The sequence below is a fragment of the Tricharina praecox genome, assembly GCF_024521635.1.
Source record: "Tricharina praecox strain CBS 144465 chromosome Unknown BZA05scaffold_2, whole genome shotgun sequence".
NCBI lineage: Eukaryota > Fungi > Ascomycota > Pezizomycetes > Pezizales > Pyronemataceae > Tricharina > Tricharina praecox.
In genome coordinates this window covers 1,565,602-1,815,459 of record NW_026250404.1, presented here as the reverse complement: position 1 = coordinate 1,815,459, position 249,858 = coordinate 1,565,602, and the positions used below count along the sequence as shown (strand labels likewise).

Here is a 249,858-nt window from a genome sequence, read left to right as displayed (position 1 = left end):
GCTGCCGGGAATAGGAACTCGGCCGTGCTCAACAACAACAGCCAAACGCGCTTCTCGAGATCCAGAGGACCGGGTGCTTCGCCGCCGGGAACTCCGTTGATGGCGCCGCAGAGCAGGGGAGGCGCCAGCAGCATACAGACGGAGAGGATGAGTGGCATGCGCGTCAACGACTCGCTGACGAGTCTGGCATTACCCCCGACTGGTCGAGCTCCTAGTGCGTACCTCGAGGATCTCTTTGAGAACCATCAGTTGCCGGAACACGGTGGCCAGGGGAGATTGTGAGGTGTGAGCTGAGACAACGAGCGGAACGCGCATGGCCTAGGTAATTCGCTCGCTTCAGCGACGAGTTGGATGTTCGGATGGACGCTGCTCGTGTTGCTACTGGGTGCTGGTGATGGTGGCGCTGGGTGGTGATGGTCATCGCGGATGTTTAGTTTTGATTGGACGCGCAATCGGTTGTTCAATGTTCACTTTCCGCACTTTCCGTCTTTTTTTCTTTTCTTTCCGTTTGGTTCTTCTGGCGCCCTTTTGTTCTTATTCTTGGTTCGCTTCATATTTCTTTTTCTTTTTTCTTTTCCTTTCGCCTGGTGGCATGTTGATTAACTTTTATTTCTATTCTCGCTCTCCTATTTCTGTTTTTTTTTGGCTATTGTCCATTGAGGGTTTCAGGTAATCGGTTCGAGGGATGGCCGTAGTTTTAGTTGTAGTTGGAATGGGGGGAGAAGGGGGAGAAGGGGAGATACTTTGGTTTTCTTCTAGAGGCGGCCGTGCATGTATGTATGCTATGTAAGATAAAACTGGCCGGCGATCGTGGAGAGAAGTTGAGTTGATATTTCTGTCTGTCTGGCTGTCTGGAAGAGGACCGTACAAGAGCGGAGTCGGTGGATTACTCAAGTGCATACGGTACTAGGTAAATATGCATGATGTGTATGTGGGCATGGCTAAAGCCCGCCATGAGACATTATTCGGTTTTCTGCCTCTTATTTTTTTGCGTACAACAGTACAACTCCCCGGCACGGGCATAGGCACAGGCACAGGCACAGGCACAGGAACCACGTCACACGCGCCATGTAGGTTCGTCCCACCCCTATGTATCTCCCCAAAACCCGGATACCTACGCGGGTGTGGCAGAATTGATGTGCGAGTGGGTTTGGTTGGGACTGGTAGCGAGCGAAGGAACGGCCCACGGGGCTCTTGTTGTTTCGATGTTTTGCGGTTGGCCGGTCGAACACGGCAGCACAGTAGCCAGCTCCCTCCATGATAGGAGTCGCCAGGCTCCCGCCAGGCTCCCTCCAGGCTCCCTTCCTCCCGCCTTGCTCGTTGGGGGGTGCATAACCTTATACCCGGAAGGGCCCGGGCGATCTCCGAGACATCCAACACGCTTCGGCAGGGAGGAGGGGCCGTTCCTGATAGGTTCCTGATACGATGCATAAGTGCGCAGCCCTGTATGCATCCATCGCATCCATCCCGTCTCCGGGGTGAGAAATTGAGTAGTTATGTGCATACGGGATGCGAAGACAACACCGCTGGCCGGTGGCAGGTCCGCAGCTGCGGTGGGTATGGAGTATTATGGGCATGATATGATATGATATAAAGCCCCCCCTCGGCGGCCGTGCGTGTAGCAGTCCGTCAATCCGTCCGCCCAAAATCCGTTCAATCCGTCCGCCCATCCATCACCGATGCCTCGCCCTCTGCCCCTCCTTCTGGTCCTGATCCACCTCCTCCTCTTTGCCCTCGTCCACGCCTCACTCGACAGCGCGATCAAGCTCTCGGGCAAGCTCTACTTCGGCACGGCGCTCGATCCACGACACCTATCCGATACGCGGTGCGAGCCCATTGCGCGCCGCGAGTTCGGCAGCATCACCACCGAGAACACCCTCAAGTGGGGCGAGACCCAGCGGGTGCGCGGAAATTTCACGCTCGAGGACGCGGAGACAGTGGTAGGATGGGCCATGGGCGCGGGGAAGACGGTTAGGGGACATGCGCTCGTGTGGCATGGCGGCGTGCCGTGAGTATACTCCAATGGACGGGGAAGGGGAGGACGGGGGATGGGGTGCGGGGCTGATGTGTGTGTGCGAGTAGGGACTGGGTAGAGCAGATCCAGACGGCGGAGGAGATGCGCTCTGTGCTGCAGGCGCATATCACCACGGTTGTCAGCCGGTTCCGCGGGCGGCTATACGCGTGGGACGTGGTCAACGAGGTGTTTAACGACGACGGCTCGTGGCGGGAGTCGGTGTTCTTCCGGCTTTTAGGCGCGGAATACGTTCGCCTCGCGTTTCGAGCTGCTAATGCAGCGGATCCGGAGGTGAAGCTGTATCTTAACGATTATCATATTCATCACCAGGGGCCGAAGTTGGATGCCGTGATCAGGCTCGCACAGGACCTAAGGGCAGAGGGGGTTCCGATACATGGAATCGGCAGTCAAACGCATCTGGTCGTTGCGGATGGGAATACGCCCGGTATGGCACAGGTTGGTTATCCTCCCCTCCAACACGCAAGGGAGTGAGGCGTTTGGGCTGGATCAAAGTTGGCTGCACATGGCGGGCAGTTTCAACCAGCTCCAAGATCACAACCTCCCCGCGCTCCCTCCCTCACATACGCTGACTCCAACTCCGACTCTGACGATATGTAGTCACTGCAACACCTCGCGACCTCCACCGGCCTCGAAATCGCATTGACCGAAGTCGACGTGCGAATCCCGCAGCCGGCGAACCGACGGAAGCTGCGCGAGCAGCACGGCGACTACGAATACACCGTGGCGGCATGTCTGGCCGTGCCGCAGTGCGTCGGCGTCACCGTCTGGGGCATCAGTGATCGATACTCGTGGGTTGACGATAGTGAGGAGACGCGGGGGTATGATGCCCCGCTCATGTGGGATGTCAGGTATGTAAAGAAACTCGCGTATGAGGGCGCTATGAAGGGGATTGAGGGGAGGGGGAGGGCACCGAGGAGGAGGAGGGGTTGATGAAGGGGCGTGGGTTGGGGTTGGGATTGGGGTTGGATGGTTGGAGGGTTATGGAACGGCGGGGGGAAATAATTGGAATAGAGAGTGGTGGTGGCAGTGGCTATTCGGCCTGGGTTCAAACTTCAGACAGCCAGAAATCGCAAACACTCCAATACCTAATAAAGCTCGGCCATATCCAGTAATTTGGAATGTAGAGGCACAGGCCGCGATCAATATTCGAGAGTGATGCGACGTGATGCAAACGCCGTCCAGCCAACTGGTACCCGTCTTTCTCGGCACCGCCCCCACAAGTCATCACATGGCCGTCCGTTCGCGAGGCCACAAACGCGTCAGAACGGGAGCCGACTGCTTGGCAAGGCGACTTCGGGATTCGGCACGCCAGTTCTCTAGTTCAGCCCCGGTTCGCTGGCTGGCTTCCATTCATCTCCAAGAGTCTTTGTGGCGCTACCTATTCGCTGACAGCGGTGCAGCGTAGTGCAGTGTACTTTCGAATCCACACGCCGACTCATTTGTCTGCAGGTACCGTACCTACCGTAGGTACTCCTCGCGTCCAAGGTACACCTGGTTCGCTCGTTCATTCGTCCAGTCTAGTCGCGCGGTCCCGTGATTCCGCGGCGACTCTATAGTACGCACATCGGGAACTGCGATATCCGGGATGCGGGGCGACGGAATGGATGCGGTTTGTTTATGTCTAAACTTTGTGCGATGAGATGGACTCTGCAGAGGTGTGTGTATACGCCATTGGACGATACTGCCGGTAGGTGTGTACGAAAATACACGGCCATAGGGAGTAGGACTGTAGGGAGTCGTAAGCGGTTGCTGGGCAGCCGTCATCCATCTGTGGCGCAATGGCTAGTTGAAAGTGGTAGACGCCGGTATGAGGGGATTCCGATTGGTGACTCCGATCGAGGCCGAGGGCAGTAGGGAGGTAAGTCGTCAGCTTGCGCACGCTTCAGCGTTTTTCGAAGATCTTCGGGCTGTGTGCACTGTTGCCCCAGCCACCTTGATTTGTTTGGTTTTGCGCCACGCCCGTTTTGTTTGGTATTATTGTGCCACACCCATCTTGTTTACGTCCTCTAATAGGTAATAGAGTAGATACGCGAGTGACCGACCCGAGCCAAACACGAAACCTCCTCCTCCTTGAATCTCCAGCTCGCCGCGAGTGAGTGTCTGTGTACGTAAGCGGACAGAAAGGGAGAGAGAAAGGGAGATGCGAGGGAGATTATTCTTTTGCGTTGTAGCATTCCTCTTCTCAGATCAGCCCTCGTCCTATCACGGGTTCCCATCACCTCTCTTGCCGCCCCCAACCTACTCCTTGCAGCGCTCCGTATTCGACGCATGCGCTTCTGATCTGCTGCTCCCAGCCCTCCACTTAACCACAACAACAAACCGGCACCGACTAGAGCAGCAGCTCCCCTCCCTCGCAAGTTCGCAACCCACCCTCCAACCTACTCTGCGCCATACCATATCTAAGCACCACCACCCCCCCTCCCCCCCACCCACCCTCCTCACCTCTCTCGAATCAGAATTGTCTCGCACACACGCAGACACATCACATACATACGCACACACATCTAGCTGCGCCTAACACACCCAACCACCGACCGGCGAATCCAAACACCTTTTAGCCCCCCGCCCGAGCACTGCACTCGACGCAGCATACATTACATACGTAACTCGATCCCGCTGCGCTGGCGATTGAGGAGGATCCGATCCGAAACCCCGCCTTCAACCGACGAAATAGCCAAACTACGCCATGGTTCGCGCGGGTATTAAAGAGGCCCACCCCGCCGGCATCTGGTCTGACATGACCAGTGACGGACCAGTAATCGGGACTTTGGTTTGCGTTTTGGACAGAGCGGTTGGTATTTTCCAAACCCCCGCACTATGCTTGTCGATATGTTGTGGACGATGTGTTGTTGACATGGGAATAGAAAAACTTGCCGAATAAGAAGAAGATCGGGAAACAGGACCCGTATGCGGTTGCACGGTTGGCAAAGGAAGCGAAGCGAACCGACACGGACGTGAGAGGCGGCCAGGTACCACGGTGGTGAGCATCTCGCTGGATGGCACTTTCACGCGTGCGATTCATGCGACCCCCAGCTAACGGGCGGGCGTAACAACAGGGATAAGGAGCTGCGGTTTCCGGTGCGCGATTCGCCAGACTACAGGACTCTCAAGGTCAGCGTGTTCAACGACGACAAGAAGACCGATCTCATCGGCGAGTGTACGCTCCGACTCGATACGATATTGGTGCCCGGCGGTGGAACCGACGACGGCTGGAGAGGTCTCAAGTGCAAGGACAAATACGCGGGAGAGATATTGGTCGAGTTGACGTTTTGGGATTTGAGACCGAAGCAGAAGAAGAAGGAGGATCTTAAGAAGCCGAGGCGCATCACTGCTTTCGAGGAGATTGAACCGGAAGTCCCGCTTAGAAAGCTCGGCGGTGCACGAGAGATGGGATCGCGAGAAAAGGCAGTACCGACGGTTAAGAGGCGGCCGCTACCGTCGAGCCCTACAATGGGAGCAGAGCCTAGCTCTGGCGAGGAGCGCAGGAAAAAGGAGGAGGAGCGAAGGGAGCGAAGGGCGACTCGCAAATCGAGAAATTCTTACCAGCCAGATGCTCCGAGGCCGAAGTCGTCACATTACCCTTCTCACCAGCCTTCTCGACGGGATCTTCACGACGAGTACTCCCAACCTGCTCACCAGCCTTCTCGGCGCGATCTTCACGATGACTTTCAACACCACTCTCAACCTTCTCACCAGCCTTCTCGTCGTGATCTTCACGACGATTTCCAGCATCAATCTCAGCCGCCGCCTCAGCCACGAGAGCGTCGGCATCGCGAACATCGGAGTTCAAGGCCTCCCGACCAAAGCGCGAACCACAGGCACAGCATGATCGACCTGAGCCATAGACCCAGTATGATGGACATGAATCAGCGAAATAGCATGGTGATGACTCCGGCAGGACACGATCCCGGTGGACGGCCTGAGATTTATGATCCTGGTGATTACGTGTCTCCTGCTAGTCGTAACGACGAATATCAGGTGGATCCATACCAGGATCCATACCAGGACGAGCCACCTCCACCGCCTCCTCCGGCTCACAGGACATTGAATGCGCTGCCTCCAATGGATCATTCCCCGATCAACAACGGGCACTCGGAATTCCCGCCAGAGACTGACTTCCAGAAGCAGCTGCGCCACTTTCAGAGTGTACCTGCTTTCCCGCAGCCAACGCTTAACCACCAACGCAGCTTTGATTCCCGTGGACTCGAGCAACTGCAACAGTTCCATCAATTGCAACAGTTCACGCCGACATATCCGGAAGCCAATTTCCATCACCAGCAATCGCCACAGCATTCCCAGCTTCAGCTCGGTGTCTACGATCAGGTACCATACGAGGACGACCTCCCACCTCTGTCACATGTTCCGACGCCCGACAGCTCCAATCCAAGCTCGAGGGATGGGCCGCTACCTCCAGATGGGCCGCCACCGCCCCCTCCGCCTCATCGAAGACCGCCTGCCCCACCCAGTCCGCTGATTGATGAACCCAATTGGGACAACCATCGACCGAAGACTTTGGAGGAGGAGCATGGACTTCCGTCGTATGAGTCGTTGACGGCTGCGGATAGAAGGCCGTCGGTTGATGTGGCGGTTCGGAGCGGTATTCCGTTGCCACCAAGTCTGATTCCAGGCATCGTTTCCGACCTCGTGGGTGGCGTGGAGCGGCGTCAATTGTTGCAGATTGAAGCACCGCCACCACTCTTTTCTCGACCCAGCACAAACTATCACAGACCTCAGGTTGAGGAAGTTCAGGATATACAGCTGTACAAGTCTGAGCCTGAAGCTAGGGTATTTGCCCAGCAACAGCAACAGCAACAACAACAGCAGCAGCAACAGCAGCATCAACAACAACAACAGCAGCAGCATCAGTTGCCCCCCCCTCCGCCTCCTCAGACATTGAAGAAGAAGCATTCGCACCGTCCTCCAGTGTCACAGATGGTCAAGCCTATGGCGATTCACGGCGAACGGGACAGTGCAGTGCCGGTAGTCAATCCAGGGCCGAATGCAATCCGCAAGGCATCCGTCCTGAACCTGAGGCCGGAACGCAAACCAGTACCAGCGCCGGAAAGGCCACCGCCGAGACAACTCTCGGGGATCCCATTCGGCCCGGACAGCTACGATGCCATCAACCCTAACCCAGTCGCATCACTCGACGCGCTGGCCAGGCATGCTCCACCGGAAAGAATGATTGTCCCCGGCTCCAACAAGGTCTACGACCCGTCGGACGTGCTCTTGCCCGAGACGTTTGCACCCGAGCCCGAGCCGAAGCGTAGGGCGCCTCGACCACCGCCCCCGGTACCAATCGAACACAGACGTGAGCGGGTCGGCCGAAGCGTCAGTCCTGCGCCACCCCGAGGCCCAAGACTTTCCCTCCCCGCACCCCCGCCGCACGTGCCTGCCAAACAGGTTTCTTTCGAGAGGAGACGGGACCGCAGCAGCGTCCGCGGATCCAAGAGCATGGCAGCACTGCCTAGAGATGGGCAGAGGAGCATCAAAAACCGCTACTCGATGAACGATGCCTCGGGGGGTATGGTGCTGTTCGACCCCAACAGCGAGCGCGAGCGCGAGCGACAGGCGGAGAGGGAGCGCGCGGAGCGGGACGCTAGAGCTCTGGTGCCAGCGAAGGGCCACGATAACTACAATCACCGGTCTGCCCACCAGCAACCTAGACACATGGGTATGGAGGTCGGATACTATGGTCGTGGCAGTGGCGGCGGCGGTGGCGGCGGACCTCCCCCGCCAGTCCCCGCAAAGATCCCGTTGCAGAGCGGCCGCCCCGGTGTTGCTGGTGTCAACCCCAGGGAGGAGTTGGCGCTCAGTCAGGAGTTGAGTTTGATCAGTATTGGGGCTGGAGGCGGCGGCGGCGGAGGTGGCGGGACTAGGAGAAGGGGGCGGTACTGATTTCTGGATTTTATGACGGGGGTTTCTTACGGTATTGATGGGGGTTTCCTACGATATGGGGGAGCTTGGCTTCTGGATTTTGATTTCCGCGTTTTTTTGTAACATCAATCATCTGTTCACGGCTGCTGGGCGGTTTTCTGTTGGCTTTTACATATCTTATTTTCTGTGTATTATGCGTACGTTTCAGCGAGCCGTGCATTTCGTTTCTTTTTGTACTGACTGGCGGGTTTTGGGATTGGGATTGGGGTTATCCAGAGGGCGGGAGGGATATGGAGGGGGTATAGGGATTTGGAGGAAAGGGATTTAGGGGAAAGGATCCAAGAGGGCAGGAAGGGTATGGATGGGGGAAGGGGAATTTGGAGGAAAGGATCCAAGAGGGAGGATGGTTATGCATTGGAATTGGCTGGGCTGGGCTGGTGGAGTGGTGGGCGGATTGTATGTACTTGTATGTACTTGTATGCATAGTTTCATAACCACTGTGAATTGCATATTCATTCATCTCGTCGCTTGACTGTCTTTGTGCATGGTGAATTGTCGTTGATGGAGAGTTCTACATACGACATTCCCCTTAGTTACCAATGCACGTTTTTCTTGTGAACAATGAACGATGATCATTGACTTGACTCGATTCCAATTGATGCTTCCTTCCTTAAAACCTCCTACATAATGTATGCCAGGGTATTCTATGCTATGCTACAATCCAATACATTCATCCGCATGGGTATAATCACCTCCCACAGTCCCACTCGCTAAACATTCCAAAAAACACACAGGACAAAGACAAAGACAAAGACAACGACAAAGACAAAAAGAAACTCCCATACACCCAGTCAAAAAACCAAACACTACAGTCTACAGATCTACCCGGCTCATAACCAATGTACAATCCAAAAAGCTACATTCTTACGCGAACAGCCCCTCGCCCTCCCAGCCACCAAACACGACCGCGCCCACTCCTCCACTTATACGCACATCGCACCAGGGCTCCATCTCCGCCACGAGCTTAACCGCGAGCTCCGCCTCATCGGCACCAATCGGATTCTTGACGCTCTCGCGGACCTTCTCGACGGCGGCCCTGAGCCCAAGACTTCCGCCCTTCGCTCGGCACCCGCGCAATATCTCTCTGACCTCGCCTACTCTGTCACCCGCCGCACGGCGCAGGAGCTCCTCGGGGGTAGGCGGCTTCTCTGCGGCGGCAGCCTTGGCGCGGATGCGCTCGATCAGGCCCGAGGAGCGGGTTGAGGCGGCGGCTTTTTTGGCGGTGAACGTGATGGTGCTCTTCTTGGGGACGGCTTTGAGCTCCTTGATCAGCTGCTGGGATTTACCGTGCAGGACGGTGTTGATCGTGGTGCGGTGCAGGTGCTCGTGGATCTGGGCGAGGGGCACGGCAGCGTCGGCGCCCAGGTGCGCGTGGAACTCGCGGACTTGCTGCCGGAAGAGCGTTTTGAGGGACTCGCTGTGGATCAGCTTCGTGGACGCGGTTTCGACGAACTTCACGACTGTTTTGCCCGCGCCGTAGTCGATGAGCTCTAGGCCACCCTTCGCATCGGACGGGAGATTGTAGTGCGAGAGGAAGACGATTTTGCGTATGTCCTCGAGAGACACGCGCTTGGATGTGAGCCGCTCGATGTGAGGCTTCATCGCGGCGAAGGACGGGAAGATGCCGGAGCTGTTCTGCGCCTTGTGTAGGAGCAGCGCGGTGAGGAGTGAGCCGTGGAAGCGGATTAGACAGGTTAATGACTCTGGTAGGTCTTCGGCCTCGGCGTCTTCAGGCTGGGTATCTTCGTTTCCGGCACGTTGCTTCAACGGACTAGAGGACGTTTTGGCGACGAAGCTGTCGAGTTTCCCCGAGGGCTTCTTTGGCGTTGGCGTAGCAATAGCAGCGGTAGGTGTCCGCGTAACAAAGTCATCGAGGTTTCCTGACGGTTTCTTTGATGTCTTTACTGGCGTTTCCTCCACAGGCGTCTCCTCTCTTACTGCAACAGGAGTCCGCAAAACGAAATCGTCGAGTGTCCCAGACGGCTTCTTCGGCGTCTTTTTTGGCGTGAGTGTGCCGGCAAGGAAGGCGTCCAATGTACCCGTTCTAGTCTTCGCCGGAGTCTTTGCTGGCGTGGGCATGGGCTTGACAGTTGCCGGTTTCTTGGGCGTCGCATTCACCTCCGCCTTGACAACCACCTCTTCAACCTCAATCTTGACGCGTTTCGCCGGCGTCCTCTTCGCCGGCGTCTTCTTTGTCTCGGCCTTGCCCCGTTTTGCCGGCGTTCTCTTGGTCGTCGTCGTCGTCTTCGTTACGGCCTTCTTCGCAACAGAAATCACCACGTCCTCATCCCCATCCTGCTTAATAACTAGCCGAGGCTTCACCACCACATCCTCGTCTCCTTCCTGCTGAATAACCACCCTCTCTTCCACTTCCACTTCAGCTTCGGCCTCAAGCTTCCGCTTCGTCCCTCTTGTCTTCGTAGTAGTCGTCGTCGAAGCGGCTACCGCTTTCTTCGCCGCGACCGTCGTTGCAGCGGTGGCTTTCGAAGGTCTCAATGTCCTCCTCACCGTGCTTGCTGTGTTGGAGGTGGAGGTAGTAGTGGTAGGTTGGCGCTTTGGCGGCATGCTTGCGACGAAGTTATCAATACAGGTATGTAGAGGTACAATTACTCGTTGCTCGGATATTTTGGTACAGGTCGCGTGAAGAAGAAGGAAGAGGGCGTGAGAAGGGATGAGCTGGGAGGCGGTGACAGGATAGGTATTCTATGTAGGATGGGGGGAGGGAAAATGGAGGTGAGTAGTGAGTGTGAGTGTGAGTGTGAGCAGGGATACTGGCGCTGGCGAATCAATTGGTTTGTTTACTTTTCCGTTGCTACAGTTACGGGGATAGTTATCCCGAACCGTGTTACACGCGTAAAGTGGAAACGAAACACGGGTAACAAAGGTCAGGGTCCAATTCATCACGGCATCACTGAGGCGTAAGTATGGAAATGAGAAGAAATGGCTTCTAATGTAACCCAGCCCAAAAACACCAATTGAAGAAGAAAAAAAACCCCATTATCGCCGTTTTGTGAAGAAACAAGAAAGACAAGAGAAGAACAGTACAGCAGCGGTCTTAGATCACCATGGTATCACCACCACCATATCGCCGTTTCCACAAAACTCTTCTAGCTGAAGAAATTCTTCAACGCCGCCTTCTGCTTCTGCTTCTTCGCCGCAATCCTAGCCTTAGCCGCGTCGAGCGACTGGACGATGAGCGCATCTTCAAGCGACAGCTTGTGAGCCTCGGCAAGATCCTCAACCGCTCCCTCGTCGTCCTTGAGACTAGTCTTGGCCGTGGCACGTCGGAAGTACGCTTTGGCCTTATCTTTTCCGTCGATACCTTCAATCTCGAGGGCCTTGCTGGCACTCTCGACCGCGCCCCGCGGGTTGTTCTGCTTGTTGTGGAGCAGGGCAGAGTTGTTGTGGCAGACGAAACGCAGCTGCTGGAGCTGGCCCCAGAGCTCCTTGGGATCGTTGTCTTCAGGAGTTGGCCACTGTCCGAGGTACCGCAGAGCCTTCTGGTACTTGTCCAAGCCGAGCTCAAGATCCCCCGCCTTGAAAGCCTTATTTCCAAAGTCCTTGATCTCGCTGGCGATGCGACCGATGGTCTCTCCGCCCATGTCTGGGTCCTCGTCGGCGGGGAAGTCCTCGTACTGGTCACCAGTGCCGTCGTCCTGGCGGATAGTAGCAATATCGGCGTCGGGACCCTTCAGCTCACCGCAGTCTATCCATGGTCAGCAATTCACACAACCAATCCTTTGGTCCTCATCAAGGCAAGGCAACTCACTAACGATGACAACCGGCTTTCCGGGCTTGTCAGTGTTGTCGGTGGGCATATCCTCAATCTTGCGGATGGTACTCTTTCCGCTGAGGACTTCTCCAAAAACGACATGCTTTCCGTCGAGATGCGGGGTTGGAACAGTCGTGATGAAGAACTGACTTCCATTCGTAGCTGCACGCCCCGACTGTCAATACCTGTCCCTCCCCCGCCAGAAACTCCCAAGAGAGACACCTACCAGGACCAGCATTCGCCATCGACAGCAAGAACGGCTTGTCGTGCTTCTTCACGAAGTTCTCATCCTCGAACTTTTCGCCGTAGATGGATTCACCGCCGGAGCTTCACACCACAACCCATCAACAACCCAGCGCTCCAACCCCCAATATGGAAAGACATACCCGTTGCCCGCCGTGAAGTCACCAGCCTGCAGCATGAAGCCCTTGATGACACGGTGGAAAGTGCTATCCTTGTAGTGAAGCGGCTTTCCCATCTTCCCCACTCCCTTCTCGCCAGTGCACAGCGCGCGGAAGTTCTCGGCCGTCTTCGGACAGACTACATTCCATCAGCAACCCTCCTATATCAGTGCTTCGTATGCAGCAGGAAGCTCACTGTCATTGTACTACACAGACACACACGGTTAGTTAGCACCTCTCTCTCCCACTCTCCCCCGCGCGACAGAACACAAAGAACACAAAGAAGAACAAGAAGGAGAAGAAGAAGTGAACCCACCAACTCGAGAGCAACACGCTCGGGCTTCGCCTTTCCTATAGCGATGTCAAGGAAGACACGGGCACGCTCTACTCGTGCACAAGGTGTTAGCCATCATATGTACGTGCGGCTCTGGACGTAACCCCACTACCCCGCGTTAACACTTACTAGGAGCAGTAGTCTCCGCGGGAGCAACATCGGGAGCAACAGCAGCGGGAGCGTCGTCAGCCATGGCGTTTCTTGTATGTGTATTCGGCGGTGATGGTTGAGGAGGTGGGGTTGTCGCAGAAATTAAGATATTGTCGAAGGTGTAGGAGGTCTGGAGGAGGAGGAGGAGGAGGAGGAGGAGGAGGATGAGGGCGGGTGGACTACAAGGCTAACTAGCAGCGACGGGAAGTTGCTTCACGGGACCAGCCAAGAATGCACAGAAGGTTCTCGATAAAACCAGAGGCTTGCCGGTCGACGGTCGTGCCTCTAAACAGGCAGCAGAACCGTTGCCGCCCTAAATCGAGCCCCAACGGCATCAACTCCGCAGCAGCAGCAGCCTTATGGCACTACATTATGGTGATCCCAGCCGTACGTAGCAACTCCGCTTTTATCCAACTGTGAAGAATCCTCTTATTCCATCGTATGATACCCGAGAAAACGTATTGTAAATTATTGACATGAGAACATTACAGAAATTCATACCTAAAAGAAGCAAATAGAAAAGGGAAAAAAAACGAGGCCGCCAATCCGATTGCACCGTTGAAGGGTATATAAAAAAATAAAAAAACAACAATGTTTCCGGTTTCACAACCATCCATATAATCTCAACAGCAGTTTTTGGTGAACTCCGCCCTAAGTCTTCAAAAAGAAAGAGAAAAGCACATTAAGTGAACAAATGAAATCCCCTCTTCAACCCCCGCCAGACGTATTAATGCTCATAAATAGAAGAAAAAGCGAGGCAGATACACAAAGGAGAGAAGTACTCAACCAAACACTGAAAACGTGAACAAAGAACAAAAACATACGAGAAGGGAGAATAATAAACGAGAAGGGAAAATAATAATCAGAGAGTAAAAAACAACGAAGATAAAGACGCCCAATTAATCCACATTCTAGACACCCAATCGCCCCCAAATAGGAAAAAAAAGAGCAGAATAAAAATAAAAAAAAGGAAACCCCCATCCCAACACTCAATCAATCAATCAATCTTTATGTTCAATGCCGCGTGTACGGGCTCATTCCGAAGGGTTCCATATCACCGTGGTCGTCTCCAGTCTCGGTAGCATTGTCCCCATCGTCGTCGTAGAACTCTCCGCTCAACACGCTACTGTCCGCGTCCGCATCGTAGTTGTCCTTGCGAAAGAGTGCATTTGATGGTCCTGGCGAAGAACCTATTGGTCGTCGACCGGTGTAGGGAGTGGACCGCTTTTCCATCGCTCTCACAGTCGGCGGAGCCCTCGGTGTTGCTGAAGGGACATCGGCAGGTGCGTTGCTGCGGCCGAACCCAGCACCAAACCTTCGAGCTCCGGTCAGGGTATTACTGGGAGGAGCCAGGATACCGTTCAAGAACCCACTAGCGGCGGATGTTGGTCGAGAAGGTACTGACGAAGGCGGTGTGTCCCTAGGCGTGACATCACCAGAGGTCCTTCCCCGATTCTTCCACGTCTGCCAGGCAGCCGAAGCTACGCCGGGAAGCTTCGCGGCAGCATGCGAAACACTAGCCAACGTATTTTCTTCTTCGGGCTTGGTAATGCCCATGGCACGCTCTTTCTCATGAAGCTGCATCTCCAAGCTCGCCCTTAGCCGCGTGGCGGCATCCCGAAGGCTGCCCCGGTCGAGATGCGGGAGGTTGCACGTGTGGATAATCTCCTCGAGGTCGTCAATGCGGAGGTCGAGCAGTTCACGGTACATGTTGAGCTGACCCTCGATCTCCTTCAGCTTCGAGCTGTTGATGTTGACATCAGCAAGCTCGCTTTCTAGCTGGTCGATGCGAGTCTCGCGTTGCTGGAGTTGGTTCTGGAGGACATGTACCGACTCGCGAAGAGCACGCTCGTCGGAAACATTTGGTGCTGTCATCTCTCTAACCGTAGTTGCAGCCTGGGCGGCCGCTTGAGCAGCAACATTGGCGATCTTGAAGTTCTCGTTGAGCGTCCTGACCTGGATCTGCAAGCTGTTGATGTGGTCGCGGAGGTTCTTGGTCTCGGATTGAGCAATGGTGAGTCGCTCTTGCAGGAAGTATTGATCACGCTCAGCGTCTTCTGTGACGATGCGGTACGCCCGTTCGTGTTGGCTCCGTTCATCATCAAGCTGACGTTCGTTCTTACGATGCTGGTCCTCGAGTGCTGCCGCCTTAGACTCTGCCGCCTCCTCCAGGGCCTTAGCCTTCTCTTGCACGACCTGTTGGAGTGCAGCTGCGTTGGAAATTTGTGTTTCTTCCAATAGGCGCTCCAACCTCTCCTTCTCAGCCCGACCCTTCTCAACCTCCGTCTCCAAAGCTTTCCGGACGGAAGACAACTCGACATTGACAACATCCATCTCTTGGTAGAGAGTTGACCTAACCCTGCTCACCTCATCTCCGGCAGATTCGCGGGCTTGGGCAACCTCATGGGTGAGCTGAGCAATGCGGGATTGATTCTCGATGGATTCGTGTCTCAGCTCGGTAATTAGTTCCTCGGCCTTGACAGTGGCCCTGTGCAGTTGTTCGGTCTCGATCCTGAGTCGAATGGATTCCTTCTCCTCGACCTCAAGTCGCCGGACCTCTCCCTCGAGCCCCTGGCTTCTGCTTATCTCGGCGGCCAGTTTTGCTTCGAGGACTTCGGTTCGAGCTTTCTGCTCCTCCTGGGTCTTTCTCCATTTGCCCTGCTCTTGTCCGATTTCCAATGACAGGCGACGCATGTCCTCCTGAACTCTGTCAAACTTCGAACGGAAGGATTCTCGGACTTTGATACTTTCCTCCGTTTCTGACTTCAGGGCTTCGATGGCTCTCCTCAGCTCCTTATTCTCGTTCTCCAACTGCAGATTCCATCCTCGGTGCTTCTCCTCACTCGTCTGTGCTTCCCGCATAGCTCCCTCGAGCTCAGCATTCTTTGCCGCGAGCTCACCGTTGGACTTTTGAAGGGATGAGTGTGCACCCTCGAGCAGTGCACTCCGCATCTGGGCCGATGTGAGCGTCTGGTGTCGTTTCTCGTCGGAGGCTTTCAGACGACGGTCCTTCTCTTCGGCCACCTCACGGTGCTTGGCTGCCTCTTCCTCGGCAAGCTTGAGTTTCGTCTCCAGCTCAATCGTCTTCTCCTGCCACTGTCGCTTCCTCTCCACCTCCTCGTCACCACGCTTCTGGAAGAGCGCAACATCCCTCTCCAAGGCCTCAATCTTCAACTTCAAATTCTCCTTGGAATCGCTGTCCTCGGGGCTGTCAAAGTTGAGGGGAATAAACATCTGCTGCTTGGAAATGACATCTTCCATGAGGGCCCGGAAATCATCCAGAGATGGTTGAGACCAAGGGTTGTTCAAAGAAGCCTGGTTGACCACCGTCCGGAACTCCTCCACATTGCGCTGCCGGTCCTCCTCGGCCGCCCTCTTAAATTCTGCAACTCCAGTAGGGTCTTCTTTGATGATGTCTCGAAGACTTTTCTTGATATCGTCCAAGCCCGGGACTGTAGCAGCAACGGCTTCCGCCATTGCTGACTTGAATTCGTCAATCTTTGGTTGATTGGTGGTGACCTTATCAACAACCGAGTGGAAATCCTCGAGAGTGGGCTGCACCCTTGCGAGCTCCTGGATGTGCAGTTTGGTCTCTGCGATTGACATCTTAATTATTGCGGCATCCTCCTTCTGTCCTTGCTCCGCAAGGTTGCGGCGCATGTCACCCTTGGAAGCACTGGATTGAACGAACGTTGTCATCTCCCGTACGGCAGAGTAGACCTCGCTGATACGGGTAGAGAGCGTGGCTTGACCCTCCTTGGCGGTTTCCTGCTGGGCCTCCTGGTGGAACTCCATGTTTGCCGAGAAGTCCTGAGTGAGCCGAAGCACCTCATGCAGCAGAGGGCCAAACTGATCGTTCTCCTGCTTGAGGCGAAGAATCTCGAGATGTGTCGGCCCAATGTCATTGCTTGTCACAGTGTTCATGATCTCGACCAAGATACGGTTCAACTCGACGAGTTCATCCGTCTTTGCAGATTTCGAGAATGTTTCGGCAAGAACGTTGTGTAGAGGAATAAGGTCTTCCTTCCGAGCAGCGTTGTTCATCGAGTTGGCGATGGCGGCCTTGACTTCTGCAATATCGCTGCGTTGAGCGGCTCGCATCAGGACGTCCTGAAGCGCGAACTTCGTATCGTCAACCCTGTCGCTAACATTGGTCACGATTTCATCAACGGCATCGCGAACAGTATCTCTCAGCGTCACCACACTCTCCCTGACAGCAGCCATATCCTGGGATTTAGCGGTACCCTGCAGGGCCGTGGCGCAAGCCTGAGCGGTTTCCCGAGCAGCCGCGGAAACGGTGGCTTTAAGGTCGACCAATTCGGCGCTTTGTGCAACCCTTGCGGCAATATCCCCCAGGGTAGTCTTCACCTCGGACAAGTCCTCGTGGCCGGCAGCCTTTTCAAGCATGTCGGCAATGGCAGACTTGACCTCAGCAAAGTCATGGCTTTGAATGCTGCTATTAACAACCGCATCCTTGATCGCCTCAAGATTCTGCTCGGAGATTGCACCTCCACTCCGCTGAGCCAACAACACCTCGGACAACGCCGCCTTGATCTTCTGAAGTTTTCTATCCCGCGGAGTTTTATGCGGCACGAGATCCTCGGTATCGTCTTCTTCCTCGTCGTCGGCGTCACTAGTAGCGTACTCGCCGAGACTCCTAGTCGAGCTGAAGGCGGACATTGCGGTCAGTGTATCATTGATAGTCGCAAGAGCACTGATGACTGGGTCGAGTCTGCGCTGGAACAGTCCACCCACGAGTTCCTCGACGTGTGCGTCAAAGAACAAACGGCTTTGCGGGCGCAGCTTTCCACCGTGTTCATCCGAGAGCATATCATCCCAATCACTGTCTGCGGCTCTGATTTCTTGGGGAGGGGCAGAGGGATTGCCACCGAGTGCGTGAGCCGGAATTGGCTCGTCGGGGGAGAATGAGGAGGCACGGTGACGGTACGTAATGTCGGCACGACGCGGACTCGGACTAGGTCCAGCACTGTGAAGGCGTTTACTCTGCTTTATCGGGGTCTGCTCATCGGACATTGGCATGAAAGGCCTGCTGGTGTTGGCATTTCGTTGCCAGGAGATGGTGCCTTGGTGACTAGCATCCTCGTCGCTAACTTCCTCACCCTCTGCATCCTCATCGTCTTCCGATTGTTCGGAGGGTTGCTCGAGGTAGACGACATTAGTCTCGTCCATGTATTGGATGACCTCGTTCAACTCTGCGTCAGTTGGCATTGGTCTGTCGACTTCCGTTTTCTCCGGATCAACATCTCCAGTATATGGTGTTGCGGGTCTGGGCGGCAAGAACGGACTGTTGGGCATAGGTGGAGAGGGCGCTGGCTCGGAAGGAGGAGGCGACGGCGTATGCGCATATCGGGACTCGACGATACCATACGACTTCTTGGGGGGTGTGGCTGCCGAAGGGAACTCGAAGTTGAAATCTTGGCCAGTCGGTTTGAGTGATGGGCTAGCGGAGAACTTGAAAGGCTGCGGTGAAGGCGATGGCGATGGAGTCTGAGCGGTGATAGCGATGTACGCCTCATCAGGCGAAAGAATCTCACGCTCGGGGCCATTTGACCTCGGGACGGGGCGCTCATAATCATTCATAGGCGTAGCGTTGGCAAACGATTCGGCATCATTCGTGCTCCGGAACTCGAAGGGCGTGAAGGATCCCAAAACTTCCTCCAGGGGTGCCTTCATTAGCTGTTCACCTTCATCATCCTCGTCGTCCAGGTCATCTTCATTTTCGCTCTCGCTGTCATGGTCGGAAGGTTCCTCTAGGTCTTCCAGCTCTGCAAGTTCGACCATGTTGTCCATATCATTCTGTGATAGCGGCGACAAAGACTCGGCGAAAGAGTCCTCGGTTTCATTAACAATACTCTTGGTAGGCTCATGCTTGACCCTCTTGCGGCTCTCTGTTGATATACTATCCCTCCTATCATCTCCAGCCTCCGACTCGCGACTGGGTGGTCGGACAATGGGAATGGCCTTCTTCATAGGAGGCTGTCGAACGACTTCGGTGAATATAGGTTCAGCAGCTTGGTGAGGCGGCGACGCCGGCGGCAGTGCCGGCGGCGTGGCCTGTGCGAAAGACGGTGTGAACTCCGGAGCATTGGGGCTGAATGCAGCGGCGCCTTTCTCGAAGATCGAGGCGTAGGCACTAGTGTTACCCAAGCTCGGACGGAAGGTACTGGCGTTTGATCCGGCGCCGAAACCACCGAAACCACCGGTTGAGCCAGAGCTGTGATCCCTGGTATGACTCTCTGGAGAGGTGACCGGGGCCATCTGACTTGTAGGGGTGAATGCATTGCCCTTGGGAACAAAATTGAAGGAAGGCTCAAATTTGAACTCGGCTGCGTTGACGTTGAATTTTGGCTTCGTGGCCGACGAATTCGACAAGGCATTCTTGGTATGGTCTGCAGTCCACGTAGCACTGGTGTTTGACATATGGTGTGCGTGGCTGGCTGTGTTCGAGAACCTACGCTCAGGACTTGAGGGCTCGCTAGGGTTGGTGACGATATCCGAGATGTTGGTCCGGCCATCCTCGCTGAGGAGTTCGTCGTGAATGGCTGCCACCGGGTTGCGATTTCCACCACCCATGCCCTCGCCTATCATCATCATCGACATTGCGGAGTTCTGAATGGGATCTATAGTCTCATGCTCGTGCTGCATCTGAGAAAGCGACTGCTCGCGGCTGTGTGGAACGGGGAACTGTGTCTGGGGTACATATGACGGATGCAGGGGAGCCAAATCGACATTGTAGGGGCCCTGCGGGTACTCGACACTGCCGCCGCGGACATGAGCTTCGTGGATGTTATTCTGCTTCTCCGCCTCAACGTCAGACATCACATCGTCATCAGGATTCGAAGCCAGCTCGGGTCCATTGTGCACATCCATCTCGACGTTCGGCATGTCCGGTTGTGGGGGAAATTGAACTGGCACTGGTGAAACGGGATTTGTCGCAAACCCATCGGCTTCGGGCTCTTTGATGCCTTCTTTTGCCCGCCTTGCCTCTTCTAGCTGGTAAGCCTCGGTGTTCTCGAACTCTTTTTGAAGTGTGACGCTGAGCTGATGGCGATGCTTAGGTACAGGAGCATCGATGATTGCGAGTCCTGGGTACAATGGCGCTTCTGGTGCTGGCTCTGGCTGGACCGGGTGTCTAACATGCGCCAATGGCGAACCACGACGCATCTGTTGGTGATGGAAGCGCTCCTGGCCAACGAGCCCGTGGTGGGGAACATAAGGATCCCCCATTGGGCTCTCCATTGGCATAGGGTATCCTCCGAGGTTAAACTGGCTGCCCGAATGGCCGTGCATTGGCATATTCATCATTCCGGGAGAGCCGTTGCGCATAGTAAAAGGAGCCCAGCCGCCAGATCCGTTCATATTCGGGGGAGTATGCTGCTGGATTGGAGGGGTATACATCCCCGAGTACGGGTCCCAATCGTTTTGGTTCGACGGGGTTGCCGATATTGACTGGCGGGGCAGGTGGAACGCAAGATGAGCTGGTTGACCACCAGGCGACATCAGTGATGGCACGGGGGTGCCGTTCGCCGGGATCGATATGGGAGAAAATGGATTGAAAGGCCCATGCGGATGCATCGAATGAGGATTGCTCATTGCTGATGCGGTCAGTGATGGCGGGGAGAACATATTCATGGCATGTTGTGCGGGACTCTGCATAAGAGACTGAAGAGCATGTTAGCACCATGACTAGCAACTCATATGGTGGATGAAAGCGTCAATTACCAAAGGCGTTTCTCCTCCGGACCCTGAGTGTGTTAATGGACCATCGTCAGGTATCACTCCGAGCGCCCTCAGCTTTTCTTCTCGCAACGTGTCCACATATGCGTCCCATTCTGCGCATCCATTAGCAAGGCGCGCTTTCGGACGGTAGCGGTGATCCACGTGTGCCACGTTTGGTCAAGATAAACATACCTCTTGGGTCGGGAATGCTGATAAACACCTCGCTCGCTTCAACCTTGCTTCTCCGCTCTTCTGGAAAAACGTCTTTGCAAGCACCTTGGCCCCCTATGCTGATATCATAGCCTTTGTCTACCCACCCCTTCATCTTCTTTTCAACTTCCTCCCTGCTTAATGGGACCGGTCGCCCACCGGGTAAGCCGAACATCGAATCGGCCGGTATCTGAATGACGACATTTCGGCCCCGCCATTTCATTGATTTTCGGGAGCTCGGTGTACTCGTTCGAGAAGTTGGCCCTGATTTTGGTGCCGATAGCAGATAATTGGCGACCGCACTCACGCTGCCGATTGTCGGAGAAGCCTGGGGTGTTGACTCCATCTGCAGCGGCGGAGGCAGTCCCTTCAACCCGTTCACCCCCTTGTCTTCAATTGGGGATGGTGTCAGATCGGCCCACCGACTCGGCAGAGCGGGCACCTCCGGGGGGTCTATTATGTGATCCATCGGAAACTCGGCAAGAGATTGGGGAGCTGTCCTGTATCTCCCAGTCACGCCCGTCGCGCCACTGACAGCAGATTCGCGATCCGAAGATAGCTCTGTTCCCGGAACGTTCAGAAACGTACCCCTCGGCAGCTGATAGTCGGCTGGAGTGATTGTTTTCGCGTTCGAGGTGTTCCGGCGGTGGCCTTCGGTTCTGTCTGTATCCTCTTCCGGATCTTGCGAGGACTCCGAGTACCAGCTAGAAGAAGCACGGCGGTGTTGCTGGTAACCACGACGAAGAACCCAATCTTCCGTGTAACGACGCTGAACCAACACCTGGCCCCTGGTCTCTCTCTGAAGATCCCTGGTTCGACTTGCACTCGTTTCAACAACACCTAGTAGGGCGGCAGCGACGACACGCGGTAGCGATGCAGGACTCTCACTTCTTGGTCGCACTTGATTTCGCGGACTGCTCGAATTCTCGAGGCTTACAGCGGGAGTAAAATACCGCGAGCCTTCCTCCGACTGCTGTTCACTGCTCTGCGCTACCTTCGAGACAGTAGCGGTGGTGGATGACGAGGACGACGACGGTGACGACCAGGACTGTGAAAGCCCACCTACAATGGCTGGGGCGAGCTCGGGGTGGGGTGAATGAGGGAGCTGCTCCTCTGACGGCCACTGATATTCGTGCTCCGGGGCGGGTGGCGAAGACGGTAGCTGCGGCGGCGGGGAGGGGTTCGATGGGAGGTACTCGGAGGAGGGCGAGGACGACGACGGCGAGGACGACGACGGCGACAACACCACGACCGAGTTATTCAGTGATGAAGGCAACGTGCTTAGCGGTCGAGATGGTTGCGGTGGTAGTCAGGAAATTGGTTCCTCAATTTCCCATGTGGTAGCCCCCTTTATATTTGCTCGAGGGGTGAGGGTGTGGAGGCAGAACAAGTATATACGGCCTATTACACTCTACAAGGGATTGACAGCGAAAATCAGCTCTGCACCAGTGAGAAGAGAGCGCGAACACAAAGGTGGCAACCTATTGGCAGAGGAGAAGACGTCGAGGAGCTTGGCTTCTCACACAGAAGAGAAGGCAGGGCGGAGAGGGCAAGGAGCACAGGAGGAGTACAGGGCTCAGCAGCAACGAGGATCAGTTCAGTACGACAGGCTCGTCTGGTTTGCGTCCGTGTCAGGCTGGGCTTGCTATATCAAGCATCAAAGCGAACACAAGAAGAAGGGAACTCCGAAGGAAGGGAGAGCAAGTAGGCGTATCGTGAGGAATTCCACGAAGAAGAGGAAGAAGGGAAAGAGAGAAGGGAAGGCTCGAGGGTTCGAAGTCGAAGGTCTTCTTTCCGTCCTGGCCGGTGTGTGTGGAGAGCAGCGGCAGCGGCAACGGCAGCAATAGCAACAGCAACAGCGACAGCAACAGCGACAAGCAAGCGGCAGAGCGATGGGTTTGCGAGGATGATAATTAATGTGAGTGCTGGTGGTCTTCTTCAGATATTCTGCCCTCCCCCGGTTTCCCCCCCTGTCTGCCAGCCTGCCCCCCCTGCCTCTCCTACCTGTGCTGTGTTCTTGCCTGCTAGGACTCCCGACACTTGGGCGCCATCCCTGGCCGCCCAATTGGCCGGTCCGGCTAGTCCCTAACTCGTTCGGGCTGCACCACTTCTGCTTCGGGCCACATCCGCTTTGGGTAAGGATGATTCCTCATCCGAGCACAGAAACCGAACTCCGCACACCACCACCGCTGCAGCTGCAACTGCCTCCCCACCACCACCACCACCAGAACAGAGGAACACGTCGCAACATGGCAGAGAGAGATGACATGCATGCACGTGACGATGGACGGAGGCCTGCGGACATGCGTGCGTGGGAGGCGGAGGAGGTGTGGCATGCGATCTCGACTGTCGTTGGCTGCCTCTTCCTCATCTTTGATCACCATCGAGGCTAGAGCGGTCCTAGACAAGTCCACTCGCCAAAGCAGAGCGAAGCATCGCCATCCGAATAGCTGCCCTTTGAGACGCTGGACCAAAGCCATAAATACAAGACGCCTTCCTCTTGTCGCCTTGCTCGACACGTCTTTCACCTTCTGTTCCCCCACCGTCTGCAAATTTTGACACAGGTCTCACAGAAACGGCTCTGCGAGCAATTTGCTGTTGACAACACATCGATCCATATCTTGGCTGATCCCCTCCTGCACTGGCCATTGCCCAATTGGTCGGCCACCTCCTCTCGATGCCTGGCATCTGCATGTTAGGCGGCTCGGTGTTGGAATCGAGGTAGCGAACATGTAACCACACTATTCCGCGTCCGGACAGGGAGTCGACTGCATAAGTGCACAGCGGGGACGGCGGCTGCTCGGCGGATGCATCGGGCTGCAACTCGGCGAATGAATGGCTCGTGTTCGGGGCTTCCGGGGTCCAGACACGGAGCGTAGATAACCCCGGATCACTTTGGGAGCAGTTCCGTTTGCACGTGCCCCCCACGACATCACATCATAGCCGCAGATCAGGTCTTCCATTGCTTAATACAACCACGAACCTGCCGAGTTTCATTCTTCTCATTCACAAGCACGGTTCACCTCCGGAACCATACCGCAGACGGCATGACTTGGACTTGGAATCTAGCCGAACGGGCGGAGCCCTGGCGAACGGAGAAAGTGGAGGTCTGGCGAGTGGAAGCCAGTCGAGAGGGCCATGATGTTTGGATACCCAGAGCACTGCCTTGGGTGAGTGAGAATCGGAATGGAGCGGCGCAGGTATCAGATACGTCGATAGGCGTGAACGATTCAACTTACTTTGAGTCCCTTTCAGACTCAGCGTGCTGGCCCCCAGGTTTGGCGGAGATATGTCTGTGATCTGGCGGAAGACGGTAGCCGCGGTGAGTGTATTAGCCGCGGCGACTTGACATTCCCGTGGTCGAAGGTTGTCACTGCCCGGCGGCTACCGGTGCTTCATGTTGTTTCAAAGCTGCTATCGGACCAGGCATCTACCTGTCCGAGTGATCCCGGGGGTCCTGGAGTTGAATTCCGGGGAATATTTTGTCTGTTTCGTGATTACTAAGTGCCAGGGACTGCAGCTGCCAGTGATGCACGTTGATGCCGTTCTGCTGGGCACCACCCCACCCTACAAGTACATTCCGCCCAGTTCACCGCCCGCTCTCCGCCCTCGAATTTCGATGCTGCATTAGTCATCCCTGGATTTTCGATATTCAATAGTATCCTGAACGGTCTGATAGGCAGACAGACAGACTGCATACGGTTTGCTCTCGCTACCATTCGCATCCTCAAAATCAATAGGTACATCAAATCAGTTTTGAAATGCTCAGTTTTCCTCATCCCCGAGATTCTCAGCAGTCCTCTTCCCAACCCAGACTAGGGCATGGCTTGACGCGCTCCCAACGCGGCGAGAGAAGAAACACGTGCAGGGCTCTGAACGCGCCTTTCTATTCTGAATGCGGCTAGATCGTTTCTCGGCCCAAAGTAAACAAACATTGAACGCTTTCCGATAACCACGACTAGTAGTGCTCCACAAAGCCTACCTTCAAATACCCCCACGACCTTTATCCCAATCAGTGCCCCTCGTATACCTCCCAATCATCACACCGCCTCCTCTACACTTCTACTGAGGTTCTTCGACCCACTACGCGCTCACTATGGCTTCACAACGTCGTCGTCTGGCTCAGGATCACGCCATGATCAGCAACACGCCGCCCTCGGACTACTTCTTCGCTGGCGACTCCTCTGACGACCTCACCGGATTGTCCATCTATCTAGTTGGACCTACCGGGACCCCATTCGAGTCTGGTGTCTTCCACATCTCTCTGCGGATTCCTCCAACCTATCCACAGGACCCACCGAAGGCGAACTTCACAACCAAGATCTTCCATCCCAACGTGGATGGCCGCACCGGCGATGTCTGCGTCGACACCCTAAAGCGAGACTGGAACCCGAAGCTGACTCTCCACGACGTCCTTGTCACCATCCGGTGTCTGTTGGTGTTTCCCAACCCGACCAGTTCGCTCAATGAGGCCGCCGGCAAGCTGCTCCTGGACGACTATGAGGCATTCGCGCGTCATGCGCGATTGATGACGGAGGTGCACGCGGCGATTCCGGAAAAGCTCAAGAAAGATGTCGAAGAGACGCGGCTGCGTGACGGGGCCGGAAGCGATGGGGACGCGCTGCCGTTGCCGTCTTCCCCGAAGAAGCTTGTCGCCAGCTCGAGTGGCTCCAACACCGCGCTCAAACAGACGAAGCACAAGCGCAAGCCCTCGAAGTCCACAGTCACCACAACCACTACCGTCCGCAGGAAGATCCGACGCGCGGTGTCGCCCAAGCGATCGGACGGCCACGAGTCGGATTCAGACGGCGGCGACTCGGGAAAGGAAAACGTCGTTACGGCGCGGCCACGCCCGATCTCGCCGCCTGGTACCAAACGTTCGCGAGAGGAGGAGCCTACCACCACCGTCCCCGCGGACGAGAACGAGAAGGGCGCCGCGAGCAATGACGCACCAATAGAGTCCGGAAGAAAATCGCCCAAGGTCCAGAAAGGCGCGAACCCTGGCCTCACACGCAAGGCCTCTTCGGTCAAGACCAGATCTCGGCCAGTCACCTCCACCTCCGCCCCCGCCGCGCTCGGCATGACCAAAAAAGCCATCACGACCAGCGCAAAACCAGCGGCGAAGAAGTCGGCTCCAAAAGTGGGCTTGAAGAGATTCTGAGCCCACAAATACTCGTTACACGCCGAGTACCCCCGCTTGTTGGCACGATTTTTTCAGTTCCCGCGCGTGAACACCTTGCAGATTCATTTTCCTTTGTCGGGTTGGTTTGGGTGGCGTTCCGGGCGCGTTGTATACGCGTCTTGTTTTCCCATTGGTGGTGTTTGGATGTTGTTTTTTGTTTTGCTTTTCCTTTTCCTTTGTTTGGACTTCCCGTTTAGGGCTGAGATGTTGGAATGGCGTATGTACCTACTTTTCGGGCTTTCTTCCATTTTGGAGTCAGGTCCGGAAGATTGAACGATACCTCTTGACTTGCAATTGATGTTTGTATTGTACCTTTACCAATAGTACCTATTACTCCTATTGCCGCTACTTCTTGACGTGGGATGGATGCAGTGATTTTTGAGTGTAATGTACATGAGCAAGTCAATCTTATCCTGAGTGACATCCGATGAGATACACATGATGTTGATATTGCTCATTTCGTCCCTGCAACACGTCGTCACGGTTCATCACGTCGTATGTATGTAGAGTACCTAGTCTGTACCACGATAAGCGAGCTCCCAGCTCCCTACCAGGTACCCCGCCGCTTATCGTCGCGCAGGTGCGGGTCCGGATCTACCTATATCTACATCTACGTCGAGACCTCATTCCGCAAAGCCAACAAGCTTCACACCGCCACATCTCCTCCGTCACATCTCCTCCACAAACAAACAAGCTCGCTCAACCATGGCATCAACAGAAGGCCTCACAACCGAGCAACGCGACTTCTGGGCCGAGAACGGATACCTCATCATTCCCAATGCGCTCTCGCCAGAGACGGTGGACGAGCTGCTGCGCGAGTCCCACCAGCTGCTCGAAGGTGCTTTCCCTCCCCCTCCCCTCCCTCCCCCCTCCCCCCTCCCCCGACTGCACCGGCAGCTAAACCCACACCCCCTAGACTTCTCGCTCGACGGCCACCCGATGACCAAATTCACCACTGGCGACGACGCCTCCTCCAGCGCGCACGTCGGCGACAACTACTTCCTCACGTCCCACGACCAGATCCGTTTTTTCTTCGAGACCGCCGCGTTCTCCTCCTCAGGCGTTCTCCTCAAGCCCAAGACGCGGGCGATCAACAAGATCGGGCACGGGCTGCACCTCTTATCTCCCGCATTCCGGTCTGCAACACTAACGCGCGGCAACCTTGCGATCGCGCGGGACCTAGGCTTCAGCGACCCGAGAGTCCTGCAGAGTATGGTCATCTGTAAACAGCCAGAGATTGGCGGCGCCGTGCCGAGTCATCAGGACTCCACGTTCCTATACACAAACCCGCCGAGTGCGGTGGGGTTTTGGTATGCACTCGAGGATTGTACGGAGAGCAATGGGTGTCTGAGTTTTGCGCCGGGGAGTCATAGGAGGTGTGAGGTGAAGAAGAGGTTTGTGAGGATGGAGGGCGGGGGGACCGGGTTTGAGGATGTGCAGAGCGCGGGGGAGTGGAGCGAGGAGGATGAGACGTTTGTACTCGGACCGGTGGAGAGGGGGAGTCTCGTGCTTATTCATGGGAATGTTCTGCATAAGAGCGAGAGGAATACGGGCATGGGGAGTAGGTTTATCTATACTTTTCACGTGAGTACCCCCACCCCTCCCCTCCACAAACCACTGCTGCTTGGAAGAGAGCTGACCGACACAGGTCATCGAGGGAGAAAACAAGTACGACGAGAAGAACTGGCTGCAGCCGACTGCGGAGGGGTTTTCGAGGCTGAATGATGTGGAGTAGAGCGGTGAAGGTGGGGAATGCGCATGGATCTTTCTTTCTTTCTTTCTTGAAGATATGTTGTTCGTCCCATTGAGACAGTGCGAGACTCAATGAATACTTGGTACCGCAAGTCCAAGCTTCAAGCTTCAAGCTCACACTGCACACCCGTACAATGCCATAACAAAGGCCATCACCATCACCAACCCCACCACATCCCGTCCAAATCATACTTATACCCAGCCTCCCACAGTCCATTTTCCTCCACCCATTTCCCCCTCTCCACACTCGCCCCATACGGTACATCACAATGTGCTGCCCATCGCATACGCAGCCCTTGGGAGAATCCTCCATCCCGCTGATGACGAAGCGTGCAATGTACGCGGCAGCAGAGAAGGCTTCGCCGCGAAGAACGGTGCCGGACTGCGCTGGTTGTTAATGGGTGCGAGGGGGAGGGGACTTGGGCTCGGGCGCGGGCTTGGACTTTGGCTCGGGCTTGGAATTGGGTTGGGCTTGGACTTGGACTTGGGAAGTCGGAGTTGTGGGGCTGCGGTGGAGGAGCGTGGGAGGGGGGAGAAGATGAATGGGACTGATGGGATGGAGAGGGAGAAGGCGGAGGTGGAGAGGTGATGAATGTGATATGTGGAAGAGGGCGGGTGAAGCGAGTGCTGGGTAATGAAGACTCAAGGAATCATCCATTCACACTCAGCCATTGTCGTCGTCTTGCCGATTCATTTTTGTGTAGTGCCAAAAACCCCGTCTCTTCGGGTGGAGATTGAGCACGTGCACGAAAATGCTTCGATTCCAAATGGTATTAATTGGGCACTGCAGGCGACCACCTCTGGTACTTACACGAGAAGAGAGACGGGTGTTTTTGTCATCGTTCCTAGCCAGTCCTTGTGGAATCGATATCGATATCGATAACGCAAAACGACTTACCAAACGATTTCTGGTTGGTTCTGCAAGGCGAGGCGAAGCGTAGTTACATGGCGTTCTAGGCTCCTCGCCTCGCCTGTCGACTCCACCAGTACCCCGCCGGCTCTGGTGCTCCGTTCCCACTTCCGCTCGGTACCGCCCTGATCCCGCCCTGATCCCGCCTTACATGCCTTATGTACTCTACCTACTGTCGGTGACGCCAGTGCTATGTATTGTTACATACCCGCCGCCGCTTTTGAATTACAATTACAATTGCGATTGCGAGTATGTAGAACCGAGCAAGCTACGTAGGTATCTACACGTGCAGTGGTGGATTGCTGCACATATAAAACCTCGGGAACCCCGCATCCGCATCTGCCTCTCATCGTATCTACATACATACAGCCATAATACTCTACATACGCAACACCAACTTAACTAACTCGAATCTCGACATCCTACGGACTTACCAGGTAACTAAGGCAGGAAATAACGGAAAGATATAAAGGAAAGATATAACGGGAAGATAGCAACGATAGCAATCATGAGCGGACTCAAGGCTGGCGACAAGTTCCCCGATAATGTTACCTTCCAGTGAGTCCTCGTGACGGTTGGATGGAGGGATGGTGGGCGGGGAGGGCGGGGAAGACGGGTGGATGGATTGAGGGATTGATTGATGGAAGGGTGCATGGCGCTAATGTCGCCTTCCCATCGTCAGGTACATTCCCTACAGCGGGGCGGACATCAATGCGTGTGTCGGGCGTCCGAAGCCAATCAACGCCTCGAAGGAGTGGGCCGACAAGAAAGTCGTGCTGTTTGCCGTTCCCGGTAACTATCATATCACCTCCCCCTTCCCCGCCCGAAGTGGTACATGATGGGAGGTGGATCTGGCTGATACGAAAGAATAGGCGCCTTCACACCCACCTGCTCCGAGTCGCATCTGCCCGGGTACATCAAGCATGCGAAGGACCTGAAGGCGAAGGGCGTGGATTTGATCGGTTCGTTGTGCATCCCCGCATCCCCGCATCCCCGCATCCCCGCATCCCCGCATCCCCGCATCCCCCGCTCCTGCTAATAGACGCAGCGGTCGCGGGCTACAACGACGCCTTCGTGATGAACGCATGGAGCAAGGCGCAAGGCGTCAAGAACGACGAGATCCTGTTCATTTCCGACGAGGACGCGGCGTTCTCGAAGAGCATCGGCTGGAACCAGGGAGCCCGCACCGCTAGGTACGCCATCGTGGTCGACCATGGGAAGGTCACGTATGCCGCGAAGGAGCAGCCGGGACAGCTGGATGTAAGTGACCGACGTTTCAACGGGGACCGGCCTACCGGCCTACCGGGTGGGCACTGCGTGCGACAGATGGCTAATCCGGGTGCTCGCAGGTTTCGTCGGCTGAGGCGGTGCTCGCGAAGTTGTAAGGGAGCGGATGTGTACGAGTACCTACACTCATGCAGTCACTGTGTATCGGAGTAAAATAGACAAAGCAACGTGTTTACTCTGTGCGCCATGATCATGTCCGGCCGCGTGCATCGGATCTGTGGATCAACATCCGCATCACGAATGATCACACGCGAATCATTGGAGCTCACTCGAATCGCTGATCGTGAGGCTCGGATAGACACACCCATCTGTGCGCTGCCCAATCGCAACGTTTCTCCAACTCCTTCCATGCACAAGACCTCTGCTCAGCTCGATGACGCGCGTTATGAGATGGCAGGCTGATTTGCCGTATGTACTCTGTACTCTAAACCGTGGCAAAGCGGCAGAACACACTCGTAATCAATCGATCGCACGCAATCAATTCTGGCTCCCTCCCCCACAGGATTGATCGATCACATGCCAAAGAGCCACCCACACATCATCGCATTTGTTGAGGCGCGCCAAGCCCGGTACATCGAGCGAAAGGCAAGGTGCACACGACCAGGCTAGCGAGCAGTAGCTCGCGGAGGTAGGAGCGCACACGAGAGAGAGAGAGAGGGATGCGAGGGAGCGAGGGAGCGAAGACTGCGAAAACCCGGCCCATGAGAACACAGGAACACTGGAAGGTAGACGCCCCCCCTGCGTGCATGTGCATGCGCCTGCCCTCTTCTTCTTCTTGTTCTTGTCCTGTCCTGCTGCAGACAGACAGACAGACAGACCGAGAGACTGGTCCAAGAATTTATTCCCCAATTCACTCCTGCCTCCCCCTCCTCCTCTGCCCGTGCCTCGTTCCTCCTTTTCTACAAGCTTATTTCTTCCCCAACACCCCCCAATACCGGACTACGAAATCCAATCCAGAATACCTAACCTCGTAAACATCACAGAGCCCACCTGCAATCAGTAGTTTCGCATTCTCACTCTCTTCTTCGTCCATGATGTCTGCGGCCGCCGCCACCTCGGCAGAGCTCCTAACGATCCCCCTGTACTACAATCCGGCCAACTCGCAAACCTCGGCCTCGCATCTCGTCTACTCGCTCTTTCCCGAATGGACTCCTGCTAAGGGTGGACGTGGGGTAAAGTTCATTCGGTTCACCGACGGCATTACGAACACTGTATGTGCGCCCTTCGGAGTGGTCGGACGAATGGTCGAGGACAACTGGCTAACAAACAACAGCTGCTGAAATGTGTCCACAACCCGCCGCCAGAGCTCTCCGCAAAGCAAGCTCGCGACTACGAGGACGAAAACTCCGTGCTCCTGCGCGCCTACGGGAATGACACCAGCATCCTGATTGACCGCGAGCGTTTGTGCCCCCGTCCTCACTGCGCGATTCCGTGCTGACAGTCTCCACAGGCGAATGCAGTTCCCACCTCCTCCTCTCTAACTACGGCCTCGCGCCCCCCCTCCTCGCGCGGTTCGCCAACGGCCTTCTCTACCGATTCGTGGCCGGGCGTGTATGCTCCGTCGACGATCTCGCCGTTCCCGAAACCTGGAAGGCAGTCGCCGAGCGTCTGGGAGAATGGCACGGCGTCCTGCCCACCACCTCCACGACCACTGACGCTTCCACCCCCGACGACCCGGAAGCCAACAATCTCTGGGGCGTGCTACACAAGTGGATTTCGGCGCTGCCGTCGGCGACCGATGCACAGAAGACGCAGAAGGAGGAGCTGCGGCGGGAGTTGGCCGCTATGGAGAAGCCACGTGCGGCGGGCGGATACGGATTTAAGGGTCATGATGGGGGTGTTGGACTGGTCACGGGACACTGCGATTTGTTGAACGGGAATGTCATTATCCTGCCTGGTGATGGGCCACGGAAGGTTCACCTCATCGATTATGAGTACGCTACTCCGTGTGAGCGCGCATTCGACATTGCGAATCACTTTGCCGAGTGGGGTGGATTCGCGTGCGAATACGAGAAGCTCCCGACGAAGAGTACCAGGCGTGAATTCATCCGCGTCTACTTGCAGAGTTTCCACCAGCACAGGAAGGACGGTGTGGAGGAGGTGGGCGATGACGATGTGCAGAAGCTGATGGAGGAGGTTGATTTCTTCCGGGGAATTCCCGGGTTCTACTGGTTGGCTTCCCTTCCTTTTCTCTTCCGGATGATGATCGAGTTTGCTAACCTGGCGGGCATCTACAGGGGAATCTGGGCGCTCATCCAAGCACAGATCTCACAGATCGACTTCGACTACGCGCAGTATGCACTGGTACGATTGGGCGAATACCACGCCTGGAAAAACAGCACCCCTACGTTCCGCGAGGAGCGGTGGGCCTCCACCTAGTCGTCGTCCTCCTCCTTCTCTTCCCTTCCCTCCCCTTCCCTTGGCTCAGACTTAGACTTAGACTCAGATGAGGCATTTCAACAACTAAATCTTTGCACGAGCTTTCTGTTCTGTTTTCGCTTTCCTTACTACTGACACACACACATACACATACCCCCCCGCCCTTGATTTGGTTTGGTTTAGATGACGATTGGTTGATTTGATGATGGGATTTTTTTCTTTTCGCCGTAATTTCTGTTTTCTGCTTCTGCTGGGTGCGTCTTTTTTTATACTGCACTTTACTTTACTCTACTTTTCTGGCGCTTGGGGGAGTCGGAGTCCTCTTTTCAACAATACGGACGGGATAACTCGAATGGAATGGAATTGAACTACATACCTACATTGGTGTACTGTGGGGTGTGCTGTGGTTTGGGGTGTGTATGACTGTCTGTGAGTAGGTGGTGAGAGGTGATATGTCAGTGTCGGGAGATGGGGGCCGGGTTTTTTGTTGGGCTCAGGATGCCTGGTGCGGGACGATGGGAATGGTGGTGATGGATGGTCGCGTGATAGCTATACCATCTCCCAGTTGCTTTTGCTTCGGTCAGCTCGGAGATAAACGGAGGAATAATATGTGTGCATATCGGGATCAAATATCGAGATCAAATCAAATGTTTGTGGAAGGTCGAAGGTCCCCCACCTCCATCTCCATCTCCATCGAGATTCGATATGGGCATTCAAGTTATGTATGTACCCCTCCCATCCCCATCCCATCCATTCCCCGCACCCACCCACCCCACCCCACCGCACCCACCCCTCCTCGTCCTAGACACCGCCCATTCATCACATCGTCAACTCGCTGCGCATCGAAAAAAAAGATACATAGCCATAGCCAAAACAAAAGCAAGCAAAAGCAAAGAAAGAAGAAGAAAAAAAGGAAAAAACAACCACAAAGAAGGTAAGGTACATAAAAAAAAACCAAAAGGGAGCCAGTAACTAGGCTATGCATGTTCAATTCACGAGCCAACGAACATAGCAAAACAAACACAAAGCAAACGCGATAGCAATAGCAATAGCAAATAGCAATAGCAATAGCAAACGAACGCCTACTGTAGATAGATAGATACAAGCAACAAACAAGCAACAAACAACCCAAAACGTTAACGCCCCCGCCCTTCCGGCCGGCAAGTAAAGAAGAAGTATTACCCCTCGCCTACCTCGACCTTCCCTCTTTCCTTCCTCCTGCTCCCGCCAAACCCTAGTATGCCGCCGAGACTCCTCGAGCTCCTACCCACGCTGCCGGAGGAGGCGGAGGCGGCGGGCGATCCCGCGCTGACATTGACGCTGTATCCGAGGGAGCCGACGACAGCGTCGTCAACGGTGCAGGGTGCAACGCGCTGGAGGCCTCCGCCGCGGCCGCCACGCGTGTAGACGCCGTCGCGGGCGGGGACGCCAGTGGCCTTTTCCGCGACCTCCTCCCAGTGTGCCTCGGCGCTGGCGGAGCTGCCGGGGCGCTCGGCGTCCTCCGCCCCCGCAATGCATTCGTGGATGCGGTGCTGGATGCTGCGGCATACTGAGTCGAATTCCCGCGTGTTCTTGTCGAGTGCGGATGAGGGTGTGCAGTGCTTCAGCCACATCGCGACGAGCGCGGCGAAGGCCCGTGGCTGGTCGATTAGGTACGGCAGGCTGGGGAAGCCTTCTTTTGAGGCGCCGGAGAGCCGGTTGAGGATCGTGATGGGAGTGACGTAGGATGGGGGCACGGTCTTGACGGCGCGGTCGAGCGCTGGTGAGATCGTCGTTACGGAGTCGACGAAGTCTTTCAGCTCGTCTTTGTGCTCGGCAAGGAACTCGTTCATCGGCGACATCCATGGCTCTTTGATACCGAAGGTGGTCATGTTCGCAAGGCCTTGGAGGGCCTTCGCAATTAATGTTAAGGTACGCTGAGCTCGGACTCCGGGGTGGTCTGTGACGCCTCAACCGTTAGTAATTCGTAAAGATTTTTGTTCATTATTTCTTTTTCTTTCGGGAAGGGGGATCATCTACCTTTGAGGAGGCCAAAGAGCTTCGGGTTCAAGATAGCCGGCACGAAAAACCGCAGGAACAAGAACCCGCAAACGCTGCTGTAGCTGACTGTCCTTAACAGATCTCCATAGCGGTCTTCGACGCAGAGCCGAATATGGCGCAGGATCTTTCTAAGTTCGAGGGGACACCGTGACGCGCTCGTGAAGATAGCCTGCCAGATAGTACGAGTGATTGAGAGCAGCTGCTTCCAATTCCTCTGGATGTGCTCTGGACTATCGATCCGCATCGGGTCCACCTCGCAGTAGGTATCTTCCGCCGCAATCTTCTGGAGATGATCTCCCAATGTCTCCTCGAGATACTCGCGCCCAAGCCGCTTCATGTGTGTGTCTAGCGCTCTGGTAAGCAACGAATTGCCGCGGAACAAGATGTTCGCATCCACGAGACCGCTCTTGTGCCGCGCGAGTGGTTCTGATTCATGCTGCGACGTTGGCTTGTCCTCTATTATGGGTGTCTCCTTGTGAAGGCCGTCGATCTCGCCCTCGGCAAGGGCCATCAGCCATTCGCTCGCTTTGCTGCTGACCTGGAAGATCTGGAGGAGAGTATCGGCCAATCTTCTCAAGTCGGTGATCACTCGTGCGATATGTAACGTGATTCCGGAACTGAACTGGTGGAGTAACTGCAAAACGGAAGTTATCAGACACTGTTTTGGACGACGCCAAAACGACCGGGTGGGGGACATACATCTGAGAGCACTTTATACTCCGAGCCCATTAACACGATCAGCTCCTCCGTCTCGGCGCGCAGATACATCTCTCCAATGTGTTCATCGGTCCCATCCCTCCTAGCATTCACCAGCGGAAGCCACCGCTCAAACTCATTCTTAGTGAGCCTATCGAGTCTAACATCCACCCGTCCTATGATGGTGTCGTTACTTCCCGGTAAACTAACCCCGCCGAGCCCACCTCCGAACCCACCCGAGCCAGCCACCGTGCTGCCATTCGCTTTGGTCCTCCACCGCGGGTCTCGTTGCTTGAGCACGACAGCAACATCCGTCAACACGGTGGGCAGGTCGGGGAACTCGTAGTCCTCGCGCCAGAAGGGATTATGCGTCTTTGTGCGAACCATGGTCTTGGCCCTGGCCTCTCCGTCCAGCACCACCTCGGCGTAGCAATCCACGCCCGATTCCCGTTCGTTATGCGGGTTCATATTGATCTTCGCCTCGACGATGCGCAGATAGAGGCCGCGCTGTATTCGATAAGAATCGGCCAGGGCACCCGCGCTCCTCGATTCGGACGCTGCCCCCGCCGTGATCGTTCCCAAGCCCGCAGATGGAGCCGGTGGGCCGTACAGCTCGGGCATGGTGAACGCTCGCAGGAGCACGAACCACACTTCGAAGAGTATCCGCGTGTCAATACCGAGATAGACGGGGCGCAATTGCGTCGGATTGCTAGCGTTGGGAGTGTACTGGGGGTAGATGGCAATGCAGAAGTCCTGATCCAAGATGCTAGGATCGAGCTGTTGGACGGCACACCGGCTCAATTGGCTCAGCTGGACGACGGCCAGGATCTGAGAATCCAGATCTCTATGCAGCCGGAATTCGCCATTTTCCTGGAGCGTGCACGAGATGCTCTGCCATGCTACGCCATGCGGCGGCTTGATCTTGCTTGACGACTTGTGGCTTCCTGTTGGCGGCGCGGTAGGTCCTACTACCGGCCTCCATAGGAGCATCTTTCCCACCTTAATGATGGTTGCATCCCCTCTGTTCTGAACGGTGGCATCGGAATTTCTCCGGCGTTTCTCCTTGGTCAACACGGGCATCTGCGACTTTACCCGCTTGTTCTGTGCTCCGGCCGGACGTATTGGCGACCAACAGAGGAGCGCTGCCAGCCACTGATCGTACTGCTGGACGCTCAACGGACGGAGCTTCATTTCAATCTTCAACGAATGCGTGCTGAGGTCGATCATGCCCTCGTCCTCCGCCGAGGATTTTACATGGCAGCTCCTGAGATCCGGCACGATTACGTGTGGCGGTGAAGTAGTATTATTCTCATCCTGCTGGTACAGCAGAGCGCCAGTGTCAATGTCGATCTGACAGTATCCTTTGGTCCAGACCCTATGCTCACCCAGACGGAATTCCACGTAGCCATCCATTCTTCCGCGCACTCTCTTCATTAATTTTACGAGGGTGTCGAAGTCGGCATTGACAGGGGAGGTTGGGAGTGGTTGGTCACCGAAAACGCTGCCGCGATATGCATTTTGCTGCTGCAGCGTGGTTATGGACGCCGACGGCCTTAGCAATCGATGGCGACCACTCTTTCCGGTCGAGGGCCTCGTCGTCGTCGAATTCTGTAATTGCACAGCCTGCGTGGACGGGTATCCTACTGAAGTCGGTAGTGTTCCGGTTTCCAGTACGCCCTGGGATGGACCGTATCGATGTCGTGCTACATAGCTCGGTGAACCCACATCGAATCTTGTATCCTCCGGCGATGATGCGCCCGCCCGACTATACCACATCCTTTCCGTAGGTGATCTGCTCTTTGCCCTGCTGATGTTGAGATCCGCCAGTTGCGCAGCCGCGGTCATCGACGCCCTATTCATTATGCTCCTTGATTTTTCTGGGGAGGCCGGCGCGGGCGCGGCGGTTGGTTCTGGCGACGAACGGCCCAGCAAGTCCCATCTCGACGACGAACGGATAGTAGAGCGCGACGGAGTCCTGGGAGGAGTGGTAGTGTGCGCGGCGAGCGCTGTAGGGTCGTCCAGATCCGGCTCGAATTCGGCTTCTGGCTCCGGCGTAACGGCGCGAATGGTCATGCCTCCATCCCGATATCGGTCGCGTGGAGAGAGCGACTCGGACGGGTCCGTGTTGCTTCGCGAGAACGTGGGATGCGAACCGACGACGGCGGCACGGGCGGCGAAGCTGTGGGGATTCAGAACTGCCCCTGCCGATCGAGGGTAATCGTCTGCATTTGTGTGTCCAGCCATATAAGATGTTTACAGGCTCGAGACTACCCGGGCGTACGGGACAATAGGGTGAGGCGCAAGTATTGGTAGAAAGGCAAAAGAGCGAGAATGGGAATGGACAGAACGAGCGAGCCAGAGAGTGGCAATCCTTTGTGTTCGGGGAACCGGCTGGAGCCTGGTCCCAGCGTGGTCGTCGTGGTCGGTCGTCGTCGTTGGCGGCGGAGATGGAGGCTGCAGTGGCAGTGATTGTAGTGGTTGTGTTTTGAATGGGGTCACGTACCTGCGCCCCGACAATGGCACAAAGAAGGTGGAACAGGAGCGGGAGGGGACGTCGGCGTCGGCGATGGGCGAGCGCGGCGCCTCAGCAAGCGATTTGTATGTAATGGGTATCGTGGGTTTGTTATACTGGTGTATGGGGCCTATCTTATGTAATGTTCGGTAGTTGATGTGGGTTGCACTGGGCTCGCTTTCTCTCGTCCGTCCCGACTCGTCTCTGGTCTGGTCTGGTCTCGTCTTCTCTTCTCTGCTCTTCTCTGTCTTCTCTTCTCTTCTCACTTTCCTCTCTCACTTGTGCACTATCTCACTTCTCCATCCACGGCAGAAAAGAACTCGCCGGTGTCTTCGATTGTGGTGTTCTTCCTTGCATGTGGTTGGTATCGACCGACTTCTTGCTGGCGCCTTTCGGGGCTTGAGGCCGCGATGGATGGATTGGATGTATGGATGTATGGGACGGGGGACCGATACGACGACGGGGGGAGAAGGAGGAGGAGGGGTGAAGAGAATCGAAGTGGACCGCTGCACCGCTGCAAGTGTGGCTTCTGGATCCCTTCCTTTTTTCCGCTTCACGGTGCCAGTTGCAGTTGCGTTTGGGGCGCACGATCGGTCGGGACTGACTCCGGACGGAAGTCGGAAGGGGTCTGGAGTCTACTGACTAGTAGTAGTCGGCAAGTTGAGTATCTAGTGAGTTGAGTAGGTAAGAAGTGCTTGGGTATCGTATCGTATCGTATGTAATATCGGGGGATCTTCGCGGTCGTGGGCGATCGGCAAGGTCCAAGGTGTTCTTTTGGAGGACGGGGGACAGAGGAGGGGAGGGGGTGGACGGGGACTTCGTCTAGATACCAATACTATACATGTGGAGTAGTTAAAATAAATGATGCTCTATTACTCCAGCCCAGTGCCCACTATATGCCAGACGGGGTTTATCGTCAGGCGTGTGTGAGATTCACAGAACTCGAGAAGCTGCTGCTGCTGCTGGCTGGCTGCTGGCTGCTGGCTGCTGGCTGGTTGGGGCTCTCCAGCTAGCGCTTGGTGGAGAGTACTTGGGTACTACTAGCAGACTCTAGGTAGTCCTGAGTACCTACAGCACTCAGATAGATACCGAGCACTTTCTGAATGCAACCATCTCCGACTCAAGAGTCGACAATAGGCAGGCAACGAAGATTCAAAGACCGTTACATGATGCTGGCGAGAAGGAGACTCATTTCGTATGTATGAAGTATGTTTGTATGTGAGTCCAGCTGCCGTCTCCGTTGCAGATAAAGCTCGTTCTTGGGCGCAAGGCCGCGATTATTACCTAGGGCGTCATCTCCACTCTGCCCAGTGCCCGCCGGAAATCCCTCAGCAGAAGGTTCGACTTTCGTTATGAACATGTGCCGACGGAGCAGTAAGCACTCGTACTTCGGGAGGTACGGTATGTCTCTTATACCTACCTGGTAGGTGCTTCGATTCCGCGAAGAACGAACGCAGAGACATGGAGATAGAGTGGAGCTGTTACTGCACAGTCAGGACTCTGACTGTGATGGAAGTTGCATATGCCGTGTCATGCCCCCCGCAAAAAAAAACAATGCGGCTATCGGATGCGATGCGGCAGAGGCGGGCGTGCGCGGAAATTGTTTCGAGAATAATCCAGGAACAGAATTACCGTAAGGTTGTGTATATGGAGTAATTCTAGAATATCGACAGCTCTGGAGTCTAGGTTGAAACTTGACGGTACCTCGCCTTTGTATATAGACTCTGGAGAAGTACTCATAGGCGGTCCTGTACGGGTAAGTCCATGCGAAACATCGACTGCTGGCGACCGAGTGATTCCGGACGCCTCCCAAAACAAAGCCAACCGGTGATAGCTAGCCAGACGGTCTTTGAAACCGTTTAGAACTCTAGGCCTTTGCCATGGACAAAGTCATCACCGAGCATAGTCTTCCTAATACTAAACACGCTTCAATTATCCAGCCATAACATAAGATACATACCGCTACTGGAGACCTATCATTGATCGCAACCAAGAAACACCATTCCACAAGTACATGTAAATAGCAATAGAGAGTAATGGAACTCGTAAGGCAGCTCCCAACCGCGTGCAGAGACAGAGGGGATAGCCAGCCCGCTCCACCGAGATGGCCGTTCGGTCTAGATCTTCCGGGCTGCGATCTGGCCGACTTCTTCGTGCGCTTCGTGCCAGCCGAGAGCAGCAAACAGGGGGAAAAAAGGAAGGAAATCGAAAGAAGACAAAGACAAAGACCAAGAAGGAGAAGACCTAGAAGAAAAAAAAGAAGAAAAAAGACGATTAAGATAGATACACTACGGAAAACGGCTTGTCCAGCTCCTTCGTTTCGACCTCCGACGCTAACGGCGATCACGTTGTTCTGCTGAAAGCGCTGCTGCTAGCGATCGGGCTCCTTTGCCCCAAATCACCGCTTCCAGTCTTCTTCAGCGCCTGTCGCATAGTCTCGATCGTCAACTCTCCCCTCTCGACGCCGATATGGTCCGCCGCAGTCCTTCCGGGGCTTCCGGGGCTTCCCGGGCTCCTCTCGCCCGCCATATACGTTGACCGTGGCGGGCTATTGCCCAGTCGAATGGAACTGGGGCTCCTCCTTAACGTCTCGTTGATGGAGCTCAGCGAGTTAGGGTCCTGCACGAGACTCCCGCGCGACGGCGTACTGCCGAGCCGGATCGGACTGGGGCTCCTCCTCATGGTCTCGTTTATTGTGCCCATGGCCGCGGGATCAGCCGCGCTCTGCACTGGACTCCCGCGCGACGGAGAAGACGTGCTGTGGGTCATGATATCGCCGTACTGCTCCGCCTGCTCGGCCTGGACCACATCCGCAAACGATATGAACGAGAGCCGCCGCTTATCTGCCGCGGCCGACGCGCCAATGCCGCCACCGTGCGATGACAGGTCGTCGCCCGAGTAGCTACTGGGGTCCTCGGTGTGGTCGAGGCTGGAGTAGTTCTCGAGGGACGTGGCCAGCCCGCCGACCGAGAGCGCGGGCTGGTGCGCAGAGTGCATCACGATCTCGACCTCATCGACGCCGCAATTCCGGTCGGTAATGGCCAGCGATGAGGCTTCCAGCACGGGCGGGATAAAGTTCTCGGTCTGGATGTGCGCTGGAATCGCCGACGACATTGGCACGGGAATGTTAGGGTTGTTCGGGTGCTCCTGCACATTGCGCTCGAAGATCATGGAGCTCGATGTGGAAAGGCCGCGCGACGGAGACTGCGATGGGGCATGTGGGGTGGAGGGGGAGTGCGGGGTTAGGACTGGCGAGCTCGCCGAATGGAGGGAGCGGGTGGGTGTTTTTGGTGGTGGTTGTTGCATATTCAACAAGGCGGATGATGTCGATGGTGGTGATGGCGTGAGCGTTTGTATGCGAGGGGTTGTTGACGCCGATGGTGACGCCGATGGTGACGTGAGAGAAGTATTCATTGGTGGAATGCTGGCCAACTGCGGCAACTGCGGCGCCTTCTCGTCGACTATCTTCGGTGAGCTATCGCGAGGTGGCGATGACGGCGCATCTTGGTCTTTCCTTTTCTTTCCGAGGCCAAAAAACGACCGCTTGCTCTTGCCGGGAGAGACCGGCTCTGGCACTGCTGCATCTGGCGTTCCGCTCATCGGAGTTTCCGTCGCTACTGATGCTGCTGTGGACATCGCTCTCGAAGCTTATTTCCGAGACCTGCAAGTTAAGTGTGGGGGAGATGTAGTCGGGTTCCGGTATGTACGTATTATCGAAGTGCTGGAATGGTCCGTCTGTAGAGCAGGAAGGTGGCGGTCGGGAAAGGGATATATATCTGAGATGATGGGCCTGATTGTCCAAGCCCTCAGACGCTCGCTTAAATCACATGGAATGGCCGATAGCGGGGTTGGAACCGGTGGGGCACGAGCGTAGTTCTCTGGTATGACGACGTTCCGCATATCTGCTGCTTTGGCAAAACTTGGTGTCTTGCGCTCACCAGCTGACATGAACCCCTCAACAATATCGGGCACACGAGATATCCCGGCTGACTACATTGGACACCAGCACGCCGTTTCTGGTACATGCATATCAAAATGGCTTGATGATTTGGCCGGGTGGTCCAGAGGGATGGGAGAAGTCGGCCCTCCGTCCAGGGCCTTTCGGGAACTCCTCTGTTAAACCTAGCTGACTGTCATAAATATCACTCGATGATCTCGCGCGAATCGAATCTCACCGGGGATTCGTGCTTGGTTGGGCTAAGTGACTTTCTAGTGATTAGCCCCTGTCGCTCACCCCATCATTTTACCAGTGATCAGTGGACCACTGATCAGTCCTCAGCATCCAAACACAATGTATCTTACTCATACCGACTGCCACAAATACATGAAACAAAATGTGGTCACTGGTCTGTGAGATGTGGGGAACTCTTGAGGTTCATGCATTTGTCGGGGCTGCATTCTTGTGGTGTTTAACTCTCGAGAGTCGAGAGTTGATAGTGAAGGCTGAAGGCTGAAGCTGCTAAAATAGCGGGGATATCATGTAAGGCTACATCTAGATGGGGTGTTGCGATAGACTTGTATCAACATCCTTCAATTTTGGCGGTAACTGCTTCAGCCAAAGGTGATGTCCCCGCTCCAAGTGCCTCAGTTGTTGGCGTTTCTCTTCCCTTCGGTGCCCCCTTCTCTTTCGGTGTTCCCTTCGCACTGCCCTTCTGTGACCCTTCCCCACTGCCCTTCTCCGTGCTGTTCGTTGATTGCTGCTGTGGCGAAGGGGTGTTGATCTCGAGAGTTACCGGTCCGTCGTTGATCAATGCTACTTGCATCATGGCCCCAAACACACCATCCTGAACCCACTTGATCCCTTCCTCGCTGGGTAGCTGTCTATCCTTGATATACAGCTCCCTTGTCTTCTCCAGCAGCGACGTGTACATATCCTTCGCCATCTGCGACGGACATGCCCCATGGAAGTCTGGCTTGTTACCCTTCTTTGTGTTGGCGAGCAGCGTGAACTGGGGCACAAGGAGAATCTGGTATTTCATGTCGATGACCGAGTTTTTCCACCGGCCGTTGCTACCACCGTCGTTGTCGTCCCATACTTTGAGCTTGAGAATGCGGTTGGCAAGAGTATCGATGTCCTTCAGAGTGTCGTTAGGGGCGACTGTGGCGACGAGGCGTTAGTTCGTGGGATCACGGAGGGTCCAGGCGGGAATACTAGCTAGCTGCAAAAACTAGGATGCCGTTCGAGATGGAGGAGACAACCTGGCCGTCCACCGTCACGGAAGCCGAGATAACACGCTGAATGATTGCTACTCACGTGGTCAGCATGGTAATAAATCACAACAATCTCAAAACAATCAAAACGAGGAATACTCACCTTTCATGTTCGATGATGATAAGAGGGGAGATGGCTACAGTTGAATGGAGCGGGGAAGACTGGGTGATGACAATGGTTATTGTGGGGGGATTGGTATATGGATGAACAGAGTGTACTAGTATCCATGATTACTTAGCGCCGCCGTAGTTTCCATCACGGGGATCACCCAAAACGGTTGAAACGTCCCCAGAACAAACATCGCAGCCTCAACCCCCCAAGCGGTCAAGCGCATCTGACGGTTGACTGACGGACATCAACTCCCTCCCGACCTACTCACCACATACCAATAAGACCCCGAAACAGGTACCGAATCCCACGACCGCTGGTTTGTCGCCCACGCAACCACTTCCTTCCCCTCCCTGCGCACGCGAAACTTTAAGCCGCAACACAGTACACCTTCCTGCCGTCTCCTCCGCCTCCTCGCCACTCCACTTCTCGAGCCTTCCCGGCATTGGCACCAGTACTCATCGCCTGTCACCCTCCACGACATTCAAATATGGCCGCCCGAAAGCTTCAACAAGAGGTCGAGCGGACCTTCAAACGAGTAGCCGAAGGCATCGCACAGTTTGAATCCATCTACGAGAAGCTTCAGCAATGCACAAACTCGTCACAAAAGGAGAAGCTCGAAGACTCGCTCAAACGGGAGATCAAGAAGCTTCAACGACATCGCGATCAGATCAAGACATGGGCCGCCAACTCGGAAATCAAGGACAAGAAGCCATTACTAGATCAGCGGAAGCTGATTGAGACGGTGAGGACTTGTTGCCCTTCTGCTGCTGACGTTTATACTACCCTTTGTATTTGTTCGTGTCCTCCCGCAAGCACTGTTGCTGCACATACCACTTTCTCATCACTCTTTGAGTTGGTCCTGTCATTTCGACACGGCAGACCTGTCGGTGACGTTGCTGCTGCTTACTACCGTTGGGATTGCTGTGGCATCTCGTTTTCGTGGCCACTATCTCCTCATTTGGATTTCCTTGCCGCTTTCATTCCGTTTTCTCTTCGTTGTCGCGTTTGTATTAGCATGCTGATTTTCTTGCCCACCCTTTGGGGGCCTGTGTTATATACAGCAAATGGAGAAATTCAAAGCCGTGGAAAAGGAAATGAAAACGAAAGCGTATTCGAAAGAAGGTCTACTAGCTTCGGCACGGCTCGATCCAAAATCTCAGCAGAAACAAGACATGGTTAATTTTCTGTCCGACTGCACTACTGAGCTGGATCGCCAGATTGAAGCTTGCGAAGCGGAGGCGGAGGGGTTAGCTGTCACGCTGAAGAAGGGGAAGAAGGGGGATTCGTCGAAAGCCGATCGGGTGGCGGAGGTGGAGAGGATCGTCGAACGGCATAAATGGCATCAGGGAAAGCTGGAGCTGATCATGAGACTGCTGGAGAACGGCCAACTGGAAATCGATAACGTGGAACGGATCAAGGAAGACATCAAATGGTATGTCGAGTCGAATCAGGACGTCGATTTCATGGTCGACGAGGACGAGAACATCTACGACGAATTAAATCTTGACGAGGAGATCGCCGAGGACATATTCGGGATGGGTATGGACGCGGACCGGATGTCGAGTCAAGATACAACGAGTCAGCAGGACGACATGTCGGAAAACCAAGCCCCGATCAAAGCGAAAGAAGTTGCGACCGCTCGAAGACCCAGTACACAGATCAAATCGCCCATGCCTATACCACTGACCATGCACACACCCAGTCCGGCGCCTTCATTCGGCGTGAGTCCGAGCAACGGTTCCGTGAAGCCGGCACCATTATCCACGAGACCTGGAGAGCTGAAGTACGCATCTGTTGCGACGGCGGCTGCAGCTGCGGAGAGAAACGTTGGGATTGCGCCGTTACCGCCTCCACCAGGTCAGGCACCCGTTCAGGCCGCTTTTCCGCCGCCAGCAAACCCACCGAAGCAGTCCACACCGATCATTCAGCACGCACAGCTCGCACAACGCCAAAACAACGTGCCTAGTACACCTAGTCATGTGCCAGAAAAGAATTCACCGCCAGTGTCCGAACAGTCGACATCACCCAAACCCAACGTGCGCCTACCTTCGCCTGGTGCGCCGCCAGTTGGACCTTTGCCGGAAATTCCCAACGAACCATCCAACTCGGATGCTGCCCCCTCCCCGGGCCCCTCAGAAACACAAGTCAACGGCACGAATGGTACCAATGGCACTTATGAGTCTACGGAACCATCAGTCGAGCAAGCCCAGGACGATTGCGTATTCCATCTGCCACCAGGCCTACAGGATCTCATGGAGTCGTTCGAAGCGACCAAGAAGAGACTCCTACCAAATCCGCCAGGGCTAACCCGGTCCTTGGAGTTGTCGTACGTGAATGCACCCGATTCCATCGACGCGGAGAAGCCGAAGCACTACAAGCCCACACAGAAGTACAATACTCCCAACCACTATCCCCAGGAGCCGTTGCCGATATTCGACGATCCCGCTCTCTACCGGCGAGTGGATACTGATACGCTCTTCTACGTGTTCTACTACCGACAAGGCACCTATCAGCAGTACTTGGCAGCTAAGGAACTGAAGCGCCAGAGCTGGCGGTTTCACAAGCAGTACCAGACTTGGTTCCAGAGGCACGAGGAGCCCAAAACGATCACCGAGGAGTATGAGCAAGGAACATACCGGTTCTTTGACTACGAGAGTACATGGTTAGTATCTTGGTTAAGCAAACGTGTTGTGTTGGTGACTAACGGTAGCTTATGTAGGATGAACCGGAGAAAGTCCGACTTCAAGTTCGTGTACAAATACCTTGAGGATGACTTGTAGGCTGTCACAGTCATCCCTGATGGTATTTGGCTTAATTGTCTCCGTCATCACTTTGTTCTCCTTCCGTTCTTGGTAGGCGCCGTGCTCAATGGTTGGCATGACCGTGACCCGATCAAACCCACTCATCATCTACTCTTTTACCTCTAGTTTGTCCCTCTGAACCAGGAACTATTGGTGTGTTTGTTGTGCTTTTGTGTATTTCTTTTCCATGGTGTTTGATTGCGTGATTTTTCTGTATCCGCAAATTCCGGTGCAGGTTGGTCGGTGGCTATGCCTTCATCATGTAAGGTGCTTTACCGCGTCTTGTTTGCTTTTTTTCTTTTTTTCTGCTATGTTTTACCAAATGGGTCGCGTGCGGGGCATACTGGTGATCGGTGGTGTTGTGGATAGCTACTACATACGGGAGCTCCTACTTATTGAATGGAAGCAGCTTACAATCTCGGGACATGCAGGTGTCAATTGCATCTCAGCATTTCGCGACCCTCCAAGCACCACCATCTGCGAACCTTTTGTTGATCGCAGCAATTCGGATTCAGGCCATAATCACTCACTCACTCACTCACTCACCCACTCGCGGTCAGCCACGCTTGCTAGTCTGTCCCGTTGTTGCTTTGCCTGTAACTATGGGCAACCTACCTATGCGGATGTTGGTGTACGGAGCAAAGGGAGCCGTGCAAAGTTGGAGTCGCCCACCGATCTAGATGTTGAGCAGCCTTGCGCTTACATACTCGTTGAACTCCACCCACCCGCCAGTATGGATTTAGCTTGGCCTACTACCTACTATGGTAGGCATAAGTGACTGTACTATATCTCCAGATGCTGCCTGGTAACTAACTTCGGGGCCTGCGTTTTGATTTCAACGCTGCTGTGCTGCGGTGAGGGCTCTGGCGTACCATGGGTTGAGATTTCAACGCCGCTGTGCTGCCGTGAGGGCTCCTGACATGCTACCTATCATGACGTATGGCGATGACCACGAAATCTATATCCCTCGCCAATTCCCACCATATTTGCATATCAAAGCCGGTGAAGTGACCAGTAGTAACTAGCAGTCTGTCATAGTCCCTACCGCCTCGAGATGCTGTCCAGCCCCTGCATCGTCAGCCCCATGATGGCTGCGTAATGCGCGTTCAACGGGCCACCGACTCTGCTGCTTTGAGGCCCAACAGCTTGTATTCTGCCATAAACCTCAGGATTTGACACGGCTACGTACCTAGATCATTCTGCCATCTGCTGCGCCGGAAGTTGTGTTCACGCAGGCGCCACCCTACATATATAGGTACCGCAAACCCCAGCCACACGCGCCCGCGCACTAGATGTGCTCACCGCACGAATGAGTGATCAATAGTTACTTACGCATAGATAAAAGACTTAGATTGGACTCTCGCCTCTCGCAGGAATAAGGTGTATATACACAGCAGTTCCCGTTCCCCGATCAATATCCATCTCACCGGTCAGTCAGCCTGAGTCTGACATCCGAGAGACACACAGCACCACCAACCAGAGAGCTCGACATAGGCATGGCGTATTGTACAGCCCCGACAAACGGCTGGACGAAAAGAAGTTGACCATAGATAGAGAGCTAGAAGGCGCTGCTCGCGCTGCTCATCACCCTAGTCATTCACCCTAGGTATTCACCATCCTCATCGAGCGTATTCGGCGCGTGCGCCAGCGAGACGGTGCAGTAAAACACACCATGAGCTAGGTACTTCTACGTCACGCCGGCCTCGTACTTCGCCGCGCTGTTCGGGCGGGAAACGGCGGTGCCACGGCTGCCGACTATCACGGAGGCTGATCGAGGCTGGCGATGCGGGTTGTGGACTTCCGCCGCCGCCCTCGATCAGCTGGACTGGACTCGTTCCATGGTGCGGTGTGCTGGGTTGCCCTGTATAGGAATGTCTTCGGGCAGGTGGCGGACGAGGTGCCGCTGGAGGATTATGCGAGGTTTCAGAAGGTGCGGATGTATGACCAGAGCGAGAGAGTGCGTACTCACGGAGTGGGAAGAGAATGAGGTGGGGCTGGAGGCGGAGAAGAAGCTGGCAAGGGACAGACGCCATCTGGATTACCAGCAGTTGTGGGCAATAAAGCACCGCCTAGAGGTGGATAAGGGCATGCGCTCGATGCTGTATCGGTCCAGCAGTAAGGCTCCTTCTCGGAGGGAGCAGTGGTGGCATTTTTCTGGTATCTCCTCGCTAGGTATTCGGTGGTGGCAAACCGCAGGAGTCCAAGAGAACGGTCCAGAAATAATTGGGACTGAGATGGTAGGTCGGCCTACTTGTACTGTACCGCACCTGATAGACTTTGTGAGGCCCCTCGACCCGACGACTACGGCCGGTAACGAAAAACAACGGCTTGGAATCGATCGACTGGCAAAAAGCCCCACAGGCCTCCACCTTCGATGACCACAGTTCATCCAACAGCAGAAACAAGAGGTTCAGAATGGCCGTGCTGGGACTATCCCGGGAGGGCGAATCTTCGAGCACCCTCTCGACATGAAACCACCAGAGCGACGACGAAGACGACCCCCTCGGAAGGGCCGACGTCGGCCTCAACCAGGTACGTACCGCGCGGACACTGGATCGAAAGCCGTGCACCGAGACCTCGCGCGAGGATCTAGCAGCACTCGCGCTTGTTCCAGGAATGCAGTTGAAAGTGAATGTATTCTCGAGCACCATCAGCGGAATCGGTGCATTCGGAACCTCCTCCTAGATACGCAGCGCAGTCGGGCGGGTACTGGAAGCTCCACCTGATCCACGGCATCCGGATTCTATTCCGAAGCACCCCAAGAGCCAGGGGAGCGGGTACACCGTACACGACGCTGATGGCGAACCATTTCGCCTGCGGCGGCAGCATCCCATTCGCGGACGCGCTGCTGTGTGTTGCGTCGTCGGTGTACTGTAGGCACGGCATCGGTCCTTCGCCGCTTCGCGCGATCAAGCTCGGAAAGCACATACAACATGCGCGAGTGTATGGCGGCAGTTCGCTCGAGTATCTCTGCCGCCTTCCTTCCCGCGGCCAAGCAGATCGACGCATTCTACGGGGTGCTAGTTACTAGACGACAGTGATCTCTTCCGTACATACCGGACTTCAAGGATGAGGAGAAGGACCGAAGGACCGAAGGAAGGTGTTCTTTACCGACTTGGTCAACTTCCCCTTGATCTGCACGCCGGTCTGCTCACCGGAAGATGGCTCCAAGGGAGGGAGGGATGAGAAGCTAAGACCTGGAGCTTCGCTCGACAGAGACGGTAGAAGCAGAGAGATAGCCTGCCGGATATCAGAAGCAAGGAGGAACTTAAGTCCTGGGGTGGATCTTGACGGGACCCCGATATGTTGAAAGTGGCCGAGAATGGATAAGTACAACCATAGGTTCGAAGTATAATCGGCACGGAGAGGGGGTGTATTACCCAGGGTTGACAATGCGAAGGAAGCACGAATAAAGCTGAGATGCAATGCAAATACCTGTGTCCAATAGTGAGGGAAAGATACGGTCAATCAACGGGCCGGCAAGTCGGTGAGCAGTGAGGAAGCCGCTGCCTCCACGCCGCGACATGCGCGCCGATTCCCGTGCATCACCACCGGTGCATCGCGCGCTTACATAATCAGGCGCCTTGGCAACACCGTCCACCCGGTATAACCCCGTGAGATTCATGGTTGGGATGGCTAAATTCCAGAACTCGATCCTCACCATGACGGCTGGCTACCCCGATCCCATGCAAGCGGATTCCCACCAATTAGGGCAATACATCTCCCACAAAACATGGAACTGCATGACGGCGGTCGTCGCGGGTTCGGTCTTGTCCCCCAAGCGAACACATCCGAAAATCCCTCTGCATCATCCCGCATCGCCCTAGATAGGGACGAGGAGAAGCGGGTTTGTGGTAGTATCATGTGTAGAGGATGTAGCAAGTGCGCCGGTGGTTGGCTGCAGCGTGGGCGGACGACGACGATGAGAGCGATGTTGGTCAGGGTCTGTCCGCTCGCCGCTCGCCACCCAAAACGGCGGTGTTTAAATAAAACTCTGTTAAGTCCGCGTCGTCTACATATTCGGGCTCCACACTCGCTAGGTACCTCGAGGAAGTAGACGCAACCCCACCACGCACATTTCAAAGTACCCGCGCCGACCACCGCTTTCTAAGACCAATTACCCCCACCAAGACACCCCCCCAGCTTCAAACACAAAACACCCCAATCCCTTCCCTCCTCGTGCCGAAGAGTCACCGCACATCAGCCTCCACGAAACCCCCCCGCTTCTGACTCCTGCACATCCGGCTACAACAACCCCAGCCATCAAATACCGTATTCAACTTGACTCCGACAATCCATCGCAGACAAATACCTCCACCTCCACCTCTATCTCTAGTTACCTCTAGTCACCTCTACCTCTTCAGAGCTCGGCCTATTGACCACACCATCGCGGACTCCTCCTCCTCCCCGAAAAGAAGCAGAAGTCAAGAAGAACCTTAAAATGACCTTCGCAACGAGCCCTTCCACCCCCTCCGCGAGCACAATGGACGAATACGCCTTCCCTTCGCACCGATTGTCGCGCGCCCTGACCGATCCCTCCAAGACACCTCTGGTGCTCGTCGCCTGTGGTTCCTTCTCGCCTATTACCCACATGCACTTGCGCATGTTCGAAATGGCGGTCGACCATGTTAGGCAGAACATGAGTGACGAATATGAGGTTGTTGCGGGCTACATGTCGCCCGTGTCGGACCGCTACAATAAGGCCGGTTTGGCTTCTGCTACGCACCGGTAGATAGCCCCCCCCCCATTCCTTCTTTCCTCTTCATTCCTTACCTTACCTCCTATACCCCTCCTTCCCTCACTTTCTCTCTCAGACACCTCGGCAATGCAACCTTGCTGCATCACTTTGCCGTACTCCAATGCAATCAATGCTGACACGATGAGAAACTAGACTCCGCATGTGTGAGCTCGCCTGCGACCAGACGTCCGACTGGATCATGGTAGACCCATGGGAGGCCATCCAGCCCGAATACCAGCCTACAGCTCTGGTCCTAGACCACGTCGCCCACGAGGTCAACGACGTGATCGGTGGAATTGCGCCCTATGAGGGTGCTCCTCGCAGCGAGTACCGACGCGCACACGTCAGCCTCCTCTCCGGCAGCGACCTACTCCAGACGATGTCTGTAAGTTCATACTATCCCCCGCTACTCCCACACCTTCAGATACTAACAACAATCTTAGCAACCTGGCGTCTGGAGCATCCCCGATCTGGACCACATTCTCAGCGGCTATGGAATCTTTGTCGTCGAACGATCCGGCTCAGCCGTTCACGACGCCCTGGCCCCACTAAAGGAGTGGAGCAACGACCTCGGCAAAGACTGGCTAGAGAACATCCACGTAATCCGGCAGCTGATCGCCAATGACATCTCCAGCACCGGAATTCGGCAGTTTCTCCGGCAGGGAATGAGCGTACACTATCTCCTCCCTGCCTGCGTCATAGAGTATATCCGCGAGCACGGACTCTACCGCGAGGTCGAGGAGGGGAAGGAGAAGCGCAGCAGCAGCATGCCTCCGCTCAGCAGGAAGGGCAAGGAGAAGGAGCGACAGAAGGCGGTGAAGGAGATGGTTGCCGCTGCGGGGGCGAGTCGGAAGGAGTAATCAATCAATCTTCTTCTTTGGGCGCCCCCACGCGGGGAATGAACTGCAACGAATCAAACTCGAAAATGAATGACTTCTTCTTCTCCTTATATTTTATCTTATGTACTTCCCGATTTCCCCCTTTGCTTCTGTACCTATTACTGTTCTGTTCTGTTCGGGTTCCTTTTCTTTTCTATTCTTTTCTTGCTTGTATAACTTTCCTACGTGCTTGCTTGCTCATTCATGTCCGTGTTCTTATATCATTTGGGGGGTTGGTCGGTCGGGCTGGGTGGGGGATGGGTTGAAGTCTAGGTGTTTTGCTTTTCTTTGCTTTTCTTTGCTTTGCTTTTTTTCTCTTTGGTTAGATTTTCGTTTTTTTCCTATTGTTTGCTTGCTTGCTTCCGCGAGATGGTCTGGTCTGGTCTGTAAGGATAGGATAGAGGGAGTGTGTGGATAGACCGTGAAGGGTGTGTGCGGGATTGAAATGAAGTGAAAGTTGAAAGCATTGCTGGTTACATATCATATGTACCTAGATGTATTGATATCATATTGCGTGCGCCGGGCATACGGGATCGATATTAGAGTGCATATCATATGCAAGAAGTACATAACTCCATATCCTACATATCAGCTATGTAGATTGCCTGCCTGCCTGTCCGCCTGTCCTCCCGCCATGGGCGGAGCCAACCATGGGCGATGTGTGTGTGTGTGTGTGTGTGTGTATGTGTCGCTGTCTTCATCCCGAACCCCCCTTCGGCGCGATCCTCCGCAGCGATGGCCAGCCCGTCAGCGAGAAATCTACCTGGTGCCGAGCCGTCGTCGGCGGGCTCGTCCCGCAGGCGGCCCCCGAGGTCGCGGAAGCCGCACGTGCGCTTCACCGTCGCCGCCGGCCGGAAGACGCAAGCCCGATGAGCCCGGCAGCGCCGTGATCACCGCTGTCGAAGACTCCAAGAGCTGGTCGATAAGCTGCACGGGATGGCGCGGGATGGATGCCAACACGATATGTATGCAGCTCTTCGGTCCATACTCTAAATACGTTGCCATACGTTGCCATACGTTGCCATACGTTGCCATACGTTGCCATACGTTGCCATACGTTGCCATACGTTGCCATACGTTGCCATACGTTGCCATACGTTGCTATGCGTTGCCGTGCGAGTAAATACACATATAAGTAAGTATCAATAACATCAACTACACCACGCCCAGGGACTCTGCCACGAAGTTTGCCCGCTATAGTAGTACATGAACCTCCTGGAATGAGTCGTTGCTAGAGCGGATGTCCTGTCCCCAGCGAGGAGATGCGGGTGGCGAGGGTTTGTGAGGCGGCTGGTAAACTGGTAAACTGGTATCGACGAATCACCTATCGGGATGCCCTGGCGAGTGAGAAAACGATGCTGCGAGGAAGTGGCGGCGGGAATGGTAGTGACGATGGCATGGCTCTTTTGGCTGGCACTTCAAGCCGAAGCACGACAAGCGGAAGCACCCCAACCCCCACCTCCCAACCAGATCCGCACCAAAGCTCCTCCTCCATTACCCATCGCCTCGGGGTTGTACTCCACCGCCTCGCCGCGACCGCGCCGCGACCAAGCCGATCCCACTCGCCGACTGCGCAGTAGTCGTGCGCTGCATTCTAGCGGTGTGGGTGGACCAAGTCCCAGCTAACTGTAGAGCTCTAAGAGTTTCGACGGGATGAGGACGGGCCTCGTCCCGGTACCTTAGGTACCATGCGGCCGCCGGAAGTTGGAACCGCAGTCACCGAAGTCGCCGACTAGTCCTGCGTTCGAACAATTGCAAAGGCCGGCGCTTGAATTGAATCCGCACCGCGGCGAGAGGGCAGCTGCGCTGGAGGATTTGCTGGCGGTTTGTGCGCCGGGATAGGTACCAGGAAGGAAAGGTCGAGTGAGATGGCATGCGGGATGTGCATGCGGAATGGTTCGGTAGAACGGCTTTTCGATTGCGATGGGAATATCGAAAAGAATCAACGGGGCGCCATAATTGGCGGTAATACAAGCTCTCGGTCCGATGCTTAGCACACACACGCACGCAATTAGCACCGGGGGTTGGGTACCTGAGGAGTCGTTGCGTTCTTCAAGATCATGTAGATATTTCTTGCTTAGATTGTACATATGGTGGGGAAGGCGTTATGCTTAATGGCAGGTTTTTGACTGGGACGATGTTTTTGCTACATACATATTTCTTTTCTTCAGTAGATAGTGTAGAGTAGCATAACTAGAATGTATAGAGTAGTTAGAGTAGGATGATGAACTGGGAAACAAGAAATGGTGAGCGAGCGACGGACTTTTGTTGGAAGGACCCGTGGAGGTGATTTACTGGAACGATAGAGATGAAGAGAAGTGAAGTGGTATGTTCGATTTTAGGAGCTACAGGTACAAGAAAGAGAGAGAGAGAGAGAGAGAGAGAGAGAGAGAACCAAACTTGGACCCGCTAATACCGCACAGAATATTCCAAGCACCCACCACCGGTCCTCCGAACGGCTAGTGGACTACTCATAGGAACACACTCGTTCCCACAGCTTTGAGCCACCCAAAAGAAACCTCCCCTTGCCTCCGCCTCCACCTCCCTACATATCCGTCCCGCAACCTCACCTCGAAAGTCGGAAGATTACCTAGAAGTGAACTTCAGGGCTCTGAGAATGAGGAATGGCAAGCCCCCAGTGCCCACGGCCTACGGGAGCCATGGAAAGCAAGTAATTTCCAATTGTGCAAAGAGGGAGGCCCCAGGCCTATGATTGCGAATTTCCTCCATTCTCGTCCCGCATAGATCCGGGAGAAGGTCCACACCGAAATGAACCATTGTAACCATCACCATCACCATTGATAATCAAAAGCGGCCAGCCCCCCTCAATGACATGGACATCGACAAATCAATCAATCAACCCACGATTCAAGCCACGTGCTTTGTCTCACACCAGCCGCAACGGGCCGGCTGCCCCTATTGCCCACCTATTTTTGGCAGCAACATATTCCACCACAACGGTACAACCTGTATCGTTAATCCCAGGCGAAAGAGTACTAAATTCTAATCATGCAACGTGACCGCGGCTGTGGATGGAGTGGAAGATCTGGATTGCCGAGTTCTCGAAGCGAGCTGCGAGCGGGATTGACCCGTAACTCGTTGAGGCGGCCTGGCGGCACGAGACGGATGCAGCATGATCGTGCTCGTACATTCTGGTGTAAATATAGCCCATCTCAGCTGGATAGGCTCGTATCCATCGTGGAATCGTAACTTGCAAGTATGTAGGTGTAACACTGAACAGGGCCTGCATAGGCCGTTAGATTTTCGATACGAGGGGGGATGGGGGACGCATGCGGGGATAAACGAGTGGAAATTGACGATTCGAGGTGTGTATAAAAATCCCGGGAGGCCCCAGTGCCCCTGTCCCTCCCGCACATCGACGACCAACAGTGAAAATCAGTGAAAATGATCTTCCCGCAGCTCCTCACGCTCCTGCTCCTGGCCGTAACTGTGGCGGCCCGATGCACCATCCGGGAAGACACCGACTTCACTTTGACGACGTTCAACGCCACGTCCCCCAGTCTCAACAACACCTTGCTCACCGTGTCCACTCGCACCGTGGGCCCAGTGGGAATCCACCTTCCCTCACCGCTGCTCGCGCACTTCCACGCCGGCGGGCTCTACCGCCGCGTCGTCGACCAGAAGAAGGTGTTCATGTACCAAGGCTACCTGACCCCGGCAGGCGGCCTCGAGTTTGCGGCGCACCCCCCGGCGAACGCAGTCACGGGCCCGTTCGAGATCGGGTGCGATTACTATGGAAGACACTTTTTGAGTGTCAAGGGAAAGGATGATTGGTCCGCTTGTAGGCTGTCGGGCTCCCCTGGAAGGTGGAAGGTATGATATTCTGCGGACTTAGCATACAACTAGCATGGCAGAGTATGGTGCTGATGTTCATGTGGGGGGCAGATCGTGAGCGGTGCAAAGAAGGACAAGGCCTGCAGTGTCCGGATCAGGTGGCTGTGGGTGGACTACGTTCAGTAGTGAAGAAGGAAGGAAAGGGCCACGCGAGGAAAGGTGGATATGGATCGCGGGGTCCGGAGGCCAGTAGGCACTTACATACGTTACCGGGGGGTTGGGTTGGGTGCTTTACCTAGGGCAGCGAGCATGTCGGCTATGCTGCAAGTTAAGAATGATACATCACTTTCGCGGGCTGGGAACCTTAACGAACGTGACTTGAGCAAGGGTTGCGTGTCGGGGCGGGTCTGGGGGGGGGATGCGCTTTGGCTGAATCGAGTCTTGGTATCCAGCTGTGCGAGCCAGCTCAGATCTCAGCACAGCCGTGACTCGTGGCATGATCGGATGATTCGGATCGCTGGGCGTTCGTGGCACGATCGGACCTCTGGATGGACGGCCGTGGAACGACCCGGATAGGCCCGGAGACGGTGGGTGATCCTCGGGGAGATCGATCGGTCCTACGCCGTCGGCGCTGGGCGGCAGCGGCAATCTCTAGAGTACAGCCTGGCCTAAACGCTAACCGCCAACTGTTGTCCTCCGCCTTTGCCTGCGTACTTGGAGGTATGTACGCACGTACATACCATACCATGCCGTAGTACCGTATCGTGCCGTGCAATCGAACCTCGTCCCACCACCATTGCACTCGCACATGGCCTGGATGCGAGCTCAATGGCCAGAGTGGAAATGCCATGCACGTAGTTGAGCCGGTCTTCGGCATGTGGCACGGAACTCTATCGTGGCCCGACTTCGGCTCACGGCACTCCCGTCTATGCGTGAGCTGAGGTCGCCGTCTTCAAGGTAAGCGCTGCGAGTGATCGTTCGTGAGCACGTCAGGTCATATGTGGCTGGTTATACCACTAAAACCAATTGGCCAACCAGCAGTCAGGACAGAGAAGTCCTTCCGAGGAATTATGATGCCACACCACAGGATTGCAATCCAGCCTGCTTCTGTGGTATCGAAGCGGGTCTCGCGTAGCTCCGACGGCGTTTTCCGCGAGAACTCCAGGTCCTTCATGTACCCTAGAGTATGTAGAGTGGGTGCATACTATAGATATTAAATTCCATAGTAGTCTACTCCATATACAAGTCATGGACTCAAGGACTCAAAGGCCCGTTGGTACATAACTCTGTATGTGTGTACAAAGCCATTGGACTCGGCCACAGCTGACCTGACGACGAGGCTTGGACTCTTAGACTCTTGGAGTCCTCCTTCATCCAGCTGACAGGTGGGCTGACTACGGTGGTTAGTTATCCGTAGTTACATACATAAACATGTAGTCGTACGTACGGTGGGTATCATATGTATCTGCGGATATCGATCCGGGTCCATCCAACTCAACTCGTTGAGGTGAAAAACTCATCACCTAAGACCTTGCCCGGCCGCGCACTGGATACATCATACTGGATGCATAACCAATCTATCGTGACAACATCAAAAGTAAACCCTCCCTCGCCATCATCCGCCCCCATCATCCCCCCTCCCCCGTCCCTCGTACACCCAACCTCCCCCAACTCCATCCAGCCAGGTATGTGTGTGTGTTCCACCTAGGTTTCTTTTTCATCGATTCGATTCGATTCGATTGCCCACTGCGATGGGGTCGGGGTCCGGGGATTGGGGGATGGGATTGTGGGAGGGGGGTGGATGGGAGGGAGGGGGGGTTGAGGTTCCAGTGGTAACTAACTGCTAACTACGCTTATCGATATCGATATCGAAGTTCGGAGACTCGGACACTTTTTCAGTGCCGTGGAAGCGAGCCGCTGCGCAGTGAGGAGACTGCTGGGTGCAGGTGTGGTGCACTGGGCTAAGCTGTGGTGGTGGCTCTTGCTGGATGTCGGGATTCGGGGATTCCCCTAGCTGCGGGTGAAAAAGCAAAGCATATGGGGATTGGGGATTGGAAGGTGAGGACGGGTCGGGTCTGTGCGACGCCCACCAAGGCGGGCAACAGGATCTAACTATTTGCCCTTGGACGATGGATGTTGGATGCTGGATGAAACTCCGACTCGGAGGCAGAGATAGAAGGGCACCGTACTTGGGTACTCCATGGCGCCACTATCACCAACACCAACATTAACTCCGCCAGAAGAAGGGAGAGAATTCGGGAATGTTGCGATCACGACCGCAGCCCCCACACCCCGACAGCTTCTTCACAATTTTTTCCTCTGTGTGGGGCGGCTGGATTGGGGGGATATGAAACTGGTCGATCATAGTTACCACGGTGAGGTGTCGCAGCAGTGAGTGAGACATTGATTCAATATGTCGTGTTCTTATGGGTGAGTGAATCACGGGATTCGGCATCCCTCAGTGGTGGCTTGCATAAAACCACCACCAACTCTGACGGATAACTATCCCCTACATGTCCGGGGCGGGAGTATACCTGTTACCGCGGATGTTTGAAGTACCGTGGGTCAGAGGTGGCGATGGCGACTGTCATAGTAGCAACCGGGACTGCTACCAGCACAGCTGCAGCCAAACTAATCGAGACAGTGAGCCGTGTGGTTGTGTAGACGCACTGCCACCTCCTAAACGGGCCTAGTCGGGCATACTTTGCATTGTTTCAATACCAGAGAAATGAGCAACAGCGCTGATACAGAGGTTATTGGGCCGGGAAGCTCGAGTCACAAACAGGCAGTCAGGTTGCAGACAGGCCGCTGGCGAATACTACTACACCGAGGGCGGCGGCGGACTCTACCAGGTACTAGGTACACTGTCAAATGTTTAGAAAAGCTTCAGGAGAAGGGGAGTGGAAATATACGCTGCTAGATTCATAATGTTGGAGAGCCTGTTTGTACTAATTTACACATGTTGCTTTGCGGAAGAGCCCACTCGCGGAATGCTTTTGATATCACTCGTTGTCGCCTTTCTGCGCCAGTCCACATTAGGCCACGCTAGGGAGTTGTAACAGGTATACTCCTGCCCCGGACATGTAGGGGATAGCATGTGGGTACTAACCACTTTACATGCTGTCAATGCTGTCAACTTCACAGCGCCACCATTTTTCTCCACAGACCACTCAATGATGCATCGTGCTATCACGGACGGAGACTCCTCCTTGCAGCATGCCAGCCACTAGTTCTAAGTTAACCACCCACCCATATACCCACCAGGCACCTACCTACCCACCAGCCACCTAACCTATCTAACCCGCCTAACCTACACACCTAACCTACTCCATACCTCCCCAGCGAAAGTCTTCGCGGTGACGATCGACGACACCCGCGGCGGCCACGGGGTACTATAAAGTAATACCAGCAGACGTTTCAGTCCAGCACTGCATCCACGGAACCAGATCGAGGAATACTATCCTCCTCCCGAAAGACTGGACCAGTGGTTGGGAGACAAGTGACACTGCGTCTCAGCTTGCAGCGATTGGGAGAACCCGCCCGATCTCGAGTTCCCAGATTACGCGGACTCGCAATCCCACCCACACACACACCGCACTCCCAGACACCACACACCACACACACATACACCCATACACCACACACGCGCACACATGGGACGAACGAGGGCGGATGGGAGCTGTTGCATGTTGACCATCGTTGAGATGGACTCAAACTGACCAGCGGTTGAAGGTCTTAAGTGAGTGAATTGTCTCGTCCCATCAAGAAGCCTGCCCCCCCCCCCCCCCCGGGTCTCGGTCACAACGGAAGCTAATAGGTTGAGTCCAGTCACGGCTGCAGGGTCACAGATTCACAGTGCTGGGCGTGCATACTTTGTACAACTCCCACCCCCCCATCGTGGCATCGTCACTCTCACCATCGATGAATAGCAGTTAGAGTATACATATGGATTCGGCAAGCCGAGATGAGACGGTTGCATTCGCCCTCCCTCGCATGCGCTATCGTGAATTGAACATCGCATCCATCGCATCCGCAAGCAATCGGATGTCTGGATGGTTGCTCATCTACCTACCTACCTGTCTGGAGCGCCACCACCACCACCGTGAGGCGAACAGACGGACGGACGGACGAGGGAGAAGGGCGGCCGGCCTCAAGGGGAGCGGACACCTGGTGTGATAACACTCCTTCCTGGAAGCACAGCCAACTACCGGCGCGGGCGTGTCGATAGTGGTTATGCAGCTCCGATCATGCGCTCCGATCCCCTCGAGATACATATGTACAATACATAGTCAGTATTCGGCCACGCCCACGTCCCACTTCCCCTCCCCACCCACGACCTGCATTAGGGGTGCCCGTCTTTCATCACGATGTCTGTACAAGAGGGGTGTGACAGACACATGCACCGCCAGCGTATGTGCGTCTGCGGGCCGCACCACACGCCGGGCGCTACGGGAGCGGCAGAGGCCAATGGGGGCAGCCGCCGCACGCCGGTGTTGACTATCTGCCGGCTGCAGAACAGCGCATACAGCCCCAGCCGATTCCGTCGCCGGTCTTCCGTATTCACTACTACTGCATCGACCCCCCGGGTGCGTGCCACCGCTTCGCTCCACAAGGTACCGGTATCTTACCTCGATCCATTTGGCATGGTTGGTACTGATGCTCGTCTGTACCGGTATGTATGTATGTGGGGAGGTAGGTAGGTACCGGCGTGTCCTCCGGCCAGCCAGGCTGCGTGCGTGCATCGTGAGCCGGGAATTCTCCATAAACCCCTTCCCTTCCCTCCCCCCACGGAGTGACGGCGCATGTCGACTTGCCGGCATTTACATTCACTCATTGTTTCTCATCAATCCTCGCATGCAAGCCATCTGATCTGTTGCTAACTTGCTACAGTCACGACACGTACATATGTACTTATTTATGTATGTACTCCATACATACATACCTCCTGAGACCCGACTTCACCCCACATACCGACCTGTGTATGTGCAAAGTTCAAACAATTATGCACTTCCCGCCGTCTCCCGCCGTCTCCAGCGCGAACAAAAAACGGAAATGGATGGCCAGTACTCAGTACTCAGTGCTGCCAGTGAAAGTCCTTGTCCTCGTACCCGTACCCGTACTCCACGCTGCGTAACTGCGTAAAAGTGCAGACTCCAGATAATGTGTGATGGTCTATGTATGTACTCCGGGACGCAGCCTCGTTCCGGTCCCAGCAGCCCTTGCTGGGGTATAACTCTGGGGTGTAACTACCAAGTAACTACGGTCCAGAACCAGAACCAGAACCAGAACTAGAACTAGACATCACGAAGTACGAAGCCACACAAAATTAGAACAGCATGCCACACTCGACTCATGGGCCATAGACCAACACGGAGTACTCTACCAAGGCGGAGTACTTACCTACCTAGCATAGGCTTTTCTGAACGTACCAACCCGTGCGTGCGTGCGGAAAGGAAACCAAAACCAGGGCGGTCGCGGAGCACACACAGTTGGTTGGTTGGTTGGTTGGTCCGTCCGGGATGGGCAGCATTGTCCGAGCCATGTTGTAGTTAGAGCATGCCGTTTTCATCACCGTTTTCATCACTTCAAAGTTCAAAGTTCTCACAAAAAAACTTTAAATAAAAGAAAAAGAAAAAGGAAAGAAAGAAAAGAAAGAAAGCACAAATTCAAAGAGAAAGAAAGCAAAAATTCAAAGAGAAAGAAAAAAAAAACTCAGTTCAATCAATCTATCTCTTTTGCGTCAACAGAAACTTCAAAATCAACAGAGAGTAGACTCTGCAAGCAGCACAGCACCGAAGCAGAAAATAAGGGTGAGAACGGACGGAAGCAGAAGCGGAAAAATAAAAGCAAAGAAATAACTAGGACGAATTTCCACCTTCCCATAAACTACGAATTAACCCCAACCCCGGCTTTTACTTCCATGTAGAGCACTCCTCCCACTCCACAGCACATGCACATACTCCCCCATCTCCGAATCCCAAACATCTCTTTCGCTGGAAAAGACTGCTGGAATTATCTTCGACGAGAAAACATTTGTTGCTCATTTGAAAAAAACTATGTAACGAAGAGGGCATGCACTAGCGGAGAAGGAAGACAAAAAGAAAAGAAAAGAGGAACCGGAACAATGAGTGTACGAGAAGAAAAATGAAGAGGTCGGTGGTGGCGGATCGGATTCGTTAACATGACGGCAATTCTCGGGCATAAGCACACTCGTAAAGCATTTTCCCGCATGCCCCATTAAGCCGCACCACGCTTCCTCAAGTTCTCGCTGAGCCAGTTGAGACCCTCGTAGAGACCGTCACCAGAGGTAGCGCAAGTCGATTGGATGTACTATAAACGGATAATCGTCAGTGCACTTGCTCGGCTATACAAACATGGATGAACGTTGTTGGACATACCCAGGCCCGCTGTCTCAAGCTGTGCAGTCCAAGCTTATCTGTGATCTCGGCCGCGTTCATGGCGTTCTGTCACGGGATAACGTTAGCACCGAATGGAGAGCGCTTCCCCTCGGATGGCGGATACTCACGGGCAAATCCTGCTTGTTTGCGAACACCAAAAGAAGCGCATCCCTCAGCTCGTCCTCGTTCAACATCCTCTGAAGCTCCTCCCGAGCCTCGCTGACACGCTCCCTGTCGTTGGAGTCCACGACGAAGATAACACCCTGGGTGTTCTGGAAGTAATGGCGCCAGAGGGGGCGGATCTTGTCCTGACCACCGACATCCCACACGGTGAAGGAGATGTTCTTGTACTCGACCGTCTCGACGTTGAATCCTGGAGAAAAAGTTCGGGGTCAATCCCTGCCAAGAAAATTACGGACGCCAAGGATTGGAGATAACGTTCATCCAACCCTCAACACAAAAAGATATCGGAACTTACCAATGGTCGGGATGGTGGTGACGATCTCACCCAACTTCAACTTGTACAGAATGGTGGTCTTTCCAGCGGCGTCCTGTAGATCGAGAAGCACATGTCAGCTCCGACTTCGTTTTAGTGTCATCTTCCGTGGCCTCATTTCTTATCTCTCCATCACACCGGCGCCGGCAGCATGTCGTTCACGAGCTGCAGCAAGCGGTAACGACGCAAACATATGGTGATAGGATAAGAAACGAGGCACCGCCCCCCCGAGCAAGGATGGAATTGAAGACGCACCAAGCCAACCATCAAGATTCGCATCTCCCGCTTGCCGAAGAGGCCAGCAAAGACCTTCGATATATTGATACCCATGATGAAGGATTACTCGGTAGGCGTGTAGTTGGGAAGTGTGCTATAGATCGAGAAGGTTGGGTTAGCAACATGTTGAGTCGATGATAGTAGAGTCGTGAGACGACAGACGGTCGGCTATCGCACGTGGCGGAACCGGTGGCCAATGGAAATCAAGCAGATGCAAGGCAACGGGGGGAAGAAAACTTGCGACGGGAAGGATGGGGGGATAGAGGAAGACCACGATCACGTGTTGTCGGCAGCGGGTTCGTTAAGCTCCTCTCGTGATCGCACCCAAAAGGGGGAGAGGGGGACGACAAGGTAAAGGGTGCGACCCTGAAGCGGGGGGTGTAGAAGGGGATCGAGGACAAGAAAGTGCAACAGTACAAATGAGGGGTATCCGAAGGACTCGAGAAGGAAGAACTCACGTTGTGAAGATGCGCTGGGGGAAGGGCGGTTGTCGGTGGGTTGGGTAGTTTGGTGTGGTGGAGGTGGAGGAAGCGGGTGAGAAGTTTGGGTGTGTGTGGATTGAAGCTGGCGATGGGGTGATGGATGGAGGAGGGTAGGAGGCTCAGAGCTTGGCTGGCTGGTTGGCTTGGGGGGTAGAGGCGATGTGGCAGAAAAAGGACAGCTCACTACCGCGACTGAAGCAGTGGGGCTTTGTTTTTGCTGACTCACGTGGACTGGCGCTAGTCCAAATCAGTAAAGCTTAGCCGCAACAGGACTCGAAGTGGGATGCTTGTTGTTATTGGCCAGAAGGAGGCATTTTACGTACATTGCAGGAGCTTGATCGGGGAGTAATTGATGATGATTGCGACGACAATTGCGATGACGATGGGTGGAAGTCAAGTGACGGCGAGGTCTCGAGTAGGTAGCAGATGAAGCGCGTGGGTTGGAGCAAAGTGTCTTGCTCGCAACTCGCTGCTCTTATGCAGTTTCAGCTGAAAAGGACACTTCATTCGCTGTGCTGCCAGAAAAGGTCCTTGACTCATGCCATCATCAAACCGGTGCCAAGACATACCTCCTCGCTCCGCCCAAAGCCACTTCTGTCCTCTCCCCACTCCACACAACCAATAACTCTTCAGACCCCAGCCGACAACCGCGTTCACCACCAAACAAATCCTAAACAAGCTCAGCAATGACTCCTCTCGTAACATGACGACGATCCCGGACCACAATGACTACCTACCAATCTAGCTGGTTCGTTCGTCAACATGCCATTCGTCTCCTCCTCCATCATGCGCCCACGCTCGCTCAGCCCAAGCCACCACAACCCTACCCAGCAGTAACTATCGACACGTTTAACCCACCACAGTCGGTCAATCTTCTCTCCTGACGCCAGATCAACATCTTCGATCATCGAGCCGGCAACTAGACACATATCACCCGACTATGTCTCCATGGTCCCCACCGATGGCGATATGACCCGGGTCTCGCTTCTTGTTGCAGGAAGCGAACGAAGCTCAACAGTCGCAGCCGGTCGTGTCCCTAGGTACTCTAACCATCTTATTGCACTGGCATCCGGCGTGTTTCCTCCACTCTCGAGGCATGCATCATGCCAACAGCAGACCCGTCGTCATGGATATCGGTTTTCCTCGCGAGCCGTTCAAACCTTCTGCTGCCGATCGATATTCCCGTGCTGCGTAAATGTATGGACAGCACTCCCACTCGCGGAAACTTTAATGGCGCCGCATACCATCCATACCATCCATTGCAAACCCGACCAAGAAATGCCATATGACCATAACACCGAAACTGCTATTGGAAGGACGATGCAATGCCATCTCCAACACAAGCTCAATCAGAGCTCTTCTCATCCCCCCCCAGAGTTAAGACGTAGGAATACATGCGAAAATCCCCCCTCCACCCTCCATCCCCCCCGTACCGTCCGCATCCGCGTCCGTCCCCGGACCGATAAACGTCCGGTTAGTATTAGATTGGCGACAGTTGAGACATCGATCCGGTGATGTCTTTCTCCGTGCTGATGTGCTGTCCATCCGACCTCGCCAGCCCAATCACCACCTAACCGGAATCCGCCGTGGCCTCCGTTCCTTCCAGCGGCAACGATGAAAGCTCACGGACGGGAAGTCCAGTGCGGGGACGGGATGCACACACCTACCACATACCTACACACAGACACCCAACGCTAATCCAACCGCAATTCCCTCCACTCTATACACGTGTACGACGGGCCATGCGATAGTGATAACGGCTATCGTCAACTTTTGCTCTAGAGCTGACACCAGCTTTCTTCTCCACTCACTCTATTTCTGGCGACCGTTGAGCTGTTTATTTGCTTTCTCTCTTTCTGCCTCCGGCTCGGGGAAAACTTATCTGAGTGCTTTTCTTTGCTTTTTCGTTTCCTTTCCTGCAGGGTGTGACATCCATATATCCATACATCCATGAGTACGTCCATCCATACATACAGCCATACATACAACTGTTGAACCACCATCAAATCATTGATCAATCCCGTGAGCGAGAGGTATGTAACTACAGGGAGGAAAGGAATGAAACCCACCCACCGCTAAAGTAGATACCTACATACTGTATTCCTCATTTTAATCCTCCCCGGTCGTTGGTCGGATTCCAAACCCCCCCCCCCCCCCCCCCCCCAAATCCCCGGGCTTTTTGTTTCTGTTTCTGTTTGATCACCTTGGTCCTTGATTCTTGGTCCTTGGACACCTTGGTAGATCGTGGCTGTTTATGAGATTGCCTCTTCCACGCTCCACACTGTTTTGTCTGGTCTTGTCTTGTCTGGTCTGTACCCGCTGGTGCCTGGTGCCCGGCCCGGTGTGTTGTGCACTGTGTTGTGTGCACTATGCTCCCTCGCTGCCCTTGTTACCCTCCCCATAACCCAACCCACCCCAACACAAAACAGCTCCCTACCCCCGGGGGCTCTCTGGCTTGTGATTCGCGACCGGATCCGACTGGCGAGTGATAGCTTGTGATACTGCCGATAGGGCTTCCTATTGGCTACAGCTAGCTCGCTGGTTCTGGTGAAGGTCCGTCAGGGTGCTGTGCAGGGCTGGAATTGTTGGGGCAGCTGTATTGGAACCTGAAGAGGCGAAGGCGATCGTGATGTGATGCGATTTGGATGTGGCTGTCGATTGAGGCCCGGGGGAGGGGAGGGTACATGTAGAGTACGTAGAGTAGAGTACGTACCGTATTGACGTCGTGATGATCGATGGATGATCTAGCCATATACCTGCCTGGCAGCCAGCTCTACCTTGGTTTTTGGTTCTTCCCATCCTCCGCCTCCTTCGCCGCAGTGTGCTATCAAGCTGTGGCCTGTGGGAAGCGAATCCTCCGACTCTCCGAGACGTGGCCAATGCCTACAACTCAACCCCACGGTCGATGAATCCTGATAAAAGATTCGGGGAAGAGAGAGAGATAGAGCAAAGCAAAGCAAGGCAAGGCACCAGTCAGTCAGTCAGTCGGACATCACTTCCCACATACGCACACGAGTAGTTTCAACTTTCAACTTTCAACTTCCGAGGACCATCTCCGTAGGATTATGCCAATTGACAAAACAACTTTTTTGTTTGCAAAAAAAAAAACCAGATGTAGTCAACGGACAAACTCCCCTCAAAAATCTCCCCCGCAAAAGACCTCCCCGCAAAAAAAAGCCTCCCCCGCAAAAAAGCCCTCCCCCCCAAAAACCTCCGCTCATCCATCCATCCACCCAGCTGCTGCGGCAGCCCTCCGTGCCTGTTCGCCCCCGGTTTAAGGGAAATCAAAGAGAAACAAATAAATAGAACTTGAAGTAGAATAAACGCCGTTTGCACCGTCCACCCACCATCATGTCAATCCCAAAGTCCCGAAGCCCAAATCCCCTGAAGCCCCCAAAGCCGAAAGCCCAAATCCTAGCCCATCCCATGCCGTTGCCCCCCCCCCCCCCCCCCCCCCCCCCCCCCCCGGTAAATTTCAAGCAACCCGGGTTGGGCTTGATGCAAGTAAGTAAGTGAGTAGGTGGGTGGGCAGAGATGCCAAAAAAACAGAAGAACGAAAAAAAAGACCCGCCCAGGAAAAGAGGAAAAGAGAAAATCAAAATCAAAAAAGAAGGAAAAAAAAAGAGATATGATACGGATCTAACGTCCTACCCCTGGCTGTGATGTGATAACCGTCGTTCGGAGACAACATGTAGGTGGCACATATGTATCCCTAGGAGGCGACAGCGCCGCACCGGTGGTCCATGCAATTCTTATCCAGCGCGGGTAGTTGGGCCGTGACGACAGGCGACATATCTCTCGACTCCTCCAGTGGGTTTGGGACGAATTTCTCGCCGCTGATCCAGCCGACGCCGGCCTTGATAATCTCCATCACCACCTCCACTTCCTCTTTGGACCGCGGGGCGTAGACCATGACGAAACCCTGAGGCACGAATCGACTGCACCAGCCTCCTTTGGCGAGGGGATGACGTTCTGGAGGAGAAGAAAAAGAGATCAGCATTCGGATTCTAGCCCCCATGGGCATATACAGGTATATGGGTTTGATATGTATGTATATGAAACCTATATAAAATATATGCGAGATACCATGGATGTGATGGTTGAACTTACCGCCCCAACCTGCTTCTATCACAATCTTGATATCCTCCGGGTGAAGGGTCATGTGCATGCTACCATCACTTGGATGGGCATGGCAGACCTCGCCGTTGCCCTCGGGGTTGGCCTTCTTGTTGGAGAAGAGACCGGGACAATGCTTCTCGAAAGCGCTGGTTGCGATGCGGAACTTTGACGGATAGTCCTTTGCGAGTTTCATGATGGAGGCCGAGAGGTCGTTGAACACCTCGGGGGACGGCCACTGGTTCGTTTGACGGTGCGGAGCGATCCCGGCGACGTCGGGCCGCGCGGACCGCCGCACAGGGATGCTGCCGGGACGCAGGAACCCCGTGTTCTGCAGCTCCTCCGGGATCGGCGCGGGGCAGCGCGGGTGTCGCAGTGCAAATAGCCGCAGAAAGGTGATCTTCATGTAACCAGTAAAGGTCGACGGCGTGCCTCCAGGGCCCAGCGATAGGAAGCCGGAGTAGTCCTTATACGTGACGTATGCTGCAAGCATGGCCAGTATGAGGAGTCCCGGTGCTGTAGGCGAGGACGAGTACGAGGGCGCAGGAGGCGCGGTGAAGTTTGATCCGTGCAGGTAATCCATTGCGAGGGAAACCGGTATGCTGGGTGGGGGCAGGCTTGACTGCCAAATATGGAATTGACTGATTTCCAAAATACGTGCGGAAAAAGGGAAGCAACAGAAGAGAACAACAGAAGTCTGACGGTGGAGAATGTGTGGCTTGTGTAGATGATGAGGAGAAGTAAGAGGTCAAGAGGAGGAGGTTAAGAGGATTGCGGGATTGCAGGATGGATTTATCGATACTATGTTGGGCACTTCTAAGGGAATGGAATGGTCTGGGAGAAGGCTCAAGGTGGAAGGCTCAATTGAATGAGGCGGTGAATGGTGGAGATATAGAATAGAACAGCGGGGAGGTGGCGACTTCCGGCGGCCTTTATAGCTGTTGTGGGATTCGAAAGGTGGTCGTGGATATGTTGTGGATCCTTTTTTTTCCCTTTCAATCAGGTCCATTGCACCGATCAATCACCAGGGCAGGGGACGAACAGATGCAGCCTCAAGCGCGCAGGAAGGACCCGGCACAGTGCAGGAGTGGTGGACAAGGTGGGGAGTAAGTCAGTAAGAAGGTATGGCATTCCCAGCGTGACAAGGAAGTGAAGAAGTGCTCGAGCATGTTGATGGAATTCGTCAGGCCGGACCAGCTGCAGAGGACAGCAAGAGACGAACTGCGCATGGCCCTGCTGATCACCGGGGCGGTCGAGCGAAGGCCAGTGGGCCGCTGTATTCAGATGTATTCTAGGTGAACGGCATCAGCTAGGTAAGGAAGAAAGTGAGTAAGTAAGTGAGTTAGGTACATACTCCACTTGGCAGCCTACTGCCTACTGCTCTGGCTGTGACCCGGCGGCCGGACAGCCGTTTCGGTGGGCAGCCACACCGTCAGCTGGTGCCCTGGGTACTGTGATAGTTAGACCTTGCGGATGCTGCGAGGGTGTCTGTGGGGGGGGGGGGGGGGGTGGTGGAGATGACAATGACAACTCAGTCGGTCGTCTCTGGGCGGGTACCGGCCTGGGATGGAAAGCACGCCGGTCACGGGTTGGAGGTGATTGACGAAGCATGGCCGTTGGCGGGGGTGGAGGGTGGGGATGGGGGCCTGGGGGGGAGGGAAGGGGGGGGGGGGGTCACTGTGATCTGCCATCAATCCGCTGGCGCATTGGGACCTAGGCTGCGAGTAGGCTCCCATACAGTGGGTTCCGCAGTGGGACAAGTGAAGAAACGTTGGGCCGAGCCCGATGAAGCAAAGTCCGTCCGGTCCACAGGCTGCAGTGGACGAATGTGGAAGGGAAGGCGTTGAATGCCGGCTGCTCGGTAGCGAAGGCCAGCCAAGTAGAGGAGGACATTTGAGATGGGTGGCAGGGGCCGAGCCGGCACGGGTTTTGGCCAGCAGTGCGAAGAAACGTTACGCTGGATAGGTAGAGCACTCTATCTCAGATCGCACGAGACCAGATCCCTTCCCTTCGTCCACCCTGGTCAGTGCTTAGCGAACAAGGAGGTCAGTGCTTAGCCGCCACCTCAGCGGCGGCCACCCCATCTTTGCGCCGCGTCCTGTGGTAGCCAGACACGCTGGGGCAGTGGGGACGAGGACGCTAGCTGCCTGTTCGCGCTCCGGGCGGGGGAGGTTGCGGCGGGCACGCAGATGGCTTGATGTATGTATCCATCAGCATTTGCAACCAGAATACCGTACCGCAGCTGCAGCACGCGGAGCAGAAGGGCAGCAGGAGTGCTGTACCCGTACTATACACGGCACTGGGCTGGCTGGGCTGGGCTGGGCTGGCTGGGCTGACTGGGGCCAGTGCACTTGCCCCGGACTGCGTCGCCCTGGCCAGCTGGGTCTCCGGCAACAACAACAAGGCCCCGCACGGCCTGCTGCTTAATGTTCCGGCAACCGCCAAGACGCCAGTAAACCGTTTTGGACATCTATGCGTGTGATATCTGGGGGTGGCTTCTTTTGTTTTTGGTGTTTGGCAGGGTACGGCAACGGCCAGAAAGCAGCCGTGGCACTGGAAGGGATGCCCTCAAGGATCCGGCCGCTGTGATGCCACCCCCCACACCCGCTCACGACTCACATGCGCTACTCATCCCCGGAACTGCCATCCCTACCCCCCATACCCTCTCAAAAGAGCTAGCCAAGTCGTGGTGCTTGCGGCCCTCACAGCCCTCAGCTGGATGGATACTTGATACCGACTCTCTCCAGTAATGGCAAGTGTCGTGCATTCTTCTGCCCATGGCTACTGCCCCCCTCCTTCTCCACAGACATACATACAACTCTGCACCTATCCGTACGCCGGACATTCCTCCGCCGTCCGTCGTTTTCTGCACGATAGTCAGTCTCGGAGATTGCTTGATGGTGCAGCTCTTCGGTCGTGCATCAAAGGTCGCCGCTTGATCGCTTGATACTTCGCCGTTCACGGTTGACATGGAACTTACATCACGGCGACATCACCACGACATCACGGCCCGCCGTGTGCCTCGTTGGCTTCACTCACGCTCGCCAATGCAGGTGCTGCTCTATGCCGCCGACGCATGCACCGCAGTCCAATTCCCCTGATACGAGAAAGATAAATAAAAACCGCAACAGGAAATCCACGGACCACTCTGCTCTCCCCTTACGAGCTGCTTGTTCCCGCTTCGCTTCCACCTCGTTCGGTGGGCAAGTGGTTACCGTCCCTGGAATGGACCGGATTTCCATCTCAGTACAACGTCTCCCCACCCAAGGATCTGGCGGTTGCATCTATCCGACGGCGGATATGTCCACAGCCGCCAGATCTGTATTTTTTATTGCATACTTTGTACTCTACATACCGGTATAGGTCCTGCCTCATTTTGGACCGGACAATCATCCGCGGAACCTACATACTACATACACGGCTACCCACAAGATCACTACTACTACTCGGATGCTTCGCCTCGAGGTTGGTTTACTCCTTGCTCCGCCGTGCGTGTAAATACCGCGGGTCGACTGATATCGGGCTGCCAGTTGCCGCATCATCGATCGATCCCACATGCCACTATCCAGCTCTTTCAAATTGATCCTGACGCTGTCGATATCCCTCCCGCCGCCTTCTAGGAAGTCTGTATTTCAAGTTTCGACACTGCAGCTACCTAGTCGACATTGATATATCGCGAATCTAGAGTATCTAAACTTTCGCTGATCCCTATCTGGTACCACTCGGAGGTAGCATCAGGCAATGCCGAGCTCTAGACATCGTTCGTTAGGCCACCTCCTTGATGGTGATCTTCTTCGACACCCTCAAGGAACTGGCCCTGTGACTGTTCTCTCCTTTGGGGTCTCGTGTTGGTGGTGGTGGTGGCCGCTCTGTGTTTCCGAGCCAGCAAATCATCGTACGTATCCCCCCGGCAGCATCGCGTCTGAATCATCCAGTCTGAACTGTCCAAACTCGGAGCTAGCTACTTGACCACACGGGTTGCGGGAACACCATGTACGGGGATATCCGCCTAGCAGGATCTGTAGGGGAAGAACTAAAAATCCTGGGATCGTTGGACGACCGGCCGTCGTTCTCCCGAGCCTCGGTGCCCTGTTGAGCGGTTTTCTTGACACGATTCTTGCTGCCCTCATCGGTAGGGAATGGCGATTGGCTACCTTGAGCCCCACCGTCTACGGGCTCCGCTTCATGTGTTTTTCCTTCGGAATCGCTCGCGAGAGAATGATAGGATCTGAAGAGATGCACAGTATCATGAGTACGCGCATGCACGCTCGTGCAGACCGAGCAGAGCATGAGCGCTGAGTACTTCCAATCGCTGCATGTGACATTAAATGGTAGTTAGGTGTTTGTTATCACGGACTAACCACTCCACCTGCCCACTGATCCGCCAACCAAAAACGAAACCATCTATATCTGCAGCGCACATGAGATGCGAAAACCAGGAATTCCAGGCAACAGCAAATAAAAAATACACGGGGGATCGCATGGGGTCAGTGCTCTGAATTCTAGGATGCCTATCAGAAACTAATGTGAGACGTCCAATAGAACCAAAGTCCTAGCGAGCCCCATCCCCCCCACAGTGCAGATATCACACGCCAAGTGCTAATGAGCATACAGCTTCAGTGGGGGGGGGGGGACTGGGAGGCAGCCGTCGGATTGATCGACCGTCAGCACAAACTAATGCAGTCTCGTCAAGTATCGTCCTCTCCAGTTGTGCTTTCAGCCCTCAGCTCCCTTAAAGCTACAGTGGTGCTCGAGTGGTACTGTTCGCGTGCCTACCCTGTGTGTACACCAGACACCAAACACCAGACACCAGGCCATCTTGGGATGGCTGTGATCGTTCCATCTTCAATCACTCTCACCAGTTCCCCTTACACCCATGGTCCCGCCTTGTACCCACGCGATAACTTGAGACGGGGATAACTATCAGCCGGGACCTAGGTATGCAAATACCTATGCAAACCTGGTTCAGCGACCGTGCTCAGATGCTTAGGCACCACATCCGACCAATTGTACTAATGCGGAACGGCCCGTCGTGTCGGTATCAACCACGATAAGCGTTATCGGATGGCCGCGGTTCCGCTTTTCTCAGCAACGGTCATAGGAAATCACGAGCATGGAGAGATACCTTTGAAGGATAGTTTATCCCAATTACCCGCATCTGTCGATTTTGAAGCACAATGGTATGTTTCTGGCGCCGGTTCCATATGCGTGGAACGCGCAGCAAGAACATCAACCCCCCAGTTACCTGGTTATGCGGTGATGGTGACCCCCGCGTGGGGAAAACCGTTTTGCGTCAACTCTAGAACAGTTCCGATCCATCCCCAACGATCACCACTACCCGCACCCCACTTCCAGGAGCGGATTCGGGGGCGTTTGATGCTTGGTATTTCAAAGGAGTGAGAAATCCGAGACCTAGACCATAAGGAGGAGGTTAAATGTATGCGTTATATTAATGCAAGCATGAGCAGAGCTGGTTTCTGATTGTGTAAGGCCCCATACCTAGAGGAGGACTCATCTGTGTGTGCCAATTTCTTTCTAACCGGCGAAAGCCTGGTCAGACAGCGCTATGTTTCTGCGGTTCTGCCATCTGGAAGTGAAGTAAGCACTCAATTGCACAAATTAAGTGCAAGGCTAGACGTTATTCGGGAAATACAAGCGGTATGTACCTCTTCTCTTTCTTTTTTTCCAATAGGTTTCACATCTCGAACTCTCACTGATTCGCAGTTTGTCAAGTAACGGCATGGGGGGTTCTTTTTCCAATGCCCCCGACTGGGAGGGACGCTATCTTCCGGATATCGGCTAGATGAAATCCTCCACAAAGTTCTCGCTCAAAGCGGAACAGGATTGATGGTGAGACGCTGAGCTGACGACCCCCCCGAATTCCGCGGATCAATCACTGGCGACGGCAGGCGCTTTTACCCGCCACTTAAGAGAGGAGGCGGTCACTTCGGTCCCACAAGTAAACTGCCACTCCTTCGTGATTGTCCATGATCAAGGGGCACTATCTGTAACTGAAAATTGGTCAGTGGCATACAGTTATTGGCTCAATCATTTCATTTACCATATGTATGAGGTATGGACTTAGCCACCCTTCTTCAACGCGACATACTATCTGATGTTTAGTTTTCCGCGATAGCACTCGGACCGGAAACCCAAAGCTGCACGGTTGTGCTGGCTTTCACGTTCAATCAGAGTTCTCACACGGTGAACCCCCCGGAAGTCTCAATATAAACACAGCATGTCCTGCTCAACAGCCTTACATGCCATGCACTCAATGTAAGTCGTTACCCTCATCAGTTCTGGTTTGCCGCTCCTGACCCGACGTCTCCTTCCAGAATACCAAGACCCCCGAGAGTATAGTCTCACGGAGATTGCTCTGCAGCACTGAGACTTCCATACATGCATGTTTGACGAAATTTTCGTCGAAACCACGCTTAACCCCAAGCACATGCATCTCAAGTCACTGGATGATGGGGGCAGCCTTCCAATACCATTCATTACGCTTTGAGAAACTTCCCGAGGTTAATCACCGGCAACGAGTGCTAGGAGCTCACATGGTAAAACCATTTCGTTCCAGGAAGCTCCACCATCGTCAGAGCTTACTGCCGGGCACCGAATCATCGTATACGCGGCAATCTGTCGGCATTGAGAACGTTTCCGAGTTGCCGAGTGCATGTGGATAACTGTCATTCAATTTATGTACATACGATGCGCGCTGGCTGGCCAAGACGCACTAACCTTCCAGAAACACTGGGTATCAACATTACGTTGACGATGGAAGAAGCTTTTAGCCGGGAACTTGACCACTATGGGGCCAAGTTTCTCCCTATGGACCGGGGGAAGGCCACCATACTTATCGCTGTCGGGAAACTTTGTGGGGTCTTCAAGTTATCATCCAGGATATCGGTGTGTTTGGGTTTGATTAAACGCACCCCTTGGGTATGTATAATGTACGCGCTCCACCCACAACGCTTAGCATCGAGGCTGACTTTCCATAAGCCAGGTCACTATTGTGTCGGAGTGGTGCCCTGCAGCACTCTGCCATGCATGCATGCATACCTCTATCCTTCTCTTCTCCTTCCAGAATATCCGATATCGTTCCTCAGACATTCAGACGCAGGGAAAAGTTTTCGATTCTTCAAGGTCTTGCTCGATCTGAGGCTATCTACCCGTGCAGCCGCCGAGATACCCTCTACACCGACCGATTGATGCCGATAGATACGGACAGGGCTATTATCGTGTACGAGCGACGAGCGCCGTTTTACCTGGTGTGACTGCATAAGTGCGGAGCACTCTACATTCTCACCACCACACATATGCACCGTCGTCCCATCTCCCTCGTCACTTCCCCCTCCGTTCGGGTGGGTCCGCCTGCACAGTTCCTGCTCCCTCTCGCAGGATGTTTACGTATGTTTGGTTTGAGACCTCCTTTATTTGTTGGGATTCAACCTCATCCGACCAGCACGAGATGTCGCCCAGCTGCCGGTGGCTTCTATCTCATTGCTTCATTTTCCTTGGCCGGATTTTCCACTCCGCGCACTCACTATCGCCATGAGCCATTTACGGCTGGAGCTTCGAAGTTGGGGCAGATGGATTTCGTCCAGCGCGGGGAGCGGGGCGGATACGGTGCATTTTGAGTGGTAACTTTGCGCTGCACGGCCAGCTGGTGCGCCAACGCAATGCGAACCACGTACTCTATCTACGCAGACCTCTATCTACGCGGACCCCTTCCCTTCCATCGATTTTTTTGGTTTTCATCTTTCCTTTCGCACCCGTGAGATGAAATGGGACCGAGGCGTCTCCGCTGCGGAAGGTCGCCGAGAAGCCGTGGAATATTCTAGGGCGCTGCGTGGACGAGTTTTCAAACTCGCTTGAACTCTTGTCTTGTTTATTTCATGCCCGCCGCACAGTCCCCTTCCCCGTGCCCCCATCCCCCGTCCATTCACCGTCCCCAGTCCCCAGTCCCCGTCCCCAGTCCTCCCCATCTTACCCGAGGTTCCGGGTTCACCCTGGTATCTAACTATCCGACCGGGCATGTCGTGGACATTTTGTGGGAGAAATGCGGCAACAATACCTACATACTGGTGTCCGCCCTAACCGGCTGTAACTTGTCCGCCCTGTCCTGTCCTGTCCTGTTGGGAAGCGGCGTGGATGGGGATTCCAATGTCGGTCACACATACATACCTACATCTTGGTCACTCATTTAGAACTTTTTACACTGCATAGTTGCCGGACAGCGATCACCTACCTACTCTACCGTGTGAGTGTGAGTGTGAGTGTCGGAGCCCGGATGCTGCAGCCTGCAGGCCGACTGATACCGTATACGAAGGGTTCCTGGATTGTTTTTGCGGTACTTATGTACGAGCAGAGCGCATGAACTTCTATATGTATGATGTAGGTAGGTATCTAGGTAGGTAGTGCTTCTGCTTCTGCTTCTGCTTCTGCTTCTGTTTGTGAGCTAAGTAAATAGTTAGTGCTCCGCTGCTCTGCTTACTGGGAATGTGGAACTGGACCGTGGACTGGACCATGGACTGGACGCTGCGATGGAAGGAAGTTGGAAGTTGGAAGTTGGAGGATGGAACTCGGCTGGGCGGAGCAGTGGTTGTGGCTGTGGCTGTGGCAGTGGTAGCATACCTAGTTTTGGGGGCTGGGTGATGATAGTAGTTATGGTTATCCCTTGAGCAGAATAATCGCCATAGTTAAAACCATAGAATACCTACGCACCTATGGTCCTCTATTGTCTATATTTACGGTGATATAGCGATCGCCTTGAACCCCGACTCCCCGACTCCCCGAGAGGTTTTTTTGTGCCTTATAAGTTATGCGCTATCCGAGCCTATCTACTCAGTGCTCATGATAGTCATAGTACTTATACATGTATATCCTATCTTTCCTGAGTGACTGAGTCCTCGGCTTGCTGCGATAGATAATGCATCACGACTACCTATTCCCTCGAGGCTCCAATGTGTGCGGCAGCGGTAATGCGGTAATGCGCTTTGGAGTCCGGACTCGGACTCGGTCCGGTGGGTACGGAATGGGAAATGCATACACAAGGTGATATTGCATGTCCGGAAGGGAGGGCAGGCTTCCGCGCAGATATATGCACGCACGCACGCACGGTCGTCGGGTTGACTGCTTGGCTGTGGTGGTAATTGTGGTGGTAAGTATGGTGATAACTGTGATGATAAGTTGATAACTACAATCTCTCCTCCTCCCGACCGGGGACAACCACGGGCTTCCGGACAGGGGAAAACTACGGGCTTCCGAGTCTAGAAGAGCAAGCACAGGCTGTCATTCGGCACCCGTCCCTGATCAGTGCCCAGTGCCCAGTGCTCAGTGCTCAGTGCTCGCCAGCACAAATGATCAAATATTAAACACCATGTGCACCTTATTCCTCTTCCAAGTTCTACCCACCACGCGCCATTGAAAATCCCCGATTCCCCGCGCCTCGAGACTCGAGAGCCCTATTATATGGTAATTTCAGGCTCGCATGTAGAAAACCCCAACCCGCTGGAACTTGGAATAACTCATCCGTCTCTTCTGTTGTTTCGTTTTTTTCTTCTTTCTTTTACACGCTCACAGGAATGACATTGCCACACCCTCCGAGAGTCCGAGCTGATCGGATTGCATACCTATTCGACAGACGCCTTCATTACTCCATCCCCCATTCGCTCTGGCGAAACAACCAACCAGCGACCGGAGTCTAGAGATGCTAATTCGTCCGCGCAGGGCTTGGACTTCTAGGGCGGCGAAGGTGAAGGAGAGTGCGCAGAACGCAGGCAGAACACCATGAACTCATGACAGGCCGAGTTCCAGCCGATGCGGAGGAATCTAATGTGGTGCAGCCCTGCGGGTTGTTGTTATTGCCAGCTGGAAGTTGTGCACTGGGAGGCTTATGCACTGGGAGGCGGGGGAGGCGGCGTATACATACTGGACTGGCGGCCCCAAATACGAGTGAACGAGTGATGACGTACCTGATCTTGACGGCTGAAGTTGGGGCGGGAGAGAGGGAGGCCGTGAATCGTGAATCTCGCACATAAAACAAACTATAGCAGTAGTTATCAGTACATAGCGAAATCGGAAATAGTTTGTACTGTGTAGGAAACGCGCACGGTCGACGATCGTAGTTAGTACCTTCGGTACTTACCGTACCTATTAGTATACAGGACTAAGATAATAATAAAAGGCCGTTGGCAATCTACCTGGACTATCATGGGGCGGTCCACCTCCACTCACTCACCGTTACTCACGCCGCGCTGCCGCAGCGAGCAGTCGTGCACTCGTGCCATTGGGCCGGAGATTAACCAGCCCCAACTTTCAACGTCCAACTTCCAAGTCTCGCACGCGGCACGCGGCGATGTGTAGCACCGTAGTCTCGCAGTCTCACCGTCTCAGAAGATCATCTGCTAGGGCCCACTTCCCCAGGTTTCTTACTGCTCTGCTCACTGCTGACTGGCAACACCTTCTCACCGTTACTCACGCCGCACTTAGATCTGGCCGCACTGCCGCTGTCGTGACCACTAACCAGCCCTAACTTCTAAGTCTATTGTCTCGCACCCGGCACGCGGCGATGTGTAGTACCGCTGCCTTGCTGTCTCGCAGTCTCGGAAGATCATTGCCCAGGGCCCAGGGTGCTCTGCTCACTGCTCACTACTCGCATCAGTAGTAGCAAAAGCAGGAGCAGCAGCACCAGCATCACCGATCCGATCCCTCGAAGCCCCAGTGCCCAGTGCCCAGTGCCCAGGGCCCAGGGCCACGACCAGAAGCCTCACCATATCATAAGGGGCCCTCACGTCCCTACACGACTCGGTTGGGTGGCGGTGGTCCGTAGATCACCAGCCGCCCGCCCGCCTCGTCTAAAGTGCACTCGGGGCTACTAGCGCCCCGCCCAAGCACAAGTCAAGGCAAGTCGAGTGGTGAGATTTCATGATCCATCATCCATGATCCACTACCACTGTGGTTACTGGTCTGTGGTCTATATATGGTCGGGTGATGGGTGGGATGAGGGATGTTGGAGTGAGTGACGGTGTCGGTGTCGGGAAGTTCTGGGGCCGATGGGGCCGATGGATGGGGCTGTTGAGTGGAGTAGACATGCAAGGGAGAGGAGGAGGGCGGGGATGGGGGGGGGAGGGAGGAGGGGGGGGGGGGAGGGGAGTGCCGGTAAGGGGAGTAAGGGGGACCCTAGAATCTGGAATTTGGAATCCGGATCATGGATGGTAGGTGGACCGTGGACTGTGGAAGTGTGCACTGCAATGCAACGTGCATCGTCCGTGCTCGCAGCTCGACCGCGCTTCTCCCCCCATTCCCTATCATGAGTCCATGACCTCATAATGCCTCCGGATCGAGATTTGGGCGATGGCAACGGTCGTGACGGTTCAGACTTCAAGGCATCGTTTCCGAGTGGTCAGGACTCAGAGTCTCGAACGAAACACCACGAGAAGGCCCGTTGGAAAGCCCCCCCTCCCAACCAAAAGCACGTGGAACACGGTTCAGTTGGTGGCTTGCACACGTTTCGAGTGAGTGAGGCGGAAGTTTGGTTTCCAAAGCTGGCCCCTGGGGCCCGGGGGGGATATGGTATTCTTTCCATGCCATCTATGAACAGACTTTAATACCGGTAGTCCGCCTCCTCATCCTTCCTTCCATCCATCCATCCCTTCCATGTCGGTTTTCTCCGCTGGACCGATTCCTCCTCCATGCTCCCCTTCGGAAGTTCCGCGAAAAAAAAAATGAAAATGAATGAAAAACAAAGTCGCCCAATAAAAGTATATACAGCACAAACAAAACAACCAGCATAACTCCCGCTAAGTACGGGACAACAAAAACCAAAAACCAAGACCAAACCAAACCAAACCAAAATAGTAATAATAATAATAACAACAGCCCCCTCCCGCTAATAAAGAATACACCAGAGTTCAGAATACACAAGTAAGTAGTAGCTAAAGAGCTATCGGCGCATCGCCCGCGGCGCCACTAGAAGAAGTAAATGTTTTCGGCGAAGAGCACGCACTGACGGCGCTCAACGAGCTGACGGACGGAGTCCGGAACCGCAGCGACGGCTTCGGCTGGTAGAACTCGACGGGGGGCGGGGTGATCGCCGGCGTGAACATTGCCGCTAGCTGCTGGCGCTGGCGGTCGGTGTGTTCATAATGCTGTGGGGCGGGTGCGGGTGTCGGTGGGGATGGTGGCTGCTGTGGTGTTGATGTTATTGCTCGGGGTGGCTGGTGTTGCTGCCGCTGCTGGTTCGGCGGACACACCGCCGCCGCCGCTGCTGCTGCGCTTTGGCAGCCGCGGTGATGCTCCACGGGCGTCGACGACATGCTGCGGTTGATGGTGGCCGTCGGTATGCTGTGCCCATTCATGAATATATTGACGTCCAGCTGCTGACCTGGAAGTTAGCAACCAGGCCAGCCTCGCTGTGAGCGGGGGAGGGGGTGGTAAGTACTCACGATGATAGGAGGTGGCGAGTCTCTCCGGCGGCGGCGCCATCGACGACCGCGTGAGCCCCCCGAGCCAACGCGGCGGTGGTGAGAGCGCGCAGAGGCTGATGAGCGCTCTAGGTGCTCGGCCGAGTCGACTTCGATGTCTCGGACTTGGCTCTGGGAATTCGTAAGCATTAGGAGGGGATTTGGAGCGACGGAGTGAATTACAGGAATCAATGGCCGTGCGGCGTCATATAGGTAGTACTCCTCGCCCTGTGTCTGGGGTTAGCATTGTGTTGCAAGAGAGGATGGCTTGGAGGACGGGCGACTGACGTTCATGATCCTGACGGCGGGATGCACCGAGGCACCGCCCCCGAGATAGCTGGTGATGTTCTTCCGCAGGAAGTCGAAGTCGATGTTATTGGCATTGAGTCGGTAAGTGTTTCGTTTCTGTGGGCGTTCCCTGAAGCCGGTAGAGAACATTGAATTTGAATACGAAGACATGATGCACTGCAAGCCGTTGTTATTAGTGGCTGGGGAACGAACGTGACACCGACCCTACCTGTTGGGGGCGACAGGGGTGGGGGATGATATTTTTGAACCTACCAGCTAAAAGGCAGAGCGAAGAAGGCACTGCACGGGGGGAAAGAGAGAACGGACACAAAGTGATTGCTGCTCAAAAAAAACTCGAGGGACTGGAGATGGCCCCAAGTGGTATCTATAACACTCCTGCGGCGGGGCCCTACCACGCAAGCTCTCGTTGGGTCCGCATTCTTTTCCGGCGCGCGCGCCAGAAAGACTTTCCCAGCCAACGAGCTACCTATCCGCTCGCGAGCGAGCCAGCGGCGAGGAAACAGGGCGGACGAACATCACATCATGCGAGCGAGGGAGGGACGGTAATGTGTCCGCCCTATTATTACTCCACCACCACGACTACTACCACCACCACCACCACCACCACAATCAACGCGCCTCGCCGGACGCGGCGTCTTGAAGCTGCCCAGCTGCAAGCAGGCAGGACCACTACCGTCCGCACTTTCACCGGACTAGATATGGGTTCCTCGGAATCGGCTGGCGAACCAACGGCGCAAGCAAACAGAAGTCGGGTTTCAGGCAGTTAAGTAGGTAGGTAGGCGTCCGGTCACATCCCGCCTGCAGTCAGTCGCAGGAAGCACGAGCTATGTTCGGTACTAACTACTATATACTAGTAGTAATCCCTTGTTTAAGGCTGCAGAATAGTTGTTCGGCTACCTACGTGTTTGCGTCCCACAGAATGCTAACTAAGCACTAACTAGTAGTCTACATGACCACTGGAGTCAAACAGCAGGCTCCTCAGCGAAGATGACATAGACCAAGTAAAGTAGTTGCTTACCTATGGTACTTCCTCTACTTACCCACATGCAACCCACGAGTCGTACCTCCGGTTCCGATGTAGCTATATAGTACCGGTACGTCTTCCTTGGACAGATCCCCCAGGATCATATCCTCGAGGAAAGGTACATATGTCCTCACGCATATAGGTACATAGCAATCCCCAAGAAAAACAATCGTTATCGTGGCCACCACCGCGTCCCCGCACGAAGAGGAAAAGATCGAAGCGGCAATCAAACCGTGGCCCTTTGTTTGGATCGTGTGTTGGTTAGCTACTCAATGTACTTTGTTAGTTAGCGGCACAGGCACTCTCAGTAGTTATTAGGTATCTAGCGGTACTATAGGTATACTAGTAATAGTAATATAGGCACTCTCGGCATCTACGCTACGAACTACATATGTAGTGACTTTTTACTATACATCAGTCCAGCATCACACCCCCCATGCATGTCTTGCCTCTTTTCTCCTGGATCCACAAGAAACCAGGTAGAGTACGTAGTCACGCCCCATCCTCACCCCGCGCCTCGCAGATCCACCGTGTTGGAGCGTGTGCGGAGGTTGTGTGTTTCCCCAAAACGAGCGTCGAGAGCTGCCAGATCACTTCATGATCCCGGCCTGCTAATAGATATTCGGCAATCTGAGGGAGCCTGGCACCTGATGGGAGGGAGGGAGGGAGGGCACGACAGCCTCGTCTCGTCTTGGAGTGTATGTGTGTATGTATGTGTGTAGGGAGTCAGAGTAAGACAGATGTCCGGGACCAGGGTTGGTCCTATAGTATAAGTAGGCAGTCGCATCGTGCGTTTGCCCTGGGAAGTTGGGGGAACGCGTTACGCCCATGACCTCAGACCGGACCGAGTGCGGAAATATTCATCATCGTCATCATCGTCGTCGTCTTGCATATGAAGTCACTCGGGTCACTTGATATTCGACAATTCCTTCCCCCCCGCCCCCCCGCCCCCCCCGCCCCCCACCCGCCCCACCGTTTCCCCGGCACACAAGCGGACGCCAGTAAGATGAGCGGCGCGCACCGGTGATCGGATGTACCAGCGCGGGTGTCACCGGACGGAGAATCGTACTTACCTACCTGACTGCTACATACCGGGTACGGCGTGGCGATCATATCGTCGACATTCATGTGAGCTAGGGGGCCCCGGGACTGGGGCGGGTGGGGCTTCGGACATTCATCACTGGGGGACTAAGGATTATGCTCCGCGACGGGGAAAGATGGCTATGTGTGTGTGTGTATGTGCATACCGGTATGGGGAGTAGGTAAGTACATGGTACCGTACCTACCTGTGTACATAAATATGTACCTACGTTGCTCTGCCCTTCGCCGACAGAATTTGTGACGAGGCGTCGAGGCCCCAACGGCTGTGCAGGTTCAAACTTCAATGACTGCTTGCTTGCTTGCTTGCTTGCTTGCTTGCTTGCTTGCTTGCTTTCTGGTGGGGGGTCGTTTGCATCAGCATAAAATTCTCACTATGCGTTGGGCGGGGGGTCGCTAACTACCGCCAGTTATCGGCCAGCCAACTGTTGAGACGCACGCCAAAAAGGTGAAGTTTGGGGCGACGAATCAGAATACCGGTATGTAGGAGTTTAGGAGATGTGTTGCTGCTTGTCGGGACGAAACTTCATAGGACCGGCCTCGATAGTTCGGTATCCCATGTCCGTCCCCGTCACGGACGAAAGAGTTATGAACCTCCGCGGATCGCCGTATTATACAGTATTATACATACTGGATGGATGGATGGATGGAAATGCAGCAATTTCAAGGTGGATGGGTACGGGTTTGCACTGCGCAGTCCGCGACACCGGTACCTGTTCGCAAGTCTGTGCGAGCCACGCAGTCAGAGATTTGCTAGCATCCTGTCCGGCAGCACAGTGAGCGGTCCCCGTCGGGCTGCATGCCGGGTGGGGGAGTCCGACATGCCTAATTCGTGGCTGACAATCCACACCAACCTGCGATCGGGCTTGCGGTATCGGCGGATCATGCAATCTTATTGGTATATATGTATGATACTATACATACTTGCATACATACCTGTTATCCGGCTCACGCAATGCGTCGAGATAACTATGGCGCTGTGGACTTGTGGGGGATGGGTGCAGAAAAGAAAGAAAAAACCCCTCCTCCCGGAGGCCGGTGCAACAATGGTTACCTGGGTAAAGTACTTGGTACCGTACCCAAGTACCCACTCACCTACTTCACTACCCACTTACTCACCTATGTATATGGGCTAGTCAAACTTATCGCACAATTTCAAAGTTCAGGCCCACCAGCAACAGACAGATGCATCCCAACACCGACACGACGGGACTCAAGCCCTAACCCTGGGCTCGAGCAGCCCCTCTTCTCCTGCTCCATCACGTCCGGTATCTGCAGCCGGCCAATCCGTGTGCCGTTCGTCGTCTCCAGAGTCCAGCACCGCTCAGCCCGTGTTCCTTACCATCTATCTATCCAGACCGCGAACGATATCTACCATCTACGCTACGGTACGCTCTGAATTGCTTGGAGGGCCGACCATCTGAAAGCCACCCTACGCCACAGCGCGCCTTAACTGGTCGGTTGGCGTGGAAGACGAACGAACGAGCGCACCCTGTGGATCCTCGATCAGGCAGTGATTGAGTTGGTGAGTGCAGTTCCCACTCACTGCCTGGTCCACATATTCCTCCATTGCAATCGCACGCGCGGGGAAGGGAGGTTTCTGCCTGGACGGAGTCCAAAGTGCCTGTCGAGTACCCATCTACATACCATACATTCTCTGCCGGATCTGGTGGCGATACTCCACATACTCACTCTGACTCCTACTCCTACCTACCAACGTGGCCTTCCCAACCTTTGAGACGCATCAGACTCGGACGCATGTCGCAACCAACAAAGGAGCATCAGGAAGTGCACATTGCGGAAGTGTACTTTTTTGGGTCTTTGAGTCTTGGAGTCTCCGAGCCTTTAATAGTCTTCGAGTCTTCGAGTCTTCGCCGGTTCTTCCTGTTCGCTCTCGTGTAACGGTTGCAAGCTCCCGCGGACATCATCATCATTGTCATTGTACCCATCCCCCGCTCGTCTCAAGCTACCTCGCCAAACCGACCCGTCAAACCGGGCCTCGCCCCGCACTGCGCTCTAGCTACTTTAGGTACCTACCCACCTCACCAAACCTACACTCAACCTACGCCTACACCTACATCTAGAACCCATACTCAAACCTCCACTCACCCCTCTACTCGATCCTCCCACTCCATCTCCATCTCCACTCGATCCTCTGTCCAATCTTCACTTATATCTGCACTCAAAATTTTCACCCAAACCTAGATCACTGTTCTTCGAGTACCTACTGTTCTTTAAGCATCATTTGAGCATCCCCATACCTCACCTCGTTACGCGTCTTCAGATCCACCGAATCCGCACCCCACAACCCGTTAGTTGGAGAAAAGAGCCGATATTTGAACGCAATGCCTCGCAAAAGGAAGTCTGCTGCTCCCGGTGCGGGGGACACCTTAGCTCCTCCGGGGATGAAGCCGCCATCAGCTGCCCCGCCGGCCGGCAAACCGCCGCCGGCACAGACCGGAGCATCATCTATTAAATCGCCGCCGCAGCAGCAAACTCGGGTTACAACTGGTGGTCCCCCGCCGCCCCAGGGCCAGCGAGGACCTCCTCCCAAGTCAATGGCGCCAGCCTCGGCACAGGCCGCTAAACAATCAACTTCATCGTCGGTACCCGCTACCGGCTCAACCGGACCACCGGCCGGCGAGCCTCAGATGGGGCTCGACCAACTCGACGAGGCAGCATTCCGTAAAGTTATGAGATCCGAAATGCTCATGATGATGCAAGAAATCGAAAAGTACGGATGGTCCTCCCCTCCCGCTCCTACCTATATCGTCCCGGACTGGGTCATGGAGGACGGCCACCACCCCCTGCCCGAGTGGATGTTTGCTCCCAACGGATATCTCGATTGCGATCCGACCTATGATCCCTGGCCCAATAAGGACTTTGTGGCCGGCGAGATATACGAGACAAGCTTGACCGCCCCTGATGAATTCCCGACGCAGGGAGGTGGCGGGGGTGGATATGGAGGGGGAGGCGACCGCGGCGGGTATGGAGGCGACCGTGGCGGGTATGGAGGCGGCGACCGTGGCGGCGGTGGCGGTGGCGGTCGTGGCGGTCGCGGTCGTGGCGGTCGCGGTCGTGGCGCCTGTAACTCGATGCGTGACAGGGGCTCCTGTCGGTTCGGTACCGACTGCGCGTTCTCTCACGACATTTCGACGTTCTCGCTTGGTGATCGTCCCGGCGGAGGGGGTGGAGGCGGTCGAGGTGGTGGAGGGGGTCGTGGCTGGTAAAGTCGCTTTTTCCCTGTCGCCCTCGAGGTGTGTGTTCGGCACTGCGACTTGTCTCCGGCTTAGTGTGTTTGTTTTTTTACTAATCGATACAGCCTGACGTCTACTCTACTCGTCCTGTCTGTATCGTTTTTTTATTTGTTTTTTTTTATTTGATGCTACGAGTATCATTGGAATCGAATGTTTCAGGAGGATTTAAATTGTTTTTTTGGTTCACGGCTGCCCCATGGTTTCGTTTGTTTGTCATCGTCTTGTCCTGTTTGTGTGTGTGTGTGTGTCTTTCTTTTTTGACTGTTTTTGATATACGAAAAACAAAAAACCCTTTAAACCCCCAATGACCGTATGACGATGATGAGGAGGACGGGGGGTGTATGTGACCGCGATGCAGAACCTGCCGCTTTTTGGATTGAACTGCTCCGACTTCTCCTCACGGGCACTGTGTATCATACCGGTACATACTTCAACGATCAGAGTTTGCGGAGATCACAGTTTAAAGCCGACCGAGAGTTGAGTCGATGAGAAGGAGCATGGAGCATCGAAATGCTGGGGGTCGAGACGGCGTTCTGGTAGCTCGATGGTGTAAATTGAAGTCTCTATCGCTACATTTTTATCGTGGCTCTGTTTTTTATTTTTATTTTTATCATCTTTAATCATGGCAGTTTCACTTCCGTGTTCACCGCAGTTTCACCGACTCTCCGACTCTCCGCGAGCTTAATCGGTTGCTTAGTTTATGGTGGTCGAGTTTGGCGCTATTCGAGCAAGTTTGTCGTTATTCGGGTAAAAACGTTCAGAGGTTCGGAGCGAGTGATGTCGTGCGTGTGCGGCGTGTGGGTGTGGTGGGAGCGGTGACATGCATCCACCGACGTGCACGATTAATTCGAGCATTTTTGCTGATGGCATATGGGTTGCATTCGACCTTCGCAGATCGTGGCAGTTGCATATTCGTTTCCACCACGGCACTGTCGCCGCGAGCTTGGTTGGTTTATTGGGTTGTGGTGGTCAGGTCTGACACTGTTCGAGCACGGTTGGCGCTATTCGCGCAGAAAAGTTCAAAGCGAGTGATGTCGTGCGTGTGCGGTGTGTGTGCGGCGTGTGGGTGTCGTGACAGGCATCCACCAACGTGCACGATTAATTCGAGCATTTTTGCTGATGGCGTATGGGTTGCATTCGACCGTCGTAGAGCATCGCAGTTGCATATCCGTTTCCACCGCGGCACTGTCGTCGCGAGTTTGGTTGGTTTGTAGCGGGCAAGAGAGAGAGAAAACATTGATTTATTGTCGCATACGATCTTGCTAGAGTAGACGATGGCGACCGCAAACCCAACCTTTCCTGTCAGCTCCGCTGGGGTAGAGAGAGCTCTACATGCCGGCCCGTTACTGCGCTGCTGTCTACTGTCGTCATAGCGGCCAAATTCGGCATTTTTATTTTTATTTTTAGTTATTCGTTAATTGCATGCGACGGTGGGATCTATGTAGATCATAATATAAAACCAAATTCAACACTATTCGAATAAAGATGGTCGGGCCAAGTCAACCGAGTGATGTCGTGTGTATGCGTTTGTGCGAGTGGTGACACGCCGTACCTGCAGATTTCGACGATCAAACACGGACCGGTTGGGATCGTTTGCGCATTGCAGCGTACAAACACGGTATTTTCACCGTCGTGGATCCCGCTATAAGCACAACCTCTTCTGCCCCACCTCCTCCCTCCCTTCTTCTCATCACCTCGTCTATCCTCCTCAGTACATCTTCTCTGTGGATCTCCCCGGTAGATCTCCTCATCCCTTCTTCTCATCACCTCGTCCCTCTACCTCAGTAAATATAGCCGGAACAACTTCCCGGTATATCTACTCTGTACGTCTGCCCCCTCTTTCTCACTCCCCCTTCACCCTTCATCCCGAACAGCCATCATTCTTTTCTCATATCTAACACGTTGAAAAGACATACGATGCACAGCGACAGCGACCACAACATGATGGACATCGATTAAGCCAGCGAATCTTCCGCCCATCTGGTTGGAGAGGAGGATGCCGATCGTGACTATCCAGCTTTCGCTCACTTCATCGAGAGTGACGCCAACGAAACGGCCAAGAACTGCGCGAAGGCTCTCTCGGAATGGGCTGTCAGGTGTTCGGACATTCTGAAGAGAAGCCTGATCAAGTACATGGAGGCCATGTGGTATTACGATTACGTGAGCCGTGTCGACAAGAAGACACCTCACGAAATCAACTGATCTTTTTTAATTGGGAGAACGCACTCGGAAACACGTTGAAGGCCGAGCTGTGGAGTGAGAACCTCAAGGCGCTCGAGGAAATCCGGAAACTCGCCCAGCACATTCCGTCGAAGAGGATCAAGCGGGACGAAGCCTATCATCACAAGTTGATGGATAGCATCAAGGCACCACTCTGATAGCCTAAAGAGGACGTCCAGGTGGAAACTCGACTGGACAAGCTCTATGCTGCCGTCCAGGGACGTTTTGAAGAATTCCAGCGTGACCAATCCGCATTCAGCGGGGTCATTAACGTCCTGCGACACAGCGATCTCCGCATCTTTCCGACCTCGCCACCACCACAGCTACCGCGGCTCTTCGATACGGATGTGGAAGCCATTGAGAAGTCAATGCTGGAGGCATACGAGTACTAAGCCTCCTTGCTGAAGCATGTTTTGCAAGCGCACAAGTTTCGACTGTGGATGGTAAGCCGACTCGGCGATGGCGATCCCCCTCCTCCCCACGGCCCCGATTTGGAGGTTATTCCGCCAACTTTCTTCATCCGTTGGAACTGGCATCTTGGCACCGATTCGATATCCAGAAGAGCTGTGCAGCTCGATAGAAACTCACCACACTCTAACCTTAGTCCCAATCTATGCACACCAAAAGATATGTCTCTCGCAATCATGGGGGGGACACCGAAGGAGGAGGAAGCCGCAAGGAAGGAGAGAGCTACTTTCAACAAGAAGTGGGCAGCCAAGCTGAAGGCTGCGGACGGTTACCTCCAAACGCTGCTGCGTGGGATTCAGCAGCAGGAAAAATGTAGATTTTGCTACATTCTGAGTCGGGATGGCAGCCTTTGTTGCGCCCAGGATACGTTTGTGTCCTGCATCACCTGCTCCCGTAAAGGACTGGTGTGTGACATTGTGACGAACGTCGATCCGACGAAGATGCTGTTGCAAATTACCCGGCTGAAGATACGTCAATGGCCTCCGAGCGGCGAAGGCTTTCCGCGTGTAAGGGCATTCATGACTAGCAAGAATGCCGATATCGAGCGAAGGTTCATTACGGCATACTACGCATCCCACTCACGGGCCAAGTGCATCCAATGCACGTATGACATCACCAAAGACGGTTGCGACAGACTCAATTCCATTAAGTCACTGAAATATTTGAGGGAGCTAATCGAATTGTCAAACTCGGCCTCGCTCGCGTGCGTTGCATGTGAGAAGGCGAAGGAGTCCCAGAATGTTCCCGAAAGATCGCGTTGCAAGACCCTATGGAAGGACATGGAGTCAGGATGCGTATGATTCCTCTGTTATATATTTGCCGTGGAGGTAAGCTAACTTGCCGCCCAGTACTACTTCGTCGAATTCGTCTAGAAAGGCGTGGACAGGACCTCCGATGAGGGTCGAATCCGAGTAATCAAAGCTCCGCTCTACGAGGACACCGGAAAGACCGACGAGGAGATACAGTCCCAGCAGGTGCTGAAGGATCTGGGTCCGTCTCAAGAGGACACTATCCCGGTTGAGAAACTTGACCCCGAGCAGGCGAATTCTCCGGATGAACCAACCCAGCTTGTCGTGCGTAGTGGAGCTATGGTCACCGCCTTCCCCGCCGATGGTCTTCCCCGCGCCAGGCGGCCCAGAAACCCACTTCGTGCACGTGTGGTGAACCCAGAGCTCCGCGAGAACTCTCATGCGATAAGGAGAGACCCGAACACGCCTGCTCAGAACCGTGCTGCACAGGATCTCAACCGTACGAGGAGATTGATTGAAGATTTTCAACCCCCCCGCGGGCCCCGTGTTGCACAGGATCCTAACCATATGAGGAGAATGATTGCTGCTGCTCAGTCCCCCACGACTCGTCCCGCGGTGTTGGTATCAATCAGGCCGGTCAAGCCCCTCGCAGACACAATGATCCTAAGGATTCCACCAAGGCGAAACGTCGGCGCGATGAATAAATGCACCGACCACTTGAATCACCTCATCTGTCACTCACATACCTGCCTTGGACGTGCGACGAATGTGGAGTGATGCGGTGATCCTCTTTTCAATGTCCATCACTCGTGTGCGCTTACTTTTTTCGGTTTGCTACCGTTAACAGGCCTTTTTCTTTTCTTCGGTCGTGTGTCGTTTTCTGTTGGCCGCAAAAGTTCTGCATTCTGTTTCATTTCTTGTTTTTATACGATTCCATGGGTCGTAGCTTTTTTTCAGATTTCATCCCTTGCTAGGCTACAATCCCTTTTCTTTTCAAATTTCATTGCTCACCTTTTACCATAGCTTTTCGTCCGAATAATACACTGTTTTTTTTGCGAATGTCAACTCGAAGCCCTCGAAATTCGTGTTGTTTTGTCTCGCACCATCCATGTAGTGCCTTAGCATGGTATCCAGTATGTAACAACGAGTATAGTGAGGGTCTGGTGGGAGAAAACGTGTGTGCTGTGTAGCAGTCATGTAATCTGCGGAAGAGATCTCAGATGGCCCGGGGTAGCCGTCGTTATCGTTCCAACTCCCGAAGATGAACTCCGTAGAAGGTCCGATGTCGGAATCAGGGATTGCCGGCTTATAATAGGTAGACTATAGTTATTCGGCCCGGACGTGACTTTAAGCCCTACCTAGTAGTTGGTCTAGGGACTCCGGAGGCCATGTAGAGTATCTGAGTACCTAGCTGAGTATGGATACGACGAGTCAACGACCAACAGTGCACGTGATTAGATTTCTGTGCTTAATAGTTGGAAATATGAAACCTGGAACTGTGCCATTATAGTAGTTACAGTCGCACATCACCAAGAACGTTCCGCTCGAGGATGGGTATGTAGCAGCGCAGCAGTACACACGATGTCACTCGTAGATCGAGTGATTCTGTGTGATCCCGGTGGGTGACGGGTCGGGATCTTGCATAGCACGGAGAGGCATACATGCCTACATAGGCACCTATGTACGTAAGTGCAAAGCGAATCGGAAAGTCGGGACACGGGAGGCATCCCACCGACCCGGCCGGCTAGAGCGATGTCTACATTGACTGTTGCAAATAGCGGCGAGGCTTGAGGTGTGTTATACGTACTTACCTAGGTCCTGTGTACAATACATATATGTGTACATACCGAGAAGCGACGTCAGAGCAACCGGCCGTACACACGACCCGACTCGGGAGTCAGATACGACGCACCCCACGCACCTGCACAGTCCATGCACCACGTTTTCTGGCTGGCTGGCTGACAGGCTGAGCTGACAGGTGTGTGTGTGTATCAATGTATGTACCATACACACACTGGTATACACACACACACACACACACACACACACACACACACTCTTCCGTCCGTACATGCGTACATACCACCGTTGCAAACCCGCGAACCAATCGGCACGTTGCAGGCAGAAGCAGCCATAAGGTTCGCCACGGGATGCATCGTACATACATAGTACATATATGATATCGCCCCCAACCCGTGGCTAGATTATTACGCACAGCGCCCACCCTACATACATACTTATACACACACGCAGGTACGTTCCGCCTCTGCCTGCCGGACGGAGTGTGCATACGAAGTTGATGGATGGGTGGGATCCAATTCGGCGAATGCACCCCGCGCTTGACACTTGTCGACCGTTGACGGCCGGCAGGACAGCACGACAGCACGACAGCTCAACGCTACGAAACTTAATCGGCACGCACGCACACAGACAGGTTCTGTGTACAGTGGGCTATACATAGTGGGGAGTGTCGAGTGGGGTGCGTGTGTCCAGCGTTAACTTAGAGTTTCCATCGATATTCTTCGCATAGTGAAGTCGACGTAGTAGCCTACTGTCGTGCAGTGTGTATGTATTTATGTACCCAGCGTCTGTCGATACACAGTAGCACCGCGGTCAGCCAGCCACCGAGCGGTAGCCAGTCAGGTACCGCCGGAGAGTTACCCCCGCCGTTTCTACGGTTGTACATGCGGTCGAGACTCGAGCCACACCACCGACTCCGTGACTCGGTCGTTCATTGTGGCAGTTGCAGTGTTCGGTAGGTATCATACAGCTCTGCATCCGCGAGAGTCGTATGATACGATACGAGTGACAAGTCCCACCATGACACGAGGAGCCTCCCAGGCTCCCACCCACAAACTCCGTCAATTTCGTGTAATCACCCCCGCGGCTCCGAACCTACCCCGCTGCATCACACGGAATCACCTAAGCCTGAACTGACCCGACAAAATCACCTGATGTCCGAAGCCTCCTTCCACCGCCGCGAGGCAATGAGCTTCCGCATGCAATATCTAAAGTAAGTACCTACCGGCTGCTTGGCTGTGTGTCTGCCTGCTTGCTTGCTCGCTGAGTAGGTGATTGGGTGGGTTAACCGTTTCATCGCACCTCCCCTTCGCTATTACTCTGCACCGATACGACAATACCTATTTGGGGGTGCAGTGACACTCGTGAGTCATGAGTCGATCGCGCGCTTCCATGCAGCACTGGCACGTATCCGTTGCATATACATACATGCATACATACTCCCACCGGAAGCCGTTCGGAAGCAAAGAAAAAGCAATGAAAAGATTCTGGCATAACTACCTAATGGTGGGCCTGAAGGTTTAAAGATTTGACGTCTCTCTTGGTGGGGCTCCGTCGGGTATGTACACTAGGTAAGTAGGTGCAAGGTGTGTAGGTATACTTGTGTATGGTATGTATATAGTAGTATTTACCCAGATAGGTACTCTACGTAGAGTATGTATATTGTACTGTACTGTACATAGAGTGAATCGGCTGTTTTTTGGGCCGCCGAGACTCTCGCTGACGCGCACGCGGGTCGGCCCGGGAGTGGGATGCTATCGACGTGCTGCTGTTAATGAAACAAAAAGGCTTGATGTTTTGGTTTATCTCCGGTTCGGGTCTGTTGAAATGGCTGTTGGCTGGTGGGTAGCCTGGAAGGGAGGGGCCATGGGTATGTATTTCGGTTGGTAAAACTGCCTTGTGGTGGTGGTGCTGGTGGTGGTGATTTAATATCTCCGACAACGTCGGGTCGGCTCTTTTCCTGGAAATTGGAATGGGAATAGGTAGGACAGTAGGAGAGTAGGAGTCAGAGGTCAATAGTAACTATAGACTGCTCTGTATACCTATAATGGAGTGCCCCCTTTGGAGAATTCATGAGGGTGTCCACTGTTGACGAATTCCAAGTGGGCAACTAATATACTCAATGGTAGTAGTTACTAGGTAACTATGGCACGGGGCCTGCTCGCCTTGTCGTGACTCATCGTGCCTGGACAGCAGCCAAGCACCCACCAGGCGACAGCCATACCCACCCGCACCCGTCCCGGTCCCGGTACCGGTACCGCTGCTGGAGCCAAGAGTCAAGAGCCAAGAGTTAAGGCCGATATCTATTCTAAGTATTTCTAGATATAATCATACCGAGTCCGACTCCACACTCCAAATCCGAATCCATGGCCTCTCGGTAGAGTACGGTAAGTAGTAGTCAGCATCGAGTCCTATCCATATCCACACACCCATACCCACACCCATACCCATATCCACACACCCATACCCATACCCAGCGAGGCCCTTATACCTACTCTACCTTACCTATATCGCCACGGCCACGCCTAAACAATTATCTAACATCGGGTAGATGCTGGTGGCAGGTCGCTTGTTTTCCGTACAGATCGAGTAGGTACTAGCTTCTAAGAAACCAGGAGCTCCAGGACGACGACGAAAAGAAAAAACAACGCGCACCGTTCCCAAGTATGTACCGGAGGGGGAGGGGGGGGGCTTAAAGTGCTGAGTAGGTATAGTTGCCGCCGGAATAGAGTGCACACTGCTACCGTAAATAAACCCAGCACATCCCCACGGGTAAGAAAGGACTACCTACCTATAACCTAGTCTATGTAGCTTGAGGAAATCGGTCGGTCGGTGTGCTGACTGCTGACTGCCGACGCACATCGCAGATGCATCCAATCTAAGTATCTATACCTATACCTACATAGATACATACATATCTACGGTAGAGTACCGGTAGAGTAAAGTATCGCGAGGAATAATCTTTTAATCTCCGTCCGTCCGCCATCCGGTGTGACGTAGGCGTTGAAGGGGGGTGGGGGGTCGGGGGTGGGGGCCTGAAGTGGTACGTACCCACCGGCAAAAGTGTTGAACATATCTATATATCGTGAAGCGCGAATTAGGAGGTGACTACTCTATGAGTCTATGTACTATTCTACTCTACCGTATGTACCTACTCTAGGTAGTAAAGTAGTTGGCTGCTAACTACTACCTAGACTACCTAGTAGGTAGTATCATTGTGGTGGCAAAGGCAAAAGGCAAAAGACGAAGAAAGGCAAAGGATATCTCGATTCTCACCGTGTAGTGTACTAGTTATACCACCCTACCGTAGAGTACCAGTTCGTACGATTCGTACCGGATCGCTACCGTACCTGGCTCAGTTAGAATGGTTAGAGTAGTCGTTGCTTGCGACGAAACTTACCGGTATATATGTGAATTCTGCCTACCGGCCGTACCTACTGTAGAGTACCGGTACGGCGGCGGCACCTACCTCTAGTATAGCAAATAGGGTACCTACCGTGCCTGACCGACGTTTCCACGCTTCCACTCTTCCACGACGACGACGATGCAGAGAATCTCTCACTCTCACTCTCACTCTCACTCCGGTGGCCACACATAGCGCGTGGGCATACATATTTCCCATATTTCCCATATTTCCCACCGGAGTCCCTCCTGACGCCAAGAGTGCCGCGCCGACTTGGCCGTGGGGTCGCGTTTCGGGAGCCGGGCAGTACTGGCTCTATCACCCTGTACATATGCGTCGGGAGCCTGGAAGGCCCTGGGTTCTGGAATGGCTCTTCTGGAAAGGGATGGGAAGGGATGGGAGTGATTCTGCTCGCTTCGCTTACTGGCGGCTGCCAGGGACCTCGTTAGATACTCTACTCACTTCGCCACCGGTCTGCTTGTGTCGGATCCAGCGTTTCGCCACAGGGGCTGCCCCACCCCGTGGCAGCCTGGTAGACTGGTACATAGCCTGGTTGGCGGTGTGCGCTTGCGCTTGCAACTTGAACCCTTATCGTGAAACGAACGGAAACGAGTCGACTGTCGACTGGCGGAGCCTTGATGAGTCCGGAAGATTGGTTTTGGCATGATGGGATTCGGTGGATGGATTCGATAGGTGATAACTACGACGGGCGGATATACGAGTACTACATAGGTATGGGCGGGCTCGGAGGCTGGAGCGGATGGATACCGGTGGGCACCACGACGAGCGGATATACTCTACCGGCGGGCTCGGAGCGAATGCGAATGGGTACCTACCGGTATATCTACCTAGTACTAGGTATAAGCATTACGACAAGCGGATATGTATACGAGTATGTACTCAACTCTACCGGCGGGCTCAGAGCGACCGGCGGGCTCGTCGGTGAGTAGGGCCACGGTGAAAAGTAGAGTATTTACTCCATATAGCTCAACCGACTAGTTATATGGCGGGCATATCCACTCGAGCCCTGATCTCTCTCACCGTCTCACGGGAAACCCGAGTTATGTACTGCCGATGTCGTGAGCCGCAGAGCCGCTGGAACCAAGCAAGCAAAGTACCTATATTGGTACTTGTTACCTATGCACGACTGAGACTCTGGGAGCTAAACTGAAGCCTGAAGCGGGCGGGATGGTGAGTTGTCCCGTCGCTGTCTGCGACACTCCATCTTCAGCCTTCAACCGGTATTTACTCGACATACATACATACTTCATACCTATTCGCAATTGCCAGCAGCTGAAACCGCGTTCCAGCCGTGTCGGTATGTACTCTAAATACCGGTATTTGACTGAGCGCAGTGTTGTTATTATGGTACTAGTATACTTGACGGGCATGTATTGGTTCCAACTTCCACCACCGTCGTGTCCAGGTGTACAGTACATACTACATGCCGTCATTTCATCCATTTGGGAGCCGTGCTTGCCAGTGGTGTCTCAATCGCCGCTTCAATGCAGCTTTCCGAGCTTGCTTGCTTGCAGCTGTCTCAAGCAGCATTCCGAGCTTCCTGTCAAATTGTCTGCTACATACACAGGTATGTATAGTATGTGTAGTATACCTAGTACATATGCCGCCGCCGCCTACACGCGTTGTGCACGGTGCAGACCACCATCCAGCCGCAGATATCATCGCCGCCCATACGAATCTACTCCACCTACCCCGCCGCGATATTAAACGTCAAGGGTCTTTCGCGAACAGCGGGTACATAGAATTGAATTGAATGCTCGGTACCTTGTGGGAAGAATCAAGATACACCTACATATCCACAGGCACTTGCCGAAGAAGGCCGCGGAGATTTCCTCAGCTTCGCAGCCCCACAGGCCGTCGAAAGCTGAGTGGAAAGAGAAAAAAAAAGATCATAATCGTCGATGACTGTCACTCTGTGGGTACATACCTCGTGTACGGTGTACTACTCGTATATCACGTATGATACATACATGCATGAGCTGATATGTAACTTTAGAGTAGGTAGAGGTTTTGTCCGATGTCGCCTGACTCGGTGATGGCTCGGTTCGAGCTCAGGTTCAGGTTCAGGTTCAGATATATCTGTGGTTGTTCCTGCCAGGTTCACCCGTTTGCGATGACTTGACTGTCGCTGCTCGGTGTTGATTGGCCGCAAGGCGGATTCGTGAGATCCGATGGTGGACCCTCAGGCCAGGCAGATTAATATATATCCGCAGCCGCATCCAATGTCCAATGTCCATTGATTGGATGTAGAGTATATAGATTCTAGAGGGGGTGTCGTCAAAAATAGATTCATGTATGTACCCCGCAGTCAGTCTTCGCTGTCCGTAATCATTAGGTATTTCGATCAAGCGCGGGAGGGGCTGAGAATTGTGAACGAATGTGAGTTCGATGTTGACATTGAACGTGAATGTGAGTTCGATATCGAATGTGGTTTGCGGGTCATCCGGACTCGGGAACTCCTCTCACAGCCAGCCGAACGAACAGCGGAAAGGGTTTTTCCGAGGACCGGCGAAATCGGCCTTATCAGCCACCAGCCGCGGTGTTTTCTTTTCTGGGGAGAGATTCGGCAGACGCACTACCTGGTCGGTACTCCAGAGTGTTTTTTGATTTCCAGTCCACACCGGGAGCGGCGTTCTAGGTAACTAGAGTATCCAGAGTAGAAGATTCGTAGCAGATCCTTCGCGTGCCTTGCTGCCTGCTGCTCTGCTGCTCTGCTGCTCTACTGAGTACTCCACTCTGGTTAGTGTTATCGGCCGCCGGCAACACCTGCAACTTCAAGGCTCAAGCTCTTGGGGCGACGCCGACATATTAGTTAGCAGCGTCAAGGATGTGATGCCGCACCGCTCTTTTCCAGGCAAGCTCTCTTCCAGGCAAGCAAGCAAGCTCTCGTGCTTTTGCTTTGCATTTGGAGAATATTCCACATCCGACGCCTCCGGCCCCGCCAAGCATCCGTTCGTTCGTTCGTTCGCTCGTTCGCTCGCCAACGGCGGTCTCCGAAACACCGAGTCGAGTCGCTTCCGTGGTTGGTGTCCACACTCTGCTCCTCGTGGTCAGCGCGATTGCGCGATCGCGCGAGGCGACGATGGCGGCGACATGGTTGCGGATCCGGTTAAGTTGTGACTCCTTTCTTTTATTTTGGCTCTTTTTTTGGCTTTCCATAACTGCTGGCTCGGTGAAGGCCGAGAGCTTTGGGCTCGAGTGGTAGTGGGAGCCGAGGCCGTGCGGAGACGTACCGGTGTCTAGTAGTTATGCCTGTGAATTCCGCGACTGGCATGCGGGCGGGCTGGCTGAATCACCTCCCATATGTACTAGTAGTCCTGTGATTTCTACATTCCGAGATCTGTGTTCACCGTTCAGCCAGAGCCAAAGCAGAAAGGGCTTGATTAATCGAAGTTGACGTCACTCACGGTGATTTCTTTTTCTTTTCTTTTTCTTTTTCCTTTTCTTTTTTTTTGGTTGTCTCACTTGACGACGACAACGATTGCATGGGAGGGACGGCTGCCCGAGATCGGGATCCTGTGTGGACCCATCCACATCGCTGACCAGTGTCCACAGTTCGCCAAGAACGTGGATGGGTGGGAATCGGGATGGCTTCGCTTGATGCACGAATGGGAGCGGGCGCTATGCTACTAGCATGATAGTGCCAGTGACTAGTGGTCATCAACTAGCCCGAAGTTTGAACCCTATGTACACAACGAGCTGGCGATGTATCTAGCCCTACTAGAAGGTGAAGGTATGAACTGATCCAACGGTAGAAAAAATCAAAAAAAAGAACAGTCGTCTGGTTAAAAATAAAAAAGTGGCTGCGATATCTCTCCGCGAATAACAAAGTTCTTACTCTGTCCAGTTCTTCACGACGACGTGGTGGTGGTAGTGGTGGTGGTGGCGGTGGTGGTGATGATGATGATCAGCTAGCAAAGCTGAAGTTGCAAATGTTAAAGATATGTATCCAAGCTTAGCACCCCAGCGCGCTCCTCAAGCCTCAAGGTGGAGTGAGCACGTAGTACTCTACATAGGTAAATAGTACATAAGACCTACTCCAGAATAGCACAACTGCTAGACCGCCGGGCATCGGATTCCAGAATCCAGCCACCGTAAGCCTGGGTTTGACTAAAAGGTTGCTACCCTTCCTTGGCAACTTCGAGTGACTAAAGATGTCGCTTTGTAGATGTATCTAGCTGCCGCGGTTGTGAAAGCCTGTACCTTGAAATGCTTCCTCGCTGGCTGGTGGTGGTGTGTGCATCCGTCCGGATGACAGTAATCACCCCCCGCCTCTAATCCTAACGGGCATAGTGATCCGATTAGTGTCCGTATGTATGTACAAACACCAAACAGTGAATACCGCATATCCGAACTACTTCTCGGACGTTTCCGTGGTGGAGGTGGTGGTGGAGGTGGTGGTGGGGTAAGGGATGACAGTTGCAGATTATTGATTACCGTATTCAAGCGCGTGCCGGCTCCTGATCGTACACTACACACATGCTCTATGACTCCACAGCCATCATGGGAGCAAAACAACCAAACAACCATACCCGTCGTCGTCGAGAGAAGGGATGTTAACTCGGCCCCGATGCTGTGCGAGCCTGCGAGGCTGACTGTCCATCTGTCAGTCGCTCGGTATCCGGATCCTGGTAGGACGTACAGACATATCATACATAACATAGGAACATGCATAGGAACATCGAGGGATCAAGGGTAAGGGTAAGGGTAGGGAAGTTGGAGTAGTTATGCTGTAGAGTACATAGATTGAGCTATGATTTGACAAGGACCCTCGCCGTGCAGAGAGAAGGGGGGGGTGGCAGGCATCGGTATCGGGGCTTCAATGCTCGCTGCTGGAAGTTTTTTTCTTTCTTTCTCTAAATGGCAACTTGACAGGCGAACGGCACTCGGTCAGTTCATTACATACTTCTTACACATGGCATAGATGTATGTACTCGTCCTGGAAATGACCCGGCCTCGCTGTGTAGAGTAGTAGACCACCCACCTCTTCTGCAGCCTGAAGCCTGAAGCCTGAAAGCGTAGCTGATCGGCTTCCTCTGTTGGGGGCCTGGCGATGGGGACGGAACGATACTCTAGTAGTAGTTTGTATACTCTAGTATATGAGTGCTCTAGTAGAATGTGTGTATGTGCTCTAGTATCTACATCCGTCCGCTGCCGAATACGGAAGTGTATCTAGTCTGTACGTAGCGGACGATACCGTACTAATCACCAAGAAGCAGCGATGCACTGCACCAAGAGTCCAGGACGGGACAGTGGCATGCGACATGCGAGAGCGAACTCGAGAATCGAGATCCGACGGTGCGTGAGTCGTTGTGCTTTAGAGCGGCGGCGTCATGCGCGAGCATACTCGAGAGTTGAGATCCGTTTGAGCTGATGGGGTTCGACTTCAGCTCACGCCTCTTATGCTGCTGTCGCTGCTTCTACTCTGGAGAGCGCCGGCGTGCGAATCACACGACGCAGGCATATCTGGTACTCGATGAATCTACGTGAACCTACGTGTGCTCCATGTATGTACTGTACATACATGATACATGGCAGTTCCCGATTGCGAAGGGCTCTATCAGGTATGTATGAGGTATGTATGTACCGGAATGTATCATACATTAAGTCCGTTGTGGCGGCGATAATGCCGTATAATCTGGACCACGGCACTCGAGTACATGGCTGCAGACTTGCAGTGGGTACGACACTCCATCAGTATCCGCACATACCACGGCACTCGAGCGCACAATTACTCCATGATCGACCTCAGCACACACCACGGCACGCACAGATGTCTTGTGTCTTGCTTGTGCAGGCTTGTCTTTTGCGGCTTGTGTCTTGCCTGTTGTCTTGTGGCTTGCTTGTTGTCTCTTGCGTCTTGTCTCCGATGGCGACAACCTATTATTGTTATTTTCCCCGACGCAAGTCAATCAAGGCTGAGTTGAGTTGTCCACACCACTCTATGTAGCCACCAAAAGTACTCTAGTGCCGAATAGTAGCCACTACACCACCTCAGTTAGCCCGCCCTGCGCAGACACCAGAGCACCGCTTCTCCGATGCGAGCACAAATATTCCCGTCAGGCCAGACGGTACTAGCACAACTACTAGTAGTAACCAAGTAACCACTTGCGCTTACAAGTCACTCCCAGGATAACTCTTGGCGCGCCAGAAGTTCTCTCTCTCGTCATAAGGAGAGTGGTACAAGCGCGCCACGACCTACACACACACCATGTTGCGCCAAATCGATTCGTGACCAGCAGCCAGCCCGGTCCTGGTCCTGCAGGACTGACTGGGGACTGCCACCTTCTTGTCGATCATATGTATGCGGGTTGTGGCGGAGGAAGGGTTGCTTTTTGCTTTTTGCTTTTTCTTCTTTTTCTTCCGGAGAAAGTCCTGCAGCTATGTATGGTAGTGGTGCTAGTACTAGTACAAAGTGAAAAGATCCGAACCCCACTCGGCCCGCTGTGGGCGGGGGGGTGAGGGAGACATTTCGTGAACATTTGCTTCGAGTCTCGGGTGATGGAAGCCGGGCTGATTGACTTACAGACAGACAGATTGACAGACAGATTGACAGACAGGTTGACAGATAGACGGACGGACGGACGGACGGACTGATTGATTGACAGACTCGACAGCCGAATACCGCATCTCGATGGAGTGTCCCTCAATGCTCGAGTCAGTACATACTACTACACCCACCTATACTAACCAGCATCATATCATGTAACTACACGGTGACTCCGAGCATTAGGGTGTCCTCCAAGTTGGGATGCCTAATTCCTCCCGAGTCCCCACTGTGCGCCTGAGACGAATCGAATCTTCTTTCCTTTCGACGGAGCCGACGATTTCCCATCGTGTTGCTAATTGCAGAGGGCAGAGCCTAGAGGGCTCCCCGGCTAGGAAGGGAGCCACCAGCTAGTGCGCTGTGCACCCAGATTTCACCTCACTTTGATGGCTGGCAGGCAAGCACTGGCAGGCGCCGGGTTGGATATTTTTAAAGTAGGTACGGTGGTTCTCGATATCGCCAGGCCTTAGCCCCTCGGCCGTGGGAATTCTGCCGCCAGCGAACGTTACTGATCGCAGAGATTGTGGTTGTATGTATGCATAGGCCATGATCCTGCTAAGGAGAGACACAGCCCGTGGCAAAGGAGCGCCCTCCGGCTCAGCGGTGCTGGGCCGATCCACTGCTATTACAGGGGGAGGGGGGGGGGGGGGGGGGGGCGATATTCTCTTTCTCCTTTCTTTTTTGTTTTTTGCTCGCAGAGAATGATCTGCCTCGCTCAGCCGACTGTTGACGCTCCAAACGCAGCATTGCGGTGCAGGAAGATACCTTGGTACATACATCCTACCGTACTCTTGGTACTGGCGTGGTCCCCAGCCATGTCCCCTCTCACCCTACCTTTCCCCCCCCCCACTCCCCGACCGGCACACTGTGATCAAAGCACCAGTGTGCATTCGGCCCTTCGCCCACCGTTTCACTCTATTCTTGCTGAGTCTGGCATCCAGAGTATCCAGACCGGTCACCGTGTATCTACTTGGCTACTTCGGCAGGTGCCTGCTCAATATCGGCCCCAACAGCTCGCATCCCCGTCGACTTCCGCCCCCGGCCTCCTGATCCTTTGGTTCTACTGTACACTACCTCAGTTTACCGATGTACCCCCCTCCTAGCTTGTCTCCTCCATGACTGAACTCGCTCTCTCGTACCCGCGACATTTTCTTCACACCCCCTCCAACGTATATGATGGGTGGGACTATTGAAAAGGAGGTCCTCGAGACGAATATAAGGCACAGTCCGCCGCTGCTTCCTTCTGCCTCATCATCCTTCCATCCAGCCTTCATTCACTCTCTCCAACAGGCCTCATACTCCTCCTAATTCTACTTCACACTTAATCACCTGTCACAACTCGTTTCTACTTTACCCCCCAATCACCGCAAATATGAAGGGTTGGTTGTCTGCAGCTGCCTTTGCGTCCGTGGCATTCGCCGCCGCCGTCCCCGCTGGCCAATTGGATGCCAAAAGTCTGTTGAAGAGGGTTGTGTCGACCGATGGAACCTGTGGTGGTTCCGCCGGATACACTTGCTCCACCAGCTCCTACAAGTGCTGCTCGCAGTGGGGTTGGTGCGGTGATTCGGATGAACACTGTGGTACGTTGAATCCTGTCGAATCGGCATCTTTCCAAGACCAGATGGCTGACATGCAATTTTAGGAACTGGTTGCCAGTCGGCTTACGGAGTACGTCCTTACATACATGCCCTCGGGATAACTCATTCCATATGTTTTCGGTTCAGGAATTGACATTGAAAAAAATAGACATGTACTTCTGGAGGAACACCCACCACCACCCCCGTCACTTCCGTTCCTGGAACAACCTCGCCGCCGATCTCGACCGGCCGCGCAAAGCCTGGCAGCGTGCCCTATGGTAAGCAAAAACCTCGACAGTATTCGCCAAGCACAGAGTGGATACTAATGGATATTTTCAGGTTCGCTCATCACCACATGCACGCAGTCCGGCAAGGTTGCCCTTACATTCGACGATGGCCCATACATCTACACCTCGGGACTTCTCGACCTTCTGTCGAGTAACGGTGTCAAGGCCACCTTCTTCGTCAACGGCAAGAACTGGGGAGCCAACGACATCTACGGCTCGGACAAGGCCGCGCTCGTCCAGCGGATGATCGCCGAGGGCCACCAGGTCGCCTCGCACACCTGGGACCACGCCGACCTTGCCACGCTCAGCGGCTCCCAAGTCACCACCGAGATGACCCAGCTCGAGACGGCGCTCATGAGCGTCATCGGAAAGGCACCGACCTACATGCGTCCCCCTTACTTCTCGTGCGGCTCCGCCTGCCTCAATGTCATGAACACGCTCGGCTACCACGTCATCCACACCAACCTCGACACCCAGGACTGGCAGTACGACTCGGCCTCCGGAATCCAGAACAGCAAGGACATCTTCGCCTCTGCCCTCAACGCCGCAAGCTCCTCCAGCAGCTCGTGGATCCCCCTCACCCACGACGTCCACCAGTACACTGTCGAGAGCCTCGTCCAGTACATGATCACCACCTTCAAGGCCAAGGGTTACACCTCTGCCCTCGTCGGCGAGTGCCTGGGCGACCCTTCTGCCAACTGGTACAGGTCCGTCTAAACGCTTTCGGCCGGCCGTTTATCTTTTTTTATCTTTTTTCATTTTTCGATATACATATTGCCCAAAGAATTGTCACTTTCCGAGAGCATGTATGAGTAGTACCTAGTAGAGGGGTGTTTGTTTGTCTGGTTTTCGTTTCTTTTTTTACAATCTGTAGACCCCGGATAGGATTGGAATTTGGTGCGATTTAATTTTTCTTACCGTCTGGAAGCTGAATGAAGGATGAGGAGAATGAGGTGGAGGACTGGGACTGGGGTGGAATGGAATGAAAAAGTAATTAGTCTACATACTTCTCTGGAACTTGCAACTTGCACTCTGTGATTGGATTGAGGGCGGGGTGAAGGTGAAGGTGGTGGTGGTCGGCATCGCATCCAGCTGAACATCCATCCACCTCGGCACTCAGCTTTTGCTGTGCTGCAGCCCCACCCCACCACCCCACCCAGCCTCAGCTACGTCTGTACTCTACGTACTCTCGAGTGCGGGGATCCGCACGGGGACGTCAACACCTCAACGCCTCCACTGTCCAGAGTTAAGTTCAACGCATGATAAGGTGAGCAGCCGTAAATAGCAAACGAACAGGCCGACGACGTCACAATCACATTGGTCGCACGTACGGTGCACACGGTATAAAAAAAAGCAAAAAAAAGGATGAAGAAGAAGAAGAAAAGTTACTGCCGTCGTCCACGGTTCGGTGTACCTACTCTACCTAGAGTATCGATCGGAAGTACATATCGGAAGTACAGAGCGGCAATACAAAGGTATTGGATGGAAGGTTTTCGAGTAGCACAGGTGAGGGGACAGCACATCCACGTCCATCGTGCATGCCCGTGGCCGGTCTGTTCGATACCGTCCGATACGGTACGGTACCGTGCTGTACCGCCACGGACAGCCGCACTCCATCGCCGTGCTTGAGGCAGGCTTGGGGCAAGCGCCCGACTCGACTCCGGACCACGGTCACAGTGTTTCCAGGACAGGGCAGGCAGCGCATGACAGCGTTTCGCAGGACAGGCAGGACAGGCAGGGCAGGCAGGACAGGCAGGTCAGGCAGGGCAGGCGGGGCGCTGAGGGCAGGGCGTTAAGGGCAGGGCGCTGAGGGCAGGGCAGGGCATGGCAGGACAGGGCAGGACAGGGCATGCGGCTGTGGGTTACGGTAGTTGCGAAATGCATGCCTCAATGCATGCATGATCGGACTCGCTACCTATCGATCAACTCGACTCGACTCGAATGTTCTCTTGGCGCGCACCTGAGTCCTCGTGAGCGCGCCCCTGTGGCTTCCCGTCGCCGTCGCCGGGTGATGGGTGGTGGGTGATGGAAGGTTTCGTGGAAGCGTGGGAATTCGCCACCGATTCGGGACGGGATGCTGGGATGCCCAAAGATTGCGGTGGGCGCTGTGCGCGCGAGTGAGATGGGGCGTGAATCGTGTTTCGTTTCGTCTCGTTTCATCCCTTCCCGGCGATAACTGGCAGGTACTGGATGGCCTGGAATAAAATGTCCACTCGGGAAATTGCAGACCATACCGGAGACGAGCCGCCTGTTGAGTTGCAACTGGGAGAAGAACTTGACTTGACTGATGTGATTCATACGAGAAAGATGAGAAAGATGAGAAAGGGGATTGCTTATAAAGGGAAACGAGCTCGTGTAGAGGACGAGATGAAGCAGGCGAAGCCGGGCCCCAGACAGAGGATGCGGCGATGGTCGTCGCCGGACTCGGGCTGGGGGCTTGAAGGCTTTTAGCTAAAGAGGCCAACTCTGGTGAGAAGCCATGGATAATGCCAAGTAGACACAAAGGTAATGAGGGCAGTATGCAAAAGGACAGTGGAAAGTAGCAGTGGCACCATAACAGACAATAAGACGCATAATATCAACACCGCCGAGGAGCAAATATGCGAATGATTCACTGTCGAGCACTCGGCTCCATACCGTATCGGGCGGGTTGCAATGTGAACTCAGGCCGAATCGGAACCTCAAGCGAGCGGTGGTGCGGATTAGCGGCTGGTAAATAGGCCTTCGGAGTCGCGTTGGGGGCCGTGTGGGGGGTGGATACGGGCCGTCACCACCGGCCGGGGATCCGCACGTGATCTCCCTAGTTGTACCTAGTAGTTACCCTGAACTCATTCCTGTCGCCTCACCACCTTGAGCCAGCAAGCTGTCTTTTTCGAGAAGGGGGCCCATCTATCCAGGACAACAACAACGTACACACAATTACCACTCAGCCCCATCAGATCAGCTTTACAAAACCGCAAACCGCCTACAGCTACCACCATGCGTTCGTTCTCGACTCTCATCCTCGGCGTAGCCGCCCTTGCCGTCTCCGCCGCTGCTCACAGCATACAACTCCACCCGCACACGCGCGATTGCTACCACGAGACCCTGCATCGCGAGGACCGCATGACCGTCTCCTACCAGGTCGGCGACCGGGAATTCGGCAGCGCGGGGAATCTCGAGATTGATTTCTGGGTACGCACACTAGGCCTTTCCGTAGGGGTGTGGGGGTGTGTCGAGGGGGATGATAGCTAACGGGGGTGGGTGTGTAGATTCAAGATCCATCCGGAAACCTGATCGAGAACAAGAAAGCCACGTCGGGAGGAAACGCGGACTTTGAGGCGCTGCTGGACGGGCGCTACACGTACTGCTTCTCGAACGAGAACTCCGGCAGCGCAAAGGAGGTCATGTTCAACGTGCACGGCGTCGTCTATGTCGCCGAGGACCCGGCGCAAGCCGACCCGCTCGAGAAGGGCGTCAAGACCTTGGGCGAGCTGTTGAACCAGGTCAAGGACGAGCAGGAGTATGTTTAACCCACGCGTGATGGAGGGATGATGACGCGGGTGCTGACCGCCGCCGGGGATAGGTACATTGTGATCCGCGAGATGGTGCACAGGAACACGGCCGAAAGTACGAACTCGAGGGTCAAGTGGTGGAGTATCTTCCAGCTCGGTGTAGTGGGGGGCAATGGATTGTTCCAGGTGTGGTATCTGAAGAGGTTCTTTGAGGTACGATGACCCACATCCTTCCCCGTGGCATGTCCGCATCACTGACACGCTGGTGTAGGTTAAGAGGGTTGTCTAAATCAGTTTGGTAATTCGGTAATTCGGTCGTCTTCTCTACCTCGAGCAATTCATTGAAGCGTTCTCTTCTTCTTCTTCTTCGTTCTTTCATACCTTCCGTACTTTATTTTGTCGCTGTATACTTAGATGTGGAAAAACGAATCGGATGTATTCGATGGGAATGAAACCTTTAATGACAACGAACGGTTCGGGATTCAGTGCTGTCCGAATTGCAGATGCCATCATCTACTAGTGTTGCTCGTGACTCTTCAAGTACAGTTTGCTGCGGGACCTTTCATCCGGATCGGAGAAGCGATCGTTATCGAATCACTCGAAATTGGGGCTTGGCCCGAGTCGGAGGTATCAGCCGTCCGCCCGGACCGGACTGCGGGATAGCCTCGGTCGGGCATCTTCCCGGGTTGTCCATATCAGGACCCGAATTCTCGCAGTCCGGCCTCACTTAGACGGATGGCCCGGGGAACGCATCTATCTGTACTGATCACCGTCGTCACTCGTTTTGTGGGATAAATTCTACTAGTAATGAGAGAAGCGTGCGATTGAAGTTTCAAAGGATCACAAGAGCAGCCGGTGCCTTTCCACGGGAATGCGAGTCATACCTCTTCTTAGGTCAGGATACGATCGGCGACTCCGACAAGCAACCACCCCCCAATGCCCCCATGCGTGTACGAATTCGTTGATTCTACATACATACATGCATACATCACCCACCTTGACCCCTCCCCCCCCCCTCCCCCGGGTCAGAAATGTGGCCAATACTCACTAATCTCGACAGTCTTGTAGCTTCCCTGGGGCAGACTCCTGACGCTGATAAAACTCTCGACGACGACAAAGACCCTGGCACAAAAGTACACCACCAGCACAGGATGCAGCAATATCTGCACCGCGCGGTTGACATAGTAGTCCATATGTTTTGTCGGCAGCTGCTGCGTCACCCATTTCGCCGTCGTCACGATCGTCGGGAGAAGCAACATGAAGCACGACCAGCGCCACATCCACTTCTCCAGCGGCGTCGGGAAGTGCGTGTTCCATACACTCGCGTGGGCGGCTGAGAGTGGTTGTGAGCGGATATTGATGGGGGAAAAGAGGGAGAGAGAGAGGGAGGGAGGGATACGAACCGCCATATAAAATATTCAGAATCGACAATATTATGTGCGGATCATTGAAGCCGTTGATCTCGGAGAGGACTATGTCCATGTCGAAATGCAGATTCTTGATCCGATGGACACGGAAATCGTCGTCCCTTGATTTCTTTAGAAATCCCTTGCCACACGCGTAGTCTTCGTAATCCGACTTTATTCTCTCGTACTTATCACTCGACAGCGCCCAGGCCGCCGAGAATAACATCTCGAGTTCCGACTCGGTGAGTGTGACGGTTTGTTTTTCGTGTCCGGTGACTAGCGCTCTTGCTCTCTGCCGCGGCTCAGCCTCCTGCCCTTGACTCTCATCCATTCGCTTCTCGCTGATTATTTCTCTCAGCGTGGTTTGTATGTTCCCCTTCTCCCCTTCTCCCATCTCCGAATCTCCCGTTTCAGAATCTCCCGCCTCCGACCCTTCCACCTCTTCCTCGATCGGCTTATCGGGCTCCTCGATCGACTGCCCCGGCAGGAGCATGATGATGTTTCCCTGGGTTCTTTTGTCCAATCGCCGCTTAGCCCTTGCCAGATCCCACAGCGCCCACTTCCGGTCCCCCCCGGCCAAATTATCCTCTTGAGATCCGTTCATAAATCCGGTCTTGTAGATCGGAAGGAGTATCGGTATGGCGGCGTATATCGTTGGCGCGTTCCGCTGGAGGCGCTGCGCATCGAAAACTGGGAGCTCGTCGGTGCTCAGACGGACGGTGATGCCCAGGGATCGTCGCACGTCGAGCGCGAAGAGGATATCCGCTAGGTCCGGATCCATGCTGACTTTAATGGGCTCGCCGATATTTAGGGGCTTCTCCCACCCTGGAGGTGTGTATGTTAGCATGGCTTCGAGCATGGAGGTCGTCAAGGCTTACAGAAAAAGTACATAAACAGGGCGATGACGACGTGGAACAGTGCGTTCAGCTCGATAAGGGTGACGGGTAAGTCGTTCATCTTCCTCAGTATGCACTGCAGTATCATCCACGCAGCTTGGACGCAAACCTAGATGTATGGCATACCGTCAGACAGTGAATCCTGGCACCGAGGATGAAGACAACTCACTAGAAATTTAGCCAGGAAGTCGGCTTTGCCTTTGTCCAATATCGTAGCTGTGTCTACACAAGAAGGCTTCAAGACACCAACATCCAGTAGGTATTCGAACCCCTCGGGTGTCAAGGTGCATTGTGAACCGTCCCGGCCCTTAGGGATGGTTGTGCCTCCCATGACGATGAAGAAACTACACTGTACGCTCATTAGCTGTCATATCAAACACGCGGCGATCGTTGGAAGCCAAACTTACTGTCATTCCAAAGAGGTGTTCGTCCTCTGTATAACGAAAACTTCTGTATATCCCTTGCATGTTTTGCCATCCTTTGGTGATGATCCCCGACTATCCCCTCTAGCCGTCAGTTATCCATGAGGCGATGGGTGTGAGCATGTTGATTTGCATACTGTCTTTTCCAGCACGGAAGCATTCTCGATCTCAGTCGAAGAACAAATCTCCTCCGACAGAGGTTCGACGCGCCGCTTCACTTTCCTATGCAGGGACCGTGCCTGCTGCCACTGCTCGTAGGAGCTGACCTATTCGTCGTCAGCTCGGACCCGAAAGCGAGCGGAAGCCTGGGCCAATCCCCCACATACCAAAACGATCTCCGGGGAAAACAGCCCGATTACCACCCATAGACACTTCCGCCAGAATAACTGGCTGTGCGATGCACATGGGTCCACGTTCAGATGCACAGCTGGTACGGATATCGTCAGTTGGTTTTTCTTTTTGCCTTTCCTTCAGGGGGTCATCACTCACCAGTCCAAACACAAAGACCCAGAGTCAGGACGCAGGATAGCAGAAGTCCTATGGTTCCTCGCCCATCCGGATCCCTCATCCACGGCGGCTCGGCTATCGTATCGTTCGTCGGTGATATGATGGTCGGTAGTCCACACACATAGCCTGCCAGAGACAAGAGGACCGAGGGCGCAAGAAATGACGACGTCGACGTAATGGGGGTAATCATCATGGGCTGTATCAAACAAAGCCGTGGGTTACGTCCGATATCGGTGGTGGACGGACGGCCAAGATCCAGAGCATAGGTGAGGTATAAGTACGTTACCAAGAACCCTCGAGCGCTCAGACAGGAAGATGCAGCGCGCAGCCGGCTGGGCCACTACCTTTAAAACTCCCATACGTAGATCCGGATGGGTGCGCGATGAAAACCCCGTTCTTGCCAGCTGTTTTGGAGGTCCGCGCTCATGGATGACCAATCGCAGCTGCAGCAGCATTGCAGGTGCGTCTGTGCTAGCTGTTCGGCCAGCGAAAGCGCTATCCATTGGATCTAGCCACACGTCGCTTCAATTTCGCAACCCGACAACAGCAGAGCCTTCTTTCCTCCATCCCGAACCCACACAACACATCGATCCCCTCACCCGGAGCCTCATCGCATTGCGTTTTTTTTCTCTCGATGGTAATCCGCCTTGTTCGTGTGGATTAACGTGGATACCACAGGGGGCGGTTTCATCCGATATCGATATATGTCAGACGAAAGATGACGAAGTATAGGTATCGCGAATATCCCTTCGCCCTACATGACTCCACTGCGTTGGCTCCATACGTACCTGCGTTCATGTCTCAAATGCCTGACAATGCCCATCGCTGTGCTCTGATGGGAAATGTTTCGAAGCGGGCATTCTCATTGGAACTGATGATGGGGAAGAAGATGATTTGAACAGCAAACGCCTCACTGTTCCTCGATCACTCACCCCGCTCAAAATATGCTGAATGATCTTCCAGGCTCAACACAAGGCAGGCATACGACCGAGAGATGCTTTGGGCATGGTTGGTTGTCAGTCCATGGCACGAGCGACAGCTGCAGGATTAGCTGCAGATACCCAACGGGTAACGTCGACGGTTGGATTTCCCAGCCACCGAGAAGCAGAGAAATGGAGAAAGTGGCTGGACTGGCTAGCACACGCGGGGGTAAATGGGGTAGATGGCGGGGCGACATTAGTCATAGACAAAGGACTGATTCCAGCCTCGGAAAGTGGGTGGCCGAGGTGAAATGGCACCTCATTGAGACTCACTCGATGGCGGTTAGGGCCAATCAAGAACGTTACCGCCTTCGCCGCGCATCCCCGCTTCTTCTACATACGAGCTTCGGTCAAGAACCCCGCTTCCGGATCCACCACTGCACATCTAAAGACACGTTTCAAAGATGTTCGAAATGACTACACATGACTAGATAAGGGTGTCGCTCATAACTAACCATAATTACCGAGCTGTTGATGCAAATGGTGAACGCAGCAGCTGAAACGAATAGCTAGGGCGAACGCTGTTCATGCATACTGTTTTGTCTCACAGAAAATCACTGGCATCACCGAATGACAACGAACGAAAAGATAAAGTACTAAGGATTGAAATGACCAAGGCGACCACTGACCAACACCGACCGATGACCAAAATACCCGACAAATAAAACACCATGACAAAGGAGATCCTGTAAACGTAACCCAAAAATGACCCAAGAAAGAAAAACCATCACCAATCCAACCCGGCGCCACCTCCGGCCGCAACAGGCGTCTGAAAGGCTGGCTTCTCAACGGGAAGGTTGCCTAGAGGAGCAGTCTTCTTCGATTTCCGACCCTTGAGAATCCCGTCGACACCTTTGAAGGGGTCCTCCGTCTCTCCCTTCTTGACCATCCACTTCTGAGTACCAAGCCTCGCGTCCAGCTCCTCAACCGGAGGCAGCTTCAAGTAGACCCAGCCATCAGCCCGCTCCTCAATCTCAAAGGTTGCAATGTTTAGGTCCTCATCGTTCCGGCATGTACCTGGGTTCTCACCCTTCAACTCGAAGTTGCGCTTGTGGTAGGGACACGAAACCCACATGTTTCCCTTGTCGTCGTCGCCAACCAAGCCGTCGGAAAGTATGAAGGCTCTCTTGTGCGGACACATTTGCTGGGTGGCGTAGTACTTCCCCTTGACCTTGAAGATGGCAAGCTGGGTGTCTCCGCGCTTGACGGCAGCACTCTTTCCACTCGGGCCAGTATCTCCGTCGCCGAAATAAGACGCTTTGACCATGGGCTGCCAGGCAAGTGAGGTCCACTTTGTACCCCTAAAGTCCTCCTTCGCCGCGCCTTCCTTCGGCCAGTATGTCGGCCGGGTCTGGTCACGTTCCGTGATGATCTCGACACCATCGAGCGTTTCACCCGTGTTGGCAAACTGCTGGAATTGCGCTCGCCTTTCGGGATTCTTGACTACCTCGGTCCACTCGCAGAAGTACGTACCGATCAGCTCTTGCATCTGTCGTTCCAGTTCGTCGCAGATTCCGAGGCGGTCGTCAAGGATTACCTCCCGGAGGTACTTGATACCGCCGGGAAGGTTCTCCATCCAGCGTGCAGTCCGTTGCAGCTTATCGGCGGTACGGATATAGAACATGAGGTAGCGATCCAGCACCGGGATCACCCGCTCCAGAGGACAGTCTTTGATGAGGATCTCCGAGTGCCTAGGTTTGGAACCACCGTTACCGCCGACGTAGATGTTGTAGCCATTCTCGGTCGCGACCAGGCCAAAGTCTTTGTTTTGTGCTTCGGCACACTCGCGGACACAGCCTGATACACCACTCTTGATCTTGTGGGGACCTCGGATGGATTTGTAACGCTCTTCGAGGCGGATGGCCATGCCAACCGAATCACCGATACCGAACCTGCACCAGGTCGATCCGACACAACTCTGCTGGTCGTTAGTATGTTATTTAAATGTGGTGGGAAGGGGCTGCATACCTTGATAGTCCTCAAGCTTTTCGCATAAGCATGTCCACTCTCCATTCCAGCATCAACAAGCTCGCTCCAGATCTCGACTAAGTCCTGCTTCTTGGCTCCGAACATGTCGATTCGTTGGCCTCCAGTGATCTTGCAGTAGAGACCATATTTCTTTGCCACGGTGCCGATGACGATCAGTTTGTCGGGGGTGATTTCACCACCAGCTACGCGCGGAACGACGGAAAAGGTTCCGTTGCGCTGGATGTTCGCTAAGAACTTGTCATTCGTGTCTTGCAGCCCATGCATCGGTTTGTCCATAACATGTCGGTTGAAGAGAGAAGCAAAGATGTTGCCGAGGGTGGGCTTGCAGGCCTCACAGCCCAAGGAGTCGGGGTATTTGCCGACCGCTTTCATAACCTCCTCGAGAGTGGTATACTTCTTCACGGATATAATGTTGAAGAGATCCGCTCTGGAGTACTCGAAATGCGGGCAAACTAGGAGCATGATTTAGCGAATGGCCTGGATTGTCATAGTACTGGAGATACCCACGATAGTTCTTGACTTCGGCGCCCATCGCCTTCATCTCCGCATTGAAGATCTGCTGTACCAATGGCATGCAGCCTCCACAGCCCGCGCCTGCCTTGGTGCAAGACTTGACCTCGCCGACGCTTGTGCAAGTTCCGTCTTTCACCACTTTGCTGATGTCACCCTTGCTGACGTTGTGACACGAGCAGACTTGCGTATCATCAGGCCTATATCATGTTAGCTGATCCATTGCCGGGTAGAAAGGGTGAGAGTCATACAGATCGTCTGGATTATCCTCCTCACCATCCTGTTTTGCGCCCAGAATGAAGCGTGATGGTGGTACCTCCAGTGGCTTCTTGCTCTTGACCATTCCGACCAGTTTGATGTAATCCTTCGTGTCGCCGATTATCATACCGCCGATAAGGTACTTTCCGTCTGCAGTGAACAGATACTTCTTGTAGACAGACTCGAAGGGATCCTTATAGCTGAGCGCCTTTATTCCCGGGCTCTCGGTGGCCTCCTGCGGCCCGTCGCGATCCGCGAAGTAATCACCGAACGACGCAACATTCACTCCCAGAAGCTTCAGCTTCGTTGAGAGATCCGGTCGACGGAATGCTCTCGGCGGTTGGTCGCCGCCGAACAGTGTAGACTGGCAGAGGTTGAAAGCAAGAACATCGGCCATCTCGACTCCGGGAGCGATCAGACCGAAAGTTTGGTTGTCCCAACTTGCGCACTCGCCCACGGCATAGATGCCAGGAACATTGGTCTCACAATTCTTGTCGATGATGAAACCACCTCTTCTGGCGGTTTTTATCCCTACCGAAGCGGCTAGCTCGTCTCTCGGTCGGATTCCGATCTATCGTTCGGTCAGATTCACTTTCTTCATGGGAACTCTAGCCGGAGAAACTTACGGCAAAGCAGATACTCGAGCATTCTATCTCCTTCCCATCAATAAACCTCACCCCGACGACTTGATTCGTTTGGTCGGTTTTGATCTCCTCAATCTTGTGGCACTTCAACACCTCCAGGCCGAGCTCCTCAACCTTCTCAATAACCAATCCTCCCGCATCCCTATCAAGTTGCCTCGACAGCACCCACGGGTTCTTATCGACCAACTTGACAGCGCCAAATTGATTCAGATCCATCATGGCCTTTGCAGCCTCGAGGCCGAGAAGCCCACCACCGACAACCAATCCCGTACTACCAGTTACACTGGCCGAGTACGAGATCATGCGCTCCAGATCGGCGATATTACGGTATACAAACACTCCAGTGGCATCGTGGCCTGGCGTATCGGCAGGCACCACGGCGTCGGAGCCCGTGGCGAGGATGAGAACATCGTAGAGCACAGTGGTGCCGGCAGAGGTCTTCACCTCCCTGGTTTCGGGAAGAATCTCGGTCACCCGGGTTGAGAGGTGATGATTCAGTGCCGGTTGCGAATCATACTGCAACGTATCAGTACTCGCTTGTTTAAAAGGGAAGTGTTGTGAATGCACACCCATTCCTTCGGGTTGAGGTAAAGTTCCTCGATCTTGCGGTGCTCGAAGAAGGAAGTGAGGCCGACACGATTGTAGGCGACATGGGCTTCCTCGCCGATAACAGTGATCGAGAAGCAGGTATGGTCCGGGTCGGCCTTGAGCAGCTTCTCGATGAACGAGATGGCCACCATGCCTAAACCGACAATCACCACGCGTTTACGACCATCTGTAGCCGTACAAGTCGGTTCATCGGAGGAGACGGTGGTGGCCGGGGTTGCCGTGCCGGAGTCGTAGAGGTCCTCCATGGTTGATGTGGTGGACCAGCGCTCAGGCTATGGGTAGGATGCGAAGGAATACTGCCCCTCAGGCTTGAAAAGTATATCACGGCACTCTGTACGGAAACTGATAGTTCAACTGGGAGAATGAAAGATGACGGTGTATCTGTGAATGAAGGAAACAGGTTCTCGAGATGGCAGGAATGCGGTGGGTATATGTCCACCCGGCATTACAGCTTTTTTCTCTCTCATACCATGCGGCCGTCGCAATCGGAGCAGCACCCGCGGAAAACCTGCCGTGGGGCGGCATGCCGAGTTGCAAGCTGCATTGGGAATTATCTAGCCTTGTCCGCCACTATCTTCACATAAACAAACGGCCCCAGATAATCGGTACCACTCCTACGACAGGTAAAACTAATCCGAACATCCTCCAGCGTAGTAGCCTGTTACCGGCTCGGCAGGAAACTGCTCTGACAGATAGATATCCATGGTGTCATCAATGAACGTGCCACCCCATATCTGCCTACTTCGGCACCTAACGTATACAGCGAACGTGAGAGATAGATCATCACCAGGGGTCTATTACACTATAATTCGAACCGAGTGCTCTCTCCGACCTCCGATAAGGCTGTGCAGCCCCCAAGCCCAGTTCCATGTCCTAGCCCAGGCCAAAGCTCAAGCGCCCGCAGATCTTCTCCGCGGGACCTTTGTCCTTCGAACGACACATCCAAAGTCAAAAGCGAGCATGTGGTATGTATCATACGGCATGTACCTGACTCAGGACCGGCGCCCTTGTTTTTCCGAGCGTTGAAGCGGGATATGTAGGGATCGCGGCCGCACCCGCGGAGAATATCTCCGGCAGGAATAACTATAACCCATGCACATACGGGTACCCCAACGTTCCCGGCCCCAGAGGTGAGCAATATGGGGTTGATCGGTCCGGGAACCCCCATTTTGTGCCTTGTTTGCCGTGGGGTGGCGAGTATCTACAGGCTGTCGCGTGGGTATTGTTTATCGCGGGGTGTCGTGTGGGGAGCACCGGTAGTTAGTGGGTGCGGATGAAGTGGTACTATAGTCTTGATCTGCACCGGCGCCTGGCGCTGTGGGCATTGTGGATTCCGAGTTTCTTGGTACACTACCATTCGCGAATCGCGATCAACCACTCACCAGACATACATTATAACGGTACACGAGAGCGCGGGATGCAGTCGTGGGGGTGTCAAAACCGGCTGCTATACTACGATACCTACATGTACCGAAAACCGGGAGGAATCAGACAGAAGCGTCATACAGTCGTAAGAATGATGTGGGGGCCGCTGTTTCGGATATTTTTGAATTCTGGTTCGATGAACTGGATGGACCACAGGCCAGTGGGGCGGTGGGGCGGTGGATCCAATCGCTCGATCTAGATCTCATAACCCCCGGCAATATGTCGCGGTTGAGGCCTCGTTGCCTGTGAATATCCACCGATCTGCACCGTAAAAACTCAAGGGAACATGTGATCCACATCCTTATACTCAGACACTGTCCCTCGCTGCACATCCAAACCACTGGCCACACTGACTTCACAGATTATTCGCAAAGTCTAATTCGTTTATACGAATGAGTGGATGGTATCAATCTGTATCTTCAACTCCTCCCCCACGGTCACCACTGAGTACATGTATAGACTTTGACCAAAAGAAAATTGAACCTAAAGATCCAGTCCCAAAGGTGCAAACATCGATGATATAGCCAGAAATATAGAAAATAACCCCCAAAACATGCCCCCAAGAATTAGAAAAACACGACATCCGTCTTGGATACCCCCATATCCGCAAAAATCTTTCGTACCCCATCCTCCATGCCCTCCGGCCCACAGACTAACCATAGATCCGCGCCACTGCCCACCTCCTCCACCAAGCCCCTGTTGATTCTCCCCCTCCTTCCAGTCCAGCTCTCCTCTCCCGCAGTCAGGGTGTGCACCAGGGTCATCCGGGCCCTGTTTGCTTCGTGCAGAGCATCGAGCTCCTGCCGGCAGAGAATATCGCCCTCCTGTCTGTTCGAATCGATAACCACGCATTTGGTTGGGTCTGTGGCGTCTTGTATGATGGCCCGTAGCACTGCGTAGATGGGCGTAATACCGGAGCCGGCGCATATCATGGTCATCGACCTGACGGTGCGAGTGTTTCCCTCCAGCGAGATCTGACCCCCACCCAGATATGTGAATTTTCCTATTGGGCCTTTGAAGTCGACTTGCTGTCCAAGTGCTGTGGATTCGCCACGTTAGTCTCTGAAAAAAACTTCAGCGGGTGAGGTGGGTGGAAGGTAAACATACACAAAGCGTCCAGCGCTAGAGTCATCTCTCCGCCCTTCGTGCCCTTTTCGAGTTCCTCGAAGTAGACTTTTACGAGGACCTCAACGGTGCCCGCCGACGTATCGTCCGAGAGGGGTGTGTAGGGCCGAACTATCACTTCGCCTTTGGCGTCTCTGAGCTTGATCATGAGATGTTGTCCCACAGGCAGCCCAAGAGTTTGCGTAGCATGGTCGAGGGAAAAGGTAAAAATTCTTGTGTCCCAAGAGACTTCACGCTTGGAAATAAGAGTGGCGCAACGCCATGATCGTGGGTTTAAGAAGATTGCGTTGTTGGACAATGAGGTATCTGAGGCCGTAGATTTGTTTGCAAGTGCTTCTTGTGCTGCAGATGACAGAGTGCCGACGTGGTACTTCGGCATCATAGCCTTCGCAGATTCCGAATCTGGTCATGTATTAGCTAGGGGTTGTAGGAAGGTACGGGGTGAAATGGAAAAAACATACGGATTCCCACAAACTCGTCCGTAGCGTCCTGTCCGGCAGCAGAGATGATGCTCACAGCGCCTCCAGGATGTTCCTTCAAGAAGGGTGTACCGTCGTAGACCTCTCCCTTGACAACAAACCACGGCTCGTCTTTGTTGTCGTGCAGGCGTAGTTCTTCGATCTCAATGATGCGCTTGATATCGTCGTTGGTCATCTTGACTTCCTCCTTCGGGACTTCGGGGGTGATGGTGGAGTCCTCGAGTTGGCCCTTCACCTTCTCCCCCCAGTTTCCGTTGCCGAAGTCGCCGCCGTCCTTCTTGACTCTCTCCATCCAACCTCCAGGCTGTAGTGCTGGCATCGTGGGATGTTCGAATTTGAGCATGCCCTGAGAATCTTTTTGGATGGCGATGCGGAACCACGAGTTCTGCATCATGCCGAGGACCGACCAGTACATATCCCTAGGTTGTATCGTCATGCTGTCGTCCATTGCCCTGACCACCACGTCCTCCGCGTTCACGAGCCTGTTGACCGCAATGGGGAGTTCCCAGAAACACCAACAGTAGCATGCATCCCTCGTTGCCATGTCGAGGCGTCCACCATAAAGTTCCTTCTCCGTCTCTCTGTAGAGATCCTCGGGGTAGTTGATGTCGGCAAGTTCCCATGTGGCACCCTTATCCAACGAGATTTCAACACGAGTAATCCTCCGCATGCCTCCGCTGTACGCGTATCCCCTGAACCGGTAGAACTCAGGGCAATTTTCACCGAGGAGCAGCGTCTCGTCGTTTTGCGGATAGGCGATGGCCGAGTTGACCGAAAGATCGTAGATAGCGTACCGTTCGTCGTTCCACCATTTGTCGTCTTGCTTCGACATCTCGGGCGTGACCATAGTTGGAAGAACCCGATTATCGTACTTGTGGTACCAGTTGTCCGAGGGTTTGTCGGTGATGATGATGCGCTTCAGCCATTTCACACTCCGTCCGCCGATTTGGCCGGGTATTACGACGCGGATGGGACGGCCGTGGTCCGGTGTCAGCGGTGTGCCGTTCATCTTGTGAGCCAGCATGATACCACGCTCGCGGTTCATCACCCAGCTGAGCTTTATCGAGGTTCCGTAGTTACCGTTGGGCTGAATAAGTCGTTAGGTTTCACCCTTCAGAATACCATCTCAAGTCGCAACTGTACTTACCAACTGATCCGCACCTTCCATGCACAAAAACCGTGCCTTTCTCGTCGGCTTCGCTTTCGCGATGATATCGGCCAGCATTGGCCCGGTGAACAAACTCGTCGAGACACCGGCAGCACCCCATGAGAACCCCTGTGACTTCCGTACTTGATTCTGTTCCTTCCTTCGGTTTCCGGCACACACAAGCGTGATAGGCACTGTGACTTGCTCGTACTTTTCCAGGACCTGCTTGAAAGTGATGGTGATCGGGTTCTCCACCAGGCCTTCGATGGAAATGGCCCAATCGGGAATCTCCTCGTCCGAAACCTGTGGCACGGCTCCATGGTTCCGGACATAGAAGAGCTCTGGGGAAGTGAGGAATCCTAAGGAAATAACGTTAGCTAGAGAATCGTACGGTTGAATAGGAAATAATCTAACGTACCTTCGTCAAACAGTGCTGTGAGGGGAGCCTCGACGTTGAACGGATGGACACCGGTCAGTCGTACCAGTCGAGGGTCTCTGGCAACATGGAAATCGGGTGTGTTTACATCTATGTCCAGGACTTTTGTGGGATTCAATGACGGAGGCGGCATAGGGATATCGACTTCATCTGCTGCCGAAGTCGAGGACGACGAGTGTACCGACTCCGTATCTTCCCTCTCGGACCGCGGAGGACTCGGAGGAAATGGGATTCCCTCCTTCATTCCCACGTCCGGGAATCTGATGGCTGTAGTCATATTGCTGTGAGTTTCTGGCTTGAGAGAAGTTGGGAGTTGGAGTCGATTCAATCGAAACGCGTAAATAGAGGGGGTAAAAAGTCTGAATAAAACCAAACCGGGTGGTGTATGGAGAGTTGATATTGACAACCGCCGGTACCGCCCTCAATTTTCCACACGAAAGTCCGCGGGAAAGATACAATATGCACGAGAAAGAACAGTACGTATGTCCCGCGTATACCTGGTTCGATGTTGGAAAGGCAGGCAGTGCAAAAGCGTAATACCAGGCTCAATCGATCGAGGAGAAATAGTGCGCAGACACGGGGGGTGGGGGAGGATTCGAGTCTCGGGAGGGTTTTTGGTCACTTTCTGCAGTTCTTCAGTATCCTATGGCAAGGCGAGCTTAGTTTAAACCTGCCGGCAGGCCGACCGGTAAGTTAGCGGCTTTGTCCGAGACCATATACTTCAGGACCTCGTGCAAAGACCCGAGCCACGATGTACTAGGCTGACCCCCAAATTTCGACATCAGTCCGCCACCGTCGCCGTAATTCGGGAACATGGCCCCTCGCGGGTTGTAGTTTAGACCCGGGCCCGGCAGCAATCGGCGGAGGCGAGCAATTTGCATGCAGGCCGAGCAACCCAGAACCTGTCGACGCGGTATGTGAAAGTGCTCCGCGGAAAAGCGCACGTCAAGGCAGGTGTCAGCGCGCCTTGATAAAGAGCCTATCTACATCTTATCACGCCCCCCTCTATGCGCCCGCACTAGAAGAAAGCCAGCTGTCGTATCGTGATGGCGTCCTCGACGGCCCAATCAGCACCGATCGCGTAGGAGCTGGGTTGCTTGGCGAGATCCTACGCGTGCTCAGGGTGTTCTCGTCCATGTCACAAAAATCTTTTCTCCCAGACCCCTGGTTCCGTACTCTATCGGCCCAAAATCCGCGGAGAAACGATGCGACGGCGTACCTGCCCTTCCACCCGCCGAAAGACGACCTGCATACAGATATCTCGGAAGGAAATCGGGCCCAATTACCGCGGGAGTCAACGTTTATTGGAGCCGAAGCCGACGATCGCGAAATAGCGCACCCGGTGGCAGTTAAGGTATCAAGAGATAGAGTTGCATACATACCTGCTTATGGCAAGATGTACAGTGGCACTCCAGCAGCTGCTGACTTGGAATAGGGCCGCAAGAGGGTTCTTGGTTTAGATGGGCATTCTCCGTGAAGGAGACATTGAACAAGAATTGAAAGTTCCTATCAGCCCCATTGTGCGGCTGGGTTTGTCCCAAGTCCTCCAAGCCCTCCAAGCCCCCGTACCCCCATACCCCCAAACCCCCATTCACGAAACCTCCCGTACGAGCAACGGAGGCAGTTATCTATATCTCTGAGTTTTTCCGAGATATAAGTAGCCCAGAGGCCTTGACCGACCAGAATATAATCACATATCAGAGACCGAACAGAAGACCGGAAGACCAGTTGATCACCACTCCGTCTTCGCCTTTCCAGACTCCATTTCAACTTCCAACCGTCAGAAACGATCAGCAACCATGGGTATCAGTGTCCTTTGGAAGGCTCCGGCCATCAACCCAGTGAACCGAAAGGCTCTTTCCGTACCAGTGTTCAACCCGGTAAACATGTACGGACGGACGTTCTTCTTCTCGACATTCGGTTTCCTGATCGCGTTCCTATCTTGGTACGCGTTTCCTCCATTGGTAAGTCCAGATGCACTAGAGACCTCACGAATCATCCATGACGGGCCACTGACTCCTCTCAACTAGATGACCAAAACCATCAAAGGAGACCTCCATCTTTCCCAAAACGAGATAGCGAACTCGAATATCCTGGCCTTGACTGCAACTCTCGTGGTGCGCGCACTGGTGGGGCCGCTCTGTGATCGTTATGGCCCGAGATATGTCTTCGCTGCAATTCTTTTCGCTGGTGCGATTCCCACAGCTCTTGCTGGAACCGTTACCAACGCCACTGGTCTGCTCATTCTGCGATTCTTCATTGGTATCCTGGGTGCATCCTTCGTTCCTTGCCAGGTATGGAGTACCGGATTCTTCGACAAATCTGTGGTTGGAACGGCGAATGCTCTCATGGCCGGTCTCGGAAACGCCGGTGGTGGAATCACATACTTCGTTATGCCCGCTCTTTTCGACTCCCTCGTCACGCAACGAGGCCTTACCCCGCACGTCGCCTGGAGAGTTTCCTTCATCGTTCCGTTCATCTTGATTACTGCGACCGCAGTGGGAATGCTCCTCCTTTGCGAGGATACCCCAACCGGTGAGTCTGCCATATTAAATCTTGCCTTGTATGCATGGCTGACAAGTGTACCATAGGCCCATGGAGTGAGCGTCATCTCCACGCACACCAGACGGCACACCAGGCCGCAATCGAGGGAAAGATCGTGGACGCAACTGGCCATATCACCGATCTACCCACTTCCGATGACAAATCTGCACGCTCGGATATTGTGGACGAGAAGGTCAAGGATGTCGAGGCCCACAAGGCCGGAATCGATGCCGAGAAGGTGGAGAAGATTGCGGAGAGCGAGATCGTTCAAGCACCCACATTCAAGGAAGCCATGGGCGTTATCTTCAGTTTGCAGTGTCTTTTGCTCTCGGCGCCGTACGCTTGCTCTTTCGGTGGAGAACTCGCCATCAACAGTATTCTCGGTGCCTATTACAACAAGAATTTCCCCTCTCTGGGACAGACCAAGTCCGGACAATGGTATGTCGCTTCTTCAGAAACGAAGCATCGAATGAAAACTTACAATGATATCAAAGGGCTGCGATGTTCGGTCTCGTCAATGTTTTCTTCCGTCCTGCTGGTGGAATCATCGCGGATATCATCTACCGCGCGACCAAGGGCTCTATCGTAGCCAAAAAGTTCTGGCTCATCTTCGTCGGTGTGGCCATGGGCTGTCTGTGCGTCGTCATCGGCTTTTTGGACAGCAAGGACCATGCCACCATGGTCGGTCTGGTCGTTTTCATGGCCTTCTTCATGGATGCTGCCAACGGTGCGAACTTTGCAGTGGTCCCCCATGTCTTCCCTCATGCCAACGGTAAGCCCAGCGCAAACTCTAGTGTGCTTGACAAATGCTGATCTCCGTAATAGGTATCCTTTCCGGCGTCGTCGGTGCCTGCGGTAACCTCGGAGGTATCGTTTTCGCCATCATCTTCCGATACAACAGCACCAATTATGGCCAGTCCATCTGGCTCTCGGGAGTAATCATGATCGCCATCAACCTGAGTGTGTCGTGGATCCGACCTATCCCTAAGGGACAGCTGAGCCAGTAGAGCGGGATTGGCGGTTGGTAGTTGTGGTCGGTGATGTCTGGGTTTAATGATTGTATATAAAGCGTTTTGGAGTTTTGTTGTCTATTCCGTAATTTTCTTTTAGCTCGCGAATACATCTTATGAGATCTTTCATGTCATACTCACCCGTGAGGGCAGTTCTCTTGCAACGTTGACTCGCAACCGAGTTCAACCCTGCGATCACGAGTGATTCCGACTCCGCGCGGCAAGTAGGAGTGCTTCCCGGCGCCATGGTCGTCGAGCTCAAGGTGCTGGAGGATAGAGTACTTTCGTCGCGACATTCGGCGTGTTGTGGAGTACGAAGGCGGGTACCTGACAGCTCGCTCGAATCGATGTCCGTTGTCGACCGTAACTGGACTAATCACCCAGCATACAAAAACACCAGCACGCACCCGTGAAGGAGAGGAAGGACAGAGGTCGGAGTAATAATAGGGAAAAACAGAGGTCTTGCCCTCGTATAACAGGTTGCTGATGGTGCTCAGGTTACGTAACGCCAAGCCGCTTTCTTTCGACTTTCTCCGCGGCAGCTCCGAAGCTACAGGTCGCGTTCGACCTTCACGACTCGGCTGCAACGAGCTTGTGGAAAGCTCCTCGGTCTCGGACTTTGTCTGTGATGGCTGTCGTCGATTGAGGTGCTGCTTGGTCTCGAGAAGGTTTGGAATGTGGAGATGAATAGCTGAAGGTTGAGCGAAGGGGAATGACTTTAGGATCAGGAAGAGAACGCCCGAACCTTCAAGCTGAACTCGACGAAATTTCTTGGTGGCAGCCGGTTCATGCGCGAGTATCATATTTTCAGTCCACCTTCTCCGCGGAATACGGAAACACATGAAGTATCGCCTTCATGGCGGTGTGCAGCGGTTTACGGGTGCATGCACAGGATACGGGAACGGGATGGGAAGATGAGTAAATGGCGAAGACCAAGGCGTGTTACTCGTGCTCACAATAGCATTGCTGGCGAAGCTCGAATCGAGGCACTTGTGATCGATTCTTTGGCTTGTTTCGAGGACTCGGCCATACTTTTACCTACCGGCCAAGCTCGTCCTGGAGTGTTGGCGTCAGAGCTGTGGCCCAGTGGTCACTGGTGGTGAAGCAGACCAAAGACTCCGGAGCCTCGAGGTGGAAGGAATCAGAAAAACAACTAAGAGCCTGCTTGCCATTCAGTTCGGGGATCCCCAGTTCGGCCATCCCTAAAACCAACCCCAACCGTGCACGACGCTAGGGTCTTTAACTTCAGACCTGAAGACATGCGCAATGCTATGCACATACAATTCGCATTCGGTACCGAACCAAGTATTTTGAACTAATCCCATCAGCGTACCGACGCCACCTAAGTACGAGTAACTTAAGCACTTACGTATGATCAACATAACCATAAGAGGCAAAGAAAGTATTGTAAGAGGAAACTACTGCAGTCAGCTGAATTAATACAGAGTCTAACGCAAAGAAATCGGCACTTAAGAGTATGTATACACAGGCCAATAGGCCTACATAAACATCGATGTAGACGCAGATGGCCTCTACGCCTATGGCGCCATTACGAAGCACGACAGCGATATCAAGAATGATATCCACAATCCATGGTGATATAGAGGTCATATAGATTGTCTAGGTATCCTGTCTACTGCTCGGTTTCCGAGACTGCGCGACTTGAAATGGCCGCGGAGGTATCAAAACGAGTGCTATGTTGTGAATCATCTTACCTATCACAAATCGCATATCATGCACGTTCACCTAATACGTAAAAGTGCTTATACTCTAAACGTAGTTGAAGCGGAGTGCTTGACTCTTTTTTCATGTCCGAGTAGCTTCCTTCTAGCGGCAGTGCCTGGTTCTTTGTTCGTGCCCGAGACTCGGAGTACTTTCCGGCGGCAGTGCCCATTATTCGTACGCTTGTTTCCTAAGTAGTGAGACAATCACATTGTACTCTAGCCGTGGCGGTGGACGGAGAGACGCTCAAGATCACTTGCATCCCCGAGCTACCGCCATGCCCGCTTAGCTAGTCATTCCTCATGTCGCTGCACCCGCCAGCCCACCTCGTCTCCCACCGACCTGATTTGAACCTAACCTCCTAACACTACTTAGAAGGACAGCTTCTAACGGTGTTGCCACTACACGCACGCAGCAGGGCGTGCAGAGTATGTACGCTCTCTACCTCTCATAGATGTAACTCGTGACCATCTCGGTCACTGTAGATCACTCTTTTTATTGCATCCGGCCTGGGTAGTTAATGAGTTGCCAGTAGAGCTTAGCGCTTGCCCGTTCGTTCGTTGTATATAGGGATGAACACAACTCTTATATCTAGTGGAATTATCACCCTACCGGTGGTCCTTTGATTCCTTGTCACTGTTAACTTTTGATCCCGATCTCATGACCCAGACCTACTTCGAAGTGGATGGAGATGGCCGCTCAGTTTCAATCACTCTTTTTTGCTCTGCTCTGTTGCTAGCATTCGTTTTGGCCTGCGCGTGGTACTTGGATTAAACGGTTGAGCTTTGTAATGGAATCTGACCATGAAATTTGAACAGCTTGCGTACTGCTGTTATATATGACTTTTTGCTTGCTCGCGAAGACCAGCAATGACTACTATATCAGTCTATCACACCTTTCCTTCCGGCAGTTCGAATTCCCAATCACGTTCCACCGTACCCCTCGGGATACCCAAAATGGCGAACCTACGCGGATCGACCACCGGAACTGCTGGACAGATACATGTTATGTATGTACTAAAGAAGATACCGGAGGAAAACGAACGGAGGGTTCACATCAACACGTTGAGAGAAGATGGGACCACCTCATTTCCGGCTCCTTACCTAGACCAGTCACGTACGTTCACTTGGACCTAGTTACCTAGACACGTACTCTACATACGGTATACAGTTCTGCCCAGCGATGTTGGTATTTGTATGTACTGCTGATATCTTGGAAGTCACCATCCGCGTTATCCGAACCATGAAGTAGACCCGGCCAGGTAGTTATGTATCTGACAGTACGGTACGGTATGCTTATATATGTAAACGCGACGTGCAGCCACTCGGTATGACGCAGCCCGTCCATATATAAAAACCGTCGATTACGGTAGTTATATGGCCACGCACTATGGACCGATCGACGTAGTCTGACCAGCTGACCGAGCGGAGTCCGAGGGACATGTTACAGTAGTGGACTTGGACCGGCTGTTGATAGTGGACACTGGGCGGACGACCGGCGGACGGGCGCGTAAAACTTTGTTTGTTTGTGTCGACTTTCGTTTCCCTGTCTTTTATTCTCCTTCTTTTAGTTATCGGACGGCTGGCATGGGCGGAGAGCGACAGTGAACCCACGTGGAGTTCATGGACAGCGGTCGGAGTCTTGGTGACAGTGGGGGAGGATATGGAGTACACACTCTATATATGACTGCCTTGATCGAATAAGGTTGAATGCAATGATGAATAATAACAATAAAAGAAAAGGAAAGAAAAGAATACAGCGTTACTCGGCTCGGCGAGCGGCAGTTTTGGCAAACGCTGCGATCCTCGATACTCTACATATCGTACACGCGTAAGACAAGACTCCCACTCTCGTCCACGGGAAAATTCCTATCGGCATCGGCTTTTTGAAGAGGCGTGTGGGTGCTTTGTTGAATTGCATGGGAAGTCGGGAGGGGGAAGGGAGGCTACGTGCGCAGTCGGGGAATGAAACCCGGAGTGAACTGTCCTATCCCCGACTCCGGCGTGTTAAGTACCTGCTACCTGGCGTTTAGACACTTCGAGCTGCTTCCTTTTAGAGATGTAGGATTCCATGCAGCTGTACCTAGGCTATGAACCCAGCGAAGTGTCCTGCGGCGGAGCCATGGCACATATTCTGGTAGTACTCTACATGACTAGCGGGTACTTACTTTACATGATAGAGTGCATCCAAGCATCTTACGCAAAGATCTAGGCATCACTCGTGAAGATGGGGCTCAGCGTGCTGGACGTGGAGAAGTCGGGCGTAGTTAGAGTAATCTGGAGGCGAAATGTTATCTACGTGATCCCATCATGAATATCATACTGCTGGTATCTGCAATTGCTTCGCCTTTCTACGCTGACACTTGGGCGTGTAATACTGGCGGCACACGAACAGTTGTCTTGCAGAGTCGTTCGTCCTCTGCCCACTTTAGCTGCGTCTCACCGGTACTTTATTGGCGGAGACCAGCCAAGCGAACCGCCTGTTCCCACAAAAGGCAAGACGCCACAGTGCGAAGCGGGGGCGGTGCATCGAGCATACTGCTGCCTAATTAGCGTTCGTTAGTGAGTTACAGCCACTACCACTATGTACTAGATACTACCACCACCACCACCACCGCCGCTGCCCTCGTGCAGATTGTGATGGTGAACAGAAATGCCCCTCTCGCAATACGGAGAGCAGAGCCGCACTTGCGATGGAGACGGTGCCCTGAGTTCTGTGGCTTGAGCAGTGCGCCTTCGAAACCATTCGACTGGAATGTTTCTCTCGCCGGCACGATGGCCTTCCATCACGATCATCCGTGACACGCTGAAGGATCTCGCTCTTGCAAGCGAAGCCTGCCAGCACTAAGCCCTGCGAAGGGGGCCGAGACCACCCGGCAGTCCTGCTCCTGATTCGTTACCGAATCCTGGAGAAATGCAAGCACATCAGTCAGCTCCTCTATTTCTCTATTTATGGGCGCATCACTGTCTCGCCCAGCCTTGCGGCCACTGCTGATTGGCCGTTCTGGGCTGGGAAGCTGGCATTGAGGTCTAGGGACATCTGCTGCGTCTTTTCTTTTCCACCTCCTCTCATCTTCGACGCTGCAAGTCTGACTCTCCCGTCTCAGGCCCCACTGTGCTCTATATGGTCGCTCGTCCTTTGAACATATCCGCATTCGTGAAGGCCAGCCACCCCACCCCTCCCCTATAACCTACCAGCCCCCATTCCAAGCAGGTACAACATCGCCCGTTGCACCAGCATAAAGGCCCACCGGAGCCTTACCGGACACCATGTCGAGTTATCGAACGCACGGCGTCGAAGGCGAACACTTTAATAGCTACGGTGCGCCCTCCCCCTACACGCCCGGCTCCGACCACTTCTTCTTCTCCCCAACATCGCCCAACCCTCAGCAGCAGCCTCTCCGTCCGTACGACGACACCGAATACTCCGCGCTCCCCGCACCCGGGGACGATCACCGCGCTTCCGTCGGTACACAATCAACGACTCCGTTCATATCGGATCCGCCCGGCCGCTTCCGGTCTCGGTACAACAGGACCTTCAGCAACCTCTCAAAGACGGAAGAGATGCTGCGAAAATGGAGCACGGGCGTACATTGGTACGTGCCGACCAGCATGGTGGTGATCTTCCTGGTCGGATGCATGGGTGCTTTGGGGCATCACCTCTTCAACACCTCTCTGGACGGCGAGCCAGCCGTCAACCAGCTTTTCATGACTCGAACCGGTGTGTTCCTGGCCTTTTGCACGAAGGCTGCACTGGTGGGAGCGGTTGTGTTGTCTTATCGGTTCGTGACTCCGTTCAGTCCTCGACTCCTCGGGTGGATGAGGGGTAAGGGGGGTGCTTATCGGGAAGGATTACTGATCATGTGGCCACAGACAACGGTTATGGCAGACGCTGCGAGAAAAGCCAATATCGGTCAGGGGACTCGATGCTCTATTCTCCGTGGTGGAGGATCCGACTTGGTTCATCCTGGCGCCGGAAATATTTGTCAAGGCCAAGGTAGCGTCGGTGATGGCCCTCGCGACATGGTTGATCCCGATCGCATCGGTCATGTCCCCGGGTTCCCTCACAGCACAGCTCCGCGAAGTCACTTACGACGAACGGTGTAACGTCAAGTCCGTCAATTTCACGCTCGAGGCGGTCTCCGACTGGCGAAGCCCCCGGCACGGACAGATGGGGTTCAATATCGCATTCTTCAACACCACCCCGCCGCCGCCCGCACAGTCCGTAGCGGATTGGTACGACCAACCGTCGCAAAATACCAATCGCATCACGCAGCTCTCAATCTACACCGACCGACTCGTCCCCGAGAGGGACTCGCCGTGCGCCGGGTTTAACTGCACATATGATCTACAGGTTAGTCGGTTCGGACAGCTTGTAACTAGTGATCGTGGGAATTGACTTTGCCGGCAGTTTGTGGGACCGTGGTACAACTGCTCCAGGCAGAACTGGGATGCATCACCATTCAACCGTTCCGACTTTGCTCCGCAGTCAGCCCCGTTGGCTCAGCAGGGACGGAATTACATCTTTCAAGCAATAACCCAAGACCCGGATGAGAGTTTGCGCTACAAACTGCCACAGGATGGTTACAATGACACCAATTATTCGAACCAGGGAATCTTCCGGATCGATCCAGATATTTGGATTGCACAGGTAACCAACACCACCCGGATAAACGAAGACGCCAGCACACGAGCACGATGGCCCCACGTCATGGAACCCATAGCGTTGAAATGCGTGCACGAAAAAGCGAATTACCGGGTCACCTCGAAGTGGACCAACGACCGATTGGCACATCGCAAAGCAACCATCACGGAAAGCAGGACACTCTTCTCCAGATGGGGAGTCAGCGAGATCGGGCCCCGTCCGGACATGGAGAGATACAAAGAGTTCGTCGCATATTATACCATTGGAACGCAGATGAGAAACATCCTGGAGGGCACTTTGATCCTCGACAACTCCACCAGCAACGTGGTCACGCACACGAAGATGTCTCCAACGAGACTTGCGAACCGAAAGACTGCATGGGCTGCCGCAGACCTCGTGACTACGTTGCACGATTTCTACGAGGATCTCGTCATGTCGTTTATATCCGAGCCATTCATGGAAGTCTCGATCGACCAAGAAGTTGATTGTCAGAAGAAGTACGCCCTCTGCCACCTTGCTTACTCGACGAGTGCCGTTCCGATGCTAACAAAGTTTTTTCTATTTGTAGGAGGTACGAGAACAGATTCCGCTATGTGCCCAGCTCTCTCTGGATCGGCTACTCGATCGCGATCTTCCTCTCCTTCTGCGCCATCATAATCGGCAGCATGTCGATCCGGCACAACGGCATGTGCTCAGACACGACATTCTCAAAGATTCTCGTGACGACACGAAACACGACGCTCGACAAGCTCGTGATGATGTACCCCGGTGTGGCGCTCGGCGGCGACCCCATGCCAAAGGAGCTCGAGCGCACCGAGCTACGCTTCGGCGTTATCGATCCCGACCGCACCGGCCACGAGAGCGACCCGCTGCTGTCGAAGCACACGGCGTTCGGATTGGCGAAGGAGACCACCCCCATACACAGGTCCGATGTTCAGCGGACGTTGCAGGCCCAGGACGATAGCAATATGGAGCTTGGCAGTAGGGGGATGCCGTTTTCGGGCGCGGGAATGGGCGCCCTGCCGGGTTAGGACCGAGCGGGGAAATGATTGGGTGTATATTACGTTTTTTTTGGTCGTTTCGGAGGTTTTGCGATGTTTGTCTGTCTGTCTGGCGTTGCTTGCGGCGTTTTCAATGTTTATTCTTGATACCTCTACCTATGATACTTCTATGTACTCGCGCAACGTGCTGTGGCTGTGGCTGGTGATCATGTACTTTCTGTGTTTGTTATGTACCTACCTACCTACTCCCGACAAAAATGAGGGGCGGTCTGCGGATACCCACTTCGGTTCAGTGTTTTCTCGAGTTCTCGGTGCATACTTTATTCTACATATTGCGCAACAAAAATGAAAAGAACGGTTAGCTGGTTATTCGAGTTCTTAGGTATCCATCCATACCGCAGTCGATTCACAGGGTTGCCAGACTGCCAGTTGGCGCGTCCAATGTCTTGGGGATGTCGATAGTTACTAGACTCTTATGCGACGATCCCTGTGTTTCGGATTCCGAAAAGCAACCCTCCCTATGATATAATTCTAATTTCCTAGGCGCATTTACTGGGCGCATTCAGGCGGCGCGTTTACTCTGCGCACCGGTGGAGGAGGAGGAGGTGGTGGTGGTGGTGCCGGTGGTGGGCCTGAGTGCGGCCTGAGTTTTGAGTTTGAGATTGTGCAAGTGCCGATAGTTAGGATAGCGACCCCCGGGAGCCTGGGAGATTCTGGTATGTACGGTAGTTACGGTGTACACAGTCACTTTCCAGACTTCCACTGTCCAGGCTCCAGTATGTAGGTAAATTAGAGTAGGAATGCATGGTCGCATACTCTACATACCGGTACTACCTGGTACTACTGTGGTTACTAGTAGGTTGTAGGTATCGAACAGACAGTGGACAGTGGACACAGGCGATATCTAGGTATCCCGAGGGCACCACCGCACCGTACTATTATCCCGAGGGCACCGTACTATTATCCCGGGGGCACCGTACTCTACTGGTACTACTCTGGGTATCCCGAGGGCACTAAACTATGTGCCCTCTACCGTAGTTACGCCGCCGCCGCCGCAGGCCCGCAGCAGCAGCAGCAGCAGGGTTGAGCGACCGAGTCTGGGGAGGCCGGGGAGTCCCAGCGGAAGCGAAAGTGAAAGCGTGGACGGGTGGGTCGCGGTGGGGTCGCAGCGTCGGGGAGGGGGATTCGGTCCCCGCGAGGGATCGGCCGTGCCGCCCCGTCGCCGCCGCGCACGTGTGCCGTGGCTTCATAGCGATGCGCGGGAAACCGGTGGGCGCGTGCGCTGTTGCTGTCGTTGTTGCGGGTGGGGGGTGTGCGGAGTCCGGACGCGTACAGAGCGGGGGAGCGGGTGGGCAGCGGTGCCGATATGCCGGTACCGGTACGGTACTATAACGCGGCGACGGGCGATGGGCGACGACGTGGGTACGGGCTCGACTGCTCGACCGCTCGACCGCTCGGCCTCGCCGTGGCGATCAGTTGTTGTCGTCTTACTCAGGACTGGTAGTCCTCTCCGAAATACTCGAGTATGTACAACGCGGGTATGTATCTAGAGCTGATAATTTCTTCGGCTTTTTACCCTCGTGTACCCCTCCGGCGCTGAAATTGCGCCCATATACCCCCCTTACCTCGATGTACCCCACACAAAATTTTATAATTAAAGTACGGTAATTGTTTACTACAACAAAACAGATTTATTCCTCCACCACCACCAAAAACCAGATTTTAGTTCAATTAAAGTACGGCAATTCTTCACCACAACAAAACAAATTTTATTTCTCACACAACAAAACAGATTTATTTCTCCACCACCAAAAGCCAGATTGTAGTTCTGCCCACCAGAACCACCTATGTAGCTGCCTTTTTTTCGGTTTGTTCAGTAATTGCTTACCTGTGTGGCTGCCTAGATTTAGGCGCATAGTGACCAACACCCGTGCAGATGCTGCAGCGTGGCGAAGGTTTATTAGGCACGTCCGGCAGACTAAGTCTACCATTGCTAGGAGTGTACCTCTTCCTCCGCATGTCGCCCTTCTGTACTCGCTTTTTGCCGGTCTACCCCGCGATATCTTGGTCAATGGTGGCTTGTAGACAAAAGGAATATTCAGTGATTGAGAAATAAATTTTGTTTTGTTGTGGCGAAGAATTGCCGTACTTTAATTATGAAATTTTGTATGGGGTACATCGAGGTAAGGGGGGTACATGGGCGCAATTTCAGCGCTGGAGGGGTACACGAGGGTAAAAAGCCGTAATTTCTTTTTCATCAGTGCATGATAAGTCACTCGCTGTGCGGCTGATTGTTCCTGCTGGAATTGAGAGAAGAACTTGACTTGATTGATTGATGTATTGATGTATTGATACGAGAGGGATGAGAAAGAAGAGAAAGAAGACTGCTTATAAGAGAAACGAGCTCGTATGGACGACGAGAAGGCCGGGCCTCAGACGGAGGATGCGACGAGACTCGAGAGTCGTCGCCGGACTGGGCTGGGGGCTTGAAGGCTTGAAGGCTTGAAGGCTTGAAGGCTTGAAGGCTTGAAGGCTGACGAGGCTGATTCTGATGAGAAGCTATGGACAATGGACAATGATACTGTAGTAAGCAGCCACGGAGGAAATGAGGGCAGTGAATATGCAAACAGACTGTGAAAAGTAGCAGTGATACCGGAACGGGTAATGAGATGTATAATATCAACAGTTCATGTTGACATTGTATGTATGTGTCTTACTGCCCGTTCCAGTGTCACTACTTCTTTCCGCTATCCTTTGCACACTGAGCCCATTTCCTTTATGCCTACTTATCATTGTCCCTCAGTCCACGACTTCTCACCACAATCCGCCTCTTTAGCTAGGTAAGCCTTCAAGCCTTCAAGCCTCCAAGCCTTATAGCCTCCAAGCCCTCAAGCCCTCTTCGCTTCAAGCCTTCAAGCCTCCAGCCTTCAAGCCTTCAAGCCATCAAGCCCTCAAGCCTCTAGCCCAGTCCAGTGAGGGCGACGGCGACGGCGATAGCTACCATCGCACCCGCTGTCTGAGATTTCATCTGGTTGTTTACACGAGCTCGTTTCCCTTATTACAAGCAGTCGGCTTTCGAAGCTTTCGCATATTTCTCATCTTTCTTGGATGATGTCGGATCATTACATCGGTCAAGTCAAGCAAGGCAAGTTCTTCTCTCGGTTTCAACAGTTTACGGTGGGTTTGTGTCAGTTACTGGACAAAGCTTTTACCTGTGGCCACTACCCGGCCTAGGAGACGGCCAGGAGAGGCCAGGAGACGGGCAGGGCAGTGGGAGGTATGTAGGGAACTCCGGTATACTCATAGTTCCGTCACCCACCACAGGTCCGCAGCGGAGCAGCGGAGTAGGATCTACTCTACTCTACTCTACTCTACTCCACATACTCTGGAGGGGACGGGTTATGTAGGATGTCATACAACTGTCATAATCGGTAACTAACAGTCGAACGCAATGAACAAAGCGAGTGTGTACAAAGTATGGATGAAGCTACGCAGGAGTGGACGCTCGTAAGACCTCCTCCAGAGCAGCCCTCAACCTCCGCAAACAAAACCAGCTACCATTAAACTATCTACAGAATAACCCGCGTAAATACAGTCATCAGGGTATAGGTATAGGTATCATCAATTCCGTAATCACCATCACAATCACAACCACAATCCTAAGCGCACTTCCCATATTCCACCCCACCTCACGCCGACCGTGCCCGTTCCTTCCCCTTCCCGCCCTTGACCTCCGAGTCGCCCGCATTCTCGACTTTATTCCACAGCTTCCTCTTATACCGCCTACCGATGCTTACACGTCCAGTCTGCAGCTCCTCCTCATCACTCGAGCTCCACGATCCATTCCCCTCATCATCACTGCCCATTGGCGAGGACAGCTGCTTAAACCTGGTGGTCATCGACCGTCGCTCCTTCTCCTCCGTGTGCGCTTTCTTCATGGCCATATGGTCCTCATCGAAAGCGTCCGCGACACGGACTCTGAGCCCCGGAAGGGCGGTATCTAGGAAGCGCTGGAGATCAGGCAGGTGCTCGCGCGGTGGCCGGTACGTACCGCTGTCGTTGTCGATTACTAGCTCGTAGTCGGCGATGTTCTTTGAGGGGGGGAGGCGGGTCGGCGAGTGGTCGGCGGCAAATTTGGTCGGTGGCGCCGGGTGCTGCTTCATCGCGAGCGGCCGCACGAAGAATTCGCCCGCGAAGCCGACGTGGATGCTGACGCTGCTGTGCATCGTGTGCTTTGTGCTCCTGTCAGTGACGAAGAGGAAAGGAAGGCAGGGGGCTTACCTTGCTCAACATCTGGATGCCGAACTCTTTGCCTGTCTCCGTGAACCGCCACTCGCTGTCGAGCGTTATCACGTAGGTGTACAGCCGCCCGCCCTCGCCCCAGTGCGTAAACTCGAGGAACTTCCGCGCCAGCTCCTCCCTGGAGGCTTCGGTATTGCAGACACCATATGTGGTGTTCTTGTTGTAGCTGTAGATGGTTCTATATTGGTGTTTCAATGCACGGTTGAGCGCGATTCCCAGCAGCCCCTTCTTGGTGTAGAAGGTCTTGATGATGGGCCGGAAGACTACGTATTGGTGGACGAGCGAGGGTGGGAGCGGTCCCGGGAGCTGGATTTTGGTTGCCGCGAACGAGAAATGCTGGATCCGTGGCCGCCTGGGCGACACGGAATTGCTGTTGGTGTTCGGAGCCGAGAGATCCACCGTCGTGTGCGTGATTATACCGATCAACGGCGAGAAGTGCTGGCTCCACCAGTCTTTCCCGGCACCTCGTCAGCACATCCCGAGATACACCCTCAAGCCGGGAGAAAATACTCGGAGAGATAGTATACGCCCTATCCAGCAGCTCCTTGTCGGCATCCTCCTTCGGGATCCTCTCGACCTTGATACCGACATCCACCTGCCCTTTACCCCCCCACTTGCCACACCCCGCCATAACCGTGGCGACCCTGAGCAGGCCCACCCACGTGCCATGTCCCGTGCTCAGGGTCTGACGTTTCTCCAGCTCCTTCCCGCCTCTCTCGTCAGGCAAAAGATCCGCCGCATCCAGATTGCCCGTCCACATTCTGGTGACGCCCAGCTTATCGTCATGGTTCCCGGGGTCCTCATCCATAATCTTGACCTTCAGCATGGCGCCCGTCACGGGCACATTGCGCACAACCCACGTCTCCTCCCACGACGGACTGAGCGTCGACCGCTGGGTCTGCGTGCGGTAGTGCATCTTGGGGATCATGGTGCCCGGGAACCGCAGCGTCGCGATTATGTACGGGTCCGACGTGAAGCTGGGAACGTCCGCGATCGGCAGGTGCGAGGCGTTGTGGAAGGTTATATTGAGCTTGTACCGGGGCCCCGGTGGGAAGCCGGCCATCGGAGAGCCGTGGGTTAGAGATTTGGACCGGGACATTGTGGGGAGTGTCTATGAACTGGACTGGACTCGGGTATGTTGAGGTGGCCAGTAGGGGGGATCCACGGGGTTTTTAGAGTTCTTTCAACCGAAGTAACAAAGAAGTCTGCCGGCCTCGATCGCGGGAAATGGATGCGCCCTATCCGGCAGCGCTGAGACGGCGGGGTATGCTAGTCTAGTGAGGTTTTGGGAGGAGACAAGCTTTCCCGTGGCTGAGGCCGGGGCTGGACGAAGCGGCTGATGACGTAGGAAAGAGCTAATTAAGCGAGAAGATGAGGGCTCGAGAAGAAGCGACTTCGGACTCACCAGAGGCATGCGATGGAACGGAGCGGAATACGGTACCGGTAGATAGCTAGAGTGTCTCTCCAACAACGCGAGCCGATGATCCACCTCCTGCGCACCGCGGCACACAGTCGTTAAGTACTCTGCTCGTCCATCTCCATCTGACTGTGGTCCCGCTCAGCTGTAGTTAGGTGACATGGAGAACTGCAGGCTGCTGACGGCGGTTGAGACACAGCGCCAGGACATGTGACACCGACTAATCGGAGCCTAGTCTCCCAGGTGGTACCGTAATCGCTCTCCACAGGACCACCACAGCCCATTCAGACTTTTCCCGGCAAACGACAGCTGCTCTTCCTCGATGGCGTAGATACGGTATGCACTATCGTTACCCATCGCTCCGGCGCGCAGCCTTTTCTGCATTGCCCCTGCCAGGCTGCCACCGAACGTCCGAAATAACCTGCCGAGCCCGAACGGCGCGGCGGCAACGCGCGTATCATGCCCGTCCAGCTCTTGGCTGTCGGGCATGGCCACAGAGAGTCACTGACAGCTGGCTGTCGTCGCGTCGTCCGCACGGCGCATGCACTTCACAGTGCGCACAGCCCGGGCGCTGCTGCTCCCCCCCGCTTGGCATGTGAGTAGATTCCAAGCCCGCCGGTCAGCCGTTCGGTCCGCTTGTAGCCTGAGCCAGTACTAACTGACTAGTACCGACGCAGGACCCTGAATCCCTGGCGATCCTGCCCCCCCCCCCCCCCCCCCCTCCCCCCCTCTCCCTCCCCCTCCCCCCGCTTTCGGAAACCCCGCACGTGCTTCGCTCCGACCGACTTGCGAGGCAGAATCACAGCTCCGGGCCCGACTTGCGAGGCAGAATCGCAGCTCCGAGCCCGATTCGAAAATCTGGGCGTCGGCGAGGAAATGAATCGGCAAATGTGTCATTTCCCAAGCCCTCGGCGCATATGTAGGAGAATCTTCTCGTTGCTCACGGAACCACCGAACCGCCGCCGAGCCGGAAATATAAGCCCAGGCCTCAGCTCATTCGGAGTTGTAGTGACGTGATAGACAGATAGCGGAAGCGGGGAGATAGAACATCAGTCTATTGTCGCTATACGGGTAGTCGAAGCGGAGAGAAAGAGAGAGAGAGAACATCAATTTACTGCCGCCCACGGATATGTAGTGGAAGTGGAAGTGCCGGATACCGAAATGAGCGGTTATACCAGAGACGTGAGTGATATCCGAGAGCTGTCCCATGCTCCGAACTCCGAACTCCGAACTCCGATCTCGACTCTCGAGTGCGAGTGCGAGACAGATGCCTTCCAAGTTCCGTGGCGATTGCAGACCAATTCCAATACCAATTCCAATTCCAAGTCTTCAATTCCAAGCCGTCAACAAGCAAACAAACACTCCCGCTCTCGTGGTATGATAGTACCATGTTGCAAGGACCCATCCCCCCCCGGGCTAGCTAAAGTACAATATGGGAGTCTCTGGTGTATGACACATCCCGCAGCGCCAACCCTCCTCTCCTCCCGGTGATGACACCACAGTCGCAGCCGCAAGACCGCCCAGCCTGCCGTCAAACCCCCAAGCCCAAGGCCGATCCACACCGACCGCCCAGCCTGCCCCGAGTCCGGAAGTATACCAACAAGCACTGCCGTCCACCCCGATCCGTTAACTTCCTAGGCGCACTACACACTCGGAGACTGCCGTTGAGTTATGTAGAACACCCCAAGCCCGGAAGCATGCCGAGAGCACTTCCGTCCGTCCCAAATGCGTTCACTTGCGCTTCCCTAGGCGTACTACACAATGCAGACTCGGAGACTGCCGTCAAGTTATGTAGAATACCCCAAGCCCGGAAGCATACCGAGAGCACTGCCGTCCACCCCGATGCGTTCACTTGCGCACTACACAATTGGGACTGCCGTCGAGCTAGAATCTCCCAAGCCGCCCCAAGCCGACCCAAGCCCGTCCGCCCAAGCCCGCCCAAGCCCGCCCGCCCAAGACTACCGGCCCGCACGAACGGCTATGTAGGGAATGTAGTAGTGTTGACCGAGCTCGGCCTACCGTCTACGGTACATACCGTTCTGGGCACAACCCGTGTCCACAGACCACAGTCCACGTCGTCGCCGAGTGCGGGTTGTAGGTTCTAGAACAATCATCTCGTGTATCATACGATGTCCCTGGTCCGTCCGTCTTGGTCGATCTTGGACCCTTGGTACTCTACTCAGTAGCTAAAGTTGACGTTGCCGTTATGTATCATGATCGGGTTAGGTTGGGCACCTTGGAGGCCATATATACCGTCATAAGACCCTTGGTCCCTGGTGACGTGCTTCCCCGTCCGTCCGGCGTCATTCATGACATCTGTGATCTATGACACGCTCCCAAGATATGATTCCATTCGTTCATTCATTCATTCAATTACTTTTACCGAGCAACTACGGACAAGTCTCCTCTGCCCTTTGCCAACCCAAACGTGCAGCGAACCCTAATGACATCTGGCAGGTAGGTGGTATCCCTCAATCCACCAGCGAGCAAGCAATCAAGCAAGCAATCAAAAAGTACAAGACAAGACAAGACAATCGCAAACCCCAAAATCCAAATCGAACCCAAAAGCAGATGCAGTACTCCCAACAAAAAAAAACGCAAATCCAAAGCAAAGCAACTCCCAATGCTCCCAAATCAATTCGGCCCCAAAGAAAAATCTATATACCCCCTCCCCTTCCCCGTCCCCACGCCTCATGCAGTCTTTTCACAGAATCACAGATACAACCCCCCAGTCTCATCGACATGGCCCTCCCTGGTTCTCCTCGGATTAGGGCCCTGGTACACGCCCTCCTCATTCCTCATGCTGTCCGAGTACTCGTACGAATACCCCACCTCCGGCGCAGTCGGTGAGCCCACCTCCCCCCCCCGCAGGGACGGATGTCTCCACGAGTGTCTGAACGCGGGATGTTGCTCGAGCAGTTCCTGCGACTCGTTCGGACTCGGCGTGTGCTGGTTGATACTCGGCATTCGTATCGCGTCGTTCTCCGGGTACGGGAGCATGTGGTTTGGTGCGCCCGGACGCCGCGCGGCAAGGCCGGGGTCGGCGGGTTGGCTGGCAATGGGGTACAGTGGCGAGACGGTGTGAGGGTATTGAGGCGCAGTGGGGTAGATAGGTGACACGTTTGTCCTGGAGACCGGGCTGACAGCGGGTGAAAAGGCGGGGTGTTGTCTGATATCCGGCTCTGGCACCGGAACGGGAGCAGGTGCGGAAACGTACGAAGTTCTCTCGGTCGCACCGATAACAATTCCATGCGTGGGAATATCCTGATCTTGGACATATTCCTGATCGTTCGGCGTGGGGTGCTCCACCATCAACCCTCCATTGTCACTCGAGTACTGCGCGTAAACGCCCAGACCAGTGGGATGGTCTGTTGGGCGGCTGCTGGGGTAGCTAGCGGGCGGCGCAGCATGTGAAGTGAGACTGTCATGGTTGGACTCTTTTCTTGCCGCCACTTTTTCGGCGTGTTCGTGGCGCTTCCGGACACCGACTAGGCACCATTTCATACCGCGAAGGAATGCCTTGATGATATCGAAGGGGTTGAAGGCGTCGACGATCGCCTTCCATGCAGAGGTCCCAGGTGTATCGACGGGGAATGCGCCAGGTGCTGCTTCGGGAGAAGCGACCTGGTATGGGGCGTAAGGGAAGGCGAAGAGGTGCAGAATCGAGAAAATAATCATCTCGAAGCACACCAACAGGGCGTTAAATCCGATCGAGATATCGCCGGGCGAGATCTTTTTCGACGGTTTGACGATGTTGGCCGAGGTGAGGAGATCGAACACCACCATCTGCCAGAAACAGAAGAAGATGACGAGCTTGATACACAACAATTTTAGCAACGGCCTGTTCGGCGCCAAGGCAGTCTTGAGGTTCATGTAGAACGCGATCAGCATGTACATCGCGATGGTTACTGCGATACAATTGAAGAACACCATCCAGAAGTGGGCGAAGGCCGGATGCGCCGAGTCCTCGCAGTAGTGTCCCGTTGCCTGAGTTGCTGTCGCGATTATGGTAGTCGCTACACGGATGAAGCAATATTGAAAGATACAGATCCAGACAATCTTTGCGTGACGATTAGCATCCTAGCTTGCTTCGACCTCTGGGGGAGAGCACAAACATTGAACCAGGTCAATCCGCTCCTTGGCTGTCTCATCTTCCCGCTCGCACACTTGTTGATCCAGCTAGCCGGCCATGGCCACGGATTGACCACCATGGTGGCAAAATACTCCTTCTGGCGTCGCAGATCGGGCGCAATAAAGAAGCACATCAAAGTGAAGAACGAAGCGATCGCAAACGCCTCGTAGCAATCGCCTAAATCCCTCTGTATCAGCCACCACAGCCCCCCTCAACAGCTATCCTGGAATAACATACGCGCAACCTGCCAGTAGACCGCATGCCAGTACCAGACGTAGCTGAACATCGTCGTGACCGAGTAGATGGGCACCATGAAGAGGATGCGGATGATCTGGCGCTGCTCATTGCGGTTCGTGTAATTCGAGGCGTGCTTGTAGATGAGGTAGAGAGAGAAGGCGGTCGAGATTAACGTGCAGGCCTAACGTACGAACGGTTAGTTAGCCGGAGGTATAACTATAACTATCATACCAAGCCGAGGAGGAGGGGCAGGAGGAGGAGGAAGAAACCACCACATACGATGCATATTATCCAGCCCAGTTTGTGGAATGTAAGAGGGCCAGCAACCGGTTCTACGTCCCCTGCGGCGACTGTCAGTATGAAGATCGGGACGGTTTGTTTGGCGGCGGCGATGTGGGGGAGGGTACTTGCAGTGGGTTTCCGACAGTGTCGAATTGCATACCACCATCTTTGTGTTTTGTGGCGTATGGACGAATAAAGGGCCTCAGTTGATTATCGTACGCTGGTGAGATGTCGGGGGCTGGAATAGAGAGTAAGAAAGAAAGAAAGAGAGAACGTAAGAGAGAACGCGAGAGCAGTAGAGGAGGAGGCCGGTAGGAAGGTATGTAGGTAAGCAAGTCAACTGTTAGACACAGACAATTCTGTGTGTATGTACGTATCTGCAGGGCCCGAATAGATTGGACTGGGCTGGGTTGGGTCAGGGAAGGTATCGTATCGTTCTACATCAGATGGCGAGGCAGCGGGCAGGAGAGATCGGACAGGACAGGACAGGACAGTGGACAAAGCCAAAGGCTAGTTAACACTCGACACCCTACCCGCACACACAGCTGACGACGACAAGCGGAGAAAGAAAAAGGGAGGGTGGAGGGGATGGAGGGATGGTTGGAGGGATCATCGGACCAGGGCGAACAGGACTGTGGCTATGGCTTTACGTTCGAGGTCTGTCTGGCTGTCTGTGTGTCTCGGGCTGATTCCCGGCACTGGCAACGGGAGAGCGAAGGGCGGCGGAGGGCGGGCGATCCTCACAGGCTCGCTCGCACGCCAGACACGCACATCCTGGTCGAATGACGACGAAACCACAAGCCCACAACTCCACAAGTCCAGTGTCCACACCTCTCCCCCCAAGCGGCACGCCAGTTACGCCAGTTACGCCACAGCGCATAGCCACAGCGCTCATCGGACAAGTTACAACCCCCGGCAGTTACTTACACATCTTATGATTGCTCGGGGGCTTGCTTGCTTTGCTATTCCTAGATCCCCGTCCGCAGCGAGACTGAGACATTCTCGAGTACTCTAGCACGGCAGCCCCCGACTCCCCGAGTTTCGGAAGTACTCACAATGCACATAGTAGATAGTACCGGTACGAGGATGCGCGGGCACATTTAAACTGCACATTCAAACTGCACAACGAAAGGACTGTCACATCACCTCAGCAGTGAGCACGCAAAAAAAAGCGAGCGAGCGAGCGAGCATGTACCTGGAATGCTGAGCTGGAGGGAGTGGATCAACCACCACGGGCCCCCACGCTCGCATGCGCAGCAGCGCAGGAACTGTAATTGTATGTATACATACAACCCACCTATATCCACTCCTGAGTTCTGATCTTCACGATCACGCCAGTTCAACACGATCCTGCATGGGAGGGGGACATGGGAGACATGGGAGACATGTCGCACTTGACGAAATGTCCCGCGCTATTACATACAATTTACAATTTTACAATTTACGTACGGAGGCCCGCCTGCCTCAGTGCCCCAGCAGCTGCGGCTGCGGCTGGACACGAGGACACGGGCATGTACACGGGCACGGACACGGACACGGGCACGGGCATGGAAGTGAAGTGAGTGCGTTTGCAACCTCGTTCTCTACTTACATATGCATCTCGAGGATCCGTGTTGCGTGCTCAGTCGTTGGACTCGGACTCCACGTGGGGAGCGAACTGCACAGTGCATTCCGTATTCAGGGCTGGCGAGATGGATTGAGATTTAATTCGCTGGCAGAGTCCGGACTCTATGGAACGGCAGACAGTCGGGCGGACAGACGGCGGATCACTCGTTCCACGTGACACCTGACACACACTGCACTCCGAGTCTCCGAGTCTCCGGCGGCGGCGGCGACGCAATCCGAAACATTGATTCTCCGCCGGCAGGCTATCCAACCCCCCCGTCTCTATTGTATGTCCCGGCAGCCACCCTTTACCTTCTCCCCTGCCCCCCCATCGCGCCACCCATGCCTCCCATGCCTCCCATACGTCCCATCCTGCCAGTCATCATGTTCTCCTGATTCTTGAGCACCTCAGGGTGGCGGTGCACACTGGGCAAGAAACCGATACCGACAGCGCGACGGATCGCCTTCGCCATGCGCCGCTGGTTTACCGGCCTTAGCCCCGTCTCCTTCGAGTGCATGATCCGGCCCATCGACGTGACGTATTCCGAGAGGAGGTTATAGTTCTTTCCACCACCTCGCGCGTTAGCACTCCCTCCCAACCAGCCACCAAGAGCTGTGTGTGTACCTTATACTGCGTAATCGGATTAATCCCAACGAGATCAAACGCGTCCCTGACGGGCTTCCTGTTGCCCCTCCTAGCATTCAACTCCTCCATAGTGAGATCATTGGGGGCATAAACATCACCCGCAACAAATCTCTGCTGGGAGCTGAGCAGTTCCTGCTGCGTGAACTCCTCCGTGGGCAAGGGCGCGACCGCGGCCCCCGAAGCAGCGGACGACGCCGCCCCCGCCCCCGGCGTAATCAGCATCGACATGATCTCGCTGGCGCGCTGGCGGGTCGCTGGGTCCGCGCGCCCGAGGCGCGCGTACGGACGATGGACTCGTGGGCCGCTGCCGGGGGTCTGCGCGCTGCTGCCGGAGGAGGAGGAGGAGGACGCCGACGGGTCGTACTGTGTGATGCGTGGCCCGACTCGCTCGTTGAGGATGCGCACGGTGCTGCTGAAGGCGCGGCAGGGCGCCGCGAGGGCGCGGAGTGTGCGTGTCATGTGGTGTCGTCGTGAGGCGTGGGGTGATGGCGGGGCGGATTGGATTGGTGGGGCGGAAGGTGCGTTGTGTGTATGTAGGTCGGTAAAAGAGTTGGTTACTTTTCCCGCGCTAGGCCTTTTACGATCAGCACTGAACGTCACTCGATGGCGACAACCGCACTCAGCCCGGTCGTCCAACTGCTCAATAGATCGCATAGTAGTAAATCCAAACATACGTCTAAATTCCTCGTTCGAAAGATTACATACATAATACAGATTTCGGTACGGTACGGTAAGCAAAGCAAAGCGCACATATGAACGCCAAAGACACTCCAATCCTAAGCCAACGAAAACATGTAAAAAAGCAGCCCTGGTATCCCATCCCATTCATCGCTCATTACAAAGGTCATATCCGTCATCCCTTACGCCTACATCTAATGATTGACCACCCTCAAACTTCTTCTGGGACTCAAGAGGACACCCCAGAACGTCGGCTCGCCCATCATCTCGTTGAGATCTGTACTGCTCCCGGTAGTATTTCTCCGATCCGAGCTCTCGCCGAACATAACGGCGTCTTGGCGATGCCCCGTCATCAGTCCGGCCATGCCCGACTCGCTGTTCTTCTCATATCCATTGGCATCACCCAGTCTTCCGGCGCTCTCCCTGAGCTCCCGGATCTTACGCTTGTACAGCCAATAGGCGCCGGCGAAGATGAGGATGACAATGAACACGATTCCGCCCACGACACCGCCGACGATGGCGCCGACATTGGGACTGTTGTCGTCGGGTGGGCTGGGGGTTACCGTGCTCGTGGTGACGGTGCCATCGGCGGCTGTCGAGACCAGTACGGTTGGCGCTGGGATGTACGTGGTGTACTTGTAGTCTCCGGCGTCACCGGTAACTAAGGGCGAGTCCGCCTCCGCCGTCTTTACCGGCTCGGAGATCGTTGCACCGCCGTTCTCGTCGCCACCGACCTCGTTGGCGACGATCTTTGGAACCTTATAGGTGTTGTCAGGCCGCTTATTGGAGCCGTCACCACCACTGCTACCACCTGACGATTTGCCGTAACCACCGGCTGCAGCCGAGTAGCCCGTGTTCCACTCCAGAGTGCTGGCATCGAAGATGTAGACGCCCGGTGCATCGCAGGACAACTCGCTCGTGTAGCCGCCAATGACGATCATCTGTGAGCCCACCATATCGCAGGTGTGACCGGCTCTTGCTGGGGGTACGTTTTGGCTCTCCATGTCGACCTTGATCCATTTGAATGCGGGCACGGTAAGGATGTACATATCGTCGTATTGAAGCTGCTCCATGTAAGGCACCAAGTTCTGTCCACCAAAGAAGTAGAGATTGTGCGAGGAACCGTCGGGAGCCGATGCTACCGCAGCGCAAGGGTTGACGCGGTACTTGGGGCTCGGCCCATCTGTGGCTTGTTTCGTCCACTTCTTTGTACCGAGATCGTATACATCAATGATGTTCATCTGCGAGAAAGTGTCGTTGGTGCCGCCACCGATGGCAAGCAGAATTCCCTCCTCGCCCCAAGGAACCTACCATCCGCATCAGTCAGTACAAACAACACCCGGAATCAGGCCAGCGCAGTGACTCACGAAAACCAGCACACCATCCGCCCTTTCCGGCACACCGGCCTTCTCCAGTCCGCTCTCGGTGACATTCCGGAACTGCATTTTCTCCATATCGAATTCCAGCAGACTCTTGAGATAAACCCTGGGGGTCTGATTACTCCAACCCTGTGTTGTCCACTGATCCAGATGACCGCCAAAGTAGAACCCCAACGACCGTCCGGGAACACTGACGCCGGCGCCTTCGGCCGCGCGCTCGATCTTCTGCGACCCCGAGTTCTCCGCCACCGACGTCTGCGCCTCGGACCACTTTCTGGAGGCGATCTCGTACTGCCATAACACGAACTCGGTCGGCTGCCCGAGCGGCTCCACATCGGAGTAGAGACCGCCGTAGAGAAATATCCGGTCGTAGTCGTGCCAGAGGTAGCTATCCATCCCGTCAGCAACACTTTCCAACCAGACCAGCCACTCGCCGGACCGGACCACATAACATACCCATTCGCCACCTTCGGCGGCCCATCCGGAACCGGCAACCCCTCCATCTTTGGGGCGTCCGTATCCCAGTCCTCGCGCACCGAGAGCGTCAAGAAGTTATTATTCCAGCGGTCCGTGGTCTGTCCCGCCCGACTGAGGGCCTGGCCGCCGTAGATGTAAATGGTCCCGTTAACCAGCGCCGCTGTAGGTCGGTCGGTCGCCGGTCAATCATCTTCCCTAAAACACACATTCGGGAACGAAGGACTTACTCTGGTGGCTGTACCGCTTGCATACATCGGTGGGACTGTTCGCTCGACGCTCCGGCTGCAGTGTCCCGGCTTCCACAGGCACAAGCAGTGTCAATAGTAACACCACCGCCACTGCTAACGCCGTACTCCAACTCTTCCAGGATAAAAAAAACGATCGAGGTGTCATGGTGGCTCGTATGTGGACGGGAGGGCAAAGAAAGAGAAGAGTATGGAAAAGCCCAAGGGCAAAAAAGTACGGTAACAAAGGACCCTGATCAGCAGCGGCCGCAGGAGCAGTAGCAGTGGTAGTAGCAGAAGTGATAACAGCAGCAGTGATAATGGAGTTGTGGTATGCAGCCGTTGTTGTAGTTGTAGCAGAGGAATGTACCGTACGCAGTAGTAGTATCGGTTTCGCCCCCAAGTGTTTCACACCCCACGACCCACGACCCACAAGCCAAAAATGATATACCAGTAGGTATCTCGCTGTTTATCGATATCCGCACCGAGCCGGATGTGACAGATGTGATAGATTGGATATGCGCGATGCGGATGGAAATCAGATCAGACGATGGCGAGGTCTCGCGCGGCGCTGGGTCTCGTGGTCCACTATTGGTCCTGAACAGAACACCCCAAGCCAAACAAAAATAAAAACAAAACAAAACAATCGGAATATAAAAAAAATAAGCGGCGGCAATCGAAAAGGGCTTTAGTGCGGACGGGACGAGGTGCTTCAACTCGAGCCGTTGGAATGGAATGGCACTTGGTGGTGATACAGAAGTACTTGTGTAGATCCGGTCGGAGGAGGAGGGGGAACTGGAGGAGGTAGAAGAGAGCGAGTTCGAATTGAAGTTAGTTGAGACCAAACGGAATGTGCGAGGGCGAGCATTCATCAAAAGTGCCCTCTGCTCGCTGCCCTCTGCTCGCTGCCCTCTGCTCGCTGCCATGAATGATATCACCAGTTACCGGTTTCGCATCTTCTCGAAGCCTGCTCTGCTCTGCTCTACTCGTAGAGTAGAGTAGGCGAGACACCCCCGCTAGGCGCTAGCGGCCAATGGCCATATCCATGGAACCAACCAACCAGCCACAGAACGTAGCCACTCGCCACTCGCCGTACGTCGGTAGCACTTCCCGGCTCGTCCAACCACAGCAGTGATTCCCACTGCCCAGTGCAGAACCTTGCTTTCCTCGCAAGCGAAGGATGGCGAAAAACACAACTAACGACTGACGAGGCCAAGATCTCCAGGGCAAGGTCGCCATGGATCGAGAATGGTGAGATATCGATGTTGTGACGTGCGCACGCACGGCGCTCTGCGTTACATAGCGGGCTGTCACCTGGTATTTAAGCTCCACGTACTATCATGGGCACCGGCTATTTACGCACATGAATTGTACCGCATTCCATGACAGGTAACGGACTCGACAACTTGCAAGTCTGCTTTTGCCGGGGCACAGCCACTTGCCCGACTCGACAGCCGCCGCCGAAGGCGGCCTTAGATTCACAGCGTCTTGCCCGATCACCAATGCAGCACGGTATTGAGCAAGTCGATATCATTGAAGTGCAGCCGCAAGAAACGCGAACAAAGCAATCTAACCCCGCATATTCCCAGCTACAGTACCCAAACGCCAAAGCCTCCACTCTGACCCCCCGCCTGTGATCACGCCCTCACATACATGGCCTCGGAGATATAATCTTTGCTGGGCCCCAGCACTTTGTAGCGAATCCAGAACCTCTCGAGCCTCGCGCCGCGGAAGACGAAGCGGTACGCGGGCCAGTACCAATCCTTGGAGCACAGATGTTCCCCGGCAGCCTTCCAGCCGCCGTCGCCCTCGACACCGGGCGAGCCCAGCTTCTCGGGCGTCTTTGTGAAATCGAGGTGGTGGAAGAAGTTGTCGACGCTGCTGCCGTCCAGCTTGACGAACCACGCCGTGATCGCACCGGCGGCGTCGTCGTAGTGGTAGATGTATTTGCGCTTGCCGTGGAAGACCAGGCCACTCTTGGTGGTGAGGTCGCCTTCCTCTGAGTACAGATATTCGGGGACATCGCGCCCGAGAGACAGGTACGAGGCTTTGGCGGGCCCGGCCGTCCACTGTCCTTCGCCCGTGTGGAAAGCAGTGAATGATCTAATGCGCGGATGGAACTCGGCCAGTCCCACAAACTCGCCCTCTGGATATCCCGGAAGTTTCGATGCAAGGTTTCTGGTGAGTTTCCACTTGCCCTGCAGCTCCGCAAAGACTACTTTGGAAACGAACGCGGGTGAGAACGAATTGTTGACGACACCGAGCGAAAGACTACGGATTGCTTTCGTGGCATCGTCGTTGGTTTCTGCCGTTCCAAAAGGTGGGTAGTATGCCGGCATGAAGGATTTCGGGGTATATGTTACAGATGCCGCGGGGGTGAATGGATCGATACCCAAAATCCTCGAGATATCGCCGATCACCTCGAGATACCCACCTTGGCTGTTGAGCAAGAGAGCGTCGTTTAATTTCCCGATACTCACCAGATGATCGACTCCTTTGCGATAATCCGCTATTTCTTCATCTGTCGGCCAGTCCAGCTTGCCAGAAAACATGTTGGCCAGCCATCGACCTTGTATCTCGCTGAGCCCCCAGTATGGCCTCATCTGAAGGCCAACAAACCCAATCGTGCGGCCGAGCTCTGGGTGCATGACCTGTTTGTGCATGCGCGAGAACAGCAAGTTGGCGTGAGGGTTTACCGTCTCCGGCGATACCCCCATCTTTTGCAACATCTCGGGTGCAAAGAACTTCCGCAAAGCGGGCCAGGGCGTATATCCAGTAGCAAAGATGATGGTGTCGATACCCTCCAGTGTGCGGTCCGTACTGTGGGTGCTATTCGGGACGGGCGAGACACGTACAGCGCCGGTGTCCGTAATGCCCTCGTATCGCCCGACAATCGGCTTGATAGCACCGCTTTTGACAAACCGGTGGTAGGACTCTGACATACCGATCCCCGGAGTCTTCGTGCTCCAGTGGTCGTCGATTTGATACTCTGGGCCGATATCACCTTGGTCTGACCCCATCAACGCCTTTAGGAGGCCGTTGAGCCGGGTGTTCTTCTCCTCTGGGCTCTCTGAAGGAGACGCACCCATGACGGCATCGGCAGTGAAAAAGACTTGATCAAGCGGGAGCACTCTGATCATCAGTTAGTACAGCACGGTCTCAGAGGGTGCGAGTTCTCATTCACCTGGGCGCCTGAGGATCCTTTTCATTCGTGAACGGTAAGAGCCTGGGGAGGATCCAGAAAGGCTGCGAGAAAAGATGTAGGATCTCGACCTTGTCGCGTCTTTCTTCCGGAAGCGACGAGACCCTCAGAGCGAGCTCCGCCGGAATCTCGGCCCCAGACAGCAATCCCCCAACAACCAGAATCCTTCTGGTTCTGTCGCCGTCGTTCGCCGGAAACATCTCCTCCGCCACGTAATTGTAGCTGTGGATCGCCTTCCCCGGGAAGTTTGCTAGATCTTCGAGGTGCGGAATATACAGTTGCGACTGAGCACCGCTCGCGACCACCAAGAAATCGAACGTCTCCTCTTCCTCCCCTCCCTCCGCATCCCTAAACACCACACGCCACTCACACTCCTCCCTTGGGCCCACGGGCACGACCTCAACCACCTCACACCCCAACCTCAATTGTCCACCGCCCAGAAACCTCTGCGCATAACTGTTCAAATACTCCGCCACCAGCCCCGCCTCGGAGTGACCCAGCACCTTCTCCTCCCCATACGGAAACCAGTCCGAGAACATATTGCAGGCGAGCGAGGCGTTCGTCCGCATCTCCGGGTTGAGTTGCGTGCCCTCTAGACCGGCCTCCCGCGGCGCCCACAGTCCGCCAGGGTTCTGCCGCGCCTCGAAGACTGTGGGTAAGAGCCCCGCTGTGAGCATCGACTTGGCTGTGGTTAGGCCCGAGGGGCCGCCACCTGTGTGCACGAGGGATGGGTTAGCTGTATGTACCGATACTCACTCACACGCTGACCGGGGTTTGAAGGTGGGGTAGCTAGGTAGCTAGGTGGGTGGATAGTTACCAATGATAGCCACGGTCTTCTTTTTGTCTGCCATTGCGCACGCGGTGAAGTGACTGTGACTGTAACCGTGGTTGGTAGCAGGAGTCGAACAACCAATGTTGAGCAGCCAGCGACTGGGAGATGGCTGGGGCTGCCAGTAGTGTTTATATACTCTGCCGGTCGCCGCCGCAGCTCGCACCCCGCTAACCAAGGCGGCACAAGATGTCTGGATTATGTGCGCCGTACCGTCGCGGATCCGCCCAATCGAACGCAGCGTGCCTGGTTTTTACGATCAGGAGTCCCGGGAGCCTGCAAGGTGGGGGGGGGGGGGGGGGACAATGCAGTGACACTGACAGTCGGAGACTTAGAGGTGGTGGTGGTAAATAGCGCGCGGGGCGGAGAGATGTGCAGCAAGCATCTGGTCATACCTACTAGTAAGTAATCGTAGGGCTAGGCACGGGCCAACTGCAGGCCCCGCCGGACATCAATGTGTCCCGCTTCGCCGCTGTTGGATAGCTTTCGAGATCGGGGCTGGGTTGAGTAGACACTACGGGCGTACGGCTGCTGGCTGGCTGCCATGTAACCCGGCGAGCCTACTCTACTGTACGTCACGGGCTGCAAACCACACAAAAAGTTTGAAGTTACACGGCACGTACGGCTCGACAATGGACGTTGGAGCTACCTATTCGCAGTGCTCAATGCTCAGCGGTCCACGAGGTTGGCCGCTGGCTTATCTCGGGTTACATACCGGTACCATGACGGTGCCAGAGGAGTACACTGTGATCTCCCGGATCGGATGGCTGCCTGATCGATAAGTACCTACCGTAAGTGCCATAAGTAAGAGTGATGGCCAAAGCACTGCATGTATGAATCATGATTACTACCGGTAGATCCCCACTGTGGAGCCTGTGAGGTCTCACAGAGCCCCAAGCTGCACGTACAATGACTCACGGCAGTTTCAATAAAGGGTAATCAATTAACTTAGAGTTTACCGCCTCGTGGGCTCTGCGACCCACTCGGTAGAGCAAGCTGAACGAGAATGGGAGTTGACTAGATTGGCGAGTGGCTAGATAAGATGGCTCTTCGAAGTTGAATAGAACCTCAACTTCTCCATCATCCTGCATTTGCGCCGTTTCCCTTCCTGGGCTACGTCACTTGGAAACTACCCTCTAGATTCTGGCATCCAAAGTTCCAAATGGCCCTGAATAGGTGCTGGGTCGCAACGACTCGACTCGACTCTTGAGCAATACCTAGCTGGAATAGCTGGAATTCACTGAAACTGGCATGTAATAAAGCAAGAGTCAACCCTTTTCACCAGCCACGATAGCCCCCACCCAACCGCTTTTTGTAACGTTGTCCCCAAAGCCCGGAATTTTGTAGTCGTCTAGATACTCACCACAAAAAAAACGATAATCAACCAAGTGATAGCCCATGATCCACTCGACGCCGCCGCGACAACAGCCACCCCGACATGTTGTCAGTTGAAGACTTTCCTCTCTCAAACTATCAAACACGCCTGCCACCTGCACCCCCCCGTGCTGCCCACACCTTTAGCACTGATCCCAGAGCACCGTGTGATGGATGCTTGGAACTTGGAATGATATGCCGCCGAGGGCTGATACCCATAGTCGAGGTGTTGTGAAAGGAATGGCTGGCCGATATATACGTCGTGAGGATGGAACTTCGACGATGGTCACGATTGATGGTACATCATTTGAAGTCATTTAGTATTGTGCCAGTATGCCAGGCCAGGTTTGGATATACCATCACGCCCTCCACTCAACCATTCCCTCATCGCCCAGCAGCAGCCCTGGCGTCACCTCCCTACTCGGACTCTGCGTGGCCTCACTAAACGCATCCGCGACCAGCGCCGGAGTATCCTCCCTACTCCCGCCCGCAGTACTCCCTTTCCCGCTCCCGCTCCCTTTCCCGCTCTCTTGCAGATCCAGCAGCAACGCGCCCCCAACCTCGACGACCGTCAACCCCTCCCTCTCCCTCCCGTCCCTCCCTTCCCTCGCCTCGCTCCCCCCCGCGCCATAGGCATCACGCACGATCTCGACCTCCCTCGCAAAATCGCCCTGGGCGAGTATCCCCTCTCGCAGGAGCTGCAGCCGCGTCACAACGCGGAGCACGGCGAAGATCCGTATGAGCCGGTGCGGGACGGGATTGATACGTAGCGGGAGTAGCACCCGCAGCTCGCGCGGCGTGAGGAACTTGATAAGGATCAGGTGCGACTCTGGTGACGAGGATGAAGATGGCGGGAAGGACAGGCAGATGGTGTAGAGCCAGTGGGTGATGAAGTCCTGGTAGGTTTGGGGGTTAGTCGGGCTGTTTGGGGATTTTGGAAGGGGGCAGCGGGGGGGCCTACGTTTCTCTCAGCGCCGTGCAGCCCGCAGGCGCCGAGGAATCCCTCCAGGAAGACCTTCGTCTGCGGCAGTCCCTCGCACAGGAACGACCTCTCTCCCTCTCTTCCCGCAAACCCGGCCGGGATCATCTTCGTATTCGCCATCCACCAGCCCTGGCTCTCACGCTGCTCGAGGTCGGGATCATTCTTCCTATCGTGGCTAGCATAGACACGGATCTGGCTTGTGCGCGGCAGGTCCTTCTCATCGACCAGCTCTACTCCCTCGGAGGGGTCAGGGTAGATCGCCCACTGGTGCGATGTCGACGTCGCCAACGACACTTCGTCCGTCAGCACTGCCGGAAGGTGCTCGTATCCACTCGGCGACGCGGTGAACTCCGCGCTGACCGTGGATAGCACCTGCGACTGCCCGCACGCCGCCCAGAACTGCCAGCTCGCCAGCTGCAGCACCTTCTCGGCCGTCGCCGTGGTCGGTGTAGTATATCCGGCATAGTTCTCCCCACCACCGCTGTGCCCGTACTCCTGACCAAACGCCACCGCGGCCGCACCCGGCGCCGAGTATGGAGTCGAACTCTCCGACACCCCCGCCGGCACCTTCCCCTTATCCACCACATCCCTTTTCCACCTCGAGAAATCACACAGGACCGGCAGTCCCGCGTTCTCCATAGTGACGTGACAACGTATGTGCTCCTGTGTGAAAAACAGCAGCCTTGGCGGCCGGAGGCGGAAGTTGCAGGGCTCACCTCCCTCGAATCTACTCTGCGGCGCGGGGGTGTACGCGGCGACGAGCGCCGCGTCTTCGGCCGGTAATGGCGGGCGCCCCAGGAGCGTGCTGAACGCCACGGCGAGCAAGGAGAGGTCTGACGGGTACGAGATTATCAGGTGGAGGCAGCCGCCCTGTTGCTGCTGCAATGCATGGGAGTACGAGGAGGCGTCTTGAAGTAGGTCCCCCGAGTACGTCACGATCGACGGGGTTTCCGAAGTGCCGTGCAGCGTGCGTAGTTTTGACAGGAGGGCGTCCCATGTCCGGACCGAACCGGAGGGGACGGTGGTGTACGTTGCGGCCCCCTTCTTCTGGATCTTGATGCTGTGCACTACCTTCGGTGCCGAGGGTTTCTGTGGCTGAGTTCGTCAGCCCGGCTCGTAGATATTCAAATTGGAATTTGGAAGCAACTCACCTTCCCATCTCCTTCCTGGGAGAACCGAGACTGACGCCCAAGTATAACCAGCGGATTTGGTGATGACGCTGTCATGCGCACACTGCTTGCATCGTTTCCCCAGGTGCTGCCCGCGGCGGTGGGGTGTGCGGTTGGAAACATCTCGTGTCAACTGCGTACCTAAATAGTTCGAAGTGTATGATATCGGCAGCAGCAGTTCCATTCCCCGATAACGAGCACGCCCATTGTTATATATATGTAAAAAATATCCAGACCAAAGCTTGGGGCTGAGAAGCTGAGACGGAGGGACTTCACACCGAGACAAGACACCCCGTCATCGCTAAGTACTCTATGCTACATGCCCGTGTATGGACGGTCTGGGCTGGCCCCAACCCAACCCAACGAAGCGGGCGCAAGGCTGAAGGCCGAAACTAGTTTAGTTAGATAGCCGAACGGCCAACGCGCTCTTGGCGTGGCGAACACAGGAAGCAACCATCAACTGCACGCGTCTTCCCGTCCCGTAGATACTCCATCTACAGCTCACCGCCACGAACCACCCACGAACCACCCCCACGAACCCCACGATGCCGCTCATAATCGCCTCGCACGACTCCCTGCCCTGTACTTGCTCTCCCCTCCCCCCCTCCATTCCCCTCCACCCTCCACCCCTTCACCCCCCTTCCCTTCCCTTCGCGTTGCTAATACAAAACTAGACATCGAGCCCGCCCCAACCGCCTCCGAGCTGGCCCAGATCACGTCGTTAATAACCTCTGCCCTCGCCTCGTCCTCCACGTCCACACCGCACCCGTCCCTCCCCACACTCCTACCCAGCACCTTCACGCCCGCGATGACCCTCGAGCTCAGCCGCGTGGCATCCGGTCTCCCGCTCGAAAACGGCGTCGACCTTTCACGCTACGACCCATCCACCTTCACCCCCGACTCCCCCAGCACCAGCACCCCCTCCACCTCCGCCCTCTCCGCAGCGTACACATCCTCGACCCACCTCTCAACGCGCCTAACGAACCTCTCGCTCCTCTCTTCGTACGGACGGAACGCGTGGCTGCTGCACAACTCGCAGCTGGAGGAGCTGCTGCGGCAGCTCGAGGAATCGCTTATGGCGCTGCGCACGGAGGCGGAGGTGTGCAACAAGGAGCGCAAGGGGGCGCAGGTCGATGTGCGCGACGAGATGGGCCGGCTCGAGGTGCGCTGGAAGAAGGCCGTGGGACGCGTGCTGGAGGTGGAGCTGGCTACAGAGGGGGTCAGGAGGGATATATTGGAGAGGCAGAGGGCGGGGGCTAGGTAGTTGGATGGATGGGCGGTGTATGATAGAATGGATGGATGGATGGGACACAATCAACATCAACTATTGCGATGGTGAACAACGACTACATATTCTATGATTTCGCTCCATTGTAGCATACTTACACCTCTCCCCCCCACCCCCTAAACCATCGCCCCCCCAGGGCCCACCGTGAAAGTTCTAGAATAATGGAAAGGAACAAACACTAATGGAAACGGGCAGGGAAGGAAAGGAAAAAAAGATTAGGAAAAGAAAAAGAAAGAAAAAAAAGATTGCCTCGAATACACTCCACTCCGACACACACAAAGAAGCCCCCATTTGCTTGCCCTCGAGCAAACTCTTAAACTTGTCCGCTTTCCCTTGCCTGTGATTGTCCGCTTTCCCTTGCCTGTGATAAACACAGTACATAGGAGCCCCTCCGCGCACTCCCATTTCCCTCCTCATCAAACGATTCAATACCGAGTCCAAGAAGAACAATGAAAGAAATAAAGAAGAAAAAAAAAGGCGGAAAACACAAAAAACCGAAAAACGCAGAACTACCGAAAACCCCACAAAAGCCCGTCGGAGCAGCAGCAACGCGGTCCCCGGAAACAGACTTTTACTAAACACCATTGCTGACAATCAAAACGAAAGAACCGCCCCGAACGTACAGACACATAGCCCCCTTCATCTATACCTCCACTGGCCTTCCCCTGCCGGCCGCCTCCTGGATGGGATCAACCGCGCCGTCGAGTCCTCCGGGAGCACCACCGGATAGCGGGTCGACACTCTCGCCTAGCCGAGGGTCGTTCCTCCTCATGATGTCCGCCACAGGTCCGAGTAATCGTTGGAACCCTGCTTTGCCCAGGTATGCCACCTTGACCTTGGTCTTGGCCACGATGCTGGCAGCTCGCGGGGCGTCGTTCAACAGCGCTAGCTCTCCGAAGTAATCTCCCTTGTTCAAGGTGCGGACGTAGCCACCACCGGGAACCGTGCTCTTGTAGACCTCGGCAACACCCTGCTCGATGAAGTAGAACCGGTCGCCAGGATCACCTTCCTTGATGATGGTCGCCCCCGGCTCGTAAGTATCGGTGTCGAGGGAATCAGCGATCTTGGAGCGTTCCGAGGCCACGAGCGGCGACAACAGGGGAACCTCCTCGAGGAAGGCCTCATACATCCGTCGTCTTTTGAAGGTGTTCTCCATCAGGATGCGTCGGAAGGTGACTCGATCAAGGGCCCAGAGAATGTTCTGAGGAGTCGTCGAGACAACAGTGGCCGCACGGGGAGCATTGTACATCAACGCCAGCTCACCGAACGAACCGCCGGGTCCAATCGAGTTGACCTTCTTTCCCAACCCGTCGGGACCGGGCATCATCCGTCCCATCGAGTTGACGTAGATGTCGAAGTCGCCCCTCTCAACAATGTAAAAGTAATCTCCGACGTCACCCTGGGTAATGACGCGCATGTCCTTGTTGGGGATGGGCTTCTCAACCAAGGCAAGCAGAATCTGAGAGAACTGCTCTTCGTCCAGGTGGGTGAACAGGAAGTTACCAGAAACAGATACTTTCAGACGGGCCAACTGGTCGGGCGTTTTGGCGTGCACCGGTGGCGACCACTCGTCATTCGACGCATTTGGGATTAATGATTCGGCGGACACAGAGGTTCGGCGGTTTCTGTTGTAGTTGGAGGGGAAATCCTGTCCAGCATTCGGCGAGAGGTGGGCATTGAGCGAAGGGGCGAGGAACGAAGATCCAGCAGCACGAGGAGGACCACGCGAATTGGCTCTTCCGCCGGAAGAAGGGGAATGATCGCGACGCCCAGTTCCACCACCGCCACCGCCTCCACCGCTGCCGCCAGATCCGCCCATGCTGAACTGCGGGCTGAACTGTGGCCTGAAATTGGGTGTTGTGGGACTGTGCACATCTTCCTCTTCTTCGGTGATGGCATCCCGAGCACCGTCGAATCCTCCTGAGCTGCTTACTCCGCCGAATGTGCCGGGGAAGGTATCGGAGCCCACTGTTGCGAATGGATTGGACATGGTAGCGGAGAGATGCTCCACGCGCTCAGACTCGAGGCGACCATTGAAGTAGTTTGCACAGAACTGTACGATATCCGCCGGTTGTGCTTGGGATATCCTCTGGTTGAGGATATCGATCTCTTGGAGGTATGCTGCCGGAAGAGACATGGTTGCTAGTTCTTCTGCGCCGAAGAGGTAAGGTGGGAGGCTTTGTGTTCGGACCCAAGTTAAGTCGTGCAGAGATGACGACGATGCCGAGAGGGATGGCGACAGGTGCGGCTCTGAGGCAATTGGTAGTGACCTAGGTGTGAGACTCAACTTTAGAACCATTGCTACCGTGCATGCAATATCACCACCACTCGGTGGGGAGTAGGAAGAATCAACAGGAACATACGTGTAGATATATCCGCTGGGTCGATGTTTCGTGTGCAAAGAAATCAGCTAGCCGAAGGATCAATCTGCTCAGCAGAAGGCGAGTCAGAATTACAGTCAGAGCGCACGTGCAGCAGCAGCAACCAACAGAGGAATGGATGACTAGAACCCACCAGTTTGCTGCTGCCGATGGGAAACAAAAGAGAAAGCTGGTATCCGAGAATTCCGTCGTTCCCGAAGATCAGATGGTGATTGCCAGCAGCTGTGGACTCTTGCTGCAAGCTTCCCGCGTATTCTTATTTTAGTGGCGGGTAGGTGGGAGTGCGATAAAGGTTGTCGGTTCCTTTGTCCGTCTGGGAGAGCAAACACGAAGACAGCTATAGCTGACCTGCGCGATGCCGCTCAAGGAAGTAAAGAATGCAAGCACCAATCCCTCGAGCTCTGAAGAAGTTCCCGCTGCTGTTGTTGCTGCGTGAAGGAATGAAGGAGGAGGAGGAGGTAGGAGCAATAAGGGTTGCTGGTAGGACGATGTGTGGAGAAAGCAGAGTCAGACGGGGAATAGACCCGAACTAGAATGTTCCCTCCCCCACTTTCAGTCAGGCATAAGTTATGCAGGATACAGCAGGCAGCCGCCACAGACGGTTTGCAGCTGTCAACAAGCGGGAAAGCGGTTATCAAGGGATGACGTACGGGATAGGTATGCTCCGGTTGCCAGTGTCCGTCGTCTTCTTCCTTCGCTCAGGATGATGAGTTTGCTACCTCAGATTGGTATGAATGGTATGAATGAATCGCGGGAGTTGATGCTCTCGGGTGTTTCGGGAAAGGGATTCGAGCTTCGTTGATGGGTTGGGGTGTGGGTGGTCGTCGCTGGGACGGATGTAGTTATGGGTGGTAGGGTAAGGAGGGGAGGGGTTGGATAGGGTGGTGGTGGTGGAGCAGCACAAGCAGCGAAGCAGCGAAACAGTCTATGCACTCTACTAGCACACACTGGTTAATCGGAGAGCGAGGTAAGGTAGAGCAGCCTAGGCGCGGGTTGGCTGGCTGGTTGGATTGCTGGATGGCTGGATTGCTGCTGTCGTTGGCTGCGCTGCGAGGCACTGGACGGTAGAAAGTGTAATGATGCAAGGAAGAGACGAGGGCAGGGATGGTATGTATTCTGGCTGATTGGGCGGACGAGGAGGGGCGGGGCGGGGTGGTGGAGGCGGGGACGGGGGGGATGAGGAAGCGAGATGGTGGAAACGGGGGCGATGAAACGGGGCGGGTGGCGGATGGTGGGCGGCGGCGGGCGAGTGGAAGCGGAGAATGAGGAGGAGAAGCGAGGGGGTGGAGATTTCGGGGATAAAGGGCGGAGGTGGGATACTTGTACTGTAGCTACACGAGCACTGGAGACCGGAGGGGGCGGCGGGTGAGGAGGTATGCAGCAGCAGTAGCAGCGATGTGGGTATATAGTACGGTAAAGTAGTAGGTAATGGGGGAGGATTGTGTTGGTCCGTTGATGTCTCGGGAGAGAGGACGAGGAGGAGGAGGAAAACAGCAAGCGCAGTGGATTGGGTTGGACCCTCCGTGGCTCAGCTGGCCCGGTTCAGTTCAGTTCAGTCCAGTTCATTTCACGAGTTCATCTGCCCGCAGCATCAATTCCCCTTCGTATCCACCCATAGCCCACCCATGGACCTCCGTGGAAGGCGGGGTGGAACTTCGCTCTCGATTGGCGAGATTGGCGTGGGTTTGCTTGTTTCTTTCTTTCCTTCTTTCCCTTCGGTCTTCTTTCCAGAACAACGCACGCAGCACGCCTAGCGCACGGACTACCTTTTGTTTCAAGAAAGGAGCGGCAATTATGACATCGCCATGCCGCATTGTTTCATCTCACCACGGACATTCAGCACTCTACTGGCACAGTGCACTGGCTAGCGAGGACGCTCTAGATCGTGGCAAAAGCAACTCATCACCGGCAGCATCGCCAGCGAGGAGGAAGGGAAGAAGAAGGAAGGAAGAAGGAAATGAGAAGGAAGGCAGAAGGAAGGGAGAAGGAAGGGAAGAGGAACGGTTCATGACGTGTCGGACTCATCCACCCACTGCGCGCACTCCACAGTCCCACTGCACACCCCTCCAAACGATCGATCGTCAGAACGATCCTGATGTTCTAGAGCGTGGGGATCACATGCATCTGCTGCACAGGCGTCTTGGGTACTTTCACAGTTACTGGCAGCGTGGTGAAACGCAGAATACATAGTACGGTGTGTACGCTCTCCATCGCCGCCGGTATGCATCCCCGCGTTGTCGTCGCCGCAAATTCGCCGCCGGAATTGTGCACGTCTCGTCACCTTCGCTTATCATGCCCGCCGTCATGCGTGCGTGCATGGTATTTTGTTCTAGAATTCCAATTCCCCGCATCCGTCTCGCCGCTTTTTACCGAGTGGGCACTGTACATAGCGCGTCGACGTCATCACGAGTGATCGCACTCCAAACTTCAAAGACCTTTGGAGACTCTGCTATTCATCGAAACATCCAATCATTTTTGCTCATTGCACTACTATATTATGGCCATGAATCCCACCATTACCCGTCATATCCATCACCGACCGCCTAACCGTTGATGATGCTTCCTCCATTGGGATGCAACGTCTGGCCGGAGATCATGCTCGAGTCCGAACTGGCAAGGAACACAAAGCACGTAGCAATCTCACTCGGCTGTCCCGGCCTGCCCATAGGTGTGCTTCCGAACGAATCCAGATCCTCCGTGGTCATGGTCGATATCACCAGTGGAGTCCACACCTGCGCCCACCGTCAGATCTCTCAACATGATATTGGTGGCTGCGAAGGAAGCTACTCACCGGTCCAGGGGCAACACAGTTTACACGGATTCCCTTTCCACAGAGCTGGTTGGACAGCGCCCTGGTGAAGGCGACGATGGCGCCCTTGGTCGACGAGTAATCCAGCAGGTTCGGCTTGCCGATGTAGTGGTTTATCGACGCGTTGTTGATGATCGTGTCGCCGGACTTCAGCTGCGGGACGCTATTTCCATCAGCTCGTTGACGCTCCCCCACCCCCCAGGCGCTCAGGAAAACCCACATGTACTTGCTGATCCAGAAGAACGAGTAAACATTGGTCTTGAACGTATAATCCCACTGCTCCTCCGACAAGTCGGTAATACTCTCGACCTCCATCTGATACGCCGCATTATTGACGAGGACATTAACCCTGCCCATTTGCTTGAGGACATCATCGACGAGCTTCCTGCAGGCCTGGGCCGTGCTAATATCGGCCTCGAACAGGAAGCACTTCGCACCACACCCCTCCACGAGCTTCTTCGTCTCCTGCGCGTCCTCAATCTCCTGCGGCAGATACGTGATCGCGCTGTCCGCCCCCTCCATCGCGAACAGCACCGCGATCGCTCGCCCGATCCCGCTGTCGCCCCCCGTGATCAATGCCTTCTTCCCCGCCAGCTTGCCGGCCGCTTTGTATAGCTCGTAGCCCCCGTCCGCTGTGGGGAGCTTGTTGTATACTGGACGAGGGTTCATGTCCTTCTCCAGCCCCGGCGCGGTGTCGTGCTGGATCGGTGGCTCGTGTCCTAGAGGGCTCAGCTAGGGATTACACGAGAACGAGCACGATCACTGAGGTGGTGCAGGTAAACAAACAGACAGACACACATACCCTTCTTAAACTGCGACGGCTCGTAGTTCTTCAGCTTCTCCTCATTGAGCTTCATCTCCTCCTTGGAAGTGTTATTCGGCATGCTGGTTATTTTTCTGTATCTTTCTGTATCGTTTTCTATCGGTGTTGGTAGTGGTTGCGCGGGTGTAGTTATCGAGTATGGTAGTCAATCGGTATGTAGGAGCAGCAGTGAGTACTGGTCGGTACAACTGGTGTTTATATCCCAACGCGGCAAAAGCGCTGGCGTAATGCTGCTGTCACGGATCTACATAAACATACGGTGACGATTGCGTCATAGTTAGGCCGGCGCTCGAGCGGGAGGCCGTGGTGATCGGCGGGGTTATGTGAGTACCTGGCACTAAGAGCACGGCCGGATGCGTACGCCGCCGGGAGGAAGCGCCGATAACTACTGATATGTAAATAGAGTGCTAACGGCTGGTAGCCTGGTACAGATAGACGCGAGGGTTCGGGAGATCCATCCGTGGGAAAATGGTCCGGATCGACACGGGCGAGTGATATCGCAGGCAACAGGACCGCCCTTACCCGGAGGACTAACATCTTGGTACACTGCTGGCTATGAGTGAGGGCTCCTCGATCGTACGCACAATCTACATCTACACCATTAGGTACTGCTGCTGTGAGCTGTGAGTTATGAGCTGTGAGTAAGATATCCACACATAGTAGATCGTCCATGGACCTTCTAGCCTTTTCTTCTCATTTTCCATATCATCCTCGATTATACTCTTCTCTCCATTGTCCTCTTTCCTCCATCGATCTCTTCTCTACATCGTCCTTCCGTACACACATCCACAAAGCTCAAACCATGTCCGACCCCCCAAAGCGATGGAGTTGGGCCCGACCTCTCAGCTTTTCCGGATTTCGTCCACGGTCCAGCTCGAGAAGGTCAGTCACAGTCGTCGATGATGACCTGCAGCTGCGGAGTATTCCGCAGATCCCCTCGGACGAGAAATCAGATAAGGACGAGGACAAGGACGAGGGCGAGGAGAAAGAGTATGTGGCCGTTGCCAAAGAAAACGGTATGTATCACATTTAGCCTCACCTCAACCGTATGAGTGTACTGACTCGATATCCACAGAACTACTGGACCTGATCGGAACTCCGGCTGCACCTGCCGGCCCCCACTCGGCCCCTCTTCCTCTTTCTCCAGAGGAAGACACGGCCTCTCCCAACTCCATCTACGCCAGCCGACCCGACGTGATCCAGCGGCGGAGCAGCTATAAGTTCCTGGAATCACCGCTGGCAAAGTGGCGGCCGACGAGTTTGCCGTCTAGAGTGCTGAGCGGTGGTGGTGACAGCAGCTCCCCGGAGTCGGTTGGGTCTCACCGGAGTGGCGCTGGAAATGACGATGATTCGTCGTCGGGAAAGGTGAAGAAGATAAAAACCGACACTCTCACCGCCAACACCCCCCCATTCTCCAACCTCAATTTCCACGCTTCATTGCAGGAATGGAACGCCATGCGCCACTCTGCCGGCTCCGGCTCCGGTCATCCAGAAGAAAACAAAACCAAAATCAAAATCCCAGAAACGGGCCTCGGACCAGCGGGCGGAGAAGCGCCAGCTGAAGCCTCGAAGAGCAGTGATCAGAGCAGGACTCCCAGCCCTGCGGACTCCTCCTCCTCCTCCGGCTTGGAGGTCTGGGAGCTCGTCGGAAGTTGTGCAAAAGTGTCGCCAAAGGGAACGTATATACCGACCCGGGAGGAGGAACGGGTAGATAAGCTGCTGGATGCTAGGCTGGAACTTCTTCTGGATGATTTCAAAGGTGCGACTGGCCTAGAGGGAAACGTGGAGGTGAAAACTCATGGTACTTCCTCGGGAAATTGTGGTGGCGACGAGGAGTTGCCGGGCAAAGAAGAAGAGGCCGGTATCGTCGAGACTTCAGTCGTCGAGAAGATTCATCACGAGGGCCAGTTGGAGGTTGATATGACTATGGGTACTGAGAACAAGAACAAGAACGACGTGGAAGAACTGGATATCGAGCACAAGTCTCGTGGAAAGAATAAGCACAATATGGAGCTTTCGGGGAATGCAGAAGACGTTCCTGAGGCTTCTATCATGGAAGAAAATTCTGGAGATGTTCGGTCTGAGTCACGTGACGATAAAGCGGCATATAAGAACGGAAAGGATGCAAAGGATGGGGAAAACCCGGAGGTTAGTTCTGGCCAGCATGGACAGAACGATGACCAACAACACATAGAGACTCTCGAGAACGGAGGGGATATTCTTGAAACTTCCATCATGGAAGAAAATTCTGAAGAATTCCGACCTGACGATAAAGGGGCGTATAAGAATGAGAAGGGTGTGGAGGAACCAGGGATTGGTTCTGGCCATCATGGACAGAACGTTGACTACACGGAGATTCTCGAGAACAGAGAGGATATTTCCAAGACTTCCACCGTGGGGGAGATTGTCGGCGACGTCCAACCGGGTGATCAGGTTGAAGCAGAGTCCGGAAAAGCCATTTCCCCTTTGTTTGATATTCTCGTCACTCAGAATTTACAAGCCACAATTGAAGGAGTGGGAAACAACACTTCTTCAATGACCACTAGCTCCATTGCCGGAGAAATTAACACACCGTCGACCGCTACTACTACTGTTAGCCCTATAAAAACGGATGTGCAGAACATTGGTTCAATCAATGGAACCAACCAGCAGCAGACTCTCAACTTCACTCCTGGAAACCCCTGCCCGGAGGAGAACGTACAGCAGCCGAACAAGGTAGCCCAGGTTGACATATCAGCGGGCACCTCCATCCCCGCATCCTCTCCAGGACTTCAAGCCAGAACCCCGCGTCATGCCCGCAAACAACCGGTCATGACGCCGAGGCCGCGTATCATGAAATGGGAAACGGACGGAGCCGCGGAGGACGACGACGAGCCCTGGAGCATCAGGACTGCCAAGAACCACCCGCAGCGGGACCCCACGGGATGGGTTTCAATGATCGCCGAGGATGAGGCTGAAATCGTCGCTGCGTACAAGAAGAGGGAGGAGATTTCCAAGCAGTTCAGGCGCGTCTTCCGCGGTGAGGGCGTGAATTAGCCTTGCGTGTTACTGGATCTTAATCAGTGTGCCGCGCGCCAGGCAAGTGGGATGGTCTGCAATTGGGGCGATACCGGTAGGTCCATAGCAACTACATAATTGAGACGGTTTCTCCTTGTGCACACTGTGGAGTCTTTGTTTGTCCATTGCGGCGCCTCTACATACCAAAGTCGATGACTCAGGAGTGATGGCTAGATGCACCGATAATGACTGATATTAGGCTTATGTACGTGCCCGCTCCTCTCTCTCCCCCACCCCGCCTTTCCTTAGTTGCGTGCCTTGTGCGGCCTGACTGGCGTCCCTGTTCCCGCCAATAAAGACAGTGGATTTAAGAGTGAGAATGAGGTTCATGTGTGATCGTGACTCTGCACAACAGCAGCACAGAGGAGCACATCCGGTAAGTACCAGTAGCAGGTTGTATGTTGGATCCGCCTAGGCGGCTGCCTAACGACTACACTAACCAACCATCTAATGTACGGTATCTGCACTGTAGATATCTAGATATGTGGCTGTGCCGGGCGAAGTCGCCGCCACTAGCTCCGCCGTAAGCTAAGGTAGATTCGTCAATACACAAACCTCAGCCGCTGTCTTCAACGATCAGCACTACGAGAGCTTTCGTGGAGCACGAGCACAAAGCCTGTGTGGAGTTAATGCTCGAAAATAATACCTACGTTCAGGCGGCCATCTTCCGCTTGGCTGCCGCTTGTGTCATGCACGCTAGTAGTCCATTGCTGCGTTGTTCAGCAGTCGAGTTAACATCGGCTCCGAACCCTCCTACATAACCAAACATCCGCTTCTCTGTCTTATATCAACTTTCACTGCCGGCGTACTATACTAGACTGGGAATTGAGTTCGAGGCTGAGTGTGCGGGCACTAGAGCCTTACCTGCCCGCGGCGCATTATGAGTCACTCACCGAGGACCGTCGTCCAATCATCTATGTATTCTTCTCTTTACAAGAGAATTCCCCCATCTACAAGTATTCCCATCATACCAAAACTTCCCTCACGATATGCCCGCGATAATGATCGACACACCCGTCCGCCCAATCCCAGAAAAACCATCACGATGCCTCAATTACTCGATTTGCCAAATGAGCTCCTTCGCACCATAGCGGATGAGCTCACCTACCTCCCCCGCGACTACCCATACCGACGATTCCAACACCCTATTACCGCCTTTCGCCTCACTAATCGCCGCCTGGCGGAAGTTGGAAAGTTTGTCTTCCGAAACTTCTCAGCGGTTCGCGAGTGCCCGCCTGTGTGGGATGGGCCTTATACGTTCAGCTACACGTACCGCCCTTTCTACAACTTCACCGTGCGGAAATATCTTCGGCTTCTTCCACAGCAGCCGGAGTTCGTACGTCTCATCGAGAACGTACATCTCAGCGAATCCGCCTATACTATGCCCTATCTGATGCCAGACTTCTTTCTCGGTGGCTACTGTCAGATGTTCGACTGCTATCTCGAACTCCCCTTCGAGATAAGACCATACACACTAGCCTATGAGACAGTCATCAAGCAGTTCCAGGAAGATATGGAATTCCTGGACGAGATCACCAAAGATCTTCCCCAGAACCATTGCCTGAAGTATGATGTCCGTATAGAAGTTCCGCCCGTCATCAGGGAGCGCGAGGGTTATCCGCACGACGTATGTCAAGACGCGGTGGAGTGGCGGCTTCGCAACGCCGAAAAATTCCTGGAAGAACCGACCTCGGGGCTGTGGCTGCGACAGCTCCCGTGGCTGAGATCTCTCACCATCGCGGGACTGCACATCCAGCCCCTGATGAGGGCTGGCCCGGTGGCTTGGGAGGCCATGAACATGCCGCTCTGGCCCTGTCTCGTCAACCTTGCCATCGCCCCGTCCGCATCCTTTGAAGCCTCCATCCCCCCCTTGGACCCGGACAACACCTCTTACTGGGGCCGCGGCCAGGGCCGCGACCGCGACAAGCACTGGGACTGCAACTTTCTCATACTGCTACTCCTGGCAGCTCCAAAGCTGCGGAACCTCGTCGCGGGTGGATTCTATTCCCCCGGTATCCGGCGGCGGGAGTATTCGGGCATAAAATACCCAGGCGAGGGGGAGCCCTGGTGGTACTGGACCGCCGAGCAGATGGAGTCCCGAGCTTGGAAGGGCCAGACGCGATGTCTGGACACTCTCGAATTCATCGACTGCCGCATCGACGGCGCCTGGCTGACCTCGTTCCTGCCGCACGCCGCCGCCAGTGGCCTGCGGTCCTTCCGCTACTCGCACGAGAATTACTGCTCCAAAGCCAAACCGTTAGACGTCTTCGAAGCGCTAAAGTCCAGTCCTGAGACCCACAAGCTGCTGGAGGACCTCCGGCTCGATTCCTCCCACGGATATCAAATCCGCCCGGCCGATGCCATCAAGATCCGGGATTCCATCGGCGAGTTTCCAGCGCTGCGGAAGTTCACAACTGATTATCGAGTCCTCTTGCCGGGCTCCGATGGCCCGCTTGGCGAGGAGGCCTGGAAGGATGTGTTCAAGGGCGAATTGCGACACATCGAGACGCCGCGATCGAAGACGCACAGGAAGAAGGCGTATGACGATAGAATGCCCAGGCGGTGGAAGGAGATGGTAGATTGCTTTCATGCTTGAAAATGTTTTTGTTACTTTAGAGGGGGAGCGGGAGTTCGCGTTTATCAGTTTATCTTTTTCGTATTGTATGTAGCAGCGTATTGTAGATTTTTCATTTTCATTTTTTCAAATATAACCAAGGTTCCGAAAGAAAGAAGAAAGATCCTGCAGATCGAACCTCCAACAAGTCGATCTCCAGTCCCGTCATGGATGGACCGAGTCGTCGGAATGGGCCTGTCATTTCCGCCCACCGGAAGCACTCTGCAGATGCCATGATTGGGGTTTACTCGCCAACTCGCAAGACGAGTGACAGACATCACGACGCCACACCCATCCAGGACGCCGGTCCGATCTTAGGTCGGTCGGTTTCGAAGTGGGCTCTCCGCGTCTTACCTCATGGTTTGGACATCGCTAATTTATTCTGCAGCTTTACATGCTCGTTCGTATGTAGCTTCCGCTCGTCGCCTGTTCTAATGGATGGATGGAAGACTTTCGATTGAACGTGATTTCCCGACGTCTCCCTCTCCCGCTCGCGCTCCCAAGCATCGCCGGTATGCCCTAATATACAAAACTCCAGATATCTCCCAGAAACAGGAAATAAACACATACTCCAACTATAAGCATTAGGTAATTTCTACAATGAATGGTAACTATTGTACTACGACCGTTCCGGAGGCCTACAACTTCACCCTTCCCTTCGCGAACCCGATATGTGAAACAAAAGATGCCCGCGTGCTCTATCGGTGATTATATGGTTGCTCTACTGGGAGCTCTGTTGGCCGCGATTGCTCTGTTGGTAGCTCTACGGGCGGTGATGGCGCTCGCTGTGAGTGCGTTGGTTGGTATTGCTGGTGTATCATTTGTTGCTGATATTGCTGGGCACCTACACGTATTAAAGGTGTTAGAAACCGTCGTGTATACGTCTAAGAGATTGAATATTCGGGGCACCGACCATCATAGTCCGTGGTGTAAAGATTCCTATTGTCCTTTGATTCATTAGATGGCATTTCCGCCAGCCCCACGGCGCCCGCGGACCTAGGGCTAGGGGTGCTAACAGTACTGTACTGCTCCTTTGCCTTCCTGCTGCGTCTCCGGAACAAGAGTACCGCCGTGACGATTCCGGCCACGGCTACTACGCCACCAATCACTCCGCCGACAATCGGCGCGGTGTTTGAACTGCTGGAGCTATCACTATTGTTGCTACCGGTACCGCTGCTGCTGCTGCCGGTTCCGCTCGGGTTTGAAGCGGCGATCTCGTCGGGAGTTTTGACGGCTGTGGCAAGGTGCTTCTCGAATGCGGTCTGTAGGGAGGGGTCGTTGATCTTTGCCATCTGCGATGATGATCCGGATCCCAGAGCACTGGCGAGAGTGTTAGCAACTGTCGTCAAAACAAGAAAATCAGATAGGGGCATTTGGTGACTTACTCCCCGCCAATAACGCTGTATACAGCCTTCGAGACGTTATATGGCTGCGCAGCCACCTCTGGATCAAAGGTCTCGACCCAAGACAGCTTGTTCAGATCGTACGCGTAGATGGCGGTTGTCTCACAGGGGCGGCTAAAATTCGGCAGCTCACGCCCACCGAACATGATCATCATGCTGTTCTCGATAAGGTTGCACGTGTGGCCCTCGCGTCCCAGCGGGTGTGTCGTGTCGGGTTCCCTGGGCCCCACTGTTCCATCATCGATCTGGATCCACTGGAACGAGGGTATCGAGAGCACCCAGAGATCACGCAATATTTTGTACGAGCCGTCGATCCGCGCTCCGCTGTACATGAAGATCTGGAAGGTGGAGTTATCCGGGGCGGCCACGACCCAGTTGCAGGCTCCCGTGCGAGGTACGGGTAGGCCGATCGTGGAATTTGCGGCGGTTGCAGTCTGCGTCGACGCCCAAACGCCTTCGGGCGAGTTCTGGGTGCCGGCTTCGTTGAGGTTGAAGATGTCGATGTTTGAAAACAAGTTCTGCCATCAGCCGTCAGCGGACTATGCTTGTGATCAAGACGAATATCGTTTGGTGTTTACCCCGTCTGGTGTGTTGCCGCCACTGGTCTTGCCGCCGATGGTTACCAGCAGTCCGCGGTCCCCGATTGGCAGATGTACCATCCTCCCCCAATCCCGCTCGGACCACGGCGTAGAGGCGTTGATCCAAGTATCATCCGCCCAGTTGTAGCTGCTCATCGCATCATTTCCCAGGTAAAACCCCTTCCCGAGTGATGGGACATTAACGTCTAGGGGATGCCAGGTCGTTTTTACGCCTGGGGATTTGATATCTTTAGACGACCACACGGCGCTCGGAAGGTCGTATTCCCACATTGTATCATCTGTGGGCGCGTTCCAGCCGGGGAAATTCTATCATCCCGTCAGCTGGAGCTGTCCGTCCGTCCGGCCGGCTGGCCGGCCATTTTCTGGATCTGTTTATTCCTAAATACCTTATCTGCCTCTTCCGACTGGCCCACAAGCTCTAGCAGAGAATTGCCATAGCCCCATAGCACCGCCGCAGATATCTCCGGCAGCTCGTCGCGCTGCAAAAGGAACTTGACAGGCGCCTCGTCTCTCGAGGCCACTTTGAACTTCTTGGTGATGTCTATCTCTCGAAGGTAGTTATCTATGCCATCCCATCGTAATCAATATACAAGCAATGAGAGTGACCGACGTGTTCCGACTGCCCGAGGGAGCGATATAACATACTCGGCGCAGCCGTCTGCGTTCCATTGTCGTAGCCAACATATCCTCCATGTATCCACAGTTTATTGTCCAGCACAGCGCCTTCAAAGATGTTAGTCTTCCTCTTCCTCTTCCTCTTCCTCCTCCTCTGCTTCACTTCCTCGGACCATGGTAAGAAGTTGGGGACGTACTCGCATGGAATCCGATCTCGCACATGTCGGTTTTCGGATCGTTATTCTCGTATCCCCTCGGCTTCAGCACCCCACCGTCCGCGTTCCTTCTGCCCGTGGCCGCACCCATCACCATCGCAGCCGCCATCGCAGGACCGAGGAGTAGCCGTAACATGGTCGCGTGAAAGCTGTAGGACCGCCGACAAGTTATGGGTTCCCAGAACAAAACGTGGAATAATGGGCGGAAGGGGTGTAGGAAGGGGGGTAACAGGAAGAAAGGCACAACAGTGGACGGTCAACGGGTTAACTGTGCCGATATAGGCACCCATCCTGTCCCATCCCATCCCATCGCTTCCAACCTCGTATCGCTAGGCCCATATGTACACATCACTAACCAGACCGCCAGGGCCAACAAAGGTAGGAATAACTGCAAATCCCAGCAATATGGTAACGCCCGGGGGGGATATCTGCAGTGAGGGCCTACGGATAGTGTGGACACAATCGGGATGGTGGTTTGGGATTGATTAGTAGAGCAAGCATCGTGTTCGCCCCCGCAGCGATCTTGTCTCGAAGTCAACATAACCGCCCATGCGTCAGGACGGTGATGAGACGGTTATGTGGGTAGTGCAGGATTATTGGTGTGTAGGCATAGCTCTAAATAAACGGAGCGCTTTCTACGTTGCAGCAGGTTAAGACCGCACCATTCCCTTTAGAGCAATAACTGTGGCTCAACCACTCTACTCTATGCAATGGCTTGTACTAACTATTGGTATGCGACTTGTCCTTCTTCCACTTCATGAACAGCATAGGTGCTCAACATCACAAATTATTCCCCATAGCTTCTCAATTAAGCCGATCCCCTAGAGAATGGGATTCTTCCCATAGCAGCATTAACTAAATCTGTGGTGAAAAGGTAGATTTGGTTTTTGATATGTACCTACCTTTTCCGCAAATCCCATGGTAATATAACTGACGGCTCTGTGCGGAAGTCTCCTTAAAACCCACCTTCGCTTTTCGGTACAACAGAGAGAGAATCGTACAAGAAACCCCCAATATGACGGGAGAGCTCACGCCGAAAACAGGGAGAAAAGGAACTGCGTTCTCCAATCTCCAATAATGTTTTTTATTGTCGAGTTGTTGCTCTCCGAATCACGTCTTTCGTGCGATGTCTTTACACTCGCGATATTCTCCATGTTCTCAACGGCCCTGCTGCAACGCAAAAGCGCCGCCCCCCCCCTAAATAATTAAAGTACTCACCGGTGAGCACTAACTACCGAGCTGTAAGGCAGGTTCGTTAATTTTGGCCCTTGGTCTCGGAATTCGTAACGGTCTGCCTGTAGGCTCCGGGTATGGTCCGGGATACTTTTCCGGCTCCGGTGCAGAGCCTACTCCACCAACTACGGTAGTACAGGAGTAGTTAAGTACCGTAGGTATTCCAAATAAAACTTTTGAATCCGATAGACGTCACAATTTTGCCAACTTCTAGTCAAAGACATGAGGCGTAGCTTTGTTTATGTCCAGTCCATTTTTACGAGCTTGTCTCCTCGAGCTCTGTCAGAGTTGTGTCGATCTCGGTCAGGCTCGTCAGCGTCGTGTTGATCTTAATCAGATCTGTAACTACCCGTACCACCATTCCGCACGTTGCTTTTGGTTGGAATAGAATAGCATAGTGGCGATATACCTATCGTGATCTTCATCGAAGTTCCATCCTCACGACGAATGGCAACCACTCATTCCTCCTCCCACATGTCAACACATTCCACACAATTGGACCATCTCAGCTCTCGACGGCAGCCTCTTCTCCGTCAGCTACCTACCATAATAGTCGTTTCTCACCCGTGAGGACTAGCTAGAATATTAGGAGACGCCCCCGCACAAACACTGAAGTCCAGCGTCTCCTTGAGGGCTTGAAGGACATACATACATAGGAATACTCGTAGAGTAAAAACCCCATCCACGGATGTCATCTGGGCCGATTGTGGGCCGATTGTGAAGTCTGTCCCGATGGTGCTAGGTACTTGCTCGAATACCAAGCAGAGCCCAAACCTGGTCCACCAAAGAGTTAGAACTCGTCTCCATCCCATCCATCTACCTAGACACATACCGTACTTGGCGCAACTACGGTAGAACTCGGCTGCAATTCACATGTATCTACATACATATCGGCTCGAGCTGGTTTATTTGCCATCCCTACTAGCTAACCAGTAGTTACCAGCACACACACCAGTGAAGCGACCTACCTGTTAGCCTACAAGTTCGGCGGTACAGATTCCAGTCCAGTGACAGTCCAGCATAGACTAGAGCATAGTAATCAGTCAAGGCCCTTTCTCGGCGCTTGCACGGAACGAAAAGTTTCAGTTTGCATGTCTAGTCTGGCGTCGTGGTAGGCAGCGCTTATGGAATATCACTCGCTACTCCCGATGCTTTGCTATTCGCCATTATGTACCACGTGCATACCAAAGCCCGCCGCCCGCCGTCCGCTTGTGCTTCCACCCGGAGTGAGCTCCAGCCTTCGCCGCAGTCCGCGGGCCTAGTACCGTAGAGGACAACCCACCCTCACACTGCACCCCCGGATCTCGGCCCATATTTTACCGATTCCCGACCTGCAGCCCTACTCCGTTCCTACGTAATGGATACCTCTGTATGTGTGTAAATATGTAGCTCCCCGCACTGTAAACTCACAATCGAGATCTCTCCCCGCGGTCCCGCTCCATCACCGCCACCAGCTCGCCGTCCGTCGCCGCAATGTCCGCCTCCGCCTCCACCACCACCAGCGCTCCCAAAAACGTCCGCCGCATCGCGCAAATAGTGCACCTCCGGCCCTCGCAGGTCGAAGCGTACAAGGCGTGCCACGCAGCGGTCTGGCCCGAAGTCCTGCAGCAGATCCGAGACTGCAACATCATCGACTGTCTTTCCCCCTCTCCCCCCCTCCCTCCCTCACTGCCTCCCCCACTCTCTCTCTTCTCTCGCTGACATCGGCGATTAGACTCCATATTCTTCGACAACGAGCGCACGTTGTTCGCAACATTCAAGTATGTCGGCGATGACTACGAGGCGGACATGGTCAAGATGGCGGCGAACCCGCGGGTGCGCGAGTGGTGGGCGATGACGGACGGGATGCAGGAGAGCCCCGTCGAGGGCGCCGTGGGGAGCGCGGAGGGGCCCGGATGGTGGAAGGGGCTTGAGGAGGTTTTTTATACTGCGTAACCGCATAGCCGCATAACCGCATAACTGCGTGAAGGAGGTGAGATGCGGTTTCTATTATTGCTATGCCGATTATGAGCGAGCCTACGGTGATCGGCGGACGAGATACATGGTATTAAATGCGCGCAAAGTAAAATAAAAAGGATAAAAAGGACAAAAGCCGAAATAAACAATGTGTATGTGCTCCCGCTCGTGACTCAATTACATCAAGCTGCTCCGCCCACCGACCTCGGTGCTACCCTGTCCGCTTGGCATCTCGCCGTTGCGCGCGCCTATAAACTCGTCGTAAATCTTCTTGAGTCGGATCTGCTCCTGCTGAGAGATACTGGGTCGGGTGGACTGCAGCGACGTCTCGACATGGTGCCATTTGATCAAGATATCCTCCTTCTTTCCTTCCTCTGCGTCGCCGCCCGCTGGTTTGTCGGTGAACTTCTTACCGGATTTAGAGGATTTAAGGGATTGGATCTATATCTCAGTTAGCAGTGTATGAGCGAGTGTAGTGAGCGAGTGGCATACCTTCTCAACCAGCAACCCCCTCTCTTTCCCTTTGGCCCTGCGGTCGAGGCCCTTCGACTTCCCTTTGGCATCCCCCCAGACAAACTCCAAGAACTCCACATCTTCTTCATCATCCGCCGGCTTCTCCTCCATAGCTTCCTTCTTCTTGATCTCCTCGCTGATAACACCCTGTACCGCCTCAAGATGGGCATTATACACAACAGCCTGCAAATCCGCCCCACTGTATCCCTCCGTCCTCTTCGCAATTTCTGCCAAATCCACGTCGGTATCGAAGTGCACCTTGCCACCGACCGCATGGATGATGTCGAGTCTGTCCTCTTCGTTGGGGAGATCGCAGATCAAGGATTTATCCAGACGTCCGGGACGTAGTAGCGCGGGATCGATCAAGTCCGGTCTGCTGGTGGCGGCAAGGACGTAGACGCCGTCCAATCCCTCGGCTCCGTCCATCTGCGTCAACATCTGGTTGACCACACGGTCGGTAACACCCGTAGAGTCGTGTCCACGCTTCGGAGCGATCGAGTCGAATTCGTCAAAGAACAGCACGCACGGCTTTGCACCCGAGGCGCGCTCGAAAAGGTCACGCACGGACTTTTCGGAGGCTCCGATGTACTTGTTGAGGATCTCGGGACCCTTGACTGAGATGAAGTTCAGGCCGCATTCGCCGGCGACGGCGGACGCAAGGAGAGTCTTTCCACAACCCGGGTAGCCGTAGAGTAGGAGACCGGAACGGAGGCGGAGGGGACAGGAGGCGAAGATCGGCGCGTATTTGGTTGGCCATTCGAGAGTTTCAAGGAGGATCTTTCGTGTTTCCTTCAGACCTCCAATGTCTTTCCAGCCAGCTCCGGAGGTCTGTAGTTTGACACCGCGGAGACCAGCAGGGACAAAGCCGGCTAGTGCGGAATCAAAGTCCTCGGGTCCCAGCACCAGCGAATTAACGACCGTGGAGTCGGAGCTATCGACCAGTCGAACTACAGCTTCGTGGCGAGCACGATCCACAAGGAGCGCGAGATCACCTGGCATGTATCCCTCGGTTTTGGCTGAAATCAACCGGAAGTCCAGACTCGGATGCACGCCGCCACGGGTAGCTACGATTCCCTCCAGTACCGTCCGTCTACCCTCCTTGGTCATGGCCTTCAGGGCGATGGTTTCCCGGAAAACATGGGTGCTAACCAGATGACTGTGGAGACTCTCCTTTGCCTGGCAACTACCGAGGACAACCACCAATTTGCCAGCTGTAAATTTCTTGATAGTGGAAACAACAACTTCTGCGAGCTGTCGAACCCGCGAGTTGTCCTGATTTTCGGATTCAGTGGCGCATAACCGGTCCAGATCATCCAGGAGTAGAATACTGCGAGATGATTTGCCTGCCATCCAAGTTGCCTCCGACAACCACCGGATGAGATTCTCTTTAACCACAGCTACTCGCTCATCCGCGAGTTTAGAGAGCGTCCCAGGGTCAACTACCCGGTAAAAGTGCGGTGCGCCGGACAACCTCTTCGCAATCAACCGCACGACGGAGGTTTTACCAGAACCGTGAGCACCAGCCAAAAGCACCGACGACGCAGAAAGAAGGTTCTCGGTAACCGATTGGAGAACAGCATCTACCCCAACCACTTCGTCCTCTTCATCCGGCACAAACATTGTCTCCGGAACCGCTGGCGCCGGTGGTTTGGGGATATGTGAGGCAATCTCGATAGTAGGTCTCTTGTCACCGGCCATGAACCATTTCAACAACGGTGCTTGAGAAGCATCGGCTCCCTCGATCGTTGTGACCTCGAGTTTGATTATTCCACCGGAGGCAATCGGCGAGTCCTCGATCGCCGGAAGCACCATACCATCGGTAAGCGGGCCCTCTAGAATACCCTCGCCGGGAGAAACAGAAGCCAAGTCCTCCTCAATCATCGCATTTGTGCCGTTCCGCAGCCGTTTGGGTCCCAATACGTCCTGGATTCGAGAGATGGCCATTTCCTCCAATCGTTTGGTTCCTCCGCCCCATCTCACGCCGTCCTCCTTGCCCCCCTTCGTAAACGGATGTATCTTGACCTTGGCGAGTATCTTGTGAGGAACCGGCTGCAGCGCGGCCTCAAGGCGCACCATGGGACCGACTTCTCCTTCGAAGAGATGGAGGGAAGCTGCCAAAAGACGGGAGAGTGCTACATGTTTCGCATCCGGCGCAAAATCCCACGGTCGGACGTTGGCTACTATCTTTGTCGCCGCGGCAATCTCGGAATCTTTCTTGTCCTTGTCCTTGTCGCCCTGTTGTTCCTGTTGCTGCTGCGAAGGGTCCTTCGGAGGTAGCAGCGACGGCGGCCGAACAATCGACACCACAACCTTCGACGTGTTCCGCAGCTGCTTTGATGCGATCGCACTGGGGTCCAGATACACCGTGAAACCACGGCCCCCACCATTCATTTCGTCATTCTCCTCCTCATGATCGGGCTCCTCGTCCGCAACTGGGACATGCCGCACAGTCGGCAGCACCACGCCCCTCAAGAATAGCGCCGTCTTTCCCGTAGACACGGAGGCACCTTCAGGTCTTCTCCTCGTAGAGGTCCGAGCTGTACTCGTAGTCGATTTTGCGCCCCTACTAGGCCGCCGCTGTCTGGTCTTCGGCGCAACAATGATTTCTGCGTCGGGAGAGATCTTGGCGAAGCCGTTAGGGCCAGACAGCGCGGACTCGGGCTCCACCTTCGTCAGCCGTATAGACGCGGTCGACGTGGGCGAGAGGTACACCGAGAGCGGGTGGGCGGTGGTCACACAACGGATCTGGGATAGCAAGTTGAGCTCGAGGAATGACGCGTGCAATTCGATGATCTCCCAATCGCTCGCCGTGAGAGGTTCAATGTGGAGGGTGTGCGCTGCCGGCGGATCAACGTGTATCTGGATGGATACCTAGTTTTCACAAGCTTAGAACTATAACATTGAGCCATGGCGTGAAGATCAGTTGCTACCTTAGACCCCTCTGTCACTCCTATGTTCTTTGCCAATGCCGGATCCATCTCTATTACTGCGTCCTCGCCGGCGCGCATGGGCGTGCCAGCCGTCGGCTTCCGCTTGCTCTGCATTCCCGTCCATCCCGCGTACGCTGTGCGCTGCGAGGACGAAGCGCTGCCCATGGTCGAGCCGCGGAAGGTAATCTCGACGACTACATTCTGGGCGGGGGTGTTCTGGGAGACGAGCACTGAGACGAGTGAGGCTGGGAGGTTCAGCAGGCAGTTCTTAAGCGGAGTCAGGAACACTGTTGCCGGTGTTGACGGAGGGCGGTTGGCGGAGGCGGCGTGAGGCATCGTTGGTGTGATGGTTGGTGATGGTTATGGGGATGGGTGAGGGGCGCGTATGTAGAAGTCGGCACGGTGGATGTGATGTTGCTGCTTGTGATAGGTACATACACGTGCACTAGAAGGTACAAGTAGGTAGAGTAGGTAGGCCGAGTTCTCTTGTGCAGACAACTGAGACCACGGGCCGGCAATTCGGCGATCAGCCACGGTGGTAGTGGTGGCGGAGGTGGTGGCGGAGGTGGTGGTGGTGCCTCACTTGTAGTTGGATCTAACCACTAACTAGAGCAGCTGGCCGTGACCGAGGTAATGGAGCAGCATGCCATGTGGGTGTGCTTGAGTTCGTGAAGAACTGTTTCGGCACCGAATCATAAAGCATAGGAGGATGCGGAGGAAGGTGCAAACACCCTAGACTCGAAAACGTATGGCGGCATGATCGAGGAGTGGCAGCGAAGTAAGTGGTGATATGATTGGCTGGCTGGCTGGCGGAAGAGGCAGTCTGGAATGGCAGCCAAAGCCTTGAGCCAGGAACGAAACTGCCCTCCAAGCCCCCCAAGCCCAAACGCGCGACGCGTTTTGACGATCTACTGTACTTTACCTTACTCTACTCCACTGTACTTTACCCTCGCCCGTCCCCAAGACAACAAACCACCAACTCCCCCAAACAATACCAACCGATAATCACCACTTCCAAGACCACTCGCTACATTCCCTACTCATCGTGACCTATGGCTCTTCCAGTCATTGACATCGGGATCGATTATGATCAGCAACAAGGTGCGTTGTTTCACATGCCACTATACCCTTCCCAAAGAGACTGGCGTGGCAATTGGAGGGACGTCAGTCCAGGGGACATGCGGAACCACGATAGCTGACAAGTAAATGTTGTTGTAGCGGCATTCCAGGACTTCCTAAAAAGTTTCAAATCCACACGGTCCACCGAAGAAGCCGCTCGCGATGCGCTATCCAATCTGCAGGTGGTCGATGATGAGGAAGAAATTCAGGACACGCCGCGGCGTCGTGGCGGGAGGAAGGCACAGAGAGCTCCTCGACAACGGCAACCAGAGCCAGAACTCAAGCCCAAGTACATGGAGCTTCTCCAGGAAATCGCGAACCGTGAGCGGCCATCCGTTGTCATCGATTTGGAGGATCTGAAGGAGGTGCGTTGATCACCCGGACTAAAGATGAGGGTTGGGTCTGACGATGCTCCAGTACGAGGCAAATAGTCCAGAGTCCCTTCGCTTGGTCAAGTCGATACAAGAGAACACTGCACACTACATCGACATCTTCTCGAGAGCGATCGATGCTGTGATGCCGCCAACATCAGTGGATTCCACGTACGACCCCCGATGATGTGTCTTTGTCGCGCTGCACTCCCAGGCTGACGTCCTCAAGATATAACGACGATGTTCTCGATATTATCCTCGCCCAGCGCCGCGCTCGCAATGCTGCCGCTGAGACTCGGCAGGAGGATGGCTCGGCGGCTTTCGATGGCCAGCCTCAGTACTTCCCCGCCGAGTTGACCCGCCGATACCAGGTCTTCTTCAAACCCCTACACCCAAGCGGCTCCGGAAACAAAGCACTGGCGGTGCGCCAGGTCCGTGGTGAACATTTGGGACATCTCATAACTGTCCGGGGTATTGCGACTCGAGTTTCGGACGTCAAACCGGCCGTCATTGTCAATGCATACACATGTGATCGATGCGGAAGCGAAATCTTCCAGGAGATCAAGACAAAGTCTTTTACACCAATGATTGATTGTCCGTCGAAAGAGTGCCAGGACAACCAAGCCAGGGGACAGCTCTTTCCATCCACTCGTGCTTCGAAATTCCTGGCCTTCCAGGAAATCAAGATTCAGGAGTTGGCGGAACAAGTGCCCGTCGGTCACATACCCCGCAGTCTTACAATTCAGGCTCACGGTGAGCTGTGCCGTACCGTCAATCCGGGTGACATTGTCGATATGGCCGGAATCTTCTTGCCGACACCTTACACCGGGTTTAAGGCCATCAAGGCGGGGTTGCTGACGGATACCTACCTTGAGCTGCAACACGCTGAGCAGCACAAGAAGCAGTATGATGAAGTCGGTCTTGATGCGAAGACCAGGCAACGTTTCGAGGAGCTCCGCAGCCACGGCAACTTGTACGACACACTTTCACGTTCGATCGCACCAGAAATCTTTGGCCACGAAGATGTCAAGAAATGTCTTCTGCTTCTTCTCATCGGTGGTGTGACCAAGGAAATGGGCGATGGAATGAAGATTCGTGGTGATATCAACGTCTGTCTCATGGGAGATCCCGGTGTGGCCAAGTCGCAATTACTCAAGTACATCACCAAGGTTGCGCCCAGAGGTATTTACACTTCTGGTCGTGGTTCCTCGGGAGTCGGTTTGACTGCTGCGGTCATGCGGGATCCCGTCACAGACGAGATGGTGCTGGAGGGAGGTGCCCTAGTTCTGGCCGACAATGGTATCTGTTGTATCGATGAGTTCGACAAAATGGACGACTCGGATCGTACAGCTATCCACGAAGTCATGGAACAGCAGACCATCTCGATTTCCAAAGCCGGTATCACGACTTCACTGAACGCACGTACATCGATCCTTGCAGCCGCCAATCCCCTCTACGGCCGTTACAACCCCAAGATCTCACCCGTTGAGAACATCAATCTACCCGCTGCCCTTCTCTCTCGTTTCGACATCCTGTTTCTGATCTTGGATACCCCTACTCGCGAGAACGATGAGGAGCTTGCTCGCCACGTTACCTTCGTTCACATGGAGAACCGACACCCCGAGATGGACTTTGAGCCTCTGTCGCCAGCAGAGATGAGGGCATACATTGCGCAGGCTAGGCAGCACCGTCCCACCGTGCCCAAGGAAGTTGCGGACTACGTCACCCAGGCGTATGTTCGTTTACGGCAGCTGGGGAAGCAGGAGGAGGGTGGCAAGAAGTAAGATCCCCCCAATTCCGCCCATCAGAATGCTTTCTAATTGTAGTCCAGGCACTTCTCGCACACTTCGCCCCGTACCCTTCTAGGTATCTTGCGTTTGGCCCAGGCCCTGGCACGATTGCGCCTCTCCGATACCGTCGTGATGGAAGACGTCGACGAGGCGCTCCGTCTGATCGAAGTCTCCAAGGCATCTCTGTACGACACCGACTCGCACACTGGTGCTGACGTGACGATGTCCTCCAAGATCTACCGGATCATCCGCACCGCGGCCGGTAAGGGCAGCGAGGTCCTCATGCGTGTCATCCGCGAGCGTGTTCTGGCAAAGGGATTCACCGAGGACGCGTTGGTCAAGTGTGTAGAGGAGTACGAGGGGCTGGATGTGTGGCAGATTAGTGAGAACGGCACGAAACTTACGTTCATTGGTGCAGACGACGAGGAAGAGGATGAGGACGTTGAGATGGCGGAATAGAAGTGTAGGCGGTGGAGTGATCTAAGATGTGTTTATGCCTTTTCTTGTTCTTTTCTCCCTGTGGACAGATGCTTTCTTGCGGTGGTGTAATATATACCAAATACCAATTGCCTACGTTGTATCGATGGTCATGTAGAGTAGTGAGGGGAAATGGAATTGACTGGCACATGAATGCAATGTCACCATGTTTGATGACCTTCAGGCCACTTCAATCGCACACCATAATAGCGACCGAGAGAAAGGTACGGAGGAGGACAGAAGAACACGCCCGCTACGCACCAAAAATTCGCCTACCAGCATCTCACCTCCATACATGTACCAACACCTCCGCTAGCTTGATCTTCTTACGGTACAGGCCATCACCTAAAGGGCCGCCGCCGCCTGGGAGGTCGGAAAGCCCTGAGCGGCAGACGAACAAGGTTCTCCCACCACGAGCACACTCGGTGCGGATTAAGAATTGCGTACACTGTTCCCACCCCCCACCCAACCGGCAGCTGCCCCATCCTCTAAACCGGCAGCTCAAACTTCTTCCCCTTCATAACCTTCGTATAGTATATGTAGAAAAAGTCGGAGTACAGCACCGTCTGCACGATGCCCGCCAGCAGCGCGATGTGGTCCACATGTCCCTCAACCACATACCGCCAGATCCAGTTCGGGATGTACAGCGCTCTGTAGGCGCCCAGGGCGAAGAGATAGTGCGTCGTGATGGTTTCGGCCTCGCCCGTTCGCTGGACCATGAACAGCTGCGGAAGGATGGCAACGCTCTCGAGCCAGATGCTGAAGCTCCACAGGATCTCGGAGAAACTGTATTGGTACGGAAAGGCGAGGGCGAGCAGGCCGGCGCCGAGAAAGAGGAACTCGACGCGGAAGGTGTCGATGGCCGGGTCGTGCGTGGGCTTGAACGTGGTCGTCATCAGGTAGATTGTGTAGGCGGAAGACGCGACGAAGAATATCTTCATCAGGTCGTTGTAGTAGGACCGGTTGAAGGTCGTGAAGATGTCTGACTTGGTCAGTACCTATCCTCACCCCGCACCCACGAACACACCGGAGACAGTGAGGGGAGGAGGCGAACCGAGGTAGCGTGTAACATAGACGACGAGGTAAAGACATTGCGATTTGAGCGAGATTCCTGCGCACGTCTAGAGTATCGTCGTCACATCAGTTACCTATCCCTCACCCACCTCATCCAACCTCCCCCCTCTCAGCCCGCACTCACCCGCGATGTTTTCATCTTATACAGCAAGATGAAGATACTCGCTAGGTGGAAGAGATCTGCGGAGATCCGGAAGATATTCATGGTGTGGTCTGGCGCGGCGGGGTGGAGCGGAGTTGTGCTTGTGAGGCGGTGTGTGCGGCGACGGAGGCCAGAGAGTTGATTCAGTTGGAGCTCTAAAAAGTTGGTGACACGTTTGGTTCCGCAGGGCTGAGCTACGACGGCAACACAACACACCAGCGTTACTCAGCTGTGGACTAAATGACGAAACAACATGAACTATCCTTGAATGAATACAATGTATACCTAGTATCTACACAATGAACATGAAGACTTTCGAAAAGCTAAAATGTATACCTAGTATCATAAGTTGTCGCAGAAAAAGCAAAGCAGATCGCGACGCTTATAGATCTTCGTATCCGACAAGGATGCATATTCTTGCCTACGCGTCGCACAGAGCTCCGTAAAGATTGTCCTGAGCTGTGCCCTTAACCTTGCCCTGTGAGCACCCTTTCCGTCTCATGATAAATATCGCTTCTCCCACCGCCGCCGCCTCCTGAGCACTTTCGCCTCTCACACACCTGCTTCCCGTCGCCGCGATGGCGCCCCAATACACTTACAAGTACCAACAACTCGGCACGCACCTCAAGACCAACCGCAAGCTGCAGGGCATTGTCGGCGCCGGCTTCATATTCCTCCTATTCGCGGGCATCTGGGCATGGACGCCGCGGCATTACCATACCTCGGAGGAGAAACCCGATTCGCCATCCATACCAGCACCCGTGTTTGCGACAGGGAAGGGGTGGAAGGGCGGCCGCCCAGCGTATACCTTCGCCGACGGAACGACGTATGAGAAGCCCCCGGAGATCAAGGTTCATGCGTTGGTGTTCTATGGGAGGTGGGATAGAGTGCAAGTGCTGGATTGTTATCTACGAGTGAGTCTATCTGGGAAAAGAGGTGCTAGGGAGGGGGCTGATAAGAGGGTTAGAAAAATCTTGTCAAGAATGGCGGGTTTTTGGATAAGGTCGTGTTTGTGTCCAATACGGCGGATGAGCACGATCTCGCGGCGCTCGAGAAGATTTTGAAAAACGAACCGGAGGGATACGTTCGTGGTCGTAAGATGAAGCCGACCAAGGATAAGCTAGACTTTCATAATGCTTGGTGGGTGCAGCTTTGGACGGGGTGGAATGGGAGGCTGACGAGAGTAGGGAGGGTGTGGAATCGGATGTGCTTTATATCAAGATCGACGATGATATTGTATGCTCCCCATGTTCCCTCGAGAGGAAGTAGCTAATGGGCGGCAGCTTTACATCCACGACGATGCGATCCCGCAGCTGGTGCAATACCGCATCACACATCCGGAGTACCTGATGATCTCCGCCAACGTAATCAATAACCCGGAGCTATCTTGGGTGCACACACGTATGGGCGCCGTGCACCCCTTCCTTCCAGAGATGACGCCGCCCAAAGGCTTCAACCCCGTTGCTCACCTCGCAGACTGGAAAATATCCAAACTCCCGCGCATCAAGTCTTCCATCGCCTCGGAAGACGCCTACATAACCCCCGCTCACCCGCACCGTTGGCTGCCCGCTGATGTCAGTATGGACTTCACCCCCGTCTCCGGGACAGAGTACAATGCCTTCGGCCCCGGATGGAACGACTGGCGAGTGGCGGCACAGCAGCACTACTCATTTTTCCAGAACGCCGAGAAAGGCGCGACAGGGCTGGCAGCGTATCAATTTGACACCTGGGATATGAACTATGAGCGCCTAAGCATCAACATGGTGACTATCTGGGGGAAGGACGTGATCAAGGCTTTCCCGATACCTAGGGACGATGAGGCCCATCTTACACAGGTTGTTTCTAGACTTACTAAGAGACGTTAGTTCCCTCCCTCCCCGTTTCTCCATAACACGGCATACTGATTTGTGACAGATGTGGTGGTTAATGGGCAGGCACTTGCGGCGCATTATGCGTATGGTGTGCAGAAGGACGGTCTGGCGAAGACGGATGTGCTCCAGAGGTATAGGGCATATGCACAAGAGTATTGTGGGAAGCTACTTGTTTGAGCTCGTTTTAGATTTTTGTACGCTTTCAGTGATACCAATGGATTTGTTTCATGTATGATATATAGAATTCTTCGAGATACGGTCAAGTTGATTACGGGATGGGAGGATGGGGATAGAGAGAGGGAGATCAATTTATTATTGCATACGGCATGTAGAAGCAACCGATGAGTGAGTTTATGTGACGAAATAGCTTCCGCGTCCATTTAGTCTGTCATAAACCGCCAGCCAGCCAGACTACCATAGGTGAATGGAGCCTTAAAGGTGGTAAATACCGGTATTGGTGATATCATGCGTCACTCGGCCTTGGCACGTACTAATTACCGATTGACTGGCGGGTCTGCGGGTTCTTCCGCAGCACTCCCGCGACAACCCAAACCACCAAGCACCCCACCGCCACCACCAAGCACAACAGCAACCATGGCCCGCCTCGCCGGACTCGTACGCTTTCCGCTCCAGTGCTCTCTTGACTACTTACTTACCTACTAACGCCCAACAACAGGTCGGCGGCACAGTCCTCACCTCCTTCAGCGTTTACCTTGCGACGTCCTCTCTGCGCGAGCGCACAGCGCGCAACTCCCACACGCTCCGGGAATGCCGCTCGCGTCTCGAGGCGCTCCGGAAGCCTGCCACTATTCCCGAGACGCCGCGGCCGTATCTTGCGCGACCTAGCATTGTGGAGACGATCAAGGACCGGTGGAACGCAGAGCTTGAGGGTGTCTGGAAGTGGGCGACGAGTCTGGATCAGGTCAAAATCAGAGAGGATGTGGAGGAGATGGTCGGGAACATCGTTAGGAACTTGCAGAAGTAGGGTGAGTGCTGCCGGTTTTGTTTGGCGAGCAAGGGGTGGGGAAAAGGGCGGACTACGAGAGGAGTGGATTGCGGCGGAGCGCGAAATAGGATCATGTCTCTGCTTTTGAGCTTGGAGTTTGCGCTCCAGTCCTCCACTCCGCCTGTGTTTCCCTAGATTCTCTCTTACGGCTGTACATATCGTTAAGCATCCGCTGATTCGTCTTCAACTCATAGGTACGATAGAAAGTTCGATAGCGACCAAAAGCTCTAGATTTGTTTCCAACTCTATACAAATTCCGTCCGATAAATAATAGCCATTCCCATCCCTCATGATTCCTCCACTATTCCCACCGGTGCTCCCAACTCCATCCCAAGGACCAAAGCGAGCATCAAATCAAAATCAAAATCAAAAAACCCAAACACCCCTCCAGTCCACCATTTACAGAAAGAAAAGAAACAAGAAACAGAAACAGAAAACAGAAAACAAACTCCTCCCGAACCGATTACTTGTATATCCGATCATGGCCCACCAGTCTGGGTGGTAATGTACTGCGCCGCAAAAGGCCAGAGGAACACCACTCCCATGAATGGAACATATCTGCAATCATCCCATCAGCCACCATCCCCCAGTACAGACCAATCATCTAGGGAAGAATCAACTTACGCTCCAGCAGTGCGACCCAACCGTTGACTCAAGAACGCGGGGTTGATGGGGTATGCCGCGGCAGTCTTGGGGTAGATAAAGTAGGGATGCGGCTCCTTGGGACCGACGGCCTTGAGGATCTTTCCGAGGAGGCGGGGAGTGGCGTTCATTTTATTTGAAGGAGGAGGAGAAGGAGGTTTTTGTGTGTGTGTGGTTGTGAGGCGAGTGATGTTTGTGTGATCTGATGATGATGGGATGAAAGCAGATTTGGACAGGCAGGTAGCCGCAGTATATATTCCTATTCGACACCTGTGCTCCCGTCTCTTCTACGGACCATCCTCCAGATCTCGTCTACGTCTACGGTGTCCAACGACCGCAGTCGGAACCTGTCGCCCTGTCATCGTGTGATTCCTCGTTGCCTGGTGGTGGTGGTTCGACGATGCTTACTGTCACCCCATTCTCACGTCCATTCTCCGTATCGGCCAGCTCCGGTGACTTTTACCCAGGAGAGGGAACGACCGTTGTGGTGTGTGGGTGGTGTGGTTGCTGATACCTGCAACCCACGTCCGTCCGTCGCGGCTAATGTGTCTCACCTCTTAGCGAGCCGAAGATCGGACAGTCCCGGCACCGTGGAAGGGTGAGTCGGACGACGTCGAACGATTTGACTGACGCGGGGTATTTTTTTTTGCGCACAGCGGGGGACAAGTACTTTACTGATGACCTCCCAGCGATGACGATTGGCTTGCCTGTCGGAGAGGAAGGTAGGTATCGTGAAGATCCGGGGGATCGGAACTTGGTGTTTTCGACTCGTACGGTATTCTCGAACCACAGTGTTCTTGACAGTTAACACGAGTGCATAACGAGTTTGCGGTTTCTGGACTGGCCGGAAACAGATCATCTTTCCCCACTGGTCCAAGGCAGTCAGATTAAGCCAACTTTCTGTACGCCCAAACGTCACTGATCCTCTCTATTCGACATGCTCGACTGTTACTACAGTAATGTGACTCTACTCGTAACTATCAACCCCACCGTAGTAGTCCATATTCGTCTCCCTCTGAGTACTAACCCACTCCTCTGCGGCGAGGCCATTCCGTTTCGCCGAGACTACCGCGTTCCGGTCTTTACAGATGTCGCAAGCAAAGTCGCATTCCGGCGGTTCGACATCTCCAAAGTACCGTGATATCGCCAGGTGTCTGCATGTAGATGTGTTTTCGCAGTATTTTACCAGCTGTGGGGCGACAGATAGTAGTCAGTGACTAGCGAGAGTAGGATAGAGAGGAAAGGAGGGACCTCTTGATAGCTTTTCAGCTTGCTCTGCGTTTGTATTTGCGCGTCGCCACCGCCGACGCCCTGTTGCTTACTCGCCTCAAGCTGGAGAAGGTATCCCGTACGGTCCCGGGACTCTCGTGAGTAGAAGAGAATGCAACGGGCCGCGTTGCCGTCTCTGCCGCCACGTCCGGCCTCTTGATAGTACCCTTCGAACGACTTGGGGACACCCCAATGGACGACGAATCGGACCTGTTGATTTTAAGTTAAATGCATTTTGTGGGATTAGATGGAGAGGGTGGTATACGTTGGGCTTATCGATTCCCATGCCGAATGCCGTCGTAGCCACGATTATGTCATAGCCTAGCTTGTCGAGGAGCCAGTTCTGCGTCGTGTCGTTTTTCTCGTCGTCTATTAACGATCAGTCATCACCTCGAGGGAAGGTTCCCTTGAGGTAACTCACTGCTCAGTCCTGCATGATATGGTCTGCAAAATATCTGTCAGCTTCACATAAATGTCTTTTGGAACAGGGTGCAACGCAGACCTAGCACCAATCTTATGCCCGCGCAGCTCTTTGGCGACATCTTCACACGTTTGTCTCTATGGGCAGCCAATCGTCAATAAGCAGAGTAACTCCATACAAACCACAAGCAACGCATACCTTCGAGCAATATATCAACCCCGAAACCGCCGAATGCCTCTCCTCGGCCCCACCGTCCCGAGCCTTCCGTCGTTTGTATACACCTGTCAACCACTTCACCAGCTCGTCGAGTGGGTTGATACTGTCGTTTATGTAACGGATCTCGTAGTGGAGATTTGACCCTGAAAACCCTGATATCAGCACGTCGCAAGTCATCGGGACCACAGCAACAGGAGGTACTTGATGTTGGAGTGAGATATATCTTCAACTGCGGCGGTGGCGGTAGTCTCAGGATCTTGATGATATCCTCTCGAACCCTGGCAGTAGCAGTAGCAGTTACTGCCTTTCGCCATTTCATCAGCCATCAACCGCCTCTTATCCAGACCAACCGCACTTTTTTGAAGAAAACTCACTATTACCGGAACAGAAGGAAACTCGCACTTGAACCAGTACAGCTGTTTAAACGCCGCACGGAAATCATGTCCCCACTCTACCACTCATCAGCATCTCCCATATCCTCATCTGCCTCCAGTGAAACGAAGCCACGAACCAGAGATGCAATGTGCCTCATCAACTACAATCCTATTCAGCTCTCCGTCTTTGTGCAGCACCCCTAGTTTTGCGCGAAATCCGGGGGTAGTGCATAGCTCCGGTGTCACTATGCCAAGTCAGATCCAGAGTACTAACCAGTACATATGGAACGGTATTTATATGTACCATAAAGCAGTCGCAGCGTGGGACGTCCGCTTTCCAGGTCTCTAAAGATCTCGTTGCGTTCCTGCATGTCCATGGAACTATCCAACTTTGCCGCTTTGATTCCCGCTGCAAGGAGAGCTTCTACTTGGTTTGCCTAAATTCCTCAGCGTCCTTCGGATTGTGCAGAGAGGTCGCGGGCTGTTTACCATGATAGACAGCAATGGGGAAACAACTATCGTCGTACCATGGTCCACGACCACGGCGGGGAGCTGAAAGGTCAGGCTCTTCCCAAGACCTTCCCATCGCACACATCAACTGCCCATCCAGCCAGCTTCATCAACAAAAAGGCGGGTATTTCCTACCGGTTGATGCCTGCAAATAAACATCATGACCCTCCAGCGCCGCCTAATTACATCATCAGCGTCACGTGTTATTAAAGTTTTTTGCCGCATTGTGAAAACCCTACTTCTATCACCTCCCGCTGGACAGATCGGAAAGACCTCTTTCCGAATACGCGTTTGAGAGTGGTGTCGATGTCGACTACCGGTTGGCCTCGTTTTGCTGGCATTGGCGCGGGTGTTGTCGTGAGTGATGTGTCGAGGACACTTGTGGCCATGGTATGGTCCGCGGGCTGCCAAGACCCGGCTCACATGTCGGTCCGAGACATCAGACAGGGTGATTGCAAGAGAGAAAGTTATGGGAACCTAAGGCCCGCCTAGGGAAACTCTCTAATCTCGTTTTATAGAGTTCACTTCCGCAAATACAGGTATGTACCTAGTTCTATAGTCGAGGAGCCCGATTATAATCAATTTGACGGTCACTGTTTCACCTATCATCACTCGTTATTCCATCCGGACAGCCATTTTGCACGTCGCGTTTTAACTGTCCGCGCAAGAAAGATCGGGCAAATGGTCGCCATAATCTAGACAGGCCGTTGATATTCTCGATATCGCTATAGGCTAGTCGTCGTTATCGTCGTCATTGTTACTTTTGTGGTAGAGACCTAGCCTCATCTTCACGATCAGTTCAAAAGCATCAATACCTTGCACCAATCACCGACAATTCCACAAGTCTTTACTAGGTTAGTCGGCTATAGTGGGTTTAGAGTAACGTGAGTCTCACTAACACTATCCACGTCTCCGAGACAACCTGGACTGGAAGTTTGGCTCTGCTTGGAATTGCGCACAGGGTATCGCTCGTTATTCGAGCGATGAATGTGATTTTCTCTCACGGGCCGAGAAACTCGCAAAGCACAGAAACCCATATGTAGATCCTCGGACGTAAGACAGATCTATAGATGATAGTCGATAATCAAACAGACGTTCAAAAGCGACTGTTCGGAATCACGACGGCCCGCCCACCACTATTCCAACGCAACTCCGCCCTCAATCTCCCCCAGAACCTTCTCACAAAACGCAATCTGCACACTCTCTCTGAACCTTTCCAGACCGCCCAGCGCCACCACATCGCCATCCACCAGCGTCTGGTCCAAACACTCCAACACAGCCCGTGTATACTTCCTGCCCATATAATGCGGCAGCCTTGCGTTGGCATGTTCCCGCAGCCTCTCCTTGACCGTATCCGGATCCATGTCCGCAAACGCCTCGAAGCCTATTACCGGCCGCCACAATCCTATCTCGAGCAGGATAACACCGAGGGAGTAGATGTCGTGTAGCACAGAGAAACGAGTGTCAGGTGGGCCTTGCCGGTCAGGGTGTCGGTAGATATTCCGTTCCAGCGCGTCGTCCTGCTCCATGGTCGAGGTGTCGTTCTCGTCGCGCGAGAACTCGAAGCCGACGAGGTACTGCTGCGAGTACATCTGCCCGGGTGCGCCGAAGAAGAGAATGTTCTCGCTGCGGATGGATTTGTGCAGCCAGCCTACGGAGTGCAGTTGGAAGACTGTTGTTGCCAGTGTCTTTGCAATCTGGAAGCGCTGGCCGAGGGTCGGACGATGGGAGTGATGGATTGTGATCGCTGCGGACAGGGAGATGGGCTCCCCACTGTTTCCGTCCGGGAGACGGAAGAGGAATGCGTATCTATTCAATGCCCTTCCGTTGTGGTCCTTCTCCTTGATGATGCACCTGCACGATAACGTGTGAAACCCGGCATCTGAAGCTGATGGCTGGCAGAGGAGGTTTCCGAGGGCCCGGACTCGACGGATCATTGCATCGGAGGGCTGGGTGGCCCCGCGTCGAGGTTTGTAAGGTTTGTATTCTACGTAGACGGTTTCTGGTTTTCCCCCAGTGTGATTGACGGTCCGGAGACAGCTATTCGCCACGGGTGGACTGAGAACCATTCCGTCTTCGACGATATCGACGGTGGAGGCATTGGCGCCAGTGATGATCGCACGCAGTCGCAGGCCAGGCGCAAGCCGCAACTTCTCCCTGCCATGAAATCCCATCAACAACCCCACCCTCCCTTCCGTAGCACCTGCAGAGGGGACTTACATAGTAGTCCCGTCCCTCAACTCCATCAATTTCTTATCATCCAAAAAACACAGACCGCACAGAAGGAAGTTTTGCAGCTTATTATTCCACTCCTCAAGCCTTTGCACAGCCACCTCAATATTCTTCTTCTTAAACAGGCCCCAAGCTGCTTTCGCCTTCCAGCTCGCCCCAAGCTGCAACTGCGTACTCGTCAGTGTGGCCCGGCGGACCATTTCCTCGGCCACATCCACCCTACCCACAACATCGACGTCCAAGTCCAACCCATACTTGACCACGACGGCCGAATACGCCGCAAAGAGGATATCGAGCTCCTGTATCATGCCGACAACCGCAGTTTGATGCATCTGTGGCAGGAGCTCAAATCGAGTTGTCGTCCCGGCGGGGTCATGGAGGAACTCGCGGAATGCTTGCAGCCGCGCGGTTTCGACAGCGGTCTGCGTGCTGATCTTGCGGGCGTCGGCGCCGAGGCTTTTGGAGTCCGCCAGCACAAGCCGGAAGTACTGGAGCACTCGGATGGCATCGTCGATCAGGGTCAGTCCGATGGAGGCTATGCCGAGAGCGAGTTCGGCCATGGGATTTCTGGAGATTTGGATAGTGAAGTGGGGTACTTGAGACGCTGCAGTAATAATGATATATCCCTGAGCTGGCCACCAATCAATCATCCATGATCTTGTCATCTTATGTGATTCGTGAAAAAGCAATGAGTCGTGCAGTGTGCATGATGTTCTACGGAGATAGTACTCTACAGCGGGGGAAACATCTCACCTTTAACCGTCAACTTCAGCACTGTTATCCTCAACCTCATCCCTCAATAAACATGTTCCACTCCAACCGTCCCCCGACCAAATTACCGGCTCCTACTCACCCTCTCGAGATCCGCACAGTAAGCGACTTCCTCACGCTAGTAACTCACCATGAGATCCCACGCGCACTCCAATCCGAACACTTCGGTTATCGCACCAGGGTCCTCGGTGCGGGTAGCCAATTTACCGTCTACGACGGTAAGGGGATCGATTCTGACGAAGGCCTGCTCGCTGTGAAGAACATAAATCTCGGTGGCCTTGCGGATCGGGTTTGCTCCCCACACATTGTGATCTCCACCGACTGATAAATAGTCTAGAGGAGAGCAAACGAACTCTACAAAGAGCTTAAAGCGCTCTGCGCTCTGCGGGACCAACCGCATATCATTAACCTCATTGCCTACGATCTAATAGAGGACCCTGGATCCCCATACCTTCACACCCCGGCAATAGTCGTACGGCATGCAGAGCGCACACTCTCCAGCCTCCTCGGTCCATCTTGTCCAGAAGCCCATCTTGACGGCGAAGAGAAGTACTCAATCATACTGGACGTGACCCGCGGACTCGTGGCAATGCATGATATGGGGATTATCCACGGGGATGTTAAGGTGGATAACATTCTGCTCGTACGAGGCGAAAAGGTTTTGGATATCGCTCAACCGTATATGGCGAAACTTTCCGACTTCGGCTCGTGTATATTCCTGGACTCGTTGCCGACTGATAGGCAGACGAGGTATTATGGCACGGATATAACCAATGCTCCCGAGACGCAGGATCAATCGAGACACCCGATACATCCTGAGATGCTGGGTAGATGTGATGCGTACTCACTAGGTCTATTGTTGCTGCATATTTTTGCCGAGGAACTGAGGGAGTGCTGGAGTGCGAAGGATGAGAGTGTTCTGCAGAGCGGGGTTGATTTCATCCAGAAGGATGAGAATGTACCAGAGGAGTTCAAAGCCGTCCTCGAGCTGGCATGTAGACAGCTGTTGGCATATAACCCGGAGGAGCGGTGCTCAGAACTTTCCATGGTCGAAACCATCCTCGAAGTGGACTCCGAAATGAGGTATGCCGTCTGTTGCCCTCCAATCTAGAGAACCATTGATAACACTCTGCGAAGCCCACCGCCCCCTCCGAGAGTCGGCCGCACACGAAAAGAAATAGACCACAGCCTCCAGACATATCTCAGCGACGCACACTACGTAACCTTCGGCTGGCAAGACGAGGATGAGATCCCGCTGGACGTACAACAACAGATAATAACGGACCTGACGCAATCCACCCGCGGCCCTACCCGTGGCCGCACATACTTCCAGCTGGCTCTAGCACGGTCTCTCGGCTTGGGAGGCCCCACGGATATCGATGGGATGTTATCTGCCGCCGTGCAGTCCGCAAAAGCGGATTATCTCCCCGCGCAAGCGGTAGTTCATGCATGGCATGTGGCTCATAACCGTCCACTCGACATCGATGAAGATTTGCAACTCGATTGGCTGTATGAAGCTGTTGCGTGGGGCTCCTGGACGGCGGAAAAGACCCTGCGGACCATCGATGCGGATTTATATATCCAGGCGAGACAGGACTTTCATTCGAGGGGTGGGTTTAACCAGTATTTCTATCCGAATCAACCTCCAGCGTGCATCGGTTCCGGAAAGCCCATTGAGGGTAGAGATGATGTTGACGACCTCCTATTGAACGCGGCGATATATGGAGACAAGGAGCTTGCAGAAGCCTGCATACAAGCCGGTGGGGATCCAAACGCTTGCAACGAGTTTGGGGAGAGTCTGCTGGTTCTGTGCTGCAAAGGCGGGCACCTAGGCGTTCTGGAGGCATGTCTTTCTCTACTGCTGTTTGTTCTCCCAACCCTTAACACCACCAGACTCTCATCGCATCCGGCGCCTCAGCGCAAACACTGGACATCGACGGCGTAAAAATCCGCGACTCCGCCATCCACTGGATCATATCCTTTGACACGGCAGACATCCCTCGTACCACCAACCTCTTATTCCTTGCCGGCGCTCGACTCGACGACGACATGGGCTGGGACCACCCGTGCATTGAAATCCACGGAAGATTCCCCCTCGGAGGGCCGCTAACGTTTGCATTTCGGGCTTACAACCTTGCGGCGGTGAAGAATCTCCTTCAGCATGCGGATGTAATGGAAGATTTGTGCTCGTTCGAGGGATCGGCGGATTCGTTGCCCATTGAATATGCGATTGCCCAGCAATCATCCGAGATTCTGCAGGAGTTGGAAAAGCTTGGTGCTTTCGAATGTTTGGACTGGCTAGGCGCTGCAGTGTGGTGGCTGGCGATGTTGCCGCAGTACCACATAGACACTATCGATGGCTTCCTTGGGGTACGAGCTGGTCAATCCACAGTAGCAACCATCGATTTCGTTGCAGAGAGGGCGCCGGAATTGCTTGAAGGTGACTCAGAGCGCGATTACATACCAATTGTAGCAGCTGCAGGAAACCATAACGAGACTGTTGTCAGAGCCCTCCTCGGGCACGGGTGTAGTGGAAACTCGACATGCGCAGGAGATGGCAAGACGCCGCTGGGTCAGTGGGCACGAAGCACGCTCTTCTGCAGCAACACAATAGCAGTTGACCTCGTCGCCGCGGGTGCGGATGTGAATCAACGAAGTGCAGACAGGAGGACTCCGCTACATTTCGCGATACAAAGTTACAACACTCGTGCCACAGCGAAACTCCTGGAGCTCGGTGCAGACATCGAAGCCCAGGATATGAGCACATTCACACCATTACACACAGCGGCAGCATATGGCTCCCTCGAACCAGGTCGATTGCTGCTCGCCCAGGGCGCGAACTTCCACGCCACCTGCGACTGGTGGAATCTGGCTGGAGACACATTCTGGGACGAGTTGACCCCCGCAGCTTGGGCCGCAGTCGGTCACCACGAAGCATTCCTTCACCTCCTCTTGGAATACGACGAACATCTGATCGCGCGCCCGGTTTCTGGTGACACACTCCTTCACTTCGCAGTTTCGGAGCCGGAAACGAAGCTCTTGGAGTTTCTCCTGGAGTTTGTACCACGGACAGGACGGAAGCTCAGCGAGGGATTGTACCTGGATGTAGTGAACGGAGACGGCTGGACGGCACTGCAACTTGCAGCTGGTAATATTCGTCGACAGAACCACTGCGGATGTCTGATTCGCGCGGGTGCTGATGTCAACCGATTATCTTCCTCCGACCATACAGTGTTGGATGTGGTCAGGCAGACGATGGAACGGGTGAAAGATGGCACGGCGTCAGAGCCGCCGAGTAGTACGTAGACCGCTGCTTTCCCCCACCTCGTGCCTCTCTCTTCCAGCAGGTTAAGCCTTCAAATCATAGTCAAGGGAAGAGATATTCCCATCCCCGACGAGTATAGAGGACCGAGCAAGGCTACGGATGAGCGGCGGGAGCCTACGACTAAGGGTCGCCATATTAAATATGATGATCGACAAGAGCAGCTCGAGAAATTCGGCTGGTTGATTCAGCTCATTGAGAGGAGTAACAGCGGGGGAGCAGCGCGAGACGATATCGTGGATGAGGAGGAGTTTAGTTTGTGGCGAAGGAGGGAGCTGGGGCCTGAGGATCCGCTGACGGCGATATTGCGTGAGATTGGCATGAATGCCAACAGTGATAGGGAGCTGGGACCTGAGGATTCGCAGACGGCGATGTTGCGTGAGATTGGCATGAATGCCAACAGTGATAGGGAGCTGGGACCTGAGGATTCGCAGACGGCGATGTTGCGTGAGATTGGCATGATTGCCAACATTGATAGTTAGAAATTGTAGAGAGCCCGTAACCGTTGTTTATGTTGACCAAAATTGCGTCGTCTGTAGCTAGTGGTGCATCGGTGGGATGTCTCGATGGTGCAGGGCCACTAACTACCACTAGCACATCAGCGGGGGCGGCTCAAAACCCACCATTTTCCAACTAGCATTTCTCACTGCTCACCTCCATTCCCGTCTTCCACGAACGAACGTCGTCGTCGCCTCCAATTCCACCACGATGGGCTACACAAAGCACCGCATGCTCGGCCGCAACAGCGCGCACCGACAAGCCCTCCTCCGCAACCTCGTTACCTCGCTGTTCGAACACGAATCGATCTCGACCACGTACCCGAAAGCGAAGGAAGCGCAGCGTCTCGCCGAAAAATGTATCACTCTCGCAAAGAAGGGAACCAATGCCTCGCGGCTACGCGCTGAGCAGATTCTCTACGTATTTCTGCCCCGTTGCCGTGCGCGAGGGAGGGGGGAGAAAAGGTGGAAGGGTGACTGATCGCGGAATCGATATTAGACACCGTTAGATATGGTCCCGAGATTGTTTGGCGATATCGCGGAGCGTTATAAGGAGCGGCCTGGAGGGTACACGCGGGTACTGAGGATCGAACCTCTGAAGACGGATCAGGCGCCGAGTGCTATCCTAGAGCTTGTGGACGGCCCGAAGGATATGCGATTCGCGTTGACGGCGAAGACGGTGGCAAGGTGTGCGACTGAGGGGAAGGACCTGTCCGACCTCACGCTCAAGAACATCAAGAAGGTGACACAGTTCCGGAAGGATGGAGAGTCCGAGTTGCAGAAAATGGTGGATCATCTCAAAGACAACAAATCCGATTAAACTCGTTTCTGGTGGGGAGGTGGTGGGAAGCTGGTGGGAAGATGATGGGAAGAGATGCACATATCACACTTGTACAGTACGGATCACGATAGAGGGAGCACGAGGGAAATCAAAAGCCCGCCTTAGAAACACCTCTATTCTCAAACGCACTGAAGACAACCTCTATCCGAACCTGCTATTATGCTAACCTTTACCCATGCTGCCCAATATCACCAGTGAAGAATGCTGTACACGCGATGGTGGTATTCTGCCGCCGCAAGAAAGGGACTTAGGAGGTATGGTGCCTTAGCCAAGGACGAAGATGGCCATCGCAGTCAAGCCAACGTATAGAGGAGTATTGCCGATAATGCGATTGCCGGCACCCTCGGCAGAGCTGGAAGACGCGTTAGGGGCATCAGCGGAAGCACTGGCGGATGCGGTACCAAGAGTAGAACTATTTAACAGTCAGATCTCTATATCCATCTTAGCCACATATGTTTCGGGTAACTCACGAAGCTCCGCTGCTGGCAGTAGGCTTAGCAGTACCGCTGGCGGTAGCAGAAACAGCTTTAGCTAGAATAGACGAGGAAGGGCATTAGTCGACACGTCAGATCGGGAGGGAGCTCAAGGGCTGTCTTGATGAACATACCGACTTCATAACCGCCAGTCTTGCAGATATTCTCGAAGTAGGTGCGAGCAGTACTGTAATCGCCGCTGTCGCAACTATCGGCAAGACATTCCTGGGCGGACTCGGCGGCGCAGACTGCCTTGATGTCGCTGACCGACTTCTCCTCGTTGACGCAAGCGAGAATACAAGCCTAGGGAACTGTCAACCCTAATTCGCATCTGCAGAGATAGCTTGAGATTGTACGTACGGGAGGGGTCGCGGATGACACGCGAGTCGCAAGACCCACAATGAAAAGCGTAGCGAGGAACTTAAGCTTAAACATGGTTGATGGTAAAACTGGGGTGTTGAAGGTTTGGAGTTGTGTTGGTGGGTGTGTTGGGGGTGTGAGTGAGATGGGAGTTGAAGGAAGAGTGACAGACGAAGAGAACAAGAGAACGACGAGAGGTATCCGATTTCGAAGGAGTGACTGAAGGCGGTGCTTCTAAATGGGTGGTGGGCGAACGGTGAGAGATGGATTATGGATTAGAAGAGTTCAGGAGATTCATGGCTCAGCCTCGACCCTGGCTTGTCTCAGGTAGCGCAGCGCATGTTTCACTCGTGCACACTGCAGCCGTGCTCATCACCGCGCGGTTGACGCGTTTAGATGCTAAAATAGAAACCGGCTCTCACGTAAAAATAGAAGTGATGCTGGCTGGCAGCTGCGGCGCTACGCACGCCGCAGATCAATTACAAAGGCTTTCTATACTCAAACCACTCGCATCTATTCCCCGGCCGACTCACGGTAGTAGTATATGCTCTTGTTCGCACCAGCAGCCACGAATCCTTCTCCGATACCCGCTCCCCTTGGGATGCTTTGCACCGTATGTATAGCGGCTGTAGCTTCGTTCTGGGTGGCCACACACGAGCCAGTGTCCACCGACCAGACCTTCACTTTTCCGTCAAAGGAGCTATCTAGCTGTCAGCTCGCGATCATAGGGATTGGTCGGACTTCTGTTGTTTCGTACCCGCTAATCAGATGGTCGCCAATAGAGTTCCAGGCAACGGAAAACACCCAGCTTGAGTGACCTGCGAGATTTGCAACCTGCTCTCCAGATACGACATCAAACAGTGCAACTACGGTGGAATCGCCGCATGCGGCGAGGAGCTTTCCGCCGGGAGAGAATTTGACGCATCTAACCGGCTTGACCAGACCTAACGATAAGCCAAGTCAGAACTACTCTTTCCGTAGACGTACGAAATACATACCATGGAGGGAGTGATGAATCTTGGATGTGAGGTTATTGAAGATGTAAACACCACCATTCTCGTGTCCCGACGCGATAAGGTGTCCATCTGGAGACTGCATAGACTTCAGTTAACTCGGAGAGGAAGTTGAACACCGGGGGTACTTACGATATCGACAGTCATTCCAAAGCTTCCCTTCGTCACATACGTGATCAAGGTTTCTTGCGGTTTGGTGTTATCCCAGACATTGATCTTTCCGTCACAGGTCGTCGCTGCCAGCCGGTCACCCGTGGGCGACAGCGCCACAGCCCATGTTCCTTCAGTTCCTGTGCGCGACAATGGTCAGCCGTCTTTCAGGCTGGACAGGCCCCCCACTCAAGCTCGTACCCTTCTGGCCCTTGATCTGGTGCAACTTTTCTAGATTCTCGAGGTCCCACAGAATGATCTCTCCGCCGAATCCAGCAGTTGCTGCTCGAGAACCGTCGTTTCTGTTGACTGCGACATGATGGGCTCCCAATGGATGTGCACCGGCGAACTGGTGTACTAGGGAATGCTCCTGCGTACCAGTCTGCCATAACTTGACATTGGAATCGCCTCCGACCGTGACGACGTAGGAAGTGGTCAAAGCAACGCCGAAGATGTCGAACTCATGGGCTTCGTTCGAGTAGGACGTCAGTAAGATCGTTGATAGCAAAAGTAGACTAGACTGGAGCACGCACCGTCCTCTGCGACATGGGCTGTAAGGAATTGTTTTGACTGTTACTGCTGAGTTAGCGGGAGAGCAACACAAATAAATCGAAGAGCTGATCGATTACCATTGCTACAAGCAGGCGCGAGCGAGGCCGGCTTATGTCGGGGGAAGAGGTGGATGTGGTGAAGTTCTCAAGGCGACGGCTTAGGGTCGTGTAGAGTAATGAAGCTGTTGCTCGAGGTTACACCAAACAGCCCCACCAATGAATCACGTGACAGCACTCCAAGAAGGTGAAACCATTTTGACGAGAAGTTTACGATATGCCAATCACCAAACCCGCCCGGCGCTCTAGAGTTATAATACACATCGATCGTACCCCGTCGATCTAGCCGTCCCGATTCCCAGTATGAACGTATCCCATCGCTTTACAACTCTCCAGTCCCCAACCCGCGTACCCCTCACTCGGCCCACCTCAAGCGTGCTCTTGCGCCTCCCCCTCTGCCTTGTTGCCCTTTCCCAGCCACATATCCCTGATGCCCCTCACACAGTGCTCACATAGGATATGTGACCGCTTGACCTTCCCGCACGACGAGCACCTGCCCAGCGCGTTGACATCCTTCAGTGCCTTTCCGGCCAACTGTCGCATACGTTTCCTGGAGTGAGACTGCTTCTTCTTGGGGACGGCGCGAAGGATCGATTCGAAGATGCCGGGGAGCAGCGCCGGAATGTTGAGGTGTATGGCCACGGGAACGGCGAAGGCGGGCAGCGACAACCGCGGCAGGAACGACTTCAGCGCATAGAATGTGCTGGTCCGGGTAGCTGACATCGCCATGGTCGCCATGACTGTTTCGTTTCGCGGAGAGAAGAGATACACTCGAGTGCGAGGAGAGTGTTGGCGCAGTGGCGGGAAATTGAATGAACGGATCTGACGTCCAATTCGATGTGTCGTCGATGTATGGTGTGGTAGTGGTGGTTGCGGGCGTGGGGATTTTTGGTCACTGATCCAACGATTGGCCAATCAGCAAACGCATCTCCCCCGTTAGCGCTATTTGGCAACAACCACCAACAACTCTGAACCCTGACCCCCCCCCCCCAGACATTCCGCTTCCCCTTTTTCGCGTCGTCCACCTTGCTCACTCGCCTACACAACTACTATCTACCTACATCTCCCCCCCATCTCCAGCACCTGCCCTCCCTCCCTAGCCCTCGTCATCCTGCTGCCAACAAACGTCTGACCCACCAAAAAAGGCTCAATTCCTCCGTCAATACCTCTACGATCGCAATGGCCCAAACAGTCGTTTTCCCCAGGAGCCATGTCGGTTTCGACAGCATTACCTCGCAGATTGAGCGCAAGCTTCTGAAGCGTGGCTTCCAGTTCAACGTGATATGCGTTGGTATGCATTGCCCCCGTCGTCGTCGGAATAAGCTTTGGGCTGCTGTTATTTCGGGAGTTGGAGAGAGCTGACAATGTTGTCGTGCAGGCCAGACGGGTCTCGGAAAGTCGACCTTGATCAACACCATCTTTGCTTCGCACCTCATCGACTCGAAGGGCCGTCTCACCCCCGATGAGCCCGTGCGATCCACCACCGAGATTCAGACCGTTTCCCACAGTAAGGACACTGGTCAACGATAGCTACGAACATGTTCTAACATCGTACTCAATAGTCATTGAGGAGAATGGCGTTAGGCTTCGCCTGAATATTGTCGATACCCCCGGTTACGGAGACCAAGTCAACAACGACAGATGCTGGGATCCTATCGTCAAGTACATCAAGGATCAGCACTCTGCCTACCTCCGAAAGGAGCTCACTGCACAGAGGGAACGGTACATCCAGGATACCCGTATTCACTGCTGTCTGTTCTTCATCCAGCCCTCTGGACACGCGTATGCTACTCTCCCTCTCCACCAATAATTGCCCCGCTAACTCTCCGCCCTTCACAGTCTCAAGCCTATCGACATCGTAGTCCTGAAGAAGCTATCCGACGTTGTTAACGTCGTTCCCGTCATTGCGAAGTCAGACTCCCTGACCATGGAGGAGCGCGCCGCATTCAAGGAGCGAATTAAGGAGGAGTTCGCCTTCCACAACCTGAAGATGTACCCCTACGACAACGATGAGCTCGACGAGGAGGAGCGCGCGCTCAACGCCCAGATCAAGAACATCATTCCGTTCGCCGTCGTGGGCTCCGAGAAGTCCATTATCGTTGAGGGCAAGCAAGTGCGCGGACGACAGAACAGATGGGGTGTTATCAATGGTACTCACCTATCTTCCTCCCTTCCTACTTTTCATAGTCTAACAGTTGATAGTTGAGAACGAGGCCCACTGTGAATTCGTCTACCTGCGCAACTTCCTCACGCGCACACACCTCCAGGACCTGATCGAGACTACCTCCCAGATCCACTACGAGACCTTCCGCGCCAAGCAGCTGCTGGCCCTCAAGGAGTCGAGCGCCGCCGGTGCAGGAAGCAGCAGGCCCATCTCTCCTTCCGCTGACAGGGAGCTGAGCCGGGGCTCGCAGCAGAGGATGACGATCAACGGGTACTAAGCTGTGTACCTGGTAGCAGGGGGTCAGAGGGGAGGAGAGAGAAGTCGAGTGGAAGCAGATCAAACCAACCTCGAACTCATCTTTTGTTTGCACCGTTTTTTTTCTTTTTCTTTCTTGGTTTACGAGCGACCGACATGTCGTTGCTGTGCCTGTTTTATAATACCTCATGAATATTTGTTCCCTTACCTTTCTGTGTCTGCTTTTTGTCTGCTGCTGTATTAAAGCGCATACCCTCCGCCCGTCCGTTGTATTGTTTCCTTTCCTTGCGTGTTTCTTAAGGGGGGGCAGGCTTTAGTGGTGATGGTGTTGAGTTGAAGTAAATTTTTGACCATACCTAACACGCTTCTAGTGATGTGATGTGATGAAAGTTCATGTGAGAGTAACAGGCCAGAAAAACATTATAAGGTAAAGCAAGATGTAACAAACAAACAAACAAGCTAGCAATAAAGTAAAAATAAAAGTGGAAGTAAAGCATCCGATCAAATTCCCCCCTAAGTTCAGTACCAGCATCATCAAAGAACGCCCTCTAGAGAAGCCCAAGCAAAAAGAAATGCTCCTAACAATATTAATAATAATCAAACATCGATTCAGTTCCTTGGTCTCTTCGGATCGTTACCTCCGTTCGGGTGTGGTTGGCCGTTCAGTTGGTGTCCAGGTGTGTTTCCCAATGCTGGTCTGCCGCTGGTAGATTGAATTAGTTATTGCTTATATACGGACGGGAGATCTGGGAGGTTTGATAGGGGGGGGGGGGGGGGGGGGGGTGGAGTTATATGTACCCAGTAGCATCCGCACTCCGCTTCGTTCCCGCGGCCAGTCCGGGAGCACGGAATCCGCCCCGTCCAGGTGGCATGCCGATTTGTCGTCCGGGGGTTAAGCTTGGGTGCTGGAAGTTGGGTGTTCCACCCTGCTGCAGAACTTTCCGGGGAACGGGCGAGGACTTGCTGTGGTCTATTCCTGCGGAACGGGGGAGTGTGGTGGGACGGTGTGGGTTGAAAGCTGGTGCCGCGTCGGGGATCATGTCTTGCTCGCTTTTGAGGTTCATGGCGGCCCGGCCGGTGAAGAAGCCTATCGGGGGGTTGTGCGGGATATTGGAGGGGGTGCTTGGGGGTTGAGGCATAGGGTCAATAGGTGCGGCAGCGGGCTGGTGGTTGGTGGGCTGGGGAGGTGGTTGAGCTCGCGGAACAGCTTGGGGAGGAGGCTGTGGAGCTCGCGGTACAGTTGGAGCAGGAGGTTGTTGACGTGGGCCGGCTTGGGGAGGTGGTGGGGCTCGTAAAGCGGCCTGAGGCGGCGGCTGGGCCCGTGGGGCAGCCTGGGGAGGTTGTTGAGGTCGCGGGGTGGTGGTCGCCCCAGGAGTTGCTCGATTGGTAGGTGGCATACCTGGGCGGCCTTGAGGTCCTTGAGCTGGAGGCCTAGACACCGGCCTTGACTGAGCATGTGGGCCTGGGCCTTGTTGAGGACCCAAGTTCGTGCCTTGACCCGGCCTGAGAGGGGCAGCGATTGGTGGAGGAGGTGCATACGAACGCACTGGTGCTGGCTGTTGACGCGGCTGAGGCATCTTGGTTGGAGATTGTGGCGGTTGCTGTGGTTGGGGTCGTGTATAATTTGTGCTTTGTACAGGAGCAGGTTTTGATGGTGTATCGATAGGACTATTATCCCTTACGTCGACGGCGACCTCGTCGGGCATCACATCGTCAAAGACACTGTCGTCTCCAGCAAATATCCCCAACTCCTCGAGCTCATCTCCACCGTACTCGTCAAATGGCTCTGGGAGAAATTGATAAGCGTCAGCCCAGTATATACACTGCAAGAATAGCTTTGTGACATACCTAGGGGGGTAGCTACTTCCTTCGTGGCCAAAGTCGGGGGAGCAGTCACCGACTCGTTTTTTACTGTTTGTTGTTCCACAGGGCTGGGCTTCATTTCATCGCCATGTCGGTGTAGTCTCTTCTCGTTGAACACAGTCTGCACACGTCTCAGTCACCGAAACAACGACATCCAGCACTCGATCCGACTCACAGGCGGTGCCTTCACTCGGGTGATCTTTGCCAAATAGTCCTTATCGTAGAGACAGTTCCCGAGGACGTTTCCGAACGATCGCAGTGCTCTCTTGAGACCATCTGTGGTTCCCTCTTTCTTTGCCTTCTCAAAAACCTGTGCCTTCTTTCCGTTCTCCATTTGGCCGTACCCAACATCTTCATGGAACGTCCCGTCCTTGAGTGTGACCCGAACCGTGACTGATATGCCGATGCTCCACTTGCTGTCTTTCGATTGATCAAGCTATCCAGTTACCGGTCAGCCTCCTCATCTATGCCATGCCATCTAGCTCGCGACGGGGAGGAGGGAGGAGAGGGGCAACATACAAAATCGACCTCCATATTCGTGATACTACTCGACCATCCATTGAAGCCAAAGACCTGGTTCGCCAGGTTGATGCATTTCTCGGCCTGGATATAATGGACCTTCTTTCCACCCGCACCCGGCCTGGACGAGATGAATTCCGGCCCTAGCTGTTGATCTAGCTTTGCCTGCAGCGTCGCAATCTCGATCGCGGTGTAGGGTGATATCTGCTTCTCCTCGTACGGATTCTGGGTGTAGCCCGGGAGCTTGTGTTGGTCGCCTGGATGCATGGCTGCAGTGTGCTGTTGAGATTACAGGTAAGCTTTAGAAAGCTTGTGGGAAGGAACGCGTGAGGTCGCCGGGGAGACGTGACGACTTGGGGCGATACGCGCTGTCGGGTAACCCACGCTACCAACGTGTAAATTGGGTCATTGTCTTGGCGTTTCTGCAGCACAGAACATTGCAGATGCGAACAATTTTGATCTCAACGCTTCAGGATAAGGAAACAGCCCCAGACTAAATCTACTCTATGCAGGGCCATGCTTTTTGGAAAGTCCAGACAAAGAACCATAAGAGAGACGTCTTCACACGTAAAATCAACCACGAAAACCAGCATGTAAGGTCCCCCGAAATAAAGAACGCAATCATGACAATCCTTTGGCTCTCCGTACGTACGTTCGTTCATTAGGTTACCGTTTGCAATCAAAAACTCCGAGCAGTTTAGGCGTAAGGTATATACAAACTTGTCTCATATGTCGACACATCTACAGGTAGAGTGAAGCAGCGGCAACGATGTCTGAAGAGACAGAGGGTGTCAGTGAAAGGTCCGCTTATTCTGTAATGGGGATAACTCACCTCGTTTAACCTTGGACAGCGACTCCTCAAACTTCTTCTCCAGCTCATCACTGCCCATGACCCTCGCAGCCTGAGCCATTTGTCGCAACAATTCCTCGAGACGACGGAACATACGAATCAAGCTGCCTTCGTAGACGTCGGTCATTTTACTGGAAAAGTATTAGCAAATAATAAACTTTATGATAAAGGATTGGAAGTCTCACCATATAGCCGAGAAAGAAGCCCCCTTCGACCACTCGTAGACAACCTCCATCAACTGCGGCTTGAACTTCTGCACGTATTCGTCTTCTGTCATGGCGGCCAACTTGCTCTCGGTCGATATCTTGGCAATCAGCTTGGCTTGCGCCTGCAGTTCTCTAAACGGCACGGCAAGTTCCTCCTTCAACTGCAGCTCATTATTACTCTTCTCCTCAAAGACGAAGCAGCTGAGAAGTGCGGCGGTCAGCTCAGGACTAAGCTCGTTGAACACCCGGTTGAACAGCAGCTCGCTAAGCAACAGTTCGTCCCCGGAGCTGATTTCACAGGCAACTCTGTAGATACGTCAGTAACGGCCATAATACCTATAACATCCGGAGTGACCAACCTCGCCTTGAGCTGAACGATATCAGTGTCACTGATGAACCCCAACCGTCTAAGCACCCTCTTTCTGCACTTCAATTCATCCAGCTGCATGATTGAATGAGCAACCGTGATCTTCTTCTTGGTAGCTTTCATTTTCTCGGTGATTTCCATCTTGTAGCTATATTTGTTGTAGAGATCGACAAGACGAGGAGAGTTGTGCAAGGGATTCACGAGCAACTTCGACTCGAGGACCTCGATTTTCTGAAAAGCAAGTTAGCTACGGGGTAACACGCATTCCAGCTAAAAGGGACTTACGCGGAGAAGAGCTCTGAAGGAATCGTCTGTAATCTTCATGTTCTCGACAGGGTCAAGGATTGATATTCCATCACCGAATCTGCGCTTGATCTCATCAATATTCTTCCTGGCGGTATTTCGCTGCTCGGCTTGCTTCATATCATTGGGAAGGAAAATCCTGAGTCCTGAGATACCATCCAGGCATGAGAGCAACACTGGAACGACTTCCATCTTTCCATTGTCACCCTCAGCAGGTGGCCGGACGCCCGGTGGCAAGTCGGGATTCGACCTTGTGTATGTAGGAGCGTCCTGCGCGACGCACAAGAGGACATCCACAACGTAACTCTCTTGGGGTGAGAACTCCTCCTAGACGGAATTAGTGTGAGCAAGAATAGCGAAGCCATCGGGTGCTTACCTTGCCGCGTGCTCGCTTGGAATAAGCAACGACAGCTCCCCAGCCGAAATCGTGATTGCCGTACTTGACTTTGACGAGACGGCCGGGCTGCATGAACTTGAGACAATAGCTTGGGTGGTTGATGACATCCCTCATGTCCTTCGCATACATGTCAAGTTTCTGCCGTAAGTCATAGTACTCTCGTACCGTGGCCTCGTCGTCGATCGAAATAAGGGACTTTTCCCGTTCCAATTCGCCAAGTTCTAGCTCGTCGTTAGCATCATAATCACACCATATAATGCAAAGGATATATTACCCTTCTCTAGCACAGATACACCGGCAGTATTCTGGAACTGATAGAAACATTTCTCAAGCATCATCTCGGGCGAAACTCCCTCCACCCTGATCAAGTTCAGAATCATGTTGTATCCCAGGTAAAACGCCGAGTTCAGGCGGTCCTGCTCTCCCTTGACGATGTTACGGGCAACCTGTGGATCCATCTTCTCGTCGATCATAAGTATAACGATACCACGGTCATCGAGACCACGACGACCTGCACGACCGGCCATCTGCACGAACTCCGAAGGAGAGATCCATCTCTGCTCCTTTCCATCGAATTTCCGGAGACTGGTGAAGACTACAGTCTTCGCCGGCATGTTCAATCCAATGGAAAAGGTCTCGGTCGCAAACAGGACCTTGATCAAGCCCTCCTGGAAAAGGATCTCAATCACCTCCTTGAGAATGGGCAACAGTCCAGAGTGATGGATACCAATTCCACGGCGCAATAGCGGCAGAATGTGCTGTATTTGAGGCAAGCCACGGTCCTCCTCGGATAGCGAGCCGATGGCGTTCTCAAAGACCTTCCCGACCATATCTTTCTCGGCGTCGTCGTTAAACGCAAGTTGGCTCATGGATAATGCGTGGTTTTCGCACTCTCTCTTGCTGAAGGAAAAGACAATGACAGGATTGTAGTTCTTGATCATAATCATCTTCACGATCTTGTAGATATCAGTGGGACCTGGTCATGTGTTAGCACGGTATTGTCCGGCAACGAGGAATGAGAAGCAATACCTTTATTTCCTCCTTTCTTTACCTGCCACTTGTTCTTCCCCTTGCCTCTCTTTGCATTGATATCGGACGGGTCCTCGCCATGGGCGTCACCCAGAGAGCCCATGGCTTTCTGGAAATTGTCTTCCCGGAAGATGCCCTTCTCGTCTACGACCAAGTGGATGCCATCCGCGCCAGAGGGAAATAGATAATTCTGCAGTGGCGTAGGTCTGAAATCGGTGTAGACTACGTGACAAGGCTGTGTATGTGTTTTACAGATCCATTCCGCAAACTGCATGGCATTTGGAATGGTAGCAGACAAAAACACATATCTAACTTTGTCGGGCAGCAGAATGATGGTCTCCTCCCACACCACTCCTCGGGCCTTGTCTCGCATGTAGTGGATCTCGTCGAAGATGACCCATTGCACCTCTCGCATCACCTCCGATCCGCGGTACAGCATAGATCTCAGAATCTCGGTGGTCATAACCAAACAGGTCGCAGACGGATTGATTGTTACATCACCCGTCATCAATCCCACATCGCCAAATTCCGCAGTGAACTCCCGAAATTTCTGGTTGCTCAGCGCCTTGATCGGACTGGTGTAAATCACCCTCTGGTTGTCCCGCAGACTCTGCGCGATCGCATATTCCGCCACCACCGTCTTTCCCGCACTGGTGTGGGCGCTGACAAGCACACTCTCGCCGCGCTCTATCGCCGCTACTGACGTCTTCTGGAAGGGATCCAGCTCGAAGGAGTATTTGCGTGCTGGAGGATCATGAAAAACGTGGTTTTCTATCGGTAGGTACTTGTAGTTTAACGGAAGCGAAACCTGATGTCGTACTTGATGCGGGATGATGATGGATTGACCCTCCGTATTCTGCGAAGTGAGACCACCCGACGCCGGCACCTCCCGTACAGCTTCAATCTGAAAGGCATCGGTGACGATAGGGGCGCCATCCGCAGGAGTGCGGCGCCGCCGTTTTGGGGACGGTGGATTCAACGGCTGTGGCAGATCGTCCGTCTGTTGTGCTTGCTGTTGGTGGGGGTTGTCCGCCGGCGGAGCCGAGTCCACCGCCATGGCTTCTCCCGCAGCGACATCGTCTACGCCCGCAGCACGGCCGTTGCCATTTGCGTTGCGTTTTTTTCTCGGCCGTCGCTCAGCGCTGGGATCTTGCGCTGGTGGTGGGGCGTCCTGGTCGAACACGTCGAAAAGCTCGTCGTCGTCAAACATGGCCGCCGGGGGAGAGTGGTAGAATGAAATCGAAGAGTGAAATGGAGGGGGTTGTATGTGAATCAGTACGTTGCAGTAGAGATCGCGACCGATCCAGGACGAGGTTCAGAAGCAAGTAGACTTTGAGAAGCGACTACTGGAGGCTTCACGCTAATCGAAGCTAATGCGGCAAACTTATGTAGAACCCAGAACTTAGTGTGCTTTTGTTCGTGGTGGGATCGAGGGCTGGTGGGACCACAGGCGGGCAATCGGAGGCCGGGTAACGCACTGAGCCAAGCGTTCTATTGATTGAATGCCAGCAGGGGGCCTGGGCCGATTTCCACTCTACCTCTGAGCAAGTGGGAGAGACAGAAGCGCTAGTCGTCTAGGGTTGTTTGGTCTGGCTGGGTAAATCCCGAAACGCTTCCACCCAGAGCCCATCGCCCCATTCCACCAAACCACCAACCACCAAGTCCTCCATCTCCACTCAGTCTCAGCACACTGCCAACCCGCCAGCATTCCGGTAAGCATCTTCATTCCTCTCGAGCTCACACCCAAATTTCGAACTCGGCATTCAGCGCCTGTGATTTGAGTCCGGAAAACCCCGCCTTACCGATCATTGCCGTCCGTCTGCCTGCTGACTTCGTACTGCGTCAAGCCATGATCTCCGGAACTATTCGTCGTTCGGCCCTTGCCGCCCGCCAGAGCCCCTTTGTGGCCGCCCGCCGAAACCTCTCCGTCACTCCGGCTCGCATGGGCGGATACCACTACCCCGAGGGTCCCCGAAGCAACCTTCCCTTCAACCCTCTGACCAAGTGGTTCGCCGTCCGATACGTCTCTTTCTGCGGTATGTTCACTCAGCCATTCAGCTTCACTCAAATTGTACCCTGACATCCCCGGAACAGTCGTCGGCTTCGGACTTCCCTTCGGCATCGCCGTCTACCAGCTCAGGAAGAACGCCTAGATGTATAACGTGGCACCATTCTTGAGCGACTGTGAGGTAGATGGGGCCAGGGTGATTGTGGTACATGCAGCTTGCTTCGAGCACAAGTGCTGGGTTTCGTTATGCTCGAACTTTGTATCATAATGGATAGAACCGATCTTCATTGGTACCCACTCTGCATGCGTGTTGCCTTCCTGTGTGTTGGGAAAGATCGAGGGGGTAGTTTTCTGAGGCATATGTTGAAATCGAACTGCGTAGGCGGCGACGGCGGAATGTGGCCACAACAACAGCTTCTCATCTGGAGCTGGCTAAGACTTGCGCATTTATTGGCATGCGGAAGCCAACCTGACCGTGAAGACCGACGGTCTATAGTAGTGTGTCATCGATCCTCGCCCTGGGCGGCAACAGACCACCGGCTACAAATACGTTTGAATACTCCACTCCAATCAACCAGCCTTGCGCCTTCCGACTCAAATCCTTCAAAATTCGGAGAATTTCCTGTCGAGTGACATGATTTCGATGAATTCGCTCAAGTGTTCAGCTTATGCCGCAATGCGGCTCCGCTTTTGTGTCGGAGTGTGGTTACGTGTGTCATAGTTGTACCACCCAGTAGTGGGGCACATGTTTAACCCAAAAATTATAGCGGGGCACGTCGCAGCCGTCTTCACCGCAACAAACAAACAAACGGCCACAACCCCACAATGCGCAACCTACTGAAAACATACCAGCGCACCGTCGCCGTTGAAGCCACCATCTTCCCCGATGCGCCTATTACTGCGTCCACGTGGGATGTTTCCACCGACAGTTTAATATGCGCGTTTGGGCCGTCGGAGGGGGAGGGACTGGTAGAGCTCATGAGGGCTACGGTGAGTTGGAGATAATATCGGAGGAGTTGGGATGCCCCGCTGATGAGGAGGGAATTGTAGGCAAATGGAGATTTTACGCCAATAACCTCATGGGAGGCCACGGTAATACCGGACGACGACGAGGCCACGAATAATCGCATCGTCAGCTTGTTCTACCTCCCGGATACATCCTCTACATGCGTCATCTTCTCAGGCGGAGATATAGTGCTTGTGCGCGAACAGGACATAGGTGTGGAGGTTGAGATTGTTGGGTCCATCGAGAGCGGGATCTCGGCCACCGCATGGTCACCCGACGAAGAGGTGCTGGCCATTGCGACAAAGACCAAGACACTACTGTTGATGACGAGGGAGTTCGAGCCGATCGAGGAAGTGGCATTTTCAGTCGAGGACTTCAAAGCGTCGAGACATGTGAGCGTCGGCTGGGGAAAAGCAGAAACACAGTTCCAGGGGAAACATGCGAAGGCGCAAGGCCTAAGGGATCCTACAGTGCCGGAGAAGGTGGATTCGGGAGTGCTTAGTCCGCGGGACGACGCGCAGACTGTGATCACTTGGAGGGGTGATGGTGCATACCTGGCTGTGTCTACGATCGAGGACCAGGAACGACGAATGGTCCGTGTGTACAGTCGTGAAGGACAGTTGGACAGTGTTAGCGAGCCAGTAGATGGACTAGAATCACCGCTGAGCTGGCGGCCAGTCGGCAACCTGATCGCCGGTATTCAGCGGAAGCCCAGCGGGGTGGATGTTGTTTTCTTTGAACGGAATGGTCTTCGTCATGGAGAGTTTACTCTCAAGACAGGAGAGAAGACGCCATCGACTGAGCTCAAGGTCAATTCGATGCTCTGGAACGGAGATTCCTCAGTGCTGGCAGTTGGCCTCGCCGATAGAGTCCAGCTGTGGAGCACGGGAAATTATCACTGGTATCTAAAGCAGGAGCTCATGGTCCCCTCTTCATCGTCTTCCTCTACAGAAATTAAATATGGTTTCCAATGGCACCCCGAGAAACCCTTGCAATTTGTCCTTACTTCGGCCAGTAAGAACTCAGGCGTCAATCGTCGTTCCTATTTCGATCAGTGCTGATGCGGCTTTAGAAATGGTCAAATTCAACTCGTTTGTATGGAACACTGCCTCAGGGTCGTTGGTCGCGCCCAATGATTACGGCATTGTTGGTGTGGTGGACGGAGGTGTGTACCCCACTATGAAGAGGAAGCATCTGATTTCTCACAATCCCGCACGCAGACAAGCTTAAACTGACGCCGATTCGAATCGCCAATATTCCACCACCGATGTCATTCTGTGATGCGGGACTGGACGCCACAGCTGTTGACGTGGCAATAAGCCCAAGCGGCACCCGTATTGCAGTCCTGCAGCACACTAGTGTGGATCTCATCGATTGGGGGTTCAAGCCAGCGAAGGATCCTGAAGTCACTCGAAATCTCTTCACATTTTCAAGCAGCGAAAGCTTTCGCCAGGTCTGTTTCCTCGATGAGGAGACAATCTGCCTGCTGGGAGAGGATGCAGGTGATGCAAATATATTGCGCCGAGTAACGCTTAGCAATCCAGTAGACGCTGAGAATCTCCACTTTTTCACCATCGACTCGTCAGTGTGCAACATCAAGGCTGCTGGAGAACTTGGAGGGGTGTTGCGTCAGAGCCAGACTGGAATTGTGACTCGATACAATTTCGAGGACAGAACGAATTATCCGGTCTGCGCGCTCCCCGCAAAATGTCCGTGGATGGAAGCCGTCACTCTAGAGGGCCAGGTAGGACTCTGCAAGTGCCCACCATAAGGATTTTTATTAACTTTGAGTTGAGATTATCGTGTTTGGTCTTTCGGAGGCTGGACGTCTTTACGCCAATGAACGACTGCTGGCTTCGTCGTGCACATCGTTTGCCGTTACAGATTCGCACTTGATATTCACGACCAGTCAGCATGTAATCAAATTCATTCACTTGGCATCCAGCATCCACGGTAGGTCTTTGTCAATTCAGAAATTTCTGTTCCAGCCACTAACTCGGAATGTAGATCTCGAAGTGCCCTCCGATGAAGCCAACGGTGACGAGCGCTGCCGAAACATCGAGCGTGGCTCGCGCATAGTCAGCGTGATGCCCTCTACTTTCTCGCTAGTCCTGCAGATGCCTCGTGGAAATCTCGAAGCCATCTACCCTCGGGCCCTCGTGCTGGCAGGAATACGCAGAAGCATTGAAGCTCGTAATTATAAGAAAGCGTTCCTTGCGTGTCGAAATAACCGTGTAGACCTTAACTTACTGCATGATTACGCGCCCGCGCAGTTTCTGGAGTGCATTGAGCTGTTTGTCACACAGTTGAAGAAGATTGAATATATCGATCTGGTACTTTCGCAATTACGGTATGCTCTGATAGACTTTCACCTGTTACTGGGGGAAAGAACCCGCTAACTGGGACATAGGGAAGAAGATGTGACGAAGACTATGTACAGGGAGACACTGCCCTCCGTCACATCCCTCTTGCCGGAAACAAAACCTTCTGCTACTGGAGTTACTAACAAAGTCAATACCATCTGTAATGCCTTCATCGACGTCCTGCGGAAAAAGTATCTCTCTAAACACATGCAAAACATCATCACTGCATATGTATGCAAGACTCCGCCAGACCACGAGTCGGCGCTGAGCTTGATTACATCGCTCAAGGGGAAGGAGTTGTACGAACAAGCGATTACACATATATGTTTCCTGTCCGATGTTAATAAGCTGTATGATACTGCTCTGGGAATATATGATCTGGAAGTAGCGATCATGATTGCACAACAGGCACAGAAGGTTCGTCACAACTACTCACTCGCTCGTTATTCGTGCTAATTGAGCTTGATAGGACCCACGAGAGTACCTTCCGTTCCTACAAAGCCTCCAGGAAATGTCCGAGCTCCGACGTCGCTTCACGATCGATGATAAGCTTGGCCGGTACTCGAAAGCGCTACAAAGTTTATTCGACATGGGCGGCGATAGCTTCGAGGAGACTCGAAGGTACGCTATTCGGAAGGAACTGTATACCGAAGCCCTCCAGCTGTACAAATACGAGCCGGAACATATGAAAGCTGTCATGCGCGACTATGCCGATTTCTTACATGCTATGAGTCGGTTCAAGGAGGCAGGATTTGGTTGGTCTCAAGATTGGCAAATGTGGCGGGGCTCAATGGCTGATGTATCTGGATGTAGCATACGAGTACCTGGACGAGACAGCCCTGGCAATAGAAAGCTACCAAAACGCCGGACAATGGGAAGAATGTCTCTTCATCGCGACGCGGGCCCAAGTGTCCGACCTCCCCTCTCTCGCCGCCTCCCTGGCCGAATCCCTGGCCGAACAAAAACTCCACCGCGAAGCAGCAACAATCTACCTCTCGTATCTGTCCGACGTGCCCTCGGCGGCCGCCGCCCTGTGCGCCGGCACCCACTACTCAGAGGCCATGCGGACCGTGATGCTGCACAAGCAACCCACACTCCTAAGCACCATCATCGACCCCGCGCTCACAGACGCCTTCGCCTCGTCATCCAGCCTGTTCGCCGAGTGCCGCGGGCAACTCAAGGCACAAACCGCGCGGATCGCCGAGCTCCGCGAAAAAGCCAGCATCGACCCGCTCGCCTATCTCGACGCCATCACGGAGGCCGACGCACCCGACAATGTCTCTCTCGCGCCGACCAACGCCAGCACGTCGGGCGCCTCGCTGTTTACCCGCTACACCGGTGCCTCCCTCGGAACCGCACAGACGGGCGAGACAAGGAAGACCTCCAAGAACCGCCGGAAAGACGAGCGGAAGCGCGCCCGCGGCAAGAAGGGCAGTGTCTACGAAGAGGAGTATCTGGTCAACTCCGTGCGTCGCCTTGTAGAGCGGGTCGATAGTGTTAGGGAGGAGATGGCGGGGCTGGTCGAGGCGATGTTTAGACGAGGCATGAGGGAGAGTGCCGGTGCTCTGCAGCAGGCGGTGGTGGAGTTGCTGGCAATGCTAAAGGAGGCGGTGCCGACGGTTTTTGTGCCGCATTTGATGGAGGGTGGGCAGGTGGTGGAGGTAGAGGTGCCTGTGGTTAGGGAGTATGAGGGGCTTTCTTTGGTGTAGGGTCTCAACTCTGTTGTAAAAGTATCTGTATCATTCGATAGATAGACGATGCGGAGACACCCGTGGAACCGGCAATAAAAAAAGTTTACAAGAAAGAATCCCCGTCCTTCCATCATGCAGAAATGAGAATGAGTATAGTGAGTAAACATAACATAAAGGGAAAAAAAAGCAAACGCCAATCCATTCCACCCGTAGGTAAAGTACCAAGCAACCAACCGCAACCAGTACTACAATTGAAACCGAACGCAGAAAAATTGCCCAACATACAAGATAATATCGCTTGTCAATTCTTTTAGATCATAGTCATACCAAGAGGCAGCTTACTCCGCACATCACTGGGCAATTCCATCTGGTTTAGGAACGGCGCAAATGCATTGGCGATATCGGCGATGGTAGTCTTGAGCTGTGCGATCAAGGCCTCAGGCTCCTCGAGCCAGATTTTTCCGGTCGCCAGGTGTGCCTCGGTATCGGTCCAGTGTAATGGGGGATTGGCGGTATAGCTCTCGAGGGTCTCCAACGTGGCGCAGAAGCTCTGGAGTATCCTACCAACGTGGCCCTGGACGACACCAAAGTCGTCTTCATCGAGTGAGGAGATGACTAGTTTTCCAAGTGCTATTTACCGCATGGGTCAGCCTGTGATGGCTGCAGAAGGGAAGAGGAGGGAAATACCAGAAACCGCATCGATCGGAACCCGCACATTGGGAATAGCACCGGCAGTCACTCGCTGAACAGTCTGCCTAAACGGTTCTCCACAGGACGACGCCAGCATGGGCTCAATCTGCTCCTTGACTATGTCCAAAGCCGACTTCGTCGCCTTGCTCGGATCAAACGAATCCGGAATTGACAAGTGCTTGCGCAGGGCGGCGCTCGGGGACGCGGAACCATCACCAGCCTGTACCATATCCAGTAGGTTACGACCGGGAGAGCGGGGGCCTGTCTTCACCAGGATGTTGGCCTGGTTGATCGGGATCGGAGGCGGACTGTTGTGCGCTGGGGCAGAAGATTGCGTGGGTGGTGCGGAGACAGCAGCTGGGGTGTGCGGGGATTTGAGCTCGGTCAGCTTGATCTCGACGTCGTTGACAGCTCGCAGGCACTCATTAAGGATGTGTTCCCATGATGATGGCTTGCGGTCGACATCGGCGAAGATGGCGCGTCGGCGGTCGGGACGGTTGTGGGCAATGTGGTTCAATTCCGCGAAGGCCATCGGCTGTGCTCACGGTTAGCCATTCGCAGTTCCTTCGGAAGCGAGAATAGATACGCACCTGTGTCAATGGGGCCTTGGCAGTACGGAGCCCAGTAATGAGAGTTCCATTAGGATCGCTCGATTTGTCGGTGATCGTCTTGCCGCCCTGGAACGGATCCTCGGTAAAGAAGGCGTTAAAAGCAGCATGGGAGACTTCAGACGATAAAACGATCATGAGCGCGAGGAAACAAGACCGAATGAAGAGCGTAGGTCCAACCGGAAACGAGGGGAGCGCAGCCGAGCGGTTCAACCTGGCATACAGTCAATACCCTCAATGACCCGGGAAGCGCAACCAAGCATACCAGTAAAAGTGTCTCGCAAACGCCAATGTGTGGGACCAAAGGATATATCGGAACGGAAAGTACACGAGAGGACCGAAGATAGAAAAGAAAGACACATAGTATCCCACATTCCACGCCACAGTAGGGATCTGAGCCGCACCGGCGTCCTTGTAGGAGGCATACGGAACCTCGGGGAATACCAATCTCGCCCTGTCGTAGTAGACATGTGCGCAACCGCGGAAGACACCGATGAAAACGGAGAAGAACACCAGATAAAGGAACCTCTCATTCAGCCTTGGCCGTTCGTAGCTCCTACAATCCTCAGTCAGCACAGCTCCTTCACCACCATCTGACCAATGTGTACGCACCTTCCCTCAACCACAACACCGAGCTGGTCTTCGGGGCCGCAAGACAACAAGTACAGCGTCATGAATACCACCGAAGACAACACGTAGGTAAAGATTGCCGAGTAAGTCGCAAAAGATCCGATCGCTCTCTGGAAGGCATGAAACGGGGATGAGTGCGCTCTTTTGACAACTGGCAGAAGCTGTATTAGCAGAGCTCTCGTCTCTCCGTCCTCCAAAATTCCCCCCGCAAGTAAAACCAACCGTGTAGCTGCGCGATCCTCAAGATCAAGAGTGGCATAGCCGACAGGAAAAACAGCACAAAGCATTTCAGCCCGGTCATGCTTATCGGGAACAGCACCCAAAAAACTGCCAACACCTGTCGTCAGTACAAATTCGACTGTCGTCTTTGGGAGAGCAGGAGGCTCACAGTTCGATTTATCGCTTATGATGATTGCTTCCAGGTAGCAAAAGCCGAGTGAAATCAAGCAGGCGTGTGCAAACCTCCGATGTAGCAGAGGTGTAAGTATCGTCTGGTAATGAGGGGGCGGCGGTCTCGCTGCCGGAGTTGGCAGCGAGCGCGATATGGACTGCACCATCGTGCGAGGTGGCGGCGGCAGCGGTAGTGGAGTGTGTCGTTTGCGGGTGATCGAAGTTGATGTTGATGTGTGGTGATATGGTCGACAAGTTGGAAGGACGCGGTTCTAAGTGTGCCCAGCCTTTGATTTGTTTAAAGAAAGTCACCTGAAAGCGCGAAACTCTAAGCGGAACTTGCCGCAAACATCACAGTTTGTCACTCAGATGCTATATGCCACGTTTCAAGTCCTCAACTTTTACATTCGAGGAAGTATCCCACGGCCGTAAGCTTAGTGCTGGGAAGTACACATTGTAGAAAACACAGCCTACCAGCCCAGAGCAAAAATTCATTCAGCCTTGTACGCCAAAACCCAAACTCATACACATCATGTATGAATCATATATCGCTCGCTCAGCAAACGTCGTTAAGCCAGCCCATAGATTCCACGGCACCGATCGGTCCATGGTCCGCGACATGTCTCACGTCTCCGTTATATCCACCACGGCCTCCTCCTCGTCCTCGCCCTCCAAAGCCTGTTCGGCCACGTCGGCCGCCGCCTCCTCGGTGCCCTTCCCAAGATCCCCGGTAATCATTTCGTCGGTGGTGGTGACCTTTATAAATGAAACAAAGAAAGTAAGAAACCAAAACAGGAAAAAGAAAAAAGAAAAAAAAGGGCAAGTATAGAGAAGGAACATGGGGGGTGTCCAAAAGGGAATAGACAAAAAATGATAAACAAAAACACCAATCACCACCTCCCGCTCGACCCCCAACTGGGAATCGCCATCATCGATGGTGCGCCAGCAGATCCGGGGAGCGTATCAGTAACGCTGGAGGTGTTGTTGTGGTGTGCAGAGGGGTTGGCCCCCATGTTCCCTGAGGATTTGCGCCTAGGAAAGAGACTCTCCCACTCGCCTTCATTGTTATCTTCCTCGATACGCAGCAGAAGTCTCTCGCCGACAACCGTGTTGAAGCGGACCGTCTGCGCCGGCTTCTTCCAGTGATTTTTGTCGATACGGCCGGCATCGATGGGTTTCGATCCCCGTCGGACAGCGAGCACTACTATCGGCTCCGGATTATCTATTTTCTGTCAGCATTTCAACGAAGAGATGGTGTGAACCTTTTGGTACCCGTATAGACCCGAATACTCTCATCCACCGGCTTCACCAGCGCCGCCCAAACTTTATGTTCCCAGTGAGCCACACCGACGACTTCGAACTCGACCTTACTCCCGAAATCGCCGGTCTTTGCCAACACGGATTTCGACGCCGGTCTCGGAGTGATGAGAACGTTATTCGCCATCAGTTTGACATCATTCTCCTTCGCCAACATGGTTGGAATGTCCAGGTCGTTCAGCAGCGCCGTACTAGTAGCGGTACTGAGTAGATACCCGGTGTAGAAAACCGTCTTCTTGATCCTTAACGGCTGGAACCCACGCATACCGAACGACCGCTGCACCTCGTTATGCTCATCGACCATCGTCTGGATTTGCTTGAGCTCAATGGTCGGATCGAGAGATCGCGCGGTCTCGGCCACTTGGATGACATCCGTCTTGAGGTGCGCTCGTCGGTTGTAGGTCGTCTGGACGTAGTTTTTGCAAAAGTCCTCGAAGGTGCGCACGTGCTTTACTCGGTCTTCGTAGATTCTGTTTTAACGTCAGTCATCCGGTTTCCACTCGGCGCGGGGTATGACTAACCGTAGCTCTTGCGCCTCCGAGTAGGTATTCAACAGCTCGGCCAAAAACACCGTCTTGAAAGCGAGAGTATTCTGACTCTGCTGTCCAGTGGGCATGACCTTCGGCTTCAGGACGACCATATCGAACACCAATCCGCGACTCTTGACAATCCTCTGCACCAACTCGGCGAAGCCCGTATCGCTCCTGCCAGTCAGGAGCACAGTCAACGCATCCTTCTGGCGCATACTAAGCTCGACCAGCTGTACAATATTCTCATTCCACCATCCGCGCCACGCGCGCATCTCCTCTGCCTCCAGCCCGTCGCCCGTAGCCGCTAAAATCCGCGGATCATGCCACCACCCACCATTAGCGAGCCAGGTCGGCGATTGCAGGTTGTTGAGCGTCGGCGAGTGCCAGATCTTGTAGTTGGGTAGCGGACTGCAGAAGAGCGTATTGTCGAAATCGTACACGTGGATCGCGCGCACTGCTTCGCGCTCCGGCAGTGGTGGGTCCGCCGGAAGAGAGCTCCACTGCTGCATATGCTCGGGCGTGTACTCGCGGGCCGATGACGGTGCCGCCTGCGCGAACATTATTGCGGCGGCGATGGGGGGAGGGTCGGTGGTGAAAGTTTGGTGGGATGTGGTCAGTGTGGATTAGGCGCCGGTGGAGCAAAGGGAAGAAGACTCTTGAGCCAGCCAAAAAGTTGAAAAGATATGATGGCGAGACCAAGGTATAAAATGCGAGGGTTCTGGGATGGGTATTAAAAGCGCTATCTACAGGTAGAGTGAGCATCGGGTCTTTATGGCACGTGACTGATTCTGCAGCACGCCAATTAGCGCGAAGAGCCTGCCGGCACGCGCATATTCTGGCTTTATCATGCTCAACAGTTAGAGGTTGCTCTCAATTGAGTGCTTGAGCCGGGTCAAGTGCTCGGCTTTCGAAAATTATGAAATACGATGTTTTATGGGTGATAATTTGTGCTACTAGCGAGTGATGAATGGTGATGGGATGTGGTTGAATGTGAAGTGCAAGTGGCCACTGCCGCCTTTCAGTATTGTACACATCGCGAGCGCGGCAATACACACTGGAGTAGTACCAGTGCACCTTGAAGCTCACAGAGCTCGCTCCTTCCTCTAATGAATGCACAAAACGAAGCACATGTAATGATGTAGCCACTTCGTTCATCGAGTACACTGCCCCAAGCTGTATCAGATGAGTTCCCATCGCGTACCTCAGGGTTGTACCAGATCTACGCACTGGTCCCAATCACCTCCCTCCGCAGCTACGTCTTCGTCGGTCCCTCTACCGCCTCCCTTAGAGCCCTCTTCCTGCCCTCCATCCAAGCAGCCTGCATGGCCTCCACTTTTCCCCCCAGCACCGTTGCCGTAGCTGCGGTCAACAGCACGACGCCCCTCGCAACCGTACACCCCCTCAGCAGCATCTTCGCACCAATATTCATCCCCACTTTCACACCGACCACAGGCTCCAGCTCAAATCCCCACACCCTCCTGCCTGCCGCGTCTTCCAGCAGTAGTTTGTGCATACTCCTCGTTCCCGCGCGTGCCTCACCCGAGCCAGTATCGTTGGCGGTATTATCTTCCCCGGGGACGACACGGATGACCTCGCGCCCGCGCATTACCTCGCCGCGCTCCGCCATCTCCAGGCGGTCCAGAGCATCGCTACGGGAGGAGCTGATGTCGTGGATGTCCAGCATCTGGACGATGATGCCGTCATTAGGGAGGGTGCTGGATACGGGCGCTTTTGCGGGAAGCGTCGGTGGGAGACATAGGTTCGCGTAGGGCTGGAGGGACAGCGTGATGTCGGATGCTAACAGGCGGAATTTGAGGGATTGCACTAGGGCCTTCCCCGTGGGAGGGTGTGCCGAGGATTGTAGAGCGGTCAGGAGCGTGCGCAGGACCGATAGACGTGCGTGAAGGTGGTGTTGGGTGGAGAGGATTTCGAGGAGCACGTCGATTGAAGGGGGGGGCTGGGAAGGTGTTGGAACGAGCATGGTTGCGTGGTTGGTGGTGGGGACCAACAATGCAGGAGACTCGATAAGACTGGTCCAGACGCAACCTTAAATCCACCTCAGCTCAAAAATACCTACGGTAGCTCACTCAGACCTCACCACCACGAACACCAAAAATGCAATCCTCCTCGCCCTCCTCCTCACGTGCACCCTCAATCTCCATTACCACGCCAATAACATCATACCCACCGTTCCCCTTCCCCAATCCCAGCACGCCCATCTCCTCATCCTCGAGCCCACAACACAGTCTCGACATCCCGCGCAACAGCAGCGCGCCGAAGCGGACACGGCACGCACTCCGGCAGTTCTACAACCTCTCGGCGACGACCGGGGAGCCACTGCCATCGCTCGACCGCGACGACTTCTCAGCGGATAGCTACATCACCAATATCCTGTCAGAGAAATCGCTGCGTGACCTGCTGACCCTCGAGAACACGCTGATCAATGACATCCGCGGGCTGGATGGCGAGCGCAAGGCGCTCGTGTATGATAACTACTCGAAACTGATCGCCGCGACCGATACGATCAGGAGGATGAGGGCTAGTATGGAGCCGTTGACTCCCACGACGAGTACGCTGGAGCCGGCGGTGAGCCATATCGAGGGTGTGAGTCGCGGGTTAGTGGAGGGGATGAGGGCGGCTAGTCCGAGGCCATCGACGGCAAGGGGGAAAATGAAGGGGGTGGAAACGGCGAAGTGGGCGCTTGCGGCACCGGAGAGGATTCGGGGCTTGGTGGAGGAGGGAAGGGGGGATGAGGCGAAGAAGGTGCTGGCGCGGTTGAGGGAATTGTGTGACAAATGGGAGGGTACGGCAGGAGTGGATGTGTTGAGAAAGAAGGGCGAGGACGCCTTTGGGAAAGCGGAGGAGCAGGAAGAGGACATTTCGTAGGGCATTCACTGGCATCTTTATTCGTCGGACAACATTTTGGAATTCAAGCGTCGCTTGCTTGTGCAAGCTTTGTTCATCATCTTACTGCTGCTTTGCACCATTCAAAAGCAGTCTTATCATAATTACATGTACATGCCCAGCCCGTGCAACCATCGTGTGTGGATATAGGAAATGGTATCGTAAAACAAAACAAAAATCCTCATCCCAAAATTCTCCCATCGCACCAACACATCATCGTAGTCGTTCGTTATAACTGCAAAGCCCGAATCGCCCCCATCCCGCCCAGGAAAGACAAGGAAAGAAAAAGAAAAGAAAACCCAAAGGAAATGCATCAAGGAAATCGCCACCGCCGAAAATGAAAAGAGACACTCATCGTACTCATGACACCCTGCCCAACCAACCAAGCCCCAAACCCCCTGACCCGTACTTATCTTCTTTTTGTAATACAATTGGCATAGCCCTCATTAGGTTCGTCGTGTGTCGGATGGGTGTAGATTTAGATCTCTTCCTCGTTGGTCAACTTCTCAACCAGGTGCATGGACAGAATCCTGTTTCAAGCGTTAGCAAAGTGCATCACAGTGAGGAAAGAATGCGGGGGGCATACATGACAAGGAGACCGATGGTAACGATGATTAACAGTGCAAATCCGAACCAGCCTAATATCATCGCGGTAACACCCACTCCCGTTTGGACACTTCCATTCCCCATGTTTTCCGCTATAGTCGCTGCTGCAACGGACGCCGTATGCTGCCAAAGCACGGAAACGAGCACGAAGATAGCAGCCACGAAGATCACCGCCAGAGCAATCTGGCTGACAGCCCTAGACGGTAACCGGCCAACATTGGGACCACCCGGGTACTCCTCCTCGTAGCCAGGGAACGTAGCGAGTAGTAGTAAAACAACGGTAGCGAGAATGATAGCGATGATGATGAGGTAGGGAAACACGATGCTGTCCTTGAACGTCTGCGCGACCCACACAAGGTTGAGGGGGTCCTGGTCCGAAGGGATCTGCGCGGCCAGAGAGGAAGCATTCGCGGAGCACAGCCACGAACCGCCGTCAGGGTTGACACAGATTCCGAAGAAACCGACACGGGCCTCCAGCTGAGCATCACCCACGATGTTGCCGATCGCGCGCGACAAGCCCGGGTCGACTTGCGCGGGGTCGAAAACGGGGGACGTGCGGTCGTACCAGAGATTAATGAGGAATATCGACGGTATCAACACGGAACTTGACGAGCATCCTGCTAGTAACAGTGCTGTAAGGTAAATGCATTAGCTACAGAGCTCCGCGATCACCGGAGAAAGTTGCGACGAACAGAGTAAGATTATAGCAACGAGAATCAGTACCATTAACACATGGTGGTACCCGAGGAACGGCACCAGCCCTGTTCAATTGTCAGCTTTGATTATTATTGTCGCGATGCCCTTCCGGAGGTCGAGGACGTCGAAGAGGGAGAACCAACGTTGGAAGCCGAACACGAACTTGATCTTTCGCTCAACCATTTTATGCTGTAGCGAAGATTCCCGGCCTTACTGATCACTCTTAACCAGACAAGACGACGATTGACGGGTGAGTTGAAGTGGTCTGCACTCGTGGGTGCTGCGCCGTTGTCGGAGGGGAAGGAGAAGCGGGAGTGGATTTCGAGACGGCGGCGACGTGTAAACAAATTGTTTCGTGACGGGTGTTTAGGATGGATGCAAAGCGGATGCAGGAGCGGCGGGCTAAATGTTGTGATGATGTGCAGGAGGAGGATGTAGAGCGGAGGGAGTAGTGGCAGCGGTAGTTGGTGTTGTTGATGTTGATGGTGGCGGGTTCTGTTGACGCGGACTTCTTCTTGTCGGGACGAGAGGAAGATGCAACAGCAGCAGGCAAGCAAGCACGTTCGTTGCAATCGTTCGTTCGTGTTCGTGTCGTGATGAATATGTGATTGATTGATACGCTATGATCTGACGCGCAATCGAGTCAAGTGGAATCCAGCCAGGCACCGCACCAAAAAGTAAAGTTGAAAGTAGAGAGGCTGGCAGGCGGCTGATGCTGGTGGGCTGGTGGGCTGGGCTGGCTGGGCCTAATTTGGGGAGGGGGCATTCTCCTGCGGGTGTGTGCTGGACACACATACAACAGACAGGCGCGGTGTGGGGAAGCGGATGTAAACACCCCAATCACCATAGCAACCCAACCGACGAGTCTGTACTGGTAACTACTAGTACGCCTCATCATATCAAGAGAGTGCGACAAATATTGACTCTGTTATGATTTATTAGGCGTCGATAGCCTGGGGTGAGAACGGTCGCAGATGTTGCGCTGCAACTGTGTAACTACCCCGGAGCAAAGAGATGATATCGCGTGTCAATGGAGATAATGAAGGTCCCCACCAAAGTGCCATCGTGAACTTGGTATTTCATCCCATCTCATAATCCAGTGCATATATATAAATCGCCACTTCACCTAATGCTAATAACAAATATAAAGAACAGTTGGATAAAAAAAACAAGAGACGAGAAGGTATAACCGGCCCAAACCAACACAAGAAACGCCATATACAGATGCTATACTACACACTGCCACGCTCACCTACTGTATGCAAACCTATCAAACATCCCCTTCCCGAACACCCCATCGACGTCCTGACTATTATCTGCGCTCGTGACATACCTATCAAAACCAGACAGGAACTCCTCACTCTCATTGCTATCCGCCGACTCCGATTTTGCAAGTATGGGTATTGATAATGGCATAGTCGCCGACCTGGATGGGGGAATTGTTCTAGGATTTTGGTTGAGAGCCCTCGCACCCAAGTGCTGTAGCGATGTCATTGCAAGGACCGCAGTGCTCTGCACCCGTGGCTTCTCGATCACAGCGGCGAGATCCTTTACGCCTCCCTGCTTCGGGAATGCGAATGCTTCTTTCCAGCCTTGCGCGACCTTCTTGGCAGATTCGATCGCGGCTGGTGAGGGTGGTAGACATAGACTGGGACTGGGTGACGACTCCTCGGTCTGGGTGGGTATGGGAGGCACGTTCTTCTTCTGCTGCAGTGCGAGTGTGGTCGGAGTGAGCGCGGGTGTGATGTTCTTCTTCGGTCGCGGCTTCGGTGTCGGTGTACTGTTGATGGGTCGCCGGCTCTGAGTGGCGAAGAATGGGCTCCGTTCCACCGCTGCTGGGGTGGGTGTTGTGGCGGTGGTCTTGAGTTTCTTGCTCGCAGAGGTGGTGGTCGCATCAAACGGGCGTTTCATGGGGGTTGATGCCGATGTCGTCTTTGCTGGCGCGGACTGAGAAACAATCCTATTCGTATTCTTCGGTTGCAGCACCGGAGTAGCAACAATGGCGCGTGCTTCTGATTTTGGCTTGAAGAAGGATGTGATGGATTTATTCTTTGGCGTCGTCGTCATTTGTACTTTCTGGTTTGGCGGGGGCCATGGCTTCGCCGAATTGCTCGGCCCCGGGGGCAGTGGAACAATCTGGATGGGCTCCTTCGTCATCGGGTCGAGTTGCCCGCAAGCAACAAGACGTGCGATATCCGCTTCGATTTCCGGGCCAATGTAACAAAGTATCTCGTCGTCGATGGTCACCTGCGGACTCGGATCATTGGCCATCACTATCTGCTCCTGTATTGGGCAGAAAACGCGCTGATGTAGAAATGTCATATCCGCACGCTTGAACGCCTCCAGGTACCCCGAAGGAACCTTCTTCTTCCCCTCCAGTTGGACGGCTCGGAGCAGCTTTTCCACATCTCTGTAGCGTCTCATGTAGCTATACGCAGTCTTGAGACCCATCGTCGGAATGTTCTCCAAATAGTCGCAGCCACTCAGAATACACATATGCCTGAATTCGGTCTGTGTCCACCCGGCCAGACTGATTTCCTTGCAAGCGGTGAAGTGCTCACGGTTGACCTCCACAAATTCCCCGAACTGGTCCAGCTTCGTGAGAAGAGTCTTGACGCCGAACACCAGCAGGTCCGAGTCTTCTGAGATAACGGCGTCGATGATTCCCATTTTCTCGAGGTAGTAGAGCTGCGAGTCGGCTTCGTAGGGGGCGACGAGACATTTCACGCCGAGGGAGGCACACGCGTCGATGATGTGGCGGGCCATCATCGGGGTCACGTCGATCGATTTTTGAAGCTCGAGGTACGCTTGCGAGCTGCGGCCGAGCTTGAGGAGTTCCAGTCCGGTGGCTTTGCTCTGTGCACGTTTTCTATATTACAATTAGAACTTGTGTGATGTGTTGGACATATCAGCGCACTTACTTCTCGCGTTCAACTTCGGTTCCGGACTTGCTCGGAAGGTAGTCTCCATCGAATACTAGATACGGCGTGACGCCAAAATGCCGTAGCATCCTGACTCGGTGCATAACGTAGTCGACATATCTATCCAGTCCGTCAGTCGCTTTCACTCGGCAGCGAATGGAAAAAGGGTGAAGTACTTGACAGTGGGTTTCCCCAATGCTAAATCAACCGCACATGATATCGTGCCCTTGTGTAGCCATCCATACGCGTCGACACCAACCGTCTTCCCAGCCCAATCCCTAATGTGGCCCGGTCTTTGGATGGACTTGAGAAGAGGAAGAAGACCTAGGACACAGGTCAGTCAAATCGAATGTCAGCAGAAAGGGCAAGCTCGAAAACCGACCTGTGATACCCATTTTCTAGCAGAAAACGGGGTGGAGATATCTTTCAGAGGTGGAGGCCCTGACAGAAGGGTTGCGGGCCGCTAAAGTACTTCAACACCCAGGCGCGTCCGCATCAAAGCGAAACCCGTGTTCCATGATCCGTCGCACGCGACTAGGTTGGTAAGTAGAATATGGCACATGAGAGCACTGCTTTTCCCACTAGCTTGATCCATTTTGATTTTTAACCTCGATCGCGCAGCCGTTTCAAATCACTCGCGAATCTGGATTGAAGAACGGCAACAGATAAAGTGGCGAGCATCATCATTTCTTGCAGGCGAGAGGGATGACAGGATCCTGATTCATCAGCCGAGTGGAGCTTGTAGTGAAATCCGGAGGTTTTCCGAGTGACGCCAGATGAATTATACTATCGCGCTAGCTAAGCCTGGAGCGCATGCAAAAAAGGCTTGCATGCTCGCAGCACCACCACTGCTCCCCTACACATCCATCCCACCACAACCACCACCGCCAGAATGCCCAAGATCGCCCTCGAGAAAGTTTCCAAAAAGATCCGCAAGAAGAAGGGTGCGCTTGATGGCCTCGGAGACCGCAATGCCGCGCGAATGAACCGTGCCTCGTTGCGGGACCAGAAGCTTAAGCATGCGGCGAAGGTTCGCAACATACAGAAGGAGCACGAGAGTATGAGGATTCTTTCAGTTGACCGTTCAGATATGGTGATGGCTAATACTATACTTCTCCAGTGCTGCGCATCGGTTACTTCAAGGTCGTAACGAAGGGTGTCACTGAACCACTCAGCATTGAGAAGACCCGAGACCTGATCGCACAGTTCGTACACCATCCATACTACCAGGGACACGACCGCTAATAAATGGTTACTGCAGATGGGTAAGCCGCGAGGAAACCGAACTCGAGCGTTACGAGCTCGAGCGACGAGCGGGCCGTCCTCCACTTCCAAAGTACTTAGAGCTCAAGAACAAGGTGGAGAGAGAGCGTGAAGAATTTCGGACAGGGTACCTAATGCCTGACCTGCAGGATATGGTCAATATCGTGAATCTGCAGCGGTGGGATGGAACTACTGGGTCTTTGGCTCAGGTCAAGTTCACAAGAGTGTCCAAAGAGGACCCTCCAGTGGTGGAGGATAAAATGGAGACCTAGATTATGCCGAGAGGGCAATGATTCCCGGGAGGGGAGATTTAGTTGGAGTTTGGCGTTTAAAAGTCGGGCAATTGAAATCTATATCGACTGAGACTTACTTGAATTCTTCGTCAAATTCCAATATCAAACCCAAGAATATGAGCACACATGTTAGCGCATTGAGAGCATGCTGCCAAGCCATCTAATAGTTCTCGTCTTAGCGACTCTAATTTTTCTTTCTGATGTTAATCTGGAACTCCCCGCCAACCATCCCACCAAACCTTCAACTCCATCCATTTCGCCCCTCCACTCAGTACTCATCCTCGCCACCCCCAAATCTTACAATGTTTTCAGCCAGAACAGTAATCCGTGCCCTCCGTGCACCCGTCTCCCGGTCCGTGTCCCGAACAATCTCGACTGTACCCCAGAAATCGGTCCTGGCATCAACATGGAAGAGCTCCGCTCTTATCCGACAGCCCCGCCTGATCGCGCCTTTCTCAACCACCTTCCGTGCTTTCGAGAAGCAGGGTGTCGGTAAGCAATCACCAACTTGCAAAGTTACTACGATTTGCCTAGCTAACGTAATGCTCGTTGACAAATAGTGGACGAGGAACTTGCGCTGAAGCTCGAGTCGGAGCTTAACCTTGAGAAAGAGGTGTCCGAGAACGATGAGATCCCTCAGATCGTGGCCGACTTCATCCAGAACAGCTCCTTCAAGGTTCGTTTTGTTTGCGCTGCTGTAATTGAAGCCATACTAACGGATAATTCGCGACTTCAGATCAACGACAAGCCCGGCCAGGAAGAGGTCGAGCTCATCCGCAAGTTCGGGGATGAGACCATCCGTGTTGTCTTCTCGATTTCCGACCTGAACGCTCTTTCCGAGGATGGTCTGAACGAGGACGCTCTTTTCGACGAGGAGGAGCCTTCGATGCCTCGCAACTCCATGCAGTCTGGAGGTGCTCAGTCGGCCGCCGGAAAGGATAATGGTAACATCGCCGTCGCCGACGACGCCAATGAGGATGAGGATGAGTTTGGCGACGAAGACGAGGAGCCTTCTTTCCCCGCTCGTGTCAATGTCACCATTGAGAAGGTTCGTTTACCCAGGAAAATCTATGAACTCGGAAGGAAGGCAGTGCTGACGGCAACCATGTAGCCCAACCAGGGTGCTCTCCAGGTCGAGGCCATCGCACAAGACGGCATGATGGTCATCGAGAATGTATTCTACCACAAGAACGCCACCCTGGCAACCGCTCAGACCGCGGATGCCGATTGGGAGAGGAGGGGCGTTTACGCCGGCCCTCCGTTTGGTAACCTTGACGAGGACCTTCAGGTTCTTCTCGAGCGCTACCTGGATGAGCGAGGCATCAACACCTCTCTGGCGCTCTTCATCCCTGACTACATTGACTACAAGGAGCAGAAAGAGTACCTGAGCTGGCTTGAAAACGTCAAGAACTTTGTTTCTGCTTAAGTATAGTCACTTCGGGCCTTTTCTCTCTTAACATCTCTTTTCTATTAGCAAACTTGTACAACATTCCTTCTTTTTCATTCTTCGACAATTTATGATGGCGAGGCGGGGCACCTTACTTTTTACGACTCCTGATTTGCGGATCTTTCAAGATCCGGGCAGAAGATCCTTTGATGCGGTAAATGTTGGGGACGGCTAGGTGTATGATATTACAAACAAAAAGCATCATTATACGAACAACCTTTTTGTGATTCCAGCTAGTGATTATCCATGCTGGTGATGGCGATGATGGTGATAATCAAATTAAGCAGCAACATTCCTAGCTCCCAATCCCTTCTTTAGCCCTTCCCCAAGCACCGCCCAATCCAACCCCCCAACGTCCCCTTTCAACGCCGCCTGCTGCGCACTCTTCAACGCATCCTCCACTCGACCCTGATGCACCTGCCACACCACCAACGTATCCTTCGCGACCTCATGTCCACTCCCCTTCAATGCATCCACAAACACCGTCTTCTCTTCCTCACTAAACGGCAGATTCAAGAGCTTGAGCGCATTGACTGCGGGATTGGTCGTGATGCAGTAGTTCACCAGTTTCCTCAAAAACTGGGTACGCAGGAACCCCGGCGCCGTCCGCGCATACAAGAAAGCGGCCTCGGGACTCAGCTGCATCTGCGCGGTGAAGAAGATTTCGACCGCCTCTGGCGATTCGAGTACTGGCTGCACGCAGGTGACGAAGGTGACTGCCATCCGCGCGGAGCCGTGGGTGTAGAGGGTTTTGAGGATCTTCTCCGGAACGGGAGGGGTTACGGCGGGCGCGGTGAGGTGCGCCAGCGCCGACTGCAGCGAGAGGTTGTCGAGATCGTGCACCGCCGTGATCAGGTCGATGAAATTCTGCGGGAGAAGGATGCGCGCGGCGAAGGTGCTTGCGGCGGTGGAAGTGGGTAGGTCCAGCAGCAGGTAGTACAGGAGCGTGTGCTTCTTCAGCGTGTCGAGGTGGTCCGAGGTTGTGATCAACGTGTGGAGGGATTTGAGCGAGGTAACGGATTTTGGAGGGTAGTTTGTTGGCACTGCGGTTGATTGTTAGCTGGAGGAGGTGGACCAAGAGGGGAGGGCGAGCATGCCGTCTTTGATTCTGGCAAAGGATTTCAGTAGGCTGTCGAAGAATAGCTCTTCGTCTAGAAGCTGGCGGTTGCGCAGGATCTCGTCGACCCGGGCTTTTGGGTAGGGGTTCTTGAGGTCGGCGGGGAAGACATTGCGGAAGTCGAGGAGAGGATCATCGGGAATATCCATGGTGTGCTCGTTGTGTATTGTATGTATCGTAGGTAGTGGTGCAGGTGACGATGAAGTTGGTGGTAGTGTTGGTGGTGAGTGGTGAATGATGGTTAGACGCGCTGGTTAACGTGCTGTGAAGGGCAGCCGCGTCGCTTCGAGAAAGTTGGTGGCTGGTCACGGGATTGACCATAGGGTAGTCTCGACCCACAGCTCTTCTTGTTACCGACAACAAAGTATCCAACTTCCAACAATTTCGGCTTTTCCCTAATACCAACCGAGAGGGAGGCAGGAAGAACAACTCGCGCTGCCCAACAACATACTCGCACACCGCCACGATGTCAACTCCTGTGTGCAAGTTCTTTCAGCGCGGTACCTGCAATTTCGGCAGCCAGTGCAAATTCATTCATCCAGGCCAGCCGACTCGGGGCGGGAATGGAGGAGTGCCGGGCCAAGGACAGCAGTACGGAGGCGCGCCACAGAACCAACAGCAGCAACGGGAAAACGATGGGTGAGTAACCTTGAATAGCGAGCAGTGACGCGCGGGAAGAAGCGTGGTGGGGCCGGGAACAATGGCGCCAGACACGTGTGCTGCAGCAGCTCCACTATCTCGACCACCCATCGTTTTCCCCACGACTTCTTCGTTTCTCCTACACAGAGAACCTTCTTCTATACGTTCTTCGACAACGAGCTAACTCGCAATGTCTATATCAAGCTACAACCCAGCCACGAGCGAAACCATCAATATCGACCTAGTCGAGAAGCCGATGTGGATCTTATCGTCGTACGGACCCGGCAAAAACCCGCCAGTACAGCTCATCGATGGCAAAGATATATCGTTCGAAGAGGCTCGAGTGCTAGCCTATCAATGTCAAGCGGAAGGGAATCCCGTTGCATATGTACGCCGCGCAACCTTCTATTCTCTCGGCCCCTCCTCCTCCTCCTCCTCCTCCTCCTCCTCCTCCTCCTCCTCCTCCTCCTCCTCCTCCTCCTCCATTCGGCTCACTGAATTGACCTCCTCTGTTTGAAAAGGAACAACAATGGGTAAAACTCAACACGGAGGCCGACACACAAATCCGGAATATCATGAGCGATCTCCCGGGAGCTGTTCGTTTCTTAACACAGGCGCAAGAGAATCGCGATCAGCTCTACAAGTACAGGACACCGGGTGGTGATCCTACTGGCCCTATTTCGCCGTTCTCACAGGTACTATTGTCTCGTAATCACCACATGGGTTATCTGCTAACATCCGTCCCTACAGCCCCAGCAGCAGCAGCAACTCAATGCAAACCAGAACCCATTCGGCGCACCGACCCAGCCCGCGCCGGCTCAGGGTGCATTCGGACAGCCTGCGTTCGGGCAATCTGCGTTCGGGCAACCAAGCCAGCCGACTATCTCGTTGACTGCGCCGTCGCCTTTTGCGGCAGCCTCACCCACCCAACCTGCCTTTGGGCAGCCGGCTTTCGGACAGACGTCGGCTCCGCAGAGTGCGTTCGGCAAGCCACCACAGCCGGCATTCGGCCAGCCAGCATTCGGACAGACATCGGCATCTCAGAGTGCGTTTGGGAAGCCGGCCTTTGGTCAACCGGCATTCGGACAGTCAGGATTCGCTGCCGCCCAACAACCTCAGCAACCACAACAACCTGCGCAGCCACAGGGTGTTTTTGGTGGTGCTAGTGCGTTTGGAAAGCCTGCCTTCGGTCAGCCAGCTTTTGGACAATCGGCATTCGGTCAGCCATCGGCATTGGGCGCCGCGCCGAGTCCATTTGCAGCCGCAGCAGCCCAGAACCCCGCTGCGGCCAGTCCATTCGCCACCGCCGCAGCGCAACCGCAAAACAACGGCAGCCCGTTTGCCGCCGCGACGCAGAACCAGCCCCAGAACGCTGGCGGTCCGTTCGGCGGATTTGCGCAACAGGCGCAGCAGGGTGGGGCTCCAGCAGCTGCTAACCCTTTTGGACAACCGCAGGGGGCACAGAATGCCGCCTCGCCGTTCAGCCAGGTCAACCCCTTCCAACAGACTCAGCAAGCGCAACAGGCGAACCCGGCCGCGAATCCCTTCGGCCAACCCGCCCTGCTCGCCGCCGCAGCGCCAACAAACGCATTCGCCACTGCTCCCCAACAGCAGTCGGCGTCGCCATTCAGCAATGCAAACCCATTCCAATCCGCCGGACAGCCCCATCAGCAGCAGCAGCCCCAGACAACTCCTAGTGCCGTAAACCCGATTGGACAAACTGCTGCGTCGGCAGCCGGACAGAAGAAGTGGGATGACCCCGTGTTAGAGTACACCGCCGAGGAACTTGCAGCTTTTAGGGCGCCGGAATTCAAGCTCGGTCATGTTCCACTTGTGGCCCCGCCGAGGGAATTGTGTCTCTAGCACCTAAGGCGGGGGATGATGGTGTAAGTTTCACATACCAAGGAGGGATGGGGTGTTTTCGGAGTTTGTGTTTGGTTTCTCTACTCGAATTTGACTTTACTGCTGGCTGTGTGTGCTGTAGATGATGGAGAGTACTTAGCTGTCCGACAATTTGCGGGCTGCAAGCAATATCTATCATCTATTGTTGTTTGTCCAAATCGTCCTGTTATTTTTGGATTGGAATTGGATCCTTGTGGGGAAGGAAGTGTATCCCGACACCCGCATGTATTCGTAGGGGTTCTCGTAGAGGAACGAGGTTAGATACTTGCGTGCAGTGATGCACGAGTGATATGGATGATGCAGCCAATTTTGCTTCTTTTATTCATTATGTATCGATCTATCGTAATGCCCAACCAAAACGCCCTATATGCCCACTTCGTTGATAAGTATGCCCCCGTGCATGTTCATCTTCCCAGTGCCCCCGCAGCCCCAACCATAACCGCAACCTCAAACTCGACCGCCCCTCGCTCCGCCGCAGCACCAACCAATCCCCGCTCCACACACGCACGGAACGCATTCCTTACACGATCCTTCGCGCCCTTCAAAATGCGAGCATTCGCGCCACCCCGCGCAGCAACTTCCCGCACCCGCGGCTCTATCCCTGCCGCCAGACTGCGGAAGAAGATACTTGGCAAGCCGCCGCCGCTGTCGAGTTGCGTTAACACTGGGTCGAGCAGAGATTTTTGTTTTCGCTGTTGCTGTTGGTCGTCGGCGATATCTTCCGTTGGGACCGGGATGCCCGAGAGGAGGGCTTGGAGGGCGACTAGGTTTTGGCAGCGGGCGGCGACTTCGCCCACGCTGCGGTCGAGCGTGGTCAGTGCGGTGAGACTCCGGGTGAGCGCGGTGAGACTGGCGTTGACAGCACTGTTGAGGTGGGTTTGAACGGCGTTCGTGAGGAGGACCGCCTCTTCCCGCGAGAGGAGGTATAGTGCTAGTACTCCTGCTGCGGCACGAGCACGCATCACTTCGGCCCCGGCACCGCCCGCAACTCCTACTCCGAATGCTGATGTTGCCGCGGCCGATGTCGGCGCAGTACCGCCGCTACCATTCCCGTTGCTAGTACCATTCCCCGAGGCAGCGGTAGAGGGCGCCACGGGCTCGAACGCTAACACCGCATCCCTAGCCTTCGCCAGCACTGCCGTCTCCGCCGGCACAAACACATGTTTCTTTAGGTCCTGCGCCAGGATTACATCGTCGTCCACATCCGCCAGGACCCTCCCCAGCCGCAGCTCGCGGATATTATGGCTTACGCGCACAAGCGCCTTGTTGTACTCCGCACCGCCATCGCCTCTGCCCCCCGCACTCCCACCACCACCCCCGCCACCGCCCCGTCCAAGCTCTTGCATCTGCACTTCAATCTGCCGTGCCACAACCAATGCCCGCCCCAGCTCTCGAAGCTGCGTCGTCACGGCGTGGAGCCTTTCCACCGCGACGAGAACCTGTCCAGCCACGTGACTGCGGTCCGCGACATCGCGGCGCAACCGCTCGTGCGCGGTCTTCAGAGCATCGAGCTGTGCATCCACGGCTGCCAGGACGGATTCCGAGGCATCGCGGGATGTAGCGGTGAACGACAATAGCGGTAGTGCGGAGGCAGTAGTGAGCGCGTGAATGTGCGTATCTATCTCCTGCAAATCGAAGAGGACGCGCGACAATGGCGTGGTCAGGTCGAGGGTGGGATCCGATGGATCAACGTTTGTGCCCAGGATTAACGTGTTGGCGAAGGAGTGCGCCGAGAATTGAGGCGTTAGGAAGGCGTCGTAGTCAATGTACGTGTCGTCCTCGTCGGCTATCGTCGTTGTCGCCATTGCTGTTCGGGGTGGTGGTCGTCTGGATGGATGGATGCGTGATGGGTCATGGCGGGGTATGGATACATAAGGGGAGGCTCGGCGTTCGGCCGCTAACGTTAGCGTCCTTTGGAACCCGCGAGCTTAAGCTGGAGCTCCCTCGTCAGTCAACGACAGCTGCCAGCGACTATCAACAACGATAATTCTCCACCGTAGTACTACGAATAACACCTGACGAACTCGGAGAAGTACCTGACTTCAGGAGGTCATCGCAGTATATCTACAGTCTGAGGAAGCAGAAGAAATGGAATTTACCTATATACTTACTTTCAATGACGTTTACTCAATTGACGAGCACACAGCTCTAATACAGCTGCCATTCGACGAGAACTCATGAACAAATGTTACCGTGAAATACGGATCTGATTAATATAGCTCCACTTCAGACCAAGAGGTGTTCTACTGGCGAATTGATACAACTTCCATTTCCGTACACAGGCCCCAACAAGTGGGACGACCCTGCGTTCTCGTCGAAAGATTGCATGTTCAAGTACTGTGGAGTGCTATGTGAGCCACATTCGAAACCCTCCTATTCTGGCTGCACTCGTCTGTCCACATTTCAAGCTGGAAAACCGGGCCATATTTCTTCCGGAAATCGATACATGGGGTTAATAGAGGATGGGCAGGCTGCACTACTGCTGGCATCACAGTACCCGCCAAAGACCGAAGAGCAATCTGGAGTAGCCACAACCACAGGCCACCCCACAAGAGGCAGATTACACAAGGATAATCTGGAGCAGTCTGGATAATAAGTGTGAGGGCTGTGAGTGCGCCTGAACCCATGTGATGCATTATGATATACGAAAGGCTCACAGACATATGGACGCCTACTCGCCCTATGTACGCGGAATTTTGACTCAACTATTAGGTCTTCGGAATGAGACGAATTACTAGTGGAACAGCTGCTCCCCGTCGGCTTCCTATCCAACTTCGCAAAGAGATGGACACAAGCAAGCAAGTCGAGGACTTTCTCGGGGACCGATCCTATTACAATTTTCCGGATGAGGAAGCGCGAAAGGTCGCCATCTTTCATGCCACGGGAGATTGCCACATGCAGAACGACAACGTCTAGGCGTGGATTGAATTGTTTTTCTGATTCTCCAAGGCCGCCAGTATAGCGAACACAATTCGTGGCCATGTTTTATGTGGAGCAGATGCTGTTTATTTAAGGACCAGTTCTACAAAGGAGACAAACTCTTCTGGGTCACCAACGAGAGCCAGCCACTCCCTCATGTGTACAGCACCGATAACAAACGACTGGGGTTGCCGATTATGGGGCACGGCCGGGCTTGGTCAACGACAAGTTGCAACTCACTTGCCCACTGCCTGTGATTATCCCGTCGATGCCGAATTGCGCTTTGAGTATCCCCAGCCAAAGAATGCAGTCCTCGTGGACATACAGATTGCCGTTGACGGGAATCCAAAATATTTAGTAGAAGAAGTCTTATCTCTACAATACCACAATCAAGCTCCTCAAGAGTTGGAGAATATTGGGAATAGCCCTGCGAGCGTCATCGTTCCCAACGGGTACGGCAGGAATCCTCACCACGTTCTTACACATACTCCTGTGTAGGTATACCACTATCAGGGATGTCCACCCAAGATTCGGCAAGGCATTCTTTGAAGCTCGCGAGCTCTATGCAAAGTAGGATCTCGAGACGTCGACCGGAATGCAATCTTCCAGAACCCAGGAACGATGGATATGGTGATCTTGGCTGCACTGTTTGGAGCAGAAATCACCATTCTCCGACTGTTTCTTAAAGAACCAGTGGATACAGACATGAGTATTGTGCTCATTGCTGGAGGGTCTCTCTCGCATCAAGTTCAGGGACGGCGTTCGACATAGTCCAGTCTGTCCGTCCTGAGCCTCTGACTGGACTGTATCTTGACAGCCCGTCCGGGTGCGGTGTTCGAACGGACTAGTCCAAAAAAAATTGAGGGCAGGATGGACTGCAGTCCAATGCCAAGAACACCCAATCCACGAACTGGACGGACTACTTTTACGCAGTCTGTCCAAGGGGCCAGAATGGACCAGATCTTTGCAGTCCGTCCGGTCCGGACTATGTCGAACACTGTATCTACTTCCGTATCATATTCTCTCAGCTCGGTTTTTTTTCCGGATAAAATCACGCTGAGTACTCAGCTGATTTACTACGACGAACTTTGGAACTAGACCGATGATATCTTTATTCGCCAAGAAGAGGAGCCGTCCGAATAAGGGCTTGAATGGTCGGTGTTCTTCTACGGGTCGAGACTCGAGAATTGGCTTCATGAGCTCGGCTGGGATGGTTCCGACATCGCTAGGACAGTGCGGGAATGGTCAGCGATGTTGATGCAATCGAAAGAGTTGAGGAGATGCGGTTTGATTATCATACCTGCCTGGCGGACATCTAGAACTGGAGACTGGGAACTGGGGAGTCCGGCAGGGGTTTGAAAATTCTAGCCCTATTATGCCTACCTACGTAAACCTACATCGTCTCCGCGGTACATTCCCATATTCAGACATGCTTCGTTTGGTCAGTGAGAGCCATTCCGCTGTTTCACCTGGCTGTTCGACGGTTTACCGCTCAATGCCCAATCTCGAATTTGGAACTCCCTCCAGTTTCCGGTACATGCATACATAAGCACTAACCAAGTACCTAGAGTACAGCATGCAATGCGATTTACGAGTCAGTCCCAGTGGCGTCGTCGCCATTGAGTTCTAGAACCCCCCGCAGAAGCAAGCAGAACGGACATTCTCTCCGCTGCTGCGCTTTGCGTCATAAGTCATCACTCACTCACTCGATTTTCCCTCTGTGCAACCTCACCCCCGCCCACCCCCTCCCCATCTGCTCGTCATGTGCCCCTCCCCCTCCCGTCCCATCAAACGCCACTCAAATGCAATCCAAATCTGCAATCGGCACATCCATCCAGCGCCAACGCACCCCGGAAAAGCCTATCAAGCCAAAAAACACTTCATCTGCGTCTGCGTCAGTGTCGATAGCCGAGTGATAACGTCATGTCCTCGACTAGCATATGTACCCTCCCCGCACCCCGCACACCCACACATTCGCCCGCCCCCCGCACAACACGGCACACCCCGCACAGCACACCAATGCCCTGCAGATACATACATGCTTATGTACTCACATGCTCACCATCCTCCTGGAAGCTGGACTGGACTGGAGAGGGGTGACACACGAAAAATATATACCTACGGTAGCTGTACTTTATGTACCGGAGATGGATGCATGGACACGATAGTACGATACACGATAGTACGATACATGACAGGTACTGTAGATACTTCCTACATGAGGTGAGCAAAAAAAAACTTCCCGCCCCGCACCACACCACCATCACCAGTGGCCAGGCAATTTTGTGGCCGCACAACACCACTACTCCGCAGAGGGGAGGGGGGGTGATCTACGGGTGAGGGACGTACGAAGTATCGCAGCATGTATGTATGTAGGAGGTATGTACCCCACAACGCCCAACGCCAATTCCAACGCCAATGCCAACGCCAACGAGCGAGCGAGCGAGCAAGAACAGCGTCGTATGTAGCCACCATCTCGCCCGCCACCTTTGCACCTTTGCACCTTTGCAGCTTCACTTCTGGACCGGCTCCGGCCTTTCCAAGTTCATCTTCCTATCCCCGCACGGTACCTACCTACGGAGAGTAGAGTTGAGGTGTTGGGACGTATGCGTACCCAACTACTCTAGATTACTGCCAGATCCAGACTCCGTAGCATCTCCTTCTCCCCGTTGTCGCCGTCGCCGTCGCCGTCGGGAGATACACACGCAGCAAACGCCGCTCACCGTACCGTCCCGGCCTCTCCCATCAGTCAGTCCCTCTCCCTTCAGTCTCCCTCTCGAGAAAAAAAGCAACGCAATCCATTCGATTCGCTTTGCCAACGGCAAAACGTAACCCACCTCCTACCCACCTCCACCTCCCCTCCACCTCCACCGGCGGTGGACCACTAGGACCCCTCCCCGCATCCACCCACGTCTACCCACCCACGTCTACCCATCCACGTCTATCACACAGTTACGTCTACAGTAACTGGTTACGTCCGTGAACAGACTTCGGGGCACTTCGTCAGCCCTATCATTGCGTTGATGCGTAGGTGCGTGGGTGGCATGCGTGGGCGGGGTGAAATTTTCCCCCTCCAGGCTCCCTCCCCCACGTAACTAGGGAAGCACAGGCACAGGCATGATATGCTTTCTTGGCCCTGGACTGCCCTATCCCGTCCTGTCCTGTCCTGTCCGGTCCGTCGCACACACTACACATACACCGCACACACACCGTAGACACACCGCACACCGCACATCCCCCATCCACCCACCCATCCATCCACACATCCATCCATGCGCCTCCGCGGTATCGGGAGGGACGCGGAGAGGCGGGGGGGAGGGGGAGGGGGGGTGACGGTCGTGGACGTCGTGTGGATGTGCATGTGTGGATGTGCATATCCCACCCTCGCATCTCCAACCCTCCCAAAACTAAAAAACCAAACCCAGAAAAAGAAAAGCCGCAAAAGAAAAGCAGCAAAAGAAAAACAAAAAAAACATCTCGGGGACGAAGGGAAAAATCCCGCGGAAAGGTACGAACGGACGGACGAGCGAGTGAAGGACAGGGCAGGGTCAGGGACGGGGCCGGAGAGTGGTGGGGCTGGAGAGTGGTGGGGGGTGGTGGGGTGATTGACGAGGGAAAAAAGAAGAGGAAAGACTCGGAAGAAGAAGAAAGAAGAAGAAAGTTTTGCAGGTACGGGGCGGAGACGGGGTCGGGGGATGCACAGCTACTGTACTGTATCTACTGTAGCTGGGTAGGTAGCAGGTGGGTAAGTGGTAGGTGGGTAGATGATACTCCACATGCATCCTCCGCACAAAACTACTGCTGGTCGACATCATATGGCAGATTCGCGGAGGTTTAGTTACTACACTGCACTACTACACTAGAGCACCTACTTCTACTACTACTATGTAGTAGTAGTTAGTGTAGAGAAGCTGCCTTCAACCAAGCCTTTGCCGCCTTCTTCGTGATTGACACTTGTACGTACATACAGGCAGTAAACATCAGGCACTTATGTACATACTCGTATGCAAGTGGGATAGACGGATAGGTAGCTCAGATATACATTGTACTCTATGTATGTAGGTAGGGACACCCTGATGTCCTGCAAGCAGCAAGCTTGAAGCTTCCTCCTCCTCCTCCTGCGCCAGCCATTGCCTTTAATGTTCATATGTACCGTACCGTCCCCCCGTATACGTACTTCAAGCGACGAGAAGGAAAAGATCCTTTGATAGGTAGAGCATAGTTAGAATAGAACCGAGCAGAAGAAGAAAAGACAACAGGAAAAAAAAGCCCCACCAGCATTTGCAAAACGAAGCATCTGAAAGTAAAAAACAAAAAAACAAAAACTGGAAATCAAAAGGCCACACAGATTCGGGTACATATATCTCTCTACCCAAAGTCTAAATTCTCCTGCACTTCTGCACGACACAACACTCGCATGCCGAGAAATGCGATGCCCCAAGTTGCCTGGTTGGCCCCGTCCAAGAAAAAACGAAAAATTGCGGGAAATGAACATAAAGAAAATCAAACAGATAGCCGCCCTAATTCGGAGATGGAGTGAAACAAACCAAAAACTGGCAAACAGGACACAAGGAGGAAGTATAAACATAGACCCACTCAAAAACATCGGCCGTCAATGAAACATTCGGGGGAAAAAAGGTACTAGTAAAAACTGAAGCCATCCACGAAAAAGCTCCCCAGGAAACGTAAGAGGGATATGAGATGTCGACAGACCAAGAACGCTGAGAGAAAGAAAAGAAAAAGAAAAAGAAAAGAAAAAGAAAAAGAAAAGAAAAAGAAAAGAAAAAGAAGAAAAACACAAATCCGAAACTCCGACCCCATAAAGAAGTGAAAATGCAGGAAAGGTAAAAGCAAAATGAAAAAAAAACGATGCGGAAAAACGACAACGCCAGTGAAGAGAAAGAAAAAAAGACCCCTCCGCCCATCCCAACGCCTCTCCAGCAAAATCGACGCGTCTAGGTGACCAGGAAATCGTATCCCATTTGTTGAATCAACGACTCCCAGTCCCAAGTAGCCTCCTCATCTCCGGCGTCCATCAGCCCCCAAATCTTCTTGACCACATCGTGTGCCGGTACGATGTTGCCCAAGCCGGACCATTCGTGCAGACCGCTGAATCTCCGGCTGATCTCTGGCCGTTGAGACGAATCGAATGCTGCGCAACCGAGTAAGAACAGCGGCATGAGCAGAATGCTCTGCGTACCCGCATGCTCCGGGAGCAAGCGCATAAACTCCAGACCAGCCTCCACCGCGCTCAGGATCTTGGGCGACGCTTGAGAAGGCATGATGGTCCTGTAGAGGTAGACCCAAGTTGTCTGGCGGTAGAGTTGTGCCGCGATATATCTAACCGAGTTCGGCGGCTGTGCGGGCTTCCACTCGTGAATCTCGGCGTCGATTGCGACGGCCTGAGTGAGCATCTTGTAATCGACCGCTGGATCGATATGCTTCTCCCTGCGTTCACGGATCTGATTCCTCAATATCGTGATCTTGGACATGTGGGTGAACAGTCCGTCGAGCACACCGAGGAGAGCTCCAGTCTCAGGCTGCATTATGAATGCCGGCATCGGGAGGTCACTCAGAAAGCTCGGATTCCGGTTCAGGATCGTTACCGAGTTGGCGACGTCGTGGTACGCAAAGAACTCGTACAAGAAACGTCTGAGTGGGATGTCTTCCTGACTCTTGTCAGACGAAAGCATTACCCGTGCCGCCTCGAGATGCGGTCGGTATTCGCCCGAAGTGTCGCCCTTCGCGATCGAGTCCAAGCACAGTATCAAGGTTGTAGCCGCATCGTTACTGCTCGAACCATCGTTCAACCCCAGTCGCAGAGCCGACAGTGCCTCGCTAAGATGATGACCCTGAGCTTGTTGGTAGTCGGGATGTTGGTCGTTGGAGTTGGCGAGGTGCGAACTCGACAAGGCCAGCAGGGAGTGCATCAACGCCCGGTGCCGCATCGCCAGAGGCAGCAGGAAATCGTGAAATGGGTTGCTGTCATCGTCGAACAGCGTTAGAATCCTGCTGACCCGGTGCGTGAAATGGTCCAACAAGAAGTGGTCCATACGACTTTCGACTCCATCTACCAGGGTGGGCAATGACTGGCTGATGGCGTTGGCTGCTTGTCGCGCTGCAACGGTTAGGATCTCATGCGGCGAGAAAGGGGGATATACAGAGTTGGCTCTACCTTCGTTCTTGTGTCGCCCCGGCTGCCAAACAGTCTTCTCCGGGTACCCTTGACACACCACTGAGTTCTTGACGCAGTTGTTGCCTGCAAAAAAGAAGAAATGTCATTAGTAGGCCAAACCACATGGGTTTTTTTTTGGAGGGGCGAATGCAGCGTACATTCAGGTTTTGTCTCGTCACACTTCTTCTTGCGACGTCTGCATGTGATGCATCCGGTCTTGGACCGCCCTTTCGTAACCTTCTGGACAGTCTTCGGTGGCTGTACGGGGTGTTTACGCGGCCGTCCTCTTCCACGCTTGACCGGCTCGCCGTTGGTGAGCGTTGTCGGGATTTGCGGTACGCTCATCAGTTGGCTCTTGTCATCATCGTCCACCTCCTCGATCTTGGTGACTGGCTCGTCTGTCGGGAGAGGCGAGCATCTGTAGGGCGGCGATGAACTCGTTGACGAGTCTGGTGAACAACTTGACATTGTGCGTCCCACCATGGAGGAGGCGCCTGAAGACGTGGTAGAGGCTGACGATATTGAGAGTCTGCCGAAGCTTCGGTTAGAGTGGCAATGGTGCAGACCTGCATCTGCCATACGGAAGAAACCGTCGCTGTTGTTGTTGGCTTCGTCCGGGCTCCTACTGGTTGAGCCTGAGCCTGAGCCGTTCCTCTCACTTGTCGGACTCCAGAACCCGTCCCGAAAGACGATGTTGCCGTTTCCGTTGTTGTATTGGTCGGTCGCGTACCGAGGCTGGGTGTTGTCGGGAGACAGAGGGAACTGGTGTTGTTGGTGGTACTGGTCCCTTAACGACAACAACCGATCAGGCCAATGCTGACCGACCGGCGACTGAGACTTATCGGCCGCTATGTTGGCGATTGGTGCAGGGCGAACCTGCCTGAAGCTGCCCGACTTTGTCGGTGCGAATATGTTTTATTTTTCTTCTGTTTTATTTATCGGAGAGCCTTCAGGTATCCCAAAGGTTCTTCAGAGCTGAAGATTTTCCCTTTAATTTTCTCCCTCTATTTCTCTTTCAGTTGTCTTTTCTCTTTCAATTCAGCCGCAGCAAAAAGCAAGTGGTGAAGACTCAGTCCTCCAGTAATCGAAGCGGATGGTGGATGGTGATATCTCTCTGGTGCGAAACGACAGCTTCGATTTCGTGGTTTAATTGGACGGGCTGGTAAGGCTGAGACGAGGCGAGTTGCGATGGGTCGTGGTTGCCAGTTGGCGGTGTTCGGTGGTCGGAGCGGAATAGAGTTTCAATCGATCAGTTACCGATGGGAGGGCGACGAACGAGCGACACAAAAGATCAGACGAAAGGGAATTGCTGGAGTCGACGGGATATTTTTTGTGCCTTCCTTTGTTTGTTGTAGTTGACGATTGGAAAAGGCGGGAAGGGAGATGGTCGAGGGGGTCGGGGGATGATATGTGTTGTTGTATGTAGGAGTTGAAATGGGTAAGCTGAACTTTTTTCGGCTGGGGGTGGTGGTGGTGGTAGGTAGTGGTAGTGGTAGTGGTTGTGGTATCAGGTTGGTCAGGAGGGCGGCAGCAGCAGCAGTAGTAGTAATAGTAGTAGTAGTAGTAGTAGTAGTAGTAGTAGTAGTAGTAGTAGTAGTAGTGGCAGCTTCTGGTAGCTGTAGCTGTATGTTTTCCAGGGTGTGTGAGTGTGTGTGTGGAAAGTGGTGGAAGTGGGAAAGTGATGGTGTGGTGTGTAGGAGTATTGCGGTTTGAGGCAGGGCAGTCCGGGCCTTGTTATGGAAATGGAAGCGTATGCGGATGCGGATATGGATGTGGGATGTTGTTACTCATTCAACAAACAAGAGAGTGCTCGAGAGGAAGAGAAAGAGAGAAGTAAACCGGAGATTTGGTTGGAGCCGAAAACACCCACACACAGGCACCACACACACACAGCTTTCCATATAGTATCTTTCGGGGTGGTGGTGGTGGTGGTGGTGGTGGTGCTGCTGGTGATGGTGGTGGTGGTAAAAGAGATGCGGTGGGTGTTGACTAGGATTATTGGGGGGAGGGGGGCGTTGTGAGTTGTGGTAATAGCAGTAGCGGCGATATTCGATAGAAGGGAGGTGGGTGGTGGTGGAGGTGCGGCGGGTGGGTGCGGGTGCGGGTTTAACTGGTGGGATGGGGGAGTGGGAGGGGGGGAAGCTGTTGACTGGGGGAGGAAGTATGGGGGGATGAAGTCGAAGAGTAGAGTTCGAATCCGTTGCGTAGAGTTGATGAGTTGCGGCGGCGGCGGGCGGAGAAGGTGGTGTGTGGAGTGAGAGACACCAAAAGCAGCTGCAGATTTGTGATGTGGGTTGATGAATGAGTGTTCAGAGTGCCACTAAGGCACAGCGAGAGTGAATGTGGTACGGCGGCGGCGAATGAGTTGTTGGGTGTTCGTACATACAGACCTACATAGCAGCAGCGCTAATTCCCGAGCACAGAGTACCGAGTTGATCGTCCGAACGGGTCAATCCACCCTTGCGATCGCGGACTGTCGGGGGATGATGGTCAGCGCGATGGACGGCGGTTGGGGTGTACTTGGTGGATACCTGAGTGCTTCTGGAGGGAGATGGACGATTGACGGTTGGCGATGGGTGATGGGTGATGGGTGATGGGTGATGGGTGATGGACGGTAGTTATTATGGGGCCGTACTTTGACAAGCTATGGGGTACCCGGTGCGGATTCTGGACGGGGGGCTGAGGATCATGTCCCCATGGCCACGGCCACATGGCGGGTACTTTGGAGCGCCACTCCGCTCCACAGTAGAGTAGATATGTAAGTAGCTGCCATAGTTGATAGCCAAAGTATTCTCCTGCCCTTTGGATTCAGCACTGGGATCGACTGTGATAATCCATGTCCGCTTCGTTCGATTGCTATCCATTCACGACTGTATGTACTGTCGATACTGCCATCGGAGAGCACGTCCAGCCCGGCAACAATCCCCGAGTCCGGGACATTCCCTACCCGTTTCGAGGCCGGGCCGATGACTATAGTTCCGACGATTATGCGGACGGCGAGACACTTTCGAGAGTGACTCTCGGCGTTGTTGTGGCCCTGGTTCCTCACGCACTGGCACGGGTAGATATCTGCTAAGTGCACCAACGGATATTCTGGAGAAAGAGGAAGCTTGCTGGGTTAGCCATAGTATATCCACTATATAATAGCACTACTCTATGGACAGCTTCGTTCGCGCGACCAAAAGGAAAGACGAACGGTCCGTGAAACTTCACTCCACCCGCACGACTCGAGCTCCAACTACCAGCGGTCCGGAAAAGAGCTTCGATGTCTCGTCCCGTCTCAACCTGCGGGCCGGTCGGCTCTGGCCAGGAGCAGAAACGATTGTTCAAACGAGCAAGCTAAACCGTGATGATGATGATGATGATGATATTGTCGTTGTTATTATTGCATGTCCATCATTCCATGTCCATCATTCCATCCATCCATCCAGCCTTTCCGCGGTCAAGCCAGCATCCGGGAGGCTGAGCGGCCCGTCACATCGGTGGCGTCCAGGATCAATTGAGAGGTGTCTTTCCCCTCTCGACTGGCCAGGACAACCTCCTGTGTATGCATAGAGTACTCTAAGGGGCGCATGTATACGCAGACCGGACGGAACCACTCGACTCGTTGCGAGAACACCACGAACGAGCGAGGGAGCCCAAGTATGTTTCACCGAAGTGGGTCTTGCATGTACCGTATGTATGTCTCTGCTGCCTCGCACATGCGATAGGTAGAGCACCCTGGATAGCGAATGTGTATGTCTCGGTGAAGGCCCACGGTTCGAACGACAACAACAGCAGCAGCAATAATAACAGGAACAACAACAGCCATAATAACAACAACAATAGCAACAACAGTCTCACTCACTAGGCACCCGGGAGCAAAGTGCAAGTTTCATGGTCACGGTGGTCGTGTTTTCGGCAACTGCCCCGAGGTGGCCACCGTCGACACCCCCCCCCCCCCCTCCGATGGAAGAACTGCACTTCAATCGGCACTCTGTCACTCCTTCCCACCGTGGACGGCGACGGCGGCGGCGTCATGCAGTTAGACAGCCAGCCAGTGTGTCTGTGCCCACGAATTCTCAAGTCCCTCCCTCATCTCTCGAGGTCGCAGGCAGTACTCTGGAGTACTATCGCCTACCCTGTCCCGTGCCGTGGCGGTGGGTGCCTGAAGGGAACGTTAACGAGGCTCGAAATCACATCGCACCAACACCCAATCATCTGGCAGAAGTCGTGGGTGCTTGGATGGAAGTGAGTGAGACCCATACTCTGCACGTCCCTGCTAGACAGTATCAGCTCTAGTCGAGAAGTGGGTGGGAGAGAAGCGTTTAGGCGATAGGAGCAGACGGCCACGGCCACGAGGTGTGTTGGAACTGTATCAGCGGAGCCGGCTGACATGGGAGTTCTCTGAAGACGTCGATGTCGTATGTAGGGAGTAAGTAAGAAGTAGGTGGACTATCTAATCGCCCAACGTATGTACGCAATGTACCTAGCCTTGTACTTGCATGTACCAGGAGCTGCCAATAAGTGGTGCCTCACCACCATTGCGAATTACAAGAACTAGTCTATATCAGAAGCACACTAAGCCAGATACAATGAAATGAGTGAGTGGTTGTGACTAAGCTGCATGGGGGAAAAACTGGTGAGGCAGCACTTACCCTTACACCCGAGTACATACCCAAGTACATACATCAGGTACGGTAACTTCCCTACACATCTGCAAAAGATCTACTTCTTCTTCTCCATCTTCTCCTCCCTCTTCCCCGCCCTGTGCGATGGGCTACATAGCAAGCCATGGCCCGTCATGTGAGACACCTGGGGACATACATCACGGTACATGAGTACTATACTCATGTACCTACATACATGAGAGCATTGGAAATACATCTCGCAGGGAGTGAACGTTAACGCACGTAACCAAGTACCCACATATGTATCTGCTTGGGTATCTCGAAAGCACCCCAGAGGCTAATATCTGGAGAACAGCAGCAGCATATTTCACGCATGCAATACAACGTCCGTCTTGTCTGCCTGTCCGCCTGCCCGTAAAGTAGTACCATATGTATCCCCAACAACGACAACGACATGCAATAGAGTGAGTTACACTCTACGGATGGAGAGCTTCCATCCGGTTTAACTCGCCTAACCATGGCATGCAACATCTGCAGCATCTGGCCGTATGGATGTACAGACCCCCAGATCCCTTCGCATCTGGGGAGGGGGTGGTTCTAGATCGCGTAACATCTCGTCCTCCCAATCCACTTACCTAGAGTACCTACCAACGCATTCCAAATTTCCAACTGCAGGTATAGACGATGGTTACTTTACCTACGTGACGTGACACCCGAGTTCGAGGTCCTCCTCCTCCCCCACCGCCTCATCTTCATCTTCCTCCTCCACGTCCATCTGGTCCGGCGGATTTCCAACCCATCCATAGCAATTCCCGACGTTCGCTGTCCCCCCCGCCCTCCGCCCCCCGCCTGTTTACCACCGGACAAAGCACTCACTGGCATACTGCAAGCCGCCCCAGATGTGCCATGCCATGGCCATGCCAGGTCAGGCCGCCGCGGACATGACCGCTCCTCCTCCTCCTTTGGCTTTGCCGCTTTGTGCCACGACCACGAATACCTCCACCACCTCCACCTCCACGGCCAAGTCCACCTCCACCTCCACCACCACTTCCACCTCCACCCCCACCTGCACCTTGCTTCGTGCAGAGTATGTATGTAGAGTAGAGTATGCATCTCGATTCTCCAGTCTGCAGTCCAAAAGCAAATGCAAGAAATTTTATTTATTTCGGGTTTTGATGCTCCTGCTGCTGCTGCTGCTGCGTTGCTGGTTGCGCAAATCTTGGTCCCTGCGTTCCCTCCCCCCCCTCCACCCTCCCCACCCAAAGCAAAGCAAAGCAAAGCAAAGCAAAGCAAAGCAAAGCAAAGCAAAGCAAAGCAAAAAGCACACGGCCACCTACACCAAACCCCTGGTTCAACGGCTCTCGCCTGCTGCTCACATCCACCTCCCCTCTCCAATCCAATCCAATCCTACATAGAGTAGGGTAGAGTACAGGCCGCTCCACCTCTGCACCTCCAGGAGCTCCAGCCAAGGCCAGCCAACCAGACCAACCAGACCAAACCGAGCGTCGAAAACGCGGGACCCCGGATGATCTCTCTCGAGGGAGGGAGGGAGAAAAGAAAAGAAAGAAAAGAAAAAATAGGAAAAAAAACAATATGCCCGGCGAGCGGGGGGGGAGAGGGGATATTCATGTGTGGATGTGTGGATGTGTGTGTGCTGTGTGTGGGTGTGTGTGTTCGAGGTACCGCAATACCGATACCACACAACCTTTACGGTTTACCACTGTTCTGTTCCTTCCATTCCTCGCTCCCTCGCTCCCTCCCTCCCCTCCCGAAAGGAAGAAGAAAAATTCATCAGTCGTCCACGCCTCACGAAAAAATAAATCTACCCATCTACGTAGAGTAGAGTACACTAGGTACTGGAGTACATGGAGTCCTGGAGCTCGCCAAAGTATGCGAATGATTGCCTCGCCTTTGGCCGACAGACCGACCGACCCACCACGCCGCCGCCGCTCCGTGATATGGGGTACGCACGCATGCATGGGGTCGGTTGTGGTCGTAGGCGAGTGCGAGGGATGGGTACCTTCGTACTCCACTTACCTAGCACCACCACAACCACAACCACCTTTGGGTAGCCCGTAGGTAGTGCTCAAAGCTTAAGATCCGGACCTGAAAACCCCCAGGTTCACCAGTGAGTCGTGACCAGCCGGTATGTACCCCGATGTACGTATGCTACCTACCTACGTACGCATGTATCCATCTATGTACACCTATTCAGGAGCATGCACTCGCACGAGCTCGAGCCCAAATCGCCATCCACTCCATCCCCGCGGGGCGCCTGCAACATCCAGGAGAAGTTCGCGGATAGCTGGAGAGCCCGGCCGGCCGGATGACTCGGTAGGTAGCAAGTTGCCGCAGGCGGGCGGGCGCGCATATCTCAGCAGTCCAGGCCACATGTTCTCTGCAGGGCCAGGCCAGGAAAAAACACACCTGGATAGGTACCGTATCTACCGTGTGTAGAGGATATTAAATCTGGGCATCCAGCTCGCTCGCTCGCACGGTCCATGGCACGCCGATCGACCGACCGACCTGGCGAGCGAGTCTGAATTCTACCTAGGTTTAACGGATGGCAAAAACCCCACGGATGTGAAGAAGAAGAAGAAGAAGAAACAAATATGCACGGATGAAATGTCAGGTGAAGGGTGAAGAAACACGAATTTGCGCCACCGTAGGTATAGGTAGTATGCACTTATGCACCACGACCGCGGCCCTCTCAGAGGGGTGGGGGGAGGGTGGCGCCAAGTACTCTACTCTATGGTGTTTTTATATTTGTCATTTGGAAAGAAGAAAAGAAGGAAAAAGGTGGGTAAGTGACTGACTGACTGACTGACTTGCTTGCTTGCTTGAAGGTTTCGGTTTCTTTTGTTTTGTAGAGTAGATGTTGTTTTTTCTTTGTGAACTTCTGCGCCGCCACTTCGAGCAAGCAAGCAAGTGAGCTAGAGGGGAGCTCTACTAGTTAGTACGCCACTTGGACAGCTCTCTCGACTGCTTCTTACCTATCACGGAGTAGCGACCAAAAAGGAGCTTCTAGTTGCTAGCAACTAAGTGCGGGCCGAGATGAGGTTTGGCCCTGGGAGAAGTCTGGGGGGAGTGGCGAAATCATATGGGCCGATGCGCGAGAAGGACGAGACTGCGGTCGTGCGAAGTTGACTGGACTCTCCTCCGGTAGTTAGAGTGGTTAGCGCTGGCTTATTGCGCCGTTCAAGCTTCTCTGCTATTTAGTACTAGTAGATGCTAGTACTATGTAGGAGCTGGTACTAGTTAGCCAAAGAGCTCAAGTTACGAAAAGTGCAATTGCTGACGTTGTCGCCGCTGCTGTTGTGATTGTGGTTGTTCCTGTTGATGTTGCTGTTGATGTTGTTGCAGTTGTTGGTTCGAGCACGGACTGCCTGCCAGCCAGCCAGCCAGTCCGCCAGCTGCCGAACCGGCATCGGTATCGCGACTCGGATGTAAGGCCAACTCCAACATGATGTAGAGGGCAGGTACTGCTCCTCGTCCTCGTCCTCATCATCCACCTCGTCGTCGACCACCTCGTCGTCCATCAGAATATCCCCACACCCACCCATACACACACACATCTCCCCGTCGTCGACCGCCTCCGCGTCCGTCCGTCAGGAGAGTTACTTACCATAGATACGCACACACTTCTCCTGCCACTTGGAGAGCGATACGGTACATATCTGCCTACCTAGCATACTTCCTCAGACGCGGAATTCCCATTCCCATGCACATCCATGGCATCCATAGCATCCACAGCATCCCGGCAGCTAGTTGGGCAGTTGGGTAGGCAGTTCACTGCTACATACCCACATACTGCCGCAATCTACTCTACATACAGATGCACTTTTCGTTCAATGGAGATGTTCTGCCACGGACGCCCAGTCGGCCGGCGGGCGAGCATGCGAGTATGCGTCCATCCATCCACTCAGCAGACACACACACACATCCTCGGATTCCTCGCGCGCACACACACTACAGATACCTACCACAACGAGGAGTCCGATAGATAACTTCGATAACTACCTATCTCTCTGGGGGCTCTCCGTATCCAACCACACGCACAGGCACAGGAGAGCACAGGTTCCAACCGAATGCTTGCGGGATAATTCGAAACCACGGATCCACGTCCAAGGAAGTGGAGTAGGCAGAGTAGGTATCTAGAGTACATAGGTAGAGTGGGTAGAGTAGCGAGTGGGCCGTGACCTGACCTGAAGAAAATAGATAAATTCGCCTTCTGTGGGGGTGCAAGTGTGTGTGCAAGTGTGTGTGTGTGTGTGTGTGTGTGTGTGTGTGTGTGTGTGTGTGTCTCCAACAGAACAGAACAGAACGAGCGAGTACGCAACCCCCCCCCAGCCAGCCTGCTCGGCCACTTACACACAAGTTACCGCTGCGGTAGCTCTGCCAAGAGTCGTAGCCGAAACGGTGGCTCCAAGATCTTGCTCCCTCTGTCCCTCGCTCGCTCTCCGCCTTCGCGGTGGGGTGTAGTTAATTCTACGGTAGTTATGCATCCAGCGTAGAAGCGTATCATAGAGTAGAGTAGAGTAGAGTAGGGGCCGGGAAAGAGGTAGGGATGTTCATTCGTTTCTAACAACTCTCCCCTCTCGTCTCTGTATAGGTTAGTAGAGTAGTGTCGGTCTCGGTCTCTCCATCCACTTGCTCACTTCACTTGGTCACTCCCTCGCTCGCTCCGTCACGTCCCTCGCTCGCCGTCACGTCGCTCTTCATCTTCCTCCCCGAGTCGGCCACTCCCGCATCCGCACATTTCAAACGCGACCATCCATGGACGCACATTAGGCCTTTTATCAGTGGGAGGTGGCGACACGAGCTGGGGCGTCGGTAGAGTGAAATAATCAGGCAGCAAGCAGGCAAGCACCAAAGCAAGCACCAAAGCAAGCACCAAAGCAAGCACCAAAGCAAGCACCAAAGCAAACAGAGACGTGGACGTGCGTGTGGGAGTGAGTGAGTGCGTTACTACCTAGAGTAGAGTAGAGTGGTAGAGTGGTAGAGGGTAGAGTGGTGCCCAGAGTGGTACATAACTGTAGTGAGAGGCAAGTATGGACTCTGCTCCATCCATCCATCCAGCCATCTCGAGACAGCCCCACCCTGCTTGGGTCAGGGTCGTCGCTAGCTACTGTAGCTAGCGGATGTGTTGTGCGTTTACGAATTTACGAGCGAAGTGTGAGTGGGAGTGGGAGTGCAAGTGCGAGAGGGGGAGGAGAGCAAGGGTCCGACGGACGTGGGGATGTGGGATGTGGGATGAGTGCAGTGTCGATGTGACACAGGGAAGGGCAGCCATGGCATGCCATGCCATGCTAGTTACTACTAATTGGTAGTTATGTCATGCCACGCCACGCCATGCCGGTAGGAGAGCTCTAAAGTAAAGTGAAGTAAAGTGAAAAGTAACTTTGCCAGAGTACTTGGTACCTTACAGAAAGGAGGAGGGGAAGAGGAGGAGGACAAGATCCAAACGTCCAAGAGGGAAAGAGAGTTTGAGCGATATCCCTCCGCCGCCGCCGAGGGCTGGATGGTGGGTGCTACGTGACCGACCGACGCGACCGACGTCCCCCCGCCGCGCGTGCCAGCTTCTACCTTGTACCATACTCTACTGCCCTTCAAAGTTCAGAGGGGAGCTCCTGGTTCTCAGCCGCGCCCCACCGCCGCACCGCACAGACCCACCGTTCGTCTCGCCTCCTCGCGTCCTCGCGTCTTGCCTCTTGCCTCTCGCTAGAGCACCAACTAACTAACCAGAGTAGTAGTTTCGCACAACGAAAGTTACGAAACATGCCCAAACACGGCTGCTGATTGGACTTTACGCCGTGCGTGCGGGAGTGCTCTTTTTCAGCTCGGTAATCGGTCCGGCGCCGACGACGACGGTGCGGATGTGAGGAATTGAGGATGTGAGGAATTGAGGATGTGAGGAATTGGAATTGATGTTGGCCCTTGCTTTCGTCGCTTCGCACCGTGCTTTCTTTCTTTCTTTCTTTTCTTTCTTTCTTTCTTTCTTTCTTTCTTTCTTTCTTTCTTTCTTTCTTCTTCTTTCTTTCTTTCTTTCCTTCTTCTGACTTCTTCCCTGCTACCTACATACCGGCTTACCACTCGCGAGTCGCTACACACTCTGCCTACCTCCGGACGGACAACACCCGGCTGCCTACGGCACTGTTCTACCTAGTGGCCGCGAACGAGTGTGAACGAGCGAGAGAGAGCGAGAAGTATCGCCGCCGCGCCGCGCCCCGCCCCGCGCCGAGTCTGAAGAGAAAGGAAACAAAAGGAAAGAAAGGAAAGAAAAACATGAATCAATGACCTCTTCTCATGCAGCCTCCAGCAGGCCAGCGTCCCCAGACGGCCGCATGTATGTAGAGTAACTTAGGATCTGCAAATAGAAAACACAGAGGGCGACAGAGATCGGAGACGGCGAGGACGTGGGGTATCGAACTATACCCACTGCACCGTATCTATCTCGCCCACGGCGCCGTTTACCACACACAGCGAGAAGTAAGTAATGCCGTACATGCATCCCCGGGTCCTCCGCCGCCGCACAGGCAGAGGCAGAGGTACAGGCAGAGTCGGCGTCAGAGAGGAGAGGGAATATTTTTCAAGGTTTCATGGCGGTTACTGCCATTACCACACGCTCGCCCGGAAAGGGCCCGCTGCTGCTGCAAACAAGTGACAGTGACAGTGACGGCTAGGGAAGGGAAGAATGAAGGAAAAAACAAAACCAAAAAGGAAAGGAAGGAGAAAAAAAACAAGAGACCAGCGAGCCAGCCAGCGAGCCAGCCAGCCAGCCAGCCAGCCAGTCCGGTGCCCGCCATCCTTCTCCGCCATGAGCTCCCCTTCCCCTTCCCCCTCCCCCACTCCCCGCTCGCTCGAGATGCATACTTCCCAGAGGGGGAGGGGGTAGGAAACAGCGCACCGCCTGATGGATGGATGGATGCCCACTGCACTGACGCGTCTCCAAGCAAGCCGGCCGGCAGCGCAGTGCCCACTGCCCCGCCGAGTGGTTTTGTCTTGTCTTGTCTTGTCTTGTTTTGTTTTTCCTTGCTTGGATACTCTAGTTACTCTATAGCAGTTACTCCACGCTGCGCTGCGCAAACACTCCCGACGTCGTCGACGTCGTTCGTCGACGTCAAATCGTGTGACTTGTCCGTATGTAT

General features: G+C 54.2%; 81 protein-coding genes across 81 annotated transcripts in view; 39 read left to right on the top strand and 42 right to left on the bottom strand.

Moving 5' to 3' along the window:
* The window catches only part of BZA05DRAFT_314206 (uncharacterized protein), a gene marked incomplete at both ends in the record, with an annotated part of 690 nt that extends 414 nt beyond the window's left edge, over positions 1 to 276 (top strand). The window contains one exon of the mRNA XM_051480356.1: positions 1 to 276. This exon is cut by the window's left edge and continues 414 nt beyond it. Coding sequence (XP_051343733.1) covers positions 1 to 276 — 276 coding nt within the window.
* A 1,279-nt stretch (positions 277 to 1,555) lies between these two features.
* BZA05DRAFT_111850 (glycosyl hydrolase family 10 protein) lies at positions 1,556 to 2,989 on the top strand. Its single transcript, XM_051478590.1, has 3 exons — positions 1,556 to 2,008; positions 2,083 to 2,470; positions 2,633 to 2,989. The coding sequence occupies exons 1-3, from the start codon at positions 1,680 to 1,682 to the stop codon at positions 2,963 to 2,965; spliced, it is 1,050 nt and encodes a 349-aa protein (XP_051343732.1). The 5' UTR covers positions 1,556 to 1,679; the 3' UTR covers positions 2,966 to 2,989.
* Positions 2,990 to 4,457: 1,468 nt separating this feature from the next.
* Positions 4,458 to 7,933, top strand: BZA05DRAFT_367684 (uncharacterized protein; the record flags this gene model as incomplete). Its single annotated transcript, XM_051481568.1, has 5 exons — positions 4,458 to 4,826; positions 4,900 to 5,015; positions 5,092 to 6,013; positions 6,275 to 6,820; positions 6,926 to 7,933. Exons 1-5 carry the CDS (start codon positions 4,722 to 4,724, stop codon positions 7,931 to 7,933), a joined length of 2,697 nt encoding a protein of 898 aa, XP_051343731.1. The 5' UTR covers positions 4,458 to 4,721.
* A 618-nt stretch (positions 7,934 to 8,551) lies between these two features.
* Positions 8,552 to 10,717, bottom strand: BZA05DRAFT_385469 (uncharacterized protein). The gene has a single exon (XM_051482416.1). The coding sequence runs from the start codon at positions 10,535 to 10,537 to the stop codon at positions 8,837 to 8,839; it is 1,701 nt and encodes a 566-aa protein (XP_051343730.1). The 5' UTR covers positions 10,538 to 10,717; the 3' UTR covers positions 8,552 to 8,836.
* A 125-nt stretch (positions 10,718 to 10,842) lies between these two features.
* Positions 10,843 to 12,848, bottom strand: BZA05DRAFT_385466 (peptidyl-prolyl cis-trans isomerase 1). The gene is made up of 7 exons (XM_051482415.1): positions 12,609 to 12,848; positions 12,462 to 12,529; positions 12,342 to 12,351; positions 12,131 to 12,284; positions 11,971 to 12,071; positions 11,742 to 11,906; positions 10,843 to 11,678 (listed from the first exon to the last, which is right to left on the bottom strand). The coding sequence occupies exons 1-7, from the start codon at positions 12,670 to 12,672 to the stop codon at positions 11,080 to 11,082; spliced, it is 1,161 nt and encodes a 386-aa protein (XP_051343729.1). The 5' UTR covers positions 12,673 to 12,848; the 3' UTR covers positions 10,843 to 11,079.
* A 795-nt stretch (positions 12,849 to 13,643) lies between these two features.
* BZA05DRAFT_441265 (uncharacterized protein) lies at positions 13,644 to 20,694 on the bottom strand (the record flags this gene model as incomplete). The annotated part of the gene is made up of 3 exons (XM_051486650.1): positions 13,644 to 20,312; positions 20,373 to 20,482; positions 20,562 to 20,694. The coding sequence occupies 3 exons, from the start codon at positions 20,692 to 20,694 to the stop codon at positions 13,644 to 13,646; spliced, it is 6,912 nt and encodes a 2,303-aa protein (XP_051343728.1).
* A 3,984-nt stretch (positions 20,695 to 24,678) lies between these two features.
* On the top strand, positions 24,679 to 25,425 carry BZA05DRAFT_321472 (ubiquitin-conjugating enzyme/RWD-like protein; the record flags this gene model as incomplete). Its single annotated transcript, XM_051480452.1, has 2 exons — positions 24,679 to 25,302; positions 25,375 to 25,425. Coding segments are annotated over 2 exons (675 nt in total), but the record flags the coding sequence as incomplete, so codon positions are not given.
* An 861-nt stretch (positions 25,426 to 26,286) lies between these two features.
* BZA05DRAFT_111655 (uncharacterized protein) lies at positions 26,287 to 27,702 on the top strand. The gene is made up of 3 exons (XM_051478589.1): positions 26,287 to 26,599; positions 26,678 to 27,345; positions 27,410 to 27,702. The coding sequence occupies exons 1-3, from the start codon at positions 26,467 to 26,469 to the stop codon at positions 27,494 to 27,496; spliced, it is 888 nt and encodes a 295-aa protein (XP_051343726.1). The 5' UTR covers positions 26,287 to 26,466; the 3' UTR covers positions 27,497 to 27,702.
* Positions 27,703 to 28,772: 1,070 nt separating this feature from the next.
* BZA05DRAFT_385450 (Redoxin) lies at positions 28,773 to 29,896 on the top strand. Its single transcript, XM_051482414.1, has 6 exons — positions 28,773 to 28,860; positions 28,918 to 28,981; positions 29,106 to 29,215; positions 29,296 to 29,385; positions 29,472 to 29,683; positions 29,773 to 29,896. The coding sequence occupies exons 2-6, from the start codon at positions 28,932 to 28,934 to the stop codon at positions 29,806 to 29,808; spliced, it is 498 nt and encodes a 165-aa protein (XP_051343725.1). The 5' UTR covers positions 28,773 to 28,860; positions 28,918 to 28,931; the 3' UTR covers positions 29,809 to 29,896.
* A 544-nt stretch (positions 29,897 to 30,440) lies between these two features.
* On the top strand, positions 30,441 to 32,315 carry BZA05DRAFT_111525 (kinase-like domain-containing protein). The gene is made up of 4 exons (XM_051478587.1): positions 30,441 to 30,921; positions 30,984 to 31,110; positions 31,161 to 31,881; positions 31,948 to 32,315. The coding sequence occupies exons 1-4, from the start codon at positions 30,742 to 30,744 to the stop codon at positions 32,087 to 32,089; spliced, it is 1,170 nt and encodes a 389-aa protein (XP_051343724.1). The 5' UTR covers positions 30,441 to 30,741; the 3' UTR covers positions 32,090 to 32,315.
* Positions 32,316 to 33,170: 855 nt separating this feature from the next.
* On the bottom strand, positions 33,171 to 37,281 carry BZA05DRAFT_111491 (uncharacterized protein). The gene is made up of 3 exons (XM_051478585.1): positions 34,829 to 37,281; positions 34,109 to 34,763; positions 33,171 to 34,028 (listed from the first exon to the last, which is right to left on the bottom strand). Exons 1-3 carry the CDS (start codon positions 37,067 to 37,069, stop codon positions 33,268 to 33,270), a joined length of 3,657 nt encoding a protein of 1,218 aa, XP_051343723.1. The 5' UTR covers positions 37,070 to 37,281; the 3' UTR covers positions 33,171 to 33,267.
* On the top strand, positions 37,269 to 38,239 carry BZA05DRAFT_111495 (uncharacterized protein). The gene has a single exon (XM_051478586.1). The coding sequence runs from the start codon at positions 37,494 to 37,496 to the stop codon at positions 37,977 to 37,979; it is 486 nt and encodes a 161-aa protein (XP_051343722.1). The 5' UTR covers positions 37,269 to 37,493; the 3' UTR covers positions 37,980 to 38,239.
* A 1,004-nt stretch (positions 38,240 to 39,243) lies between these two features.
* BZA05DRAFT_385443 (uncharacterized protein) lies at positions 39,244 to 41,211 on the bottom strand. Its single transcript, XM_051482413.1, has one exon. It carries the CDS (start codon positions 40,971 to 40,973, stop codon positions 39,681 to 39,683), a length of 1,293 nt encoding a protein of 430 aa, XP_051343721.1. The 5' UTR covers positions 40,974 to 41,211; the 3' UTR covers positions 39,244 to 39,680.
* A 316-nt stretch (positions 41,212 to 41,527) lies between these two features.
* BZA05DRAFT_385440 (D-Tyr tRNAtyr deacylase-like domain-containing protein) lies at positions 41,528 to 42,726 on the bottom strand. The gene is made up of 3 exons (XM_051482412.1): positions 42,652 to 42,726; positions 42,494 to 42,583; positions 41,528 to 42,435 (listed from the first exon to the last, which is right to left on the bottom strand). The coding sequence occupies exons 1-3, from the start codon at positions 42,656 to 42,658 to the stop codon at positions 41,858 to 41,860; spliced, it is 675 nt and encodes a 224-aa protein (XP_051343720.1). The 5' UTR covers positions 42,659 to 42,726; the 3' UTR covers positions 41,528 to 41,857.
* Positions 42,727 to 42,858: 132 nt separating this feature from the next.
* Positions 42,859 to 45,885, top strand: BZA05DRAFT_385436 (Not1 N-terminal domain, CCR4-Not complex component-domain-containing protein). Its single transcript, XM_051482411.1, has 3 exons — positions 42,859 to 43,402; positions 43,722 to 45,322; positions 45,380 to 45,885. The coding sequence occupies exons 1-3, from the start codon at positions 43,148 to 43,150 to the stop codon at positions 45,438 to 45,440; spliced, it is 1,917 nt and encodes a 638-aa protein (XP_051343719.1). The 5' UTR covers positions 42,859 to 43,147; the 3' UTR covers positions 45,441 to 45,885.
* A 1,072-nt stretch (positions 45,886 to 46,957) lies between these two features.
* BZA05DRAFT_433360 (uncharacterized protein) lies at positions 46,958 to 48,958 on the top strand (the record flags this gene model as incomplete). The annotated part of the gene is made up of 7 exons (XM_051486259.1): positions 46,958 to 46,962; positions 47,143 to 47,302; positions 47,347 to 47,391; positions 47,444 to 47,576; positions 47,634 to 47,698; positions 47,943 to 47,993; positions 48,160 to 48,958. 7 exons carry the CDS (start codon positions 46,958 to 46,960, stop codon positions 48,490 to 48,492), a joined length of 792 nt encoding a protein of 263 aa, XP_051343718.1. The 3' UTR covers positions 48,493 to 48,958.
* Positions 48,959 to 49,442: 484 nt separating this feature from the next.
* On the top strand, positions 49,443 to 51,311 carry BZA05DRAFT_385432 (uncharacterized protein). The gene is made up of 3 exons (XM_051482410.1): positions 49,443 to 50,189; positions 50,353 to 50,584; positions 50,643 to 51,311. The coding sequence occupies exons 1-3, from the start codon at positions 49,903 to 49,905 to the stop codon at positions 51,057 to 51,059; spliced, it is 936 nt and encodes a 311-aa protein (XP_051343717.1). The 5' UTR covers positions 49,443 to 49,902; the 3' UTR covers positions 51,060 to 51,311.
* BZA05DRAFT_111389 (uncharacterized protein) lies at positions 50,956 to 51,526 on the top strand. The gene has a single exon (XM_051478584.1). It carries the CDS (start codon positions 51,160 to 51,162, stop codon positions 51,493 to 51,495), a length of 336 nt encoding a protein of 111 aa, XP_051343716.1. The 5' UTR covers positions 50,956 to 51,159; the 3' UTR covers positions 51,496 to 51,526.
* A 2,924-nt stretch (positions 51,527 to 54,450) lies between these two features.
* On the top strand, positions 54,451 to 55,236 carry BZA05DRAFT_385427 (uncharacterized protein). The gene is made up of 2 exons (XM_051482409.1): positions 54,451 to 54,911; positions 54,984 to 55,236. The coding sequence occupies exons 1-2, from the start codon at positions 54,483 to 54,485 to the stop codon at positions 55,056 to 55,058; spliced, it is 504 nt and encodes a 167-aa protein (XP_051343715.1). The 5' UTR covers positions 54,451 to 54,482; the 3' UTR covers positions 55,059 to 55,236.
* A 5,873-nt stretch (positions 55,237 to 61,109) lies between these two features.
* Positions 61,110 to 62,096, bottom strand: BZA05DRAFT_330774 (ADP-ribosylation factor family-domain-containing protein; the record flags this gene model as incomplete). Its single annotated transcript, XM_051480552.1, has 5 exons — positions 61,110 to 61,202; positions 61,271 to 61,336; positions 61,399 to 61,643; positions 61,749 to 61,821; positions 62,022 to 62,096. The coding sequence occupies 5 exons, from the start codon at positions 62,094 to 62,096 to the stop codon at positions 61,110 to 61,112; spliced, it is 552 nt and encodes a 183-aa protein (XP_051343714.1).
* Positions 62,097 to 66,236: 4,140 nt separating this feature from the next.
* BZA05DRAFT_330742 (uncharacterized protein) lies at positions 66,237 to 67,223 on the bottom strand (the record flags this gene model as incomplete). The annotated part of the gene is made up of 2 exons (XM_051480550.1): positions 66,237 to 66,496; positions 66,635 to 67,223. 2 exons carry the CDS (start codon positions 67,221 to 67,223, stop codon positions 66,237 to 66,239), a joined length of 849 nt encoding a protein of 282 aa, XP_051343713.1.
* Positions 67,224 to 78,175: 10,952 nt separating this feature from the next.
* Positions 78,176 to 79,833, bottom strand: BZA05DRAFT_385385 (uncharacterized protein). Its single transcript, XM_051482408.1, has 5 exons — positions 79,666 to 79,833; positions 79,393 to 79,569; positions 79,288 to 79,332; positions 79,087 to 79,236; positions 78,176 to 79,020 (listed from the first exon to the last, which is right to left on the bottom strand). Exons 2-5 carry the CDS (start codon positions 79,561 to 79,563, stop codon positions 78,577 to 78,579), a joined length of 810 nt encoding a protein of 269 aa, XP_051343712.1. The 5' UTR covers positions 79,564 to 79,569; positions 79,666 to 79,833; the 3' UTR covers positions 78,176 to 78,576.
* A 2,145-nt stretch (positions 79,834 to 81,978) lies between these two features.
* BZA05DRAFT_111015 (uncharacterized protein) lies at positions 81,979 to 83,186 on the top strand. Its single transcript, XM_051478580.1, has 3 exons — positions 81,979 to 82,605; positions 82,672 to 82,831; positions 82,893 to 83,186. Exons 1-3 carry the CDS (start codon positions 82,174 to 82,176, stop codon positions 83,054 to 83,056), a joined length of 756 nt encoding a protein of 251 aa, XP_051343711.1. The 5' UTR covers positions 81,979 to 82,173; the 3' UTR covers positions 83,057 to 83,186.
* A 341-nt stretch (positions 83,187 to 83,527) lies between these two features.
* Positions 83,528 to 84,885, top strand: BZA05DRAFT_110975 (uncharacterized protein). The gene has a single exon (XM_051478579.1). It carries the CDS (start codon positions 83,881 to 83,883, stop codon positions 84,763 to 84,765), a length of 885 nt encoding a protein of 294 aa, XP_051343710.1. The 5' UTR covers positions 83,528 to 83,880; the 3' UTR covers positions 84,766 to 84,885.
* A 12,273-nt stretch (positions 84,886 to 97,158) lies between these two features.
* BZA05DRAFT_415334 (uncharacterized protein) lies at positions 97,159 to 99,195 on the top strand (the record flags this gene model as incomplete). Its single annotated transcript, XM_051485305.1, has 14 exons — positions 97,159 to 97,186; positions 97,301 to 97,323; positions 97,413 to 97,445; positions 97,497 to 97,547; positions 97,622 to 97,686; positions 97,789 to 97,858; positions 97,952 to 98,058; positions 98,329 to 98,342; positions 98,378 to 98,379; positions 98,589 to 98,632; positions 98,667 to 98,755; positions 98,844 to 98,960; positions 98,992 to 99,017; positions 99,124 to 99,195. The coding sequence occupies 14 exons, from the start codon at positions 97,159 to 97,161 to the stop codon at positions 99,193 to 99,195; spliced, it is 741 nt and encodes a 246-aa protein (XP_051343709.1).
* A 2,043-nt stretch (positions 99,196 to 101,238) lies between these two features.
* BZA05DRAFT_110893 (uncharacterized protein) lies at positions 101,239 to 102,680 on the top strand. Its single transcript, XM_051478578.1, has 4 exons — positions 101,239 to 101,580; positions 101,643 to 101,668; positions 101,747 to 101,855; positions 101,917 to 102,680. Exons 1-4 carry the CDS (start codon positions 101,373 to 101,375, stop codon positions 102,579 to 102,581), a joined length of 1,008 nt encoding a protein of 335 aa, XP_051343708.1. The 5' UTR covers positions 101,239 to 101,372; the 3' UTR covers positions 102,582 to 102,680.
* A 2,045-nt stretch (positions 102,681 to 104,725) lies between these two features.
* Positions 104,726 to 105,849, top strand: BZA05DRAFT_385368 (emp24/gp25L/p24 family/GOLD-domain-containing protein). Its single transcript, XM_051482407.1, has 4 exons — positions 104,726 to 105,038; positions 105,116 to 105,366; positions 105,430 to 105,571; positions 105,630 to 105,849. The coding sequence occupies exons 1-4, from the start codon at positions 104,844 to 104,846 to the stop codon at positions 105,645 to 105,647; spliced, it is 606 nt and encodes a 201-aa protein (XP_051343707.1). The 5' UTR covers positions 104,726 to 104,843; the 3' UTR covers positions 105,648 to 105,849.
* Positions 105,850 to 106,368: 519 nt separating this feature from the next.
* BZA05DRAFT_110858 (uncharacterized protein) lies at positions 106,369 to 109,044 on the bottom strand. Its single transcript, XM_051478577.1, has 8 exons — positions 108,572 to 109,044; positions 108,409 to 108,509; positions 108,220 to 108,348; positions 108,068 to 108,157; positions 107,830 to 108,009; positions 107,643 to 107,769; positions 106,762 to 107,589; positions 106,369 to 106,691 (listed from the first exon to the last, which is right to left on the bottom strand). The coding sequence occupies exons 1-8, from the start codon at positions 108,780 to 108,782 to the stop codon at positions 106,384 to 106,386; spliced, it is 1,974 nt and encodes a 657-aa protein (XP_051343706.1). The 5' UTR covers positions 108,783 to 109,044; the 3' UTR covers positions 106,369 to 106,383.
* Positions 109,045 to 110,296: 1,252 nt separating this feature from the next.
* Positions 110,297 to 113,954, bottom strand: BZA05DRAFT_367643 (nitrite reductase; the record flags this gene model as incomplete). Its single annotated transcript, XM_051481567.1, has 6 exons — positions 113,540 to 113,954; positions 112,953 to 113,486; positions 112,320 to 112,897; positions 112,066 to 112,268; positions 111,538 to 112,010; positions 110,297 to 111,487 (listed from the first exon to the last, which is right to left on the bottom strand). Exons 1-6 carry the CDS (start codon positions 113,822 to 113,824, stop codon positions 110,297 to 110,299), a joined length of 3,264 nt encoding a protein of 1,087 aa, XP_051343705.1. The 5' UTR covers positions 113,825 to 113,954.
* Positions 113,955 to 115,570: 1,616 nt separating this feature from the next.
* On the bottom strand, positions 115,571 to 118,324 carry BZA05DRAFT_423809 (nitrate reductase; the record flags this gene model as incomplete). Its single annotated transcript, XM_051485884.1, has 5 exons — positions 115,571 to 116,043; positions 116,112 to 116,531; positions 116,591 to 117,695; positions 117,756 to 118,114; positions 118,174 to 118,324. 5 exons carry the CDS (start codon positions 118,322 to 118,324, stop codon positions 115,571 to 115,573), a joined length of 2,508 nt encoding a protein of 835 aa, XP_051343704.1.
* Positions 118,325 to 119,990: 1,666 nt separating this feature from the next.
* On the top strand, positions 119,991 to 121,742 carry BZA05DRAFT_428454 (major facilitator superfamily domain-containing protein; the record flags this gene model as incomplete). The annotated part of the gene is made up of 5 exons (XM_051486095.1): positions 119,991 to 120,155; positions 120,222 to 120,726; positions 120,783 to 121,173; positions 121,230 to 121,507; positions 121,561 to 121,742. The coding sequence occupies 5 exons, from the start codon at positions 119,991 to 119,993 to the stop codon at positions 121,740 to 121,742; spliced, it is 1,521 nt and encodes a 506-aa protein (XP_051343703.1).
* BZA05DRAFT_110831 (uncharacterized protein) lies at positions 121,574 to 122,832 on the bottom strand. The gene is made up of 2 exons (XM_051478576.1): positions 121,883 to 122,832; positions 121,574 to 121,823 (listed from the first exon to the last, which is right to left on the bottom strand). Exon 1 carries the CDS (start codon positions 122,585 to 122,587, stop codon positions 121,883 to 121,885), a length of 705 nt encoding a protein of 234 aa, XP_051343702.1. The 5' UTR covers positions 122,588 to 122,832; the 3' UTR covers positions 121,574 to 121,823.
* Positions 122,833 to 126,420: 3,588 nt separating this feature from the next.
* BZA05DRAFT_433343 (uncharacterized protein) lies at positions 126,421 to 129,553 on the top strand. Its single transcript, XM_051486258.1, has 4 exons — positions 126,421 to 127,248; positions 127,340 to 127,820; positions 127,878 to 128,608; positions 128,680 to 129,553. Exons 1-4 carry the CDS (start codon positions 126,737 to 126,739, stop codon positions 129,140 to 129,142), a joined length of 2,187 nt encoding a protein of 728 aa, XP_051343701.1. The 5' UTR covers positions 126,421 to 126,736; the 3' UTR covers positions 129,143 to 129,553.
* Positions 129,554 to 129,754: 201 nt separating this feature from the next.
* BZA05DRAFT_385357 (uncharacterized protein) lies at positions 129,755 to 130,194 on the top strand. The gene has a single exon (XM_051482406.1). It carries the CDS (start codon positions 129,917 to 129,919, stop codon positions 130,127 to 130,129), a length of 213 nt encoding a protein of 70 aa, XP_051343700.1. The 5' UTR covers positions 129,755 to 129,916; the 3' UTR covers positions 130,130 to 130,194.
* A 2,324-nt stretch (positions 130,195 to 132,518) lies between these two features.
* BZA05DRAFT_456696 (uncharacterized protein) lies at positions 132,519 to 134,513 on the bottom strand (the record flags this gene model as incomplete). The annotated part of the gene is made up of 3 exons (XM_051487563.1): positions 132,519 to 133,344; positions 133,394 to 133,866; positions 133,925 to 134,513. The coding sequence occupies 3 exons, from the start codon at positions 134,511 to 134,513 to the stop codon at positions 132,802 to 132,804; spliced, it is 1,605 nt and encodes a 534-aa protein (XP_051343699.1). The 3' UTR covers positions 132,519 to 132,801.
* A 2,896-nt stretch (positions 134,514 to 137,409) lies between these two features.
* BZA05DRAFT_110685 (organic solute transporter Ostalpha-domain-containing protein) lies at positions 137,410 to 139,885 on the bottom strand. The gene is made up of 5 exons (XM_051478574.1): positions 139,612 to 139,885; positions 139,480 to 139,541; positions 139,201 to 139,381; positions 138,947 to 139,140; positions 137,410 to 138,890 (listed from the first exon to the last, which is right to left on the bottom strand). The coding sequence occupies exons 1-5, from the start codon at positions 139,646 to 139,648 to the stop codon at positions 137,544 to 137,546; spliced, it is 1,821 nt and encodes a 606-aa protein (XP_051343698.1). The 5' UTR covers positions 139,649 to 139,885; the 3' UTR covers positions 137,410 to 137,543.
* On the top strand, positions 139,789 to 140,590 carry BZA05DRAFT_110721 (uncharacterized protein). The gene is made up of 2 exons (XM_051478575.1): positions 139,789 to 139,991; positions 140,042 to 140,590. The coding sequence occupies exons 1-2, from the start codon at positions 139,929 to 139,931 to the stop codon at positions 140,495 to 140,497; spliced, it is 519 nt and encodes a 172-aa protein (XP_051343697.1). The 5' UTR covers positions 139,789 to 139,928; the 3' UTR covers positions 140,498 to 140,590.
* Positions 140,591 to 141,395: 805 nt separating this feature from the next.
* BZA05DRAFT_331717 (ribosomal protein S18) lies at positions 141,396 to 141,955 on the bottom strand (the record flags this gene model as incomplete). Its single annotated transcript, XM_051480604.1, has 2 exons — positions 141,396 to 141,650; positions 141,713 to 141,955. The coding sequence occupies 2 exons, from the start codon at positions 141,953 to 141,955 to the stop codon at positions 141,396 to 141,398; spliced, it is 498 nt and encodes a 165-aa protein (XP_051343696.1).
* A 592-nt stretch (positions 141,956 to 142,547) lies between these two features.
* Positions 142,548 to 144,834, bottom strand: BZA05DRAFT_110663 (kelch repeat protein). The gene is made up of 4 exons (XM_051478572.1): positions 144,495 to 144,834; positions 144,247 to 144,427; positions 143,779 to 144,178; positions 142,548 to 143,718 (listed from the first exon to the last, which is right to left on the bottom strand). The coding sequence occupies exons 1-4, from the start codon at positions 144,658 to 144,660 to the stop codon at positions 142,606 to 142,608; spliced, it is 1,860 nt and encodes a 619-aa protein (XP_051343695.1). The 5' UTR covers positions 144,661 to 144,834; the 3' UTR covers positions 142,548 to 142,605.
* Positions 144,412 to 145,766, bottom strand: BZA05DRAFT_110666 (uncharacterized protein). The gene is made up of 2 exons (XM_051478573.1): positions 144,509 to 145,766; positions 144,412 to 144,427 (listed from the first exon to the last, which is right to left on the bottom strand). Exon 1 carries the CDS (start codon positions 145,415 to 145,417, stop codon positions 144,749 to 144,751), a length of 669 nt encoding a protein of 222 aa, XP_051343694.1. The 5' UTR covers positions 145,418 to 145,766; the 3' UTR covers positions 144,412 to 144,427; positions 144,509 to 144,748.
* On the bottom strand, positions 145,370 to 145,772 carry BZA05DRAFT_385349 (uncharacterized protein). Its single transcript, XM_051482405.1, has one exon. The coding sequence runs from the start codon at positions 145,728 to 145,730 to the stop codon at positions 145,515 to 145,517; it is 216 nt and encodes a 71-aa protein (XP_051343693.1). The 5' UTR covers positions 145,731 to 145,772; the 3' UTR covers positions 145,370 to 145,514.
* A 116-nt stretch (positions 145,773 to 145,888) lies between these two features.
* BZA05DRAFT_385346 (uncharacterized protein) lies at positions 145,889 to 148,816 on the bottom strand. The gene is made up of 3 exons (XM_051482404.1): positions 148,511 to 148,816; positions 147,676 to 148,405; positions 145,889 to 147,623 (listed from the first exon to the last, which is right to left on the bottom strand). Exons 1-3 carry the CDS (start codon positions 148,542 to 148,544, stop codon positions 146,129 to 146,131), a joined length of 2,259 nt encoding a protein of 752 aa, XP_051343692.1. The 5' UTR covers positions 148,545 to 148,816; the 3' UTR covers positions 145,889 to 146,128.
* Positions 148,817 to 149,816: 1,000 nt separating this feature from the next.
* BZA05DRAFT_470781 (uncharacterized protein) lies at positions 149,817 to 152,497 on the bottom strand. Its single transcript, XM_051487921.1, has 3 exons — positions 152,030 to 152,497; positions 150,858 to 151,973; positions 149,817 to 150,792 (listed from the first exon to the last, which is right to left on the bottom strand). Exons 1-3 carry the CDS (start codon positions 152,168 to 152,170, stop codon positions 150,256 to 150,258), a joined length of 1,794 nt encoding a protein of 597 aa, XP_051343691.1. The 5' UTR covers positions 152,171 to 152,497; the 3' UTR covers positions 149,817 to 150,255.
* Positions 152,498 to 152,501: 4 nt separating this feature from the next.
* Positions 152,502 to 153,444, top strand: BZA05DRAFT_110601 (Pre-mRNA-splicing factor SPF27). Its single transcript, XM_051478571.1, has 2 exons — positions 152,502 to 152,629; positions 152,722 to 153,444. The coding sequence occupies exons 1-2, from the start codon at positions 152,593 to 152,595 to the stop codon at positions 153,309 to 153,311; spliced, it is 627 nt and encodes a 208-aa protein (XP_051343690.1). The 5' UTR covers positions 152,502 to 152,592; the 3' UTR covers positions 153,312 to 153,444.
* Positions 153,445 to 153,828: 384 nt separating this feature from the next.
* BZA05DRAFT_110460 (cyclic nucleotide-binding-like protein) lies at positions 153,829 to 155,882 on the bottom strand. Its single transcript, XM_051478570.1, has 3 exons — positions 155,850 to 155,882; positions 155,699 to 155,762; positions 153,829 to 155,585 (listed from the first exon to the last, which is right to left on the bottom strand). Exon 3 carries the CDS (start codon positions 155,470 to 155,472, stop codon positions 153,979 to 153,981), a length of 1,494 nt encoding a protein of 497 aa, XP_051343689.1. The 5' UTR covers positions 155,473 to 155,585; positions 155,699 to 155,762; positions 155,850 to 155,882; the 3' UTR covers positions 153,829 to 153,978.
* An 876-nt stretch (positions 155,883 to 156,758) lies between these two features.
* On the top strand, positions 156,759 to 158,190 carry BZA05DRAFT_110451 (uncharacterized protein). Its single transcript, XM_051478569.1, has one exon. It carries the CDS (start codon positions 157,145 to 157,147, stop codon positions 157,904 to 157,906), a length of 762 nt encoding a protein of 253 aa, XP_051343688.1. The 5' UTR covers positions 156,759 to 157,144; the 3' UTR covers positions 157,907 to 158,190.
* Positions 157,913 to 159,585, bottom strand: BZA05DRAFT_385337 (uncharacterized protein). The gene is made up of 4 exons (XM_051482403.1): positions 159,328 to 159,585; positions 158,746 to 159,244; positions 158,508 to 158,688; positions 157,913 to 158,448 (listed from the first exon to the last, which is right to left on the bottom strand). Exons 1-4 carry the CDS (start codon positions 159,407 to 159,409, stop codon positions 158,260 to 158,262), a joined length of 951 nt encoding a protein of 316 aa, XP_051343687.1. The 5' UTR covers positions 159,410 to 159,585; the 3' UTR covers positions 157,913 to 158,259.
* A 279-nt stretch (positions 159,586 to 159,864) lies between these two features.
* BZA05DRAFT_110445 (uncharacterized protein) lies at positions 159,865 to 162,518 on the top strand. The gene is made up of 2 exons (XM_051478568.1): positions 159,865 to 160,364; positions 160,424 to 162,518. Exons 1-2 carry the CDS (start codon positions 160,019 to 160,021, stop codon positions 162,382 to 162,384), a joined length of 2,307 nt encoding a protein of 768 aa, XP_051343686.1. The 5' UTR covers positions 159,865 to 160,018; the 3' UTR covers positions 162,385 to 162,518.
* Positions 162,519 to 163,321: 803 nt separating this feature from the next.
* Positions 163,322 to 165,065, top strand: BZA05DRAFT_385325 (uncharacterized protein; the record flags this gene model as incomplete). Its single annotated transcript, XM_051482402.1, has 2 exons — positions 163,322 to 164,219; positions 164,373 to 165,065. 2 exons carry the CDS (start codon positions 163,322 to 163,324, stop codon positions 164,999 to 165,001), a joined length of 1,527 nt encoding a protein of 508 aa, XP_051343685.1. The 3' UTR covers positions 165,002 to 165,065.
* A 350-nt stretch (positions 165,066 to 165,415) lies between these two features.
* On the bottom strand, positions 165,416 to 168,427 carry BZA05DRAFT_385323 (uncharacterized protein). The gene is made up of 8 exons (XM_051482401.1): positions 167,834 to 168,427; positions 167,667 to 167,744; positions 167,408 to 167,583; positions 167,001 to 167,327; positions 166,405 to 166,940; positions 166,036 to 166,339; positions 165,933 to 165,966; positions 165,416 to 165,863 (listed from the first exon to the last, which is right to left on the bottom strand). The coding sequence occupies exons 1-8, from the start codon at positions 167,985 to 167,987 to the stop codon at positions 165,718 to 165,720; spliced, it is 1,755 nt and encodes a 584-aa protein (XP_051343684.1). The 5' UTR covers positions 167,988 to 168,427; the 3' UTR covers positions 165,416 to 165,717.
* A 1,705-nt stretch (positions 168,428 to 170,132) lies between these two features.
* BZA05DRAFT_110373 (rhamnose mutarotase) lies at positions 170,133 to 171,253 on the top strand. Its single transcript, XM_051478567.1, has 2 exons — positions 170,133 to 170,720; positions 170,799 to 171,253. The coding sequence occupies exons 1-2, from the start codon at positions 170,558 to 170,560 to the stop codon at positions 171,017 to 171,019; spliced, it is 384 nt and encodes a 127-aa protein (XP_051343683.1). The 5' UTR covers positions 170,133 to 170,557; the 3' UTR covers positions 171,020 to 171,253.
* On the bottom strand, positions 171,122 to 174,997 carry BZA05DRAFT_110370 (P-loop containing nucleoside triphosphate hydrolase protein). Its single transcript, XM_051478566.1, has 3 exons — positions 174,484 to 174,997; positions 171,533 to 174,424; positions 171,122 to 171,481 (listed from the first exon to the last, which is right to left on the bottom strand). Exons 1-3 carry the CDS (start codon positions 174,817 to 174,819, stop codon positions 171,218 to 171,220), a joined length of 3,492 nt encoding a protein of 1,163 aa, XP_051343682.1. The 5' UTR covers positions 174,820 to 174,997; the 3' UTR covers positions 171,122 to 171,217.
* A 341-nt stretch (positions 174,998 to 175,338) lies between these two features.
* On the top strand, positions 175,339 to 178,387 carry BZA05DRAFT_367621 (DNA replication licensing factor MCM7). The gene is made up of 5 exons (XM_051481566.1): positions 175,339 to 175,584; positions 175,702 to 175,967; positions 176,020 to 176,144; positions 176,203 to 177,753; positions 177,805 to 178,387. The coding sequence occupies exons 1-5, from the start codon at positions 175,536 to 175,538 to the stop codon at positions 178,220 to 178,222; spliced, it is 2,409 nt and encodes an 802-aa protein (XP_051343681.1). The 5' UTR covers positions 175,339 to 175,535; the 3' UTR covers positions 178,223 to 178,387.
* A 315-nt stretch (positions 178,388 to 178,702) lies between these two features.
* BZA05DRAFT_385317 (ER lumen protein retaining receptor-domain-containing protein) lies at positions 178,703 to 179,660 on the bottom strand. The gene is made up of 3 exons (XM_051482399.1): positions 179,439 to 179,660; positions 179,295 to 179,361; positions 178,703 to 179,222 (listed from the first exon to the last, which is right to left on the bottom strand). The coding sequence occupies exons 1-3, from the start codon at positions 179,517 to 179,519 to the stop codon at positions 178,729 to 178,731; spliced, it is 642 nt and encodes a 213-aa protein (XP_051343680.1). The 5' UTR covers positions 179,520 to 179,660; the 3' UTR covers positions 178,703 to 178,728.
* Positions 179,661 to 179,899: 239 nt separating this feature from the next.
* On the top strand, positions 179,900 to 181,653 carry BZA05DRAFT_385315 (uncharacterized protein). Its single transcript, XM_051482398.1, has 5 exons — positions 179,900 to 180,370; positions 180,424 to 180,596; positions 180,644 to 180,692; positions 180,740 to 181,316; positions 181,371 to 181,653. Exons 1-5 carry the CDS (start codon positions 180,035 to 180,037, stop codon positions 181,502 to 181,504), a joined length of 1,269 nt encoding a protein of 422 aa, XP_051343679.1. The 5' UTR covers positions 179,900 to 180,034; the 3' UTR covers positions 181,505 to 181,653.
* A 212-nt stretch (positions 181,654 to 181,865) lies between these two features.
* Positions 181,866 to 182,531, top strand: BZA05DRAFT_470770 (uncharacterized protein). The gene is made up of 2 exons (XM_051487920.1): positions 181,866 to 181,942; positions 182,004 to 182,531. The coding sequence occupies exons 1-2, from the start codon at positions 181,922 to 181,924 to the stop codon at positions 182,310 to 182,312; spliced, it is 330 nt and encodes a 109-aa protein (XP_051343678.1). The 5' UTR covers positions 181,866 to 181,921; the 3' UTR covers positions 182,313 to 182,531.
* Positions 182,532 to 182,812: 281 nt separating this feature from the next.
* On the bottom strand, positions 182,813 to 183,106 carry BZA05DRAFT_441223 (uncharacterized protein; the record flags this gene model as incomplete). The annotated part of the gene is made up of 2 exons (XM_051486649.1): positions 182,813 to 182,891; positions 182,958 to 183,106. The coding sequence occupies 2 exons, from the start codon at positions 183,104 to 183,106 to the stop codon at positions 182,813 to 182,815; spliced, it is 228 nt and encodes a 75-aa protein (XP_051343677.1).
* A 756-nt stretch (positions 183,107 to 183,862) lies between these two features.
* Positions 183,863 to 186,167, bottom strand: BZA05DRAFT_110227 (P-loop containing nucleoside triphosphate hydrolase protein). Its single transcript, XM_051478565.1, has 13 exons — positions 186,005 to 186,167; positions 185,901 to 185,943; positions 185,745 to 185,833; positions 185,560 to 185,692; positions 185,393 to 185,500; positions 185,256 to 185,332; positions 185,083 to 185,185; positions 184,864 to 185,024; positions 184,747 to 184,802; positions 184,666 to 184,688; positions 184,510 to 184,613; positions 184,227 to 184,454; positions 183,863 to 184,164 (listed from the first exon to the last, which is right to left on the bottom strand). Exons 1-13 carry the CDS (start codon positions 186,152 to 186,154, stop codon positions 183,943 to 183,945), a joined length of 1,497 nt encoding a protein of 498 aa, XP_051343676.1. The 5' UTR covers positions 186,155 to 186,167; the 3' UTR covers positions 183,863 to 183,942.
* A 536-nt stretch (positions 186,168 to 186,703) lies between these two features.
* BZA05DRAFT_385302 (uncharacterized protein) lies at positions 186,704 to 188,293 on the bottom strand. Its single transcript, XM_051482397.1, has 3 exons — positions 188,221 to 188,293; positions 187,986 to 188,164; positions 186,704 to 187,922 (listed from the first exon to the last, which is right to left on the bottom strand). The coding sequence occupies exons 1-3, from the start codon at positions 188,248 to 188,250 to the stop codon at positions 186,902 to 186,904; spliced, it is 1,230 nt and encodes a 409-aa protein (XP_051343675.1). The 5' UTR covers positions 188,251 to 188,293; the 3' UTR covers positions 186,704 to 186,901.
* Positions 188,294 to 188,802: 509 nt separating this feature from the next.
* Positions 188,803 to 192,572, top strand: BZA05DRAFT_441220 (uncharacterized protein; the record flags this gene model as incomplete). Its single annotated transcript, XM_051486648.1, has 6 exons — positions 188,803 to 189,057; positions 189,106 to 189,851; positions 189,906 to 190,572; positions 190,662 to 191,916; positions 192,001 to 192,066; positions 192,136 to 192,572. 6 exons carry the CDS (start codon positions 188,803 to 188,805, stop codon positions 192,570 to 192,572), a joined length of 3,426 nt encoding a protein of 1,141 aa, XP_051343674.1.
* Positions 192,573 to 192,798: 226 nt separating this feature from the next.
* Positions 192,799 to 193,407, top strand: BZA05DRAFT_330949 (50S ribosomal protein L17; the record flags this gene model as incomplete). Its single annotated transcript, XM_051480561.1, has 2 exons — positions 192,799 to 193,008; positions 193,087 to 193,407. 2 exons carry the CDS (start codon positions 192,799 to 192,801, stop codon positions 193,405 to 193,407), a joined length of 531 nt encoding a protein of 176 aa, XP_051343673.1.
* A 116-nt stretch (positions 193,408 to 193,523) lies between these two features.
* On the bottom strand, positions 193,524 to 194,566 carry BZA05DRAFT_385281 (uncharacterized protein). The gene is made up of 5 exons (XM_051482396.1): positions 194,262 to 194,566; positions 194,036 to 194,204; positions 193,899 to 193,959; positions 193,830 to 193,840; positions 193,524 to 193,780 (listed from the first exon to the last, which is right to left on the bottom strand). The coding sequence occupies exons 1-5, from the start codon at positions 194,334 to 194,336 to the stop codon at positions 193,722 to 193,724; spliced, it is 375 nt and encodes a 124-aa protein (XP_051343672.1). The 5' UTR covers positions 194,337 to 194,566; the 3' UTR covers positions 193,524 to 193,721.
* Positions 194,567 to 194,676: 110 nt separating this feature from the next.
* BZA05DRAFT_347465 (WD40-repeat-containing domain protein) lies at positions 194,677 to 196,929 on the bottom strand. The gene is made up of 6 exons (XM_051481213.1): positions 196,476 to 196,929; positions 195,626 to 195,892; positions 195,407 to 195,564; positions 195,260 to 195,353; positions 195,019 to 195,205; positions 194,677 to 194,961 (listed from the first exon to the last, which is right to left on the bottom strand). The coding sequence occupies exons 1-6, from the start codon at positions 196,768 to 196,770 to the stop codon at positions 194,775 to 194,777; spliced, it is 1,188 nt and encodes a 395-aa protein (XP_051343671.1). The 5' UTR covers positions 196,771 to 196,929; the 3' UTR covers positions 194,677 to 194,774.
* Positions 196,930 to 197,015: 86 nt separating this feature from the next.
* BZA05DRAFT_470761 (cell division control protein 10) lies at positions 197,016 to 198,802 on the top strand. Its single transcript, XM_051487919.1, has 5 exons — positions 197,016 to 197,323; positions 197,411 to 197,539; positions 197,595 to 197,814; positions 197,872 to 198,182; positions 198,235 to 198,802. Exons 1-5 carry the CDS (start codon positions 197,212 to 197,214, stop codon positions 198,471 to 198,473), a joined length of 1,011 nt encoding a protein of 336 aa, XP_051343670.1. The 5' UTR covers positions 197,016 to 197,211; the 3' UTR covers positions 198,474 to 198,802.
* BZA05DRAFT_347460 (RAD52 DNA repair protein) lies at positions 198,803 to 201,196 on the bottom strand. Its single transcript, XM_051481212.1, has 5 exons — positions 200,834 to 201,196; positions 200,490 to 200,750; positions 200,300 to 200,435; positions 199,250 to 200,237; positions 198,803 to 199,154 (listed from the first exon to the last, which is right to left on the bottom strand). Exons 1-5 carry the CDS (start codon positions 201,098 to 201,100, stop codon positions 199,061 to 199,063), a joined length of 1,746 nt encoding a protein of 581 aa, XP_051343669.1. The 5' UTR covers positions 201,101 to 201,196; the 3' UTR covers positions 198,803 to 199,060.
* A 38-nt stretch (positions 201,197 to 201,234) lies between these two features.
* Positions 201,235 to 205,420, bottom strand: BZA05DRAFT_470759 (rRNA-processing arch domain-containing protein). The gene is made up of 8 exons (XM_051487918.1): positions 203,986 to 205,420; positions 203,231 to 203,932; positions 202,936 to 203,177; positions 202,542 to 202,886; positions 202,249 to 202,487; positions 201,869 to 202,195; positions 201,666 to 201,814; positions 201,235 to 201,606 (listed from the first exon to the last, which is right to left on the bottom strand). Exons 1-8 carry the CDS (start codon positions 205,193 to 205,195, stop codon positions 201,575 to 201,577), a joined length of 3,246 nt encoding a protein of 1,081 aa, XP_051343668.1. The 5' UTR covers positions 205,196 to 205,420; the 3' UTR covers positions 201,235 to 201,574.
* An 87-nt stretch (positions 205,421 to 205,507) lies between these two features.
* Positions 205,508 to 206,396, top strand: BZA05DRAFT_385273 (cytochrome c oxidase subunit VIIc-domain-containing protein). The gene is made up of 3 exons (XM_051482395.1): positions 205,508 to 205,697; positions 205,833 to 206,021; positions 206,080 to 206,396. The coding sequence occupies exons 2-3, from the start codon at positions 205,835 to 205,837 to the stop codon at positions 206,136 to 206,138; spliced, it is 246 nt and encodes an 81-aa protein (XP_051343667.1). The 5' UTR covers positions 205,508 to 205,697; positions 205,833 to 205,834; the 3' UTR covers positions 206,139 to 206,396.
* Positions 206,397 to 206,721: 325 nt separating this feature from the next.
* Positions 206,722 to 211,168, top strand: BZA05DRAFT_385269 (IKI3 family protein). Its single transcript, XM_051482394.1, has 9 exons — positions 206,722 to 206,983; positions 207,044 to 208,013; positions 208,072 to 208,164; positions 208,220 to 208,743; positions 208,796 to 208,952; positions 209,007 to 209,349; positions 209,410 to 209,779; positions 209,832 to 210,117; positions 210,176 to 211,168. The coding sequence occupies exons 1-9, from the start codon at positions 206,819 to 206,821 to the stop codon at positions 211,069 to 211,071; spliced, it is 3,804 nt and encodes a 1,267-aa protein (XP_051343666.1). The 5' UTR covers positions 206,722 to 206,818; the 3' UTR covers positions 211,072 to 211,168.
* Positions 211,169 to 212,168: 1,000 nt separating this feature from the next.
* BZA05DRAFT_330780 (nucleoporin protein Ndc1-Nup-domain-containing protein) lies at positions 212,169 to 213,538 on the bottom strand (the record flags this gene model as incomplete). Its single annotated transcript, XM_051480553.1, has 5 exons — positions 212,169 to 212,565; positions 212,617 to 212,907; positions 212,964 to 213,132; positions 213,204 to 213,308; positions 213,370 to 213,538. 5 exons carry the CDS (start codon positions 213,536 to 213,538, stop codon positions 212,169 to 212,171), a joined length of 1,131 nt encoding a protein of 376 aa, XP_051343665.1.
* A 212-nt stretch (positions 213,539 to 213,750) lies between these two features.
* On the bottom strand, positions 213,751 to 215,930 carry BZA05DRAFT_385265 (uncharacterized protein). The gene is made up of 4 exons (XM_051482393.1): positions 215,210 to 215,930; positions 214,644 to 215,158; positions 214,429 to 214,593; positions 213,751 to 214,127 (listed from the first exon to the last, which is right to left on the bottom strand). Exons 1-4 carry the CDS (start codon positions 215,776 to 215,778, stop codon positions 213,928 to 213,930), a joined length of 1,449 nt encoding a protein of 482 aa, XP_051343664.1. The 5' UTR covers positions 215,779 to 215,930; the 3' UTR covers positions 213,751 to 213,927.
* Positions 215,931 to 216,437: 507 nt separating this feature from the next.
* BZA05DRAFT_109891 (uncharacterized protein) lies at positions 216,438 to 217,428 on the bottom strand. The gene has a single exon (XM_051478564.1). It carries the CDS (start codon positions 217,197 to 217,199, stop codon positions 216,471 to 216,473), a length of 729 nt encoding a protein of 242 aa, XP_051343663.1. The 5' UTR covers positions 217,200 to 217,428; the 3' UTR covers positions 216,438 to 216,470.
* Positions 217,134 to 218,282, top strand: BZA05DRAFT_109880 (Vps51/Vps67-domain-containing protein). The gene is made up of 2 exons (XM_051478563.1): positions 217,134 to 217,153; positions 217,208 to 218,282. The coding sequence occupies exon 2, from the start codon at positions 217,334 to 217,336 to the stop codon at positions 218,102 to 218,104; it is 771 nt and encodes a 256-aa protein (XP_051343662.1). The 5' UTR covers positions 217,134 to 217,153; positions 217,208 to 217,333; the 3' UTR covers positions 218,105 to 218,282.
* On the bottom strand, positions 218,166 to 219,607 carry BZA05DRAFT_456642 (Ca2+ regulator and membrane fusion protein Fig1-domain-containing protein; the record flags this gene model as incomplete). The annotated part of the gene is made up of 3 exons (XM_051487562.1): positions 218,166 to 218,652; positions 218,709 to 219,360; positions 219,568 to 219,607. 3 exons carry the CDS (start codon positions 219,605 to 219,607, stop codon positions 218,601 to 218,603), a joined length of 744 nt encoding a protein of 247 aa, XP_051343661.1. The 3' UTR covers positions 218,166 to 218,600.
* A 939-nt stretch (positions 219,608 to 220,546) lies between these two features.
* BZA05DRAFT_415299 (PIN domain-like protein) lies at positions 220,547 to 222,740 on the bottom strand (the record flags this gene model as incomplete). Its single annotated transcript, XM_051485304.1, has 5 exons — positions 220,547 to 220,556; positions 220,758 to 222,293; positions 222,346 to 222,465; positions 222,591 to 222,669; positions 222,728 to 222,740. 5 exons carry the CDS (start codon positions 222,738 to 222,740, stop codon positions 220,547 to 220,549), a joined length of 1,758 nt encoding a protein of 585 aa, XP_051343660.1.
* Positions 222,741 to 223,146: 406 nt separating this feature from the next.
* On the top strand, positions 223,147 to 223,969 carry BZA05DRAFT_385259 (translation machinery-associated protein 16). Its single transcript, XM_051482392.1, has 3 exons — positions 223,147 to 223,403; positions 223,466 to 223,550; positions 223,607 to 223,969. Exons 1-3 carry the CDS (start codon positions 223,238 to 223,240, stop codon positions 223,878 to 223,880), a joined length of 525 nt encoding a protein of 174 aa, XP_051343659.1. The 5' UTR covers positions 223,147 to 223,237; the 3' UTR covers positions 223,881 to 223,969.
* Positions 223,970 to 224,203: 234 nt separating this feature from the next.
* BZA05DRAFT_415297 (mitochondrial glycoprotein) lies at positions 224,204 to 225,327 on the top strand (the record flags this gene model as incomplete). The annotated part of the gene is made up of 4 exons (XM_051485303.1): positions 224,204 to 224,393; positions 224,462 to 224,577; positions 224,638 to 224,949; positions 225,013 to 225,327. The coding sequence occupies 4 exons, from the start codon at positions 224,204 to 224,206 to the stop codon at positions 225,325 to 225,327; spliced, it is 933 nt and encodes a 310-aa protein (XP_051343658.1).
* A 150-nt stretch (positions 225,328 to 225,477) lies between these two features.
* On the bottom strand, positions 225,478 to 226,786 carry BZA05DRAFT_109739 (nuclear pore complex assembly-domain-containing protein). Its single transcript, XM_051478562.1, has 2 exons — positions 226,446 to 226,786; positions 225,478 to 226,391 (listed from the first exon to the last, which is right to left on the bottom strand). The coding sequence occupies exons 1-2, from the start codon at positions 226,612 to 226,614 to the stop codon at positions 225,628 to 225,630; spliced, it is 933 nt and encodes a 310-aa protein (XP_051343657.1). The 5' UTR covers positions 226,615 to 226,786; the 3' UTR covers positions 225,478 to 225,627.
* Position 226,787: 1 nt separating this feature from the next.
* BZA05DRAFT_109733 (uncharacterized protein) lies at positions 226,788 to 229,189 on the top strand. The gene is made up of 4 exons (XM_051478561.1): positions 226,788 to 227,104; positions 227,309 to 227,492; positions 227,626 to 227,799; positions 227,855 to 229,189. Exons 1-4 carry the CDS (start codon positions 226,932 to 226,934, stop codon positions 228,965 to 228,967), a joined length of 1,644 nt encoding a protein of 547 aa, XP_051343656.1. The 5' UTR covers positions 226,788 to 226,931; the 3' UTR covers positions 228,968 to 229,189.
* Positions 229,190 to 229,277: 88 nt separating this feature from the next.
* On the bottom strand, positions 229,278 to 231,146 carry BZA05DRAFT_109725 (Golgi transport complex subunit 5-domain-containing protein). The gene is made up of 2 exons (XM_051478560.1): positions 231,118 to 231,146; positions 229,278 to 230,967 (listed from the first exon to the last, which is right to left on the bottom strand). The coding sequence occupies exon 2, from the start codon at positions 230,809 to 230,811 to the stop codon at positions 229,411 to 229,413; it is 1,401 nt and encodes a 466-aa protein (XP_051343655.1). The 5' UTR covers positions 230,812 to 230,967; positions 231,118 to 231,146; the 3' UTR covers positions 229,278 to 229,410.
* Positions 231,147 to 236,880: 5,734 nt separating this feature from the next.
* On the bottom strand, positions 236,881 to 238,568 carry BZA05DRAFT_415293 (fungal-specific transcription factor domain-containing protein; the record flags this gene model as incomplete). Its single annotated transcript, XM_051485302.1, has 3 exons — positions 236,881 to 238,043; positions 238,101 to 238,184; positions 238,259 to 238,568. The coding sequence occupies 3 exons, from the start codon at positions 238,566 to 238,568 to the stop codon at positions 236,881 to 236,883; spliced, it is 1,557 nt and encodes a 518-aa protein (XP_051343654.1).
* Positions 238,569 to 245,931: 7,363 nt separating this feature from the next.
* On the bottom strand, positions 245,932 to 249,516 carry BZA05DRAFT_415292 (uncharacterized protein; the record flags this gene model as incomplete). Its single annotated transcript, XM_051485301.1, has 12 exons — positions 245,932 to 245,964; positions 246,010 to 246,303; positions 246,336 to 246,357; positions 246,396 to 246,474; positions 246,514 to 246,535; positions 246,646 to 246,679; positions 246,770 to 246,864; positions 247,082 to 247,174; positions 247,497 to 247,532; positions 248,255 to 248,309; positions 248,384 to 248,447; positions 249,459 to 249,516. 12 exons carry the CDS (start codon positions 249,514 to 249,516, stop codon positions 245,932 to 245,934), a joined length of 885 nt encoding a protein of 294 aa, XP_051343653.1.
* Between the last annotated feature and the right edge of the window lie 342 nt (positions 249,517 to 249,858).

Excerpts from the sequence above, each read along its gene's own strand:
- BZA05DRAFT_433343 (XM_051486258.1), top strand. The coding sequence starts at position 126,737 with ATGTCGAGTTATCGAACGCACGGCGTCGAAGGCGAACACTTTAATAGC. Across the intron at positions 127,249-127,339 it reads GCGGTTGTGTTGTCTTATCG|ACAACGGTTATGGCAGACGC; the intron begins GTTCGTGACTCC and ends ATGTGGCCACAG. Across the intron at positions 127,821-127,877 it reads ACTGCACATATGATCTACAG|TTTGTGGGACCGTGGTACAA; the intron begins GTTAGTCGGTTC and ends CTTTGCCGGCAG.
- BZA05DRAFT_111389 (XM_051478584.1), top strand. The coding sequence starts at position 51,160 with ATGTACTTCCCGATTTCCCCCTTTGCTTCTGTACCTATTACTGTTCTG.
- BZA05DRAFT_385323 (XM_051482401.1), bottom strand. The coding sequence starts at position 167,987 with ATGTTACGGCTACTCCTCGGTCCTGCGATGGCGGCTGCGATGGTGATG. Across the intron at positions 166,941-167,000 it reads GCGGCAACACACCAGACGGG|AACTTGTTTTCAAACATCGA; the intron begins GTAAACACCAAA and ends GGCTGATGGCAG. Across the intron at positions 166,340-166,404 it reads TACAGCGTTATTGGCGGGGA|TGCTCTGGGATCCGGATCAT; the intron begins GTAAGTCACCAA and ends CACTCTCGCCAG.
- BZA05DRAFT_110975 (XM_051478579.1), top strand. The coding sequence starts at position 83,881 with ATGCCTCGCAAAAGGAAGTCTGCTGCTCCCGGTGCGGGGGACACCTTA.
- BZA05DRAFT_110666 (XM_051478573.1), bottom strand. The coding sequence starts at position 145,417 with ATGGCAGCGAGCAGAGGGCAGCGAGCAGAGGGCAGCGAGCAGAGGGCA.
- BZA05DRAFT_470770 (XM_051487920.1), top strand. The coding sequence starts at position 181,922 with ATGGCCCGCCTCGCCGGACTC. Across the intron at positions 181,943-182,003 it reads TGGCCCGCCTCGCCGGACTC|GTCGGCGGCACAGTCCTCAC; the intron begins GTACGCTTTCCG and ends GCCCAACAACAG.
- BZA05DRAFT_385440 (XM_051482412.1), bottom strand. Across the intron at positions 42,436-42,493 it reads CATCCTAGTTTTTGCAGCTA|TCGCCCCTAACGACACTCTG; the intron begins GCTAGTATTCCC and ends TCGTCGCCACAG.
- BZA05DRAFT_385368 (XM_051482407.1), top strand. The coding sequence starts at position 104,844 with ATGCGTTCGTTCTCGACTCTCATCCTCGGCGTAGCCGCCCTTGCCGTC. Across the intron at positions 105,039-105,115 it reads ATCTCGAGATTGATTTCTGG|ATTCAAGATCCATCCGGAAA; the intron begins GTACGCACACTA and ends GTGGGTGTGTAG. Across the intron at positions 105,367-105,429 it reads CAGGTCAAGGACGAGCAGGA|GTACATTGTGATCCGCGAGA; the intron begins GTATGTTTAACC and ends CGCCGGGGATAG.
- BZA05DRAFT_111015 (XM_051478580.1), top strand. The coding sequence starts at position 82,174 with ATGGATGGATGGAAATGCAGCAATTTCAAGGTGGATGGGTACGGGTTT. Across the intron at positions 82,606-82,671 it reads TTACCTGGGTAAAGTACTTG|TCAAACTTATCGCACAATTT; the intron begins GTACCGTACCCA and ends TATATGGGCTAG. Across the intron at positions 82,832-82,892 it reads AGCCGGCCAATCCGTGTGCC|ACCGCGAACGATATCTACCA; the intron begins GTTCGTCGTCTC and ends CTATCTATCCAG.
- BZA05DRAFT_385317 (XM_051482399.1), bottom strand. The coding sequence starts at position 179,519 with ATGAATATCTTCCGGATCTCCGCAGATCTCTTCCACCTAGCGAGTATC. Across the intron at positions 179,362-179,438 it reads ATAAGATGAAAACATCGCGG|ACGTGCGCAGGAATCTCGCT; the intron begins GTGAGTGCGGGC and ends ACGATACTCTAG. Across the intron at positions 179,223-179,294 it reads CTATGTTACACGCTACCTCG|ACATCTTCACGACCTTCAAC; the intron begins GTTCGCCTCCTC and ends TGACCAAGTCAG.
- BZA05DRAFT_111850 (XM_051478590.1), top strand. The coding sequence starts at position 1,680 with ATGCCTCGCCCTCTGCCCCTCCTTCTGGTCCTGATCCACCTCCTCCTC. Across the intron at positions 2,009-2,082 it reads GTGTGGCATGGCGGCGTGCC|GGACTGGGTAGAGCAGATCC; the intron begins GTGAGTATACTC and ends GTGTGCGAGTAG. Across the intron at positions 2,471-2,632 it reads ATACGCCCGGTATGGCACAG|TCACTGCAACACCTCGCGAC; the intron begins GTTGGTTATCCT and ends GACGATATGTAG.
- BZA05DRAFT_109733 (XM_051478561.1), top strand. The coding sequence starts at position 226,932 with ATGTCAACTCCTGTGTGCAAGTTCTTTCAGCGCGGTACCTGCAATTTC. Across the intron at positions 227,105-227,308 it reads CAGCAACGGGAAAACGATGG|CTACAACCCAGCCACGAGCG; the intron begins GTGAGTAACCTT and ends GTCTATATCAAG. Across the intron at positions 227,800-227,854 it reads CTATTTCGCCGTTCTCACAG|CCCCAGCAGCAGCAGCAACT; the intron begins GTACTATTGTCT and ends CCGTCCCTACAG.
- BZA05DRAFT_385302 (XM_051482397.1), bottom strand. The coding sequence starts at position 188,250 with ATGGGTTGGACTTGGACGTCGATGTTGTGG. Across the intron at positions 188,165-188,220 it reads CTTGGACGTCGATGTTGTGG|TTGCAGCTTGGGGCGAGCTG; the intron begins GTAGGGTGGATG and ends ACGAGTACGCAG. Across the intron at positions 187,923-187,985 it reads TTGAGGGACGGGACTACTAT|GGAGAAGTTGCGGCTTGCGC; the intron begins GTAAGTCCCCTC and ends ATTTCATGGCAG.
- BZA05DRAFT_109891 (XM_051478564.1), bottom strand. The coding sequence starts at position 217,199 with ATGCTCGTTCCAACACCTTCCCAGCCCCCCCCTTCAATCGACGTGCTC.
- BZA05DRAFT_385469 (XM_051482416.1), bottom strand. The coding sequence starts at position 10,537 with ATGCCGCCAAAGCGCCAACCTACCACTACTACCTCCACCTCCAACACA.
- BZA05DRAFT_385466 (XM_051482415.1), bottom strand. The coding sequence starts at position 12,672 with ATGGCTGACGACGCTCCCGCTGCTGTTGCTCCCGATGTTGCTCCCGCG. Across the intron at positions 12,530-12,608 it reads CGCGGAGACTACTGCTCCTA|AGCGTGCCCGTGTCTTCCTT; the intron begins GTAAGTGTTAAC and ends GTGCACGAGTAG. Across the intron at positions 11,907-11,970 it reads GATGGCGAATGCTGGTCCTG|CTACGAATGGAAGTCAGTTC; the intron begins GTAGGTGTCTCT and ends CGGGGCGTGCAG.
- BZA05DRAFT_110460 (XM_051478570.1), bottom strand. The coding sequence starts at position 155,472 with ATGTCTCTTCCGGCAGCATACCTCCAAGAGATCGATATCCTCAACCAG.
- BZA05DRAFT_470781 (XM_051487921.1), bottom strand. The coding sequence starts at position 152,170 with ATGTTTCCAACCGCACACCCCACCGCCGCGGGCAGCACCTGGGGAAAC. Across the intron at positions 151,974-152,029 it reads CCCAGGAAGGAGATGGGAAG|CCACAGAAACCCTCGGCACC; the intron begins GTGAGTTGCTTC and ends TGACGAACTCAG. Across the intron at positions 150,793-150,857 it reads TGCACGGCGCTGAGAGAAAC|GACTTCATCACCCACTGGCT; the intron begins GTAGGCCCCCCC and ends CAAACCTACCAG.
- BZA05DRAFT_385443 (XM_051482413.1), bottom strand. The coding sequence starts at position 40,973 with ATGTCCACAGCAGCATCAGTAGCGACGGAAACTCCGATGAGCGGAACG.
- BZA05DRAFT_110370 (XM_051478566.1), bottom strand. The coding sequence starts at position 174,819 with ATGCCTCACGCCGCCTCCGCCAACCGCCCTCCGTCAACACCGGCAACA. Across the intron at positions 174,425-174,483 it reads GAGTGACAGAGGGGTCTAAG|GTATCCATCCAGATACACGT; the intron begins GTAGCAACTGAT and ends TGTGAAAACTAG. Across the intron at positions 171,482-171,532 it reads GGGGGTTGCTGGTTGAGAAG|ATCCAATCCCTTAAATCCTC; the intron begins GTATGCCACTCG and ends ACTGAGATATAG.
- BZA05DRAFT_470759 (XM_051487918.1), bottom strand. The coding sequence starts at position 205,195 with ATGTTTGACGACGACGAGCTTTTCGACGTGTTCGACCAGGACGCCCCA. Across the intron at positions 202,887-202,935 it reads CCAAGCGAGCACGCGGCAAG|GAGGAGTTCTCACCCCAAGA; the intron begins GTAAGCACCCGA and ends AATTCCGTCTAG. Across the intron at positions 201,815-201,868 it reads GCTTCTTTCTCGGCTATATG|TAAAATGACCGACGTCTACG; the intron begins GTGAGACTTCCA and ends ATACTTTTCCAG.
- BZA05DRAFT_385259 (XM_051482392.1), top strand. The coding sequence starts at position 223,238 with ATGCCCAAGATCGCCCTCGAGAAAGTTTCCAAAAAGATCCGCAAGAAG. Across the intron at positions 223,404-223,465 it reads CATACAGAAGGAGCACGAGA|TGCTGCGCATCGGTTACTTC; the intron begins GTATGAGGATTC and ends ATACTTCTCCAG. Across the intron at positions 223,551-223,606 it reads ACCCGAGACCTGATCGCACA|ATGGGTAAGCCGCGAGGAAA; the intron begins GTTCGTACACCA and ends TGGTTACTGCAG.
- BZA05DRAFT_111525 (XM_051478587.1), top strand. The coding sequence starts at position 30,742 with ATGATGTCTGCGGCCGCCGCCACCTCGGCAGAGCTCCTAACGATCCCC. Across the intron at positions 31,111-31,160 it reads CATCCTGATTGACCGCGAGC|GCGAATGCAGTTCCCACCTC; the intron begins GTTTGTGCCCCC and ends CAGTCTCCACAG. Across the intron at positions 31,882-31,947 it reads GGAATTCCCGGGTTCTACTG|GGGAATCTGGGCGCTCATCC; the intron begins GTTGGCTTCCCT and ends GGGCATCTACAG.
- BZA05DRAFT_110893 (XM_051478578.1), top strand. The coding sequence starts at position 101,373 with ATGAAGGGTTGGTTGTCTGCAGCTGCCTTTGCGTCCGTGGCATTCGCC. Across the intron at positions 101,581-101,642 it reads TGATTCGGATGAACACTGTG|GAACTGGTTGCCAGTCGGCT; the intron begins GTACGTTGAATC and ends ATGCAATTTTAG. Across the intron at positions 101,856-101,916 it reads GCCTGGCAGCGTGCCCTATG|GTTCGCTCATCACCACATGC; the intron begins GTAAGCAAAAAC and ends GGATATTTTCAG.
- BZA05DRAFT_385273 (XM_051482395.1), top strand. The coding sequence starts at position 205,835 with ATGATCTCCGGAACTATTCGTCGTTCGGCCCTTGCCGCCCGCCAGAGC. Across the intron at positions 206,022-206,079 it reads CCGATACGTCTCTTTCTGCG|TCGTCGGCTTCGGACTTCCC; the intron begins GTATGTTCACTC and ends TCCCCGGAACAG.
- BZA05DRAFT_385385 (XM_051482408.1), bottom strand. The coding sequence starts at position 79,563 with ATGTCTTCGTATTCAAATTCAATGTTCTCTACCGGCTTCAGGGAACGC. Across the intron at positions 79,237-79,287 it reads CCGCACGGCCATTGATTCCT|AGCCAAGTCCGAGACATCGA; the intron begins GTAATTCACTCC and ends ACGAATTCCCAG. Across the intron at positions 79,021-79,086 it reads ACTCGCCACCTCCTATCATC|CAGCTGGACGTCAATATATT; the intron begins GTGAGTACTTAC and ends CTTCCAGGTCAG.
- BZA05DRAFT_385346 (XM_051482404.1), bottom strand. The coding sequence starts at position 148,544 with ATGGCAGACAAAAAGAAGACCGTGGCTATCATTG. Across the intron at positions 148,406-148,510 it reads GAAGACCGTGGCTATCATTG|GTGGCGGCCCCTCGGGCCTA; the intron begins GTAACTATCCAC and ends TCGTGCACACAG. Across the intron at positions 147,624-147,675 it reads AAGGATCCTCAGGCGCCCAG|AGTGCTCCCGCTTGATCAAG; the intron begins GTGAATGAGAAC and ends ACTGATGATCAG.
- BZA05DRAFT_110451 (XM_051478569.1), top strand. The coding sequence starts at position 157,145 with ATGGGGGAGGATTGTGTTGGTCCGTTGATGTCTCGGGAGAGAGGACGA.
- BZA05DRAFT_367621 (XM_051481566.1), top strand. The coding sequence starts at position 175,536 with ATGGCTCTTCCAGTCATTGACATCGGGATCGATTATGATCAGCAACAA. Across the intron at positions 175,585-175,701 it reads CGATTATGATCAGCAACAAG|CGGCATTCCAGGACTTCCTA; the intron begins GTGCGTTGTTTC and ends ATGTTGTTGTAG. Across the intron at positions 177,754-177,804 it reads CAGGAGGAGGGTGGCAAGAA|GCACTTCTCGCACACTTCGC; the intron begins GTAAGATCCCCC and ends ATTGTAGTCCAG.
- BZA05DRAFT_385315 (XM_051482398.1), top strand. The coding sequence starts at position 180,035 with ATGGCGCCCCAATACACTTACAAGTACCAACAACTCGGCACGCACCTC. Across the intron at positions 180,371-180,423 it reads TGCTGGATTGTTATCTACGA|AAAAATCTTGTCAAGAATGG; the intron begins GTGAGTCTATCT and ends TAAGAGGGTTAG. Across the intron at positions 180,693-180,739 it reads TCAAGATCGACGATGATATT|CTTTACATCCACGACGATGC; the intron begins GTATGCTCCCCA and ends AATGGGCGGCAG.
- BZA05DRAFT_385281 (XM_051482396.1), bottom strand. The coding sequence starts at position 194,336 with ATGTTTAAGCTTAAGTTCCTCGCTACGCTTTTCATTGTGGGTCTTGCG. Across the intron at positions 194,205-194,261 it reads TGTCATCCGCGACCCCTCCC|GCTTGTATTCTCGCTTGCGT; the intron begins GTACGTACAATC and ends ACAGTTCCCTAG. Across the intron at positions 193,960-194,035 it reads GACTGGCGGTTATGAAGTCG|CTAAAGCTGTTTCTGCTACC; the intron begins GTATGTTCATCA and ends CGTCTATTCTAG.
- BZA05DRAFT_110227 (XM_051478565.1), bottom strand. The coding sequence starts at position 186,154 with ATGGCCACAAGTGTCCTCGACACATCACTCACGACAACACCCGCGCCA. Across the intron at positions 185,501-185,559 it reads CACGCTGCGACTGCTTTATG|TGACACCGGAGCTATGCACT; the intron begins GTACATATAAAT and ends GACTTGGCATAG. Across the intron at positions 184,689-184,746 it reads GGGCATAAGATTGGTGCTAG|ACCATATCATGCAGGACTGA; the intron begins GTCTGCGTTGCA and ends GATATTTTGCAG.
- BZA05DRAFT_109739 (XM_051478562.1), bottom strand. The coding sequence starts at position 226,614 with ATGGATATTCCCGATGATCCTCTCCTCGACTTCCGCAATGTCTTCCCC. Across the intron at positions 226,392-226,445 it reads CTTTGCCAGAATCAAAGACG|TGCCAACAAACTACCCTCCA; the intron begins GCATGCTCGCCC and ends AATCAACCGCAG.
- BZA05DRAFT_110601 (XM_051478571.1), top strand. The coding sequence starts at position 152,593 with ATGCCGCTCATAATCGCCTCGCACGACTCCCTGCCCT. Across the intron at positions 152,630-152,721 it reads CTCGCACGACTCCCTGCCCT|ACATCGAGCCCGCCCCAACC; the intron begins GTACTTGCTCTC and ends ATACAAAACTAG.
- BZA05DRAFT_110831 (XM_051478576.1), bottom strand. The coding sequence starts at position 122,587 with ATGTGTTTCCGTATTCCGCGGAGAAGGTGGACTGAAAATATGATACTC.
- BZA05DRAFT_110445 (XM_051478568.1), top strand. The coding sequence starts at position 160,019 with ATGGACCTTCTAGCCTTTTCTTCTCATTTTCCATATCATCCTCGATTA. Across the intron at positions 160,365-160,423 it reads GGCCGTTGCCAAAGAAAACG|AACTACTGGACCTGATCGGA; the intron begins GTATGTATCACA and ends CGATATCCACAG.
- BZA05DRAFT_111491 (XM_051478585.1), bottom strand. The coding sequence starts at position 37,069 with ATGGCTGGACACACAAATGCAGACGATTACCCTCGATCGGCAGGGGCA. Across the intron at positions 34,764-34,828 it reads AGTATAAAGTGCTCTCAGAT|TTACTCCACCAGTTCAGTTC; the intron begins GTATGTCCCCCA and ends TCCGTTTTGCAG. Across the intron at positions 34,029-34,108 it reads GCTCTTTGGCCTCCTCAAAG|ACCACCCCGGAGTCCGAGCT; the intron begins GTAGATGATCCC and ends GAGGCGTCACAG.
- BZA05DRAFT_385436 (XM_051482411.1), top strand. The coding sequence starts at position 43,148 with ATGGCCGCCCGAAAGCTTCAACAAGAGGTCGAGCGGACCTTCAAACGA. Across the intron at positions 43,403-43,721 it reads AGCGGAAGCTGATTGAGACG|CAAATGGAGAAATTCAAAGC; the intron begins GTGAGGACTTGT and ends TGTTATATACAG. Across the intron at positions 45,323-45,379 it reads TTTGACTACGAGAGTACATG|GATGAACCGGAGAAAGTCCG; the intron begins GTTAGTATCTTG and ends TAGCTTATGTAG.
- BZA05DRAFT_385337 (XM_051482403.1), bottom strand. The coding sequence starts at position 159,409 with ATGCCGAATAACACTTCCAAGGAGGAGATGAAGCTCAATGAGGAGAAG. Across the intron at positions 159,245-159,327 it reads GCCGTCGCAGTTTAAGAAGG|GACACGAGCCACCGATCCAG; the intron begins GTATGTGTGTCT and ends TGAGCCCTCTAG. Across the intron at positions 158,449-158,507 it reads ACTGTGTTGCCCCTGGACCG|GTGTGGACTCCACTGGTGAT; the intron begins GTGAGTAGCTTC and ends CGGTGGGCGCAG.
- BZA05DRAFT_347465 (XM_051481213.1), bottom strand. The coding sequence starts at position 196,770 with ATGGCGACCATGGCGATGTCAGCTACCCGGACCAGCACATTCTATGCG. Across the intron at positions 195,565-195,625 it reads CCAGATCAAGGGCCAGAAGG|GAACTGAAGGAACATGGGCT; the intron begins GTACGAGCTTGA and ends TGTCGCGCACAG. Across the intron at positions 195,354-195,406 it reads TTGGAATGACTGTCGATATC|TCTCCAGATGGACACCTTAT; the intron begins GTAAGTACCCCC and ends AAGTCTATGCAG.
- BZA05DRAFT_385432 (XM_051482410.1), top strand. The coding sequence starts at position 49,903 with ATGACCTTCGCAACGAGCCCTTCCACCCCCTCCGCGAGCACAATGGAC. Across the intron at positions 50,190-50,352 it reads TTGGCTTCTGCTACGCACCG|ACTCCGCATGTGTGAGCTCG; the intron begins GTAGATAGCCCC and ends ATGAGAAACTAG. Across the intron at positions 50,585-50,642 it reads ACCTACTCCAGACGATGTCT|CAACCTGGCGTCTGGAGCAT; the intron begins GTAAGTTCATAC and ends CAACAATCTTAG.
- BZA05DRAFT_110663 (XM_051478572.1), bottom strand. The coding sequence starts at position 144,660 with ATGACACCTCGATCGTTTTTTTTATCCTGGAAGAGTTGGAGTACGGCG. Across the intron at positions 144,428-144,494 it reads CAAGCGGTACAGCCACCAGA|CGGCGCTGGTTAACGGGACC; the intron begins GTAAGTCCTTCG and ends ACCGACCTACAG. Across the intron at positions 144,179-144,246 it reads CCGCCGAAGGTGGCGAATGG|CTACCTCTGGCACGACTACG; the intron begins GTATGTTATGTG and ends CGGGATGGATAG.
- BZA05DRAFT_385265 (XM_051482393.1), bottom strand. The coding sequence starts at position 215,778 with ATGTTCGCGCAGGCGGCACCGTCATCGGCCCGCGAGTACACGCCCGAG. Across the intron at positions 215,159-215,209 it reads TCGGAGGCGCAAGAGCTACG|AATCTACGAAGACCGAGTAA; the intron begins GTTAGTCATACC and ends ACGTTAAAACAG. Across the intron at positions 214,128-214,428 it reads CGAGGAAGATAACAATGAAG|GTCACCACCACCGACGAAAT; the intron begins GCGAGTGGGAGA and ends TCATTTATAAAG.
- BZA05DRAFT_111495 (XM_051478586.1), top strand. The coding sequence starts at position 37,494 with ATGTGGGTTGCACTGGGCTCGCTTTCTCTCGTCCGTCCCGACTCGTCT.
- BZA05DRAFT_109880 (XM_051478563.1), top strand. The coding sequence starts at position 217,334 with ATGCAATCCTCCTCGCCCTCCTCCTCACGTGCACCCTCAATCTCCATT.
- BZA05DRAFT_385450 (XM_051482414.1), top strand. The coding sequence starts at position 28,932 with ATGAGCGGACTCAAGGCTGGCGACAAGTTCCCCGATAATGTTACCTTC. Across the intron at positions 28,982-29,105 it reads CCCGATAATGTTACCTTCCA|GTACATTCCCTACAGCGGGG; the intron begins GTGAGTCCTCGT and ends TCCCATCGTCAG. Across the intron at positions 29,216-29,295 it reads CGTGCTGTTTGCCGTTCCCG|GCGCCTTCACACCCACCTGC; the intron begins GTAACTATCATA and ends ACGAAAGAATAG.
- BZA05DRAFT_470761 (XM_051487919.1), top strand. The coding sequence starts at position 197,212 with ATGGCCCAAACAGTCGTTTTCCCCAGGAGCCATGTCGGTTTCGACAGC. Across the intron at positions 197,324-197,410 it reads GTTCAACGTGATATGCGTTG|GCCAGACGGGTCTCGGAAAG; the intron begins GTATGCATTGCC and ends GTTGTCGTGCAG. Across the intron at positions 198,183-198,234 it reads CAGATGGGGTGTTATCAATG|TTGAGAACGAGGCCCACTGT; the intron begins GTACTCACCTAT and ends AACAGTTGATAG.
- BZA05DRAFT_385349 (XM_051482405.1), bottom strand. The coding sequence starts at position 145,730 with ATGGCGACCTTGCCCTGGAGATCTTGGCCTCGTCAGTCGTTAGTTGTG.
- BZA05DRAFT_385427 (XM_051482409.1), top strand. The coding sequence starts at position 54,483 with ATGATCTTCCCGCAGCTCCTCACGCTCCTGCTCCTGGCCGTAACTGTG. Across the intron at positions 54,912-54,983 it reads GCTCCCCTGGAAGGTGGAAG|ATCGTGAGCGGTGCAAAGAA; the intron begins GTATGATATTCT and ends TGTGGGGGGCAG.
- BZA05DRAFT_385357 (XM_051482406.1), top strand. The coding sequence starts at position 129,917 with ATGGTCGCATACTCTACATACCGGTACTACCTGGTACTACTGTGGTTA.
- BZA05DRAFT_110721 (XM_051478575.1), top strand. The coding sequence starts at position 139,929 with ATGGCGAGGCAGCGGGCAGGAGAGATCGGACAGGACAGGACAGGACAG. Across the intron at positions 139,992-140,041 it reads GACAGTGGACAAAGCCAAAG|CGGAGAAAGAAAAAGGGAGG; the intron begins GCTAGTTAACAC and ends GACGACGACAAG.
- BZA05DRAFT_110685 (XM_051478574.1), bottom strand. The coding sequence starts at position 139,648 with ATGGTGGTATGCAATTCGACACTGTCGGAAACCCACT. Across the intron at positions 139,542-139,611 it reads GACACTGTCGGAAACCCACT|GGGACGTAGAACCGGTTGCT; the intron begins GCAAGTACCCTC and ends CAGTCGCCGCAG. Across the intron at positions 139,141-139,200 it reads GGTCTACTGGCAGGTTGCGC|GCGATTGCTACGAGGCGTTT; the intron begins GTATGTTATTCC and ends AGAGGGATTTAG.
- BZA05DRAFT_111655 (XM_051478589.1), top strand. The coding sequence starts at position 26,467 with ATGGCATCAACAGAAGGCCTCACAACCGAGCAACGCGACTTCTGGGCC. Across the intron at positions 26,600-26,677 it reads GTCCCACCAGCTGCTCGAAG|ACTTCTCGCTCGACGGCCAC; the intron begins GTGCTTTCCCTC and ends CACACCCCCTAG. Across the intron at positions 27,346-27,409 it reads GGTTTATCTATACTTTTCAC|GTCATCGAGGGAGAAAACAA; the intron begins GTGAGTACCCCC and ends TGACCGACACAG.
- BZA05DRAFT_110373 (XM_051478567.1), top strand. The coding sequence starts at position 170,558 with ATGTCCGCCTCCGCCTCCACCACCACCAGCGCTCCCAAAAACGTCCGC. Across the intron at positions 170,721-170,798 it reads AGACTGCAACATCATCGACT|ACTCCATATTCTTCGACAAC; the intron begins GTCTTTCCCCCT and ends ATCGGCGATTAG.
- BZA05DRAFT_347460 (XM_051481212.1), bottom strand. The coding sequence starts at position 201,100 with ATGCATCCAGGCGACCAACACAAGCTCCCGGGCTACACCCAGAATCCG. Across the intron at positions 200,436-200,489 it reads CCCGAGTGAAGGCACCGCCT|ACTGTGTTCAACGAGAAGAG; the intron begins GTGAGTCGGATC and ends AGACGTGTGCAG. Across the intron at positions 199,155-199,249 it reads CGGAGTGCGGATGCTACTGG|CGGCAGACCAGCATTGGGAA; the intron begins GTACATATAACT and ends TCAATCTACCAG.
- BZA05DRAFT_109725 (XM_051478560.1), bottom strand. The coding sequence starts at position 230,811 with ATGGCGACAACGACGATAGCCGACGAGGACGACACGTACATTGACTAC.
- BZA05DRAFT_110858 (XM_051478577.1), bottom strand. The coding sequence starts at position 108,782 with ATGATGATTACCCCCATTACGTCGACGTCGTCATTTCTTGCGCCCTCG. Across the intron at positions 108,158-108,219 it reads CTTCCGTGCTGGAAAAGACA|TCGGGGATCATCACCAAAGG; the intron begins GTATGCAAATCA and ends TAGAGGGGATAG. Across the intron at positions 108,010-108,067 it reads AACACCTCTTTGGAATGACA|TGTAGTTTCTTCATCGTCAT; the intron begins GTAAGTTTGGCT and ends ATGAGCGTACAG.
- BZA05DRAFT_385269 (XM_051482394.1), top strand. The coding sequence starts at position 206,819 with ATGCGCAACCTACTGAAAACATACCAGCGCACCGTCGCCGTTGAAGCC. Across the intron at positions 208,744-208,795 it reads CCGTCACTCTAGAGGGCCAG|ATTATCGTGTTTGGTCTTTC; the intron begins GTAGGACTCTGC and ends CTTTGAGTTGAG. Across the intron at positions 209,780-209,831 it reads TTGCACAACAGGCACAGAAG|GACCCACGAGAGTACCTTCC; the intron begins GTTCGTCACAAC and ends TGAGCTTGATAG.